This window comes from Catharus ustulatus, chromosome 2, assembly GCF_009819885.2.
Source record: "Catharus ustulatus isolate bCatUst1 chromosome 2, bCatUst1.pri.v2, whole genome shotgun sequence".
NCBI classification, from domain to species: Eukaryota; Metazoa; Chordata; class Aves; order Passeriformes; family Turdidae; genus Catharus; species Catharus ustulatus.
Genome location: NC_046222.1, coordinates 442,903 through 707,078, shown reverse-complemented (window position 1 = coordinate 707,078; position 264,176 = coordinate 442,903). Strand labels below are relative to the sequence as shown.

Genomic DNA, 264,176 nt, shown 5'->3' with positions numbered 1-264,176 from the left:
ATTGGTGTAAATTAGGGGAGGCTGAGATCCATGGAGAGATTGGAGTTGGGTGTCTGTGATTAGAGCATCTTTCTCCCTTCCTGTATTATTAAAATGCTCCTGTCATTTTCAATGACGCTTCAGTGCTGTGATGTAAATTATTGAGCAAGGGCAGACGAGACCTCCTTCACCTGTGCTGTAAGGACCAATCCCACAGGGAGCAACTTCCTGCCCCCCTTCCTGGCTTGGCAGCTCCTGGAGCTTGTCTGCTGCGATCCCACTCCTGTCCCTGTGCAGTCCCTGTTTGTCCTTCTCCTGGAAAACCCTGCCTTGGAGCTGCTGTCCTTGCTGCTTCCCAGGGATGGGACAGTCCCATGGGATTCTGATGGTGTGGGTGACCTTGGCAGGTGTGGTTCTCTCTCAGCTTTTGCTTTCTTTGCCCTTGTGTGCTGATTTGGGGAGCAGTAGGTGCCCAGGTCCTGGGAAGTGTCTTGGAAGGGGATGGTTACCCTGTGATAGTTATTGGCTGTGCTGCATTAGCACCTTCATCCTGCTTGGGGGAAGGCAGGATTGGGGAGTGGGTGGGGATGAATGGGGCTGTTTCTTCCCTTCCACAAGAATGGAATGGTGGAGGTGGAAAGGGAATGTAACAGAGTTGGCTCACCTCAGCTTTGGCTGCAGGCAGGTCACTCCTGTTCCCTCTTTGGCTGCGGGAGCTCGTGCTGCCCCAGAACCTGATTCCCATGGAGGAAAAAGCCATGTCCTTCTCCAGCAGCAGAGCAGCTTGAAAATGCGAGTTGTCACAGGGATTCTCCCCAAAATGGTTTACTCGGCAGCCTTTCTGCTGTTGTTGTTATTCTCGCATTAATGACCCAGTTATGCTTTCTGCGACGTTAAAGGCAATATTCTGGAGTCCTTGCACAAATGCTCGTCATCTCTAATGACAACTGACTTTGGGCTCTGGCCCTGCATCATCTCAGGTGATGCTGACTGGAATTTGCCTTGAGGGTGACAAGATAAAGTGCTGTTTGAAACAGCATTTTTGGTGTCTCTGGGTGCTCTTGACCGAAGCAGAATCCAATGACTCCTGCCCCGTGTCTGTCCAGGGATTCACCTGGTTTTGCCTGGAAGCGGAAAGTCAGCAGTGAGAGTTTTTTTGCCCATGAGAGGTGGCAGTGCTGTGTGATCCTTCGGTGTCTGGGAGCATTGTGAGAGCCTTGTGCTGCCTGGTGTGAGGGCATCGGTGTGTGACTCGGGGCAGAGCCGTGTTGGTGAGTACCAGAGCTCTGCTTTCCAGGCGAAGTTCTCGTGCTGTAGTGAGGAGCACGGTATAAATAGCAGTGCTGGGTTTTAGCCACTGAATTCAAAGTTATGGTTTCCACAGCAACCAGCACTCGGGCCGTCGTTTGTGTATGGAATATTTCCCCCTGTTTTTGAAAAGCCCATGTGTCTGGCATCTGGTGTGGTGCTGTGTCCAGTCCTCCTCTGCGGGAGCACCATTCCTCCTGCTCGGTGTTCGAGCATCCCCCTCCCGCCTTCCTGCTCTGGTGCCTGTTCTTGCTCTGCTCCCGAATTCCCACTGCCTTCTCCTGGGCCAGGAGTGTGTGTGCACCAAATCCCAGCCCGGCCACCGTGTCCCTTTGTCTTCCAAGCCCTCCCTGTGGTGCTGGTGTTGGTTTCCAGCCGTGCCTGGGGTGTGAAAGGTGCAGCCCTGCTTGGAATCCGTGGTGCATCCCTCGGATCCCACCTGCGTTTCCCCTTTCTCCCTTACCTGGGGGCTGTTATTTCAGTGGGAGATGCTCAGCCCCCCTGGCTCTCAGTCGTGTCCCTTACAGCTCAAAGGAAATCAGAGCTGTGCACTGTTGTGGAGGACCACGGGATGTGCCCGTGCTACAGGAGGATCGGGATGGATGCTTGCTTTAATAAATGTTTGTCATACAAATGTGCAGTGTTGCTAAAGTGGTTTCATTTATAGCCAGGGGGCTGATGTATCTGCATGGTTGTGTCCAAGTTACAGTTTCCAGAGCAACTGGAACAGCTTTGTGTCTTGGAAGACTGTTAACTAAAGCATGAAACGTTATATCAAAATTTCCTTTCTTAAATTCTGTAATCTCAGCTGCTGTTGAAAGCGCAGCTGTGCTTATCTGAGAACATGTTTAACAGGCTTGAATGACCAAGCAGATCTTCTTCAGGTGTGTGTGTACCTCTGCCACGAAAATAGAAATGGGAAATGTCAGCCCCCAAAGTAATTGTGCTTAGAGTTAGAACAAAATGGACTTTAATTTAAAAAAAAAAAAATTTAAATCCGCAAAAACAGAAGAAAAAGAACACCAAAAAAAAGCAGACCGAGGTGAGTGTCACTGGGGTCTGCAGCTTCCTCCAGAGGGGCAGCTCTGATCTCTGCTCTCTGGGACAGGGAAGTGCTGGGGCTGTGTCAGGGAGGATTTTTTTGGATATTGGAGGGTGCTGGGCACTGCCCAGGCTCCCCAGGGAACAGGCACAGAGCTCCAGGAGAGTTTGGACAGCGCTGCCAGGGGTGCCCAGGGTGGGATTGTTGGAGTGTCTGTGCAGGGACAGGGGCTGGATTCAATGATCCTTGTGTGGCCCTGCCAGCTCAGGAGATTCTGTGGCTCTGTGATCTTGTCTCTGACCAGAACTAGTGACAAAAATACAATCTGGGAGTTGTATAAAGGCTGATGTCAGCTGAAAGCAATCATTAAATGAAGCTGGAAATAAGAGTAGAGGGGCTCAGGATCCCCGTACTGGGGGCAGTTGGGCAGCCCATGGTGCTGAAGGCAGGTCTGGTATTTTTTTTTCCCTTTCCAACTCTTTCCCCTCTCCTTTGGCTGCAGTGTCTCCCAGACCCTTATCTGAGCAGTAATTCCAAGGACCTTGTGTAGAACAAGAAGTCACTTTCTCACTGCAGCTCGGTTAGAGCCCGCGTTACTTCCCAGGCAGTTTGTGTCGCTTCCGTGCTGGCTTTGCCTCGCTCAGTGAAGTGTTGTGTCGGTAACAAACACACCATTCCCGTGGAAATGGACCTGCTGGGTGCTTGCATTGGTCTGAGCAATGATGCTCTGAAGTGCTTTGTAGCTTTCTCGGGGAGCCTCTGCCAGGAGGCTTTAAGTGTTGGCTTGTGTAAAAAGGAATCGCAAAGCGAGTGTCTCAGGGGTCTTCCTCTCTGTTTTTATTAGTAGCCTTTCCAGCTCGGTGTTTTCCTCCTCACATGTTTACCAGGTATGCAGTGTCCCGCTGATGCTGCTGCCTGCAGCAGCCTATGGGCTTTGCTCCCTAAAATGGGGGAATGATTCTTCTCCTACGAGACGTTTTTGAAACGAAACTTAAACCCAAACCTTGTGATCTTTGGTGTGCTGCCCAGATTAGAGAAACAAAGTGATTGAAACAGCAGCTGGAAGTCAGCTGAAATACCTTGCCCTTCTCCCCGAGTCGCTGTAAGGAGAGGTGAAGGTTTTTCCTTCTCTGTGCTCCGCGATACGGCACACACCGGGAAGGGATTTTAGTCTGGAGCTGGTTCCCATGGGAGCAAGGCTGCGGTGGGATATGCTGTGTACCTTCCAGCCTCCCTGCAGCTTTGGCAGGTGAGAGGGAGGAGGAGAAGGCTCAGATCACAGCGGAAAGGAAAGGCAAGGCTGTTTTTTGGGTGTTGGTGATGAGGAGGGGCAGTCCTGAGCCCTGGATGTGGGGCAAAGCAGTTCCTGAAGTGCTGTGCTTTCCCTCTGCTGGGTTTGGGAAAAAAAAAAAAAAAGTTATATAGTTCTGCCCTTTCCAGCTAGGGAGAGCACCAGCTTTGGACTTTGTGCTGGCTGAAAACAATAATTTCACCTCGCAGTCGGGAAACCTTTGTTCTGCTAGCAGCCAGTCTCCGAGTTGAGAGTTTTGCAGCCCGGGCTGCGGTAACAAACTCCTGGGACACCTCTGGCCACGGTTACCGTGTGCGTGAGAGGATTCTCTGCTGCATCACAGCGTTTGGCATGCCTTTGTGTCTGCTTTTCCCCTTCATGTGCGCTGTGCCTAAGATTAGTGCAGTTTTCCTCCTCGTGGATAAATAATTTAAACACCTGGACTGATTAAGTGTGTGCATCTCGGCGCAGAGCAGTCGTGACTTCTTTTTTTAATTTTTTTTTTTTTTTTTAATTCCAAGACTGCCTTTCCTGAAGAAGATTTAAGGCAACTGAAAATAGCTTCATCGCAGAAACATGAGGCATAACTTGGGGATCGTTGCTCTCGTGGCAGGGATTCTGACAGTGTACATTTGCCTCCCCATTAGCAACATCTCATTGAACGCTCAAGAGTTTATTGACAACTCGTTTGCTTTGCCTAATTGTGTGCCTTGCTGCAGGGCAGGACTTGGCACTGCTGGTGTGAGGAGCCAGGAGCCAAATCCCCGCTCTCCCAATCCTGCTGCTGCAAGCACCTAAAGAAAGAAATCTTTTCCCCCATGTGTGACCCGACTCATCCTGCCTCAGTCACTGCTCAGAGTGGCTGACAAAAGCACTATCAGATGACTGGAGTTTCCTCTCCCTTTGTTGTCAAAAAGTGCTCTTGGAACTACCTTTCTAGAGCAGCCGAATGTCTCTGGGCTGCAGTTAAACCACAGCTGGAAAACATCTCTCATCTCTCACTCAGAACGTCTTATATCTAGAGATGTAAAAGCTCGTGCCAGAAAGCTGCGGCGGAATTCTTTGCCCACGACTTTTGCTGCTACACCAGCACTCCTCTGCAAGAACAGGAATATCCTGGCTGCCTGTGTCTTCTTGTCTGTCTGATTTGCAGGGGGAAGTGTGCAGAAAGCCAGCAACATGGGGAAAGTTTTGCTTGGCTTTTGGGTTTTTTGATTCCCCGCGTCCCCCTTTTTAATATATTTCTGTTTTACAGTAACCTGGTAGATTTGTCAAGGCTTCAGCCCTCCCTCTGGCTTTCCAGGCTCCCCTTAGAAGCAGTGCTCAGCCAGGCAGACACACAGCTCTCAGCAAGCCGGGGCAATTCCTGCTGGGATCCAGTTCCTGCTTGCCTGTGGGACCCATGCATTGCTGTTCTGTTTTGCTGTTTCACATTATCCCATACCCCAGCCCGTCACACTTTGCCTCTTCTAAGGCACATCTTAGCCTGCCTTTGCTCCTTGGCATGGCTTGGGGAGGAATGGCCTTCCACTCTGTCCCTCCATGAGCTCTCTGCTGGGATTTCCCCTGGAAATTGCTGCCCTCAGTCAGGAAGGACTCTTGGTGTCCCTTGGACAAAACCCTCTCCCTCCGTGTTCCAGCACGGCTCTGCTTGGCTGCACCAGCCCCTCACCTCAGTTTGCTTATGGAAAGCGTGTCTGAAACCTTGAGAGTCCTGCTTCCTGACCACCCAGCGAGCTCCTGGGGAGCTTCTGCGCTGTTTGGAGCTGCCATGAAAGCCTAAATTCATGCCCTGCCTGCACTTCTGCATTCCTGCCTGCAGGACTTGCTGCAGCCCTCCATCTGCAGCTTGTTCCTTCTCCACGAGCCTCCCCTGATGCCTGGGCAGGTGTGATGCAGTTGCAGAGGCACAGCAAGGGAAAAAACAACCCACAGAGAGAGCTGACTGCAGTTAACTTTTCCACTTAATCTGATGCTCTGGCTTTCAGGAGATGGCAGTGGGTTTTCATCCAGAGGGTTTGGTGTCTGTGATCTGGGATGGGGAGCTGTTGTGAGCTGAAACACAGCAAGTTCCACCTCAGTGTGAGGAGTAACTTCTGTCCATTGAGGGGCAGAGCCCTGGACAGCTGCCCAGGGAGAGTCTGGAGTCTCCATCCGTGGGGACATCCCAAACCCACCTGGAGAGTTCTGTGTCACCTGCTCCAGGTGACCCTGACATGGCTGGGTGATCTCCAGAGATCCCAACCATCCCAGGATTCTGAGAATGTAAATCCTGGCTTGTTTCTACTAAAACTCATTTCCTGGTTTGGCCATCCCTGTGTCCTGGGAAAGCCACGCTGCCACCTTGGCAGAGATGTGGCAATGAAGTCGGTGGCTTTGGGATTTCTTTTTTTGTTTGTTCGGTGAGTTCTGACAGCGGATGGCTGCCCCTCTGCTCAGGGCTGGTGGTGAGGAGGGGCACTGGAGCTGACAGAATCACCTGCCAGCATAATGAAATGCACAGCTAAATGAGCACACAAACACCAGACAAGTGAGTTGCTTTTGTACAAATCGCCTTTTGTCTTCGCTTTTTTATGGAGGCTTGCCGGAGTGCGGAGATCCCTCTGTGAAAATAAGGTGAGCAATTAGTATTAATTGATTTGGGGTTTAATACGGGTTGGGATGAGCTTGCTGAGGCTCAGAGTGGCAATGTGTGCAGTTCCAGGAGAAATTGATTGCGTTTTGTCTCTTCCATGTGTCGCTTTCCCTTAAACTGCTAATGGAATTCCGTCCCTAATGAACAGGATGTTCCATTAAACGTGCGTTCAACTCCTAATCATTAACAAGTGTCTTTTTAGGATCCTTTTTCCTTGCTAGCCCCCTGCTTTGCTGGGTGTACAGTACTGGATTTTCCTCTTGGGTTTTAAAAGCTGTCAGTGGAGATAGCAAGAATTCAGTGTCCATTCCTGCATTGCTTTTTGGAGAGTTACTCAGCACGGCCTGGCTGGGTTTTTGTGTGTTTTGCCTTTGGTAGCAATTACTGCTGCCTGCATTTGTGGCTTCCAGTGCAGAACAAAGCTGGTTTGTGTGCCTGGCCAGTGGTAATTGTTGACAGTCAATAATGCTGGAGACCTCTCATTATGGCCGGGATCTGAATTGTACCAACTTCTGCTGAACCCAAATTACAGGGGTTTGATTTCAGCTTCAGGGCTCCCATGCTGGAATATTTCCTTTCCTCTGGTAGTAAAGCAAAGAAAAAGCCGGTGCTTGAGGTCTCTCCTAAAGCTGCCACGCGAGACACAGAAGGGAAGTGTCACAAAAACTGCCAGGATTTCTATTCTTACCCTTGTCTGCTCTCAGACTGTGTGGGTAACACAGAGTTATTGTGTCCCACGGGGTGCTTAAACTCATTCCCTGCCTGTTCCAATCTGTTCTGTGTCTCAGGTGCGATATACCGAGTAGGAGGGACTTGCTGGGGGTTGTTCTGCATATCCAGCTCCTGGAGCAGCTCGTGGGCCATTTAAACCACAGCCCAGGGAGCTGGACAGGAGGGTGGGACCCCCCAATGCAGGGAGCTTCTGGACCTTGGCTGTGAATCTGCTTTTCTTGGAGCTCTGAATGAAACACCTGGTGTTACCCGGGCATTCTCCAGTTTCTTTTCTCGGTGGAATTTTCATGAGTAGGATGGCTTGAAAAGGAATGTGTTGTTTTGGGAGGTTCAGGTTGGGCATCAACAGGAATTTCTTCCTAAGTTTAGACATTGGGATATCCATAAAGGTGGGAAGGGCTGGATGAGGCACTCAGTGCTGTGACAAGGTGAGGGTCAGACACAGGTTAGATTCCATGGGCTGGGAGCACTTTTCCAACCTGGACAATTCTCTGGTTTAGAAATGTCTGAGAATGGCGTTTGCCCAGGAGTGATTAGGAGATTAAGTAATGGATTAATTGTAATTATTGCACTGGAACCCTGCTGATGTGCCTCTGTCCTCTCTGAAAGGGCTGTGTGAGAGAGGCTGAGCGCCTTGTTTTACTTTGGGCAATTATTTGTTGGCAATGCACGTTTTTTGTCCTCGTGTCCCAAATTACAGCTGTTCAGCTTTCAACTTGGAATTGGTGTGAAATTCCTGCTTCTCTTCTACACGTGCAAGTTGTTTGTTGGCAGCATGTGATTTCAGGGGAATGTTCTGATTTGCATCACAGAGAGGCTTCAGCAGACTGGGAAAATGAAAGGACAGTTTTTCTTTGGCCACTTGTAGGTGTTTGGGGGTACCTGCCAGGGCAGGATTTTGGGGATTTGCACAGCCCATCCAGGTCCCTCTGGATGCCCCATCCCTTCCCTCTGGTGTGTGACTCCACCACAGAGCTCGGTGTCCTTGTCCTCAGCAAAGACATCAAAAATAGCTCTTCATGGGGAGGGAAAGAAGTTCCCCCAAAGCTCTCAGAAGCAGAGCTGGGCTCTGTTTTTAGGACAGCAGACCTTGTAAAACAAAACCTGTGAGTATGAATCAAACTGGGGTGAAAAATGTACCTGTGTAGTGCTTGGTGGCAGTTGTGAATTCCAGTGCTGGAGTGAACTGACAGATCCCACACACCATCCCTTTTCCCTGCCTTTCCTCCCCACTGGGGCTGGACTCTTCACTGATGTCCCCTCCTCTTGTCCAGGGGTGCAGGAGGCACCTGGAGGGAGAATGGAAGGGGAGCTCCTGGGTTTGGCCAACAGAGAGGAGCTCTGCTCTGTGTTTTTTTCACCAAGAGTGCCAAAAGACACTCCTCCCTCCTTTCTCTTCCCGGAAAAGAAGGGAAAACATCCCTGCGAAGGGACCCCCCGGGGTCTGATAGATAAGCTGTCTGCATTTTTGTGGCAGGGAGTCATCTCCTTGCCTTAGCCCCTGCTCCAGGTAGGCTTTATCTGCCCCCATCTGCCCCCCAGGGCTCTCTGGTTTCCCTGGCTTTCACAGAGCTAAACTGTTCCAGTCCCAAGGAGCTGCTGGGGCAGATGGATGTGGCTGCTGGGGGCTTCTCCTGTGTCCCCTGGTAGGGCAGGAGTGCCAGGGGTGCTGCTGGAGGGAAAAGCAGGTGTCCTCCTGCTGCTGGACACCTGGGACTCTGGCCAGGTCAGTTTGAGCATGTTACAAGTTTTGTGGGATTTTTTTTTTTTTTTTTTTTTTTTTGGCAGTGCTTTCCCCGTTGCCTCCTTTTGCCCTGCAGTGGGAGCAGCAAAGGGGATGGCAGCTGGAATCCTGGGGAGGAGGCAGGGGCACCCTGATGGGAATCATCCTGTGGGGAGCTGGGGATGGCAGGGCAGGAGATGCCTCGGGAGATCTGCCTGCTGCAGATGCTCCAGGTCCCTGCAGTCAGTGAACAACTGAGTCTCATGCACAGGGAGGTAATTTATTCTGTTTTCGTGGGCAGGAGAGGGAAGAGCTCATGCGTGGTGGGAGCGAGCCTCAGGATAATGTGTGCAGCTTGGGCTGGGGATCTTCTTTCAGATCATCCCAAATCCTTGTTGACAGAAGGAATGTGTGGATTTCTTGCCTCGTGGCTCATCTGCTCCAGCCCAGGCAGACAGGGACCTGTTTATCCCGTGGGGCCACCAATAATCTTTTAGGGGCAGGGAAGTCTCCTGCTGGGTTTCTGTGCCTCCCTTGATGTGGAGGGGATTGTCAGCACCCATTTCTGGGTGGAGACCCTGGGAAGACATCTGTGACCCTGTTTGTGCAGGGGAGACCTGGCTTAGATTGAGGGGAAATCAGTGGCACTGGTGGTGATTCAACATAATATCCACATGGGTCTCTCTTTAGGCTGTCCTGAAAAGAATATAACCCTTCTCCCAAGCAGAAACTGGGAATTCCTGAACTTTCTGTACTTCTGCAAGTTTTCCAAGGAGGCAGTGAGGGTCATTGAGGATTTCTGAGAGCTGCCCAGGGGTGTTGCCTGCCTGGGGTCTGCACAGGGCTTTGTGAGAAGGGATCATTTAATCACCATCACCAATACCTGAGAGAGCAGCTGGAGCTGTGCCAGGGCAGGTTTAGGTTGGATTTAGGAAAAGGTTCCTCCCCAGAGGGTGCTGGGCACTGCCCAGGGAATGGCACAGCCCCACAGAGCTCCAGGGGTGCCCAAGGTGGGATTGTTGGAATGTCTGCAAGGGACAGGGGCTGGATTTAAGGATCCTTGAGGGGTCCTGCCAGGTCAGGAGTTTCTGTGATAAGGGATTACGAAAATACAGAGGCACTTGGGGAGTCAAGGAGTTAGAAGTGTCTTCACTCAACTTGGGCTGGCAGTTCTGGATTTCCCCTCTGTGCACAGAAAGAATAAGTTGTCCCAAGGGAAGGATTCTGTGTCCAATTAAAAAGAAAAAATCAAAACAAACTAAACCCCCAAACTTAAAAAAAAAATAAAAAAAATTAGCATGTCTGTGCACTTAATTTCCTCTTTAATACAGGGGACACAGAGCTGTTCACCCCATCAAAGTGCCTGATGCAAATGTAGAATATTCTCTCAGCCTTCCCCTCCCCACTTTATCTCCATAAGGGAAAGTGTCTGAACCTGTTTGTACTTTGGGGCAGGTACTGCACCTCCTTCTTTGTCCCTGTGCAAGACCAGCTTTTCTCCTTTTGTGTGCAGGATGCTTTGGGCTTTCCTGTTGCTCTGTGGCATTGCACAATGGGAAGATGACAGAAATGTGGGAGAGGAAATTTTGTGTGTGTGTTTTCTGCTTCCCTGCAGAAGGTGCATGTGTCCTTCCTTCCTGGTTGGTAGGTAGCTGCTGAAGAGAGCAAAACTCCATCCAGCCTTAGATCTTCTCTTTCCAGCTGGCTGTGGCAGTGTCACTCCTCCGTGGATGCTTTCCTTTAAAATTATATCTGTAAGCTCAGTGGGAAAAGGTAATTTCTGCCCTCCTAAGCTTTTGAAAGAGATCCAATCCATTTGTCTTTTGCTAACCTGTGCCAATGTTTTCTCTGTTTGAAATAGTGTTTCTCCTAGCTGAGATTAAAATTTCCCATTCTTGTTTAACTTCAGAACCTTCCAAAATTCAGGGCCCAAAAGTGTGCCAAAGTAGAGTTGTTTTGTGTAACTGCTTTTTACAGAATAAGATATAACGTGTAGAAATAGTGTTTAAGGGAATTTTAATACCGATAGTGATCTCTCCATCCACGTAGCTAAAATGATGTCCAAGTGATTGTCAGACCTTGGGTTTCTCCTTTGAGATCTGCTAAAGGTTTGTTCTGCTGTTTGGCTCTGTTTTCATCTCCTTTTCTTGTTATCAGAGTGCTGCTGCCACTTACTCTGTCCTCTTTGTACTTGGGTTGCAATACCTGCTCCCACTCCAGAGACCCAAAGTAAACATGCTGCTATTTTCGTTCAAGCAGTGTCTTTAGTTGTGGGATTTTTTTCTTATTTTGAAGTGAACACAACCCAGCATACCCCTCAGTATTTATTTGTGTTCAAGTGGTGGCCCAGCATGCTTGAGCATTTCATGTACAATAGTGTCTGCCTCACAAAGAAAACACTGATAAAGAAAATAAATCCAAGTCTAAGCAAGAGGTTGTGAGTATCAGAGGATGCTGTGCCCCGTGGTTCAGCTGCAGGGACCCTGCCAGCTCCCTGTCACACTGGATAATGGGAATAAAGGCAGCTGCTTGCTCTGGTACCTCTGTTATCTGCCTCAGTGAGTGAGTGAATGAGCCTTCTCCTGGGCCCTGGAATGTGGCTGCTGCTCCAGGTGTGGCATCCAGCCCAGGCAGGGCTCAAGGCAGCCTGTGCTGTGGGTTTGACAGCCCCAGGGCTGGCCAGGGGAGCAGGGGGTCCCTGTGCCCCTCGGGGCTCCTGCCACACAAGGAAAAGGGTTTGGGTTTTTTCCCTGCTGCTGGTGATCCCTTGGGTTCTGGAGAGCTGCTCCTAGAAAGAGCCTGCTGAGCTTCCTTAAAGCACCTAATGAAGTATGTATTTAAGCTTGTCTGTGTCAGAAACTAGCCAGCCTAGCTGTAATCGGATTGCTCTGGCTCGTTTTAATTGTGCTGATCTAACTTGTGTGGATGCTGCAGTGCAGGAGGACGCTTGGGAGCAGATTTCTCTTGGGAACCTGTGGTCAACCCAGCCCCTTCCCAGATGAGAGAATCCAGGCTGGAAGGGACCACCGTGGGTCACCGGTGCCACCTCCCTGCTGTGGCTGCCTTGGCACTGTGGATGACCCGCATCAGGGGCAACGAGAACAGTCTCACATAAATATTTGAAGTCAGGAGTTACTCATGCATACAGTATTCAATTTGATTTATTTATTTGATCCAGTGTTAAGAGCACAGGAGTTGAACACTCGGAAGTGCAGGGGAAGCCCTGCCTGAAGACTCCTTGTGTGCATTCAGCAGAGGGGTCTCGAGTCAGTGGTGTGCAGCTGGGGCAGGAATTTATTTTTACTTCTTCCTAGGGCCTTCGTTCAGGATGTTTCTCTTTAACAAAGAATTAAAAGGGTTTTAGTTTTTTAAACATCCCTTATGTAACCTCCAAAATATATAGTTGAACCAGAAGTTCTGCTGCTTTTTTTTCTTTTTCTTCCCTTTTTCTTTACAAAAGGAGCTTGTCCTGCTGTTTCAGCACAAGTCTTTGGTGGGAGGTTGTTGCTCTGCTTTGTGCCTCTTGTGACTCTGTGGAATTGCTGTTGCTCTCCCTTTCTTGGCTGTGGGAATTCCCATTGGAGATGGTTTAGATGCTGGGGGAATTTGGGCTGCGTTTCATGTCAAACCTTTGCTGGGCTACAGAGGAGGTTTTTCTCGCTGTTGAATTCCTCCTCCACAGGCAAGGAGATCAGGACTAACCCCAAATTAAAGCAAGGAGAGCTTGTGTGAGCATCCCACTGACAGCAGAAGCTTTTGGCTTCTTCCCTGGGAAAGTAACCTGACTTTGGGGATGCTGCTTGAGACAGGGTCCAAAAATCTCCTCCTGCCATTTAAACAGTATAAAAATAAAATAAACCCGTATTTTCCCCTTTAGGGTTTAGTTTGAGCTTTTGGTATGACAGTGTCACAAACTGGGGAGGAAAAACGTGAATAAATGGTATGTCAAAGCTCCCAAAAAACCCACTGCCTCTGAACACTCCACTGCAAATTATTTGACTTTACTGGCTGGTGTTAAGCCTTGGCTTCTGAGCCCCTTTCAAATCAGATGTATTGCTGTATGCCTGCAGTAATTGGGGAGTTTTGCTGCTGACTTTGCTGTGTGTGAGAGGGAATCCCTTTTTTCCTCACTGCAGATGGATTGCTATCAGGTCGCTTCTCCTTCTTCTGGAATAAGGTTTGCTTCAGAAGTCTTGAAGTATAAATTCTCTGTCTGATATTTGCCTTGAATGGGTAGCACTGCTGAAAAATTAATGAAATGCAATAGGCTGGATGATGATTTAGCCTCTGATGTGAAGGAATTTTATATTCTTCTTTTTAATTGCCTGGTGCACTTTCTTCTTAACTATCTATATATCTATCTCAATTTTTCTTTTTCCAGTGCGTGCAATTCCTTGGGATCCTGGTAATCATTGCATGTGGATTTTTTCCAGGGAGAAAACAGGACGGGGCAGAGACAGATTTGGTTCTGGAGCAGTGTTTTATGTCACTTTGCAGCAGTGTTTATTTCCCCTGGGCAAAACCAAGTGGTGAATACCTTGTAGAGGTTGCAAAGAAACATTAATTACTGTGGCATATTCTCCTCTTTGGCTCAACTCGTGCCATTTTAAAAGCGTTTTCCATAGCTTGGATTTGTTTGTGTGGGAAGTCAGTTACATAATTAAAGCAAATTCTGTTCTATGATTCTGTTTTTCAGCCAAATGTTTTCCCTTAAATTAGTCCTGTCTGTAGCCGGGTAAAAATGAGGAGTGTCTTTTGTCAAAGTTTTTGTCCTTTGAAGCTTTTTTGATGTGCTCTTCCTAATGGGCATTTTCCAATATTATTCTTTGTAATTGTTTTGTGGTCATTGTCTGCTCAGGCTTGAAGAGGCTGGTGAGGAAGCAAAGCCCTTGATGCCCAGCTCAGGAGTGGTATTTACGATGTGCGAGGTGCTCTCACTCGGGTGTTTGCTGAAGGTGTTTGCTGGTTTGGGTCCTGCTGTGAGTGGGAGTTGCTCTGATGAGGAAATTGCTGTTTTCCTGCCCGCCCCGCTCCAGAGATTGGGAATGGGATGGAGTGTGTTTTGCAGGAGTGGGGTCTGATTTAAACCAGGCTTCACAGAACAGTGCTTTGCAGAAAGGGAGGCAGGGTGGGAGCATCTCCTGTCTGAGAGACCTTTCTCCTGGGTGCCTGGGACGTGGCTGTGACTCTGGAGGTGTTCAGGAGAAGGTTTGCTGGCAAATCATGGCAGAGCTGCCTTTGGAGGGGCCTTTGGCTGCCCTGAGCGTGGCAGGGATGTTTCTGTGCAGTGTTTGGGAGGTGTACCTCAGCTCACTTCTCACCCCCTCTCGTTATTTTGCACTCACTTGGTGCTGGCATCACTGAACCACGGAATTTATGTTGGAAAGGACCTCCAGCATCATCAAATCCAACCTGTGCCCGATCCCACCTTGTCCCCAGCCCAGAGCACTGAGTGCCACCTCCAGGAGTTCCTTGGACACCTCCAGGGATGGGCACTCCAAATCTCCCTGGGCAGTGCCTGAGCACCCTTTCCATGGGAAAATTCCTGCTGGTGTCCACCCTGAGCTGCTCCTGCCCCAGCCTGAGGCTGTTCCCTTTCCTCCTGTCCCTGTTCTCTGGGAGCAGAACCCAAATCCCCTGGATGTCCCCTCCTATCAGGGAGTTGTGCAGAGCCACAAGGTCCCTCCTTTTCTCCAGGCTGAGCCCCTTTCCCAGCTCCCTCAGCCTCTCCTCCTCAGACTTAACCCTCTGGACCCTTCACCAGCTTTGCTGCCCTTCCCTGGACTCAGTTTGAGCTGGATCTTTAAAATTGTCATTCGTTCCAACTGAAATCCAAGAGTTTTGTTCAGCTCTGCTGTGATCACTGAGCTTGCTGGAGCTTGGAGGTGCAGACACAGAGATGATCTCCCTTTGGCATGGCACTGAGATACCAGCTGAAATACTGAAATACCAGCTGCACTTGGGGCACCTGCTGGACTCTACACTCGTGGTGTGTGAATGCCGAGCTTGGGTTGACGTGTGAAACCTTGGTCTCTGCAGGGCTGAATCCCCAGCAACTGCAATAGCCTGAAGGGAGAGTGGAGCTATATATTTGTGTTCTGCCTGCTGGATGCATTGCAGGGAGCAAGCCATGGGTTCTCCCTGCCTGTTCTGCTGGAGCTGCATCATTTCTCATGGTGCTGTTGTGTCTCAGTGTGTGAGCATGCCTGCAGGCGCTCACCTCTGACTGTGCTCATGGAGCAGCCACCCCTTGGGAGCTGACCCGGGCTCCCGGGGAGCTCAAGGCATGAATCACACCAGCCTGGAGACGTGGATCCCTGGCGGAATCCCACATCCCTGGCGTGTCAGCGGCAGCAGGGACTCGCCAGGTGGCTGGAGTCACACAGACAGCGGGTTCGTGGCCATGGGCGCGTGGGGAGCGGGGACCAGACGGAGCAGTTCTTCTTGTTCCTGCTATCCACATTCTCCATCTCTCCAGAGCCTGCTTTTCCTGCACCAAACATGCCTGTGCTGTTCCTTGGCATGGTGGGTTTGCCTTGCCAAGTGAGGGCTGATCCCGAAAGGCTCCTGTGGGGTGCAGCAAGGAGCCTCCCCTGCTTCCTCCATAAGGAAAACTTGGCACAGGCACCCCTCAGCCCTCACTGAGGGTTTTTGGGGGGGAATCTTACCCTGGATCTTCCCTGTACTGAGTGCATCATTATGTTTGGCTGCTCAGAACCAGAAAGGTCATGTACATGAACCTTTTCTTCTTTGCTGAATTTCAACATGGTCATTGCCCTTTCTGCAATCTGCCCGCCCTGCTGAGCCTGGGAGTGTGTGGGACACTCTGTTTCCTGGTCCCTTTGAGTAATCATGTACAGACCGTCTTCTCACCATCTCCTCACCCTCAAAATCCCTTGGCAACTGGGAAAACCGGGAGCTGACTGTAAGGGAAAAAAGATCCTCACTCTTGTATTGGATTCTGGTACTGGGGCATCCCTGGGCTGTCAGGGGTGGGGAGGAGTTACCTCTGAAACTACCATGGAATCATCCCTGCCACCCGTTCAGATGGTTGAAAATTACTACAATCTTTCCCTCGTGAATTAGGGAGTGAACATTGGTGGCCATGGATTGTCACAGCTGTGGTGGCACAGCTGGGGTCGGGGTGCTGTTGGGCTACACTTTGCTCTTCCTGTTAAGTTTGCTCTTCCCAGTCCCTCAAGTGAATTCTGCCTCGTGTTTTCCTGTATGTTCTCTCTTCCCTGGCAGCCTGATCCCACTGGAAAGGTGAGGTTGCATGCAGGTGTGGAGCAGAGGCTCCTTTGTTCTCCTGACAGCTTGTTTGCTGGCAGAGGAACCAAGTGACAAAAGGAACGCTGGGGTTTTTGCTGTCCTAGGAAAATGTGCTCCCAATGGGAATTATTGACAGCTGAGCTGAGGGACACCTCAGTTTTGGGGTTAATTTGGAACCTAAGACATAGAGGTCTCTTGCAACTGGGTCTAAGCAGCCTTTAAAGATGCTGAACTCTGTATTTTGAGCTGATGTATGATTCCTCATCGTGCCTGCCAGAGCCCCCATCCCCCACGTGCTCCTGATCCGTGCAGAGCTGTTGCTGCCATCCAGGTTTTCCTGCGCTATCTCCTCCTGCACTGTAAATGGTAATTTAATTTCCACGTTTACAGACCTGAATTAATTATGAATGAAGTAGTTTGTATGAGTTTTAGAGCTGAGGGGTGGTGGATTAATGGCTCTTTGGGAGCGGGAGGCCTCTCCGGCAGAAGGGATTTGGCGCAGGAGCGGCTGTGCCGGCGCTGTCCCTTCTGTCCCATGTGCATCCCTGAGACAGAAGGGCTTGTGCTGTCTGTCCTGCTCTCCCCACTCACCCCTCGAGGCTCGGGGAAGGCAGAGGGCAGGTTTTGTGCTCCAGGCACTGCTCAGCCCAAAAGGAGTTTGTTTTCTTTCCTTGGAAGCTCTGCCTGCCGGAGCGCGAGGCGAGCGCTCCCACTCCCAAGTTTTGCTTGGCAGAGTTTCCTGCTCTGGGCTGTCTCCAGCCCTTCCTCTGCAGCACCGGTGGAAACACTGCTGGTTAATTCCCCAAGCCCCTGCTTTTGTGTCTGGCTGCTGTGCTGGAGGTGTTTGTCTGGGGTTCCCAGTCCCGCTGGGTGATGCTTTGGGACGGGGTCGGGGTTGTGCAAGGTCTGTCTGGAGGGCAGATTGCCATCAGCCAGCTCCAGGATTTTTCGTGAAATACCGCTTAACTTCCCGGGGTCAGCTGGAGGTGATGGGATCGTGTTGCCTGCAGTGACTGAGTTTTGTGCTGCACATCTCCTGGTTTTATTCCCACTGAGTTCCCTAAACCTGCCCGGCCCTGGGAGCAGCAGCAAAGGCAAGCGGGGCTAGGGTTGTCCTTCCTTTATAATACACTATCCAAAAATAGCCAAACACAGTGCTCAGATTACTCACAGGGCCCTCTGGTTTTGGGTGACTTCTTCCTGCTTAATCATTTCTTTTCCAAGCTAATAATTTCATAGCAACCTCTTGATCCTTACACTTCTCTGCATTTTGTTTGCTTGTTGTCCCTGGCTGTCATCCTGCTGTCCAGATCTTTCTCCCTGTGTTTGCAAAACTTTAAGCCATGCCTGGTATACTCATGAAGCATTGGTGGTGTAGCACAGGCTGCTTTTGGTGAGATGATTTGTGACAGGAAGAGAGAGGCACAGGCTGGAAGCCTTTGCAGTCTGGGTGTATGTACCCCAGCAATTTTTTGGGATCAGAGGATCACAGACTGGTTTGGGATGGAAGGGATCTTAAAAAATCATCTGGTTCCACCCTGCTGCCTTGGGCAGGAGCGGCTTCCACTAGCCCAGGTTGCTCCAAGCCCAACCTGGCCTTGGACACATTAAGTTGTGCTTAAGTTTTCTTGAAGGTCTAAAGACAAACTTAAAAAACCCCAGACCCCAAAAAGGCATGAATGTATTGAACTGATAGCAGTTCATGCAGACAAGGAGGTGTTCAGCTACTGGAGTTCCCACTCTGGCACATGGCCACAGCCTCCCACTCAGGTGCTCAGCTGCTTTGGGAACCTGATCTCAGAGGTCTGATTTGCACTGGTTACACCAGTAACTCCAGCTGTGCCCAGAACCCACACCACGAACTCGTATGTAAAAGAAGAAAAGACAGAAAAAGCTGAACCTTGGCGTTTTCCTGTTCCTTGCAAATCCTGATTTATTTATTTATTTCAGTTTCTCCTTAACAGTTCATGTGGTTGCTCAGTCTTGCTTCTGTGTGAATCTGTAGCATTTAAACCACTGGTTTCTGTAGGGTATAAATGGTGTTTCTGTAGCTGATCACAACACACCACAGTGGCTGTTCATGAGAGGGAGCAGCAGGAGGAGATTGCCCTGAGATTGTAGAGCACAGCAAATGTTGCCCTTTCTTAGAATGTTCTCCAAAGAAAGGGAAAACAAAGGGAAAACCAGGGGGAGAACAGTGGGTGTTGCCCTGTGTCCCACTCAACTTAGATTGCCAGAAGGGTGAAAGTCCTGGAGTTCTGAGGACTCTGAGTCCATCCTGAAATCCGAAGGCTCCTGGTGGGCACGAGAGCCCCAGGCTGTGGAAGGGAGCAGCAGGAGGAATTTTGGCACTGCTGGGAGCTGGCAGGGCATGGGTGAGCCACAGGGCTGCTCTGAGGGGCTTGCAGAGGTCCCAGGGGGTTGTCACTGGGTGTTTTTGGGTACGAGGTAGAGGTGTGGGTAAAGGTGTGCCCCCCTCCCTTCAGACAGGACCCGTCCCCATTAGCCTCCATCCTCACTCTGTTGACTTTTGGCCATCTCTTACCCGGCTTCAGAAAGTATCTGGAGCAAAAACGGGTCTCTTAGCAACCAGGGCGGCCGGAGAATGGGTCAGTGATTAACAATTATGTATAATCAAGGTTAAAAATGCAGGGCAGGCTGCACCATCAGCCGGAATGTTTCAGCGCTCCGATGCGGGATTGATGGTGCTGGGAAGGAAATTTGTACCAGCTGTAGTTCTGACCTCATGAGCACAGCGATTCCAGACTTGAAACCAGACTGAAGTCTCTTTTCTTTACCCATATCTTGCAAGAAAAAGCATTAAATAACCTTTGGATGAGTAACATAGGCATGGTCTGTGTTTGACATGTGTTTTTTTCCCAGGGCTCTGGGCCGTCCCCTGGCCGTGTGACTTCGCAAACAAACAGAAATAGATCTGCAGAGGAGTGTGGAAAATACAGAGTCTAGCTATGGAGCAGAAATCAGGAAGGACACTGGGTTTCTGGTCACCTGTGTGAGTGCTGATGCCCTGTTCCTGAAGCAAGCAAACTACAAATGCCACAGAAACTTGATTAATATGTTTTTCTGAGTCTTATTTGGCAAAGTGATTCTTTTCCTAAGTCCTTGGTGGTGCTTAGATTTCTGGATGAAGAGGTTCCTGGCAGCTTTTCCTCCTTGCACAGAGTAGAAAAGGCAGTGTCTGGGTAGTGATTTCATTTACCCCAGTGAATGTCCCAGCACTCCCCATTGCTGCGGGAACATCCAGTGAGAATATCAATCACTAGAACAGCACTGCATCTGTTGGATGTGATACCAGGGCTGCTTTGCCAAGTCATTTACTTTCATTGTCTAATCAATTCCTCAAGTCTCTTGCCTATTTGCCTCTTTGTTTAATTAACCCCTCTTTTCTGCCTTTTCCCCTCCCCAAGTCACCGTCCTGCTCTTGAGAGGTGAGGATCAGCTGACGGTGAAGCAGTGCATTCCAGGAGCCCTGGCTGAAGGTGATTTGTATTCCTGAGGACTCATCTTCCATCACTGTCCGAGGCTGACAATGTCACGGGCAGGCAGCTCTCTTCCTTCACCTCCCTGGCTATCTTTCCCCCTCCCCTGCTTCCCCTGAACAGACTTATTCCCTGCCAACTAAAATAATGCATGTTTTAAAGATCCCTTTCAAACTGGTATTACTCATCACCTTCCTCACCTCCCACCACCGGTCCAGGAGAAAAACCATCTTAATGCCCCTTTCCACAAGAGTCAGGTGATGTCTTAATGAATGCTTTCCTGGCTTGGTTTTGGTCATTAAACACACTCTGCCATTGTTGGCTCTTTATGGCTTCAGCCTAAGTGGTAAAATCCATATGTGAGACTTTGCAGAGGCTTTTAGGTGTCATTAGGGATCATTAATATGCAGAGCAATGCCAGGCAGCAGAGGCTGCTGGGGTGGGAAATATCCATCATCTGCTGCAGGATAACTTTAGGTCAGCAGAATTGGGTACAGGGGCAGGACTTGGGCAAGGATTCCTCATTAGTACATCAGGAGAGTGGGGGTAGGATGGGGAGGGAAAAGGCAACCCTGAGCAGCTTTGGGATGCCTTCCATCCTCGTTCTGCAGGGGTGGTCTGGAGCATCTTTTGGATCCTGTAGCTCTAGCAGTCACTGCAATGACTCCTCACTACAGAGAGGCTATGCCCAAACTTGATAGCTTGGACTGCATTTGTATAAATTGAATTAATACCCAGTTTCAGGCTATCTCCTGCCTGCTTCCACAGGCCAAAAGGGTTTTTTTTCCTTCCTTCTGCCTTTTTGATTAGCATCTTCATTTCTGCCTTATGAGCCTTTCCCTGGTTTTGCTTGTTTGTTTGCCACCAGGGATGGATTTCTGCACTCACACCCACGGAGGTGCTTGCAGGGGAAGCCCTGGCACCTTTGTGATGGCATTTGAGTGACTTTGGTGCCTTTGTGGTGGTGGTCTCCTATTTACCTTTGGCTGTGGGATGTCATCCTGGGGTCCAGGGAGAGCTTTCTGCCTTGCTATCCTTGTAACACAGCCTGGGAGTACCAGGGGTGTTTCCTGGAAGGGAGGGAGACCAGCTGAGCAAGGATTTATGTATCTCCTCGTTATTTAAAGAGCGTTTCTCCACCTTGGGGAGTTCAAAAGATTATTCTCTCCGTGCTGGTTTGTGATACCGGACAGGCTGGAAATGTGAGTGGGTATGTTAATGTTGCTCCTGGCCCTCGTGGCTCTCACTTCTGAAAAACAGCAATGGTTTTAATGTGCTTGGCCTGGGAGCTTTGATTTGAAATGAACACTGTCAGCCATGTGAAATAGATGATAAATTACACTGAAAAATGTGTTTTGGTTTCCAGCAGCAGCGCTGGGGTTGTGCCACAACTGCAGGAAAAGCAGAGTAATTTGAAATGCAGGTGTTTGCCCTCCTGGCTCCTGCTGTGCCACCTGGGCTGCTGGGAGGTGTCCCTGACCCCCCCAGGCTGTCCCATCCTGTCAGGGAGTTGTGCCTGACACCCCTGAGCCTCCTTTCCTCCAGGCTGAGCCCCTTTCCCAGCTCCCTCAGCCTCTCCTGCTTTCTGGGATAATTTTTCCTGTTGCTGGTTGCTCATTAAAAGCAATGGGAATTTGTGGGTAAAAGGGAAGATAGCAAATGCAACCCGGTGTAAGCTCTAATGTGTTTGCAGATAAAAACCAACCTGACATGTTTCTGTGCTGGAGATTTATAATCTAATCATTCCTTCACTTGCTCAGCAGGGACTGGAGCAGCATGTAGTTATTTACATATAGGGAACATTAAACAGCCACCTCTTTAAACCATATGTGAACATAAAATCCTACAACCACTGCTGAGTAATGGGTATCTGTGAAAGACAAGAAGGAAAATAAAGCAGAAACGAGCAGAATGAAAAGGTTTCACTGCAAGGAGCAGCTGTGCCAGGGGCATCTTCTGTCTGTGTGCTGGAGTGGGAACGTGCCCCTGTGCATCCTTGTTCTCCTGAATGAGCTCTGTGCTGAGCTGCTGGGGTTTTGTGTCCCTGTGCTGAGATGGGGATCTCTGACTTTGGAGGTTGGCAAAGGGAGTGGGGAATGCTGGTGGCTTTTCCTTCCTTTTTTTCAGGAGAAAAATGCATGGAAAAGGCAGGCTCTGGGAAATCGCTGCTCTCTGTGCAAGTCCTCTTGTGCATTGCATCTCTCTTACAAGTCCTAAAATACCACATTTTAATGTGTTCTTTCTGTGGGTGGCTCAGTTTCTTGAAATGGACTCTCCTGCACTTTTCCATTTCTTTTAGTGATGATAAACAGGAGCTTGAGAACAATTCCCTGGCACAGGGGGGGCATCCCCAGGTGGGTGCAGCTCCGTCCTGCAGGAGCCAGGTTTGGTGGGAGGTGTCAGCGTGCAGGTGAGAGGCAGGGCTGTGAGCTGTGCCTCTGACATGGATTTATCCCCTCCTGATGAATCTCCTCCTTGCTGGGCTCCTCTGGGGCTCTGCTGGTGGTGAGCTTGAGAAGAGCAACTTTTGGGGGGATTTAGGATAAAAGGAGAAGTCAATTGCTGTGATATGGGGGGATAAGACAGTTTCTATCACAGAAATAAAACTGTTTTCTACTTGTAACACACCCTTCTGATGGCATTCTGACAAAATACTGTCCTTTGTATCTCTTCTCTTTTAACCCTCTGCATTCCTGGGCCATGAAAGGAATGTGATAAAAAAAGTGGAAAGGGGGAGGATTAAGCAATGTTTTGTTCTTAAATCCCCACAATTTTTAAGCAGTATTTTAGAAATCTCTACTGTATTTTAAATTAGTTTGTCAGAGTATAATTACCACGAATGAGGTAAGAAACTCATTTAAACATGGGAACTGTAGTGGAGAATCCAATTTTCAGAAATCAGTGAAAATTGTAATTGGAGTCATTAAGTGCCGACTTCGGTAATTAAGAGTTGGGTTTTGACATTTCGGGCTCTGTCGCTAATTGTCCGTGGAGAGGGTGCAAAAATGTTGTGTTTGCTGAGGATTTGGTGGCCCCCTGGGCCCGTGCAGGGGTTGGCAACCTGGCAGACACTGCACTGGTGCCTCCTCTTCATTTGTGCCACAGGACATGGAGAAAAGGATCCCTTTGGGCAGTACTCAGGAATTTTCTGAGCCAGAGGTTGATCCCAGCTCCTCAGCCTGTCACGCTTTCAAACCTGCATCCTGGATTGTAAATCCATCTTGATGAAACATCTGGATCTCCCTGCGGAGAGGAAGTGCTGATGAAGTTATTCATGAAAGAAATCGGTGGTGGAAGTGCATCCTTGTCACTCCTTGTTTGCAGGATTATCTCTGGGAAGTCAGGATGTTCTGCATTTTTAACTCCTGCAGTTCGAGCAAGATGCTTTTGTTGTAAGAATGGAGAAACCGTGAAACCCTTGACATGCTGATAGTTATCACCAGTTAGAACAAGCCTTATGTTTACTTTCCTATTAGGAATTCTAATTTTCCAGAGCAATGGCATTTCTAAGGCTTTTTCTTTAATTTTGTTGTTTTCCCAGCTTCCAGATGATGCTGTCTGGGCTTCCAGCGTGGGAGCTGAGGTGGTGGTTTGGTGCTTTTGAGCTTTTACATCAACAAATCCACTGGTGGCTGCAATCTCCTGCTCTGGGTCTGAGCCTGTCATGACCTCCTGTCTCAGCAGAAGCCAGCTAGAAAATTTCCTAAAACATGTTTTTAGCACTTTGGGCATGCTCATGTTTTAGGGATGCTCATTTCTTAGGCATCTGTGACTAAGACATGGAAAACCACTGGCAGTTAAATCCTTGTTTTACCCAGAAATTCCCATTTTGCCGTGGTGGGGTTTTTCCCAATTGTGCTGAGCCTCTGGGTGGGACTGGCCTCTTTGGGGGGCACATGGGGATGGAAAGCCCTGAGTGCAGCTCAGCTGTGTGCCTGTGAGCAGCTCTCCTTGCAGCAGCGTGGGCTCTGTGCCTCCAGCTCAGCAGTTCCCATGGCAAGCTCTCCTACCTTACAGAGCCTGGCACCAGTGGTGCTGCCGTGTTTGTTTCTGCTCCCCGAGCATCCTGCTATGTGTCCCCTCTCTCCAGACCCTTCTGCCACTGAGAAGCGCAGTAGGGAAATGCTGAGGGCCAAAATCTGTTGTCAGTGGGACTGCCCAGAGGGAGAACTCAGCCCCTCTGCTCTCCAGGGATCTCTGCAGCCAGCACCATCCAGCTCTGTCCCTCCCGAGCTGCTGTGTTCACCCAGGAGCTGTTAGACCTCTGGAAAACAAGAGATCTTGCCAAGGTGAGTACAAATGATGTGTCAGACCATGGCTCCATTCTTCTATTTCATTTTTTTCTTTCTTCAGTGACTGAGGTGTTTTCAAGAAGGAAAAACTTAAGGCTTTGCTGCTTCTGGGACAAAACTTCTGTGCTCTCCTTCCTCTTAGGTTTTTATAGTTTAGAGGTGTGGGTGTGTGTTGTGGCATCGTGTTTGTCCCCTCCCTTTTCCCTGCCTCTTTAGTCATGAGGATTCCAGTCTCACATGCTTAAAATTTGTCACATGGACCCAGTGGCAGTTTAAAAAAAGCCCTCAGAAAACCCCAAGTATGAAGCAGACCTCATGGTTTGGATGCCTGGAGCGTGGCCACATCGTATTTCCAAGGATGATTTGCCAGGAGGGGTTTGTTTCTCTAGCGTGTCCCTGAGCCCTGGGCTGGTGCTGGGCTTGCCCTCCCACCCTCCCAGGATGTGACTGCCCCAGCTCCCACCTGCAGCCTTTGCTCAGAATGTGGAGCCCCTGTGTTTTGCTGAAGCCCCACTGGAAGGGGAGCATCCTCCAGGGTTTCCCTCACTGCCAGTGTTAAACTAAGACATGGAAATTCCATAGTGTAGCCATTAATCAGCCCTCCCTGAGAGTTTCCAGCTGCAAATTGCTGCAGCACTGACAGATGTGGGCTGCTGAATCTGAGCAGCTGATCCTGCCAGGAGGGCATGGTGGGTTATGTCTGGGTGCTTACTGTGCTCTCTTGAGCAGGGTCAGGGAATCCCTGCCTGAGTTTGGGCATAGGATGATTTCTGCTGTGGGGCAATGAAACACAGATCAGAGTCACAGAATGCTTTGAGTGGTGAAGGGCCTTAAAGTTCATCTCATCCCACCCCTGCCATGGGCAGGGACACCTCCATGGTGCTCCAAGCCCCATCCAGCCTGGCCTTGGGCACTGCCAGGGATCCAGGGGCAGCCACAGCTGCTCTGGGCACCCTGTGCCAGGGACTCAGCACCCTCACAGGGAGCAATTCCTTCCCAATATCCCATCCATCCCTGCAGTGGGAAGCCATTCCCCTTTCTCCTGTCACTCCTAGCCCTTTTAAAGTCTCTCCACATCTTTCCTGCAGCACCTTCAGGTCCTGGAGGGCTGCAATTAGGTCACCCCAAAGCCTTCTCTTCTGCAGGCTGAACAATCCCAATTCTGCCAGACTTGTAAAGGATGTAGAAGAAAAAAAAAAGAGGAATTTTCCCTTTAACAATGCCTCGCTGCACAGAAGCAGGATTTCTTGCCCTCTGGCATCCTCAAGTCGGGAGGTCAGGATTTGGGGAGGGGGGATTGGTGCAGGCTGGCCCCCGTGTGTGACCTGTGGAGCACAATCCCACAAAGCAGGGCTGTTCCCAGGGGGAGCAGGCGGCCAAGCCTGATTAAAACGTGCCAGGGAGCGGGGGATGAGGAGGAGACTAAGCACATTTCCTTCCTGGGGTTTTTAGGAGACACTTAAGGGAGCACCCCGGGATGAGTAAGGGCAGAGGCAGACTGCAAAAAGCACTCAGGGAACTTGTCTGGGGACTTGAGCCATGTGGGCTGTGGTGTGAAAGCCAGGCTTTGCCCTAAAAAATGGCAATAAAAGCCAACAAGCCCAAAGAGCCAGATGAATTTAGAAACTGTGCAGCTCGGGGAGCAGGGCTGGAAACAGAAGTGCAGCAGCTCAGGCTGCCCTTTCCATCAGCTCCAGAGCATCCCAGCAGGGTGACCGGGGCTGCTGGGACAGCTGTGCCAGATGTGCAGGGCTCCAGGGCTGGCACTGCCATGCTGTCCCTCTGTCCCCTGGCTGCTCTGCAGCAGGAGCAGATCCCTGGAGGAGCTGGATCCCAGTTAGCTGTGCTACCTGGCACTGCTCAGTGGCTGCTGCAGAGGGATCAGTGATCCTGGTGACCTGGAACACCAGGAAACAGCCTGTTCATGTCCAGCCGGGATGCTGAGCATGGTTCCTGTGCTTCCCTCTTCCATCTCCTCCCTCCTCTCCAGCACCGAGCTGCACAGTGAGAGCTGATTCCAGAATTCCTCCTTCCCAGGCTGCTACAGGCAGTTGTTTCTGTGAGCTTTGTTTATATAGATCTGAGGCAGATTAAAGCACCTTTTAAACTCAGAGGCTTGTCAGGGGATAGGTATTTATCACCCAAAATATCTCAGCCCTCCTGGTCCCTTCCATCCTCCTTCCCTAACTGAGTTTTGTCCTCCCCACGAGCTTCCTGGTGCTGCAGGAAACTTCTGACCCCTTCAGCATCCTGGTCATGCTGCAGCACCTTCCTTCCCTTATTTATTTACCTGTATTTCCTCTAATGGGAGGTGGAGAAGGGAATCAGAATCATCAAGGTTGGAAGAGATCTCTGTCCATAAGGCTGGGCCTCCTGGCTGTGGGGGATTTCACTTAGGTTAAAGTATGTTTTTCTCTTCAGAGAAAGAGGTGCTGTCCTATGACCAAATTCTCTGCTGAAGTTATTTTTAAAAAGCCCCAAATTGTGGGAAGTGGATATGTTCCCGTACAAGTATCACATGGACACACACATATATAAAATATATATATAGTAATTTATAATGGCATCTTAGGAAGCAATTAGTTTACTTTTGTGCCAGTGTTTTTGCCTGTGTGGAGTGGGAGTTGTTGCTGACATGTGCTTCTCCTGCCCTTCAGCTGATGATGGTTTAAATAAAAACCACTTTCTTTAGGAGTGTGTCAGAGGGGTTCTGTATTGAAAAGCTGTTTGCTTTCTTAAGTCCACGTGCACATATGTTTTTCTCTTTATGGTCTTAGGTTTCAGTGGTGTTTAAATCTCATTTTTCACAACTCAGTTATTTAGAAGCCTATGTGAGGTTATTGTATGAGTCTCTTCACTGTTTGTGGTAAAAAGGGAACAGGTTTTGTCCTCTCTTTACCACCCTGTTAACTTTCTAAAGATGTTTTTTGAGCTGAAAGCTCAAAATAAGAAATAGAAATGGATAGAAAACTGTCATGGTCTTTTGTGAACTGTGTAAGACCATCCAGATGTGCAAGAGTCTGGTGCAAACCAAGGCTCCAGTAGTTTTGAAAATGAGACACTGTCCGTGCATACAGCTCGTAGAAACCTGATCCATCAGTTATTTGTGGGGTTTCGAGCATCTGGAGCAATTTCCTAATTTTGCAGGAGACTCGGTGTGCAGTTGAGGGCTAAGTGCTTCCTTTCTGTCTGCCTCGCTGGCTCCCTGGTGTAAAGCAGCAGGAGCAGAGCTGTGTGAACACGTGCTGGCTCAGAGCTGCAGCTTGGACGGAGTTAGTCCTGCCTGGGGGACAGCAGGAGGCCTTGGATAGCCCTTGGAAATGTCTGTCAAGCTGACCTGGGCTCTGCTGGTGCATCCAGCCAGCCTTGTTTCACCTAGGAGCACAGCTGATGGAAGGCACAACCATGTTTTTCTCCTATGTTTTTCTCCCCAGGCTGGCATTTTGTTTGGTTTCTCACGTTCCCTGCTTAGTCATCCCTCCTCTCAGTTCCTTCCCCCTCTCCTGGCTGGCACAGCAGACCCTGCCTGGAGGATGCTGCTCATAGCTGGGAGTTTGCCCTAGCAACCAGAGGCATCTCCAAAATTAGCTGCTTCCAGCCTCAGGGTCTCTGGGGTCTCTCAGGGGCCACAGGTCTGTCTCTGGTGCTGGGATGGGACAGAGGTGGCCAAGGGTGATGCACTTGGTGCTGTTTGGGGCAGGAGAGGAATTCATTCCCTTGGTGTTTTCTGGAGGGAAATGCCTTTGCAGCCCAAGTGCTCCTCCTGTGCTCCATGTGTGTGTTTGTGCCTGGTACCTGAGCAGTCACCTGCCCGGGCACACCTGGCTGTGCCAGGGCTGGAATTCCTGCTGGAGAGGCTCCTGGAGCAGCCTGGCACCACCTGAGGAGCAGGACAGCCCCTGCAGGAGGGCTCTCCTCCCTGGAACACGGGGCACAGCTCGCTGCTGCTGTTTGTTTTCGTGAGAGGCAGCCCAGGAAATATTTGAGGATTCTTTTGGAGTGCAGCCGTTCTCCTTCCCCTGGCTCTCCAGTCCAGGAAGATTCCTGTGTTTGGGATATCACTGCGTTTCCATGGCACTGTGAGATTTACAGAGAATTGTCCAGTGGTCACCTTTTGCCATGCTTTTTTGCAAAGATTATCTTTCTATTGCTTTGGAGGGTGTTCTGCAGCCTGGTGTGTTGTTACATCCACCATTCCTAGCTACCAGCTTCATTTTCCTTCATTCTTTTTGCAATATTTAAAACTACCCCAGCTAGCTCATGTATTTTTAAAAAATCTTTCCCTAAATGTTTTTTTTTTTTTGCTCTTGATGCAAAAAAACTCTCAGTGAGGAATTTTAGATAACTTGACTTTACCCCTACATTTTGTGCATAACTTTTATCATTTGCAGTTGCAATGGAAGTGTAAATAATCTTATAAAATATAAAATAATCCCAAATGTTCTCAGTGTGCTTGGGTTTCAAATAGCTTTAAGGTGACAGGAAGAAGGATGAGTTTATGCTTGGTTTTTTTGGCTTTGGTGGGATAGGTGTGGGTCAGAAGAGCATCTGCAGGAAAGGAGACATTTCTGTGGTACCAAGGGCTTTGCTGGTTTGGTCAGGCTGTACCAGTGAGCTTCTTGTCCTCCTTGCAGCACTGAAATGTGCCTCTGACACCATCTGCTTGTTTATCCATCTCTGCTCCTCCGCAGTACAGCTGTGACCTGTTTGGAAGAGAAATCCAACCCAAAGCCCAGGAGGGAATGGAAACAGTGGCAGGTAATTGAGTTTTAATGTGTGATGACGTGCAAGATGTAGCTTCTCAGGGGCCAGAAGTTATGTAGATTGTTGGTGTAAGGAGACAGAGGACAGCCCAGATTAAGGTGGGGGCACAGATATTTATTTGTATGTGGGAGGGAAGAGCCCATCAGCTGTAATATTTACACTCAATTACCCAGGGAGGGCTGGTAATTACTTGTGTTCTCTGGAGCATTGTGTGTTCTCCAACATATTCCTGCCATATGTGTTTGGCTGCCAGAAGTTTATATACATTTTCTGCCTTCCCTTCCAAACAATGTAATGTTTATTGCGAGTTTCACCAGTTGTTGTTTCAAGGAGGGTGAAAAAAACCTGCACAAAGCTGTGCTCTGGCACTGTACCACGGCTGTGTGCACACAGGAGGGTAAAAAGTGCTGGGTTTGCAGCCCTGGGAGTGATGGGCAGGAAAACTCTGCTGGACAGAGCTGGACCCTTGGAGGAGCCACTGCAGTGCTCTGACATTGTTTGCCATGCTCACTTCTTTTATTATTTTTTTTTCCTTTCCCTGGAATTGCTTATACTTGATTGTTGCAATTGATTGCGATTGTGAGAGCTAATTTTAGTGCATAAATTTTTACACTGGAAGCCTGCCAAGCGTTTGTGTGGTGGAGGAGAATGACTGCACAGGATTTGGTGTGGGGTGTGCTTGTTTTCCTTTCTCCAACCAAATATCAGTACCAATCCATGGGCTGATGTAGATTTATATGTAGGGAATAGTTGTACACAGCCAGCTTTCTCCAGGAAGAAAATTCAGCCTCGTGTGGAAACAGAAGAACAATTTGCAGAGCTGTGATGAGCTCTGAGGATGAGCTGATTTTACTGCCAGTGATGAAGTGACCATTGCCTTGGTTTTGAGACAAATAACCAACCTAACCAAGTTCCCTTTTGAACTTTGTGTGATGGAACAGAGGGCAGAGTGCTGTTCCAACCCCAGGAGAAAAATGTGGTGTGCTTAGCTGTGTGGATCTGGGCCCTTGGGAAATGTCACATCCCAGTCCAATTCCCACCAAGTTCCAAGTCAAGGAGGTTGAATCGCCCCAGGATAAAAAAATGGAAGTTTTATTTCTGAGTGAAATATTAACTCAGGGATAAGTTTTGCTTTCTGCATCAACATTTTTATATATCCAGGGTTCAGGATATTCAGGATCCAATGGAGTTGGGCTGCTTTGTAGGGCTTTCCTCCTTTTCTACCTGCGTTTGGCCAGAGAGGAGCAAGGAATGTGAAGGGATAGAGAGGATGTGAAGATTGCAGTGGTGGTGCTTAAGGCCTTTTGGGACAATTTTTATAGATTGAAAAGTGATGCTAAAAAGGAAAGCTCATCTAATGGATTATTTTTGGTGCTGAAACGATGGGCTCACTTTAAGATTAGCTACCAGAAGTCCGTGGAACTTGTGTTATCTTTCTCCCACGTGTTTTTGGTGTCTCCTCTCGCTTGGTTTTCTTCCTGTCATTCCAGTTGTGATTTAGCTTACGTGCTTGTTTCAAAACAAGCTACACTGTCAAGCTGCCATTATTCAGACATTTCTCCTGGTCGTCCTTCCACGGTTATCCACAGATTGAAGTTCTGGCAAAGTCAGGGATGAGAATGATGAAAGGTGGAAGATCCAGCTTATTGAAATATCAGCTCATTTTTTTGTGGTGTTTTGGGGCTTTTTTAGTTCAGCTTGGTGCCATATGGGTTTTAAGGACATGGTTTGTCCCTGGAAAAGTGTCTTTAAAGATGGAACAGTTTAAATATGTTCAAGAGAATTAATTAAAATGCCTTTCAATGGAAAGGGAAGGAGAGCTTTTTTTTTTTTTTTTCCAAATTAAAGCTGCAGCCTGGTGAAACATTGTGTATCAGTTAAAAAAGGAGCTCCAGTACATTCCTCTGAAACAAGGGATGAGCCAACTGCATCTGTGAGGTGTGGGAGTGACATTTCAGAGCCCACTGACAGCCTCATTGTCAAACTGAGCATCCTCTCTCCTGCTGGTGCTGGCTGGGAGCTCCTCACCTTCCAGGGAAAGAACTGCTCCTTTGGAAAACAGACACCTTTGGGCTGGGAAATGCCCAAATTGAATTAAACTGAAATAGCCTGTCTCTAGAAATCAGCCCTCCCTTCTCTGTCAGAAAGCACTGGGGGAAAGGGAAAAGCAAGAAATGTTTTTTTTGAGCAGTGGGGACTTTCACTGGTGGTTTCTCTCCCAGGTGCTGCAATAATTGCACGCTATGCTGTGGTGATGCTCCTGAGCCTTAAGCAGGTGCAATTATCTCCTTCCTTACGGGAGGATTTCCAGAGGTAGAGCCCTGGCAAGAGGCCTTTGATGTCCTGTCTGGGTTGTGATGGATTTGAGAAGTGAAATGCCACAGCAGAGGGGACGGGGAGCTGCAAGACCTGTGTGCCGTGCTGCCAAGTGAGCAGCTGCTTCCAGCTCCAGCCTGGAAGATTTTGTTTACAAGGAGCTGACAGAATGGTAGGATTGTGTAGGTTAGAGGAGCTCTCTGGTCCCACCTCCCTCTCAGAAAGCACTTAGCAGCGTTTTTGTGTGTGTGTATGTGTATAAACAGATCTGGTGCGGATTGGCACCTTCCTGCGTGCCGCTGCGCCGTTCCCAGAGCGCGGCTTTGCCACAGGGGCTGAGCTCAGACCCAGCACAGCTCGGCTCTTGCAGCCCTGCCACAAGGACAGCCATCCCCTGGACTGCAGAGCAGCAAACAGTGAGTGTGAGGGGAGGGAAGAGCTGGGCAGGCGCTGATGGAGCGGTGCTGGTGATGGAGCGATGGAGTCAGGGACAGGACCAGGGGCAAGGAGCAGTAATGACAGAGAGGCAGCTCATCAGAGAGGATGATTGGAAGGCAAAGCTGAGGTGACAGCGGAGGAGAGGTTTCCCTCTTTGATCTGTTTGATCCGCACCTGCGGCGCTGTCCTGGAGAGGGGGGCTCTTCCAGAGGCACCTGTGGAGCAAACCCTGGAGCAGCGAGGGCAGGGCAGCCTGCTGAGCCAGCAGACACTGCTGCCAGGCTCTGTGGCTCTGTGCAGGTCCTTGCAGAGCAAAAGCTGAAGGCAAGGACCCCAGCCCAGGTTTTCCATGGGGTGAGGAGTGTGCCCACAGTCGGTGGTGTCTGCTGTGAGCTCTGTTTGGAATAAAAACCCTCAGCACACACTCAAGGGCTGTTTTAAAATTTTTCCTCTCCAGGAACTCTCACACTTTGCTAAACTTTGCAGTGTTTGGATGCCACAATGGAGTGGGGAGCAGGGTGGAGAGAGGGCAGGGGGATCAGAAGGGAGGACAAAGGCTGGGCTTGTTGGCTGGTGGGAAAGGGCCAGATGGAAAGGGAGAGAGGGAGGAGGAGAAGCGGATGCTGGAAGTGCTGGGTCAGGGGTGAGGGGCTGCAGCAGCCACACCTCGGGGTCTGACCATGCAAACAGCACAGCCAGGAATGGCTGGGAATGGCTCCTTGTGGGGCTGGATGCTGTGCTCCCAAGGTGAGGTGGGCTGCTCCCCTGGGAAGCCAAAGCAGCAATTGTTCTTAGAGGGGGAAAGAGGAGAAACTCTTGTGAGCAGCTTTAGTGGTGCTGGGGCTGCCTGTGACCTGCTCTCTGTTTCCCTTGGCACATTTTCCAGGAAAGAAAATTGCATCCTCGAGTGTCAGGGTGATTTTATTTATTTATTTTTAAAATTACTTTTTAATGCTCCAGAACTGAGTTGGGCAGTTTGGTTTTACTGATGTGTCTGCACAACCATTTGTCTGAACCCTTCCTTCCCTCTCCCCGTCCATCCCAGCTGGTGCTCCTCGAGTGGGGCTGCTCAGGATGAGCCCAGAGCCTCTGGAAGTGTCTCTGCTGCCCTGGCAGTGTTTCTGGAGAGCGCTGCCTGCTCCCTGGGCTGCCCCAGCCTTTGTGGGAGCAGGGATCAGGAGGCTGGGCTGATGTTCTCACAGAGATAGCCGTGTCCTGCTGGGGTTTGGGCTTGCTGACAGTGACTAAGCCATGAGCTGTGTCGGAGGTGTGATGTGAGGAGAAGTGGGTGAGGTAACAGACAGGTGTTGGGCAAGAGCACAGGGAAGAGGTGCCTGGCAGGTGGATGGGAAAACAGCCTTGGATCTGGGTGTCAGTGTCAGATGGAGGAGATGGTGATTCAGGAGCTGCACACGTCTCTCATGGGGAGAGGCCTGTGGGAACAGTGCTCCTGGAATAGATGAGGCACAAGTGGTTTAGCTCCAATTCATTTGGTTTTTTTGTGCAAGAGGTGGGTGTGTTGCTGAGACACGGGGACGGCTCGGTTTGCTGACAAAGGCAGGGAGGCAGAGCAGGGCTCAGGGAGGGCCAGGGGGGTTTGGGGGTCACAGGCAGAAGGGAGCAGGATGCCAGCTCTTCCCATGGCATTCCAGAGGGGCCTGGAGAGCACAGGGGCAGCACAGCAGCCACGGGAGCTTTCCTGCCAGATTTGCAGCAAAGATGGGAGAAGCATTTGGATGTGACCCGTTTATAGCCTGAGATAATTTCTGCCCTGGCAAACCCAGAAAGAGATAAAGCAATGGAGAGCTAAGAGCTAAATCTCTCCTGTAGAAATGCTGGGAGCATATGTAATAGGATTGTTGAATTGGAGTTACATGTTTTCCAGGATAAGCACTGGCTGATGATAGAGGGCTGTTGTAGCCATGCTTAAATCAGGGAAAGAGCTGGAACTGGGGATTTACAGCAGTTGTTGGGGATGCTGGGGTTTCCCTGTAAGCTTCCAGAACAGAAGAAAAGGCTTTTGTAGATAAGACAAAACAGATCCCTGAGAAGGTTGGAGCTCCTGGAAGGGGGAACATCAGTGCTCTGACCTGAGGCTACTCAGGTATCACAGGTTTTTCTTACACTAAGCAAAAATGCTTTGTAGATCTTGTAGCTGAACTTCTGTTAGTTTACATGGGGAAACGGAGGTTTTTTAGCAATACTTTCATTTGTTTTTCTGCTCGCCTTTCAAGAGAGGCATTAAAAACTCTGCACATCCTGAGTGCTGTGTTAAACATGTTATTGAAGTACAGCTTTAAGCCAGGCTTAGGAGCTGCCACAGCTGAGCTTGTCTGCCTAATCTGGACTTGGTGCCTTTGCCTGTGAGGGCTCTGATGCAGTGTTAATTACAGGACAGGACAGCTCCTGCCTGGGTTTGTCCCAGGAGGGACTCGAGGATGGGGAAGGATGTTTGTTGGTCTCAGTTTGGGGAGCTGGGGTCACGAGCCATGTGTCCATCACCTGTGCTCTTCAGCCCCAGCCAGGCAATGCCTCGTGTCCATGTCTGAGGGAGCTGCCTGGGGCAATAGAAAAAATAGAAATAGAAAAGGTGGAAAGCTCTCAGGAAGCCGTGTGAAAGCAAATCTCAGGATAGAAGAATGCAAGAATGCTGAAGATGCAGCACAAGAGACAATGAGGCTGTGAGCTGTGTAGAAATAGGCCTTAGGAAAATGTTAAGCAAGACAGAAATATGTAAGTTTAATAATGAACCTTTATCCATTGTTTTGAGCTATTACAGGCAAGCATTGTTCAAAGCAAGATGTGCATGCAGCTTAATTAATTGGCTTAAGCAAACGCTTGTCAGCTTTTAACATTATGCTATTGGCTAGAAAGTTGTTAAAAGATCTTCTAACAAAGAGAATTTTGGGTGGTGTTGTCATGGTGAGGGCTTTCACCATCTCCTGTGTCTCGCCCTGTGAAATGAGGCTGATGATGCTGATGGAATAAAAGCTCTAAGACTGCCGTGCCTGCAGCCCCATCCCATTGTTGCTGGATATATAATGTGTATAATATCATAATAACAACAAGAAAATCCAACAGGGGCAGGGGCTGTGATGGGACTCCAGCAAGCAGATCTGAGATAATGAATACATCCAATTGTTGTTGGCTTTTAATGAAAATCCCTTTTTTTTCTGGTTGTGCCTCTTCTTCCCTGTGAGATGCCAGAGCTGTCCTTTACCTGCTGTGAGAGCCTGGCAAGTGCTGCTGTTTCTGTTTCAGGTGTAGCTGTCCTTCTGGGACCCCAAATCCCTGCTGGGGTGTCCCTCCAGGGGAGCTCCTGATGGGTTTGGTGGATCCTTGTGGAGCAGCACCAGCTTGGATGGAGGTTTGTGTCTGAGAGCTGCTGCGTGGGGCTGGGGCTGCTGGCTCCTGGCAGCCCCCTCCTCTCTCTCCCAGCTCTCTGGCCCTGGCTGCTGGATTGCCAACAAGCCAAAGAGCATTCCCTTGGAATTGTGGATGGATAAAACAGCAGTGGGTGTTCAGCTGGGCGGCTGTTCAGAGAGCAGGTGTTTCCTCCTGGGGTTTAAGTCACCAAACTCATCAGGACATTCCAACTTCTTGCATTTTGAATTCCCTGATGCCCAGGAACACAGTCATTTTCTCAGCTCTGGAGGCTGACATCTGCTTACAAGGATTACGTGTGTTCCTGGAGCAGCGGGCACAGATTTTCTTTGTGGAAAGGGATGTATTGGAGAGAGTATTAAAGCCCAGTAGAAGTTCCTGCTCTGGAATGGAAATTGCTGTGCAGGTTTGGAGCGAGGCATGCTGCGGCTCGCTTATTTATTTGGCAGATGTCTGATGGTGTTACATCATCCCAGCCCTCGGAGCTGTGGAGGGCTCAGTGTCTTGTGGGGGGTTGGCCATGGGATGCTCTCCTTTTCCCACTTTCCTGGGGTGGGAGAACAGCCTTTTTCCATCAGGAGCTGTGAGCAAGCTCTGCCTCCCCCAAATCCACATCCTGGGGTGATGGGAAGCACTGGTCAGGGATAAGAGCCATGGGAAATCTCTGCTGGATGATGCTCAGGACTTGTCAGTCCACTCATGTTTCCAATCTCTGAGCAGCGTGTGGGGATGATATTTGCTGGGGATAAGTGACCTTTTACTGCTTTTGTTGTGCAGGCATTCCAGAGATTTATTTTTTAAATGCATTCTGTTTTGCTACCTGAACCCTCAGCCAGTGCTTCCAGGTTATTGTTCTGTGAGATCCACACTAATCCTGAGCATAATTTTGCTGAGAGCATTCAGCTGGGCGCCGAGGTTTCTGTAAAAGTCCAGATCAATAGCAGTGGCACAATGAGCTGGACCCAAGGCTTGTGCAAAGAGCTGCTTTGGAACAGGTAAATGCTGCCTGCAGCCCTCAGTGTCTGGAGCTGACTGACCACAGACCCAAGGGAAACCACCCTAATTGGCTTCCTTGGCTTTTGTGGCTCTGGCAAGATACAAACAGCAGGAAAGTGAGAAGCAATTTGGATTTGAATTATCCCCCCCTGCACTAAGAGGTCGAGGTGGTGTTGGAGTTTGGCTGAGGTGTGTTTCAGGGGTCAGGCAGTGAACAGCAGCTCCCTGCGTCTGGATGCTTCAAGCTGACCTCTTAATCTTCCTTTTTCATTGCAGGAGCTCCGTGGGACAGCCAATGTTTCCCTTTGGTGCTGTTTGCTGCCGTGACACCCTCATGTGAGTAAGGATGGGTGGGTTTGGTGAAGGGGTGTGTGTGCAGCTCCTGCCCACCCTGCTGCTGCCCTGCCCACCTCCCCTTCCCATGCCCATCCTGGGGCAGAGCACAACCAGGGTCTCCTGGCACTAAAAACCCTCAGGCTTCCTGGAGATGCAGAGTGGAATGTTTGTGAGAGACCCTGTCAGCAGCTGCATGTTTTATCCAAGCAACATGTCCAGGAATGTTTATAGAAACATGGCAGCGCTAAATCCGGACAGTTGGTCACTAATCTGTGCAAAGATGCAAAACTGGTTAAATCAAAAGATTCCCTGAGGCAGCCTCTGAGTTGCAACATAAGGGTGACCCAGGCTTTTAAAGGCTCCTCTCTGGCCCCTGGTGCTCCCCACACTTCCTCTGTGTGGTCACTCCAAATTGCTGCCAGCTGGCCCGTTCATCCTGTGTGGGGCTGTGCTGCTCTCTGCCTGACCTTCCAGAGACACAGACAAAATCTGTGGCTTATGCAGATCTTTGAATTTACAGCCAGCCTAACACTGAGAGGGAGGAATACAGGGAGTTTAAACTGCAGAGGAAAGAGATTTGGTTCTTGAGTGCCTCACTATTGACCACAGACCCCACTGTGCCCATAAATGAGTCTGAGACTCCTTGCCTGTTGTGTTTGAGGTTTGCTTGCCTCTGTGCTGCCTTCTGCCCTTGTTTCAGACATCAGGGTATGGTATGTTTCCAGCTAGACAAATATGAGCTGTCTTTTTGTTCCAGGGTAAGTTTTTCTTTCCAGCCGAGTGGTTTTGTAGCGTGGTGCCTTCACAGAGACAAAAACAGAACTGAAAAACACGATTTAAAAAAATGTCAGCATCACAAAGAAAGAGGAATGAAACCAGAGGACTGCTATATCATCCAAGTGAGCGTGCCAGTGTGTGAACATGTGGCAGGGCAGTTAACAGAAAATGATAGTGAAATTGGGTGATATTTCCAGTCTCCCCAGGGGGAAAGCACATGTGGTTTACAATGGATAATGAAATGTTATGGTTTTTATGTCTAATACGTTAATTCTGCCAGGGCAGTAATCCCGAGGTTCCAATCCACATTTAAGTTGGAAAGATATGCACAGGCTTTTATTGAGGACATAAACTACAGTGCATTTAAGGCAAAATAACAGAAAGATGGAAGAGGCTTCCACTTCTCTTCCCTTCTCTCCCACTCTATTCTATCAATTACTGACTCATGCCAGAGGGACTGCTGCCCTGAAGCCTGGTGCTTCTTCCTTGGCAAACATGGAAATTAATACTTTTTTCTTTTTTTTTTTCCAATTTTGGGAGGGAGATACCATTTGTGATGTTTTTTTGTGCTTGTGTGGGTTTTGTAAGAGGAGCTCTTGAGCACTTCTAGCTTGAAGCACCTGGTGGTTGTGGATCAGCCCAAGGTTCTGCTCCAGAGTGCAACCCGTGAGTTGTGCACCTGCTTCACCCAAATCCAGCCCCAGCTCCCTCAGTGATAGATGGACACCCTTGGTTTAACCTTCCCTGGCCAGCTGTGGGCTTGTGCTGCTTTGCTGTGGCTTTCAGAGCTCCTCACTTGGCTGCTGTCCCTCACCTGCTGTAAGGACAGGGTGGGGAGGGAGCAAGAGGAGCTCCTCCTGGAGAGCTCTGCATCACCTGTGCTGTGTGAGCCCTGGTGGGGAGCGTGCAGCAGAGCTGGGGTTTTTGTTCTGCCTTCTCAGGGGTCTCTCCAGGGCTCTGATCCATGGATGCTCTGAGTTTGGTGAGGTACTGAAATGGGAGAGGAGATGGATGCTCACACCCTCTCTCAGGTGGGTTCTGCAGAACCCCGAAATGCAGAACGTGGTTATTTCTGTTTGAGGAGTTCCCTTATCTGCCCCCAGTGTGCTGCAGTGGGGGAAGTGGGCCATGCTATAAAAATCACTTCTCCAAGTGACCCAGCCCAGCATTCCTGACGTGCTTCAGCACACGATCCCCCACTTCTGCTTTTGGGCAATCAGTGCAGCCCATGAAACTCGGCTGGTTTGTTACTCTGCAGTGTATTTTTGTTCCCCCTGCCTATTTAGTGCAACTTTAATACCCCTCCACCACTATCTATCCCGTGCCCTGTATTAATCACATCTGCGTGCGTGTTGTGGGGAATAGAATAAAGGGAAAATAGCTTTGGTCACACAGACTTAGGCAGAGCAGGATCTGCCCTGATAGCTCTCAGAGCTTCTTAGAGCTGGAACAGTGACAGCAGGCAGCATTGGAGTCCACCTCCCAAATGTTGTGTTTAATCCTAAATCAGGCTTTAGCATTCAAGTAACAGGCAAATACTGAAAAGCCTCATAAGAAGTAGGAGGAACAAGCAGGACTTTAAAAAAAAAATAGTCCAAATGAGGAAAAGTAATCAGCAGTTCTGGAACTATTATGATTTTCAGAACATGAGGCTTTTGCCAGTAAAAGGGACCCTTGAGCTTGCTTAAGAAGTTAATCTGTGTATGAACTCTCAGTCTTAGGGATCACCCAGAGAAAGGATGGCTCTCTGAGCCTTCAGTCTCACATTTGTGCAAGTAGGAAGGCAGGGTCACCTAGCAGTGGGGTTAGAAGTGGGAAACTCAGGTGAGAGCCTGATGCTCCTTGCAGAGGTGAAGCTGTGATGCTGTGGCATGGCTTTGAATGAGGGGAGGATAAATAGGGAAAGCTGAAAATCAGCATTTGCTTTCATGTAGAGTTGTGCTGCTCTTTCAATTAAATAACTTCATGAGAGTCTTGAAAGGGAAAAAGACCCCTGAAGGCAGCTTAGAACAAGTTAATAGGGAAGGCACTGAGACACAGAGCAGAGACATGTGGTCAGTCCAGTTGTGCCAGCTGTGATGTTTATAACCCTGAGTCACCCTGTGACAGTCAGTGCTGGTGGCCCTCTGGGCAGGACCTGAGGTCCAGAGCTCTGCTCGCCCTGCAGGGCTTTGGGTCAGGCTCTGAGTGGGGTCAGGGCCCCCTGAGAGAGGTGTTAGCAGTGTGGTTCCTGTGCTGTGCTCTGGTTGAGGAGGTTAAAACCAGGTCAGGGCTTCTTTTCATTGAGGTGACATTGAGGGGAGATTGGGTTTTTTTGGTTGTTTTTTTATTTAAACCATCTGGCTGTAATAGAAGAAATAATTTGGAGCTTGTTTTCTAAAAATGAGAACATGTGCAGTCAACCAGCATCTTTTATTTTTATGCAGCACATCTAAAATAGGCTCGAGTCTGCCTCTTTGGGATCTGCATCCGGCACCGAGTCACAGCAGCACTGGTGCTCCTGCCCTCTCCTTGTGCTCCCTCCCCTCCCTTCCCTGCTCCCACCGCTTGGCAGTGAGCTCTCCTCCTGTCCCTGATTTCTGGGAGCAGAGCCTGACCCCCCCTGGCTGTCCCCTCCTGTCAGGGAGTTGTGCAAAGCCACAAGGTCCCCCTGAGCCCCCTGTTCTCCCCCACTCTTTGTCCCTTCCCTGTGTTTGGGCAGCTCTGCAGTTGTCCAGGGCAGGGGAACAATCTGCCCAAACTCATATTTTTTCCATCAGGGCTGTGCAGGAGATGGGGATAATACTTGCCTTGCAGGGGCATTGTGAAAGTTAATTTGCTAATTATTTACAAAGCACATCAGAGTGCTGCTTCAGTTATATACAGGGTTATGATAACATCTAATTAGTAATTCCCTGTGACGCTTCGTTTTCTTTCTGCCATAAATACTGGCCTAATGTAGGGACAGCCTTGCCTGTGCTTGTCATCCAGTGCCTCAGAGGGAATGAAAAAAGCTGGATTTGGTTTGTGAATGGTGCCTCTTTATCCCCCTCCTCCTGTTCCACCTGACCCACAGAACCAGTGTCCCCTCTGGTGAGCTGCTGCCTGTCTGGTGTCCATCCATGGATCACTGCTTGGGGAGCACTCACCCCCTTCCGTGGAAATCTCATCCCTCTGGCCAAGCCCCTTGCTTTTCCCTGCTTTCCCATCCTTCCCAGCCTCACAGCTTTCTTGCTGGGCAGGGCCAGGTGAGGGATGACAGGCAGGAAAGAATGAGCTGCCGTGGGAAGATCTCTGCCCTCCCTTTCTGTGGGACCTGGACCAAGAGCTGGGATAACAGGGCACAAGATTTTTCTCTCTAAGGTTTTCTCTTTGTCTCTGCCTGGCTTTGCATCCCATATTGTGCAGTTCTGTTTCATGATGCATGTGCAGCATCTTGTCTTTGCTTTGGCCAGCATGGATATGAGATTTCAGCCTGTTAGGGTGTTGTTTTGCTCTTCTCCAAATAAGTAAACCTTGGAGACCCTTGCTGTCCATCACACATTGCTGGTTTTACTCAGCTCTGAGCGGCTTTGGGCACTTCTGAGGGTGTCAATATCCTGTGTTTAATGCTGTGTTTAATGCTTCAGTGCAGTGAGTCCAGGAGCTTGTGATACCTATTTTTAGTGTTGAAAAGTTTTGACAGCTGAAGTAAACCTACATTATCCATCACTTGACAGCGTCGTCACCAGCGTGCAGCTTGTCACTCTCGCTCAGAGCTGATTTTTCCAATGAAATTAAAACTATTGGCAGGGATGTGGTAGAAGTGTGTCAGAACGCAGCATGAAAATGACAGCAGCTACTGCCTGGTTTAAAAAAAAAAAAAAAAAAGAGGAGGTGTTTGCATTAGAGGCCTTGAATAAGATGTTCCTCCTTGAGCCTTCCCATGGAAAAAGGAAGCAGTCCCTGTTTTGGTGAGCTCTGGCTGATCCTTTGCCTGTGAGGTGACGGGACAGCCCTGAGGCTGCCAGAGCTCCAGGAGCCTGTGGATAACGCTCCCAGGGATGCAGGTGGGATTGTTGGGGTGTCTGGGCAGGGCTGATGGTCATTGGGAGGCTCTTTGGGTGTGTGCAAGCAGAGTGCCCCAGTGGTGTGAGAGCCTCAAGCAGTGCCCTGAAATGCAAACCTTAAATTTGAGCTCTGGCCAGAGGTGGTTCCTGCCTCTTGTCACTTGTCTGGGTTCCGCAGGCGAAGGTGTGGGCTCGCTGCCAGCATCCACTCCCTGGAGCTCATTAGGGGCCTTTTCCAGCTCCCCTTGTAGCCAAACAACGGGGATCAGCTTTCCCAGGAGCTGATATATCTGCTGACCTCTCCAAAGGGGAAAAAAAATCCTGTAATTCATTACCTGACTTCTGTAGAGGCTGAAAGCGAACTATTTGTGAGTGAACAATACTTGCCTTTCACAACTCCCTTCCTAATCCCAAATAGAAACATGAGGCTGAGAAAGTCTTTCTGATAGCAGGGAGTGTGGATACATTGAACCCAGTATAATTTTTCATGGCATTAACGTTCTGTAATTGCCAGGGGTTGGTTTGCAGGTTTTTGTTGGTTTTTGTTGGGCAAAGTGAGGGCAGGCACCAATTGGAGGGGGCAGAAGTGATTCTGATGGTGGTGTGATGGTTTTCCATCAGTGCCCTCTTGGGAGGTGCTGCATCACAGATACCCAGTTTGAAAGATGAGGTTTAAAAATAATGCAAGCCAAGTCAACTTTCTCCTTCAGTTTGTGATTGAATACAAGGTGGCTCGAGTCTGTCCCCTGCTACCAAGCCCTTAGCTCCTGCCAGGTGTGTGAGGCTACACAGGCACAAAGAGCAGGATTTGGGGTGAAAGCCAGTGCAGGGCTTGGCCCCATCATCCATGGGGAGCTTTGAAGGCCAGGTTACATGTGTGGGGCTGCAGTTTTTCCAGGATTCCACGGAAAAGGGCACTAGTGTCCCAGTGAGGCGTGCCCGGTGCCTGCGAGCACCATCTGTGCTTGTGGGGTGTTTGGAGAAGCACCAAAGCTGGCCCTGGACATCAGCTCCTTGGTGTTCCCCTGGGGGTGTCCCTGATGGGTGATTAGTGGCTGGTGGGCCCCAGGTCGTGTCCTGGATCCTGCTGGATCACCCCAGGAACTCCGCCGTGACTTCCAGAAGGACCTGACAGGCTCCAGGTGTCTGCGTGGTGGAGACACAACGCTCCTCCAAGGCCACCTGCGTGTGCAGGTGAAAAATAAGACAGATACAATCATGAATTTTTGAAGCACCTTGGCTTTGTAAAGTAAGCCTTAGTTAAGGAGATACGGTCTGCAGAGCGCTGTGTGAGCCAGGCAGATGCTGCTCGTATCTCACCTTCCTGCTGTGCTCAGGGTGAGTCACCGTGCTGAAGTGACTCCCTTCTTTCTGCTAATCCATTGTTAGAATGATATTAACTCATGTGTGCTAATTAGCAGGTGTGCCAGGGTGTGAGGCCCAGGATGTTAATTAGGGTTGATAAACACACCTTTCTGCAGGATACAGACCTGGGTTGTGTCTCCCTTCCTTTCACCACAGAGAAGTGCTGCCTTGTGGGACCTTTCTCCTCTGGGCTCTGGGGTGGGATCTCCGACTCAGCTCGGTATTTGGGAGAGCCTGTGGGCTCCCTGGCAGGTTCATGGAATCACAGAATGTCTTGAGTTGGAAGGGCCCCACAAGGACCATCCAGTCCAGCCCCTGTCCCTGCACTGACACCCCAACAATCCTACCCTGGGGACCCCTGGAATGCTGTCCAAACGCTCCTGGAGCTCTGCGGGGCTGTGCCCATTCCCTTGGGCGCTTGGGCAGTGGAGAACCTTTTCCTGATATCCAGCCTAACACAGCTCCAGCCATTCCCTGGGTCCTGTCCCTGTCACAGAGATCAGAGCTGCATCCCCCTGTGAGGTGTGACCTCGGTCTTCTCTGGACTGGTGGGATCCATCCTGCCAGAAGGATGGAAGGAAAAGAGATTTCCCCAGTGGTGTCATGACTGGGCTGAGGAGGGAAGGAGGGTCATTCTGTGCCCAGCTGCAGGGCTGAGCTCACAGCCACCTCTGGAAGCTGCTGGAGGTGCATCCCACCCTGCAGCCATCCCACCTGGAGCTGGCCTGGCTGTGTCTGTGCCGTTTCGGGCAGGATGGGCCGGGCTGTCCCGAACAGGTTCTGGTGGTTCCCTGCTGGCACAGGAGAGCACAGCTGTTTACACAAGCTGGCTCGCACCCTCAGAGCAAGCCCACACCAGAAGGGTGTGTGCCAGCAGGACCAGGGCTGGCAGTGCTGCTCTCTGGGCTGGGGACACGGTGGGCATTGGGCACAGCGGGGACTCGATGGCCAAGGAGGTCTTTTCCACTGAAATCATTCTGTGATTTAAAAGGTTACAGCAATGTCTGAAGCTTTCTGCCAGCTGCTCTTAGAGCAACTCACGCTTTGCTGGGAGTTGTGGCTGTGCCAAGGGTTTGCTCTGGGTAGCAGGAAGAGATGCCCCACGCTGCTGTGGCAGTGCTGGTGGCAGAAGGGTGGTTGCCCCCCGAATCTGAAAATTGCTCCAGACCATCTGAAAATCACTCCAGAGCATCGCTGCTGATCACAGTAAGTACCTGTGTGCTGTGTCTGTGGGAGCTGGCGTGTGCCACCAGCCTGCAAACCCTTGGCACGGCCACAACTCCCAGGAAATCGTGAGCTGCTCTAAGAGCAGCTGGCAGAAAGCTTCAGACGTTGCTGTAACCACTGGCAGGTTTCAAATCACAGAATCATTTCGTTGGAAAAGACCTGCAAGGCCATCAGGTCCAGGCCCTGCCCGATACCCACCCAGAGCACTGAGTGCCACCTCCAGCCCTTTCTTGGACAGCTCCAGGGATGGGGCACCTGTGTGCAGGTGCATGCTGTGACCGTCCCGGTGGCGGTGACCCCAATCCCGGTGACAGTGACCCCGGCTGGGCGCAGTAGGAGCTCTGGCTGTCCCAGGGGCCGGAGGTGGCTGTGCCCCAGCAGACCCGAGGGCAGCAGCAGCAGCAGCCCCCGTTGCCCTGTGAATCATTCCTGGCTCGCCAAACCTGCCGGTCCGCTCGGGGTGCGAGTTCCCAGCGCTGAGAGCGGCTCTCCCGTTTGTTTGTCCCGCAGGTGGGAGCTCCTGGTTGGCTCACTCGAGGTGTAAGTTCACCGCAGTGTTGAGGATTGTTTGGTGCTCCCCAGTGCAAACAGTGCCTGATCCCATCCGTCCTCCAGCCCTTTCTGCTGCCAGGGTGGAGCACTGTGGTGTTTGTGGGGTGTGCCTGTGGTCATGGGGGACCTCGTGCTGAGCGTGGGTGGATCTGTCGGAAACATCTGAGATGAGAAGTTAAACCCAAGGTGCTGTTTGAAGTGGGCTCAGACTCGCTGCTCGCTCCTGTTCCTGGTCACGGGGGCTGTGAGGATGGCTGTGCCATGTCAAATTGCTTCTCTGGTATCTTGTCCCAAAATAGAATCATCTCCTCGCTTGCTCTGCACCCGCAGCACCCGGCATGTGGAGCCCCACAGCCTCGCTCCAGCTGCTGAATCCTTCCAGTCCCACAAGCCCTGGATCACAACTGGGCTCCTGCTGTTTTACCCTTTCCTGTTTTATTCTTTTCCTCACGGTTCTGTCCTTTTCCTGGCTTGTGGTCACTGCTGGGTTGCAGAGGGCGGGACTGCAAGGGTACGGTTATTGCTCAATACTCGGGATTTGTGAAGTATCACGCCGAGTTGTAAATGTTCATTTGTTAATTAATTTACTTGTAAGGAATCTTCACTGTGTTGTCTGCTTCCCTTTCAGAGCAGTTCCATACCTGTTTTTCCTGTCCCATAATTGTGGTACGGAGGCAAGGTGGGAGAAGTTGGGGGATAAACACAGATGGGGTCGGGTTTTGTGTCTGCATTTCTTATTTATAGCAACCATTAGCCAGCCCTGGTCTGAGGATGCTGCTGCTCAAATCTTAATCCAGAGACAGCTATGTGGAAGTGGGGAATTAAGTAAACCCAGATCTATGTGTAATTCCTAATTCCGATCCTGGAAACCCTCCCGCAGCTGTGGGAGCACGGAGCAGGTCGGGGTGTTTTGTTTTGTGCGCTCCAGTGCTGGAGCATTCCCTCCGTGGGCTCGCTCGGGATCCAGCTCTTGGCTCCTCTCGCCGAGTTAAAGTCAGCCCGGAGGGATGTCCTTGGGAATTCAGATTTCGGGAGCCGGCGGGGCTGAGTGGCAGCTCGTCTGAAGCCTGTGACGGGAGGAATTAATCAGCAGAGGGAGGGAGGAAGAGACGGAGGGAGGGAGGGAGGAAGGGAGGGATGGCAAAACCCCAAACCTTCAAACACACCCAATTGACCCATCTCATCTCAGCGTGAAACTTGGCGAGTTACACCCACTCCGGAGCAGAAGGGGAATGAAATGCTGGCGCTTCCTCCTTTCTGCTAGCGGCAGCCGGGGCTCGGGGAAGAACAGGAGGCAGAGATGTTTGTGCTGCTGATGATGAGCGGTAAGGGCTGTGTGGGAGCTCTGCGAGCCTGGGGAGCGCGTTTGGGGCTGGCACCAGCCCGGGGAGCGCGTTTGGGGCTGGCACCAGCCTGGGGAAGGTATTTGGGGCTGGCACCAGCCCGGGGAGCGCGTTTGGGGCTGGCACCAGCCCGGGGAGCGCGTTTGGGGCTGGCACCAGCCCGGGGAGCGCGTTTGGGGCTGGCACCAGCCCGGGGAGCGCGTTTGGGGCTGGCACCAGCCCGGGGAGCGCGTTTGGGGCTGGCACCAGCCTGGGGAGCGCGTTTGGGGCTGGCACCAGCCTGGGGAGCGCGTTTGGGGCTGGCACCAGCCTGGGGAGCGCGTTTGGGGCTGGCACCAGCCCGGGGAGCGCGTTTGGGGCTGGCACCAGCCCGGGGAGCGCGTTTGGGGCTGGCACCAGCCCGGGGAGCGCGTTTGGGGCTGGCACCAGCCTGGGGAGCGCGTTTGGGGCTGGCACCAGCCCGGGGAGCGCGTTTGGGGCTGGCACCAGCCCGGGGAGCGCGTTTGGGGCTGGCATCAGCCTGGGGAGCACGTTCGGGGTGCTGGCACCCTCGGGCTGCCTGATGCTGTGTGTCCAGCATGGCTTTCCTCTCCCAATTCCCATCTTTGCCCGGTGTGGATAGAGGTGTTGCTTTCTCTGAGTTGTGTTTAGTTGGGTTGTCAAGTGCTGTTTGATTTCTCCCTGCTTGCCCAGACACCGAGGGCTCGAAGTGATTGAATGGGAGCTGGGGATTTCGTAGCTGAATTCCCTAAGAGAGAAAATGTAGTATCGTGTTACCGACGAGAGATGTTCCCTTCTCCAGCTGTCTGGCTTTATTTGCCATAATTACAGGTTGCCATGCTCTTTAATTGTTGAAAATGAGCCCCGTGAAAGGTTTCAACTTGACTCCGGCTCTGTTGGGTGTCTGTGCGAGGTGTGGAGAGCCAGCAGGCTCTGAAGGGCAGTGCTGCCCTGCTTGGGGGGCTCACACTTCCCAAAGGTTTGGGAACTCTGCAGAGCCGGGACTGGGGGAACCTCGTCCGTATGGAGCTGCTCATTTTCCTCCTGGTTCCTTCAGCGATGGCTTATCAAGTGATTTAATATCCCGGGTGCTATCTGCGAATCTAAATTGCCTAATTCTTGGGTTGGTGACAGGAAATGTGAGCACAGAGCCCTGGCCCTGCAATTACTGTGACTAAGATCAGGGCTGAGCACGGAGTGCCCGCGCTGTCTGCTGGCCCTGAGCTCTGGGGGACGTTCCCTGTCCTGTCCTGCTGTCCCCAGGGCTGCTGTGGCCACGTCGGGGATGGCTCCTGCTCCCCCAGGGACACGGGCTCGCCTTCCCACCGGCAGGGTTCAGCCCTGACTCAGAGCTGTGCAACCCATCAGCCGTGAGTAATCCTCTGGGGCAGAGGCAAAGGATAACTTTGCATACCTTTTTCTGGGAGTTAAGTCACTCTGGAGCTGTTGGAAACGTGCTCTCATGGTTTTGTTTCCTGCACTGGAGCCCCATTGCTGAGCTGGCTGTTAGCTCCTTGGATGGTGTTTTAATATTGCAGGAGGGATTTACATTTCCACACGTGATCAGCGCTGTGGAACGGAGCGAGCAGGTTTGGTGGGTGTCACTGGCTCACCTGTTTTCCCCCATCCTTTCAGAGTTAAAAGTGATCTGTGCATTATGGAAGAGGTGTGGAAAATTGCTGTGCTAAGCACAGCACGCGGAGCTGAGGGATTGGGTGCCCAAATGTGGCAGGCCTGGTTTTGCTTCCTGGGGAACTTGCTCTTTAAAGGGTGCCTGACTTGTTTTGAGGCAGGAACACTTGATTTTTTCCAAAATACCTAGCAGAAAAAAATTGCCAAACCGTGAATTTGCATCATTGAAACGTTTGCTTGAGCTTTATGCTCTGGAAAATCAGTGGTAGGACTCCTGCTGGAATTGGTGCTGAGAAGGAGCATTGATTTTGCAGTGGCAGTGAGTCTATTAGGCATCCGTGTTTGGAGCAGATTCGTTTGTCTCTAATGAAGTCACACGCTGTGGCTTGAGTTGTAGGTAAGGGTTGTTTGGAAGCAAACCCCCAGGAAAACACAGTGACCTGCACTGGTCCAGGGAATGGCTGGGAATCCTCCTGCTAGGAGCTCTGGGGCAGGAGGATGAGGGGGCAGAAATGGGAGATCCCTGGTGGGGACAACAGGGTCTAAATTGTGACCTGAGTGTGTTGAGCAGTGTGACCTCACTGCTTCCCTTTGGCTCTGATGGGGTCCCCAGCGCTGGTCTTCTCTCAGCTGTGGGGGAAAAAAAGGGTGCTGGAGTAAAATACCAGCTTCTAAATAATGAATTGTAAAGAAAAATCCAGTGCAAAAGTAACAGCAGCATCGAATCTTTGCAGGAATTCATCAAGGAGGAGGATGAATCTCTACTGATGTGTTTTCCTGGGTATTATTTCGTTAAACTGGCAACTGTGCGGAGCGTTCCAGGGAGTTTTATGGCCCAGTAATCCATTGCTGGATGAGGGGAATACATTATTTATAGATTGGAGTGTTTTAACATCCTCGCACGGGGCTGTTTAAGGAGGTCAGGACGCAGAGCAGTGGGAATGGGATTAGCCCAGCTGTGCCACAAGCAGTGCAGAAAGGGAAGTTACCACGGAGATGTTCGTGTTTTTGTTGAGCCTCACAAGGCATAGGGACAGAAGAGTTTCTAGAGCCAGAATGGAGTTCTCATTGGTGTGACATCTCCAATTGTAAGTGAACTGGGAGCAAACATGGGCATCCCTTTCCCTGGGTCAGCAGGCTCGCTCCTGGCAGCGTGTTTGTGTTCCCATGGGATGGAGGGATGGAGGCAGAGGGCTTGGGGAGGGGGAGCGCTGTGAGAGCTGCCAGCCCCTCCTTCCTTGCAGGGGGAGCTGCAGTGTTGTTGCACGTGTGAAGCCTTTCTGCGTGCCCGTGTCCCAGAGGCGCAGCCCCGTGAGCCGGCGCTGTGGCTGCCAGACAGCTCCTTGATTCACTGCAGAGTGCTTTTAGTGTAATTGCTTTTTGAGGCTTCCAATTAGGCTTTCCATGAGAGTCGGGATGTGATGTTCTCAGGCAGCTTGGAAAGCCCTCATAAAGCCAAGCAAAGGAATGATCTGGGCAGGGGAAGGGGGTGCCCAAGGGGCTCAGGAATCTCCATGGTGTCGCTGCTTCCAGCACCCTCAGCACTTCCCTCTCTGCTTCCTGCCCTCAGTCTTCCCAGCAGTGAGCTCTGGGCTGGCTGGCTGGAGTCTGGGAACCCACCAGCAGTGGTTAACTCTGGCACTTTGTAGTGGTGTCTAGGCAGATGTCCCATGGTGGGACCCGATGGTCTCAGAGGTCTTTTCCAGCTGTGACAGCTGTGTGATTCCATGGGGTGATTCGGAGCTCAGAGTCCTGGTGCTGTTAAGAGTTTAACAAGTGGCTGCTGGGCTGCAGGAGCTGTGTGCCAGTTGTCAGGAGGAGCATGGAAAATGTGCCGTGGTGCCACTGCAGCAAGACTGGAAGGGGACAAATTGTGTCACCAGAGTGACTTACAGGGAGTGAGCAGCGCCTCTGGAAGCTGGTTTGGGGCTGACCACAAATCACCCTGCACACGTACATCCTGCTGGGAGGGCACCAGTGCCTGCAGGCAGGGACATTGCCCAAAAATGAGCCAGGTGGACACAGGAATGGGGAAGTCACAAGGGGTGCCAGTGGGCAGCCATGGGGTTGGCAGCAGTTGTGTTTATTTCTGAAGAGGCAGAAACAGTTATTTTCTTCTGAAAGCTGCTCTGCATTTCCATTTCTATTATCCTTTCCAAACAATTTGGAAGCGATGGGCTCAGTTTCTCCTCTGAGGTGCAGAAGAATGAGTGACTTGTTGAGGGGATGTGATACTGGATAGTAAGTGCAGAATAGCAGTGTCTTTTTGAAAGAGGTACTTTTCCTGTGAGTGTAGGGAAATGTCCTTTTCAGTGCTGGAGCTGTTGGGCACCGAGGGTGTTCCCTCCAAAGATGAACCTCCCTGAAATTGGGCAGTGTAGGGCACCAACAAGGCAGAGCTGCAGGAGCTGGGGGAGCTGCCAGACCTTTCCTGTAGCATTTTGTCCAAAACCAGAAAGTGGTTTTGGGGTCTCTGAAATAGCAGAAGTTGGGCAGAAGAAGGGAAGTGTGTTGGTTTTGCATGAACACCTTCTTTCCATGTTTCTGGACATGTGTGGAGGGACATCCTGACCTTGCACTGCCCAGTGGCAGTGCTGAAATGCCCTCACAGCAGCTCAGCTGCACATATTACAGACTGCTGAGCCACTCAAACCCTGCTGTCCTGCTTCCCAGGTGAGCAAACATCCCTGGGTGCTCCCAGTGCACAGGGAGAACAAAGAGCCTCCTGCTGTCTGCTTCCCAGCTGGGCACTGCTCTGCTGCTCATTTGCATTAACCTGGGTGGGGAAGGTGTGTTCAGAGTGTGCCCCAGGCCCTCCGACACCCAAATGGAGACAGAGACTCCCCGTTGTGCAATGCCACCCCTGGGAATGAGAGCAGGGAATTGGGAAGGAAAAGGGAGCTGGGAAGCTGCAGGGTGCTGCTGCAAGAGGTGTGAGGCACCAGAAACACACACAACCAGTGAGACTTGGGGCACAATACAGAGCTCAGTTCTCTGGGAACTTGCAGCATGAAATTTATGACAATAAAAAGCCAGTGGGAGTCAGTTCCTTGCTGATTTTTTTTTTTTTTCAAATTAATCTTAATGCTTCGGTAACATCTGGATGATTGCTTGGTAATCTTTTTCTGGGAAGCGCTTTTGTGTGTGTGTGTACTTTGTTGTGGAGTGATAAATCACTGTAATTTACCAGCCTGGTTCTTAAAAATTTGGAAAGTCATCCTGTGTGATGTGTTCCTTGGAGCTGTCATTCCTGGAGGCACCTGAATGAATTCATGACATTTCAGCTCCTGTTTACTGCTTCAAGCAGGTCTTTATGCTTGACGTGGTTACCTGAGCATACCTTCAAGTTTGGAGCTTATGGAGAGTTTGTTAAAAGGCAAATTAAAAGGAATAGGAGATTTTTGAGGAGGAATAGGATGCAGTCCCTTGTTTTAAGCTACCTGGAGTTGGGAAATTCCTATGAGTGTCCAGGGCTCCATGAAGATGGAGGGCCCATTGGGAATGTCCCTGGGAACCGTGGGCTGTGCATTCATTCCCACCTGGCTGAGCCTGTGCCTCTCTCCTGAAATGTGCCCTCCAGCCTTGGAGCAGCAGGGGCTGAGGCAAGAGAAGGACAAGGTTGCACAGTGGTGTAGGTGCTCCAGCAGCTGAGTCTGTGTTTCCAAACGCTGTGAGGCAATGCAGGGAATGGGCAGGGACTGTCTGGGGCCATGAGAATCACAGTGCCCTTGGTCTGTGCTCCTGGGAAAGTGCAGAGAAAGAAACTAAGTTTTTTGGGGAGCGTGGCTGTAAGAGATCCATCCACAGCTGGAGCTGTGCCAGGGAGGTTTAGGTTGGATTTCAGGAAAGGTTCTTCCCCCAGAGGGTACCAGGCACTGCCCAGGCTCCCCAGGGAATGGCACAGCCCCACAGAGCTCCAGGAGAGTTTGGACAGTGCCCTCAGGGACAGGGTGGGATTGTTGGGGTGTCTGTGCAGGCACAGGGCTTGGGCTGGATGATCCCTGGGAGTCCCTTCCAGCTCAGGACAGTCCATGGTTCTGTGATTCCATTAGGTGCCATGGGAAATGGGAGCTGGGGCTGTTCTGCTGCCTGAGGCAGGATGGTGATTTCCCCACAGCACCAGATAGATGGAAACTAAATAATTGCCAATCCCAAGTCTGCGATGACAGGAAAAACAGCTCCAGCTTTGTGTGAGCCCCTGCGCCCAGGATCACATATCCTCACATGCTGTGGAGCTCTGGTTTCATCCTGAGCCCTGATGTAAGTGCAGGATAAATCCAGCAGCCCCCTGAGCAGCTCCTGGGGTGTTGGGGTGGTCCCAAGGAAGGCAGGCACCTGCAGACACCCAGCCCTTTAACATGTGTGTAAAGCACAGATGCAGCCACTTGCAAGCCTGCAGGAAGCGTGTCAGTGGAGTGTGCTCTTTCTGCATAATTCAGCAGCCCAGAGCATCGGCACAGTGTGTCCTGGGGAGTGCTGCAGTAAATGTTTGTTGGGTGCTGGGGACAGAAATGCGCAGGGCAAAAAAGGCTGAAGGCTTTGAAGGAGCCCAGCCAGACCCACAGCTCCTGGGCTTGTGGTTAGGCAGGCAAAACTGCAAATCAGTATATGAAGGGAAAAAAATAACCCTTGCAGAGCTGTAGGGACAGCACGAGCAGTCTGGGATTCCAGGCTTTTCCTGTGGCTGCTTTTGGCTGCAGGTGAAGCTGGCTCCCCGCTCGTGTGGGGCATCAGCACGGGGGTTATCCCATGGGGCCATTCCTCAGGCTCAGAATCCTGGAATACCAGAATCATTGAGGCTGGAAAAGATCTCAGAGATCCTCAGGTTGAAGCTGTGCCTACTGCCCACCTTGTCACCAGCCCAGAGCACTGAGTGCCATGTCCAGGTCATCCTTGGGCACCTCCAGGGATGGGGATTCCAGATTTCCCTCCCAGTGCTTAGTCACCCTTTCCATGAAGGAATTCCTGCTGATGTCCAGCCTGAGCCTCCTCTGAAGTCTGCACGTTCCCAGTGTGTTTTGGCAAGAGCTGTTCACAAGGGGAACAAGAATTTTCCTTGTTTCCTTTCCCCTTGTCTACAAGGGGAACAAGAAGTCTGAGGGATTGCTTTGGAGCTACTTTGGGGTCCAGCCAGCCTCATTCCTAGGACATAGACCTGCCATCCCCATGACCACATTCTTCCCTGCACTGAGGTGTGATCCCAGTCCGAGCTCCAGGGTTTCCAGGGTTGAGGGGCTCGTCCTGCTGGTCCCCAGAACCTGCTCGGGCTGTGCCGTGCTTATCCCAAGGTTTGATCATCCTGTGCTTGAAATGGCTGCCCAGCCCATGTTCCCTCAGCTCACCTGGCATCCACACAAGATTGCAGATATTTAGCTCTTTCAGAGCAATCTTGAACCTGCTCATCAGAGTGTGCATCTCACTTGAAGCCACTCCAGCTGTGCAGAGCTATTTTTGTACAGGAATCCTTTGAAATTTTAATGCGCTTTTTGCTCGTTGAACCCCAAAATGAGTCACTTAAGGGAGCAGCAGCAGTTTTTCCAAACCTCTGCCTACCTGTTGCTTCCACTGACTCTTCTGTAACCTGCTTTGGGCCTCGATTATTTATGGAAAATGTAACACACATCCAAGAGAGGCCAGGTGCTTCTCGGGAATGTGATGGGATTGTTGGGGTGTCCTGTGCAGGGTCAGGAGTTGGACTCCAAATTCAGGATATTCTATGGAGCTGTAGCTCAAGGTTTTGCCAGCACCTAATACTTCTGAGAAGGAATCAAGGACCAGAGCGTTTTCAACAGGTATATAAAATTACCCTTTTGTCAAATTCTTCTTGAGAAATAAGATGTGGTTTTGAGTGCAGGAAGATAAAGCCTCGTAGGGGCTGCATTGCTCGCAGAGCTCCTGAATCATTGTCTAAATGGCAAGGAAATGTCTTGCCTGGCTCAGGCTGCAGAGATGTGAGTCACGTCCCCACGCTGCTCCGAGCTGGGCGCAGAAGGGACAGACTTGATGCCTCCCTGGCAGCTCCTGCTTTTCACAGCCCCGCTCGCACCAGACGGCCCCACAACGCACTGAAAAATCCTCCAAGGTCCCAGAAATCCAATCCTTTGGTGTGGAAACCTCTCCAACCCCTTTCTCAGCTCCCCACTCCAAGGGCTTTCAAAAGCCCAGAGCTCTCAGAACTCCTGGAGCTCTGTGGAGTCTGGAAATGAAAATCATTTTTTTTATTGCTCAAGCTGGACCAAATTTCACATTTAGAGTCTCTGCTAGTAAAATTGACAGAGCAATAAGAGGATTATCTTCGTCCAACCTCTCTTTTCAAACCTAGTAGAGGAATGCCAGAGGCCAGGGATTCATATTCCTCTATGCCTGACCGACAATTTATGGCAACGTTATCCCAAAGTAATTGAGTGGGTCCCACAAGTCCGTGTAGCAGCCAAATTCTGGAGGTGCATTTGACTTCTTTCTCTTGATTTTAGAGGCCTTTTCTGTGGAGCAGAGTGAGTTTGAGTTTGTGGTGCTCTGATGAAGCTGCAGCATGCTGTCCAAGGAGGAGTTGGACCACATCTCCTGCTCGGGCACCTCACCAGGATCAAGGGATGGTCTTGAAGGTCCCTTCCAACCCAAACCATTCTGTGATTTATTCTGGCTTTATTTCAGTGTTACAGGAAAGGAACTCCTCTGTCTGTAAAAGGGAGATTTCAGGTACTTGCCTGTGAATCCCTGGAATTAGGTTGAAGAGTGGAGCCCTAATCTAGCTCCTTCTCTCTGACACAGCTTTTGCTTGAGCTGCACCACTGAGTAACCCACTAAGGCTGCCAGGCATGCTGAAATTCCTGCCTTGCAATTTGAACAGAATCCTCTAGAATTTAAAAATTGTGGGGGGAAAAAAAAAAAGGGCATTAAATACCCCTGCCCTTCTCTGATAAACATCCCCCCACATCTGTGCTGGAAATGTTGAATACATGGAAACGTTTTCCTCCGCAGGGAAACGCGGGGGGCACGAGCCCTCCCCTGTGAGTGCTGCAGGTTGTTCCATCAGAATAATGCCAGCAAATGGGCTTCCCCAGGGACAGCTCAGCATCAGAGCAGGGGCTGAAATGCCACCTGTTGGCACGGGCTGTTTGCCTGGCAGAGGGGATGGGAGGGCTGGGGCTCGCGGTTCCTTCCCAGGCTGAGCGCGATTATCTCAATAGCTGCACTCGAAAGCTGTTATTTAATTTCCATTGTGACACTGTAATGGTGCTCAGAGGATTACGTGGGAATGGATGTGAGGAGCTTGATCCCTGGGAGCGGGAGGCTTTTCAAACCGTGTGCCTGGGCTGGGTTATCGGGAATTCTTAGAGAAATTGAGTGGGGGTTTGGACTAAATGGCCACTTGTGCTCAGCTTCTCACAGCCTGGTGCAGATAACCAGGCTCTCTGCTCCCTCTGGTACCAGCACGTCAGCTCTGCTGTTTTTAGTAAGAGAACGTTGAAAATATTCTAAGTATAACTCTTTGTTAGTCCAATGCAAGACCATTTTAATTTTTCATCATCAAATATTTCAGCTGGGCTTCCATAAGGGGTATTAGTTTTTCATTATTTCTGGCGTTTTCCCTGATTAAAAATGTTCTAATTTTCTTTATAGCCTTGGCAGGTAGCATTGCTCCTGGTTTCTTTCATGAAAGGCACTGTCATCTTGAAAAAGCTGGATGGCTCCTGTGCTGATGTTGTTTTCACCTGAATGGATTGGGAGAATTTTGATGTTTTAAGGCTGGTGGAGCTAACAACTTATTAATTGCTGTTGTTTAAGCGTCAGGTTAGCTTTGTGTGATATCAGTCAAAACTTCATGGTCAGTCTAATTCAAAATGTCAATATTTGGTATCCCTTCAGCTAAATTAAAATTTATAGTTAGCTGTCATGACAATAAATGAGATTTGCTTTGATTTATTCTTCTCTGTGTGCAAATTCCAACCCATTGTGGTGCACATAACCTGTTGTGCATCATCTTTTGCTGAGTACATCCCTAAAAATTGTCCCAGCAGAGGCATGCAAGGCCCTTATGAATGGTACTCTTTCTGTGGGAATTTTTCTGTTACAACTGGCACAGCAAAGGAATCAACAAAATTACGCAACGTTTGGGTTTTTAAATTTTATGTTGGTGTTAAGAACCGTCTTCAGTGCAGTTATTTATTCCTTGCCTTAAATACAGGCTAAGTTAGGAAACATGTACAGTGGGACATGTCATTTATCTGCTCACAGCATGTGGCATTCTCCAGAATATTCCCCCCAAACTCCTTAATGAATTAATTGGGCAAAGCCACCCCCGACAGATAAACAATTCTTTTCTGTTTCACGTGGATGGATGGTGTGTAAGCAGAGAAAACCTCCAAGCAGTGTTCCCCTGGGATTCCCAGTTGCTAATTGAATTTAGGCTGAAGTCACTGGCTGGCAGGCTGGACTGGGAGCTCCATTCATCTCCATCTGGAAGTTCTCTGGAAAAAGCACGAGCTGGGGGATCTTCAGTGGGAGCAGCAACGTGACAGCCCTTGCTTCACATCCATCCCTGCTCCAAGCCGGAGCCAGGGGCTCGTTCTGCTGGAATTCTGCAGAATTTGTACCCTTGGTTGGTTCAGTGGAGCTGCCTGTCAGGAGCCATGAGCAGAACTCCAGGCATGGAAACATCCCCAGAGTCAGCTCCTGCTGCAGCAGTGCTCAGCTCTGCCCAGCTCTCGCAGGGTGACACTGCTGTGTCTTCCTTCTGAGGTTTCTGGGGAAGAGAAGATGGATTCTGGAAATCCTGCATGAGCAAATGACACTTGGCAGGCTGGATGCTGCCGTGCTCTTGATAAGAGTTCCAGTAAAACGAGCTGTCTGATACAGAAATATCCCAGAAGAGAGGCTGGGTCAGGAGAAACTGGAGCCAAAGCAGGGCTGCGCCTTCTCCCTTTGAAGCACCATCCTGCCTGTGTTTGCATTCTCTGCAGCTTTCTTGATGTATTGGCAAAGAAATGTCAGGGTAAGTTTCCTGAAAACAAAGGATGAATGAATGAAGTCTTTTTCTCTTATTCCTGAAACTGGTTATGGGCTTTTCTTCTTTTTTTTTTTTCTTTTTCCCCTAAGCCAGTTAGGTTGGGCTTTAAAGAGCAAACCTCAAACCCCAGACAATGCAGTAAAGCCAAAAGCTCAGAGCAGGTGTTGCACACTTGTTCAAACAAGTCCAGGACTTGTTTCCTTTTCAGAAGGCTGTTGGAAGTCAGGTCTTAAGGAGGAAAACTAAAATGGAACTATTGAGCATGAGCCCTGTGCCCCAAAATTGTGTATTTGTGTGTGGGGCTGTGAGAGGAGCGGGGTGTTAACCCTGCTGAGGCTGGGAGCAGAGACACATCCTCACACTGAACCTTCCCAGAGTTTTCCAACCTTTTTGTTTGCTGGGAGGATTAACTGCAATGCCTTTGCCCTCCTTGTGGCTACCCCTGGATCCCTGGAAGTGTCCAAGGCTGGGCTGGACAGGGCTTGGAGCCACCTGGGACAGTGGAAGGTGTCCCTGCCTGTGGAAGGTGTCCCTGCCCATGGCAGGGGTGGCTCTGGACTAGCTTTAAGGTCCCTTCCCACCCAAACCATTCTGTAATTCCCATTTTCCAGATCCTGTCAGTGGGGCTGGGAAGTTGTTTCCCTTGCGAAGCTGGAGGTGCCCATTGTGCAAAGTGTTTCACAAGTCACGTTGGGCTGGGAAAAGAACATGGTGGGGCAGAGCCTGCAAGCTGGAGCAGAGAGGTGCCCTGCCAGGTGATTATACATTCCTTTTCATGGCTTGTTTGGGTTTTTTTTAAGAGGCAGAGAATAAGTCGAGGCATGTCGCAGCCTGTGTGAGGAGCGATAATGGAGCGCTCCTCTCCTTTCCCACAGCTGGGCGTAGGGAGGACGTGCCAGAGCTCAGTGCCTGGCTCCTTGTGCTCACAGCCCTGTCCTGGGGGGGCTGGTGGCAGAGGGACAGGGCTGTCCCTGTGCCCCCCTGCCCATGGTGCTGGCAGGGAATGGGGTGTGTGCCCCCCCTTCTCCCCTGTCCTGCTGCCCAGTGTGGTCATTCTGGCTCCTCAGGTAGAGCAGAGCTCACGAGGGATGGGGGTGGTGGAAATGGGCCTCAAACCACACTTCCAGCACCACTGCAGTAGTTTATTTGTCTCGTTTCAGAGCCATTCCACGGCTGGTTTAAATTACTCCTCCCTCGTGACCTGCTGTGCTGGTAAATGGTCAGGCTAAACAATACACTGATATTAATTGGTGCAGAGGGATTTCGGGTGATGCTTGGAGGAGCGCTGCTTCTGAACGCTGAGTTACTCTGCAGATGTTTTTATTGTCTTTAAGTGGGGTTTACTGCCTGTTTACATAATTATTAATCTAATAATTACAGTGAAATTCAACCCCGAAAGTTGGTGGATCTTTGTGAAACACTGAACAAAGGAAGCTCATCAGGTTTTTTGTATATTTTATAAATATAAACCTCTGAAACAACCAAACTGACGGCAATCCCACAGAAATGTCCCAGTTAATGGCTTTTCTGTTTGCTACACTATATAGGGTTACAGGAACACTGGTAGCTAATTGCAGCCTTACAGATGGCACCAGGAGGGATGGATTTCTCCAGCCTGTGCTGCCTTCCTCTGCCTCCCTGCAGTTCAGAGCAATCAGCACGTTTTGCAGAGGGAGGAGAGTACCCGGCTGCTTTTTGGGTGCTTTGCTGGAAGAATTTCAGGTATTTAAAGAAATTATACGTCAGTTGTTAACAAGGGTGTTTTCAGAACTTGCTGTGAGTTTCTTTTGAAGCGCACTTTTTTGTTTTAATGGGAGAGTGAGATGGGGATTGTGAGCTGGGGTGGTGCTGGCAGAGAACTTTCTTTGCTTCCTCATCAGCCGAGTCTCCTGGGGCAGAGCAGGGAGAAGGGGAGGAGGAGGAAGAAGAGAAGGAGCCTTCCCTGCAGCCAGGGACAGCCCCCAGGCTCCAGCCCTCATCTCTGCTCCAGGAGCCATGCAGAGCCCAGGCAGTGAGTTGAGCTGGGGAGCTCCATGGGCCGCTCGTGTGCCGGCTTGTTCCAGAGCTGCCCGGTGTGCAAGGCTTGGCAGCTGCCTCGGGAGAAAAGGCTGCCTCAGCACTCTGCAGGGAGACTCTTGTGCTTCCCCAGCAGAGCCCAGGGCTCTGCCCAGCCCTGCTGCAGATGGGAACCCATCGCAAAAACCGGGAGCGTTCGCGCTGCTGCGTCACGCCGGCGCGGCGGTGAGGAGCTCTTCTTGAGCTTGGTTTTCTTTGGGACATAAAAAACGATGTGTTACTGTAAGTCACATCATCATTTTGCTGCTGTAACCGTATTGCAGTGGCCTCTGCAGGCACAGTCAGAGGTCACGTCCCATCACGGCAGGGAATACAGCTGTGCTGGCAAATATTTGTAGTGTAGATCTGGCCCCGGTGTCGAGGCTGTGCTTTGATTCCTGCACTGCACAGGGCTGTCCTCCTTCCTTTAATGGACAGGGAATAACATCCTGAGAAAGGTTTTATAGGAGTTGATTGAAAACCATAAATAATAAAGTGCAAAATAGGGGTTTTTGTAACCTCTTCCCCCTCTTTCCGTGTAGGTATGTCAGCCCTGAAAAGCAGTGGAAAAAACCTAAGGAAACAAGTAAAGAAGGGAATTGCACTTGAAATATTTTGATATTGCTCATGGGTGAGCTGAAAGGATGTACAGCCCATCAATGATGTGTGATAAGGAGATCTCTTCAGTCCAAGACTGTCTTTGATGGCAAAACATCCACAGGTCTCCAGAGCACCTGGAGGGCAGACTCTGTAGTAGAGAGCAGAAAACTTCAAGGTGAAACCCCCTGAACTGGCACAAAGGTTGTTGCTCCCAAAAAGAGATGCAAGGGCTAGTACAGAACTATGGAGTCTTTGTTCAGCTCTGGTGTAAAGGAGTCCTTTGCTCCTCTCTTTTGTCCCCTCTTTAAAAGGCTTCCCTTGAAAACGGCAGGAGTCACTTTGTGTCTGAGGTGCATCCAGCTATGCTAAAGTAGTTACTGCTTCTGGCCTGGGTCTGTAGGATCATGTGGAGATGTGGCTGTGGCTGCTGGTGGAGGGGAAGGCACGGGACAGTCACCTCTCCTGGTGGCTTTGGCTCAGGAGGGTGGAAAAGCATCTTTCAAGAGGAAATTGCTGGTCCCTGTTGTTATTTTTAACACCTTTTTGGGTAAAGGCTGCTCTAAGCAGTAACACAGTGTGTGCATGCAGACAAAAACAGTGCTGGGGAGTTACTGGGAAAGGCTGGATGTCCCTGCAGCTTGGAGGTGGCTCTGTTGGGGGACAGAAGCCATTCAGGTGAATTCAGGAGCTGCTGTGAGCTCAGGTGGGCTGGGTAATTCCCTTGTAGCACAGGCAGGGTGGCTCTGGTCAGTGTGTGTCCACAGATACACCACGTGTGCATCTACTGCAGGGTTTGTTTTCATTTGGCCTGGGAATGATGCCACAGAAAATACCAGTGGTTTTCACAGCCACTAAAATCATCTACTGCTCTTTAAATGTTGAGAGGAAAGTGGTTATTTTCTTCCAGGGCTATTTTGGGCCAAAGTGAAGCACTGAGGTGATGGAGTGACACTTGCTGCTGCTGCTGAAAATACCAATCACAGGATCACTGCGGTTGGAAAAGATCTCTGAGGTCGTGGGGTCCAGCCTGTGCCTGATGCCAGCCTTGTCACCAGCCCAGGGCACCGAGTGTCACATCCAGTCATTCAAGTGCTGTGTGGATTTACTGTGTTTTTGTTTGATGGTGTGGCTGCTGCCTCACCAACCTGCCATTTGGAGGAGGCATGGCTGTTGTTTTATGAGGAGTTTGCATTTCTGAGACATGCTTTAGAATGCCTAAAAAAACATCCCACTTCTTCGTGCTTCAGCTCAATGTTTTGTTTCTGTGACTGCACAAAAAGGCAGCGAGAGACTGGTGCTGAAATATTCCCGCTAGGATTTGGAACATCTCTCCTTGCTCCTTCTCTGGCATCACTTCTTGAGTCATTTTCAAGGGAGGGCTGAGCTGGAGCTGGTTTTGGCAGTGTGCTGTGCAGGATGTTGGGAGCTCACAGGTACAAGCCCCGCAGCTGGTCACCTGGCACCGCTCGCAGGCAGCTCCTGCGTGCCAGCAGCAGCGTTCTCCTCTCACTGACCACAGATTGCAGAGCCAGAGGAGGACCTGGACCAACTGTGGTGCTGCCAAACCGTGGAGCATTTGTTGTTGGATTTTTCCTCTTGCTCAGGAGCAGCTTGAGTTTGGGAAGGACGAGCTCTGTCCCTCTGAGGCTGCTGGGGGGTCCAGGGCAGTGTTCAGCCCTGAACCCTCCAGCTGGATGCACTGGGGCTGCTCAGCTGCCTCTCTGCTTGTGTTCACTTTGTTGTTCAGCTGCTTCCCTTTGGCCTTGCTCTTGCTGAAGGTGTCTGCTCTGTGCTGACCTTGGCCAGACGAGGATTGCACGCGGCGTTCCAGATGAGGTCAGTGTCTTCTGCAGCATCACTCGCTGCTGTTTCTGCCAGGCAAGTCCTGCTTGGTGCACCCTTTGATTTACATTTGCTTTTCTTGGCGTTTCTGTCACACTGGCAGCTCGTGGGATCAATGTGAGACAAAAGGTCTCTTTTGCACTGACTTTTGCCAACTTTGTGTCCTCAGCACAAGTCACCGGCACATTTCATTTTTATGTGTCGGCATTGAAAAAACTTGAGTGAGGTAATTCTCTCCTCAGCACAACCTCTGTGTAAAGTTTCTTATGCAGATCATAATTCCTGTGACAGTTTTTGTCGTCTTCAGCTCCACTAGCAGTTTCCTGGAAAGGTGTCTTCTGCCTTTCCTCCTCTGGAAAATGGGTCGTCTTCTTGCAGGGAGTGATCAAGAGTAGCAGGCAGAAATTAATTCAGTTTCCCATTTCTTCCTGTGGCACTCCTGGTTCCATCTCTCAGCTGTGCCCGCCAGCCTTGCCTTCCATTGACAGCCAGATGGATGCATCACTGCTGGGATCACTTACTCTGCAATCCCAGGCAGGATCCTGATCCACAGGTTTTAATATAAAAATTCTCGCCCGTATCCCTGTGGTTGCTTCTCTCGCAGTTTTGGGATGCAGATTGAAAGCTGCTGCTGCTGACTGGCACATTTTGAACTCTGGGTTTTGCTCCTGATAGCCTCAGATGTGGTGATTCACGTGCCTCCCCCCCGTGCACTCCCTGGAAAAGGAGGCAAAGCCTTCATTTCAGTTGGAGGCCACACTCAGAGCTGATGGGTATCAGCTGCCTGAGCCTGGCTTTTGGTAGTTCTGGCTTTTCCTCTCCAGAGCATTTGCTGATCCATCCTTTTTCCAGCTCTGCTCCCTTCCCACCTCTTCCCAGGGTGGGGGCTCACCCCATGGGCCCCGAGGGTGTCTTCTCCTGGGATTTCCATCCCTCATGGGTTTTGTCCCCTCTTAATTAAAGAAGCAACACCCAAACTGGTGGAGTTGTGTGTTCCTGCCTCGGGGAGGAGCCGTGTCAGGAGATGTGATGGACGAGCCGCGACTGAAACCGGTCAGCCCAGATGAACTGAAGCCATCAGGTTCTGTCAGGACGTGCAGATGAAGATAAAAACCCTGAATTCTGGATGTCCCTTCAGCAGTGCCAGGCTGTCATCTGCAAAGGACATCCCTTGCCCCAGTCCTTTTTCTTACTGTGCTTCCCTTGTGGCTCTGGGCATGGGAGTCACTTTGCTGTCCTTTCTCCCGAGTGTAAAGCAATAATTGAGGAGCCTTGCACAGCTCTGGTGCTCCCTCAGAGAGGGGGGAGCAGAAAGGGAAAGCTCTGCTGAGCTTTGCCTGAGTTGTGTTTCACACCGGTTTTTCCGCAGACCTCTGGAATCCCTCCCTAGTACTTAAGTCAGGGGATCTAAAATTAGATACTCCATATCTCAGGCACCATCTTAATGATCTGTGTGAGGTCTTTGGCATTGCTTGAAAATCAGATTACTTACCTCAGTGCTTAAATGAGGAGATACACTAAGCACTTCCTCTCCAATTCCCCCTACCACAATTATTGCCCTTAATTTTTTTCCACACCGTTTTAATCCTTCACATCCTGTCTAGCTGGTCACTCAAGCCAAGGATTTCAATTTTTATTGCTGGAGCCTGTGGTGCTGGGTGGTTTTTCTGTGCAGGCAAGGTCCCACTCCTTGGCTGTACAATGAGAGCTCCCACAGATCCATTTGGAGCTCTGTCTCCTGGCCTGAACATTTTCTTGTTGCTTCTCAATCTTTTTAGTGCATTTGGCACAGCCCACCCTTGCTGTGTATCAGCAGTTCTCTGCTCATTTGGCACAAGCAGAAAGCCCCTTTTAAGCAAAGTGTAATAACAGTAACATAGAACCCAAAGGTAAATAAACAAGCCACACCTTGTTTTTTATTTCAGCTGCATTTTGGGAATTCTTTTAGTTTGTCAAGTATCATGTGGTGGCCATCCATGGAGGCCAAGTGGGCTCCTCCTTCCCTGCAGTTCCCTGGTGGCTGGGCTTAGTCTGCTCCACAGGCTCCAGGGAGTTACCCTCGTGGCTTCCCATGGATTTGCTTATGTCTGATGATCTGAAATTAGAATCCTTCCCTTGCTCTGCCCTTTGCTGGAAACGTGTAAGACCTTGCAGATTCGCCCCAGGGTAGAGAGGGGGATTTTCCCACCATTGAAAATAAAAGGGAAGGGAAGGAGAAAGAGTTAAAACATGCTCAGATAGTTGTAAAAATGATTGAAAAACAAACAAACCCACAACCGTGTCAATTACTCACATCCCCTCTATAAATAGAGAAACCCTGGAGAGGGGGCTTTCCCTTGGGCTACCTGCTCTGCTCTTCCACTCATTTATTGCCAAGGCCCCACGGTGCTTTCTCCTGGTTTTGTTTCCTTTAGCTGGGGTTTGGGGATGGCTGCCTGTTGGCTCTGTGGAGCTTTAAGGTCTCCTGACAAACCTTCCTCCCTCCCTTGGAAGTTGTCATAGGGGTGGTGCTGCAGCTGGAGGAGCAGGGCTTCCCACACCTTCCCCTTCAGGAGCTCTTCTCAAAGGGAATGTGGGTTTGTTTTTCTTTGCCCTCCTCCTCATCTGGAGGATCACCAGCATTGTTCTCCCCGCCGTGACAGACACGGAGGTTGTGTGCTAGCGAGATGCTCGCGCTGAGGTTTTGCAATTGAAGCCCTACCAGCTCATTCCTGGGGATGGATGGATGGATCCCTGACCCTTCTGGATGGTCACTGCCATCACACTCCAGTTTCAGGAGCAGCCATTCTCAACAGGTAGGATAAGCCATGCTCGGTTTGAAATTAATTTTTTCTCACAAACAAAAGGCTTCTATGACATTTTAAATGTCATAGAAAGAAAACACAGAGAGGAGCACGTTTGTAATTTATTTTTGCTGCTTTGAAAGTCAGCCAGTTTCTGCATCCTCTAAAGTTGGTCTCGGGGCTCAGTGTCTGGATGGAGAGTGGGGAGCATTTCTGAATTGCGTTTCTGAGCAAAGATCTGGGCACAGAGCAGTCTCTTCTCCATCCATGCATCCATCCATCTGTGGATGCATCACTGGTGCAGCCTCACCTCGAGCATGGTGGAGGGTCTGGAGGCTTGTTGGGGTGTCTGTGCAGGGCCAGGAGCTGCACTCCCATCTCTGAGGGTCCCTTCCAGCCCAGGATGTTTTATTCTGCCTCTCCTGGGGGTTTTATTCTGTGAAGGGCAGCCCAGGGATGGGGAGAGCCAGGGCTGTAAGGCCAGCAGAACCCAGGAGAGCATTTCCCTCAGTCTCAGGGCAGGGCACTGGCTGGACTGATTTCAGCAGCAATTCATATTAACTAACTAACTATTAACTAACAAAATGTGGCCTCCAGCCACAAATCAAGGGCCTGATTCTCCATTTCAGGGGATGGGATCGAACACTGGAGTTACAATGGAACTGGGATTGTGGTGGGGAATAGAGCCCAGAGCTGCTGATGAATATTGAATGGTTTCTGTATGGAATGCCTACTGCCTCCTGTCTCTGTATGCACATCCTGCTTGATGGTAGAGTTACCAGGGCCTTCTCCAAACTGGATGAAGATCTACTGAACAGCCAGCTGATTGCATTTGAAATCTGACAAAAATAATGCCTCATAAAATGAAAAAGTAAAAATAGAGTTGAAGCAGAGCTGTTGTTCTTGCCAGCTTTTCCTGTTCACTGGACAAGGGGACGTATTTGCATACTGATTGTTCTCGTTCTGGAAAGGAAGGGCTGTGCTTTGGAAAGGAGGCTTTTACAAAGCTACAGCTTCCATATTTTTCATCCATTAATATTCCTGTCAATTGTCCTCAAGCAAAAAGAAAGCAGGCCTGCTGGATTGTTCTCCAGACTCTCGGCATTGCAAACTGCTCCTGCATGGGGAGGTCAGAGCTCTTTGCTGTACCTGGAATCACGTAGCAGATGTAACAAGGTGCTCCTTTAATCTATTCTGCTTCCTTGCTCTGTGTTGAATCCATCCCTGGAGGTTTCCAGCCAGGGCTGGCAGCTCGGTGAGCCCTGTGGGAGCTCCCTGGCCTGGTTTTTGGAGGCAGTTTTGTGGCTGTGCAGTAAATACAGCTGTGCTGCTCGCAGAACTTCAGAGGACGTGCACCAGGGATTTGTCAGTGGATGCTGATAGGGATGTTTTGTGTCAGTGCAGAAGTTTGAAAATCTTCATTGGATTTTTAAAAATCAGATTAGCTGTTCCATGTGTCAGTGTTTACAGCTGTCCATTTCTCCTGGGCATCCATGGGAGCAGACGTGTCCAGAAAGGGCTCTGTGCTGGCAAGGAAGGGGTGGGGCTGTGCTCCTGTTGGCTTCAGCCCTTCCTCCTGAATGAGGAGCATGGACATCCCCTCTTGGACCTTCCAAGACCTTTGCTGGAGGCTGCTTCAGAGCTCCAGGAATTCTGCTGCAGCAGAACCTGGGCTGTTGGCATGAACCAGGACACTGAGGGCTGTTCCAGGGCATGCTAATGTCAGACAAAGTAGGAAAAACTTATATTCTTCTTGAAAAGTATGAATCAGTTAAATTTAGGAAAGCCTGTCTGAATTGAAAAAGTTTTCAAAACTTTTCAGGCAAGAGTTGATGGGTAGTGATGTATCCTTGTCTTCTGGAGGAGCTGTGTGTGCCCAGTACTCATCTGTTCGTGGCAAAGGATGTTGCCAGCCCTTCAGATGTACTGGAGCAACATGAGGGTTTGGATGTTGCAGGATCCAGGTGCAAACATCCCCTTTTTAAGCAGGGACTGCCAGGAGAGAGGGGGTTTTGCTGGAGGAGCACAGGTGGTGTGTGGAACCTTGGAGCTGCTCTCTCAGGGCAGCGACCAGTGTCACCCTGGAGCAGATTTTTCTGAGTTACAAACTTCTCAAAAGCTGTGTCAGGGTGGCAAATCTGTAAAATGCTGGGCTGTGTCTGCTTTGTTGGTTTTTATGGGGCAGTAGCAGGCAGATCTGAGCAGAACTGGTCACAATTCCTTTTCCTGGGAGGTGAGGAATGCTTGTGGCAGGGTTGCTCCCTGTGCAGTGGGTGCAGGTGGGGAGCCTCTTGCCTGTAGGACCTTTTTTGTCAGCAAGATTCCCCTCTTGCAAATTATTGGCAGCTGGCATGATAATGAGTCCATTTCAATATAAATGAGCTTCATTTTATTAATTTCTGCCAGCTCCTGAGCAATTCATGAACTGCCTTTCAGATCTCAACCAACAGCTTGGGGGAAGAGAGGGAGGTGGGGAGCAAAGAAGGGAACATGAAGGAAGAGAAAGAAAACGAGAATATTTTTAATTTTTAAAAAGAGCCAGTGACTCTCATCTCTTTTGAGAATCCAGCCAAGAGTGAGGATCACACTTTCCCCACCAAGCAACTCTTAAGAACATGAAGGGCATCAATAATCCCTCCCAGGTTTTTGTTCCTTGGGACCTGTGGAGAAGTTTATAACTCTCCCAAGTGTGTGTGCAGTGCTGAGGTAATGTTTCAGTGCTGGTGCTTGGCTGGGAGAAGGGGGAGCTGGGTGAGAGCTGGATTGGGAATGCATTCAGCCTCTCCCAGGGCTGGACTAGAGCTGGGCTCCTTGCAAGGGAACTCACCAGTGGTACCAGGCCTGGAAAGGGCTGGGATTTGGTACCCACATGAGCTCAGTGTCTGCCTTGAGGACTTGTCTCAGGTCTAGGTAAGCACAGACTGGTCTCTTGTATCTGTGCCTTTGTGAGCACAATTAACCTTGCTCACAAAACCAGATGGAACTGCTCTGCCCTAATGTCTGATTTGCCCTTGGAAAATGGAAATGAAACCCCTGCCTGGAAAACCACCCTTTCCATAGATGAGACAGTCTGCAGAGGAATCTCCTCTGAGTCCTTCCAGCTTCTCCTGGGCTGCTGGGCTCCCCTTGTTGCCAGAAATTCACCTTTGTTGGAAGGTGCCTCTCTTGGTGGTTGTCTGCAGATGCAGGTGTGGTTTTGGCCCTGAGCTGAGACAACCTGGCCTCAGCAAGGGAATGTTAAAGTCTGGGGGGATTTTGATTGTGCAGAGCAGTGGGGAGAGGAGCTCTCCATGTCCCGTGGCCGGGGCTGGCAGTGCTTGACTGGGTTTTTCATTTATTCTGCCACCATCAGCTCTCATCATCAAAATTTGAGCACAGCATTCCGTGCTGTAGTGCCCAGGGCTCCTTAGGGAAGAAGATGCTCCTGTGCAGCCCTCCCTGCTAACCCTTTGTCTGATTTGTTTTTCTCCCCTTTCTCCCCAGGTTTTTGGCATGTAGTCATAGCCTGTGACGCAGGAGTAACGGAGTTGCTGAGTGGCAGGTGCTGACAGCTTCTGCAGCCCCAGTAGCTGCTCATGTTGGGGTGATTTGCAGTTGTGTGCCTCTAAATGCCCCAGCTCTCTGGGGGAAGGTTGCGCTGGATACCGGGACGGCCTCGGAAGGTACTTGTGGCTCCCTGTGTGTGTCTGCAGGGCTTTGCTGTGCTCGGGGTGCTGGGAGGGCGAGGTGTGAGCTGCATGTGCTGGGTCCCCGGGCGTGCCACGCTCCTGGTGACATCCCTTCCTCCCTCCCTCCTGCCTGCAGGGCCTTTCTGGGGTCCGTCCCCTGCTTCAACACGTGTGAGAGCGGCTCACAAAAAGAAGTGGCTGGTTAAGAGGTTCTGATGTGAAAACAATGAAATGCGCTGCTGGAGTTTCTGAGAAACTCAAAGGCTTTCTGTGGAATTTCAGCCTCTCTATTGCCCTTTTGAAAAAGCACATTTTAATTACAATAAAATGTGTGTGTTCACACTTGGTTATTAGTCTTGTACATTTTTCTATGTGGTTCTGGTGAGTTCAGTGAAAAATCTTTGTTGTTGGCTGGCAGATTTTAGCAGAAGTTTATTTCTGTAGGCTCGCTGCCCGCTGTGGATTTGATCATTGTTCTGGTTCTCACAGCCTTCGAGCTACGCTCCAGGAGAAAAATACAGATTTGTCACCAGGGCCTCCCACTAGAATCTAATTTTAAATTTGCAATCTGTTGTCTTGTGAGGTGCTTCAAATTTGGTTGGAAATTTAGTATTTTTCAGATATGCTTCTGGGATCTAGTGGTCCAACCTTTTGCAGGTTTAAGAGTTAGTAACATAGGTTTAATTGAAATGAATATTCAGGTTTTGTAATTATTTTAAGAAATAATTTAATACTGGAGTAGGGGAACAGGAAGGAAAATTGCTGTTCTTAAAGGAATTTATGTTCTCTGAGTGGGCCATCATCAGTGGTCATCTAGAATGTGATATAATTTATGTGTAACTGTTTCATGGAAGAGTCATCCAGCAAAACCTCAGCAGTTCAGCTGGAGGTCAGTCTGCTTATCCAGAATACCCAGTGTAGGGAGCACTGTTTTTTCCAAAGCTTTCCTGCAAAATTCATGGTTTTCCTGCTGGCAGCCTAATCTTGATGTTGATCTGAAGTTTGAGCTTTCAAAAAACATATATCAACCCTCTGTCCTGTCTCTTGATGGCGAAAGGTGACTTTCTTGGAGTCACCACAATTCTGACATTTTCCCTGCACTGAACCAGGAAGGAGCAGGTTTTCTGGGAGAGAGAGAGCCCTTTCCCAGCTTGGATGGTCAGGTCCTCTTAGAGGATGTGGAGGCAGAAGTTGCCACCCCTCCTTTGCCTGGCTTGGGCTGCAGATACCGATCTGGATCTTCCGCGTCTTCGGCGAGCGCCTGAGTCAGGGCGCTGGTGCCTCTTCCAGCAGACGTGCCTGTCTCCCTGCTTTGCTTTTCAAACCTCTCCCAGAGAGGCAGAGATTTCGTCAGAGGCCCTGTATTCCCACAAAAAGTTTGGGTTGTGATGAATCAACATTTTCTGCTGAAAATCATCCAGCCAGTCGCGCTTGTGGCGTGCGGCCCCGTGCTGATCTCGGCGAGGTCCGGGGTCATTCACAGCAGAGTCCCAGCACCACCACAGACCTGCCTGAAGCATGGAGATGTGTCACACTGGATCTGTGTCATATCCTGGTGGCACCTTGATGGGTCTTTAATGGTGGCCTTTGCTCCCCGGCTAACAAGGGGAGCCTTTGTCCTACCAGCACTTGCGTGCAGCTCCCATTAACATTACTCATTTTCTTAATTTGATACAGATTTTTTTCATTGAGTGTGCTAAATGCAGTTAAGCCACAGACAGGCAGCATCTGGCAGTCGTAGCTGAGCGCTTTGAGACGCTGTTGCCCCAGGGTGTCTGCTGTGGCCCGTGGGATGGGGAGGCTGGGGCTCCTCTCCCTGCCCAGCTCCGGCTCGCTGAGGATGCCTCCTCTATAGCAGTGCCAATTCCCCTCTCAGGGCTGCCTCCCCACGTCTGCCCGAGCTCACCTCACAGCTCCCTGCTGCCAAAAAACGAGGGGGTGTCACTCGCTGTCCCTCCTGGCTGCTGTGCCACCCTCCAGACCATTGTCCTGTCCCTGCTGTGTCCCCAGGCAGGCACCCACCCTTGTGCTGCCTCTGGCATGCGCCAGGCCAGCTCAGCTCAGCAAAAAATAACTAATTAGCTCTTCTTTTTGTTGGTTTTTCTTCCCCCCCGGATTTATTTTCTGCTGTTTTAGTGGACTCTGCTGCACGAGCACACGTGGTTTGGTTCAGGGTAACTGGTGGAAATGCTCGGCCAGCAATGCAGAAGGGAGGCAGAGATGGGGATGCAAAGGTAGGAGATCTCCTGGGGGAGATGGGCTCTGCCAGGGGATGGTGACAGACTTGGGGGATGGCGCTGTTCTCGATCAGCTGTGCTGCCTCTTGCACCCACTGGGCAGCATTCCTGCAGCCAGGAATTCAGTGGGATCAGGGGTGCAGGGGTGAGGTGTGGGCTCACTGATAGCCAGGTGTGTATTTGCAAACCTCCTCACCCAATCCACAAAAGGTCAGCTCTTTACTTTGAAGTCTGACGCCTCTTGCCAGTCTCTAGCAGATACTTCATTGTGTGAAATAACTCCCTGAACATTCCTTCTGTGGAGAGAAGACTTCCCTCCTTCCAGGAGAGTGTTATTTCCTTGTGGGATGCAGTCTGAGCTGCTGCTCCTTTCCTCACCAAGCCCATTTGTGGTCCTGTTGCTTTTCTGGCTTGGGGAAATCTTGCCTGGTAAAGAAGGTAAATTGCCAGTTTGAAGAGGACTTTTAAAACTACTCCTTCTCCTTAGGATGAGAAGGCATGGCTGGAGACTGAGATACAGAACATCTAGCTAAAATGTTCTATAGGCAAAAGCTGGCTGATTGTTTTTCAGTCTGTATCAAAGAGCTGTAGCTCTTAGGAGATAATAAACCCTTTTCTAGGGATTGATAAAGCTGTCTTTTTTGTTTTAAGATTTAAACCTACCCTTTCCTTAGTGCATTTATTTTTCTAAACAAGTCATGGCAGCCAAAGAGAGTTCTGCCATTCATTTTGGTAGATGTAGGGCATTTCCTGCTGTAGGTTACTTCATGTGGAACTGTATTTATGTTCAATACAGAAATGCCCAGATATTTATGCTGTTTGTTACTCCAGAACTGAACAGATTTCTAGCCTCAGCCATGAGCAGCTTTGCTGGTTAGAGGAGCAGAGGCACAGTCCTCTTGCTGTGGTCAGGAGTGTCAGTGCAGAGTTCAGTTCTGCTGTGCTGTCCCGTTGTTTAGTGCCATCAGTTCCTCACTTTCCATGTGTTGAAGTAGGATAATTCAGTTCTGTGCAGCAGCAACTGTGTGTATATAGATAGTGAGGGAAAATGTGGTTGTATTCATTCTACCAGCATTTGGTTTAGCACCCATCAGCATCCTGCCAAAGGAGAGGAAATTGCCCCAAGAAATTAAAAACTCCAGATTATTTTACTGTCAGGGCAGCTTTTTTTCTTTTCAACCAAAACTAATAGAAATAGCCCCAAACAAAGAAGTTTTGTCCTGGAATTTCTTTTCAAGACTGATGGCCTCATTTTCTCTATGTAATTGTCTTGTGTATAATTCAGGATCTCCTATTTGATTTTGAGCTTTGGCATTTACTTTTCTTATTCTTCTTCTTGCCGTCAGGCCAGAAGGAAGGACCCAGTACTACTGATAAAATATTTCTGACATTTGTTGAGTGAGATCACAGACCTCAAAGTGTTTTCCAAGGTTGAATCAGATCATCACTCCCACCTCCTGGATGGGAAACCTGTTCCACGGCAGGACGTGCACAGCTGAATAATGCAGGAGTCTGGGGCTGGGGCTGGGGACACAAACCCCATCCCTGAGTTCCAGCTCAGATCAAAGAGCTCAGATCTGCTTATCTGCTTCAGAGGGAGTGGGAAGGAGAGGTTATTTTTGTATAGTCTGAGTCACTCATGCTAATTTATTTTTCATAATGTGGCTTTCTTGTGTGGGGCTCTCCGTACCTGCTTAATGTTGCGCAGTTTTTTTGTTCCAGAAATCAAACCTGTCATTAGCTCGCTGCCAAACGGGTGGATTTGTACTTTGCTATTTGGTGCTTCACTTTGCAGTTCCTAGCCAAAAAAAAAGGTGAAATCTCAGCTAGAAGTGTACATCCCTCTACTTTTCAGCATCTGTTACCTGCAGATAAACAAGAGCTGTTGATTTTTTTTGAGTTGTTTGGCTGGAATGACGCTGCCAATGCTGAGGGTCAGGTCAATGTGTGCAGAGCTGAGATGGTGCTAAACTGGTTCCAGGTGACACCGAGCTCCAGGGCTCAGTCCTTCCCTCTTGGTTTGCACCAGCAGAGCTGTGTGGCTGTGTGCTGTGTTCTGATTTAACTGTGTTTCTAAGTTCGCTGGTACTGTAATGAATTCTGTGGGATTCTTGCTGCAGAATCTGCGGTGTAGGTTTGGGGACAGGCTCGGTAAGGAATTAAATGACAAAGTGGGGTGTTGTATCGGGGTGCTGTCCGTGTGCCTGCTGCCCTGACGGTGCCCGCTGTGTCCCTCGCAGACCGTGACGCCATGGGGAACGCGGAGAGCCAGAGCGTGGAGCACGCCTTCTACGGGGACAAGCAGCCGGGGCTGGGCCGCAAGCACACGTCGCGCTCGCTGCGCCTCTCCAGCAAGGCCTCGCGCCGCACGCGCCACGCCTCCTCGGGCAAGGTCATCCACCGCAACTCCGAGGTGAGCACGCGCTCCTCCAGCACGCCCAGCATCCCGCAGTCGCTGGCCGAGAACGGCCTGGAGCCCTTCGCCCCCGAGGCCAACCTGGAGGACTTCGGCAGCGCCATGTGGGTGGAGCGCGTGGACATGGGCCTGCGGCCCGTGTCCTACCACACGGACTCGTCGGTGACGCCCAGCGTGGACAGCAGCACGGTGCTGACGGCCGCCTCCGTGCACAGCATGCCCGACTCGGAGGAGAGCCGGCTCTACGGGGACGAGCCGCCCTTCCTGGCCGAGGCCGACGGGCGCGCGCTGCGCTACGCGGCCAACGGCACCGCCTTCATGGACGCCGCCAGCTTCAAGAAGAAGCGCTCCAAGTCGGCCGACATCTGGCGCGAGGACAGCCTGGAGTTCTCGCTGTCCGACCTCAGCCAGGAGCACCTGACCAGCAACGAGGAGATCCTGGGCCTGGCCGAGGAGAAGGACGCCGAGGCCGCGCAGGGCCCGCAGGCCGGCGGCAGCCCCCAGCCGCTGGTGGCCTGCCAGCGGGCCAACTCCATGAGTGACTTGTACTCCCCCAAAACCCCCGGCACTGCCATCAACGGGGGCCCGCGGAACGCCTTTGGAGGGTACTGCCGGAACCTGGTGTCCGACATCCCGGAGCTCGGCGGCCATAAGATGGCATCGGTCGGCGCCGAGGACGCGCCCTCCTCCTACAGCAACTACAACACGCTGCCCTGCAGGAAGTCCCACTGCCTTTCCGAAGGGGCCACCAACCCCCAGATGAGCCATAGCAGCAGCATGCAAGGCAGAAGGGCCAAAACCACCCAGGTAAGGCAGTTTTCTTCTGTCATTTGGCATTTTCCAGGCCTTGTCTATAGATGAAGGTTTTCTGGGTTCTCCCAGGCTGTGTTTTCCTTCACCACCCCCTTTCCAAGCAGAGAGCTGTTTCCAGGAGAGAGCTGAGCTTGCCAGTCTCCAGAGCTGGCTGGATTCCATCACTGTCCCTTCTTTATCTGCAGCTCTCCTTGGACCTTCTCCACTCTTAACTGCCCCTACGAAAGGGAAATCTGCATTTGCCAGCAGAAGATTTCCCTGCGTGTTTTGCAGTGCTGACGGTTCCTTTTTTTCCAGGGTAGCTGCCAAAACTGATCACTGCTCTGCAGAGCTGTGTCCCCTCTTCTGCCCTCTCCTCCTTGTCACCCTCCCTGCCTGCACTCGTGGCTGGAGGCAAAGAAAAAACCTCTCACTGTTTCCCCCTCCATGCTAAACATACACTGGGCTGAAATTTCACTCTTCTGCTTAGCTGATGTTTGTGTCTGTGCAGAACATCTCCCCAAAACAGCGCTGGCACTGCCAGGCCTGCTGTAAACTGAGAAATGATGGGATGTGGAGATGTACGGAGGAGAGGCTGCTTCTCTGGGCCAGGGACAGCACAGAGTGAAGAGGGGCTTTGCATTCCAGACACCATCCTGGGGCTTTCCTACATGCTTCCCTGCTTTTCCCTGTCCTGCCTGATGGAGTTCCTGCCTCAGGCTGCAGGCAGTGGTTCTGCTGGCAGTTCAGTGGCAGGTAACTTGTGGAGAGGGGCGGAAAGGAGTTCCAAACCCTGCCCTCCTCTCCCAGCCATGCCTGGCACACACTTTGTGGGCAGATTGTGCTCTGTTTGAGTTCATGTGGATCTTGTGAGAGCAGAGGTCCAGCTGCCTGGTGGAAGAGCTGGCAGCGGTGTGTTTTACATGCACCATTTTCCAGAAATGGCTCAGAACCATGGCCTGGGGACACAGAGCAGGGATGGGGCAGGGCTGCTCCCCTGATGCCATTGCCTGGCTCATCCTGCACGCTGTGCAGCACGTGCCTGCCCCAGAAAAAGGGGAGAGCTGCACACTGGTGAAGGGCAGGGGCCGGTCAGCACACGTCCTGCTGCTCCCTGAGCTGCTGGCAGGACAGCAGTGACTGAGAGCTGAGACTGGGCAGGAGCCTGTGCCCCCCATCTGCTGGGATGGGGCTGCTCAGGGACTCTGTGCTTGATCTGCGGAGATGGGCTGCTGCTAAATATAAAACTGACATGCTGAAACAGAGCTGCAGCGTCCCACAACAGCCGCTTTGTTCTTCAAAATCAGCTCTTTGCTCTCGGAGGTGAAAAGCCTTTGGTGCGCCAGTGCAGGATAAAAACCTAGAGAACAAGAGGAAGGAAAAAAAAATAATAGATGAGTTTTGGCAGCCTTGGACCTAACAGCTTTCCTGAAGATTGTTGGGTGCAACTGCTGCCTGCAGCCTGCTTGTGAGTGTATTTAAGGAAAAAGAGAATAGAGTCAGTGATGAACAGCCAGGCATTTGTTTTTCTTCTTGGTGCCTATCCTGGCATTCAGAAGATTCCTCTGAGGCATGTAGTGAAAGTCTGGAATTTAAGTAGTATTTTGTGAGGCCTCAGCCATACCCAGGGAAATTACTTTGTAGGGCTGGTTTCACTAGATGTATCTCCCGAGACTGGAGATGATGGCTGGAAGGAGTCTTAGCAGTGATTATTACCATGGATAAATTCAACAAAATTAAAGCTTTGCAAAGGTCAAAATTCCTCCTCCCAAGTCTTTAATCCCAGCAGCATCCTGTAAGTATAAGATGGTTGTCAGAAATGAAGTCATGTCAGCCCCAGCCTAGCCTGAGCAAGCTTAGGGAAATGACTGTCATTATGTGTTTAAAAAGGCAGAAATGAGGTCTAAATTTGCACACAAAGTGAAAGGAGTTCCTTGGTGAGCCTGATGAAGTAGCTTTGGATGGGGTGAGGGGAGAGAGGTGACCAGTCTGTGTCTGCACCAGGTCCTCAGCCAGCAGTGTCTGAGACTGCTGGTGTGGAATGTGCTGGGAGCTCAGACTGTGTCACTGCCCTGCTCTTCCTGTGCTCCTGGGCACTGTGCTGGCCTGTGCCAGGTGGCATTGGGCACCTTTTGGGCAGCTTTGTTTCCCTCTGATCTCCCAGTCTTTCAGCACTTTTATCTTTATACTCTTGATGAGCCTGCCATGGGTGTCCTCATGCTGGAAAACACTCCTGCGATCAATTTGTGCTTTGACCAGCCTTTTAAACTGCTTCCCCCATGCCAACCCCACAAAATAATTGTTCCATCTTAGGGCCATCAGGGCACCACACAAAACTGACCCAGGGCCAAGTGTAATATGGTGTTGGACACAGTTTTCCCTCTTGGCCTCCGGGCCAGTGAGGTGTCACTGCTCTGTGCAGTCACCTAATGGATTCTCCTAGCCAGGAGTGAAGTTTCTCCCCCAGATCCCTCACAAGACGTTGGGGTTGTGTTTGCCAGTGGTTTTTGGGTTTTTTTCCACTTTTTGGAAAGCTGTAGCTGGGATATCTGTCTGTTTCTTTAGTCTCACCTGCCCTGGAAGAGCCTGATGATCACTGGTGGGTGACTTTTGACAAGTTTAGTTCCTAAAAGGACACTGCCCAAAGGGTGAGTCTGTCACCACAGCAATGGCCATGTGCCCTGGTGTTGGGTTGTTTGGTTCCCAAATCCAGCCATCATTCCACTGCACGCTCAGCTGCATTCACGAGCACCATCGTGGTTTCTGTAAGTTAAATTTACTGCAGGTTGTCTCTAGCTGTGCTGACCAGTGCTCCTGGAAAAATGCATCCCAGAATCACGGCTGCACATGTTTTGTTCTAATGCCTTATCCATGGGTTCTTTGCAAGTACACAGTTCACATTAAAGGGAAAAACACCAACACACCAAAAACAGGGAAGAAAATCTCTCCCAAATTTAAACCTTAAATGGAACGGTGGGAGTCACTCTCCACTAATTGAAGGGAGCTTTTTCCCATGGAGAGACAATTACATTCAATATGCACAAGTGATTAGTGCTCACAGGGTGGCTCTGGGGCACCCACGCAGCAGCTCTGCTTTTCCCAACATTGTGCCATTAAGGGTTCAGCTCTGCCGAGCGAGACTTCCCGGAGAGCTCTGCCGGGATCGTGTTTGACTCTTGGAGCTGATGTGGTGTAGGTGGAAGGGGCTTAATTGGCTGACATTTGCACCCATTTTTCCTGGAAGGGAGAAAGCACTGGTTGGATACAGCCTGTTCTGGCTGTGGGCTGTGAGATCCCCAGGATCCTGGAGCCTGTTTTGTGGGATCCAGATTTTGTTTAGCAGCCCTGTTGTGTCCTGTGGCAGCTAAACATCTGCCTGCAGGAGACTCCCTCCTTCTCCTTCTCCTGGGAGACGTTCAGGAATGAATGTGCCCCATGTTCCCTGCTGGTATGAGCCCCCATTGACATTTCAAGGAGGGAATTTGCCAGAGAAGCTGTGGCTACCCCTGGATCCCTGGAAATACCCAAGGCCAGGTTGGATGGGGCTTGGAGCAGTCTGAGCTAGTGGAAGGTGTCCCTGCCCATGGCAGGGGCTGGGATGAGATGGGATTTAAGGTCCCTCCCAATCCAACCCTTCTGTGATTGTATGAGCTGAGGGATGGAAGCCTTGAGATGTGGTTTTGTGCCCCTTCCAAGCCTGTGTTGCCACCTCCCTATTCCATGTTCCCTGTGGAGCTGATTGGGGGGAAAGGAACAAACTTCCTGCCTGACTCACTTGGAAGCTGCACCGGCTGCAGCGCCAGCCCCAGGCCATGTCCTTGGCGTGTTAAATCCCCCTTTGTCCAATTTTCAAATCTATTACTATTTTTAGGCCTCTCTAGGTAGCCTGCAGGAATTTGGGATCTCAAACCTTAAAAAAAAAAAAAAAAATCCTGCATAAAAATTTTTGCAGAATATGCAGGAGATGAAACCAAGGGGTTTTCTGGGAATTAGATCAGGATGTACAGAGAAACCAGTCTAAAATTAGCCAATCTTTCCAGTTGATACTATTTTTTTTACTATCTCAGGGAATTTTGTAACTGGTTATAGTGTTCCATTATGTTCTTTAGGATGGCTAAACTCCAGAGAGCTGATACTTGGTTTTAAGTTGTGCAAAACTTTTTCACAAAATCAGTTTGTGGCTTAGAGGACATAACCCCAGAATGGAAAAGGACTACATGGAAGCACCATCCAGCCCAGTACTGTGTTCCCCAGACACCAACTGCTCAGGAAAAGAGAGAGAGATATGGGGTGAATTTTCCTTCAGGGCATTTTTCCCAAAGCCAGCAGGTTTGAGACTGGATTCTTCCTGTGCAAGGAATGCATCCAAGGCTCTCGGGTTGACCTGTCCCCCATGAATTCTCTTTTCTGCAATCACTTTCTGCTTCTGGCTTCCACTGCATCCTGTTCACTCTCTGCAGAGCACTTGTGGCCTTCCAGCCTGTTCTTTCAGCCCTCCTCAGCCATGGCTTTTCCAGGCTCTCGTTTTTGTGGCAGCCCAGGCTTGCACCAGGGCAAACTGCTTGGGAATCCACATCTTGGGGTCCTGGTGTGGCAGCTCAGAATGACCAGACCCCTTGAATGTCTGGGCCAAATGAGCTGTTTATAGCCTGGCTGACTGGAAGTGGATTCAGTGAAAAAAGGCTGGAATAGAGAGCTTCAGACCCAGACTCAGAGGTCTTTCCTGCCCTGTCACCCAGATGGAGGAGATTAGATCAGGTATTTCCTAGTCGGGATAGTTTAAAGCAAATAGTCACTCCCTTCAGAGCACACAGCTCTGCCCCAGTATTGTCAGGGAAAGGAGCATGTGAAAATTGGTGTTTTGGTCTTCCCTGGCAAATATTTTGATACTATTTCAAAGGTCTTAATTTGTTTTTCTTCCTCAGCTCTCGGCCGGAGGCCAAGTGAAAGCAAATCACCAGTCCTGATATTTGATCTAGCTCCACTCAGGCATGTTTTTTTAAACAGTAGGACTTTGTCATTTATACATCTGAAGTGCATATAACAACATTGGCAATGGTTGTATTCTCTGTAAAGCTATACACGCTGCATGGGTTTAGTTCGAAGCATTTTGCACTCAAAAATCACAGACAGGTTGCCCCAGCTGCTTGTTTGCTGGGCTGTGCTTACTTGCATGGATGAAATTTGCAGGAGTGCTCCTTTCCAGTGAAGTGCTCCATTGAAATGTTCCTTTGCAGAGCGCTTCAGCGTGTGGTGCTGTGCCTGGTTATCATCCCTGATGACAGGCATTTCCCTGCTTCCTCTAGCTGGGTGGTTGTTCAGGTGAACTCCTCCCAGATGTGTTTGGATTTCGGGCTGCTGTTCCAGCAGCTGTCCCCCATTTCCACCCTCTCTATTGCATTTCTCCAGAAGAATTGCCTCTTCTTGGCTTCAGCAAACAAAAAGTAACCCAACCCTGTATTTTAATTTAACTGGGAGGATTTTGATGGCACATTGCCCTTGGTTTAACTTGAGCACAGTTCAGCTGCTTTTATTAGTTTATGGTTAACTCAGCTCCTCTAGAAACTTCCTTCAGCTGGGTGGTCCACTGGGAGGAAAGCAGGGTAAATTTGGGGGTTCCTAAGGGTATCCTTTGGGAGCAGAGGCATTAAACACACAGCACCCGAGAACTGAGGGGATGGAAGGTGAGAACTCGCCCTGGATCTGTGCAGATGTTGGGAGCTGCAGGCAGGGACCACACTGCAAGAGGCTCTACTGGATTAGGGCTGGATTCTCCTTCATGGAATTAGGGAGTTTAACACCCCTCAAAAGTCAGTGCTAGAGCCAGGGAGGAGCTGGTGGGGAGGATTTAATTTTCAGCATTTTGTGTCTCTCAGCTCCAGGGCTGTACTTTCCTGACTGCTGCAGGAGTCCCTGTGTGTCCATGATTTGCCTTTAGGGCATCTGAGGTAAGAAAGGCAGGTGCCCCTGTCTGTCCTTCCAGGGTGCCAAATTACACTGCAAGCAGTCACCAGGATGAGCTCACAAAGGAATCCTGAGTCCAGATCCACTGAAATCCATGCCCTAAGACCTTCCCAGGGATTATTGCCCAGACACCTGTGACTCTGATTCATCCTTTTATAATAAGACTGGAGTTTTTTGCCAGGTGAAGCATCTGGAGGTCTGGGCTAGTCCCTTTTTTCTGGGGCAAATTTGATTTCAGAGAACTATGACCCAAACCTGCTTGCTTACTAAACTACCCTGAGAAGCTTTAATGGCACATGCAAGGGTTTGTTTATATTGTTTTTCCTAAACTCAGTTTTAAAATAATGTTGGCTCCTTCAGTCATCACTAGAGCTGCTGCCCCAGTGCAGTGAGTGCACAGAAGTAGGAATCAAACCATTTCTCCCACTCAGGTTTCAGCTGCAGTTTATGATGTATCTTTGCTTCTCCATTTGCCTACAGAGAAAGGATTCAGTTTGGATTTGCAGCAAGCCATACCTTGACCATCAAATGATGGCAGAGTCAGTACTGAAAAGAAAGGAAAAACACTTATCAGGCCAATCTTTTTCCACAAAGGAGCTTCAAAGGGACACCAGTCGGATAAAAGCATGCAAACCATCAGGCTGCTGGCCCACTTGAAATGTGTTCTGTGGTGCTTGCCTCAGGAGCAGCCAGACAGGTTGTGTGCAATCACTCTTGCTGAGTGTGAGCATCTGATTGTTCTGTTGCTCAACAGGACAGGGAACAAAGGATATGCATTGGCTTGGAGGGAGCTCCTTCCAAGGAAAACCCCCCACTCAGCTGTACTTTTAATTTAAAGGTTCGTTTAGAAGGGAGTTTTAACCATGAGGAACTGTTTATATTTATGGAAGTAAGATTTTTCCTACTGAACCAGTCCCCAAGAGCCCATGAATCAGTGCTGTCGGTGGGGCAGGAGAAAGTGATTCACCAAGGGCAGTCACAGTGTCTGTGGCAGGGCTGGTGGTGGGAAATGTGGGGAGTGCAGCTCTTGCAGGCACTCTGAGTGTGCCAGCCATGAGCCAGAGTTGGGCAAGGCTTGCCCCATCCTGTGGTTTCTTCCAGCAGAGGCCGGTACCAGGTGTGTTCAACATGGGGACACCTGGAACCTGTCCCAAACTCCTCCCCTGATTTTTGCTAGCTGACTGTAGACATTTTTCTTAAAGCAGAGGGTTTTTTTTCTGTTTATCTTTTAAATGTAGCAGAAATTATTTAACAGATGTGGCTGCAGCAGATGAGAGGTATGAGTACCACGTGAGCATATGCAAAAGCTACAGCACCAGGTACATTAGTCTGATGTAGCTTTTGCATTACAGTTTTATTCCCCACTGCCTTGTTTTGCTTGTTTTGCCTGAAACCCAGTGTTCATGTGAAGAAAAAACCCTATATTTAAGTGGGCTGCTAATGCTTCCAGTAGCACTTTACCCAGTTGGTCCAGCAGGTAAATTGCTCCCTGCACTTGATGGGGCTGTGGTAACTCATTCCACTTCATTGCACCGGGATGCTGCCAGGGCTGCCCTGGCACGTGGCCTTGTTGGTGACAATGGCACCATTCAGCCCTGCTGTGTCCTCATTCCATGGCAGATCTCTGTGGCACTGGGCATTCCACCTCTCCCTCCTCATTCTCTGCAGGACTGTCCACTGAGGCTTCTTTCAAACCCCTGGGCACCTCCAGGGACATGCTGGCACTGCCAGTGTAAGGAATGTGCTGTTCCTGCAGCTCTCAGCAGTGCCAGGGATACCAGATCCCAGTGGAAGCTCTGCTGCTGCTTCCCACATCTCCCCATCCCAGCCCAGAGCCCATTTAGCTCCCTTGCTCATCCTCACATGCTCTCCATGTGCCTTTCTCCCTGCTTTCCACAGTGATCCTCTTTGGGCAATGAAAGCCCTGTGTTCACCAAACCCTGCTCTGCTTGGAGCTGGCATTGCAGCAGAGAAGCAGAGACCTGTGCAGTGAACACCCTGAGCCCTGCTGTCTTTGATAAGGGGTGTTGAGGAGTGGAAAAGGGAGTGAAGGGAGCAGAGGGAGATCAGGAACAGGGCTGTAGCTTCATGCTGAACAGATCTTTTGACCAGTCCAACCTGTTGTGGTAAAGATTGCAGAGATCTTTGCAAAATGTGCTGCAGTTTAACCTTACGAGCAAGTATAGCAAATATATTTCTTAATAATTTTTTTAATATAAACTGATATGCCCCATTTATTGACAGGTAAACTGAGGCAGTTAAAACAATGTCCCACCAAGGCCATCTGAAAAGGCTGTAGCCTTGCCAGTCCTATCTCCCTCAAATTGGTGATCTGTTAATAGCTCTTTGTTTTCTTAAATCAACCCATTTTAGCTAGAGCATGACATATGCTTCCTAAAAGCTACATCGGCTGAGATTTTGGAAGTGGGTACTTTTTGAAGAGCGTAGAATCAGGAAATCAGATTTGTTTGGGTGGAAGGGACCTTAAAATTCATGCAGTGCCATGGGCAGGGACACCTTCCACTATGCCAGGCTGCTCCAGACATGGCCTTGGACACTGCCAGGGATCCAGGGGCAGCCACAGCTGTCCCAGGGCCTGCCCACCCTGCCAGGGAACAATTCATTCCTGATACCCAGTCTAAACCTACTGTCTGTCAGTGTGAAGTTAGGGATGAAGGGGCCCAGGATTCAGTGATTGCTGGGAATGGTGATCCCGGTGCTGGCAGTGGTTCGGTTCAGTCCCGCTGGCAGCTGCCTGTGGCTGTGTTGGCAGGGGGGCAGTGCCCTGGGCATGAGCATGGAGCAGCCCTGGCAGAGGAGGCTGCACCAGCCAGTGCCAAACCTTGCTTGTGGCAGTGTTTGGTAAACACAGGTCTCCGAGCAGCGCCACTTCCCCTCACCAGATGTTGCTCCTTTGCGCAGAATGAGGAGGTGATGGCTTCCCAAAACCAAGTGTACTGGAGCAGCAGTGTGGCTGTGAGAGCTGCTCTGGGTGGGGACAGGGCTGTGCTTCCAGGAAAGCCGGCTCAGCCCATCCAGGAGGAGCAGAGCAGTTCTGGCCTGGCCAGAGCAGCCTGTCTGTCACTGTGTGCTGCATTCAGTGACCAGATGGACCAGCTGAGCTGTGCTCACTGAGCGGGGAAGGAAGTGCTTATTCTTCCAGCTGGACCCCGAGCGTCCCTCGGGAAACAGTGTTTATAAAGAACAGACCCATCCATGGCGAATTAATGCCTTTAAAGTTAGTCAGCCCTTCCCCTGCCCCTGAGCTCTCCCCGTCCAGCCCTTGCTCCACAGGAGGATGGTTTCACACAGAGCTGATGGAGGGTTTCTTTGTTTCCACAGAGCTGCTCTTGGGTACAAAGAAAATCGGTGCTTGAACCAACATCTGGAAGCTTGTTTTCTCTCAAAATAAATACCCCTTTCTGCTACCTCTTCTCAGAAACTCATCTTTTTCTTTTTTTCCTTTTAAACTTGTGAATCAAGAGCTAGCTGCTCTTGCAGGAGAGCTAGAGGTTGAAATTCCTGTTGGTTTTGGCTGTTTTTCTCACTTCTTTGCATCCTCTTCACTCAAGTACCTAAAATGTTTGTTTCCATTTACAGAGTTTGGCCTTCGTTTGTCCTCCAAAACCTGCCACAGATGCCTGTAGATACCGAGGTGGTGGTGGGTATCCCCGTGGGGGGATTAGCCTTGTAGCAGGGGGCAGCCTGAGTCACAGCCTTCAAAACCCCACTCCAGTGAGGTTTTCTCCTGTCTTGCTCAAACTGGCTGTACTTTTGTCTCTTCTGATCCTTGCACTGCAAGTTCTTGGGGAGCAGGAAGGGTCTGAGGGATTTGGTGGGGAATATCACATGACCCATCGTTACAGTCCACGATGAGAACAGAAACAATCTCAACCACATTAGTCAGGAGGAAAGAAAATAAGAACCCTTTTGGTTACATAATTTTCAAAGGTTGGCCTTGGGGTGTCTGAAATGTATCTTCAGCCGTAGGTGTGAATGCACAATATCAATGTTTTCTCCTCAAAACGCGTAGGTTGGGCGCTGCTTTTCTCGACACTGCCAGTTTTTGCTACCATATGTTCTCCTTTTGCAAAACCTTTAGCACTGTTAACTTGGCTTAATGTAAACAGATGATGCTGCATCTTATATTCCAAATTGCCAAGGCCGTGGAGGCACCACCTGGAGCGGTGTGTGTGTGTGTGACCGGTCTTTCCTAACCTGTGCTGGAAGCTCTGCCTCGACCCCACCTTTTCCTCCAGTTGTTTGTCTCCAGAAGGAAGGAATCTTTGCCCCAAAGGCAAAGTGAGGACCCACAGCAGCAGTCGGGAAAGTGCAGCCCTGGAGCTGTGAGGTGTTAAATGTTGAAAATGCAGCTGTCCCTGTGGAGCTGTGGGGAAATGCATGGGACAGCCAAGGTGCTCTTCACTGCTTCAGGACACCCCACCTTTTCCTCCAGGAGGGAGGAGAAGAGACGAGGGGTTTCCATCGCCAGAAAACATGGAGGTGTGAAGAACTGCGGTGCCCATGGGCATCCAGATCTTGTCCGCGCTCTCCCCTCACCCCGTGTCTCTCTCCCACGCAGGATGTCAACGCGGGCGAGGGCAGCGAGTTCACGGACAGCGGCATCGAGGGCGCGGCCACGGACACGGAGCTGCTGTCGCGGCGCTCCAACGCCACCACGGCCAGCTACTCGCCGCCGGCCGGCCGCGCCTTCATCGGCAGCGACAGCGGCAGCAGCTCGGCGGGCGACGGGCTGCGCCAGGGCGTCTACGAGAACTTCCGCCGTGAGCTGGAGATGAGCACGGCCAACAGCGAGCACCTGGAGGAGGCGGGCTCGGCGCTGAGCGACGAGCAGAGCAGCGGCACCCTCAGCTCCCCCGGGCAGTCCGACATCCTGCTGAGCGCCGCGCAGGGCACCGTGCGCAAGGCCGGCGCCCTGGCCGTCAAAAACTTCCTGGTGCACAAGAAGAACAAGAAGGTGGAGTCGGCCACGCGCAGGAAGTGGAAGCACTACTGGGTGTCCCTGAAAGGTATGGGGATGAATCCAGGTGGGCACCCTGGGTGTGTCCTGTGGGGTGTCCAAACCAGGGGCCTGGGCTCGTACCAGAAGCTGCTGTGAGCTTCACTGTCATTCACATGAAGTGTGGGGAAGTGGCCCTGCTGTTTTCCAGAGGTTTGTGTAGTGCAGTGATGGCACGTGTGTAGTCCAAGGCACAGCAGCAGGGTTCCTACCTGGAACCTCTCCTTGCCTGAGAGGTGCTTTGTGAGTGTAATTACTCATTGTTGCAGCGCGTGTGCAGGGTGGACAGGAAGCTGTGGTTGGTCATCGAGGCTGACACGTGGCTCTGACTGTGTCACCCACTCCGTGGTGGCAGCCCTGGGTACCCAGCTGCCCTGCTCCATCCTCGGCTGCCCGGGCCACTGAACCTCTTCTCTCTGCTGCAGTTGCTGCTGGGCATGTGCTCGTAGACTCATCTTCATGTGCTTCATCAGCAGGGGAATGGGAAGGCACAGTTTTGGGACTGGCCGGAGCCAGCAGAGGCAGAGCCCTGTCTCCTGCTCTAAGGGGGGTCACCCAAAAGGCTCAGTGTGGTCAAATGTCCTCCCCACGGAGAGCTCTTCCTAGAGCACTTGTTTATTTTTAATTTGCGGTGCTATTTTAAAACCAAGAGCTAAGTTTGGAGGCAGCTCTTCCTTGGGCTGGCTGGAGAGCTGGGGAAATGGGAGAGGAGACAGAGAGGTGAGGGGCAGCCCTGATCTCCTGGGAGGGGGCAGGAAGGTCTTGCTGTGAGGAGCTGGCAAACAAAGGGCCATCTGGGAGAAGAAAGGGGAAGGATGAGCTGGGGAGTGGTGGTGTTTGAAGTGCTTTGGCTCAAGTGGAGTGTTAACTCCTTGGATTGCTGTGCCTGGATACTGGCAGTGTTTAACCGAGGCTTTGAAGTGAACAGCTGCCATTGTTTGGCTGCAGATTGTTTTCTGAGAGGCTGGGTACCAGAGCATCCCTTTCCAGTGACACAGCAACTATGTGCCAGCCTGTAAACAACTGGAGATAGTGTGGGAAGGTGGGAGAGGAGGAGACCCTTTTCTTTTTGGCATCTCCCAAATTGCACCCTTACTCTATATCTTGTTTTCCTTTCCTGGAAGGATTGTAAAGATTATTTTGTAACACGGAGCAGGTTGTTTGCTGTCACCAGCTAAGTTTTTATGTCCATCAGTCTTTCAGCAAGCACAGCTCATCCCAGCCCGTTTTAATTCCAGTTACTGTCTGCATCCAGTAATTAAGTGGCTTGATCTTTGCCTTGCAGGGACTGTAGCAGCAGCTGCAGAGGCTGAGGCTGGGCCATGCCCGGGGGCCTGTCTGCTCCTAGGGATGGCTCACAGCTGGTTGTCACCCTCAGGGGACCAGGATCTCACACCTGTGTCTTCTCTGCCACGGGGTGGCCATGGGTGACCCCAAATTTGTGATTTCTTACGATGTTTCTCATCTGGGAATGTATTTTACTGCCCGTGACTCTCTGTTTTGGCAGTCCTAGGGAGAACAAAACTCAGGGCAAACAAAACAGCCCTGGGTCAGGGCTCAGAGTGCCCTGCAGCTCGTGGTGTGCCTGCTTGGCATTAAAACCAGCAGAGCATTTGGATGTGTGCTTGTTGTCTCCTGCAGGCTGCACGTTGTTCTTCTACGAGACTGATGGCAGGTCTGGCATTGACCACAACAGCATCCCCAAGCACGCTGTCTGGGTGGAGAACAGCATTGTGCAGGCTGTGCCTGAGCACCCCAAGAAGGACTTTGTCTTCTGCCTCAGCAACTCCCTTGGGGACGCTTTCCTCTTCCAGGTTGGTTCTTGCAAAGTTTTGTTTCTGTCTCCCAGCAAGGAGGACATCCTAGCTCGGGTTGGGATCAGTGGAAAATCCTGCTGACTCCAGTGGGTTTGGGGTTTTCCTTTGGCAGCACTAGAGGAAGGACATGGTCTGCACAAGATCAGTGTCAAATCTGCTTTTTTAATAACTGGCTGCACCCTCTTTGCGTAGATGGAGCAAAGGATGAAGAAATGTTTTTGCACCACTGTAAAAACTGGTTGGGCAGCATGCTTAGAACACACAGACCAAGCCAGTCACCACACAGGACATCCAGCTGGGCATTAAATGTGCTGTGCCACTCTCTGGGACTTTTAAGGGACCTGTGTCAGAGGAGAGCATTGTCAAGGGGCTGACAAGACCAAGGGCAGCTGGATGTGCAGGGGGATGTCTGGATCTGCAGGTGCTCTCCCAGAGGGGCTGCAGAATCCAGCTGCCCCTTGTTCACACATCTTGCTGCTGCCCAAGAGGAGACTGGAAGTGCAGGGTTTGGTTCTTTCATCAGGAAATAGGAATGTCTCCGTTTCACTGGGTACATTTTAAAAAAAATCCCAGTACTTACATCAAAGGCCATACATTAGTTGATGTGTTTCACTTGAAAAGATTTCTGTAATTTGGTAACCACTGCTTCCCTGAGTGATTTTTAGGTTGTCATCCCCTTTGTTATGTCAAGCTGGCACTAAGCAGGGTGTGACATTGTTATTTGCAGTTGGCAGCACAGAAGTTTGGGGAGCATCAGTCTGAAGCCAAGCTGGGCTTCTCTGGGAAGCTCTCCCTAGCTTCATCCTTGGCTGCTGGTTGTGACCTCAGCAAGGATGACCTTCCTCATCTTCTCCAGCAAATGGAGAAGTCATGCTGGGCTGTCTATTAATAGATCCGGCATCATCAGGAAGTTTAATTAGAACAAGGTGGTTTGGCACCTTGCTACTTTTCCAGCCAGGAGCCAAATACCAGTGTGATTATTGCCACAGGCTGACACTCACAGAAAGTCCTCTGCAACCCTGAGCTGGCTGGAAAGTTTGTTTTATGACCTACTGTAAAAAGCAATGGAGTTTAGTAAAAGGCCTAAGAAGATTGACTTTTACTTTGAGAATCTGGAAAGAAGAATCTGGAAAGATTCTTCTGTGTGTGTCAAAAGCCTCTAACTAGAAGAGTTCTCTTCCAGAAAATGGTACTGGTGTCCCATGCTCCAGCCTGACATCTCATGGACTGGTTTGGGCTGGAAGGGACATCAAAGATTATCCAGTTTCATCCTGCCATAGGCAGGGACACCTTCCACTATTCCAGGTTTCTCCAAGGCCTGTCCAGCCTGGCCTTGGGTACTTCCAATGAGGAGAAATGTTCCCTTTTCCCAAACTGGCATATCCATGCTTGGGAAGGGACAGTGCAAGAGCTGTGAAAATGAGGGTGAGCCTGCTTTTAATGGGAATGGGTGTCTTCAGAGTGCTCTGGGACCTTCAGAAACAGAAAGCTTTGTCTGTGCACCATAGTGAAACTACTCCTTCTTGCCATGGTCATGTTTTATGCCATTAATTCATTATGAACTGCTGCATGCCAGGAAAGCTCTCCATCCTGGGAAGAGCACAGCTGTGGTGCATTCCCTGCCTTAAGGAACTGGAATTTAGAAATCCTCGGTAAATGCCAAGCTAGAAATGATGGCAGCACTGCACTGAGCCACGGAGGTAATTCCTGAGACCTTGCTGGGAAGCACCCAGAGCTGCAAAGCACAGATAGAGGTGTAATTCCATGTGCTGAGTGCCTGGTGCCGAGTTAAAAATGACCTGCTTAGGCGTGATGGGAGGGGTATTGCTTCGACAGGAGTAAGTGGATTTAAGGCTTTGAATCTTGAGATCAAAGGGAAAGGAAACTCCTTGGAATTGCGTTTGTTAATCTGCAATCAGTTTCAGAGAGGATCCTGACTTGTGCCCGCTTTCCTTCCCTGCGTGCAGACGTGCAGCCAGACGGAGCTGGAGAACTGGATCACGGCGATCCACTCGGCCTGCGCCACCGCCGTGGCGCGGCAGCACCACAAGGAGGACACTGTCAAACTGCTCAAAACAGAGATCAAAAAGCTGGAGCAGAAGATCGACATGGACGAGAAGATGAAGAAAATGGGAGAAATGCAGCTGTCCTCTGTCACAGACTCCAAGAAGAAGAAGACCATACTGGATCAGGTGAACTACTCTTGCTCATGTGAAGGAAGTCCCTAGCGAGGGTTTGAGGCTTTTCAGAGGTTGATGGGAGCTCCCTGGAGCAGGAGAGCTGTGCTGGCTGCCTTGGCTGCACCATTTCTCCGCTAAGGTCCTTCTGCTGGCCTCCAGGAGGTTTGGATAGCAGGAGGTTGTCTGAGTGGGCTGCCAGGCCATGGCTGGAGGATGCCTTGGAGAACAGCTGTTCACACACCAACAAACACTGCTGCTGCTGCTTTTAGTGTGCCAGAGGCTGCTGCTTCTGCTGGCAGCTGGGCTGAGGAAGCCATGCCTGCTCGTCACGAGGGCCTGCCTTGACCTTGTGGCTGCATCCCTGGCTCCCCCTGAGCCCTCTCCTCCTGCCTTCCAGTGGGCAGCGTGGCTGGCTTTCAGGAGCAGAGAGCCTCGAGCAGATGTCTCTCCCGCTGCTGCAGCAGCACCTTATTTTGGGAAGCTTAACATATGGCTGCTGCTTCCCTCATTTGGAGCTCTCGTACCACGGCTGCCAAGTGTGCCTGTGATGCAAAGCGTGGCTGGGCTGAGCTGCAGAGATTTGTGCCCCCTGGAAGCCCGTGAGAAGGGGAAATAGGGGAGAAAGGGGAGGGAGATGATGAAGAGCTGCACTCAAAGCTGTCAGTCACAGTGAGAGGGCAGAGCAGTCTGTCTCTTTATGTAACTGAGTTTGTCTGGATGCTTTGAAACTGTTTCCTATAAGCTATTTGAATTATTTAAATAAGTCCTTCCATAGGCTGATTACAGCACTCTTCTGCTGATCAGATTAATTATCCCCAGTGTATGGCACTTTTTCAAGCTCTGTTGTTGCTCACAGCAAAGCTGCTGCTGTGGCTGCTGATTTGGGATGCCCTGTGCTTGGAGTTTGGTGGGGTTGCTCTTCTGGTTCCTCAGATGCTCTTGATGCATGAAGGAAGTTTCCTAAGGGACTGCTGAGCACAGAATCCTGGAAATACAAAGAAAATTAAAAATGAAATTTTAATCCTGTTAATTAGCATTGTATCAAAGGAGCAGTTGTCCCAGGAGGAGACTTCTGCCATGAATGTAGAAAAAGTCGTTTTCCATCTAATGAAAACTCCTGTACTATTTGCATCCTTTGGGGGGTTGGGAGGGCAGGGGAATGTGGGAAAATCAGGAACGAGTGAGATCAGCATTGGTGAACAGGGTGTGTTACTGGGAATTTTTCCAAGGCACTTACCAGCCTCTTCTCCCCTCTCTCCCTCCTTGGCGGCGCAGATCTTCGTGTGGGAGCAGAACCTGGAGCAGTTCCAGATGGATCTGTTCCGGTACCGCTGTTACCTGGCCAGCCTGCAGGGCGGGGAGCTGCCCAACCCCAAGCGCCTGCTGGCCTTCGCCAGCCGCCCCACCAAGGTGGCCATGGGCCGCCTGGGCATCTTCTCCGTGTCGTCCTTCCATGCTCTGGTGAGTGGGCACAGCAGGACATCCTGCTCCCAGAGGGCTGAGGCTCAAGGAGCCTGGGGATAAAAGAGCCAGCTTTGTCCTGTAGGTGTCATTTTGAATTTCCGCTGTGAACAGATTGTCCTGTTACAAGAGCAGGGCCATCCCAAGTGTCCAGGGACTTGGGCTTGATCCACATGTCCTGTGAAGTCAGCTCTGAGGCTCTCAGCATGGCTGAGACCACCTTGGGCACATCTGACTTTATTCCCTATGGGTGAAACTGCTGACCAGTTATTCCAGTATCAGGTCTCTGGTCATCAACACCTGGTGCTCCACAAAGGGGGAGAAATGTTCTTCTCTGCTACCTATGGTGTGGCAAATAATGGTTGTTATAAATTTGACTACTACAACAACCCAACTCTTCAATGTACAGGGAGATGTTTTGCAAAGTGATGGAGTTTTAATGAATTTCAATCAAGTTCTTGTACTTTCGGCTCGGACTCCTGGAGGTTCTCAGAAATAGCTGAGCTCCACTGTTGTCTTGTAGATATCAGCTGTACCCTTCAATTGAATGCAGAGCTGTAATTCAGTCAGGGGCGTTTTTATTCTTTCCTATATGAAAAGATCAGCGTCATCATCCTGCTAATTGCTGGTGGATTTGTTATATTTTTTAAGTGGCGGGCTGTAATTTGCATTTATGCTTTTTTTTTTTTTGCATCAAGCAAAGCACTGAATGTTAGCCTGAAAAACAGTCTGTCTCTTCATGCTGGTGTCTCTGGAGAGCCAAGGGAAAAAATGTGTTTTGAAAATGTTGTGTTGGAAGAGGCACGTGTTTTCTTCTCCTCTCAGCAAACTCTCGTGTCCTCCTTTGCCCCCAGGAAATGCAGCCTCATGTTAGGAGCCCTAATTCAGGTTTCAGGAGGGGAATTTACCCAGAGCTGTGGCTGCCCCTGGATCTCTGGAAGTGTCCAAGGCCAAGCTGGACAGTCTGGGATAGTGGAAGGTGTCCCTGCCCATGGATGAGATGGGCTTTAAGGTCTCCTCCATCCCATCACTCAGGGGTGTGGGTGTTCCCTCTGGCACTGCCATTGTGCTGGCCTGGGCTGAGGGAGTGCAGCACTGAGGTGTTCCAGGAGGTGCAGTCAGCAGGGTGGGTCTGTCTGTCTGTCTGTGCCTTGCCTCTGGTTCATACCTGCCGTTCCCTACCACTCCCTTTTTGGCAGGAGAGGAGCTCCTCTCCTCAGGCCACCTCCACGTGGGAAATCTGCTCTGACATTGGGCCTGAACACTTCAGCTCTGAGTAATGTCCCAGGGATCTCCTCCAGAGCTTCCTCTGATTGCTGGGCTCACTAAAGGCAGATGTCTCTTGATGGGAAGGGTCATTTCAGCTCACTTTTCCATTTCCTGTGCCTTGCTCAGTCCTTCATGTGTCACTTATCTTGAAGGAAGTGCAGGTTTAAATGCCACGAGCTCCCTGCAAACCTTTATCTGGCCTTGCTGCACTTCTGAGTCAGCACCAGGATGCCCAGAGTGTTTCCACAGGAAAGAGCAAAGAGGAAGACAGAGTGTTTGGGAAGCAGCAGATAAGTTTGGAAATCTCAGATTTCACAACTTTGAAACCTTGCTAGGAAAAAAAAAAAAAGAAAAAACGCAAACCCTTCACTGGTGCTGAGCTTTTGTTCTGTGATGATTAGGCTGCTTTAAAATATCTCACATTAAATGCCAGAGGATGATGGAGGTGGTGTGTACTGTCCATTTCAGCATTTGATGCTGGGAGAAGTGAGTTAATGTGCAGTGAGAAGGCAGCATCCCCACTGTCCCAGCAGTGAGAACCCTTTGTTGCCATAGGATTTTCCTTTTTCCCCCCCAGACCCCCAGTTTGGGGGGGTGTGTGGGGCTGCTGCAGCTCCGGTGCTGAACCATGTGGCATTGACAGGTGGCGGCTCGCACGGGGGAGTCGGGCGTGAGGAGAAGGACTCAGGCCATGTCCAGGTCTGCCAGCAAGAGGAGGAGCAGGTTCTCTTCTCTTTGGGGGCTGGACACGACCTCCAAGAAGAAGCAAGGGAGGCCCAGCATTAACCAGGTGAGCAGCTGGAGTTTGGGGTGGTGTGATTTGCAAGGTTGGTGTGTTAGACTCACACAAAGAGTCACTGGCACAGAGTCATCACATTCCTCATCCCCTTCACAAATCAGGGACTGGAGCTGCAGGTCATGCACAGCAGCTCCTATCAAAGGTTTGGAATTTGCCCTTTCTTTAGTTGAATTTTCTTGTTGCGTTTCTGCTTTTCCTGGAGGTGCCTTCCCTAATCTCGGGAGCAGCATAAAGCAGGATACAGCTTTGAAGAGGAAAAACAATGCAGACTTGTTTGGTTATTTTTAGTTTAAAATGATGAGTTTGTACGATGCTTTAAATGTAGCTGAGTTTGGTGAAAACTTCCTCAAGTGACAAGAAGCTTTGCATTTAGCCGGGACACTCCCTGTTTTGCTTCAGCTTTATAAAAACCAGAAGTTGTGCTGTTTCCACCCAGTCACTGCCCAGATCTTTCTCTAGAAAACATGTTCCAGTGTGGTGGAAGGTGCTTCCCTGTTATTCTTTCCAAACATCCCTAATTACAGCTTTCACTTTTTGAAAGCCATACCTCATCTAATTGCAGGAAATGTAGGCTCTGCCTTTCTCTTCTCTCACTTTTTGTGGGGAGAAAGGCTGGGGACACACGTCATTCAGTGCCCTTTGATTTCTTGTGCTGTCTGTTGAAGCAGCAGTGGGTGTTTGTTTTGTTCAGCAGAGGATGAATGCTGTGGAATTGTTCAGCTTGTTTGGAGCGAGACACTAAAAGTTCACCTGATGTTTAGATGCTGAGCAAAAGCCCAAGGCTTGGCTGGAGTGCAGCTCCATGAGCACATTCCCATTTCCTTGTGCCCATGCTGCAGCATCCCTGGTGCTTTGTATTTGCTTGCCCCAAATCCTTTGTCCTGAGCTGGGATCCTGCCCGTGCTGTGTTTTCAAACCTGTTTTTTTTTCCCCCCTGAGCTTCCCCTTTTGTTTTTCCTTTGAGTGGAGATAATTGCCTTCTTCACACTGCCTCCCCTGCTGCTGCCCCCCTCACTCCTCCACAGCACAGGCATGGAGAGGCATTCTGTTCCAGGTTAAAAGAAGCTCATTGTGGAGAGAGTTGTAAAAAGTGTGAGGTTTTGAGAAAGTAGCAGAGTGTCTACATGCAGTGTCTGAACACATCTCCCTTGCTTGGGCAAAGTGTGGCCTGCTGGAATCAACCAAAAAATAATTCCTAAACGGCAGAGACCTTTTCCCATCCTACCTGGTCCCTGCTCCATTTTAGCCAGGGAATCATTGACCAGCCCAGCAACTTGATCCTAGAGCTGTGCTATCCTATAGCTGGAGCTATAAACCTGAACTTTTCCATTTCTATTGTTGGATTCTGCAGCACCACCCCTGCCTGCCCGTCTGATGCAGTCCTGTGCTGATTTGGGGTGGATGCTGCAAATATTCCTGTTTGGTCGTTCTTCCTGCATGGGATCCTGTTGATTTTTGGCTGTCTGGCTTGTGCTGGGTTACCAGCTCCAGTTTCATTAGAGAAGAGTTACATTGACTTTTGCTTGAACATTTGCTGAGTACATTTTGGCAGCTGGGTCACTACAAAGCCAGGCAGAGGCAGAGCCCCTCTGAGTTCTCAGCGTTGGCAGAGGTGCAGAACTCTTCATTTCCCACTTCTGTTGGTGGGGAAACCCAGCACAAAGAGAGATAAAATTAGTCCAGCTCCAGCAAGGAAGTCAGGACATAGCTCCAAGCAGAAGTGGCCTCTAATCTTCCTGTACCCCATCACTAGCTTGTTTTTCACCTCTCTTCCATCAAGCTGCTATTTTATTTTTCTCCAGTGCATCTGCAGCAGAGAGGCAGGGAATGTTGGAAGGTCCCCCAGTTCACTGCCCTGCAAACCTTGGACAGATCTGGACAGAGACTGGTGCAAAGGTGTGCCTGTGTCATTAAAGCCACACCTGTGCCCAGGAGTGGTTCCCTGTATTTAAGGAATGGCTCTGGGAGTGAGCTGACCTGGTGTTTGGGATCCCCTCTCTGCTGAAAACACCTCCTTGTTCTTGTGTTGTTTCTTTTGGATGACAGGCTCAAGCAGAAAGAGCTTGGAAGGGCTGCTGGATGTGACTTACTCACCCTGAAGAAGATTTTCCCCACCCTAAGTTTCTACAACAGTGAAAAATTTCTGCAAGCAGTGTGTTTGTATTTGGCTGTTTGTATTTCTCAGTTTGAACTCTGTGCTGGATGTTAGGCAGACTGTTCTGCCTGTGGCATGTGCTGCACACAGGGAGTCACGTTGGTGTTTTACAGCAGATTCCCTCTCTTGTTCCTCAGGTGTTTGGAGAAGGAGTCGATTCAGTGAAGAAATCTCTGGAAGGGATCTTTGATGACACAGTCCCGGATGGCAAGGTAAAACCCCAGCTCTCCAGCTGCCTCCTTCCCCACATTTGCAGCCAGTAAATTCAGAATAAATTCAGATTTGCAGTTTTGCCATTTCTAAGCATTGGAGCTGCAGTACCCACAGCAGTTTTGTTGGCATCGGTTTGCCCAGAAACACTGCACATTTCAGTTTGAAATCTAAATCTGCTTTCATCCCTACTATTTTTTGTTGCATTCCTGGCATTCCCAGTAGCCATAGGGTGAAATCCCAGGAGAAGCACACTGCAGCCTCAGTGTAGCTGTGTGGGTGGCACAGGAGGCACACTCTATCCTGCTCAGGGAAAACTGCAGGTTCCTGCCCAGACAAGCCTTCAACCTGGGCTTAGGAGCAAAATATCTTCTCTCTGAGAGGGCTCTGATAGAGCCCAAAATGCAGTGGTTATTGATGAGGAGGGAGCTGGGATGTTCATGATGGATTTTGTCTGTTCAGAGGGAGAAGGAAGTGGCCCTGAGCAGTGTCCACCAGCACAACCCCGACTGTGACATTTGGGTGCACGAGTACTTCACGCCCTCGTGGTTCTGCCTGCCCAACAACCAGCCTGCCCTGACAGTCATCCGGCCTGGGGACACCTCCCGGGACGTGCTGGAAATGATCTGCAAGGTAAACTGCCCTGGGGTGGGCGGGCAGCAGTGCAGCCTGTGTGCCAGTGCTTGGGCTGCTCTGCACTGGGACACCAGTGCTGCTTTAGGTGTCAGACCTTGGCATGGGTGCAGGGACAGGCAGCAGCCTCAGGTTTGCCTTCCCCACTCTGGCTGCTTGGAGCCTGGAAGTGCCTTCACAGGCTGGCTCTGCCTCTGCTGCTGCCTTTCCCAGAGCCAGCCATGCTGTGTCCCTGCAGTGGGACCCTCTGAGTGTGGGACCCCTCTCCCAGCCCCACATTGTGTCCCCAGCTCTGCATCCCTGCCACAGCCCCTTGGCCCCTCTGCCAGGCAGGTGAGGTGATGTCACCCCTTCCCAGGGGCCAGGGGAGCTGTCTGCACGTGCCATCCCTCCTCCCTTCCCCTCGGGCTGGCCCTGGGACAGCACCAGCAGTGGGAGAAGGTGTTTGCTGCCTGCGCTGCAGAGCCAGACCCAGCCTCGTGTGGGTGGCAGGAGGGGACAGGGGAAAGCTTTTATCTGCACTGGAGTGGGGAAGAAAAACCACCTGGATTTCTTTGCTAGATGAAGTATCAGAGACATTGGGCCATTAAAATGAGTTACATCTCTGAAGAGTTGGGAACTTTGACAAATTAAACACAGGCTTTCAGCTCTGGCAGCTCCATAATGTGTGTTTTCTGAGCGAGCGAGACCCGACTGCTGTGTGCTGCTCTGAAAAGTGAGTCTGCTTTGTACAACAACAGCAGCAGCAGGAAAGAAAACATTTATTACTATTGAGAGCTTAACTTTGGGGACTTTGAGAACGTGTTGCATGTGCTTCCAAAGAGAGGGAAGGTGAGAGAAAGGCATTTGTTTCCAGTAATTGTACAGTGCGCTCGTCTCTCTGCCAGGTGCGCTGCAGCTTGTGAAAGCTCTGCTTTGTGTTCAGCTAAAGATGACATTTTTGGAGAGAGGCATAACAGGGAAGCTGGATGACACATTATTAGTAATGATTTATTTTTAGTATTTATGCTTTCCTTTGGGTAAGGATGGTTAATTGAGTGGACTGGATCCCTGGCTGCAGTAAGCTGGTGTAGCTGCGTGGTCCCAGCAGGTGCCTGCTGAGGGTCTGGCCTCTCACTCTGCTTTTGCTGCAGTGGGTGGGGGTGTTTGAGGAGAAGGGGAGGTTGGTGAGTGTTTTTTCAAGAGCTATTATCTGTTTCTTTCCTTTCTGTGAGAGTTTTCAGCCTGAAAAACACTGTCGAGATGCCTTCTTTTCTGTAGCGTTTAATAATCAATCTCTTTCTTCTGTCTCTTGCATTCAGCTCATTTTCCCCCCTTTAATATCCGATCCACATCATTTCACATCAGTTTGCCATCTGCCATCTGAGAACCAGTCAAGTTCTGGTACAGTAAACATTTCAAGCTCTACATTTCATATAAACCTCCTCATGTTTGTAGATGTGGTTAAGTCTGTGTGCTGCTAAACTGAGCTTGATTCTTCTGTTGGAGAACATTAAATGCACTAAAGTCATTGTGGAAAATGTGTTCTTATGCTAACATTGCTGCTTGTTATTGTACAGCAAGCTAGGCTTTGGAGGATGCTTTGTGACACTTTTATGATTCAAGATTGGTGGGAGGAGTGTTTAAAGCATTTTTAAAGTGGTTTCTCAAAGATTTCTCCTAAGATGTATCCAGCAACATCACTTACAAGGCAGGAAAACTCAGTGCATATGCATTAAATTGCTTTCTGTGGCTGATAGGAAATCGTTGGTCCCTTCCAATCTTAACCATCCTGTGATTCTGTGATGACACTGCTCAGTGTGAACGAATGTATATGCATTACTAACATTTGCATAATGGTATGTCTTAAAATGGAGGAGGAAATCACACTCCGTGTATGGATTTAGGCAGAGCCAGTGTGGAGATAATCACACCAAAACCCAGCATGGAGATAATAGCAGTAAAAAACAAGCCTGGATGGCTACATGGCATTTTGTTTTTTGACTGCATGGAAAGTGAGGCGAGAAAAGTTTGGGGTTTTTTTTCCCCCTCACAATTTGCATTTTTCAAAGGACCTGCATGAGGGGCAAGAAGCAGATACCCCAAGGACTGTTTGGTTTGTGCTCAAAGCCTCTGATGCTCTGGGGGCTTGCTTTGCCTTTGGGCTGGTGCTTTTGTGCTGGGGCCACACAGGAGCGAGGGGATGGCAGCTCTGGTCTCCCCCACCAAGGAGAACGTGCCAGGCCCTCTCCTTGGCCAGCAAGGAGCTGGGGTTGTGTGCCAGCCCTCTGTGGCACTTGGAGCCCCCTGAATGGGATCACACCCCGGCTCCAAATTCTTCTTCTCGAGCACCTCGGGGAAGCTGTCGGGTTCTGCTTTAAACGGGGCTAGCTGCTTAATTTAGTCCAGACAGAGCCAGAGTTATTAGGAGAGAAATAAATAAACCAAGAAGCTGATTTGGATGGCAGAAAGGTATTTTGGGTGGTCTCGAAAGGATATTCGTGTTATTAAAGCTGCCCTGTTTCTGCTCCCACCTCCCCACATGTGGATGCAGCTCACAGCAACAAAAAGTGGGTTAATGGTTTGACTTTTAGGGCAGCCTGGCTGGGTCCACATTGAAGGGCTCTTTCCTTTCACTCCAGTGGAACATCATGGCCCTATTTGAAACACTTTAAGCAGTGTCAGATTTTGAGGCAGACACAACCTTGGGGCATCTGTGGGTTGTTAATTAACTTAATGGGGTGGCTCACTGGCTGCACCGTGGTTGGGACTCTCCTTGCTGACCTGGATGGGATTGCAGTGTGCTGGAGTGACGGCATCCACCTGGGCTGATGGGCTTTGTTGAAGAAATGCATGGTAGAATGCATTTGTTGGAAGAAATCCTCTCCTCCTGTCCCTGTTCCCTGGAGCAGAACCCAACCCCAGCTTGGCTCCCTCCTGTCAGGGAGTTGTGCAGAGCCACAAGGGCCCCCCTGAGCCTCCTTTTCTCCAGGCTGAGCCCCTTCCCAGCTCCCTCAGCCCCTCCTGGGGCTCCAGCCCCTTCCCAGCTCTGTTCCCTTCCCTGGACACCCCCAGACACAGGGGGTGCACTCAGTGGGTTTAGGACTCCTCTCTGTGTTTTTGTTTAAGACACTTTTGTGTCTAGGGACAGTAAACCAAGCTGACCAGAAGGGAACCCAGGACTCTTCTGTGTCATTTCTGAAACTTCAATGCCAATCCTGCTTCCCTTTAGTTTCTGAGGTGTTTGTACACATGTGTCTGTAAATAGAAAACCACTGAAAGCAGCAGTGATCAGTGAGAAAAGCAAGCAAGAAGCTTTCCGAAAAGGAAAAGTGAGGGAGCAAGGATATCTCCTACATTCAGCTGTTTTTCTTTCTACCCTTGATAGATTTCAGTCCTGATTTAATTAACTAGGAATTTGCCTGGATTACAGAGTTATTCCATTTCAGGTATTCCACTTCATCCAAGGATAATTTGATCTTTGGGTTGGACATTTGAACAGAACACTGTGCAGAGTGCAGCAATAGATCTGTTTTGCTTTCCCTTCCTATTATTGGTAGGTTTTTTACTCCTGGGCTAATCCAGACTTCCCAAAGCATTTCCTGTTCTCTGTGTGTTTGCTGGAGGGTCAGGGTGGGATGTTTTCCACAGGTCCCTCAGTGAACATTGCTCATCACCTCAGTGCTGCTGTATCACAGCTGGAACTGGAAAAGTCAGGCTTTGAAAAACAGGACAAACAGGCAATAATGATGCTCCTGCATGAATTTTCAGATAAGCCATTGTTTTCAGCACAGCCTGAGAAGCCTTGGTAATTTGCTGGTGTAAAATGAAAAGGCTGAGGTATAAAAGCCTTTAATAGTGGGATTTCAGAAGTGACAGCAAGGAGAATTTACCTCCTGTATCTGTGAATCACTTTGGGGTTTCTCATTAGATTTAGTTTAGGAACTTTGAAAGTAACTTCTGGATGATATCCTTTGTGTTTATCATACTTATAATGTGTTTTGATTACACACTGCATTAACCTCTGCTTAAATCAACCTTATTAATCATGCTGAGAAAAGGTCATTAACATCTCCCAGACCAAATGCTGTATCCTCAGCTAATTATAACTAATTCATTAAAACGGTGTGACCTGTTTCCACTGGGATGCCATCCAGGATGCAGCTCTTGGCTTCTGGCCTCATAAAGCCAGTGTATCCTGAGCTGCTTTGAATTTAGAGGACAGGCAGATTTTTTGTGTTTATTAACCTTGCTTGAAATCTGCCACATCATATTTACGTGCTAAATTATGAAGGTGCTAAAAAAACCCCAAACCAAACAGAGAACACCTCTCCTGCCATATTTTGCTCTGTTAGCAGAACATTTGGTTAAATATCCTTTTATCCAAAGGCATGCTCTGAGGTTTCTGTTCCAGCACAGCCTTATTTCTGGAGTGGCTTGGGAGAGAGCAGAATGCCAGGTCAGCAGAGCCCAGAGTGGGCACATGGATCTTGTTCCTGGGGAGAGCAGCAGGGCCAGCTTTTGTTCAGGTTTCAGGGCAGGAGCTTGTGGTGGAAGGTGCTGCTGTGAGGGGCAGAGGTGAGGGGAAGGGGGCTCTCCTGGCTAAAGGCTCTCTGTCTCTTGCAGACACACCAGCTGGACTACTCTGCTCACTACCTGCGCCTGAAGTTCCTCCTTGAGAACCAGATCCAGTTCTACGTGCCAAAGCCAGAGGAGGAGATCTATGAGCTGGTAATGCTGCCCACTGGGCAAATGCAGTGACTCTGGGTGGGACTGCTGGTAATTAGTGATTATCTGACATTCTGGAGCATGCAGAGTTATGCTTTTTGTGTGCAATTATGGTGCTTTGCAGACCATAGCAGATTGGCCTTCAGCAAAAGGATCTCTCCAAGCTTTTCATCCTGTGTTGGTGTTTAGCTCCTATTTGTGTGTGGATGTGTCTGGGGAGAGAGGAGGGACAGCCACAGGCAATGTGTGAAAATCACTGTAAGGTACATTTAAGCTTAACTTCCCTCCAAGTTGTCTTTTCCTGTTGTTCATGCTGTCCATGGAGGTTTTAAAGACATGGTGTGATGGCCTGAGCACTTCTTGTTACAGTCCCTGTCTGAGTTTTAAAGAGGGGAAAGTACACAAGTTTTTCCCCAAAAACACCCACAAGTTGTTGGGTGTATTTTGGGGTATTTTTTCCTAATGGCGAGGTAAAGATTGAGGTCAAGAAGGTCTGGAGTTATGTGTGAGAATATACTTCCTTAATTGCCTCAGCTGTCTGTTTTCATCTCATTCATCTTGAAAGCAGACTTCAAAGGAATTTTGCCACGAGAGATTAAAAAAAAAGACCAAACAGGATTAGTGTCATGCTTTAACTCTGTGATTTTACACAGGCATGCTGTAAAGCTTTTTAAACCGTTTCACTGGTGGCTAGTTTACTCATAAAAAGTAAAACTTTGCTAGTTATGGAGGCTTTTGCTCACTTAGCAAAGGACTTCTGGGATTTTCAATTAATGCTGTCAACAGCAACAACAACAACAACAAATAGTGAGAAAGTGCTGGAGGAGTGCTAGGACTGGGAAGTGTGATATAGTTGGGGAAAATTAAAACTTGGAGGCGACAGCTTTTAGCAGTCGTTGTCTGGAAGGACTCTGGGGACTTGTCTTGTGTTGAGAGGGCGTAGGATTGACAGAGTCATCACTTACTGTTTATTGTGAAAAGCTGTAATTAACCCAAAACTGTCAGTGGGACTGTGCAGATGCTCAAGGGAATGGCAGAGATGGGAGCTGCAGGGTGATGGTTAATGTGTGGATATGAAACCAGCACACTTTGTGTGTTTGCTTTGTGTGGGCATGTTTGGGGAGAGCGCTGGGTTACTTCCATGGGGCTCTAACTATTCTGTAACACTGATTTTTACAGAAGCAGGAGATAAAGTTATGTTTTTATTAGGGAGACCTTTTGCAAACGAGTCCTTCTTTTCTAAAGGAATAGTTTATGTACTGCAGTCCAAACACTGAGTTTCGAGATGTTAATTACTGTGAATTGCATTTTTACACGCTCACAGCAGCATGTAAACAGAATTAATATTCACCTGTGGGCCCTGTTCACCTGGGGCTGTGATTTTTTCCGAAGACAAAGGGCTGGTTTGTTACTTCAGTGCTGAAAGGCAGAGGGATTTGCAGCTGCATGGAGGGACTTGTGGGCTATTGCCTAGGTGTGAATTTGTGCTGGTCTCCCAGGAAGGATGTTAATGACCATTTCAAAGACTTGGGGGCTCTCCTTGGTACAAATAAACATCAAGGTGTTAAAGGTGAAATGTCATGCTGAGGTATTGCAAATCTGGTAGTCTGATAATGAAGAAACATTTATTTAAGAAACAAAATCACTCCTTGTGATTTTAATGCTGTTGAATAATTGAATTCCTGCGATGTCTTCATTAAAATAAGATAAAAACATTAAGCTTTTACTACCTGTAAGTTAGGAAAACAGGAGCAGAAGCTCTGTTTCTCGTGCACTCAAAATGGTATTGACTGAGTGAAATAGATGCAAGCTCTGTTCTGTGATGGGGGTGGGAAAACACTGCTTCCTCCTCTCTAACTGTTCTACCAGCAGAGCTGAGTGACACTGCTAATGCCTCTCACACAGGTGGAGAGAAACTGTTTGATAAATAATGACCACAGTCCTTTGCTTCTGCCTGTAATTAAAGCCCAAAAATCTGTTCCAAACGATTACAATTGATGTGTCCTCCCACAGTAACATATTTTTGTGTTTGTTTTTTTTCCCCTCTATTCAGCTGTACAAGGAAATCGAAATCTGTCAGAAGATCACCCAGCACATTCAGATGGAGAAGTCTGATGCATCCTCTGATATTTATGGTGAGTTACTCCCTGACTTGTTTTGCTGTTTCTCCCCAGTCAGTTCTGGCAGGTTCTTGTGTGCTCTTTACTGCTGTACCTGAAAGGTCTCTTGAGCACAGGGAGAAAAGCACTTCTGATTCCTGAGCCACCCACAGCTACATTGAACTGCCCTGGAGGGGGTGAGCTTTGTTTGGAGTGCTCTGAACGTGGCTTTCCTGGAGCTGGAGGATGTGATGTGCAGGGAGGACAAATGTTTGCTGGAGTTCCTCCCAGAGCCACCCACGGAGGGTGTGGGTGGCAGCAGCATCCTTTGCCAGCTGTCACATCTCACAGGGAGCCTTCATGGGACCTGCTGGGGGCTGTGCTGGGGCTGCCACACTGCCCACAGCCTGCAGGGCTCTGCAGCTCCACTGCTTCCTCCCTGTCCCCCTCCTCACTCCTTCCTCCCTGTCCCCCTCCCTGTGAGCATCACTGGGGGTACAAGGCATCTCAGGTTCTGTGGCCAGGCAGCTCCAGAGAGGCTGTTTGCCTTCTTCTCACCTGCCAGAGGCACCCAAGGTGGGTTCCTGCCTGGCCCTGACATTCCTGAGGCTGAGAATGCCTGGCTTCAGAGCTCAAAGGTGTCCCATGGATGCTCCAGCCCTCGAGGATGTCCCACAGACACCTGGAGCCGGGATGTGACACATGGCAGAGCTGTGTGAAACGTGAAGCAGGACAAGGCTTTAATTCCAGCAGAATCTCTCCTCTCTGTGTAGTTCATACTTCTCAGCTTTCAGGTATTTCAGGTTACAGCCCCCCAGCCTGGTGAGTTTGCCCTTTGGCCTGGCAATTGCAGTTCTGGGGTGTATTTTCGAGGTATCTGTGCAACCTCCCCCTCAGGAAAGTAGTCTGCATCTTTTTGCTGTTTATCTAAATATTCTGTTTTAATGACTAGAATAATTCTGAATCCCCAAACTGCTTATTATACAGCTGCAGGCCATTGGAATACTGTGCTCTACTACAAAGCAGTGAGACTGACTGGGGCTTGAATACTGAAGGCCTAAGAAAGAAATATTCACCAGCCCAGTGATGGTTCAGGGTTCATATTTATGCAGTGCCTGAAAGCACTGCAAGAGTTGGGGCTGTCATAGCATTTCCTGTTTATTTCTTTTTCTTCTTTTTTTCTAAGTGATAAATGGAAAAAAAAATGTGAAATTCCAGCTTGTGGATGTGTCAGGAAGGTTCTGGCATGCTCACCAGCAGCTGGCTGTGCCAGGGGGCTGAGGGGATTGTCTGGAGCTGGATTTGTTCAGCTGTTCAGCTGCTTTGGTGGGGCCACGTGCACTCAGATGCAGATTTTGGTTCTCCTGTCAGCAGAACTTTGCAGTGCAGAGAAGGCTCTGCCTGGGTCACCACCCATCTCTTCCCACCTGTGTTTCAGAGTCCATGCACAGTTTGATGGTAATGTTTTTGGCAGGAATGCCAGCTTATGCAATCGCTGTGGCTTCCACCCACTCCTGCCCTTCCTCTCTGTGATGTTTGCGTGGAGCCCCTGTGGAACCCAGCCAGATGGGAACTGTGCATTCCTGCTGGCCACAGACTGCACACACACTGGGGTGAGGTGTGTCTCACCTGAGTGCATGGCACTGAAAGCACTGCACTGCTGCTGCAGGGGCTGTGAGACCCAGCCACTGTCACAGCTGTGGAAATACGACAGGGCTGTGGAGGGAGGGGTTAACTCTGTGTGTGAGATGACCATTTCCAGGCTGTTGCCAGCTGCCCATCTCTCATCTCTTCAAGCTGATGACAACCTGTGTAATTGCTCCTTGTGCCCTTTCTGCCAGGAATAACTGCAGGATTTATGGGTATGGCTGAAAGATGAATTCAGAAGCAGCTACGTGTGTATTTAGGCCTGATGGATTGAAGGAGGCGGAGGTCTTCTCATGGAGGAATTATAGAATCCCAGAATTCTGGGGTTGGAAGGGATCTTAAAGCTCATCCCATTCCTCCTTTGCCATGGCAGGGACACTTGCCCCTGTGCCAGGCTGCTCCAAGCCCTGTCCAGCCTGGCTCTGGACACTCCCAGGGATCCAGGGACAGCCACACCTGCTCTGGGCACCCTGTGCCAGGGCCTGCCCGCCGTCAGAGACAGCAATTCCTTCCCAATATCCCATCTAAACCTACTCTCTTCCAGTTGGAAGCCATTCCCCCTTGTCCTGTCACCCCAACCCTTTTAAAGAGTCTTTCCATCCTTCCTGTGGGCTCCCTTCAGGAAACTGCAGTGAGGTCACCCCAAAGCTTCTCTTGCCATACTGAACAATCCCAGTTCTCTCAGCCTTTGCTTGCAGAGGGATGGAGCTTGGGGCTGCTTGGTCACGCTGATCTCCTCCCAGTGGGAGCCTGAGCTGCCTCTCAGCCTGGCTTTAACGTGGTGCTTGGCCCCAAACAGCATTTCATTTGAAAAGAGCAGTGCTCGTAGGAACCACTGCTTGGTGCTGACTCAAACTGCAGCCCTGGGCACGCTCTGCTGCTTTTCCACATGAGGGTTTTCCAGGTAGGCTCTGTGGTGGTGACAACCAATAACTACTATATTTTACAGCTGCTCTTTTAGTCGAGGCTTCTTCTCTCTGCCAAAGCTGGTGTGTTGAGTGAGCTTTACAAATTTCATTTGATTCAGCCCGAGGAGCTCGCATGCAGGTTCCAAGTAGCTCAGTAAGTCATGAAAGGCCATATGCTTCTCACTTCCTGCTGCCACATTCTTCCCCCTCTTTTCTTCTTTTTTTTATTTTTAAATCATGGATGAAAAAATAACTCTCAGCCATAAGGATCAGCTTGAAGGGAGTCCTAAAGTCAGGATAGGCTCCCAGCACATCTGCACTGCTTGGCTGGTGGCTGATTCCATGTGAAAACAAACTGCTCCCCCCAGAGGTTTGGAAATGTTTTTCTACTCTCCAGGAAAAGAGAGAGCAAATGGTTGCCTGCACTAATTTAGGGAGTAATGAAGTTTCAGAAAGGCAAATGTTCTGCTTTAGATAACTCTCCACAGTAAATAAACAACCTGCATTTGACTTGGCACCTTGTATTTCCTTTACACATCGTTATCTTACTGTGTCACCCACAAACAGCAGGAAAATCCCCCAGCCCACAGTCCCATTTGCAGTGTTTAAAATGAGGCTGTGTCAGCACTTCACTCCAAGGCTGTTCTGCAGGTCTCTGGTGAACACCAAACGTGGGCTGAGCTGAGACCTGGCAAACGACAGGTTGTGCCAGAGGCAGCTGAAGAGGGGAAGGGGCAGAGGGAAAGGGGCATTTTTACAAGCATGCCCAGCCCTGGAATCTCAAAAAGCAGAGGTCAGCACTCTGTTCTAGCAGGAGATGTTGTGCTTTGCCTGGTGCCTCAGATTCCCAGCTTGTGCCCCAGACCATGGCTCTGTGCAGCTTTGGTCTGCAAACAGCAAAACCTCCTGGAGCGACCTTTGATGGCAAGAGAAGTGGCAGCCTGTTCCAAGGCTTTGCAGCTGTGGTATCCTCAAATGTGTCTGTAAATAATTGGTAAATGCACTCAGAAATTCAGTTCAGGTTTTTGTTCGAGCCGCTTTGATTGTTGAACTTCCCCATTGTATTTGTAAAGGTTTGAGGGAAGGGAGAGGGGAGGGATTCCCTGCCTGGTGGCTGGGACACCCTGGAAGGGCTGGCTGCCTCTGACCATGTCACTGGGTGTCTCCCCAGGTTTCTCTCTGTCCTCTGTGGAAGAGGAGGGGATTCGCCGGCTCTACGTGAACGGCGTCAAGGAGACGGGCCTGGCTTTCAAGAAAGGTAAAACACTTCCCACAGCCTCCCAGGTCACTCACTGCCACATAAATACAGTGGGAGCATCCCTGTGGATGGGGTTAGTGCCTCTGGTTCTGCCCCCAGCCTTTGCAGAAGCATGGCAGCACTTGGAGCAGAAGCCAGCAGGGACACCCAGGCTGCCAGCTTGTCCCAGGGCAGAGCAGGGTCTGCTTTAGTGCAGCTTAGCTAAGCTGAGACCAGCTGTGCCACTGCATTTCCCATTCAGTGCCTCCCTGCTGCACAGACAGGCTGGTCAGGGAGCTGGGCAGCTGGAACCCAACCACACTTGGAACTGGAACACGGGGACCATGAGGGGTGGAAAGATTCTTCTCTCTCCTTGGTGCATGCAGAGTCCTCAGAAACACCTTCAGAGTTCTCTTGGCCTTGCAGAGCTTATTCAGCAGCTGGCCCTTGCCAAAAGCTGTTCCAAAGGCTGCTCTGCCCCAGGCTGCTGCATCCCCTGGCCTGGTGCTGGCTCTGGCACTGTGCTGAGCCGGTCCAGCTGATGGAAAACTGCCCTGGCAGTGTCTGTGACCCTGGGCTGGCAGAGATGGCTGGTGTGGTTGGGAATGAGTGGCCCAAGGGGCACAGTGAAGGCAGAAAAAGGAAGGAAGGAACAGTGGTCAGGGAATGGGGGGCAGCCTGGAGTTGCACCCCAACTTCAGAAACCCACGTAGGTGTGTGTTAAACATGAAAATACCACCTTGCTCTTTCCTGTCCCTCAGCCCCTCAGCATTCCCTGGTTAACAGGATGGATATCCTGCCAAAAGCCCTGAGCAGAGGCTGGGAGTGCTCCCTGCCAGGCTGCCACAGGGAAATGAAACCCTGCGGGTTCCTGTGAGGAGCAAAGTGAGTGTTAGGGGTTTCATCAGGGCTTCCCTGGTTTGCTTTTGGTTGCTGCTGGAAGAGCAGTTTGAATGATGTGTGAGCACAGAGTGCCTCCTGTGGGGCTGCAGTGCAAGGACAGGCACTGGTAAAAACTCACAGATCCGTGGCTGCTCAGAGCTGACCTGGAAAGGCACTTCTGTACAAACAGCAGTCAGCAGGATATTGGGACAAGATTCCCTGAGGTGGCAGCAGGAAGGCAGGAAAGCCCTCTGTGCCTCCCATTATTTACATGCATTGTCTGCGTTTGACTGCACTCCATCAGAGGAGATACTGCATTTCATCTTCAATCTTCCCTCCAATTAGAAGGCTTTTATTTTCTCCTGGTAATTTTTATGATTCATGCTCTTGTTTGCTCTGTTGGTCTGCCTTAGCAAGGCAGGCATTCCTACTGGAGTGGGAGCTCCTTGATTGCACTGAGATAGACGTGCTACTTTACCCCAAATGATCCAAAACAAAGACTACAAAGAGTAAATGAAGCCCCAGATCCAATGTTTATGGTTGCAGGCCTATTAGTGTGCTACTATTATGCCACAGAATCACTAAGCAGAATAAATTAAAAAATGCAAAATGCTTGACTTGCCTTGTTTTGTCCTTCTTTCAGATATGATTTTACAGTCCATTTACTTTGTGGCTACTCTATCTGGTTGATTTTATTCATCCTGAAACTGCACACCACACTAGACTTTCTGGGCACAGTTAGGTGCATTTAGGGAGATCTCCATTTCCCTAAGGAAGCTCTTTAGCCTCCTCCCTTCCAGTGGGAGTCAGTACTGGAATGTGGGTCAGTGCTGTGTCTCCTGGAGGATTCATCCAGGCTTTCAGGGTGGCAGGGCAGGGATGGTCACCCCTGTTGTTTGGCTGCTGTGAATTCCAGCTCTCCTTGCTGTAAATGTTGGGATGGAGATGGGGATGCTCCAGCAGCTGGGCTCTTGGCCCTGCTGTGCCCTGCTGTGCTGCTGCCTGCCTGGCCCCAGGGATGATTTGGGATTAAACCCTGCTCCAGCTCGCTGGTGCTGGCCAGGGAGGGCCTGGCTGGCCCTGGGGAAGGTCAGGAGTCCCGTGGCACCTCTCAGGGCTGCATGCTATCCCTCAGCATCCCAGGGAGCAGCAGGCAGCTGCTGCTCCCTTATCCCCGGAGCACTGCTCTATAAATAACTCCTGGAATCAGGCTGGAAAAAAAGGCGTGACTAACGGAGCCCTGGCTCAGATCTGCCTTTGGAGGGTCTGTGTGCTGCCATGGGGTTTGGGAAGGTCACGGGGGAGGCCTGTGTTCTGTAGGCTGTGCTGTGAGGAAAAGGGATAAATGGTGCCTGGCACATTGTGAGGGACTTGTGGGCACTGTGCTCTCAGGGTGGCACTGGAGGAGCAGGTGTCACCACGTCCATCACACCTCTGTGTCACCTGCAGTCATTAATGGTTGTGTCTGGGCACAAACACCCTCCAGAGCTCCTTGGTGTCCGTGGGGAACACGGCTGCATGAGTTGAGGTGTTGGATTGATGAACTTGGAGTCTCTTCCCACCTCGTGGTACTGTGACGGAGTCTGAGCTGTTCCTCTGTGCCACAGGCCTGAAAGCTGGGGACGAAGTGGTGGAGATCAACCAGAGAGCTGCCGAGGAGCTGGACTCGGCGCTGCTCAAGGACGCCCTGGTGCAGCCCTCGCTGAGCCTCACCGTGCGCACGCACCCCGAGCCCGAGCCGGGACAGCGGCTGGCACAGCCCCCGCGGCGCCCCGAGAGCGCGCCCGAGCCCGGGGACAGCGCCCTGCCCTGCCCCGGCGGCAGCCAAGGTATGCTGGGCTTGGCCATGGGAGTGCTGGCCTTTGGCCATGGGAATTGTTTCAGTTGGGCCATTGGGAATTGTTTCTGTTTGGTCATTGGGAATTGTTTCGGTTTGGTCATTGGGAATTGTTCCAGTTGGGTCTTTGGGAATTGTTTCGGTTTGGTCATTGGGAGTGCTGTCCTTTGGTCATTGGGAATTGTTTCCTTTGGCCATGGGAATGGTTTCAGTTGGGTCATTGGGAATTGTCTCAGTTGGGTCATTGGGAATTGTTTCAGTTGGGTCACTGGGAATTGTCTCAGTTTGGTCGTTGGGAATTGTTTCAGTTTGGTCATTGGGAATTGTTTCAGTTTGGCCATTGGGAATGCTTTCCTTTGGTCCCTGGGAATGCTTTCCTTTGGCCACTGGGAATGCTTTCCTTTGGTCATTGGGAATTGTTTCAGTTTGGTCACTGGGAATGCTTTCCTTTAATCATTGGGAACTGTTTTGTTGTGAGATCGGGGTAGGAGGAAGGTAAAACTGGTTTAATTTTAAATGGTGCAGAGGAAAACTTTATTATTAGAAATGAAAACTTTATTATTAGAAACTATAAGAAGAAAAAGAAGAAAAAATAGAATACAATTTTTAGAATATTTCTTGTATGGGGACAGCATCCTGACCTTCACTGAGGCCAGCCAAGGTACTGCTTTTGGTTTGTTCATTGGATTTTTTATTTTGTCATGCGATAGGTTTAGGAAGAAGGTAAAACTGGCTTAATTTTAAATGGTACAAAGAAAAACTTTATTATTATAAAATATAAGAAAAAAAAAGAATAAAACTTAGAATAAAATGTTTAGGATACTTCTCTTCCCTCTACTTTTTTTATTTACACTGACAATGTACAGAAAACTAATCAGCTATTTTACTATCTTTTTTAAAAAGAGTCTTTTACTAATTTACTTGGGAGAGGAGACCTTTTTAGTTTATGGAGATTTTTTTTAATAAGAAACAGTTTTTTTGTGGCCTTGATGTTACCGTGATTGATTAGCTGCCTGGGAGAATGGAATTCTGATTGCTATGTAAAAATTCTTTTTTTTTATTAACAGTCTTTTTATAACTTTTATTGAGGACTATATTAACTTATGGGGCACACTTTAAGGATTGTAACAGTTTAAACAAAAGTTTTCTTTATCTTTGAAAACAGACTGGCTTTTTTTCTTCTTTTTTCCTGAGGAGCAGCAGGGGATTTTATTTTTTTATTATTTAAATTTAAGGGATTACAATTACTTTAATATTTGCTTATTTTAACACTAATGGTTTTGTTTATATTTACAGTTTAAATATTTCATTTACCCTATAATATATTTTTATGTGTCATAGGGAAACAAGAGTTTCTTAGAGTATTAAAAATAGAAATTTTAGTCTATGACTTTTTTATTTTTTTTTTTTTTTGGGACCCAACTTTTGTTTTTGTTTGATTTTGGCATGGGGTCAGGACAGACTGGTTGTACCTCTTGCTTCAGTGTTTTGGAATCATTTAAAGAACAGGAAAAATCAGTGGAATTGCCAGAATGAAGTAATTTCTATGTATTCAAAACTGTTCTGAGCTGAGGCTGCCTTTGGGGAGTGATATTCACAGCAAGTGGAAAAGAGGGAGCACGAAAAGCTTCCACACAGCTTATTGCAAATCCCCCCGAGGGGACTGCTGAAAGCAACCTCCTCTAAGATGTGGACTAAACCTAGAGAGGCAGCTAAAATCCAACATATTCAGGAAATGTTCCCCTTTTAATTTTCGTGGAAGTTTTCCCAGTTAGGCTTTTGTGCTGGAAAATCGAGGCAGCCTTGTGCATTTTCATCGCTGGCCACAAGATGCCCCCATCTGCTTCTCAGCTTTTCTCCAGCCTCTTGGCTTTGCCTGGGATTTGTCACTGGAACCCTGAGTGCTGGGCTCTCCTAGCTCAGCTTTTCCCTGAGCTGTCTGCCCTGGCAGCTGGGATTTGTGTGTGCTCACAGAGCCTGGAGCTCCCTGACATTCCCAGTCCTTCTGAACGCAGGGAGTGTTGGGCTGGGACCCCTCAAAGGAGGGAATCTTTCTCCAGGAGGTGTCCTGGCAGCTTCTGGGAGCGCCTCTAGTTACCCATGGAATAATTTGGGATGGCTTAGCCCAAGGTGGGAGTGAAAGCTCTGCACCCACGTGTGTGACTGGGAGCTGGGGATCTCCCCACCCATTTCCCTCTAGGTAGGGGTTTGTAGAACACTTACTGAAGGCATTCTTCTGTGCTTTGGATCCCATTAAAACACTTTAAAAAGGGGTCTGTGCTTGTATTTGGGATGTTGTGACTGTCTCAGGTTTTTGTTCTTGGCTTCACAGCTTCTTGCAGAGAGCAGCCAAGTATGAAATACCCAGTGACCTATTTATTTGTCTTTGTGGATCCCAGGCAGTTGATCAGCTCCATGGTTTCTGCTGAATGCTGTATTTATGGGACCCAGATTCTGTGTGTGTCCCTGGGCACTGCAGCCCCCTCTCAGCAGGGTCACAGTGCCAGCACTTGTGGGCACATCCCTCTTCCAGGAATCCAGCATCTGGCTGCAGGATCATGCTGGTGTCTTAGCATTATCTTCTTCCCTAGCAATTCTTCATCAGCTGTGAAGGCAGAAAAGGGCAGATTTTACTTTTTGTATGAGGCAAATTATATTGTGTATTTTCAAAATATGGAAGATACGTGTTACATTTTTAAAGGAAGCTTTCCTGGTGCCTTGCTGCTCAGTGGGAGGTCTAGAGGAGCAAAGCAGGGCTGTGTTTCTGGGGGTTGAGCTCCTGGGAGCATCTGCCAGAGCTCCTGTTAAATCTGACATCTTCACAGCTCTTTCATCATCTGGAACTCCCTTGCACACGCTGGGCTTGGGGCTGGAGCTGCAAATCAGCTCTGTGGCCGTGGTTACTTCACTGTGTTTGCTTAGCAGGCTATTCTGGAAGTGACCTTGGGTTTTATATCTCTGATTGATGTGAGAGCTGCCATCCTGGGCACGATGGATGCTTTCCCTGTGGAGCTGCGCTGCCTTTGCAGAGCCACAAGTTCTGTTCTTTCATCTCTTACTGCTTTTCCTGGCTCTGGCTTCTCTCCTGCTAACACAGCCTGCATAAATTTGGCTGAGGAGGATTAGCTCTGGTTCTGCCTGGAGCCCCAGAGCAGGTTTTCCTTATTGCCTAAAAGGATCAGTGGGGTCTGTGTCCCCTCCCCACGAGGAGAGGTCTGCCTGCCTGTTCTGCTCCCCTGGGTGCAGGGAATGAGAGCTGGAAGCTGGGACCACAGCCTGGGATCTCCCCAGATCACCAGGAAGCTGTTCTGCTATTAGAAGGGCCTCTGGGAATGGGAGCACCCAGATTTGTTTGTGGTCTCCCCACAATTCCCTCCCTTCCTTCAGCGTGGGGCAGAGCTTTAGGCTTTGCCTGCCCCTGTGTTTTGGGGGGATAATGGGAAGCACGTAAATCACCATGCAGAATGGATAAAGACTGAAAAAGGAAATGCCCCCTTTGCAGTGGGGAATCAGTCTCCTAGGTAGGAAGCACGTGGCTGTTTTAGGGAGTTTGTTCTTTTGTCACTCAGAGGCTGGAGCTACAAACACACAGGCTAAATCTGTGCTGAGAAACTGAAACAAACTGCCATGGCACTGTAATAACAGCCACTGGTTTTTATTCCATCCTCGTCCATCACAGGCCCCCTTGGGCTGAGTAATTTGGATTTCAGGGCCAGCAGCCCTAAATTGTTCAGGGTTATTTCCACGAGGCTGACAGCTCATTTCGGATTTTCTGTAGCACCGCTGTCATTCAGTGCTTGATGTGACAATTCCTGCAGCAGCCCCCCGAGGGGTTTGGTGTAAGATTGCATTTTCATCCCAACTCCCCAAATTCCTGCCGTGCTGCCTGGCCCTCTGGTGGCCACGCTGGATCTGCAGGAGGCAAGGCTGCTGTTCCCAATTTCCCCATGGAAATCCCTCCCTCATTCCCAGCATCCCAGGGCACACACTCCTCTCATAGTGTTTCAGAGCTAACCAGAATTCTTCTGCAGGGAAGAAAAAAAGTGCATGCTCACCTGTTTTACTGTGGGTTTATAGATGAAATGTCATCTTAAATAAAATAAATAAAATAAAAAATTTAATCCATTCCCTAAGAGCTCCTATCAAAAATGATGCATTTAATGGCAGAGCCTCTTCAGCAAGGTATTCTGTTGTCATAGCAGGGCCATTCCCTGCAGCATTTGGATCAAGGGAGCTGCTGTTAAACTGCCCAGATAGATGGCACTGGGGTGTTTCTGAAGCTCAGGCATGGAAATGAAGGATTCCTGGTTTGTATTTTGTGTTAGCAGGGTGCACACTTGGAGCTTCGTGCTGCAGCTGGCAGAGTGTGGCTCGGGATATTTATTCCCACTGCCCTGAAATAAACATATAAATAATAATAAATAAATATATAGCCTGGCAGCAAGTAGGAGGCTTTAGGACAGGTACCACACATTGTGGAAGTCTCATTAAAAACTTGAGTTACACCAGCCCTGCAACCTGGAAGCAGCAGTTGTGGAAAATTCTAGCCAAGTGCTGGGCTGGTGCTGAAGCTTTCCATGATTCTCCAGGCCTTTAAGCCCCAGCACCTTTGCTCCAGTGATAGGAGACTTCCTTCTATTGTGCTGGTTGTAGCCACAAGTGGAGTTATGGAATGGGTCACACTGTCACAGGTCTGACACTGCTGAGGCAGCCCCGGGCTCCTGTGACCTCCCTGTGCTGGGGCCACGGGGATTTGACCCCTTTTCCTGCTGCTTTTTTGGATTTCCCCTTGTGATTCCTTCATGTCCAAATGGCAGTGGTCAGGGGGAAGGCAAGCAGCACATTCTCCTGGCAGAGCTAAGTAAGGATTCCCAGGGCAAAAACAGGTGATGGAACGATCCTGACAGAAGTGGGACGGTAACTGGGAGGTATTAACGGGCAGGAACCTGCAGCTTTATTGCTCTGATTGCGTTTAACCAGCAGCAGATAAACCTGCTCAGCTAAACCTTGGTGCCCAAAGACAGCAGGAGCAGCCTGAGCACACGTGCTGGGTGTCTGCTCCAGTGCAGGATTCCTGTCTGCTGGCTGAGAGTGCAGGGAATGGGTTAAATGGGGCTTTGACAGGAAAAGAAAAAGGGGTGGCTTAAAAGTAAATGTGAACAAATACCATTACCTTGGTTTGGGGTGAGAAACAGCTGCAAGGTGCATTTCACATGGCTTGAGAAGGGAAATTAATTGCAGTGGAGAAACACAGACTGCCCCACATAAATTAAGGCACATGGAACTTATTTTCTCTGTTTTTTTTTAAAATGGGCACCTTAAGAATTCTGTTTCACACCTTAATAGCAGAGAGCTGATAGTGAGATTTAATAAAATCTGGGCAAGGCTCAGAAAACCAAACTTCTTACAGAAAAAGCACTTCTTCAGGTAGATTCTGTGTTGTCAAACAACCCCTCCAGGCACATCTTCTTCTAAGGTAAACCCTCTCTTTTCAGAAGAGGGGCCTGAGCTCTGAGCTACCTTGTATTCCTTTCCATTTCATCAATGCCCAACTTCGCTCCATCCCAGTGTGTGCAGAATGTGCTCTGAAGTTATTTCCAGATTTCTGAATTCTGGCTTTTCCAGATTATCTCTGGGCATAACAAAGTGGGGAATCTTGCACAGTCATACAAATTATTTTTAATAATGGAGTCTGAAAGCAGCTGAAGGTTGGTCCTGACTCCTAAAAACAGCTAGAGCTGGGTTTGTTTTCTCAGCAGTGGAATCACCATGTCCCACGTGAGGCAGGGCTGGCTGGCCAGCACCAAGAGCAGCATGCCATGGTTTCCACGTGAAACCACTGGGCTGGAAAGGCCCTTGGCACTGCTCACCAGCCAGGCAACGAATGCTGGATGTCAGAATTTCAATGTGACATTTTAGCCTTATCTCTGGATCTGTACTTGCCAGTGAAGTGATGTCTGGTCATAACCTGTTTGTTTTTACACCTGTCCTTAAAGCTGTGCTGCCAGCCCTCGTTGGAGGTCATTGGGTGCCTCTGGCACAACCTCTTGTGGAATGGGTTTGTGTTCCATGTACATGGTGCAGTTTCCTCCAAAGGCCCAGTGATGATGTGGAAGGGTCTGGTCTAACTCTGGGATCCAGTGGAAAAGGCTGCTCTGATGTTCCAAATCTCAGATTTTTATCTGGGTAGGAAATGCTTGGCTCTTCCCCCTGGGTGGAGCATCTCCCCATGGGATGATGGAATTTTATCAGCCATGCCCTGGGACTCAGTGGCCATGAACAGGAGAGATCTCCTGGAGGGAGGATGGGTTGTGAAAAGATAAAGAACTCTGCCCCAGCTGGTTTAACAGGTGGTGACGGAATACACACTTTGGGTCACATCCTGCATTGCCAGCCAGGACACGGGGGAGCTCCCTGGTCACAGCTGGGTTTCTGGGGGGCTTTTGGAGCTGTGGCCCTGCTTTCACAGCCGTGTTGCTCTCGGCAGGGCACTCCCTCTGCAGTGACCCCGACAGCTCGGCCGAGGCGGCCCCGGAGGAGGCGGAACCGCAGGACCTGGAGTCGTCGGACGAGGCCGAGAAGATGAGCAAGGTGAGGAGGTTCAGCTTTCCCCTGGCAGGGGGAGCAGCCAGACTAGAGCACCTTTCCTGGGAAAACACTGTTCTGCTGTGAAGGTGTTCAGGGATGGTCCTGAGTGGAGCAAGCTGCGGCTTTGGTTGTGGCACATCACCCGCTGCCTCTTCAGCACGATTTGTGCCCTTTTTCCAGGGTGGGTTCCCATCTTCAGTTCCCTGTGATAATGGCCCCACACAGTTTGTAAACGGGCTGGTTTATCACCTCCATCCCCAGAGCAGCTCCACTAAACCATGTGGATTATTAGGATTTCTCATTCTTTCTTGATTGCTTGGCTTAGGACAAACGTGAGTTAAACTGTCTTTCCTTGAAGCAATAGCATCGATCAGATGCAGGTTTCTAACTGCAAACCAATCATAGCCAATCTACCTCAAACTGAAGCAGAACTCTCCGGTTACTGCTAAGAGCTTGTGCAAATGGATTGCTAATTGCCATCGATTAAGTGGTTGGTGGTGACAGTAGGTGATGATGGTGGCTTCTGAGGCAGCAGGATTATCTTGATTGCTTTTAGGTACGTGTGGTACAGGTGATGCTGAGAGTTTACAAATGTTTTCTTCACAGTTAATGGTCTAATGGGAGTTAGAGCTCCGTTTGTTGGTGTTTTCCCTCCGTGCATGTTTTCTCTCCTGTTTTAACCAAGCAGTGTTGTAGTGAGCTCTGGGCTGGTCCCTTGCTGCAGAGGAAGGAAGGAAAAGACCTTGGCCTCTTGTTTCCTGATCCCTTGTGTCACTCCAGCCTGGAGTTTTGTCCTTGATAGCCAGACAGTGGAAGGCAGACATGGGAAAACATTAAATGCTCCCAGAGAAGGTGATTACTCACACAGTTTGTTTCCAGCTTTTTTTGAGAAACTTTTTCGTGTAAGTACAAATAATTTCTCCTTCAGTAAGTGGAGATATTTCTTGATAGTTTGGGGTTTTTAACTGTAAATTTTCTTCTTTAGTAAGTGGAGGTGTTTGTTGATAGTTTGGAATTTCTGACTGTAAATATGTGGGATTTTCATATGCTCTGAGCAGAGTCTGTTCTGTCAAATGAAGCTGAGGCAGAGCAGCGAGCTCAGCATGAGGCTGCTGGGGAATTAGTGCTCTCCATGGGTTTTCCAGGGCTTTCTGTTGCTGAGCTATGCCACAGGCTGGGGGGTTTTTCCCCTCGTCTCCTGGATGCTCTGAGCTGTAATTGCCTGCACAAGGCATCAGGATTACTCGATTAGCTCTGCAGCTCAGCAGATTTAGTCAAACTGAGAAATGGGTGTTATCAGCTTTAATGCTTAATATTCCCTCCTGGAGGAGTAGCTCCCAACTCTAAGGAGCCCTGGTTTCCAACGGGAGGGGCTTCTGCCTGTCTGGCAGTGAAATGTTGTCATCCCTGTTTCCTTTTGGGATCCAGAAATATGTCTGCATTGGTGTGGGGTGCAGGGGAGTGAGGCTTTTCTTTTTCCTGTTTCAAGCTGCTTGAAATGTTCTCCCACAAATAAATGGAGTATATCTAACGCACTCAGTTTGGCAGTCCTAGGGATGCTGCTGTCCCTGCTCTGTACTCAGTGCCTTCCTTGCTGACTGTAGAGATCCCCAAATGATTCTGCAATGCGCATAGAAAATTCCAGTGTGTGGTATGGGGAAAAAAAAAAAGCTCAGCTGAGGGTTTTCCTGACCCGTTGGCTTTTCTGTGTGCTGAGGAAAGCTGATGTGCATGGGAAGGAAGGGTTGCTTGCAATGTGTGTTTTCCCATGGGAGTTCACAGACAGCAAGGAGCAAAACAAAGGTGTTTTCCTGTCCATGCACTCCCACACCTTTCCATGCCCCTGGGATTATGGCACAGAAGATTAAGGTGGTGTCCTCAGGGCTGTTTCACAGGGGTTAGTTATTTCTGTACGTAGCCAGGGGAAGGCTCTGCCCTGGTGCCACGTTCCCCTTTATCCCATCGCTGCCACAGCTCCCAGCCATGGATGCTGGAGCTCAGGGGAGACTGCCTTTGTTTTTCTGCCCTCCTTGGCTACAGCAGGGCACTCCCATCCATTCACCTCTGGTCAGCAGGGGAATGTTCCCACTTTACCAGCATCAGAGCTCCCCAGCTAAATGCAGAGCTCCCCTCCTTCCAGCACAGAGGCAGCGCTAGGAGCCGGAGATCCCAAAACAGCCTTTGGGGTGTCCTGGGGCAGGGCTCCATCCATGCCCAGGGGTCACTGCAGAGAGGGACAGCTCCCAGCTTCCCCAGGAAGCTCCCTGGCTCTCCAGCCAGCAGAGATCCTAGGGCAGCATTAATGATTGATGGGAAGAGGAGAGGAGCGAGGCGCTCACAGCCTGCGTTCATCTGCTCTCGTAGCACAGGCTTTGTGTGAAGGTAAGCGGGGGCAAATCCCACCCAAAGCTGGCCTTGGTCCCTTCTGCACAGGGGGCTGTGTGACACAGGAGGCACTGGAATGTGTCCTCCCTCCTCCTCCTCCTCCTCGTGGCTGCAGCTGCCGCTGCCCCTTCCCCCAGCCCAGCATGTGTGCACGTGGGTGTGTGTTTCCTTAGGAGTGGTGCTTCTGCTTCTTAATCTGCAAAACCCTCCGAGCTGTGGGGGTGCTGAAGGATTTGGAGGGGCAGCAGGAGCTCTGAGGATTCCTCCTTTATCTGAGAAGCTTGTCTTCTGTATATCCTAAAGGCCTGATAATGCAGAGCTTTCTTCTGCACTGCTGTTGTTAAAGTAATGACTCCATTATATAGAATAAGGGAAGGTGAGGTGTCTGTGTCTGTTCTGGTAAAATACTGGAACCCTTTTCCAAGGTGGGCTGAGGTGTCAGTGGTGTGGGATAGCTGCTGTTCTCTGGACTCACTCCCTATCTAATTTCACCCTCTTATCTCTTGGGATGACATCTGTGTGAAGGGTGGCAAGCAAGGCGCTTTCCAGGTGCAGCCCTTTTCCTTAAGCTATGCAGCTGGCCCTGGCCTGAGGTTTTCTAGGAGTTGTTTTTGCTCTGGGGCAGACTTGTGGCTTTCCTTTCTGTCCCCATTTCACTTAGGAGCCAAGGGGAGGAGAGAGCTGGGAGGGAGCAGAGTGAGGGAAAGGAAAGCCTGCTCTCTGCCACCTTTTCAGGCTTGTTTTCATCCAGCACCAAATTTCGGGCTGTTTGTGAAATGGGGGGCATGCCCCTCTACTCAACAGAACATCAGAAACATTTCACACCACAGTGGTTACTTGCTCCTGTGGTGACCTGATTATTTTGGTCTTTTCAATATTGAGGTTCCAAGGGGGTACCCAGAAAACTGAGTTCCCGATGTTGCAGGTTGACAAAGGCTAACATAGGTGCTGTATTGCGTCTCAAAATCAGTCTTTGTGTATTTTATTTTCCTCTCGTGGTCCTTTGAATTCAGCTGGGGATGTGTTGTGAGAAGTGTCAGCAGTTACAATTACTGCAGGACACTGGTTTCTCCCGGGTTTCTCCCTGCTTCTAATTGCAGACGTGCCTGTGGCAGTAAATGCCAATTACCTGGCAGCAGCGGTGCCTGGGGGAGCGTGGCTGATGGGCGCTGTGTGTGCACGCCTGTGCCACTTGGAGGGATTTTTCCCAAGAAAAGTAGGTCGGCTGCTCTCTGCAGCATTACTCGAGACCAGCATAAGTCTCCAAACCTTCAGTGTGCTGCAGTAGACGTGAAGGGATTAAAAGGGGGATTTGCGGGGTCGCTTTCCCAGCGGCAGACCCGGCTCTTTCAAGTTGCTGTGCCGTGTTTGGCATTCCCGAGCGGTGCCGCCGATATTCCCAGGCTGCATTCCCTCGCTCCGCCGCATTCCAGCCGCTCTGCCGGAGCTGCTCCGGCTCTCTCCTCGGCCGGCTCGGGATCCCGAGGCTGCGGTGAGCAGATGGCCGGGAGGGCAGGCTGTGCTGGGGGGGTGGGCACACACCCGGGGGGAGCGGCCCGGGGAGCCTGGGAGGAGCGGGAGAGCATCCCGGGAGGAGCGGGGAGCATCCCGGGAGGAGCGGGAGAGCATCCCGGGGTACCCGGGAGCAGCTCGGGTGGGTCCCCGGGATCAGCTGGGTTTGTTCCCTGGGAGCAGCTCGGGTGGGTCCCCGGGAGCAGCTGGGTTTGTTCCCGGGATCAGCTGGGTTTGTTCCCGGGATGTGCCGCCCCGGGGCTCGCTGACAGCCCCGCCGCTCCGGCCATGTCGGCGCTCTGGAGGGGGAACCGAAGGCTGCGCAGCGGGAGCGCCGGCAGGGACGGGGACTCGCTCTTCCGAATGCTGTACCTGGTGAGCAGACCCGAGCGGCATCCAGGGCACTGTGCTGGTGAGCTGGCAGGCTCCGAGCTGCAGGCTGGGCTGTGGCTGTGTGCCCTGCAGAGGCTCCGTGCTGGAAGGATGCCTGGCTTTGTTTGGGAGGGCACTGCTGCTTGCACTGTGCTGCTCCAGGGGTGCTGGATGGCTTTGCGTGGCAGACACGGGGGGAAATGGCTCTCAACACTGCTGGGCAGCCAGAGCTCCCAGCTGTGGGCTGCAGCCCCGTGCTGTGAATGTCCTTGATCCTCCTCCATGAAAGGATGGGAGCTTGGCTCCTGTGCTGAGCCCCTTCCCGAGGAGGGGTCAGTGTTGGTGAACTCCACTTTCCAGCCCAGTTGTGGCTGCCCTCAGGTTCATTTTCAGCTTGCTTGAAGGGATTGCCTGCGGGATTGTGCCTGAAGTGTGATGCTGTAATTCTCCTAGAGAAATCCTGGTTTAGTGCTGTCATTGTCACCGCTGGCAAAGCTGGTGCAGGGAGATAAAAGGATCTCTCTCTTCAGACCTTCCCTACTCTATCCACTTTCTCTGGGAAAATGGGGACAGGGAGGTTTTTGTGAAATCTGCTTGAGAGTTTTCACCAAAATAGCTGTGCCCTGAAGCCTCCCGTGTGCAATATGTGTGTGCTTTGTGTCTGGAAATGGATTTTTTGAAGGGAATATTGGGTAGACAGGATTGTGCTCGGGGATGAAGCACAGCAGTTGTTGCAGGTGGACTCATGCATTTCAGTTCTAGGAGAGAAACGATGTTTTTATGGATATGGACTGGTAAGGTAACCAAGTTTGCTGGTCAGTATGATGGTTTGGCAAGGCTTGATGGTGAAACTCGGTTGGTTACTGCAACTTCCCATTGAGGGATGAGGGTCAGAAAGGACCCTCTGAACTGCTGCATTCTGCAAGGTTTAGGTACAGCTGGATCTGCTCTAGTCCCAGGCTTGGTCAGTGGTTTATGTGTGAAGGATTATAGATGCACAGCCAATGCTTTATATCCCTGGGTAAGAATACAAAGTTCATCAAGTCCCAATCACTTAGCAGGGCTCTGTGGTGGCCAGGAGCCCTCAGCCTTGAGGAGACACCTTGGGACACCTTCCCACAGCACAGCTGTTTGTTCAGTGGACAGGCAGGAGAAGGGGATCATGAACATGACTATCCCATGGGTGTGGGATGTGTGGGCAGTTCCCAGGAGATGTGGGGCAGGGCAGCGGGAAGGCGGCGCTGGCCGTGGCTGCAGCCCTCGAGCGGTTCACTGAGTGTGCACCAGTGCAGATAAGGCTTTGGGAAGTGCTCCACACTTCCTTCCTGCCATGTGGGTGTAGCTGCTCCTGCTGGGGCACAGCACATGCCTCCCTGAGTTATTTCAACCTCAGTGCTGAGCTGGTGCTTCACACCCGGAGCAGATTCTCGCTCTCTTTCTGGGTGACCCATCTCTCCCTGTGGGAGTGTGCACAGGATGGGAGGGTCTGCAGGAACTGCTGAAAACACTTGGTTTATTTGGGGTTTGAATCCAGGTTGTGCTTTATGCATTAGATCTGGTTTTATTTGTACATTTGGATCCTAAAGCAAAGCACCACTGGACACCTGCCTTAGTGCTAACAAAGCCAAATACTGCTGAGCAAAACCTCGCCTGCTCTGGGGCTCTCAGATCAGATTATCATTTCTGAGCTGCCAGTTCTCTGTGCTTTCCCAGCAGAGCAGGGGACTTGGGAAGGTGTTTGAACCTGTGCTGGAGCCAGGATTTCACCTGCTGCTCTTGGTGGATTTGGGGCTGTTGTGATCAAGGTCACACCTGCTGAAATCTGATGCAGACCTGTTCTAAAACTTTGGATGTGCTTTACACTTAAAAGCACAGTGAGTACAGGTGGGACTTTGCTGAGAAATAACAGGAATCATTGAATAATGAAGGCTGATAAATCTCAAATCTCAGTGACACTTGCCAGGAGCAGAGTGAGTTGGAGATGGGCTGGTCCAACTCACTGCTGCCTCCTGCCCTCAACTTGCAATATTTTTCACTTCCTCCACATCTGAGTTAAACCTCAGAAACTGAAGGTGAGTATTTTTCCTGTAATGAAGTGTGTCCAAAAGGCATTTTTGTATAGACAACCACTTACAATGAATTCCTGGCTTACACTTGTGTCCTGAAGACAATGATCCTTTGTGTAATGAGCATCTCTGCTCATGTGCTGTGCAGTGCAACCTCAGAGGAGCATTTGCAGCCCCAAGAGACCTCTAAGGAAAGGGGGTGGAATTCCTTCCTTGTCCTAACGTGGATTGTAGGTGCATGGAGAGGAAATGACTGTGTGTGAGCAGACTGCATGGCTTAAAACACGTGGAGATCACAACTTCCAGTGGGTGGGAGTGAAGTGATGTCCCAGGGGCAGAGCTTTGTCTCCAAACTGCAAGGTGGGGATGTGCTTTATTTTCTCTCTCTTTTAGTTTTTTTTCTCCTCTGCTCTCTTTGCATTTCTCTGGTTGAACAGGCTGACTTTGGGTCAGTTGTTTCACAGAATTACAGAATTATCCATGTTGGAGAACACCTCTGAGACCATGGAGTCCAGGCTGTGCCAAATCCCCACCTTGTCCCCAGCCCAGAGCACTGAGTGCCATGTCCAGGAATTCCTTGGACACCTCCAGGACTGGGGACTCCAGACCTCCCTGGGTTGAGGTCCTGTGGCAGGATTATCAGGTGTGGTCACTGGAGCAGCTCTTTTCCCCCAGGATCTGGGAGGGATGGAGCCAGCCCACGGCTGCCTTGGCAATCCTGGGAGCCTGGGGCTGTCGTCACTGACACCAGAGACTATTCCTGCTCCAAACTCTTCAGTGTAATGAAAGATGTGAGGAAATGATCTAACACGAGGGGGTGAAGTGAGGATAACTGGCTTTTTATATAGGCAGCTGATTAAATATTGAAGAGAGCAGCTCTGGGAAATGGCACTTGTGGGGAAGAAGTTCACCCTGTGAGGCACATTTCCAGACACAGCTTGGGGATACAGCAGCTTTCTCAAGGAGCCTGGAAGGGCTTTAACTGGGAGGCTCTGCTTCCCCAAAGCCCAACCTGAGTGGTTCCTGCCTGTGTGTCAGCAGAGCTGTGCACAGGACTGCTGCAGCCCCGACTGGGGAACTGGCAGGGGGCTGGGCTGTGTGTTTTGTTTGCACAGGCATTTTTGGTTCCCAATTCTTGGGCCTCTCTGTGAGTTTGTCAATCTTAAGTGCTGGACGAGCCTGTTTTGATTAAAATTCGCGTGTGTCTGAAACCAGGAATGGAGTAGAACAGCACTTCAATTAATTTGAATTCTGCAACTCCTCTTTTTTTTTTTTTTTTTGTGTCTCTCTTTATCCCCAGTCACAGAGAGACAGGATAGACACTAGTTCCTGTTGAAAAGTCCCCAAGCTGCAGCTGCTCAGCTGCAAGCCCTCCCCAGCCCCATGGTTCCCCTGGCTCGTATTCCCAGTATTACCACTGCTCTTTCCCCTCCCTTCTCTCCGCAGAGCACAGAGCAGGTGGCAGCTTTCTGCCGCAGCCTGCATGAAATGAACCCCTGTGAGTGCAGTGCTCCCCCCCAGGACTGTGCAGGGCCCCAGCTGAGCACCATGAGGCAGCTCACGGATGCGGACAAGCTGAGGAAAGTCATCTGTGAGCTCCTGGAGACCGAGCGCACCTACGTCAAGGTGAGGGCTTGAGCCTTCTGCAGCTTTCCTGCAACCCCTCCTGGCTCCTTCCCTGCTGCTTCAGCCTTTCATGTCTCTGTCTCTTGCATTCAGTTCTGCAATCTGTGCCCAAAAAGTGACTTACCCACTGAAATAAGGCATTTCCAAAGGTTAGGCTGCTTTAGTTATGAAATGCCTTGGCTGGTGTGCAGTTACTGCTCACTGAGATCTGGTGTTGATTCTGTAACTAGGAAAGTGTAAATGTTTCCTTTTCCTCTCCTAAACTGTGTAAAATCCAGCTATTTCATGCTGTGTGTAAAGAGAAAAAATTCTCAGATGAGGTAAGTGTCATTTGCCACCTCAGTAAATATGCAGAGGCAGTGTGAGCGACCAACGTGGGAATCTTTTTCTGAATTTTTAGGACTTAAATTGTCTGATGGAGAGATACCTGAAACCTCTACAAAAAGAAACCTTCCTCACACCAGATGAGGTATGTTGACCTTTGCTTGTGTTTTTGCCAGAGAGCTTTTACCTGCCCCTCCACTCTGCCCACCCAGCTGGGCTTGTTTGTCTGAAATTAATTTCACTGAACTCCATTTCTTTCAAATAAGTAGAGTTTCAAGGTACTGCTCAGTAATGTCTGCAGCTTGTTTTTCCTGACATCACATTGATAATACAACTGGGCTGAGAATTGCTGCACCTCTAGAAAACACAATTTAGCCTCAGAGTGATATTTTCAGCGTTCTGCTTTTTTTTTTTTTTTCCCTTTTATTAGCTGGATGTTCTCTTTGGGAATCTGACTGAAATGGTAGCATTCCAGGTGGAGTTCTTGAAAACTCTGGAAGATGGAGTAAGGCTGGTTCCAGACCTGGAAAAGCTTGAAAAAGTTGAGCAATTTAAGGTAAAAAACGTTTACTTTTATATAGTGAAAACACATTATTTGCATTGTCTCATTGTTTAAATTTTGAAGAGACCTTTAACACTCTCCATCATATTTTTCTAACTATTGCCTCTGTTCCTGTAAAAACCTGCATCTACTTCCATTTAAGATGAATTTTCAACCAATGCTGGTGCTGCTGAAAACTTACCCTGCTGCAGTTGTAGTTTATGCTACATTTAGCCATATAGAGCACTAGAAACCATGTGCTTTTGGGTTCTATTCTTGCCCTTCTGCCAGATTTCATGCCTTGAGCTGTCAGGAAATGCTAGAAATGGAAAGTTACATAAAATCCTTGTCCTGACAAGTCTCATGCTCAGAAGCCCTCTGGGGCTACAGATCAGAACAATCCATGGAATTTTGTATTTCCACTTTCAGTCCATGGTGGCAAATGCTTCTGGCTTTCAGCAGGTGTGCATCTTCACAGGTAGAAATGTAAACTGCAGCTCTGTAAACTTCATTTAAAACCCAGGGAAATGTGGAAACACATTTCATTTTGTGTCTAAAACAGTGGTACTGGTGGCTTGGCAAGGAGATGATAGAATGTTTTTCCTTTGGGGAATTCCACTCTGGCTCTGAGCAGCACTCACCTTGGTAAAGGGCAGGATGAGTAATAATAGTAGTAATAATAATAATATCAACAGTAATAATAATTCCTTTGACCCTTGTGTGTGAGCTGGAAGAGAGGAGTGCCAATGAAGGGTTCTTCCATCTCCTGAGTGCTGCTGCTGCTTCTGGCTCTTCCCATAAAAACTGCACCGAGCTGGCTTTCAGTTCTGCCCCTGGGCCTGTCTGGAAGGGGGTGTGAAATGTGGGGTTTTGTGGTTTCAGTTCTCAGTTTGCTTCCCCCTGTCCCACTCCCTGTCCCCAAGCTGCCCACGTGTGGTCTCAGCCTCTCACCAGCTGCTGTCTGTTCCCAGGACATTCTGGGATTGTGTTTGACCCTGAGCACCAGTGGTGTGTTTGTGAGGGATGAGTGTTGCTTGCAGCTGCCCAGTGCCCTGATCCACTGCAGGCTCAGACCCATCCAGTCCTCTCTGTGCCCTCTGGCCATTGCTGAGGTCAGTGAGGCTTCAGGGAGCCCAGTCCCTGTGGAGTTAGTGCTGCCTCCAGGGTGGGACCTGGCTGATGATGCTGATTACAGAGGCTCAATCCACACACCAGGGCTGGGGCTGTTTTGTGGTGGATGAATCACGGAGTCACAGAAGGATTTGGGTGGAATGAACCTGAAACGTCCCCCAGTTCCACCCCTTCCACTATCCCAGGTTACTCCAAGGCTCAATGTCCCACCTGGCTTTGGACACTTCCAGGGGTCCAGGAGCAGCCACAGCTTCTCTGGGCACCCTGTGCCAGGGCTTTTCCATCCTCACAGGGTAGAATTGCTTCCTAATATCCCATCTAAACCTACTCTTCATTTAGTTTTGAAGCCATTCCCCCTTGTCCTGTCACTCCAGGCCCTTTTAAAGAGTTTCTCTCCCCCTTTCCTGTAGGTTCCCTTCAGGCACTGGAAGGTCACAGTGAGGTCACCCCAAAGATTCTCTTTTCCAGGCTGAACAATCCCAACTCTCCCAACCTTTCCTCTCAGCAGAGCTGCTCCATCATCCTGGGCTCACTCCTGCACTGATCTCGGTGTGCAAACACACTAAAACTGCACTGTCCTGTCCTCCAAAAGCTGGGTGGAAGCTTTAGATCACCTGGCTGAAGGCAGAGTAACTAAATGCTTTTTGCTGATGTTTTATTTTTAATTTTAACTCCAGAAAGTGTTGTTCTCCCTGGGTGGATCCTTCCTGTACTACGCTGACAGGTTCAAGCTGTACAGTGCCTTCTGTGCCAGCCACACAAAAGTCCCCAAAGTCCTGGTGAAAGGTAAGAGCTCCTTCCAGAGTGGTCACAGCCACATGCTGGCTGTGGTCACTGCACCCCAGACCTCTCAGGGCAGGAGTGGGGGCACACACGTGCCTGGCTGCTCTCCAGGAGTGCTGGCTCTGTGGTGGCCTCTGGATCCTCCCGGAGTTTGTGCCAGGAATCCTTGCTGGTGGCAATCCCATGGAAGCCCCAGCCAGTGTGGGGGAACACTGGCAGCCACTAGGAGAGGATCAGCCTGGGAGAATGCTTTATGGAAGCTGCTGAAATATTTTAGCCCTCTCTCCTTCCTCTTGCTTTCATTCCAATTTGCCTGAGAAGTCTCCATGCCAGAACTCCCAGCAGAGCTTGGCTTGCTGAGTTGGAGATACAAGCCCTGTGGTCTGGCTCCTGGGCCAGCTTGCCTCTCAGAGATGTTTTCCCCTGTGGAAGTGTAAATCTCCTGGAGTTACCAGTGCTTCATGCAGTTCCTTTTTGGCCAAGACAATAAACAAACAAATGGTTCCACTTGTAGCAGCAATGCCATTCAGGGAGGAACTCTTGTTTTTCAAACAACATCTGGATGTCTGACAGTCAGAAATTTTGAGGTTTTTTTGTTTCTTGGTTGGTTTAGGGGTGTTTTTTTTGGGTATGTTTTTCTCTGTGCACTTTTCCCTTTTTCATTTCTGCTTGTAAACTTTTATTCCCTGTGCTGCAAAGAATATTGGCAGCTCTGTGGAATACATGAATAAATGATTTGTTGCTAGTCACATCCATGCTTGCTTTTGGCATTATTTTATTGGACCCTAATGTTAAAGCTATAGGCTAGGTAGATCTGGTTATTCTGCTTTTCTTTTCCATTGCTGACTGTATTTGTAAATGAGAAAGTGTTGAGCTTGAATTACAGCATAAACAGAACTTTAAATTCTGTTCCAGAGGTAAATCTCTTCAGAAGCCTGGGAGTGTATTTCAGGTGTCACTTGGTGTCCTTAGCTGAGGTGCATTTGAAACTCAAGTTGCTTTATGGAAATCAGGGTACTGCCTGCAAAAACCCCGACCTGATGGGGACATGACTCCAATAAAAGCAATTGTGTGGAATTGCTCCTGCACTGAATAATTTGTATGTCTATAAATACCACCTCCTCCTTCCTTCCCTCCTTATGCTCCAGTGGAGGGAGCAGCAGAGAAAATGGCAATTTTATCAATTCATAGCAGTCAGGTAGAAAAAATGATGGCAGTCAGGTGTCCAGTCTGCCTGTGCTCCCAAAATCTGGTGCATTAGCCTCAATTTACTGCTCCTGCCTCTCAGCAGCTCCTGATGGTTGTTGTGACTCAGTGCTGCATTTTAAGGTTTAATGAGGTAACAAGAGCCAGACTTGCCAATACTGTGTGTGCACCATGGCGTAGAAGCAGTGACTTCTCACAAATACCCAATTTGAGACTTGGCTTAAAGGGAACAGTTGATTAAAAGAGTTTGTGCTGCTCTAAAACAGTGCCAGGTCAGAAGTACTTGGTGCTGTCTGCAGCTCCTTCTGAGGGGCAGCCCAGGGACAGGGACAGGACCTAGGGAACAGGTGGAGCTGTGCCAGGGCAGGTTTAGGTTGGATTTCAGGAAAGGTTCTTCCCCCAGAGGGTGCTGAACACAGCCCCACAGAGCTCTAGGAGCGTTTGGACAGCGCTGCCAGGGGTGTCCAGGGTGGGATTGTTGGGGTGTCTGTGCAGGGACAGGAGCTGGATTCAGTGATCCTTCTGGGGCCCTTCCCACTCAGGAAATTCTATCCTGGATAGTGCAATTAAAAATTGCCCATGCTGGGGGTGGATGCCTGCTGTGAAATCCTAAATAGCACATCCGGGGAGAGCGTCAGTGACTCAAATCCTGGAGGGCGTAAATCTAATTTCTGCAGGCCCAATAAATCTGCACTGCCTCACAAAATGTCTCTGGGTAAACCAGTTTAAACCTGGAGAAGTGGCTTTTTGGGGCAGCAGTTAGGATTTTTCATTGATGCAGTGGCTTCCTGTGACTCTTGCAGCCAAGACAGACACTGCGTTCAAGGCGTTCCTGGACGCCCAGAACCCGCGCCGGCAGCACTCCTCCACCCTGGAGTCTTACCTCATCAAACCCATCCAGAGGATACTCAAGTACCCCCTCCTGCTCAAGGAGCTCTTTGCTCTCACTGACGTGGACAGTGAGGAACATTATCACCTTGATGGTAAGGATTTAACCCCACTTTTCTCTGGTTCACCTCTGCCCTTGCACCTCCTCCCCTCCCTCCCTCTCAGAGGGTTAAAATTCCCTTTTGCTCATCCCCTGTCTCTCTTCCAGTGGCCATCAAAACAATGAACAAAGTCGCCAGCCACATCAATGAAATGCAGAAAATCCATGAGGAATATGGAGCAGTGTTTGACCAGCTCATAGCAGAACAAACAGGGGAGAAAAAAGAGGTAAAAATCAGATTTAGAGAGGAAAGGGCTGTTATGGTGGTGCTTGTTAAACTGAATCCAGTATTTACCTTTCGTGCTGTGCCACTGAAGTAGATCCTGGTGCAAACAGATAAATCCAGCTCTGTTCAAGCCCTGAACTGAATTGAATTCAGGCTGGGGAGGGGGTGCTTTGGCCACTGCACCTGGTGCAGTCTCTAAACGTTACCCCAACCTGAATATGTGCTTAAATCTCCCAGCAAAATACAAAGAGACTGGTAGGGAGGAAAATGGACAAAGGGGAACAAAAGGCAAAGAAAACACCTGGTTTTGACCCTAACTTCCAAGAGCTGGACTCTTGAGTTTAAGTTACCCTGATTTATGCTCATTAATTAGGGGTTTACATGCATCTATTTGCAGTCAACTGGTAAAATACTCCAGAAGTTTGCTGGGGGGAATTTTGTTCAGGACTAGAGCTCGTGCAGGTTGTCTTGAGCTGAAAAGTGACATCAGATTCCTGGAGCTGATTAAAACCCTGGCCTTTGTGCATGTGTTGGCAGGTGGCCGACCTTTCCATGGGGGACCTGCTGCTGCATAACACAGTGATATGGCTGAACCCTCCTGCTTCCCTGGGCAAGTGGAAGAAGGAACCTGAGCTGGCAGCGTTCGGTTTGTATCCCAGGACTTTCATTTCAGATGCATCAGGGGCTGCCAGCTGTGCCTTGGCAGATAGTGAAAGCGTTGAGCATCGCCTTCCCCAGGGCTGGCTGGAACTTAAACCTGGGCTTGTCCCTTTGCTGCAGTGCCCAGTTCTGCTCTCTGGGAGTTTTCCTGGCTCAGGTGAAAGGTCTGTGGGCTTGGGAATAGAGGAGACCCATTCCAAGCCTTATGGATGCTCTTGAGGAGAGGCTGTGGGAGCTGGGCCTGGTCACTCTGGGCCAGGGAATGCTGAGAGGGGGGTCCAGCAATCCACACAAATACCCCATCAATCCACACAAATACCACATCAATCCACACAAATACCCCCAGGGGCTGTCAGAGGAAGGTGCCAGACTCTGCTCAGTGGTGCCAGTGACAGGATGGGGAGCAGTGGCCAGGACCTGAAACACAGCAAGTTCCACCTCAACCTGAGGAAGAACTTCTGTCCATGGAGGGGCAGAACCCTGGAACAGCTGCCCAGGGAGAGCCTGGAGTCTCCATCTCTGGGGACATCCCAAAATTCCTGTGTCAGCTGCTCCAGGTGACCCTGCCTTGGGACCTGGCTGATCTCCAGAGGTCCCTTCCAACCCCACAGTGTGGGATTCTGTGACTCCATAGCTTTTTTCTCTAACTTTCTCCTCCAGTGTTCAAAACTGCCGTGGTCCTGGTGTACAAGGATGGTTCCAAACAGAAGAAGAAACTCGTAAGTGTGCAGGGACTGATGCTGTGGGCATTTCTGGGGCTGTGATGGAGTTCTCATTTCCACAAAGCCGTGGAGCTGGAATGTGCTCTGGCATGTGCGGTCCCTGGTGTGTGAGCAGCCGGGTGGGCACAGAAATCCTTTATCCTTTGTTGCCATGCCCTGCTGTGGGGTGGATTGTCCTGGATGAAGCTGTCACTGTCAGCGAGTCTCTTGGCTTGGGTTCCTTGGTCAGCGTGTGTGAGTGTCTGAGAGCTAATTAAAGCTAATTAAAGTCTGCCACCTCACATGGTGTTGTGTGCCACCAGTGAGTGCTGGCTGCTCTCAGCCACATCAGGAGTGGCTCAGGGATCCCACTGGGGTTTGGGATTCCAGGTTAAAGCTGAGCTTGGCAGTGCTGCCATGGGGGCACAGTGTATGCTGGGCTGGGTGATTTTGGAGGGCTTTGCTCAGAGCTGAGGGGCCTCAGGGCTGCTTTAGTCCCGGTTTGAGCAAGGTCTCCACAGAGGGGCCCTCAGGGAGGTGTTGGGGTGAGAAAAGCAGGAGTGCACAGAGCACAGGGTGTGTGCCTGAACAGGGTGTCTCGTTGGCTGACAGTGTCTGAACCCCTTGCAGGGAGGATCCCACCGAGCCTCCATTTATGAAGACTGGGATCCGTTCCGGTTCCGCCACATGATCCCCTTGGAAGCGCTGCAGGTGCGGGCCCTGGCCAGCGCAGGTAATGCTCCCTCAGCTGGAATCTGCCAGGGTTGGGGGTGTTTGGGGGCCTGACCACAGAGAAAATGCTTCAGAGATAAATGGGAAGGCAGGCATCAAGTTCTGCTTGGTTTTCCCTTCAGATGCAGAGACCAATTCTGTGTGTGAGATTGTCCATGTCAAATCTGAGTCTGAGGGCAGGCCAGAGAGGACCTTTCACCTCTGCTGTAGGTAAGTGGGCTTCCCTGATTTCCATGGCATCCCTGCTTGCATGTGTCTTTCCTTCGAGCAGTCTGGGACAGCCAGTTAGGGAGAGTGGGGAGAGGGTGTTCCACCCTTACTTCTGAAGCTGAAAATAAAGGCATCTAACTTGGTCAGCTTTGCACCTTTATAGGAAAAGCTTTATTGCAGTTTTCCAGGTAAACTGCAGCACTGGATCTTTATGGCAGGGGTTGTGTTCAGCTGGTTCCTTCCATGGCACCAGGTCCCAGCCTCTGCACTTGGACACTGCATTTCCTTCAATAACCATCCACTGTTGTGGCTACCCTGGCATGTTTTAGGGCTCAAGTAAGAACTTGGGACACAAGTTCATCAGGATCCAGAGCTGATGCCAAGCCAGTTCCTCCTTGCAGGAAGAGTTGCAGGAGCTGTGCAGCTGTGGGGGGTGCTTGCAGGGACAGAGTGATGAGCACCACAGGTCACTGGATGTGTGTGGGACACAGCCAAGCGTGGGTGGCACAGCAGGGAAAGGAAACCTCGAGAGGGCTGAAAGGCTGAATGTTTTATTAATGACCTGGCTATTGGTTTCCTTGGATGCCTGCTGCAGTGACCGTGGATTTAGCTTTGCTTTGAAAACACTGAGTTCAGGGGAGTCTTCTCTGGGGAAGCGCCTGCCAGTCGATTTGCGCTGTCTGAAATCACAGAGCTGGCCATTATTTATCTCATTTACCTCATTCACAGTGAGTTTCTAGCCGTTCCCGAGGGGTAACTGTGCCTTTTGTGTTCCCACCTCTCTTTCAGCTCTCCAGAGCACAGGAAGGACTTTCTGAAGGCAGTGCACTCCATCCTGCGGGACAAACACAGAAGACAGCTCCTTAAAACCGAAAGTTTGCCCTCATCCCAGCAATATGTTCCTTTTGGTGGAAAAAGATTGTGTGCTCTAAAGGGTGCAAGGCCAGCCATGAACAGGGCAGGTACTGTAGGGCTACAGACTTTCAAGATCCCAGTAACCCCAGCACCATTGTAGGACATGTGGTGGTGTCTGTCACTTGTATATTAGGATTAGCCTTCTCTCCTGTGTTTGTAAAAACTGCTGGTTTTCCATGCTTCACTTCCTTGAGAGCCTTAAATTGCTTCTATTTACCTTGCTTTGCACTCGAGGCTCAGCTTTGGAGCAGTGCTTCTGGCATGGAAGGGAAATGGGATTCCTGGCAGTACAGATTGGCTGTGCACTTTAATCTGAACTGGGGTTCAGCTGGACAGGGCAGAAGCTGTGTGAATTTTGAGGTGCCCCGAGCACTTTTGAACTGGAATGCACAAGGAAAAGCAGCTCCCCTGAGCTTGGTTTGGAGGGGCTGCTGTGGGTGTCCTCCACCTGAGCCTTTTCAGCTCAGTTGCTAAAGGGCACGTGCTCCTCCTTCCCACGTTTGGAGGAGCGTGCACTTGGTACTCTGATTTTTGTAATGGCCTGTCCTAAACCATGGATTTTCCTTTCCAGTTGACCTCAGGCAAAAGCAGTGAGAAAATCCCAGGGAAAAGCAGGTTTTCATTTTCAGAACTCTAGATGCTGGAGGGAAGAAACATTTGCTTCCAACTGCAAAGTACACGGCACCGCTGCGTGTTTTGTTCTGGTCTGTTGTTCATTCCTTGTTCTGCTCACTAGATCCAGCACTGTAGACAGCCAGGCTTTCTGTTCCTCCTGTGACCAGGGCAGGCCAGGCCAACACCAGCTGAGCCCAGCTTCCCACTCGGGGTGCTGGACATGCCAGACCTCCTTTCAGCTTGGCTCCGTGGGGCGTTTGCATGATGAATTCTGCAGGGATGAAAATCCCACCTTGGAGTCCAGGCCTCTCCCTGCAGATGAAATTTGCAGCTGCTGAGCCGTTGTACTTACTGCACCTTGTGAGGCTCAGGGACCTTAAAATGTGACCTCAGCCCCAAGGCAGAGCTGGATAAATCTGTCCTGCAGGTGCTGAGGTGCAAACTCCAACCTGAGAGCTCTGTGTGCCCCTGGAGCACCACCGTGCTGCCAGCTGCAGGGTTTGTCCCTGCTTGGGAAGATGTTCTGACAGGAGATGGGAATTTGCTGGGTAGATGCTGAAAAGAATTTCTTATGGCTCCTGGGTTGGGGGATTGTTTTTTTCCTCACCCCATAGGAAGGGAGTAGCAGAGCCTGGACAGGGAACGTAATTCCCTGTGGATCCCTGCAGCATCCTCAGCACTGAGGTGACCCCTGGGAAAGCTGCTCTGAGCCCAGACAGGTTTCCCTGTCCGAGCTGTGGAGCCGTGGGGTTTTGTGGCGTGGGGGCTGCGAGTGGGAAGCTGGGCTGAGCAGATGCCTTGGTGCTGGCCAGGTGCCCGAGGAGCAGCAGCTGAGGCCATTGCCTGTCCCGAGGATGTGAGCAGCAGGAGCTGCTGGTGCTCAAGGCCCCAGACAGGACTTAGCTTTTGCCCAGAGTTGTGGCGTGTGTAAAACAAACACCTGTGGGGTTTTATCTTTGTGTGTGCAGTGTCAGCCCCGAGCAAGTCTCTGGGGAGGCGGCGGCGGCGGCTGGCCCGAAACAGGTTTACCATTGACTCAGAGGCCGTCCACGGCAGCAGCCCCGAGAAAGAGCCCGCGCAGGGAGGGGACACTGACCGCTGGGTCGAGGAGCAGTTCGACCTGGCGCAGTACGAGGAGCAGGAGGACATCAAGGAGACCGACATCCTGAGCGACGACGACGACTTCTGCGAGGCGGCGCGCGGGGCGCAGCGCGAGCTGCGGGAGCGGCTGCAGGCCACGTCCCTGGGCCGGGCCTGCCCTCCCGGGGACGGCCACGCCGCCAGGATGGCCCAGCTGAGGAAGCAGGCGGCCCTGCCCGCCATCAACGGCGCCGCCGAGGCCCACGGCGACGAGGTGATCTGGGTGCGGCGCCAGGACTTTGTGCCCGGCAGGAAGCTCAACACCGAGCTCTGAAGGGCCCCGTGGGTGTCCCATCCCAGGGTGTCCCATCCCCGGGGTGTCCCAGCCCCTCCTCCCCCCGTGACCCCGTGGATTGCACACTTGCACACACCATTGCGGCAGCTCAACCGGTCCGAAGCCATGCGGCCACGCTCCAGGCAAACGCTCCAACTCCGGCAGCGAAACGAGCTTGAGGTCCTGTCCTGGGTTCACCAAGGGCTTTCACACTATTTTATTTATTCTGGAACAATCAGGGGCTGAAATTTGAGTCTGGGGAGAAGGCAATCACTGGAAAACAAATGACTGTGGATGCGCTAAGCTCAGCTCCGGCAGGAGCACGAGGACGGAGGGGTTGGTGGCGCGAACGCCGTCGGTCGTAGGCTCCTCTCCTTCACAAGGAAACTGCCTTTTTAACCTGTACAGTCGCAGTGCTCTGGCTCCCTTTCCCCTCTCTAAATGTAAGAGAATATTCATGTATTTTAGGAATGTGCGAGGAAAGGTTTTGGGATTTTTGTCGTGTTCGGTCCTCTTGGTCTGTGGCTGGTCTAATTTAATGTCAATGTTGGAAGCTCTAGTTTTACATACTCTTGTAAAGATGCCAAACTCTCTTAAAAGAGATCCAAATTTAACACTTGAAGAAATATTTTTTTGTATTTTACCTGAGATGCAGGGGCACAAAGGGGTAAGAGATTTAGGGTAGCTCCACGTCTAGGATACGAGGCTAGCTTTTTGCAGAGGGTTAGGAATGGTGGTTTTATATTAAAATATGAACTGGAAACTCTTATTTAGGTATAACTTTCTTCAGGAAGAGGTTTATTGTATATGTTTGAGACTGGAGTTTAGTTAGCTAATAAAAAGAAAAATAAAATGACATGACTGAATTGCAGTGGGGCAAAGGGATCTGTGCTGTGTCCTTTGCTGGAGCCACAGATCCCTCTGCTCCACTCTCTCTGGCAGAGTTTGGGCTTAGGGGACAGGGAATTCATGGCCAAAAAACTGACCTCACCCATTCTCCTACTGTGGGTGAAACTAGTGTATTTTAATTCCTTTATAAAAGCTTTTCCACTGCAATATAGGATGAAAAAAAGTTCTACACAAGTAAACGTCTTTAACATTTTAGATCTTTTATTTAAACATCTAAAACAGGGTAAAATGTGACTAAAATCTCGTGGTTTTTAAGTAGACTTCCAAATACGAAACACAAAATAGCACTTTTTTTTTTAAGGGTTTATATAGCTTTTCCCATTGCAGTCTCACCTATAGGGAAAAAAAAAAAAAGGAAGATTATATGAAATCTTGTTTTGTTTTGTTGGTATCTATTGATGTTTGACACACCAGTAGGTACTTTGAGAACCTGAAATTTTATAATAGCCTTAGGATTATATTTTATAAAATCCACTCTGACTATATTTTAAAACATAACAAAAATTATCCCCCCCTCCCCAAACATGCATCACTGTCTGTGTGTCCCAGCTGGCATCCTCCCCTCCCCTCCCTGGTTTCTGGTGCACTATACTTGACTTATGAAAGCTTTCTCTAGTAACTTTTTGCTATCTCCTGGTTTCTTTTCATAAGAGCTTTAGAAGAGTTTCTACCCCCTTTGTATGATCACACGGTTGTTTTTGTACCATCACCCGTCGGTGTGTCCCACGTGCTGGAGGGTTTGGCTGTCCTGGGCTGCTCCCAGAGGATGCAGCCAGCACTCAGATACTGGAAGGCTGGTACTGGGAAGGTACCGTGGCTCTTGTACATAAAGTCATGACATGTCTATGTCAAAGGTTCTTATATATTTCTTTTATAAGCTGAAAGAAGGTCTATTTTTATGTTTTTAGTTCTATGAATGGAACGTTGTAAATGCCTGTCAGAAATAAAATACTGGGAAAAAAAAAATAAACAACTGTGGAGAGTGGTGTGTGGAGGGCAGGTGTGGTGTCACCTGTGACAGCAGCAGGGCTGTGAGGTGGGAGGGTGGCACCAGGGAGAAGCTCCTGCATTCCCAGCTGTGGAACTCGGGAAGGAGCCCTCAGGTAAGGCTCTGCTCCTGTTTTGGTGAGGGGACAATTCCCATTTCCCTTCTGGCATCCATAACCAGCCACTCCTGCTGCTTTTCCAGGCTGGTCACAAGGAACCTCCACGGGAGTGTTCTAACAAATGGGACAAAAAGCAGCACAGAAAGAGCTCCAGGGGCACTGGAAGAGCTCCCCAGTCTCTCCGTGGCCAGGTTTTGGTCAGCCCCTCTCCCTTTGGGGTGCTGGGTGCAGCCCAAACTCTGGGAGTGTGCTGGGGATGGCAGAAATGACACGGGAGGGAAATGACACTGAAGTGGGCTGGGGTGGGATATGCATCATCCCCTGCAGCATTCCCTGCAGTAATGCAATGTTTGCTGCTTCAGGCAGGATTTTTGTTTTGGCTTGTAAGGCTTCCAGGCTAATCCAGACTCCTCAGGAAGTCAGGACGTGGTGAAAAGAAGAGTGAGGGCCTCAAGAATAAAGGAGCACACGAGTGGTGACAAGTGACACGTGTGTGCCAGCTCCACAGCTGAAATGCTTTGGCTTTAAAGCTCTGTGCTGCCACCAGCCAGAAGCAGAGGAGGACAGAGGGGAAATTCTCCTGGGATTGCCTGTGCAGTTTGGAGAGGTGAGCACCAATACCTTGTTTTTGTGCCAGGACAGGTTCCCTGTGCCAGATGCCCAGCTCACAGGGTGCAGTAATTAACCCCTCTGCAATCACACCAACAGCCAAGTGATCTGGTAGAAAACACTGCTTGAAACAAAACAGGTAACTCAAGGAAACAATTAGAAATACCATGCTGAAAAATAAAGAGAGCTTGAAATTAATTAATGTTGCAGGAAACAGATCCAAGGCAGAAACTTGGATCCACAGAGCTGCAGAGAGGTGTGAATGGAATATGAAATATGTTCTAGGCTGTCCCTGGATGGAGGGCAGGCTCTGAATCAATGCCTGGGGTGCTCTGAGTGTGGCACACAATGGCCACAATGCTGGGGAGATGGAGGGAGCCCCAGAGAAGGACCCAGGCTGTTCTGGAACAGCAAGAGTGACCCCTGCCAGGACAGGAGTGACCCTTGCCAGGACAGGAGTGACCCCTGCCAGGACAGGAGTGACCCCTGCCAGGACCAGAGTGACCTCTGCCAGGACAAGAGTGACCGCTGCCTCTCGGTTCCGATGCTCTCCTCTCCCAGGTAATTCGGGTCTCTCCGTTTCCAATGCTCTCTGTCCCCAGGTAATTCGGGATTCTCCATTTCCAATGCTCTCTGTCCCAGGTAATTCGGGTCTCTCCGTTTCCAATGCTCTCTGTCCCAGGTAATTCGGGATTCTCCGTTTCCAATGCTCTCTGTCCCAGGTAATTCGGGATTCTCCATTTCCAATGCTCTCTGTCCCAGGTAATTCGGGATTCTCCATTTCCAATGCTCTCTGTCCCAGGTAATTCAGGATTCTCCGTTTCCAATGCTCTCCCCCCCAGATAATTCGGGTCTCTCCGTTTCTAATGCTCTCTGTCCCAGGTAATTCAGGATTCTCCGTTTCCAATGCTCTCTCCCCCAGATAATTCGGGATTCTCTGTTTCCAATGCTCTCTCTCCCCCGGTAATTCGGGATGCTCCACTCCCGCATCCCGCGGCTCCCGCTCGGTTCCAGCCGCGGCCGGCGGGCGTCCCCCTTCTCCCGCAAATCCCGGGGAATTCCGAGGATTTGGGCTCCCAGCCAGAGCCGTGGCCAGCGGGAGGCTCGCAGGCAGGGCCAGCAGCATCCTCCGCTCCCAGCACACCCATCCCGGGCTTGTGTCATTCCATCGGGGAGCAAAGCCCTTTAATTAACTCTTCAAGGGCTATCAGAGAGCTGAGTGTTTCAGAGTGCCGAGGCTGGGAATGATCTCGGTGCTGGAACACAGCTTGGGTGGGAATGCACTTGGAATCTGCTCCATCCTGCCACAGGTTCTGGGAGAGCGCTGCAAAAGCCCTTCAGGTGTCCAACATGAAATTAGAAGGCTCCAGCAGACTGAGAGCATCAGCTTTCTTCGAGGTCACTGCAATACCAGACTATTAGTTGAATTACACACTGGAATACTTCAGGAAAAGGCGATTAAAAGAAAGTTACTTTGAAAAGATAAGAAAATCCAATCCTCTGCCCCTTCTAACCCTCAGGAGACATGAGAAAACGAGCAGCTGGTAATGAAGAGGTTTTTAAATGACCCTTCTTTGCCTGTCTCCTGTGTGAAAAAAGCAGAGAAAGAGCTGTTGTTAAAGGTAAAATGAAATCGAGAGTGTGGGGATGAAAGTTGTAAAACAAAAATTTCTGTGAGCAATAGCTGAGTGTGGGAAGAGACGAGTTGGAGCTGTGGGCTCAGCTCCCTGCATTCCCCAGGGAGCTCAGGACTGGATTCCAGGCAGGGCAGGGAAATGACAATTCCTGCCATCACTTCTGTAGGTGGCCCAGGAAGATGCTGTGGGTCCTGGTTTGGAGGTCAGGTGTTTGCTGAGAAAGGCAGGAGCCTCTCTGAAATTGAGAATGCAAACCTCCTCCCTCCAAGTTATTATAATTTAGAAATTAAGGGTCTCTCTTGTCTTGGTGACAGCAGAAGAGCCCTTGCAGGAGCTGCAGTGGATTTTAGGGGATGAGGAGGATTTGCACCAGTGAAAACAGCTGTCTGATGATGCCCACAGCAGAGGGGAGCCCCACAAAAGGCAGGAGCCCAGCGGTGCCCTCAGACAAAGCAAGGTGTGGATTGAGTTTGTGCCCTGCAATTCCCCACCAAAGGGGCTGGGAGTGCTCTGGAATTCCGAGTGTGCTCCGGCAGAGGTTCCACGGCGGTGCTGCTGGGGGCAGCCTGGCTCTGTGAGCTGGGGATGCTCAGCAGCACAGGAGGAGAGCCCTGAGCATGGTGTGGGAGCTGCTGAGCGCTGATCCCACAGCCCTGTGATCCCACAGCCTGCCCTGAGCCATCAGTCCCTTAAGAGAATGGAAAGCCCTAAAGCCTAGTTTAAAGTTCAGCAACTTAGCCCCAGACACAGTGAAAACATAGCAGAACATTTCCTGCCTTTCCAGATAAAACAGACAGAACCATTTACATGGACAGAACAATATATGTAAATTATGTGTAAGAACAATATATGTAAATTATGTAAATACCACTTTGGTATTTTAGAAATTAAGTTCTGATAGGTGTAAAAAAGAACGTTTCAGAATGGGCTGCAGTGTGTGACAATGCATTTCACACTGAACTTCCAATGATAAACAGGAACAAGCTGTAAAAGAAGAACCCCCTTTTCAATTTTTTTATTTTTTGCCCCTTCTGCCATTTTCCCCTGGGCTTTGATCCCTCTCTGAGCAGCAGAATGGATTTCCCAGGTGGGATCTGCTGGAGCCCTGAGCTGGCACAAGGTGAGGTCTGGGCGTGCTGGAAACGAGATTTTAAATAATTGGAGGTGATGGTTGTAATTACCTCTTAAAATGGTTGTTTTAATTAATCATAGCCAGTGTATATATACATTATAAACTGTGTGTTATTGATAGATCACAGCACAGCTGTCACAGGCTGCTTTTGTGGGAATGGCTGAAGGTGTAACTTTTGATAAACTAACTCTGAATGCTCCAATGAACAGAGCCTGGCAGGGGAAGATGGATTGGTGAGCTTGGACATCTGGAAAGCAGAATTTATGGACCACAAGGACGTTCTGCAGAAAGCAGAAGGTAAAGAAGAGGCTCAGAAAGACTCAGTACATTTCTTGGAAGTTGGAGTGCCAAGGGGGTGTCAGGAGAGGGTTTGGTGCCAACCACTCAAAACCTGTCATGGCAAATCCATTTACAGGGACAACAGCTCCCTACAAATGAGGGAGAGAAATAAATACAATATAAATGAGAAACGAGGAGCCTTGGCTGTGGAATGAAAGAGGGCAGAGCCCACCCCAGGGCTGAGCTGTGGAGGTGCTGCCCAGCAGGGAGGGAAGGGCAGGAGCTGCTCCTGCAGACCCTCAGCTCCTCCTGTGGGACAGCTCAGACCAGCCCAGACACACCAGCAGGAAGGGGAGAAAAGATTAGGGAAGGTTTTGTGAAAAAAATGAGAGAAACAGCTGGATGTTTCTTAATCACTGCGGGCACAAATGGAAGAGAAATTGCTAATCAGGAATCTATTGATGGCTACACAATTCCCAATGATTCCATCTGCATTGCCTGGAGCTGCACTGCTGCCTTGGTGCAGTGGGGAAAACCTGGTGCTGGGAGGCTGGGAAAGCAGCATGGAGGAGACACAATTTGGGAATTTTCCTTGCATGTTTGCTGCAAGCACCTTTTTAATTCTTTCTTCTTGTTGTTTTAATTTTTTTCCCTTTTGAAATGAACCTCTTGGTTCTGCTGCCAGGTTTCTGCACTTCCCCACCCTCTCTCCCTCCAGGGATCTTTATTCTCACTGTGGGAAGGAACCTGGCTCAGGTGGGTTCTGTCAGGCCACAGGCTGAGCTCAGACCTGACCAGGTCTGACAGATCTCAGCCAGAACCTTTGCCAGACAAACTCTGCACTCAGCAGAAGGACAATTCTGACCCCCCACAAATGCTGACAAAAAGGGATGTCACCAGCAGCATCTCCCTTGGCACAAACACAGCCACATCAAAGGCTCTCAGCTGATTTGCTTTTTGTCAGCTAGATGAAGATGTTGAGTTAATGCCTTTTGTTCCTCGACAGAATGTCTCGGAATTAATTGTGTTGACATAATGGATTTATTGTTTCGACAGAACGCCTGTCTGTTTTCACACAGTGGGTGAGGGACTACACAAAACTAATGCTGGTACCAGGGGATCCTTATGGAGCTGAATTATCAGGTGATGAAATGCCACTGCTGGAAAAGACAGCAGGGAGGAAAGCAGGGAGGCTCAGCAGCAGTGACACAGAGCACTGGGGAGAGAAACTAGGGGAAAACCGGGGAAAAATGAAAAAAAAAAAAAGAGAAAAAAAATAGGAAATGTAGGGGAAAAAATTATGGAAAAATAAATAAATAAATAAGGAAAATTTGGGGGGAAATTATGGAAAAAAAAAAAATTGGGGGAAAAAAAAGTAGGGCAGAACCTCAGGGCTCCTGCAGGCAGGGCTGTGAGCAGGGGAATGCCTGGCCCAGCAAGGGGGGTTATTTTGGGCTGCCCAGGAGTGAGGGGCTCTGCTGCTCCCTGCTTCATTCCCTGTGCTTGGCTGAGCCTCAGGCACTGCATTAAGTTTATTTTCACTTCCTCCCCTTCTCCTCCAACAAAAGGTATTTTCTTGTCAAGAGCTCTTGGTGCCCGTGAGGGAGAGGGGAAATCACTCTGCTGAGGTGGCAGGACAGATTTATTTTCATTTGCTGGAGCCAGAAATAGCCTGGGTGTGATGAAAGCCACCTGTCCCACCTCCCTTCCAAGGGATTTGGGGACAGGAGGGAGCAGGGATTGCAGCCACTGTGGCACCCACACCTTGCTCTTCCTCTGAGCTCTGCAGTGCCCTGGGGCACAGAACACCTCCCCAAATTATTTCTGGGGCTCTCACAGCTCCCCTGCTCCCCATAAACTCTGTAGGATCACCCCCAAAGCCAAGGTGTGACCAGGGAAGGGGAATTCCAGAGTCCCACGGATTGTGGAGCTGACACTGTGCCTTGTGCAGGTTTTAATTCCCAATTTCAGCTGCAGTTTTCTGCTTTGCACTGGGTGTGGCTCGTCCCTGACAGTCTGTTCTGGCTGCAATCCCTCTGCCACAAAAGGATCCTTGGGATGATCTCGGAGAGGTTCCTCCTTCCATTCCACCCTGTGGCTCCAAAAACAACCGTGGGTGGCATGTCTAAGTCTAAAACTCTCTTAAACTAACACATTTTTTAAAAAACTTCCAGAATCCTTGAAACCCGGAGAGGTTTCACTCCTGGCTGCCAAGAGGTGACTCATTAAGGGCTATTTTCCCATCTGCCTGCAGAAACAATTTTGTGTCTTCTGGAAGGTGGAGGGTCACTGGAATAATGGCTTTCTCTCTTAATAATGGGATCCTGATTGCATATGATGGCCTCTTTTGTAACCTTAATGAAGTTGCTCCGTGCATTTGGCAGGAATAAATGATTTGATGGAGGTCCTCACAGTTTCCAAAGCCTGGCTCTCCTGGCTCTTTCTCCCAGTGAATGTATGGACAGAAATTAATTTCCAGCGTGATCTTTTGCCCACTTAGAGGCAAAGTTCTCCTCAGACAGAGCACAACAGAGTTCACTGGATCCATTTCAGCTCTTCTGCCCCAGTTTTGGAGACAATTTTCCTCTGGAAACACCAGGAGAAGGCTCTTGTCGTTTGGGGAGCGTGGCACCTCATAGAACTCATATTGAGGATCAAGGAACAGAAGGAAAGCTCAGCATGGATGGAGGAGGCTCGTGGAGAAAGCACCCTCAGAAACCCAGAGCATCCTTTCTGGGGAATTGCTGCATGCCAGGGTGCCAGCCAGACCATCAGCAGGGCTCCAGGGTCCTGCAAACAGCAGGGCCCTGCTCTGAATGCACTCCAGACCTCCCTGGGCAGTTCCAAACCCTGAGCAGCCTCTCCATGGGGAAATTCCTGCTGCTGTCCCACCTGAGCTCTGCCACAAACCCAGCTCGTGGGCACCCACTTTTGGGAGGAGGTCTGGACAGGGCACCAGACTCTCGGAGCTGGCTTGGGACAAAACCTCTCTCAGACAGAGAGAGAAAGGTTCCCAGCCAGGGGCAGGCAGGAATTGCACAGGGAGGAGATTTCCTGGGCTCTGAGCCCTGGAGGAACAGGTGAGAGCAGCTCTTCCAGGGCTGGGATCAGGCAGGACTGCTCAGACTGGATGGTTCTGCCTTTGGGGAGGCACAGGGAATTTCTGGAGTGCAGTCCCATGGGAGAACAGCTCAGGGCTTTTAAAACATCCCATGGGTGTTCTTTGCCAGAAATACCTGTCTGTGGATCAAAGGCATTCCCAAAGCCCTTCTGGTTCAGCAGGTTAAGATATCCCATGAAAAGTAAGATGTGAAGAGCCAGCAGGGGTGGAAATGCTTTGTGGGAACCCAGAGGCACTCTGGCCATCAGTGCTGCTACTTCTTCTTTTAAAAGAAACTTTGAAAGAACAACAAAAACGTGGAGAGTCCTTTTTAGGTGGGTTGGAAACAGCAATAAACAGAACCATTGGCAGTGACAGAGCTGCGAGGTTAAAATCTCCAGGACCTGGTGGAACTGGGGCATTGAGTAGATCATGAAGAATTATGCTTTGTAATATTCTTGTACACCCTCTGAGCGTGGGGAAAAGCGGATTTTGGTGCAGCAAATTCCCTCCAACCTGGGAATGTTAGAGCCTTGCAAAGCCAAAGTAGATTTGCCTGCATCACATAAAAACTCTTAAATTAATCCTTAGCCAAAATCTGAGCCTCTCTGGGGCTGGCTAATGTAGGTTTGCCATAGGTTGCCATGAAATTTAAACCAATGCAGCCAGCACTCAGCCCTTTGCTGTTTCCTTGTGAATGATTTTGCTCTCTCCACCCCTGCTGTGGTGCTCCTGGAGTGTAATTCCCAAAAAACAGAGGGTAAATTTCCTTACTTTGCCATTTGAGAGGGGAAAGGCTTTTTCCCTACAACAGGAACTCAAACTGACTCTACCTGTCTGTTTTTAATCTCTTTTCAGGCCGCCTGTGCTCTTTGGGAGGAGTTTTTTGGGACAGCCAGAGGTCCCACAGCTGCAGCAACATTTCAGTGGGCTGCTCCTGCTCCAGCAGAAAGCTGCAGGTGTTTGAGGAGGTCTCAGGGATGTAAGCTCAACATAATAATAACAATATTAATAATAGTAATAATAATAGTAATGAATTAATTTTTGAGATGTATTTTTCTCCCACCTTTCCCCATCTATGGTTTGATTTCCTTGTTGGCTCCCTCCCTCCTATTAAGGGAGCATTATCCCAGCCCATGCTTGCTTTGGGGTTTATCTGAAGCAACCTGTGTTAAATTATGGTGCTGCATTATTAACAGGCCATATGGGCATCAGGCTTGAGAGAGAGAAGCTTAACAGGGACACAGGAAAACAATCTTCCAGATCCTTCCTTCTCCTAATACATAATCCTGAGTGCGGGAAAGAGATAAAATATTTAAATTCCGTGCTGGAGGGCTGGGAGGGACAGGATGTTGTGAAACTGCTCCGGGAGGCTCCATGGGCAGGCACCACCTCTGCTGCTCTGCCCAGCACTCCTTTAGGGCCACAAGAGTTCTGAAGTGTTCTCTGGCACTGAAAAGCATTTTTTCCTTGCGTTTTCTCTTGGGTTTATTCCCTTGTCGGCTGTTACTTGCCATTCCCTGGTGTCACATTCCCTGGTGTCACATTTAACACCCCCTTCCCTCTATTATCTATTTCTTGCCCATATCCTGGCCTCCCCTCCCTGCCACTTTTTCTCCACTTCCCAGCCATTCCCAGCCTTGTAAACACCCCCTCTCCATTTTTCCTCCAGCTCCTGGAAGGCTGCAGATATGAATTCCTGATTATCTTTATGAGGAATTCACGACTGAGTGCACATTCTGTGGTAAAGTGAGAATTAATATTCATCAACAGTCTTAAATGGGAATTTGTAACAACAACCCAAAAAAAAAAAAAAGAGAAAAGCTTGTTTGAGATCTGTAATGATTATGTTCTTTCACAGCTGCTTTTGTGAGGGGGGAATAATTTAGCAGCACTAGAGCTGGTGTTGACTCTCCAGTTTGTGGTGAAATTATGAAGTGAATGCTCCCTCCTGAGGACTCCAGAGCTGTGGATGGGAGCTGGAGGCACACTCTGGAGACAGCCTGGAGTCTGCTGTGCTGCAGCACTGTAAATTGGGGTAATTGCACTGCTCTGCCTCCATCCCATGGAAAACAAAAAAACATAAATGGGGTATTTTTCTCTAAGCTTTAGGAAAATGAATTCGTGCTAAAATAGCCTTATCTTTTACTTTCCCCCCTACTTATAATGTTGGATAATTTATCCACAGAAAGGCTTCTTTTCCCCCCAACCCCTAATGGGAAATTTCTGCAGACAGAAAATCCTTAAACGTGCAAAGGCACGAGCTGAACAGAGGAAGATTAAGATCAAACACAAACCATGGTGTAACAAGATAAGAAGCAGCACAGCTTCAGAACCAGACACTGAGGTGAGGATTGTTTGGGGCTGTGCTTCTCCTCCCCTGCTCCCCATCCCCTGCAGCCCTTCCCTCTGTTTGCTCTGGTGTGGTTATTCACGGGTTTGGGTTTTCAAAGAGCAGCTGTTGGCTGCTGTAAAGCTGTTTGTTGCAGAACACATCACTCTCCAAGGCAGAGTCCAGAATGTTGAGGTCCATGTTGAAGTTTTCTGGCAGCTCCCCTCTGGGTGGTGATGATGGAGGTGAAGGTGGATCTTTTGTTCTAATACAGGGGTTTTGCTCTCTTAAGACACTTAAAGCATATCCTTACTTACTTAAAACTTAGACTTTTGCTTCATATCTAAGTGACTTCTTAATATTTCCACTTACTTCCTCTTCTCCTTCATGTCTGTGTGAGCTGTGGGAGTGCTGGGAGTCAGGATGGGCAGCAGAATGTCAGGAATGCTGGATACCAAAGCCTGGGGACCTGTTAGAAAATGAAATTAAATGCAATGTGGTGGTGTAACCTCCAATAGCTTGGAGCAGAAGGGCCACAAATGACAGGTTTTGTCCAGAGATGTGAAACTTTTCATCAGATCAGCTTGGGCAATATTCTCATCCACCTGAGTTTCCAGACCTGTCAGAGTTCAGGGAGGAAAGGTTCAATTTCTGTTTGCTTTCTAGCACACCAGCAGGATCCTGCTCACAGGCATTTTTGATATTCCCCCAGGATGAAATGACAAGTTTGAATACAGAGAGGAACAAATCATGAGATTCTCGACTTGCCCCTCTCCTGTGCTTTAATTGCAAACAAGCAGATAAATAAGATTTCTCCACATTTTCTTCCACAAATGGTTTTGAGCAAGATAAGGCAGTTAAATTTAATCCTTCCAAGAATGCACAAATACTGAATCCTTGATGCAGACACAATCTCACCACAGGTTCCTAGGGAAGTTTAATGGTTCTGTAAATGAATCAATAACGTGCTTAAATTATATTTGCTCAGCTAATTATTTCCCGTGTCCTGTAAATGAGAACTTCAGCAGTTTTGTTTACCTCCTGATGGATTATTGAAGTGTTTGTTTGTGGAATGTTTCTTACCTTGCCTCTCCCCCTAACTGTGGTCTTACCCACAGAAACACACTTGGGGAGCACAAAATACTCCCTGCAAATGGGATTTTATCCCTCCTCCATCTCTGACATGAGCTGGCACAGTTAGCACCTCTGCATTTGCTTTCTGCTTTTGAGGAGACAAAAATGGAAGAGAAAAACCAGAGGCAGGGAAGTGCAGATGAAGAGTAGTACCTTGGTTTATTTTGGTAGTATTTTGGGTTATTTTGGTAGTATTTTGGTTTATTTTGGTGGTATTTTGGGTTATTTTGGTTATATTTTGGGTTATTTTGGTTACTCTGGAACAGCTTTCAGGGCTGTGTGGCTCTGCTTTTTCTTTGGGGTGCACCTTGTATGGCAAACAGTAATCAAGGGCTTAAAATGACACCATGGTGTGAAATTCTGGCCTGTTGCAATGAGGAGTGGAGTTAAGCTGCTGAGGGGTTTTTTTCTGCCTGGGAAAGAAGGGATAACAGTGAATAAAGACAAGATAATAATGGTTTAAAAGAAAAGCATTCACTAAGGGATTGATTTACTGTAGGCTTAATGGAGGGTTGCATGGAGAGTTTATCCAGCAGAGGAAGGTAAGCTGAAATACATGAAAAAATATCCCTTATTTCAGAGAATAAACACAGCTCTCTGTGTACATCCTAATTATCCTCCTTCCAGGGAAAGTTAATATTTCCTTTGTAGCCCATTTAGGTCAAACTCATTCAAACCTTCTTTTGGAGGCAGCAAACTCAGGGCTCACAGCATTTGTTTTCCAGCACTGCACAGACCAAAAACTCTGTGCTGGTTGCTTGCCACAGGACTCTGTGGTGTGTATATGTGTATATATATTTTTTTTAATTAAAATATTATATTAAAATAATATTAAAATTATATATTAAAATAATTAATTAATAAATATATAATATAATTAATATAAATTAATTCACATTTAATATATTATTAGATATTAAAATATTTAATATATTAAAATTATATTTTTAAAATTGATTTATTTTTTAAATACAGGGGTCTTTTGTACAATCAGGCCAAGATTTCTGCTGAGACCCACTCACAGTTTACAGCCATAAGGAACACAACCAACCACAGGATTTGCTCACAGTTCCCATAAAAGGCTCAATTGTTTTATTCCCATTCAGATCACCTCACCACGATAGCAACAGTGAAAAGGAACAAGTGAAAAATAAGTAGTTCCAGACAAATTGATGTAATGAATGACCCAAACCAATCAATAGCAGCGATATTTTAATAGAATTTTGTGACCAATTAATAAAGTGTAACTCCAGACCCACAGAAATCAATGGAATTTTGCCTTTGACTGAACTGAACCTAATTCAGTTTGTGGTGGTTAATGGAGAACAACATCCTTGCTCTGGAGTTTGGCTGTTTTAAATATTTAGTTTGTGATGTGAAATCCTTTTTTTTCCTGCTCAGGGACATGAGAAATGATCTGTGGAGCGAGCAGCAGAAAGCAGTGTTTGGAGATAGCAGTGTGATAGCTCTCCTCCCAGTCCAGTGTCTCTGTTACTGTGCCAGATGCTTTAATAGGTCCAAATGGATCGGATTTTACCAACTTCTACTCTCTAGAAAATGATACCAAACCAAACCTGAACTTTTCTTTTGCTACATCCACGCTGCATTTTATTTGACTTTCCTGGGGAATTGTTAATCCTCATCCACGCTGGCATGCCTGAGCTGCCCGTGTAATTAACCCAGAATAACGTGATCAGGATCAGAGGAGCTGCTCTCCCTGGCAGCTCCAGGCCCTCTCACCTCCCTGGCAAGCACCAGGAGCCTGGCACTCCTGCCAGGCTGGGATTTTGGGTGTGTGGCAGGAGGTGACAGAATAACTGGGAATTCTTCACGGCTCCAGCATCAGCCAGGGGTCAGTCAAAGCTCGGTGCCCCAGGGGAAATCCCTCTCTGAGCAGAGCAGGGATGGATGCAGGGATGCAGGCAGGGATGCAGGGATGGATGCAGGTGCATGTGTTTGGGTAAGCACTCTGGAATTAAAGGTGAGAGGGAGTTCAAAGGGGAATTAATCCTGCCTTAGGGGAGGCAGTGCAGTGTTTACATCAGTGATGCCTGTAACCAATTAAACACCGAGGCTCATGGAATGTTCTGTTAATCCTGGACTGGGGATGCTCTGTTTCTTCCTTTTCAAGGGGCATCAGCTCTTTAAGAGCCAGAGAGGGAACAGAAGGTGGTGCCCCAGGGAGAGATTCCAATGAACATCCTGATTTGAAGGGAAGGGCAGATGTAAATCTGAGAGAGCCCCGGGAGAGGTGAGGTGCAAAGGCTCCGTGCTCCCTCAGTCCCCTTTTCCCCTCTGAAGGCAGATTTTGGGGTGGGAATGTTTGCACAAGGACTGGCCCTGTCCTCCTGAGGCAGGGATGATGCACAGGGAGGAGCCTGGCACTGCTCAGGTGTAAGCAGGGATTTCCTTTTATTTCCTCTCAGCTGCCCCTGAATCCGTGCTCCACCCTGGGACTCCCTGGCATTGGAGAGGTTCAGGAGCTTTTCCAGCTCCATAGTGGTGCTGGGTTTTATCCCAGCCTGTCTCCTGTAAACTTCTGAAAGCTGCAAAGCTCCTTTAAGCTGCTGAAATTCGCCTTCAGATTGCATTTGCTGGTTCCCCTCTGCTGCCTCCTTCCCCTCAGGTTCCAACAAAAGGGAACCCCCTTGCCACTGGACCCACAGCAGTGTCCCCTGGGTGTCCCCCTCTCCTGCTGCCAGCTGATCTCACCCACCAGAGGCTCCAATTCCTGCTCAAAACGACCCCCCCCCAGCCTTTTTGCCCTCCCTGGATTTATTGCTGCACTTTAATCCTATTTCTCTGAGCAGTTTTCATCTCCTCTGCACCATGCCCTGGTGATTTTCTGCGTGGCCTCAGTGCTGACCCTCCTGGAGCACCCCAGGAGAATTATTTCCAGCAGCCCTGATGGATAAGGCAGGCAGGAGGATGGATTCAGGCATTGGGCATGGTCTGTGCTCCAGCTGTGCTCACCTTCAGGAGCTGCCTGCCTGAAAACCTTGCACAAAGAGTTTTTCTATTTAAAAAAAAAAAAAAAAGACATTTGAATCCTTCCTTCCTGCCTGTGGAGGAGTGATGCACAGCTCCTCTCCCTGTAAGTACAAACCTGCTGGATTTATTTCTGTTTCACACCTCAGCTGAAGACATTTATTTTTTCCAGGTTCCTGGTTGTCACCTCGAAGCTGAATTGCCCAGATCCCTTGGGAGCATTTTCCACGTGGAAATGTAACACTGTAGGAATAATTTGCATTATCTGGCACTTCCTTCCTTCCTTCCAAGGAGTAACTGGGCTGTGGGTGGTTTGGGTGGACAATTCCCCTTCCATGGGTTTGGCTTTGATCGTGTTGTGTAGGCACCTAGAGCTGTAATTAAATTAAAAGCATCAAAGGCAATGTCTGATATTTCCAAATACACAGAGTCCACAAGGAAAACAAACCAAAAAAAAAACCCTGATTATGTCTTTCTTCCCTTCTGCCTCCCATGGAGGATCAGCTCCTAACTGAGCCTTTACCCCGGGATTACAAAGCAGGAGCTGGGAGCTCAGCCACGTTTTGCTTCCTTGCCCTGGTGAATTTTGGAGCTGCTAGAGCGAGGCTTTGATGTTGATTGGAATACTTGACTTCCCTGTACCTGTCTAATGTCATGATTAGGCTTTTGTATTTGATCAAAACGAGAAATCTGCATTAAAGGGCTGCACCAAGCACCTGTTGGCTTGGCTTAAAGGAAAATAATGATCAGCTGTTTTCCCAGGGCTGCAGCACTTACAAAATAAGCCCCACTCAAGCCTCAGGTTTGGCTTTTGTTGTAGGAACAATTGTAATGACCCATTTCAAACAACATTTCAGCAGATGGAGGTTCAGGCTTTCTGCACAGGATTGCAACAGCGCTGCAATCCTGCAGTTAGGAAATGGTTAGCCCTGCAATTAGGCACCTTTAATTGAATCCCTGCCACTCGCTTAATCACAGCAGCACTCGAGCCACCCTGTGAGGAGCAGTGAAATCAGCCCTGCCACACCTCTCCCCGGCTGCCATTGGCTGCAAACCTGTTGGGCTTGATGGGCTGCGCTCGCAGGGCATCTCCAGGCCAATAAATTGGAGCAGCCAGGAATGGATTTCCACCTGCTGGAGCGAGCCTGTGCACGAAACCCAACCTGCTGCACCAGGAGAAGCCATTCCCTGGCCATGGCTTGTGTGAGTGAGTGACTTTGGAGAGCTGGAGCATCGCTGGGAGCATCCCTGGAGCAGCATGGGCTCGTGCTGCGTGCTGCAGCTCACCGGGCTGATTCTGGGCGGCGTGGGCATGGTGGGCACGCTGGCAGCCACGGCCATGCCCCAGTGGAGGGTCTCTGCCTACGTGGACAGCAACATCGTGGTGTTTGAGACCATCTGGGAGGGGCTGTGGATGGACTGCATCAGCCAGCTGGGCATCAGGCTGCAGTGCAAGTTCTACGACTCGCTGCTGGCGCTGCCGCCGCCGCTCGAGGCTTTCCGGGCTCTCATGTGCCTGGCCGTGGGGCTGGCCATCCTGTCCTTCCTGCTGGCCATCGTGGGCGTCAAGTACAGCCAGCCCAGCAAGGAGGGGCCCCAGGCCGTGAGCATCTTCATCCTGGCGGCCGGAGCGGCCTTCCTGCTGACGGGCACGCTGGTGCTGGTGCCGGTGTCCTGGACCGGGGGCAGCATCGTGCGCGATTTCTACGACCCCCAGGTGCCCGTGCCCCTGAAACGGGAGCTGGGGGCTGCCCTGTTCGTGGGCTGGGCCAGCAGTGCCCTGCAGCTGGCTGCTGGGGCCATGTACTGCCACTGCTGGTGCCGGGCTGGCGCGGCCGCCGGGCCCAGGTACCCCTGGCTGGCGCGGGCGGGGGGCTCCGGGGGTGTCCATGCCTACGTGTAGCTGTGCTCAGCACCCAAGGACAGCTCCTGCCAGCCCCAGGGACACCTGCCCCCATCCCAGGGTGCCAGCCTGGCTTTGGACACTGTGATCTGCCTGCTTGACGTGCTGATTGACTCGTGGGGCTGCCTCCAGGTGTGCCAGGGAGGAGCGATCCTGCTGCTCGACTGTTCACTGTGGGCTTGGATCTCTGCACCCCTGAGGTGCACAGGGAGCTGGGATTTCCCTCTGAGCAGGGCTCAGTGGATGGAGAGAGCTCCATCTCCCAGTCCTGGAGATGTTTGTGCTGCCCCAGCAGAGGCCTCTGGCACTGTCCATGGATTTCTCTGGTGCTCGTGGAGCTCATCTCTCTGCAGGCCATGGAATATGGCTCATGGAACACATCTCTGAGCACTTCCCAGGCTTTGCTGGGAGAGTTTTGGCTTCCTGCTGTTTGCCACCCCCATCTCCTGCTCTGTAGGCAGCACCTGCTCCTCTGGAAAACTCGGGACAGACCCTCGGCTCCTGGGCTGATGGAAATGTATTTATTAATGGAAATCATGGGAAGTCTAATGAACCAGCCAGGGAATGCACAGGCTGCCAGCAGAGCAGGGAGAGCTCCTGCCCACGGCTCCCAGCACACCCAAAAAGCCAAGCCCTGGCGCTGCTGCAGCTGCTTTGTGCTTGCCAGGCTGATTTGGGAATGTCTGTCTGTCCAGCAGGATCCAGCAGCACGTGCAGCTGGATTATTGTTCATTATTATTTTTATTATTCCCAGCTGGTTTGACAGTGGTTGGTAAGTGCCCAAGGAGGGTGCAGCTCAGAAGGGATTTCCTGGCTCTTTACCCAGCAGTGGTGGATGGCATTTGAGGCATAATTCCTTGGCATGAGGGATAATTCCATGGCATGAGGGATAATTCCATGGCACAGGGCTCAGCCTGGCGCCCGTGCTGAGCGGAGGCTGCTTGGGCTGAGCAATGTCTCTGTGCATTCATTTGACTGCTCAGTTTGAAAGAGAACATGGAAAGCTGCATTTAATTAAAGAAGCCTTTTATTAACTGGGCTTCAGAGGAGCCTGGATGAGACGGTGCCGTGCTCCACAGAAATTCATGACGTGCATTCACCCAGCAGCATTTGCATTGCAGGCAAGCAGCTCGGATCTCGCACTGGGAATTTTCGAGGCACCACAAAACAGGTTTCATGTCTCCAGCTCATCACTCGAGCAGTCAAATCAGCGCTTGCTAATTCTAGATGGAAATGGGAGAAAACAGTTGTAAATGGGTTTTCTAGCACTGAACCTTGTCTTTTTCCTGTTGTCTTATGAAGTCTGTCACGGCAGCTGTCACTGAGGGCTGATTTCAGTGCAGTCATCCTGGTGGCTTTGCTAATAATTCCACCACCCCGAGGAGCTCCACCTCCTATTTGATTGTAATTTTTGTCCTATAATGTGTATTTTGTTTAATATGGAGCTATTTGGTGGGTGAGCCAGAAGTGCACATTTTGGAGTAATTCACATATGACATTTGTGATTAACAAAGCAGAGGATGGAGACATTTGCAATGCAAATTGGATCCGTATTTATGTGTAGGTAATGGATTTAAATGATGATGATGTATTCAGTGTAATGCAACTTTATGCAGATGTAAGTGCTTAAGAAGTAATTAAGTACAGTTTTCTATAACATTAATTAGAGGATCCTGAATGCTTCCACTGTCAGTGGTTTCATCTAGGGATCACATTGGAACTGGGTGTGCCATTTGCACTGGCAACTTTATTTTCAAAGAAAGATAAAACTGTTTTATTTGAGCATTTAGCATCCATTTCAAAGAAACACCGAGCTTTTTGTGTCTGACATTAGCACCTGATGACTCGATATCGCTCATTTTCTCTGTTTTTAGTGGATCAAAAGAGGAGCTCAGACACAGGGCAGAGCCAGGCTGGGGTTGGAGTGGCACAAATGGCAATTTCTGGTGATGGGATGGAGATTTTGGGCTCCCAGGAATCCATCCAGGAGTCTGGGCCGTGGACATTTCTGAACCTCTGAGATGCTGAAGTTGCCTCCTCCTGCTGAGCACAACCAAAATCCCCACAGTGTGGATTCTATTGAGGTTTATTTTTTTTTTTTCTTGGAATTGGGATTAAATGTGCAAGAGACGGTATTTTTTGTTTGGATTTAGATGTTTATTAATTCTTACCTATATTACAGTGAGTTTTACAGCACTTTCAGCTAACAAGCTAAAAATGGAGATGTGTCTGTTTTTCTACAAGGCCTTTTAGGGCCAGACTGTCTAATTAAGAATGGACACCTAAGTTATTTTTACTTTTAACCCAGTAACTAACTGCTTGTGACCCTCAATGCAGATTTTTTTTCTCTGCTGCTCCTGTGTGCTCTGGCTCTGGGGACAGCTGTGCCTGGCTCACCTCGCTGTGTTTGAAATAAAGGCTTGGACGTGCCAGGACAAGGCACAAACACCCAGGTTTGTGTCCTGGCAGGACTCACAGCACTGCTGTGGCTTGATTCCAATAAAGGCACTGGGCACACACCTCACACAGCTCCCCTGTTCCCAGATAATATCATGGCAGGGAATCACAGAGACAAGATGAGAGAAGTTTTATTTAGGTTTTATTTAGGCACTTTGTCCTTGTTGAGATGTTCTCTGCAGATCTGTGCGATGGTGAGGAGTTGCTGATGGTGCAGTGTGGCTGTGCTGGTGGTACCTGCTGTTCTGCTCTCAGCACAGGGGCCACCTGAGGGACCAGGCAGGGCATCCAGCTGTCTTCTGTCTCTGCAGCAGCCATCCCAAAGCCCAGTGATGTCCTTTTGGGTCTCTGCTCCTAATGGCAGAGACTCTTGGTTCTGGTGAGATGTGTGAATTCCTTCCCTAAACTCTTTTCTCTGTTTCTGATGGCCCTCCTCAATCTTCTCTCCCAGCTCTGCAGCTCTGTCTCCCAGGATGGGACACGGGTGCACCAAGGGCAGTGACTGTCCTGCCAAGCTCTCAGTTTGCTGGCCTGTGTGCTCTCCTTGCCCACTGCAGCATCTCCAGGCGGCAGCAGGAAATCTCAGCTCCAGGCTGTGCCGATCTCAGCCACCTGCCACACGCACTGCACTCCATCAGGGCTCTCAGGGCACAGTGATCTCCAGCACAGCCATTCCTCAGGCAGCAGGTACCCTGCTCCATCCCCTCAGCACCTGGAGAGGTTCTTCACAAAGGTCTCCATCCCTTGTGCTCACCAGCAGTCCCTGCAGAGGCTGAGCCCTTCCTGGGCTCTCCTGATCCCTGCTCAGTGACCCGTCCCAGAGCGGTTCCCCTGGCCATGGTGTCCCAGCCGTGCTGCAGCCAGGTCAGGATGGACTCGTTTGCCACAGAGTGATCACCTCTGGCTCTGGCTCCTGCTGGGTGTGAGGTGCAGCCACCTCCTCGCTGCTGACTGTGAGAACTGATTTGCTCTTTGACTTCTTCTGAACAGGGACAGCTGCTGCTGGCTCGGTGGCAGCTCGTGTGGAAGTGCTGGCTGCTCTTCTGGTTCCTTTTCTCTCTGTCAGTCGGTGTATCCACGGTTCCTGTTGCTTGCTGTGGGTTCCCTTTCTCTCCCTGGTTGGCTCCTGCTGGCTCTCTGCTCCTTCTGACTTCTCTCAGGACTGGCTCCTCACTGGGATTCAAAATATGTACCAGCCTCAAAATAAACCAGTGGGAGATCCCGAGTCAGAAGTGCAGTTTGGTAGGGAAATTAAAATAAATGCAGTGGTACAGAAACACTGTCAGAGTCAGATACAACCTGGGACCCTGCTGGTCAGGGGGTCCTGCAGTGATAGATGGGGTTCTGCTGAGGCTCTGCTCCTGCTGGAGGTCTGCTCGTCCTCTGAAGGTCCCCTGGACTTCTCCTCCGCTGGGAATCCGGCAGGTGAAGTGCTCCTGGTGCTCCAAGTCCCAGCTTATATCCAGCCTGGGCTGCTGGGCTCCTCCCCCTGGGCAGAGCATCCCCCAGTGCCATGGTGTCATTTGTGAGTCACACGGTGAGATCTGCTGGTCCTCAGGGAGAGATTCCTTGGGGGGAGTTATCAGAGATGAGTCACGGAAGAGACAAAGAACAGGGGCCCACCTGCTTGTAGAGATGGGGTGGAATTCATACTTGTGGTTTCATTTCTTGTTGTAACCTCAGACAGAGCCCCACCCAGGGGCTCCCCCAGGTAACCCCTACCAGGAAGTGCAGTGACCTCAAGAAACCCCAAATACCTTCAAAAAACCCCTGCCAGGAGCTGCAATGACCTCAAGAAACCCCAAATGGCCTCAAGTGACCCCTGTAAACTCAGGCAGCCCCAGGGGTTCTGCACCCTCAGCTCCCAGGGGATGCAGCCAGGGCAGCACATCAGAATCATCTCTGAGCCTGCAGCACCCACAGCAGCACATCAGAGCCATCTCTGAGCCTGCAGCACATCAGAACCATCTCTGAGCCTGCAGCACCCACAGCAGCACATCAGAACCATCTCTGAGCCTGCAGCACCCAGAGCAGCACATCAGAACCATCTCTGAGCCTGCAGCACCCACATCAGAACCATCTCTGAGCCTGCAGCACCCAGGGCAGCACATCAGAACCATCTCTGAGCCTGCAGCACCCAGGGCAGCACATCAGAACCATCTCTGAGCCTGCAGCACCCAGAGCAGCACATCAGAACCATCTCTGAGCCTGCAGCACCCAGAGCAGCACATCAGAACCATCTCTGAGCCTGCAGCACCCAGAGCAGCACATCAGAACCATCTCTCACTGCACCAGCCCCACAAAACTCGGTGGACACAGCCAGCTGACTGCTCATGTCTCATCCTTCCTGGCCTCTCCCCGTCCTGTTTGGGGCTGGGGTTATTTTTCACACATTGTGCAATGTTTGGAGGAACAGGCAGTGATGGGTACAACACCCACAGTGGTAATCCCTAACCACACACATATTCACTAACAGTGCTCGAATCAAATGCACCTGCTCATCTTTCCCACTCAGCAAAAGAACATCTCAACAATTGTTCCCCTTTGGCATAAAATCAAATCACACAGAGAAGTTCTGTGGCTGCCAGGAAACACTTCTGGGTCCAGCAAGGGCTCCAGTGTCCTGACACCCTTAATCCATCACCATCAAACTGTCTGTACACATTCAGACTCTCCAGTTGCCTTTGGTTTCATTTCTTCACCATTGTACCATTTCTTTTCCATATTAAAGCGAAGGAATGTATTCCCTCACTGCCAGGGAAAGACAGCTTCAGGATTTTTATAAGGCTCCTTTCTGATTCACTCTTGGTTTTTTACATTCTGCTTGGGGTTTTGCTGGATGATAAACAAAGTGGGTCTGATTCCTTGGGAAATAAAATACACAAAAGTGATTTAGTGCTGGCTTCCCAGGCTGGCTCATAGGAAGTTTCCTGAAGCAAACTGGTATTTCAAAACCTGGTCCCGAAATGTATATTCATCTCTGAGATGAAAAGAAGAGATTCTGGAGCAAATAATCCAGCACAAGGATGCAACCAGGGGAATATATTCATGGGAAAAACAATGGCTTAGCAGAACCCTTCATTAGAGCAGGGAGAGGGATCAGACTGAGACAGACAAATGCAGTCCCCACTCCTGGGGGCATCAGGAATAAATGAGTTTGTGCTGGGGATGTCACACTCCCCTGCACGTCGGTGTGACCCTCCCAGGGAGGCAAAGCTCCTCTCAGGGCAGCCCTGAGCCCTCCTGGGCACCTGGGCCAGGCTGACCCCAGCCAACAGCCCTCCCTTCCCTCTGCCTGTGCCAGGGAAATCTCTGACTCGAACACCCTGCCCTCCCCATTCCAATCCACAGCCTGAGGAACACCAACCTGACATTTCCTGACTACTTCCAGAAGCAAAGAGCAGGAGAAAGCGAGGAATGCACTGGGAAGGGAAGGGCATTTTCAGCAGGAGATTGCTGCCAGTGCTTCTTGCACTGCAGAAAATGTTCCAGCTGTCAGCGAGGACAAACAAAACGTATTCAAAGGAACAAATGTTTTGTTTTTAGCAACATCAGGAGCAGAAGTGGCTGGGGAAAGGGCTGTGGCAGCAGGGTTTCCAAGCCATGCACAGGCACGGAGTTTGTTCCATTCCAGGGATCAGAAGGGGCTGAAGCCAGTGTGATATCACAGTAAATACAACAATTGCCTCATCCTAAAAACAGCCAAGGGGGAAAGAGAAAATGCTCCACTGAGCAAAAGCAGAGCACAAATGGTCACCTGAGATCTCAGCCCTCCCCTCCCAGCCCTTTAGAAATGAAAGAGGGACCCAACTTGACCATTAGGCTTTTTATTCTTTCATCTCATCCTTTGCCTGTCCCTCCAAAAGGGCTCCTCCCTCGAGCGTGTCACCACCTGAGCAGTGGGAAATTTCTGGGAAAACATTCTGGAAATCTCTGGAAAGCAGTGGGGCGTTATGGAGAAGAAAAGCTCGCTGTGAACTTGTACTTTTCTGTTGCCAGGCACTCGAGGCAGCGAGTTGGGTGTTTGTTCAGGGATGGACAATGCCCTCAGCCCATCACCCAGAATCTCTCCCCAGAGTGCACAATCTCTGCTGTCTCTGGTGCCCAAGCACAGCTCACCATGGAGCTCTCCCAAAGTTTAGAAGGAAATAACCAAGCCCAGATTACTCACTGTGTACCTATCCCTTAACAAGTGGCTGACAATCCACCCCTCCCTTTCAGCTACATTGGGGGACTTCTAAAATTATGTAATTATGTTGTCTTTATTTTTTCTTTCACTCCCTTACACCATCTTCCCCGAAATCTGTGGTTCCTGGTTTGTCTCTGAGGCTTGCCCCCTGTGAACAGGGGAAGGAGAGCAGGAAATGTCTGGTACATGAGGTGTGATGCTGCCAGGTGTCCCCACATCGTTTCTGTGGCACCAAATGTAGTTCCCAGAACCTGCATGAGAAATATCACGGTTGTGTCAACAGTAACACTCCCAGGGTGAGCACTAACATTCCATATCAAGAGCAGGAAGTGCAGAAAAAGAAATGGTGTTTGTTGGTTTTAGAGGCCTTCAGCATTCCATTTCACCTTTTCCATCTGCTTTGGCAGCGTGACTCAAAGGGACAGCCCATCCTAAATATCTGTCCAGGCTCTCTCCAAAGCCCTGCAGCCACAAAACAATTCTCTCCTTCTGCACACACACTCAGACCTGACAACAACATTCTCTCAGAATATTCAGGCCTTGCTTTGTGCTCTTCACAGGATCCTTTCACTTGCTGTAATTAATTCTCTGCATCTGGAAAAAGATTGCATTTTTTTTATCTTCCTGAGCATTAAATTATGCTATTAATATGTTAATATGCGGTTTTCTTTTTTACATTTTAATGCTGATTTCACCACGGTGGTCCCCTTCTGTGCTTCAAAAGTGTGAGTTTTGCTTAAATTTCACTGCAGGATGCCAAAGTGAGAATCAGGTTCCATTGCAGCAGGGAACACTGACACTGGGCAGATTTCAGGAGCAGAATTTGGCCCACCAGGAGAGTTCTGAGCAAGTTTAATTCCACCCCCAGACAGATCCAGCTTTGTTTGTCCCTCATCACTCAGCTTGGAGGGGGATTGGGGCAGGACAACACAAACACTGCAGTTATTGTAAGCTCAGGGAAACCACAGGTTTCAGTCCTGGATTAACAGAGCACTTTGCTGAGAGGAGAGTGGTCAAATCCACTTCTCTCTGTTCTGAGTGTTGCACAAAGTCTGGGACCTGAACCAAACCTGTGGACACCACAGTGTGTGGAATTTTTTGCCACCACCATGAAACTGTTCAAATTGGTTTAAAATCCTATTTTAGAGCCAAATGACTTAGACTTTTTGGATCTCAGAGTCTTTAGGTTCTTCTTCATGAATTTTGCATTAAATCATAAAAGCTGGAGCTATGTTTTAACTTAGGAAGAACTTCAAAAGTTTGGATTCTTCCTTAATCCATTGACTCAAAGGATTTTAGGAACATCAAACACAGCCACACTTCCAACTAAACCCTAACAGCTGGCGTAATAAATTCATATATCTATATATATATGTATATATGCATATGTATCTGCATATAGGCACATAACTATTATAAAACCCCTTATTCCCTGTTAAGGATGGAATTTTTAGAGCTGGGAACACACCCCTGCTCCAGAGTTGTCCCCTTTCCTCAGCCTGTGTTTCCTTCTGCCCTGCATGGGCACGGCAGGACAGCCAGAGCTTCCAGCAGGGTTTAATTGTCCATGAAAACACTTGGCTGGAATCTGTGTCCAGCCCTGTCAGCAGCACAGTAAAACCCAGCTTTGCCTTCGTGACCTCCAGGAGTTCCTGCAGCACAGGGAATCAGGATGGTGCCATGAAATCAATCAGCCTGCAGCCACACCAGCTGAGAGCCTGAACCTGTTTTCCCCATTCCCCCTGTGTCCCTGGGGCAGTGCAGACCTCAGCTCTGGGAATCTGGGAGTTTGTCCCATCCCATTCCCTGTTCCCAGCTCTGGGGATTTGGGAGTTTGGCCAATCCCAATCCCATTCCCAATCCCAATCCCAATCCCATTCCCAATCCCAATCCCAATCCCAATCCCAATCCCAATCCCAATCCCAATCCCAATCCCAATCCCAATCCCTGTTCCCAGGACAGCAGCACCCAGCAGGCTGCTCTGGCCAGCACCACCAGGAAAAGAAAATAAATAAAGTGGGAACTAAAGACACCTGGGTGCAATCAGGAGCAGGGAGCCAGGACAGGGTCACTGGAGTGCTCTGCCCAGCCCACACCACTTGTGCAGACCTGTGCCTGGGGCTGGGATGAGATGTCCTACTTTCCTGATTAAAACCGACTCCTGACTGGCACTTCTGGAGGGCGATAATTGCCTCAGCAGCATTCCAAAGCTCCCGCAATTAGGGAGCGGGCACGCATTAGCAGCAGCGATTTAATTGTGTGTCCATTTGCAGCACGAGCACTTTTCAGGCATCACTGTCAGTGATATTCCTGTTCCCACACAGATCCCGGGCCGCAGCCACAAGGACACTGCATGAATAAAAGATGAGAGCCCCGTTCCTGTGCCTGCCCAAACAAATAAACAAACATTGCCTTTGGGACCTGGGTACAAACAGGAGCGTGGAGCCTCACCTAAGGAGGGCACTGCAGCTCCCTGACACAAATATTCCATTTGGGAAGAGCTGCCAGGATTCCAGCACTGAGTGGTGTGGAGCATCAGCTAACCCAAATAGCTTCTGACCAGCTCAGGGGGGGAATTTGTGATGAGCAGCATCATGAAATGTGCACTCGAGGCTTCCACCTCCCCCCTCCTTCAGAGGAAAAAATGCCCCCAGTGGTCAAGGACATCTATTATTTTAAGAGATGTGAATTCTCAAAGGTGCAGGAGGGAATTTCTTGTTCACTGCTACAGAGAATCACAGGATGGATGAGCTTCTGTGTCCCAGAAACAACAGTAGTGCCTGCTTCCCACAGACCACAGCCTAAAATGCTCAACGGATATAACTCCCTTGATATCACACTGATATTGGTATAAATCCCCTGATGTCACACTGATATTAATGTGATATAACTCCCTGATGTCACACTGATATTGGTATAAATCCCCTGATATCACACTGATATTGATCTAACACCCTTGATATCAAACTGATATTAATCTGGTATAACTCCCTTAATATCACACTGATATTGGTATAACCTCCTGATGTCACTCTGATATTGATATAAATCCCCTGATGTCACTCTGACACGGGCTCTGCAGTGTCAGGGACAGCCAGGAACAATTGTTTGGAGTGGAGGATGTGTGGAAAAATCTGCATTGGATTTCCTGTTTCCAAGGAAAGTGTTCCCAGGTGGGAGTGCAGTGAGAGTGAGATGTGTCACTCCTTATTGCTTCCTGTTCTAACTGCCCTTTGAGGATGGACCTGAACTGATCATTTCCCACCTTTCCACCTCTGCAAGTCTCATGTTGTATCATTATCACTGCCTTAGTGAGTGCATGAAGCAGATTTTGGAAAACACAAAGAAAAAAACATATTTAGGAAGTTTAGGACACGTAGAGAAATCACTTTATGGGTGCACTGATGGTCCACGCTTCAGTTTGTCACCAGCAAAACCACACCAGCCTAAATCAAACACTCTTCAGAAGCAAGTAACACCAGTCAAGGATTCGTCCATGTGAGAATGAAAATGTGAAAAATTAACTCACTCAATTTAGCCTAAAGGGAGCTCTTACCCAAAGGTGAGAAGAGAGAGTCTCAGGCTGGGAAATGTATGAATAATTTCATGGCTCCTGTTGATTTGCTGTGGGAGGTGCTGGAACACAACAGTGTTGGGTGGCAAAGTGACACAAATGAGGAAGGGACTGCTGTCACTCCAGATGTAAAAATGGCAAATTACTGCTTATAGCCAATTTGGATGGAGCACATTTGCTAAAAGCCATCTCCAGACTGGATAAAAACCAGACACAGAGAGACTCTGGGCTGTCAGAGGAAGGTGCCAGACTCTGCTCAGTGACAGGATGGGGAGCAGTGGCCAGGAACTGAAACCCAGCAAGTTCCACCTCAGCCTGAGGAAGAGCTTCTGTCCATGGAGGGGCAGAGCCCTGGAACAGCTGCCCAGGGAGAGCCTGGAGTCTCCATCTCTGGGGACATCCCAAAATTCCTGTGTCAGCTGCTCCAGGTGACCCTGCCTTGGGACCTGGGTGATCTCCAGAGGTCCCTTCCAACCCCACAGTGTGGAATTCTGAAGGCAAGAGCACGTGCAGTGCTCCTGCTGCTTTCTCTGGGAAAAAAAGGAGCTTCTCTTGCTTTTTGCTGCAAACCCAAGCACTGGTTCATTTGGAATATCTGTCATTTTATCTGCAGGGCTCAGAGCAGAGGGAGCAGCAGAGGAGCGAGCCAGCTGAGTGCTTCACCAGGAGATGCTGAGAGGCACAGAGGGACCAGGCTCTGCTGTGTCTGCAGAGGCAGATGGGCTCTGGGCTGGCCTGGGGGAGACACCAGCTGTTAACAGAGGCTGGGGTCAGGTCTGTGCCATCACCAGCACGTTCCCATTTCCTGGCTGGAAACGCTGCTCAGTCTTTTACAGAACAATGAGCAGATAATCAGAGAAACCAGAAGCATTATTAATAAGAGAGGCTGTTTTAAAAAGAGCTCACTCCTGTTGAGCAGCTGACAGCCTCTGCAGATCCCTAAATGGGGTTTTTTGATGCTGCTCTGCAATCCTGCTCTGCTTCCCCCAGCCTGGCTGACAGTGCAGACTCAATTAACCTTTGGTTAGACCAAAGGAGGCCGCTGGCTCTACCCTGGGAATCCCTGCCTTGCAGGTAGATGTTCAAAAACCAGCACTTGCAGGTTTTTCTGTTCCCTAAAGCAGCTCTGGAGATAACAGCGTTTGCTCAGAGCACATTCTCTGTGCTCCTCTCAAAGGCACCTGGAAAAGGGAGCAGTGCACAGCCCAGCCAGGCTCGTGCCCCAAAGCAAAGGGAGGACCAGGTTTCCTGGAGTAAATCCCTGGAGTAAATCCCCATTTCTGGGAAGCGTGGCTGGCTGTGCTGTGTGTGTAAATGCACCCTAGATAGGCAGAGAATACGAAATGTGGCTGCAGAAATGAGAGAGAACCTCTGAACCCAACGGGAACACGTTCTGCAATCTCTTGGCTTTCTCTGGCCACTATTTCGCAGCCAGAAGCTGCAGGAATATTTTTATTTACAGCCCCCACCCCTCCCCAGAAAAGCCCTCATCATCATTCCCTGCAAGGAAATGCTCAGCTCTGGATCAGCTGTGATCACAGTAACTCAAAGGACAGACACTCTACAGCCTCCCCACTTCAGTGCTGCACCAGGGAAAAATAAAAAAGAAAAGAAAGATGTCTGCAGCTATTTCTGCTCAATTTTTGGACTCTGACCCTTGAAAGTTCTTGTATGAAAACACCTATTTAAAATGCTGAACACTAAAACCAGAATTGTTCAGAAAAACACTTGAGCTCTTCCTGCAGGGGGTGACTCCACCAGCTCAGGGAAAGCTGCAGGATTTTGGAAGCCCACCTTTATGAAATACGATTTCTGCTCCTATTTTGCTGAAACAGCACAAGGCTGGAAACAGCCTCTGCTGCTCTGGAAGAGTCTGAGGTGGAATTCCACCTCTCCAGCCCCAGCAGCCAGGCAGGGAGTGAGTGACTGACACATCCCTCGTGTCACAACCAACACTACTAAAACTCCCTTATGAATTTTAAAGAGCCTTTCCAAAAATTGAGACAGTCGTTTATAGCTAAAAATATATCAATCCAAATTAAATATTTGCATGACAAGGGTGACTTTAATTAAAAACCTTTGGCATAATTTAAATCACATCCATGGAAAACAGTCATTGCAGAATGAAATGACTCAGAGCAATTGAGCCTTCCAGTTCAGGGTAATTGGGAGGGAATGTCTGGGGCATCACTCCCTGCAGCGATTTTATACCCCTGAAAAAAGCTGATTGTGGGATCCCTCTAATAAACCCTGAAGCAGCTGAGCCCAAACTGATACGTGATTCTGAAAAGTCATTAATTTCTACTGGCTTAAAATGAACAAAAAATAAAATTTATTCTCCAGGAGTTTAAAGTTTATAATGTTATTCCTTCCTTTCCCGTGAGGCTTCTCCCATTTTAGATGTTTCCCTTATCCCCCCTGCCCTGGCCAGTGGCAAGCTCCAGCTGTGGCTGCATTTTGGGATTTGGGGATTTATTATCTCCATAGCCCTTATCAATCACCCAGCCTTGCTGAAGGCCCAACATTTTCAAAAGAAGGACGTGTTTTCCCTTTTTGCTAAATGCTGAGGCTCAGACTTGACAAATAATCTTTTCCAGAAAAGCAGCTGGCCACTGGAAAGGCCACATTTCTTCTCAGTGACAGCAGATTACTTGGAGAAGGACCAATATAAATGGATATGCAGATTATGCAGCAATTTTGGCCCCTGTTGGCCTCTGAATCTGCTGACCCAGCCACCCACTTATTGGAAGTGACATCTAATCATTTTGCAAATTTTCCACTTTCTGGTTGTCTATTTGGACTTTTTTTTGGGTGTAAGATGAGTCCTTGAAAGCAACCAGGAGACACAAGAAATCAAAGTGCTCAACACAGGAGATAAAAATGTTCCTGTTGCTTGATCAGCTCTCTTTTGTTCTCACCTGAGCACAGGTGGGCTGCAGCTCTGCAATCTGCTTGGTGTGGAAAAGCAAGTACCTGCTTGTTAATGGGGAAACGTTGCTAATTTTAGGCTGAAAACTCTCAGAATGTGCAGCCCCAAAATTCCTGCAGGTGAGGGGGGTGAGAAGGAGACTCTCAGCACACCAGCCCTGCAGAATTCCCAAATATTTGTGAATTTTCACACTCGAGCAGGCTGTGCCATGAGGGTGTTCATTTGAAATGCCAGCTGAACAACACACACACATGTAAAGCCAAAGAGTGATCAGCCTAAGGGAGTCTGGAGAAAAAGGAATATCCTGCCATGCTTTTAATCTCTGATTGTAGCAGGTCAAAGGATGAACTCAGTGGGGCACTGTCCAAACTTTCCCTTCTTTTTTTTGCTGTTCCCTTGTTTGGCCAAGGGATGCTGGACAGAGCAAAAAGACAATGAAGGGATTTTAGAAAGGTCACAGATGTATCTCTTAAAAAATAATCAAAGGCTAATTCAGAGCTTTTGAGGAAAAATAAAAAAGGAAACATTTTTTGTATCCATGTGTCACAACTGCAAAAGAATTAGGAAAGCAAAAGGATCTGACAATAGACTCCAGATCCTTATCAACTCTAAGCCAGATTAGCTCATTTTTTCCCAGCTGTTAATTACATATTTACAATTCCATGTGCTAGAAAAAGAACTTGGAGCCCCTGCACGATGCTGAGGTGTGGCCAAAAGCAATGTGACCCTCCTGGGCCAGGCAGCTCCTGCCAGGGACCACTGAGACCTTCCACCTGAACCTGATTATTGGGTGCAGGATTAGTGCAATGAATCTGCTGCAGATTGTTAAGGTTATACAGAGAATTATCTATTCTACCTGAGCAGAAAGGGACTGATGTGGCTTTAAAAACAACTTTAAATCTAAATAAACACTGGATCGTTAAAATGCTACCGTGAATTAAGAAATTATTTGCTTTAATATGTTGACTTTTGTGGTTTACTAAATCAAGAGCTGTTGTAGTCTCCATGGAAAAACAAGCTCCATTGCCGACCTTTGTATTTATGTGCAAAAATATTGGAAAGGGACCAGAACACTGTCTGCCTGTAAATCAGCTTTTTCTCATTCTGAACTTTTACAAATGAAATACATTATTCTGACACCTTTAGCATTCATCCAGGTAACGAGTCCTGCATGTTCCTCGCTCAGCCATAAATCCAGGGCAGCGCAGCTGAAGGCAGATCCATTCCTGGGAGAGCCTGGGCTGGGAGCAGAGCCTGGGGAGCCATGGGCAGGCAGTGCCATGGGCAGGCAGTGCCATGAGCAGCCTGCCTGTCCAGGTTATGACTAAAAAAACAGTTTTTCCTGGCATGGGTTACAGTGTGGGGGAAAGGTGTTGTTCAGTACCAAATATTGGCATCATTTGCTTCACTGATTACAAACAAACAGCTGTACCTGGTAGAAATCACGAAGTTTTTAATTAGGAAATGTGTTTGACAGCACGCACTTTGCTGCCTGCTAAGCTCAAGGAACAAGCAGCTCCCAGCCCTTCTCCTCTCCCAGGTGCTGGAAGTTTCAGTGCCCAGCCTGAGACTCCTGGCAGTGCCTGAGGAGGTGTTTGTGCTGCATGGGCTCGCTCAGGTGGCTCCTGAGGCACTCTGCAGCATCCATGGAGTGCCAGCTGTGCTGAGCTCGGAGGGAAGGGACAGCTCAGGCTGCTCTTGCACAGCTGTGCCTGCTCAAAGAACCTGATTTCAGAAAAGAGCAAAATCAATCTTCCCCTTTTCAAAAGCACCACGTTCACATCTCTTCATCTGCCCACACAGGGGCTGTAAGACCAGCCCTCGTTTACAGCCACCTCACTGGTTTGGGAATTTTACTGGAATGTTTCCTCTGGGTGGATCCTGGCTGCTCTATTTCACTTTTTAAAGCATGGCCTCACCAGTCCTGAGGGTCCTTGGCTCAGGTGTGATTCCAATTCCCCCACATCTGCATGTACAATAAAATGTCTGTTGTGGGAGGGATGCAACAAGAAATATGAAACAGGTTCAGGTCAGTGCTGAACATCTCAGGAAGACACTTGTGCTTCAGTTATCCCAAACAAAATGCTGTGCAGGATTTCCATGACTCCTCCTGTGCCTTTTTGGCTGTTTGGAGGGGCAGAGCCTCAGCCCTGCACCGAAACACAGGCTGGGATCCAGCAGCTCAGAGCCCACAGTGCCAGCCCAGACACTGCTCATCAGGCCAGGGAGGAAAATCAGGATTTAAGGAGGGTTTGGAACCCAAGCAGGCAAATGTTCTGTGTGTGCTGGTGTGGCTGGGATGGAGCTGAGCTCTGGCCTTGGCTGTGTGCTGACACAGACCCAGCAGCCGTCAGGACAGGGCCCCTGCAGACAGTATTAATTCAAACACTGTCAAGCATTGCTTCTTCAATTAATTGGCCCCAAAACCCACCAAGGAAAAGCCATTAATGATTTCGTTTCAAGCAGAGTATGTGACCTGTTTCAAGATGCAGCCACTGAACTTTTTCTTGGCAAAGGAGGCCATAAACTATTCAAATCTGACCTTTAGGGAGGCTGAAAAGTCAAAACACAAATCCAAGATAATAACATTTAACTTAACACGTGGAATTACAGTCGTGGGGAGGGGAAGGAAGATTGAGAAGCCATTAAAAAGAGACACTGGGAAGGTAAAATGTTTGCAGGTAACCCAAAGACCACCTCAGGACATCACCACACTCCAGGCTGGGAAAAACATTAAATAAATTTCCAAGAAATTTCCGAGAAAACCCCCAAACCCCTCCAGTTCCTGTGCTGGTAAATTAGTGAGAACAAGGATAAAACCAGTTCTGAACATGAATAAATGGATATTGGGCACAAATCCCCCTGGCTTCAGTGCAGGGAAGAAATGCCTTGTGAATCTGTGAGATTCTTGTCAAATTAGCAGTAACACCCGATAACAAAAGACAAATAACTTTTGTCTTTTTGGGTTTTTTTTTAGTTGGCTGGCAGAGAATCTGAACGTCTGCACATTTCTGATTTAATTTGGAGCTGTTTCTCAAACAGCTCAGCATTTCAGAACTGCCCCAGAGTGCACCAAGCTGGCAACAAAGCCCTGACACATCACCAGCAAACATATGTCTGCTCTGAGAAACACAGCCCACACCTCCCCAAAGGCAGCTCTGAGGGATGCCACTGTCTGCTGGGAAACACGAGGAATAAAAACTTGAAATTCTTCAAGTTTTTTTTGTGATGAACTTAGAATTCATCACCAATTTAATCCTCTTCTTTTTTTTTTCTTTTTTTCCCCCCCTACAACTACACTATCTAATTATTTAGTTTTAGTATTTTTTGCTCTAGACTTTGATTTTATTTTTTTTTCTATGTCTGAAGTGCTCTTCTGGTCTTTTCTTATTCCAGGAGCTTGGAAAATTCCTGTTGTTACCGAACTTTCCTGAAGTTTTGTTGTTTTTTTTTTTTTTTATTTCTCCAAGGAGACTACAGATTGTAGCAGACTCATAGTTTTAATTTGTGGATCCTATAATTCCAAATCAATTCTAAGTAGACTATTTCATCAGGGGAAAACAGGAACATTGCTCAAAAAAAAAAAAAGAATAATGGCAAACCCAACAAATAGTTTCGTAAGGGGCTTTAAATGTTTACTCCAGCGTGTTCTGATTGTGCTAGGAGCAGTAAAATGTAAATTAAATTAGTACTCCAGCTTATCATTAGGAAACAAGCCTCTTTTTTAAAGACAAGGAGAAAACACCACAAATTAAGCCCGATGTGGGTTAGGCTCACACGTTACATAAGCCCCTAATCCACATCAAAACCCCTTCAGTAACATATGGGCCATGATAATTTCCAGTGCTCTTTGCTCCCTGGCCATAACAAGCTGTTAACTCAGAGGGCCCTGGGGCTCCTGGCAGGGCCAGAGCTGGAATTTTCCCTCCAGCAGAGAGTCCCAGGAATGGGGAATCCAAACCATGAGCTGTGGGGTCAGGGATGGTTTGGGCTGGGAGGGACTCGAGGATTTCCCATTCACCCCATCCATGGGTACCCATTAATTGCTGACTTTCTGAGCCTCCAGGAAATCATCAATTTGCGGTGCTGATGCTCAGTGTAATCCCACTAAAGGAGGGAGCAGGTTTCAGCTCTCCCCTGTCCCACCTCTCAGACTCTCTGGTGGCCAGGCAGCCTCTGATCCAGCTGTTCAGGGACATCCAGGGCACCCTGGAGCACTGGAAGTGTCCCTGCAGGGAGGAGAGCCCAGGGCTCTGCTCCCCACCCCGAAATGTTGAGCTCTGCAGAGGAGAGCTGCCCTTTTTATTCACCCACAAAGGGCCAGGCCACCTCCAGGGCTGCACAAACCACAGTGATAGCAATAATAGGCATGACTGAAGAAAGAAAATATAGGGCAGAGCCTGGCATTAACAAAATTCTGAAAGCTGCTGTGCTGACTGCAATCCAGACAAAAGAGATGAAATCTGGTCACACCGGTGGGGAAAGGGACAGGCCCTCCAGGCACAAAGCTGCTTTCTGCCCTTTATTGGTATTTAGCTCGTCTAAAGGGAAGCTGAAGGTTTAAAAGCAATTTTTCTTAAATGGGAAATGATTCATTTCTTTTTTTCCCCCCAACAATATGTCCTAATCTTGTTCACTTCACTGAGAACATGGTGACACATCCGGGAGGGCTGTGCAGCAGTGACTTCCCTGAATGGAGAGGAAATGTCAAACAGGGTTTTCTGCAAGCACATGTGACATTTTCCTGCCCTCCCCCAGCAGAAAAAAAGCAGTAAATCCACAGGTGACAGCTTTGGCCACATCTTCCCAGGAATGCTGGGCTCCTCCAGCATCACCTCCAGCAGGGAATTCCTCCTTTCCAAAGTATAAACCCAACCTTAGCTGATGCAAAATCATGGCCAGAGGGTCTTCATAATGTTTCAGGAATTACATTCCCTCAGACACTTTGGGTGGGGATAACAGGAAGGAATAGAACACCCCAAATCACCATGAGAACATGCAGAAACAGAACATTTCACTGATTTCTCTGCCTGCTCAGGGAGAACCACTCTGCTCAGGGATTCACATCATGAGAATTTTGTGTACTCCAGCCACTCAGTGCATCTGAATCCTCACACTAAAATTAAATGACCCTTTTACCTCTCTCACCCCCTTTAATTCTCAGCACAGCATTTAACACTTTCAGTCACATCCCAGCACACTAAAATAAATTCCCTGCTGGAACACTGGAATATTTTGAGCCCCTGCCCCCTGCAATGGGAATTTCACCGGGCTGACAAAGCTTAAATTAAATCTCGCCTCCATGGCACATGGCTGCAGAGTGCTTTTGTGCAAGGAAAATTTCCTTTGACATTTTCAATGAAAGGGACACATTTGGGTTTGTTCTGCAGGTATTTCACACGGGGGCAAAGTGCTGCTGTACCCACAGAGTTCAGGGGGGGCTACAATTCCTTTTTCTTTCTCTGAACACACAGTTCTGTGCTGCAACAGCATCCAGGGTCAGAATCCTTCTGCCACAAGCAAGACCCGGGTTATTTCAGTGCCAGCAGAAAGCTTTGCTTTCTTGCATTGCTCAGGATTAAAATAGCCTGGCTCAGCTGCAAAAGTCACAAATTGTTATGGCTGGTGGGTTTTACAGGTGAAAAACACCAAGAGTCCTGCGCTGGTTTCACTGGAAAATACAAGGAAAAGTTTCTGAGGAAGGGGGAGCAGGGGGTACCAGAGCAGGCAGGGACACTCAGTGAGGAAAAACACACCCCTGAGTAGCCAAATTCATCCTCTGCAACGTGAATGGACAAGCCAAAGAAATATCTGTAAGATTTGTTTGTTGATCTGTAACCCTGGGGAAATACAGACATTTCCAGCCCAGAAATGGCCAGGCTGCTGCTCGTTCACTTTTCCAGAAAGAACGAGCTAAAAAGCAAATTTATTCAAGCCCTAAGAGAATTTTACCTGTATCTCTACTAGACCATCATTAGTGACAAAATAAATCTGCAGCGATTGCCGAATCCCTGTTTAATTTATGGACATCTTTTTGAAAAATGAAGGCTGAAATATACGCAGGTACATGATAATAAATGATAGATTTGAAGAGGGATATGCAAAGGCAAGGATCTGAGCAATCATTTTTCTCTTTTCCACCATTTCAAACCACAATGAGCTCCATAGATCACAACCCTGCCTGGGAAACTTTCTAGCTATAATTATTGAAATTAGGAAATATTAAACAATGCAAATGTTTTCCCCTTACTCTGAGCATGCCACGCTATTGCACACAGTGAATTTCTTTCTTGGAAGTCTTTTCAGACCTAAATGATTCTGATTTATGGGATGTGAGCAAAGGTTTGGAGCTCAACAAACAAGCAAGTGCATATGTAGGTCACCCCTTGTGGAGCTCATGCTGAATAAAGGGAGAAAATTTGTTTTACCTCATTTTGCTGTTGCACAGAGGAAATTTTAAATATATTATGCCCCTGTGCTGGGAGACCCTGCAAACCAGGCTGGAGTGACCCTGAGCATCCTGCTTTGGGTGGAACCAGAGCATTCCCCCAATTTCAGCCACTCTGAGACCCAAGGCTGAAATCCACTGCAGGGAACACCAGGTGAGGATCCTGAGCACAAAACATCAGAAGAACACGTGAAAAATTGTGGCCTCTGCCTGCTTTCAATAAAATACATCTAATCTGGGGGAAAAAATAAAATTAAAAAAGACCTTTTGAGTCCAGTGCCAGCAATTTAATCCCAAATGCCCATGGGAAACCCCTCATTGCTTCTGGTGAGCATGGATTTATTTGGGTTTTTGACTGCCCCACAGTGATGGATCAACAAAATAATGAAGCTTTCTCTGCTGCTTTGGGGTTTTTCCCCAGTGTTTTGTGTGACACCTCTCCATTCTTCTTTCCTCCTTGGTCAAAGACACAAAACCAGGAGTGAGAAACAATCAATTTACCATGGTGAGAAAATCAGATTTGTATAAATTACACCAGTAGGAGAGAATCAGGAATTAGTGCTTGAAAGAAGACTTAAGTGACCCCAAGCAATAAAGAAAACTGTGCTGATTAACTCCTCAGCTTGGGCAAGCACTCCATTCACCCCTAAAGGACTCTGCACAGCCACAGAGGCTGCCCCACAGCCACTGGAACATTTCAGCTGCACTGCAGGCTGCTTAAAAACCACAAAAATGCAATCCAGGAATGCTGCCTTGGCTTTCTCAGTTCCAGCTTCATGGACCAGAGCTGATCATCTCCTGCCTTGGGTCACAGAACATCAGTGCTGGAGAGGGAAAAGAATTTGAAATTCACACTCAAATCCCCATCTATTGTTTTTATCCCATATTTTTACCCACTGTGGGTATGTAAAGTAGGTCACACAAACGCCAAGGGAGAGACAAAACATTCCCAGAGTCATCCTTGGAGTGCAGAGATTTAAACCCCAAAGCTGCAGCTGTCTGTGGGATTAATTTTGCCAGGTGCTGTGTAAATGATGATGTGATATCCAAGCATATATTGCACATGTTTAAATTGAAACCTTCCTGCTGGTGAGCAAACTTCCAGTAGTCCTTAAGCACTGGAGCATTTTTTTTCCCAAAATCCTGTCCCCCACGTGTGGATGAGTGGAAAAGGGTGTGCAATGCCAGGACTGAGGTGAATAAAGTTAATAAGGTGAAATACTCTCTTGTTGGTGAGCTAATGAGGTGAAATGCTCTTTTGAAGTTAAGTGTGGAAGGAGAAAAATGAGTTAGGACACATTGAAATGATGCTGGCAGAGATTTGGGACACTCATTAATTCACCCAGCAGCTTGCAATAATTAAGAGTAACTAATGGCAGGAATGAGAAATATGCAGTGGGAAAACAGAGCAGCTGAATAAAAACATTAAATGAATCCTCCTCCCTTCCTCATTGTCTGCTGAAAGGTTGTTGGTTTGGGGGTTTATTCCTCCTGTAAGAGGCAACTATAAGAGCTGCTTGGAGCAGAAACACATTTTTGAGTTTAAAAACAAATTTTACCTCCTCACTTACATGGAGTTCAGCGGTGTGTGGTTAAAGAGAGAGGGGAAAAACTTGTAAAAATATTCTGTAGTACCTTAAACTGGGTAGGGGCTGCCTAAAGTCCTGAGGGCAGCTGAGTTAAAATTGAGAAAACTCCTAGGGTGTTGGGGTTTTTTTTGGTTTTTTTTGTTTTTTTGGTTTTTTTTTTTTAATTTCCACATTTCCCTCCATGTCTGAATAAACCTGTTTTTGTGATATTGGGGCTGCTTCCACACTCAGGTGTTTTACATCCCCAAATCCAGTCATGAGGCCCTGATAGCACACCAGGTTTCACCTGCCAGCCTAACAGCATTTATACAAACTGCAATTTGTGTCATCAGCACACATCACTTCCAGCTGGAACTCCACGGTGTGGAACAAGAGCAAGGGCTTCAAATTCCTGCGCACAGGACTTGTCAGCTCTGCCCCGTCCTTGTCCCTGTCCCAGGATCCCGGGATGGGGTTGGGAGCGACTCTGGAGAGCACCCGAGTCGCCACCTGGAGCAGGTGACACAGGCGCGCGTCCAGGCGGCTTTGGGATGTCTGCAGAGGGGAGAGAGATGTCTCCACGCTGTCCCTGTCACTGTCCCTGTCCCCATCCCTGTCCCTGCCCGCACCGCTCCGCGCGGGTGCGCGCTCGCATCCCCGTGCCCGCGGATCCCGGAGCCGCCTGGCCCCGCCCGGGGCCGCCCCGCGGGAGGATCCTGGCGCTCCATCCCTCCCTGCATCCCTCCCTCCCTCCGCCCCTCCGTCCCTCGGGCGCGGGGGGCGCGGGCAGCGCGGCGGCAGCGCGGAGCCCCCGCGCCATGGGCGGGCGGCGCGGAGCGGCGCGGAGCCGGCCCGCCCGGGGCTAGCCGGCATGAACTGAGCATGGCGAGCGGCCTCGGCCCGCGCTGGCCCCGCCGAGCGGCCCCGGGCGGCGGCGGGGGGCTCCTGCTGCTGCTGCTCTGCGCCGCCGCGGGGCTGCCCCGGAGCGCGCAGCAGGTGCTGCGGATCGGTGAGTACCCATCGCCGGGGCGCGGGGGGCCGGGCGGGGGCTCCGGAGCCGGGGATGCTCGGGGACGTTCAGGGATGCGCGGGATGTTCAGGCATAGTCAGGGATGTTCAGGGATGCTCTGGAAGCTCAGGGAGGCTCGGAGATGCTCCGGATGCTCGGGGATGCTTAGGGATGCTCGGGATGTTCAGGGATGCTCTGGAAGCTCCGGGAGGCTCGGGATGCTCAGGGATGTTCGGAGATGCTCGGGATGCTCAGGGATGCTCGGGGATGCTGCGCTGCCGGGCTCCGCGGGGCCGCTGCCCACAGTCGGTCCCGGTGCGCTGCCGGGGAAGTTGGGCGCGGTGTCGGTGCGGTCGCTCCGCGGGGCACGGTGCCCCCAGAGCCGGGCGGGCACCTCTGTCCCCGCCGCAGGAAGGGGTCGGTGACCCTAAAATCGGTGCCGAGGGGTGCGGAGCGTCCCGGCTCGGAGCGCAGGGCGGGCGGCCGTGGTGCGGAGGGGAGCCGGGGGATGCGGGACGTGTTTGCCGCTGTCCCCGGGCAGGGGCAGCTCCGCGGAACGGGAATTTATTTCTAAGTGGAAAACTCCGCACCATGGAGACGGGGCTCGGCTCGCAGGAAGCCTCGCTTCCTACAGTGGGTTTCTTGTGTCAGTCAAGTGAGACGGTGAATACCAAGTATCGGAAGAGTTCGGGCTTAGGAGAGACTGTGGGAAAGCTGTAGGCAGGATCTGGCACGCTGCTGCTGCTGTCTATCCCTCTTTCGCTTGGCAAACACCGAACGTGAGGCGGGGGAAAAAAGGGAAACGAACAAATAATAAAATGGGGGAAAAAAGGAGAGAAGCTGTTTATGGCAGCGGGGAGAGCATCCCGCGATTCCCAAAGATAAAGATCGACCCGGCAAGCGCAGCTCCCTGAAACACCACGGGAGAGCAAAAGACACGGGGCTGGAGCATGGAAATGAAGGAGAGGGGCAGCCCTTGGAAATGCTGGGGGCAAAGCCGGGAGCGCTGAGCGCCCCGTGGCTCAGGATGTTCAGTGAGCTCCTGGCTGTCCCCATCGGGGGGCTCAGGATGCTCCATCACTCCCGGCTGTCCCCCTGCTCGCCATTCCCAGGAGCTCGGGATGCTCCATCACTCCCGGCTGTCCCCCTGCTCACCTTTCCCGGGAGCTCGGGATGTTCCACCACTCCCGGCTGTCCCCCTGCTCACCTTTCCCAGGGGCTCAGGATGTTCCATCACTCCCGGCTGTCCCCCTGCTCACCTTTCCCCAAACTGCCCCGCGTGGGGTGCAGGCTGTGCCTGGAAGGGCAGCTCTGGAATTTCGGGGTCAGATTTGCTGCTCTGCTTTCAGGCACACCCATGGAGAGGGATGTGCAGGGGAGTCGGTGCCCCGGGGGTATTACACGGCTGGGGATGCATAAAATATTGAGAGTATTCTTCCTGCCTCTAGAGCAGTGAGGTTATAAAATATTAATCCTTCACATCCGTGAACAGCAGCAAAGTTTCTCTGTGGAACCTGCCGCTCCTGGAGGCGTAACTCCTCCAAACCTCCTGGTGACAACATCATAAAAACCATCCCGAGCATTCCTGACAGTGAAGGAAATGCCATTTAGCCACCAGATTGTGTTTCCCGTGTTTTAGTTAATTATGGGAAGAAGAGCCATGCAGTGGTGAGCAGTTTGTACCTGGATTCATACACTGAGTTTGATTGTGTTTGCCACCATCAGGGAGCTTTCAGATTTATTTTTTATTAGTGTTTCTTTTCTGGCTTGTAATAGAAATGAATGGATTGTCTTGCTGGTGTGTAATCAGTTGAGAAAGGACATGTGAGTGATAGGAATTCTAGTTATTCCTCAGCATCTGACTAATGACTCCTTTTCCAGCTCTCTAAACAAAAAATGAGGGATGGCAGTGTGAGGGGTAAAACTGACTCATTAGGATAAAAGTAATGGATTTTGAGATAAGAGGGAGTTTTCAGTTTCAGTAATAAAACAGAATAAAATGCTGGTGTCCTACTGGGCATTTCTAACCCCACTCCTGTTCAAAATCTTTTCCTTTGACACATGAGCTAATGGAGCTGTCTGAGGAAATACCATCTTTATCTGCACCAGATTGTATTACATAAAAGTGCATTTAAAGTTCATGACCCCAATATTTTTCATATGAATTCCAAGGAATTTTCAGTTTTTACACCAAGTCCTTCTTATCTGTGCTACTTGTACCACTTGTATGAAATAAAAGATCTCCAAGGAAGAATAGTAATGGACTGGAGCAGATGCTCAGGTGCAGAAACAGCTTCCAAAGACATCTCAGCAACAACAGAATAATCCATTTGTTAGTGCTGGATGCAGAGCTCTCATTCCTGGACATGCATCACGGATTCTGAATGGCTTATAAGGCTAAAATTCAGTGATTTTATGTGAAAATTTACATCTGAGCTCCATTCTGGGTTAGGGCTGACCAACAGCAAGTTATTAACAAAGCTGGAGTTACTCAAATAAAAGAAAGGAAGCTGCTTGGATGAATCTTGGAATTATCTCTGAAATTACCAGCCCCTGGAAATGAACAAATGGGCAGGTTTCAGTGTTTGTAGGAATTGCTCAGGGTGAGGAGATAGAATGATCTTCTTTCAGTAATTGGTGTGTCTCTGAGAATGGAATATTTCCATAAGGGTTCATCTTTTGCACTGATTTACTCCTTACTCAAGGAAAATCCCCAAATTCAGTGAATTGTGTCCACAATGCAAGGTCAGCCCCCAACATTTATCTCCAGCTGACAAATATCAGATTTAAACCAAACAAATGCAAGTCGACCTAACCCACAAAATATCAATTTCTAGCAAGTTGAATTTTTCAATATAGATATCAAAATCTCTGTTGGATTTCCCCAAGGAGGGCTGAAGCTGTGAGATCCTTTCCTGTGTGGAATTGCCATTTTCCCCTGATGAGAATGATAAAGACAGAAACCTCATTAGTTTCTCTGCTACAAGTTTGCCAAGTCTTTTTGAGATTTTGTTTGTGAAGGGAATGATACTAACACACATCTGAGCTTCATCAGAGTGAAATGGAAAAAAAACCCTTCTTGGAAAGTCTCTTCTATCTGAACATCATGGAAAATGTTGATTTACAGGTTTGTCTCTTGCTGCAGCCTGTGTGTGGCGCTCAGGTGTGATCATTTTTGGGCTCCCCTGGCTCCACAGGGCATTTCCCCTTCTGCAGCCCTAAGCTCCTCCATATGGCCCTGTCCTCTCTGCATTTTCCATTTGGGCTGAAGTACAATCCCATACTGGTTTTTCATTACAGTCTGTTTCCTATATCCTGGTCGGTAATGAAGCTTAAATCCTGCTCCCCCCTCAATACTTTAAACAACTGCCTCTAATCTTCTTTTCTCAGAAGGGCTTGATTTGACCAACTAAACTATAGATTGTAGTGCAGCCACAGAAACAAATCCCATCCCAGAACTGATTAGTTTTGCTGCCCAGCCTGCCCTAGTTTGGGTTGACTTTAGATTTTAGTTTGCAGTAATGAGTTTATGATCTCGGGCAGGCTTTGCAGGGGCAGGTTATTACCCTTCCCTCCCTCTCCCTGCTGAAGGTTAGAGGGTATTTTCCAGGAAATGATGAGCTCTTCAACGATGAATTTGCTTTCTCAGGGCAAAATCGAAAATCCAAATTAAATCAGCTTCATTACTCCACACTGGCATTGTTTTCACTTGAGCTGCAGGAGCCAGTATCTGAGAGGGCTGTTAAAGTAACTTCTTTTATTTCTGTTTTTTTAAAAATTTGTCTGACAGTGCACAAGGTTCCTTGAATACTCTTAGAGCTTCACTAAACTGGGGTGGCACAAACAGTGGGAAATGGGAATCAGTTCTGTGGCCAAAAAGGCAGAACTGGTGTCCAAGGCTCAGTTTTGAGCTTCTTTCCTTGTTCCATCAGGCTTTTTGCAATCACACCTTCTAGTTGGGTTGTTGTTGGTTTGCTTTTTTCTTCCTTTGAGCTTTCAGGCTGCATAGGTTTAAAAGAGGAGAGTTAAAAATTCTTTTAGCAAATTTCTCTTGCAAATTTTCCCCCCATTTTGACCTTCCCACAGACTTCCCCACTCTGGCACACAACTGTATGGATTTTGGATACAGCAGCAGCAGCATTTTGGGGTTTTTATCCACTCCAGAAGGGCATTGTGACTTTGGGAGTGAAGGTAATGAAGGGTTTTCCTGGCACAGAACTGCCCTGCGGTGTTCTCTTGCACAGTGTCTGCTCCAGCACAGGGTTTCTGCTCCTGTTGAGCAAACTGTGAGCAAGCCAGCTCAGAATTCCTCCCGGCAACTTGGAGACAAAGCAATTTCTGAATGAAATATTTTTGGTTTGCTTTGCTTTTGCTTTCTTTTATCCATCTCAGAACTCTGAAAGACCATAGGAAATGACTTGAGAAATGAAGAGATGATCCTTGATAGCCTGTTGGGATGGGAGAGGAATGAGTAAATCCCTCCTACAGGGCACGAGAGGGATGTGGAGCCACTGCTGGGCTGTTTCCACTCAGAATTGTTCCTGGGGGTTCCTGGGGCAGAAATCTTGTGGAATTGGTGTGCAGTCAGATAACAAAAAGTGGGATTTTGGAGTGTGGTGCTTCCCATCCTCCAGGCTTTCACTTTTCAATCCTGCATGTTTGTGTTGAAGGTTTGAGCCCAGCTCTCTGTCCCCGTGTGGAAGAACCAGAAATGTGCTCTGAGCCTCCCCTGTCCCAGCTGCCCTGTCACCTGCTCTGTGCCTGAGCTCCTCACCGAGGCCCCTTCCAGAGCTCCCCTGTAAAAATGATGTCTTTCTTCTTGCTATCTCTGATCCAACAACTTGTACACAAAAAGCTTTTCATTCTTGCGGCGCCGCTTCCTTTCAGCTGTGCCAAACCACCCCAAAACCTTATCAGTGGGGCACTGCAGCTGCAGCCCCACGTGAGCTGCTGCCTCCCTGCCTGTGACTATCTCAGCAAGTTCCAAATTGTTTACTTATCTGCCACAAACACACGCCTGGGGGAGTTGAGGCTCTGCTGCCCAAGGTGCATTTTAAATCAGGGGGAGAGCTGCTTCAGATGTTTCACATTACATCTCCTGCTTTATCTGCTGCTGTAAATGAGGAGGCTGCTCCATTGAGCTGAATGAGGATGAAATTTTCGAGCAGTGTTTTCTGAAGAATGGAGATTTTTCTCTCTTTGTCATGCCCCGTTGTGGCTGGTTCTTGCTTGGCTGCCCAAGCCTTTCCCTGTCCCATCAGGGCTCAGCCATGTCCTGACACCAAAGGCATCAGCAGGCAGAGCCCAATGAACTCACAGCCAGCTTCTCCAGGAAATTTCAGTGACAGGAGCTTTAAATTTAGTAAATGTGACTGCAAAACTTCTTTCAAATCCAAGCCCTTGCTCTTATCTGTGAGTTCTTACGGAAAATCTGTGAGAGAATTGGGCACAAAATCATCTCTTCTGGCTCCCTGCCCTTTGCTTTAAGTGGCAGAGCACTTTTTCTCAGGAAAAAAAAAAAAAAAAAAAAGAGCAAATGACCCAAAGACTCCTTTAGCTGTGCCTGTGCCAGAGTCAATGGAGCTGCAGCAGTTTATAGTGATGAGGTTCTGGCAAGTGCATTATTCTGGCACAAGAGAACAGTTGGGCAATTTACTGCAGCTCATCCAAACTGCAAATGAGGGTTCTGTATTCCCTCAGTTTGAGGAAATCAGCAGGAAAAAGCCTCCTCCTATGTTCTGTGTCTCCAGGCACTGATTTTGCCAGGTTCCCCACTTCTGCACAGGTTTCCTTCTTTGCCCTGCCTTTCTCACCACAGCAGAGGCAAGGAATGAATGCCAGAATTCCCAGTTTTGTGGTAAGACCCAGTGCTGCTGGGTGTGAGCTATCCCAGCTAGGATGGAATGAAGGGCTGGAATTGAAGAGCTGGGATGTCTTTCAGCCACAGTCTCTAGAAAGGACATCATTATTTACATGGAATCCTGTGGCTGGAGCCAGGGCAGCGGGCAGTAAAGCACAAACCTTTCTCAGGGCAGGAAAATGTTTTTAGGAGAGAATCTGTCCCCGCTCTGTGCAGCCCAGCACAGAGCTGCTGACTGTACTCGAATTTATCAAACAGGGTCAAGCATGACACAATCCTGGTGTCATGCTGAACTCGTGCTGGAGCTAATATTGTTCCAGCCCTGTTGTGGCTGACATAAACCTGTCACTTCTTCAGGAGGGTGATTCATGAGAGGCACGGGAGAATCAATGGAGACAAAAACAGGGAGCGCAGCAACAGCATCCATCTCATCACCGTTTTGCTGTATGGCACTGAGTAACCTGATTAGAAGGGTCGTATTTAAACATCATCGGGCAGAAGTGAGAGTGGGAGAGGAGGAGCCTTGGGGTGGGGAATCCCCCAGCACTGCAGGAAAGGGGCACTGGCAGCCCCCACCATTCCCAAAGCCTGGGCTCAGCTGGAGAACTGCAGGCAGCCTGGCACATCCCTGCTTGGAAGCAAAGGGAAGAGCCTGGACAGCAGTTCCTGGACCTTCAGGAGCTCAGCTCTGTGTTCACAGGAGCCAGACCTGTCTCAGGAAAGGCAGGAGCAGGGGATGCTCAGGAGTGCCACACGTGTGATCTGCATCCTCCCCACAGCTCGGTTTGCACTGATCTGCTGGGGATGATGAGCACAAAATCAGAGAGAATTTCCCTCTCCCCTTCTGGAGGAGCTGTTTTTCCTGGGATTCAGGATTAGAGCCCTGCAGCAGCTCTGAACTGCAGGATTGTGATCTCCTGTCATCACACACCGGCACACCAAGGGGATAAAGAGAAGGAAATAAAATGGAAAAAGTCTCAGATAAGAGGGAATTGGCAGGGTGATGGTAATCTTAAGTATGTGGGACTGTGTTTATGCCCAGTTTCTTGTGAAACTCCAACATGCTTAAGAGATTCCAGGGTGTGGGATTTAGTGCCAAAACTCTCAGGAAATTCTCAGACACTCTTCTCTTATCCTGTGCCCCAAACTTGAGAGAACACTGCAGTGGGAGCTCAGACATCCAGCAGATGATGGGGATGTGCTCAGGAAACCTCCAAGGCAGCACCAGCATGGATCTGCAGGGAACAAAAGGTTAATTTTACCCAGGTAAATACTGAAATGCAGTTTTACCTCCACGCTCAGGCAGTTTGTTTTCAGAGAATAGGCACTTTCCAGAAACGGTTACATAAATCAGAGGAATTACAATATGAGCATCCTCTGGAGCTTTTTCATTTCAGTTTTCAATGTCAGGCAGTGTTCAGTGTTAGAGGTTTGAAAGGATGAAATTAGGAACCCTGTAATGGAGTATTATGGAAAGATATCCCTCAAGAAAGCTCATGCCCAGCTCCTCACCCTCTGGTGTGAATTCTGCATTGAGTCTTATCTGATGGAATGGGAGCTGTTCTCACCCTCCCCATCCTCCTCCTTCCCTGAATCCCCTGAACCCTCAGCTCTCAGGATCACCTTGCAGCCACACGTTCCCCGAGTTAATTATCCCTTGTATCCAACTGCATTTTCTTTTATCCCTTTCAAATTCGGTGCTTTCCCATTTCCCCGAGCATCTGCCTGAATCCACACAAATGAAAAGGATCAACTGGAGAGGATAATCTTCTGCCTGCATCCCTCTTGCTGTTTTCTGTGTCTGCATCCCATTTTCTCTGCCCTGGTCCATCTGGCTGGGAGCCTCCCTTCCCTCAGAATTCACTCAGACCCCAATTTCAGTCGTGGTTAAACGAGATGCTGCTCTGCTGAGAGGGAAGTAAAGAACCAGCTAGAGAACAGAGGGAGGCTGCTTTTCCTTCTGGAGTCATCCTAGTGGGAATTTTTTGGTCCTGAAGGAAGATTCCAAGGTCAAACAACAGCAGCAGGAATTTCACAGCTTGGGGTGTGCATCTGTGCTTTCGGTCGTGCTCTCTCTCCTCCCTTGGCCAGAAAAGGATGTCCTGAGAGGAGCAGCATCTCCTGAGCTCCCAAAAATCCCCTTTTCCTGAGGGCCCTGCTGAGGTGAAGTCTCTGCTTGCCTTTGTGGATTTTTGGACTCAACACAGCCCTTCAAGGTCACTCACCAGGGTAAAGAAAGTGCTCATTTTCCATGTGTAAATCAGGACATCAGGGACAACACCAGGTGACACGGAGTTCCCTGTCCCACCTGCCAGGCAAGGTTTCCTTTGGAAACAGCTCCCTGCCTTTCATTCAACACTCTGCTTTCTGGAGCTCTCTCCATTTTCCTGTTCTGAAGGGGTTTGGTCACTTTATGAGAAAGAAAAGTCGGGCTCTTGCTCGCTGTGCTAACGCTGTGAGAGGTGTTCATGCACCTACACAAAAAAGACACAGGGACTTTGTGCTTGTCCAGTCCTGTCCAGCTATATTAATATTTACCAATCCCATTGCTTTTAATTCCCATGCAGGAATTCTGGCAACTGCAGAGCTGCTGAGAATCCATTTTTTTACATAAAAATAAGTTCTTTAAATCCTGAAAGCCACGTCAGGAAGCCGTTCTTGGATTTGTTGTTGTGGGGTTTTCTAGGGAAGAGGGATCATGACAGAATTTACACAGAAGGATTCCTGAGATCATGACAGGTGTCAGTAAATCACTGCAGAGCTGTGCAAGGGGAGAGCTTCCCTGGCTCCACTCCAATCCCTGCTTTCATTCCCCCACTTGGGATGCTGATAAAGATGCTCAATGTCTGTGTAGACAAGCCCTAACAGGATGTCTGCTGAGCAAGGTGCTGGCCAGGCACACTCTCCTCAAGGAAGGAAACGTGAAATGCAGCTCAAAACTGCAGTGAAATCCAACAGCATCGAGTTTCCATCCCTTAATGGTGCCAAGATTGCAAATCAATAGGGATGGAGATGCTTGTGCCACTGCCCCATGCCAGCACAGGGACTTGGAGAGGAAACACTTGGAGGAAAGAGAACACAAACCAGGCTGTTTGCTCATGCCCCTGCCTCATGGGGCTTCCCAGAGGTTCAGCTCAGGGCATTCTAAAATAATCCTCCTTTGCCCTTTTATTTTTTCCCTTGTCACAGTGTGAGATGCTGGTTTGGACACTTGGTTCTTCTTTGCTTTCTGTATTTCCCAAAATAGTCTCAGAAGGGAGCTGGGAACGTGCCCCTGTCAGGAATCCAGGGCAGGGTGGGTGCTGGGGTGGTTTTTCCCTGGAAGTGTCCCAGGAAGCTGCTCCCTCTGCTTCAGCCACACTGAAGCTGAAGAAATGGAATTTTATTCATGCCTGGAAGATAAAACACTTATTTATACATCTCTATCCTATGAGCTATAAAGCTATTTTTTGGCCTTTTTTTTTAATCCTCCTAAGCTTTGTTTTTACTCTGTTTTGTGTAGTTTTTTTGAGGTGTCAGTCACTCAGGTTTGGGAAATGTGCTGGAGTTGTTTGTTGTACAAAGGAGAGCAGGACACTCAGGACACTCTGAGATGAGAAGCCTCAGACAGAAGCTCACCATGAGCAAACACATTACCCCCCACAGGCTGTCCACACAGAGGGAAAAAACAATGGCTAAACAAATGAATAAAACCCAAACAGGCAAATAAAATACTTAGTGAGCCTCTGGAGAGCGTCCATCCTTCTCCTGAGCCCTGGCTGGGTGGCTCAGCACTGTCTGGCCTGATGCAGTTTTAAGCACTTTTGAAATTTAAATTCAATAGTTTTTCACAGATGAATGGCTGTGGAGCAGAGAGCAGAGTGTGCAGTGAGGAGGGAGGGAATCCCAGCCTAAACCCTGCCCATGTCCCACTTCCAGCTCTCTGCTTCTCAAAAATTCCTTCAGGAGCCACGAATTTGTGCCAGGATTATGAGAGCAGTGGGACACAGTGCTTCCCCTGTCCATACCCATCAATCACCTGGGATTCTCCCAGTGCCTCCAGCCCAAATGTGCCTACAGTTCCCCCTCCTGGGTTATTCCTTCTGGTGTGTTTGCTTAGAGATGAACATAAGTCTGCTGTCCTCACATTTAAACATTATTTTTTTTATAGATAAGTATATTCTGCTGTGGGGGTGTGCATCTGCTGAAAGCAGAGTTTGTTATATTTGATTCATGCATGAATAAATAATGAATTTGATGGTTTGGTTTCCATGTAACTCAGTGCCTCCTCTTTTCTGATGCCAAAGAAAATGGAAGGCTAAACTGCAGTTTGATCTGATGGGGATCACTCTGATCCCATGAGGCATTTCCTAGAGGCTGGATCAGCCTCAGGAGCTGAACTGACCACAGAGGCAGTTTGTGGGGAACAAAAATCCGCTTTGACAGGAGTCATTTGTCAGGATCAGTGGTGTGCAGCCCTGGTGGGACGCTGGAGCTGCAGGCTGTCCCTGTGGAATTGCAGGGATTTTTCCTGCTGCTCTCCTAAGAAGGATGGACAGTGCCAGCAGTGCCTGGCCAGGCTGAGAGTCACTTCCAGTGGCAAATCAAACTTAATTCTCTGAGGAGGTTTTTGTTGTAAGTATGGATTTCACCTAACAGCTTAAACACTGAAAAATTGCTTCAGATTGCATTTTGTGCTTTGGTTCTGGTCCAGATATTTCAAAGCAGACGTGGTGCTCAAGCAAAAATTAAGTTGTTTGCTCTCTCCTGTGTTTATTTAGTTTTCCTGTTGCCACACAGTGGCTTTTTCAGACGGGGTGCAGCTCCTTTTCAGACGTGCAGCAAACTGGGAACTTCTCTCCCAGCAAACCCCAGGGTGGGCTCAGCAGGGGGAAGAAAAATCAGCACGAGAATTTTGTTTTTGGGTGTGCTGACTGCCAGAGGAGAGGGAGTCTGGTGACAGGGTGGGTTTGCAGAGCTGTTCACATTTTGGGGAGATAAACGGTGTGCTCTCAGATCTCCTGGATCCTGCAGGGATGTTGGCTGCTCCTGGGAGAGGTGGGAAGAGCCAGTCCCTTGGAAGTGCTGTACAATGGAGTGACTGAGGGATAATTTCCATCTGAATCATTTTGAAGAAGGATTTTTTCGTGGAAAGGCTGCCCAGGGAGGTGTGGAGTGCCCATCCCTGCAGGTGTCCCAGGAATTCCTGGATGTGGCACTCAGACTTCATCCTGGGAGCCATGGAATAACTCTGAGCACAGCTGCCTGGTGTTTCCTTTTCCTCAGGCACAAACTCTTGCAAAGCTGGCAGCTTTCCCAGCCAGGCATTACCCAGGTAATGGCATCGTTGACACATCCTGTGATGTGTGTCCAGGTCTTTCCAGAGGGGCCATCCATGACAAGGAATTCATTTTCATTTACAGCCAGTATCATTTTAGTGTTATTGCATTGCACCCACTTGCCTTTCAGACAGTGCTCCCTGACCTCTGCAGCACACCCTTTGTGTGAGAATTAGATGTGAGAATTTATATCCTCTTCCCAGCTTCTCTTCTGGCTTTTGTTCCCTCCACCTCGCCCCTGGTGGCACTGGCTCTACCATGCTCTTCCAGTTTGGGATGCTGAGATTGTCCCTGGAGATATTTCTCCCTAAATCAGTGCCCAGTTTGCCCTTTGACTTTATCAAATGAGAATTTGAACACCTTCATGGCATGTCTGAGCTGCAGGCTGGGAATTCTGCTCCCCTTGGATGTGATCCCAGTTCTGCCTCTCCCAGCCCTGCTCTGGCTTAGTGGGGTTGACAGCAGAAATATAAAATCCCAGGGAACCCCTCCCTGAATGTTTGGAGGAGAATGAACACAGTGATCCAAAGACTGTATTTCTGCCCTGTTCTTCTGAGCTGATTTTATTCCTCTTTCTGAGGAACATGGAAAGTGAGTGAGCCCCAAATTCAATCTCTTCCTTGTGTTCCTATCACAGCCATCTCTGTGTGGTGCATTTTTTCTCATCTTGTGTTTGCTGTAAAACTGGGAAGTTGAAAAGCACAAGTGTGAGATCTGTGTCTACCCAAAAGACACAAATTTAACCCAAAAATTGATTATTTGCTCTTGTGGCAAGATAAGGAATTTCTTTGTGCTGACAAATCCATGATTTTGCATGCTACCTGATAAAAGGACAAAATAAAAATCAGTTTGCAAATGATTACAATTCATTAAAATGCAATTATTTGTGAACTCCCCTGAACTGCTGTTCCTGATGAGCTGAGCTAATCCTGTGCCACTTCCAACCTGAATGGAATTGAAACGTAGAAATCAGGGGAGTGCTTGGGGAGTTTTGGGTAGATGCAAACCATGAGAGGATGAAACATTTCCTGGGAATTACAGGCCAAGCCAAAAAGCCACAAAAATCTTTAGGCCTCATAATTTCACTGTAGTTTTTGAACATGTGAATATTAATGTGGTTTTTGTTTTGAGGCTGAGTGTGACTTAGGGGGCTGACTTCAGAGGGGTTTGGGATGGATCCAGATCTTGCTGGGATCAGCACTGTGTTTCCAGGGACGGGATAGGCACTGATAATCCCTCCTTGCATCCCTTCCTGATGCCCACAAAAGTCCCTGCAGGCAGAACGGACACAGAACACAAACCCTGTGTCTAGAATCAGTTGGTTTTTCCTGACAATCTTGGAATAAACAGGAGAGGTAAAGGCTGGAGTCCAGGCTGGGCTGATGAGTGATATCCTGAAATAATGATGGATCAATATCCTGATACAGAGGCTGCAGGATGCTCCTCTTACACCTTTGTGTTTCTCTATCCACTCTTGTGTGCATTGATAGAAGAAAATTGATGGTTAATCCTGCTGAGCACCCATTTGGGCGCCTGATTCGTGTTTTGGATCCTCTCTGGAGGGTGAAGATGGGCGGGGAGGTGGGGAAACTGAGGCAGGAGAAGTGTGCAGATTCTTTCCCAGAGCCTGTTCCCTGGTGAGGAGCTGTGCTGGAGGCACACAGTGGCACTGCTGACAGGCAGCATTTCCGTGCTGACTCCATTCCTGCACGGATGAGCTGGTTCTGGACTGCAGGATGGCTCAGAGTGCTCCCTGTGAGTTTGGAACCTCATTGTATGCACGGGGTGGCTTTGAGCATTCTGGATGGATGCTCTGGTGTGCCGTGCTCAGTGATTCCTCGCCATTCCAGACCACAATAACAAGGTTTGTTATGTTCTTACCCAGCGTGTTGTGACATTACTGCAAAATTATTGTTTTGTTTCTCCTAAACTCAAGACTTTTCTGGTAACGGTAATAATAATAATAAAAGACACGCAGGCTGATGAATTATCCACCCTGCCAGACTGCAGCACAGCAGAGTCTGAAACAGCTGAGAGAGTGAAGAGAAAAACATCTCAATTTACGAGTGGAACACTAACACACACTAAACTTTCGCTGCACTATTCCTCATCTGGTTTTTAGTTTTCTCCTCACAAGCAGGCAAGACTTGGGCTTCTCAGGTGGTAAATCTTAACCAGATTAAAGGGATATTCAGCACAGGACTTGGGAAAGCATGAATTGTGGGTTTTGTGCAGGGCAGGCTCAGAGAAAAGCACTGCTCCTCAGTCTGGTAAGGAATGCATTTCCAAATGAATAAATAATCCCAGCTGGTGCACAGGAGGATAATAGCTAGCTTCTTGTGTGATGTATCAGGTGGGATAATGTGGCATTGAGCTGCTGCTGGCCACGTGCAGTGAGTTTTTCAGGTGATTCACGGGAGCTTTATTTACAGCTCTGGCTGCTGGAGCTGGGCTGGCTGTCCCCTGTTGGGATTTACACCAAAGGCAGGGCAGGAGCTGTGCACTGGTGTCTGCTGCCCACCTGGGAAAGGTTTGTCCCACCTGGGGCTGCAGGAGGAGCAGCAGGAGTGCTGGAACACAGGCTGGGCTGCTCTGGCTCTCACATCTCAGCCTCTGCCCAGGGCCATTCCCCACCTGGGGTCCCAGTTCTGGGGCAGGACCCTCACTGGGGTGGGGTTTGTGTGAGCAGGAGCTGCCAGCTGTGCAGTCCCAGCATGGATACCTTCAAACCTTTGAATCTTTGCTGCTGGGGGGAGGATTTCAGTGTCCAGCTCAGCCCCTGTGGGGTGGGTGCATCTCCTGCCTTGCCCCTCTGTGGTTGAATTCCCCTGGACGTGAGGAGGTGGGCAGGTGAGAAAGACTTGAAGAAATTCCTTGGTAAAGGTGGGAGTGTTACTTTTCTGGCAAATATGACTTGTTCCAAAAGGGAGCAGGTGAGGTTTACCATCCCTTTCCATGACAAAGCTCCTCCTGACATCCAAAACCACAATTGATGCAAACGTGCTTCCCTCACCTTGCTGCAGGTCCTCTCTGGATCCCTGTGTGCTCCCCCGTGTGCAGAACCAGCAGGAACCCCTCTCTGAGCTGCAGGACTGGGAAGGCAATCCAGCCCTGATTAATCCTAGCTGCCAGTGATTGCAGAGCATGCATGGGGACAGCTGCCCTCTAATCTGTGCGCAGTCCCAAAGTTCCCAGCACGGAAATACCAATCATCATCCCCCCAATTGCACAGGATAAAGTGCAGCCTGGCTGATTAGGGGGGGAAATAACTTTATCAGTTGCAATTGGGAAGGTAATGCTTAGTGTTATTACACTGGAATGAAAAGGTGTTTTTCTGTGCAGGGTTGTAAGAGGAAAAAGGCCAGGAAAACTCCAGCTTGTTTCTGCATTCATCCCCCCCTCCTCCAGGTTGTTTGGTGTCACAGAACACTGTGGCTGAACTTCTGAGCGGGGGCAAAATGCTCAGCAGGGAAATGCCAGCCGAAGGAAGTGGGACACAGCAATTGCAAGGCTTTGATCTGGTTTTTACAGCCCATTTGAAACTGATTTTCTTAGCAGCACTTCCCCTAAGCTGAGGTTTGGTAAAATAAGGAGTTGCTGGAGCTGCTGGTGATTTACATTTGCACAGCATCTTTTCCGTGTCCCTATTAAGGAAGGCATTTTGAAGTGCCCCAGATGGGTCAGGCACCTGATTAAGAGACTCAGAAGTGCTAAGCAAAAGCAAACACCAGGAATCACATGTCACAGAGGAAAATGAAGGCTATAGTAAAGGCAGCTTAATTTTTAATAAGAGTTTTAATTACTTTTTCTTCCGCTGTGTCAACATTACCAGAGGAAATCCAAACCCTTGCCTCCTTGTGTGTCCTTTTCAAAAAAAGAGCTGCAAAGAATCATTTTTCTCCCCTGTGACAATGGAGAACAGCTCAAGTTCAGTCAAACTTGTCTCTGATCAGACTGCAATAATTTCTCCAAATGGCTCTATAAATTAAAATATTTGCTCTGTGTTGAGCACCAAGGGAAGACAGATTGTAGCTCATTCACCAGGAAAGGTCAGCAGACCCAAATGAAAATGCAAAAACATCAATTGTTTCCATTCACTAATCACATATAATTGGTCTGGCTCACCTGAACTAGAACACATTTGTTATTATAATGCATAATTAAAGTTCTTTTCATTTTGCTGCTTTCCAGATGCAATTATCTTTCTTTTAACAAATGCAGAGAAGGAAACTTCTTGTAAAACTGGAGGTACATTTGACAAATTAGTATAATTAAGAAAATGTCCCTGAAAGAGGAAAAACTTTCCAAGTAGGATGTGTCCCTGCTCAAGGAGGGAGAGGAGGGCAGTGGGAACAGGGACATCTCTCCCTAAATTCCAGCCAGCTGCTCCCTGCCATCCCATATTTGCAACGCCAACACAACAGCTCCAGTTAAATCTCACATCCTGAGCCATCTTGCCTCTTTCTGGTGCAGAATTTTGCCCTTTTCTGGTGCATAATTGCTTCTGTAACTTAAAGCTGATTTTAAATAATGATGTTAAAGTCGGTGATGGGTTGGAGACTTATTAGTATCTTCAGGGATCTAAGATTAAAGATTATAATATTAAGAAAACGCATGCAGCCATTAATGTAATTTTGAAGTGTAAAGCCTGTCTAATCTAATTTACTATATTACAGTACGAGCTATAATTCTGACTAATTAAATGTCTCGAATCTTTTTGCTAGCTTAAGCTTCGATTAACCAATATTTACTTTATTAGGGTAAGATTAAACACCTCTGTTCCCAAGAAAAGTCTTTAGAAAGTCGAGCATCCCTGTTTCCACTGGAGCCAAGAGCCATTTTAGAGAACCAGAATGTGCTCAAAGAGTGAGCACAGTGTTTACCTAACAAGCACTATTAAGCTGGTAAAAGGAGTTTAATAGAAAGTGTTGTAAGCACAACACTTTGCAATGCAGGATTCAGGGTGTGGGAGAAGCAAATTGCTTTATTCTGCTCTGCTTGTGCAGCTCACAAGGCGAGGCAGGTGTGAGGCAGGTGAGGCTCACCTTCTGTGGGCTTGCAGTGCCAGCCAGGATGAATAATCACTGTTCCTGTGTGCAAATAGGAGGCACTGCAGGGGGAAAATGCAGCACGACTGCAAGGCAATTTATGGAACTCCTCAGCGCCGCTAAGTGCAGAGTGAAAGTTGTGTTTACGGCCAGGGAATGCATCAGCCAGGACAGGAGATAATGGTGATAAACAAAGGAGACAGCAGAACACTTCAGCACAGAGAGCAGCCAGCCCTGCCCCAGGTGGGGCTGCCAGCAGGTATCTCACACAGCACACAGCACATCATACTCAGGGCTTGCAAACACACCTATTCCCTGGATAATGAAATACCCAGAGCAGCACAAACAGCTTTGGAACAGCCACCACAGGGGAGGCAAGCACTGGGAACCACTGCCTGTCCCTCCTGCTCATCCCCTTCCCCAGCAGGGCCTGGGAGTGCTCATGGAAGAGAGGACCTTCCTCCCCTTGTTCCCTTTTTATCTGGGAGCCAGCTGGGCTGGGAGGCTGCTCCAGGACTGCCTTTGGTTTATTCACTCATATCCACACTTCCTGTGGCTGTGCCTTCAGCCTTTCCCTCCCTTGGACCACACCTTCCACACCCCCAAAACTGGGTTTGCAAGGAGAATCCTTTGTTCTGCTCTCTGATCAAGCCTTTCTCATCCATGCCCTGCTCTGAAGATGGATTTTTCCTCCTGGGCAGCTCTGTGCACTCCTTTTGGGATGTGCAGGTGATGGGGATGGTGTGCTGTGCTGCAGTAATTTCATTTTCCTTGCTCAAGGGAGCTCAGTTCAACAGGACAATAATTTTCCACACAAACACCGGTCTACTGCAACTTTGCCACTCTGACTGGAGGCTGCACTTTGTTCCAGAGGGAACATTCTGTTTTGGGAGCAGCTGTGGAAGCTCAGTGGCGCTCCAAGGTGAGTCAGGCTGCTCCCTGCCCAGTCCCCAGCTGGCTCTGGCTGCACAGAGCACAACTGGAGCTGCATTGTGAGAGAGGCACTGAGCAAAGCCAAGCTGGCCAGGAGGGATGTCCCTCCATGCCCTGTCCCCAGTCCCTCTCCAGCTCTCCTGTGGGCTCCCCTCAGGGAGAGACACACTGAGAAGCATTTAAGAAGTAATCTCCTTTTGAATCCTGTTATGGAACAACACTTAAAGTTTTTTTTTACTAATATTCCTCATCTCTTACAATTCTGGCTCAACAGACCATAGCTGGGCTGTGAAACGCAGAGAAACTACAAACAAAGGGAGTTTTTTCCCTGAAAATAATTCAATTTAAAAGCATTTTCCTCACACTTTGCAGTCAGTGTGCCCCAGTTCAGGAGTGTTTACAGTAATTGTTTTTGTTTGGTTATAAGGTGTGACCAATGGTAACGTGGAGCAGTGCACTGCCTGCTTTGAACATAAATGATCAAATTAAATGGATCTGATTGCAGTAAATATTGCTGGGATGGAAATACAACTCAGAGCAATTATCGTGGGGTGAAGTTTAACCTGAAACAGGAAAATTTCTGTAGCATCACTGCAAAAAAAATACTTCCATGAAGTAACCTGGATCTTCCACAGCCCTTGTTGTCTCTTAGAGTGCTTGCACCTGAGCTGGAAAATGTTGTTGTGAGAGGAAATGTCTTGGTGCATTGCTGCTTACAGCCAGCTCTGGGCTTTCCCTGGCACTCAGGAGGGGTCAGGGCTGACCTGCAGGGAACTGGGGATGGCCCCGGTCCCCTGAGGGAATCCTCACATCAAAAATTGCCTCTGGGTGCCAGTCTGAGAGCAAACACCCTGCTGCTGATGGAGCACGCTTGGGAGGAATTATCACCTCCTAATAACCATGCCTGAAGGGATGGGCTCATAGATCATCACGCTAAGGATATTTATAAATATGTTTAAAAGCAGGAGGGGAAGTAGCAGGCAATTTTGCTTCCAGAACATAAGTCAAGTGTGTATTATTAAGCCTAAATAGCCTGGATTAATCAAATGTCGTACTGGCACTTCTAATAATGACTTTACATTGCAAATTCCATTACCTGGCTTTACCAGCCAGGAGAGAAGCTACAGAAGATCAATTAAACAAACAGGAAATTACCTTTTCTCTTTATAGTCCATGACTTTCAGCACTTACAATGGTGCCAAGACCCTGAAAATTAAACAGGCATTTGCATGAGATTAATAACTCACTTGTTTCTCCCCGAGTCACCGTGGCTTATTCAGGACCCCAGTTATCCAGAGCCTGCTGGAGAGGCTGGGGATGTTGGGAGCAAATTAAAAAGGGCTTAATGTGTCAGAGAGGATCCCAGCGTTTGAGCAGGAGCTCTGCTGCTGATAAATGCACCTGCAGCATCCCAGGGATTAATGGGCAAGGTCTCAGCAGAAGGATCCTGGGAAGGATCACCTTAAAATGTGTCCAAACCCCTGTAATAATTCCTCATTTTGGTACTTTAATATACTTTTAAAAAATACCCAAACTAAGCAATGAACCAAACCAAAACCCCCAGGAGGATTTGGCAGTTAATTCCTCCCTGATTAAAGGATGCCCAAACATCCGAGGCAAGCCCAACCTCTGAGGGTGATTAAACGCTGAAATGAACCCAAGACATTTGATAACTGCACAAGCAATTTGCTGAGAGCCTTCCTTCTAATTCTGATGGCTTCACTGAAGGAAAATGGGTTTAAGTAACCCCCAAACACAGATTTTTTCTATACATATGGGACAGAGGGACAGAGGGACAGAGACAGAGGGACAGAGGGACAGAGTCCAGCTTGCCGTGGGGCACTGAGGAAGCTCACAGGTTCAAAAAGGCTCTGGGAAAATCCTGGGGAAATAATCTGGCCGATGGTGGATGCACAGACAAGATCTCTGGCTGTGGAACTGAGGGAGCAGCACTTGCCAGGCACTCAGGGCAAAATCTCCCCACTGGCAGCAGGCAGCTGGAACCTGCTCCATCCTGGAAATGCATTCCAGGGAAATCTAGGCATGCCTCTATTTGGAAATACTCAATTAAGTCATTCCAGTTAATGGCTAATCTGCCTTTAAATTATGAGATGTAGGCACAACCTGTATGCCATCTTAATATGCTTTTGTCTCAGCATCTCCTCGGTTTTATTAAAATTTTAATAACCTCTGAAGCAGGGGAGTTGTGTCTGATATTGACTGAGTTAGAAGCTGTGAGTCTGGAACCTGACAGTTCATTTAATTCATGGTTCCAGACCTGATTGTCATTGCTTTTACTCTCCTTGAAAGTCTTTTTTGGGCTGGAATCTGTCTGCAGTTGATTTTGAGAATAATAGCAAATTAGGGCTCTTATCTGTTCCATTTTCCAGCCTCAGGCATCCCCTGCTTTGGGATGCAGGGATGAGTTATCTCTGTATTCCTGGCCAAACCTGTGCCAGGACAAGGAACAAACCCTTGGATTCTCATGGAAAAGGAGGGGGAGAGAGGTGGGGCTGCAGCAGGGAGGATGTGGTGAAATACAAGAAAAGCTGCGTGGCTGAGTAATGGAAACTTAAAGGGAAAACTGAAGGGGAGGAGGTGAAAGTGAAATGGAAAGTGAGAGGGAAGGGATGATAGCAGAGGGATGATGTGAGCTAAAATCCAAGGTGGGGAACAGAACAGCTGAATCAGGGTTTGAGAGGAAAACTGTGGAAGTTGTTACCACTCTGGGGCTTTTTAGGGGAAATTTTATGAAAGAACAAAGAATAAAATGTGAGATTGAAAGGAAATAAAGTGATTTAGGAAGGAAAATATGGGCAGGGAAGGTAAATATTGGCGCAGGGTAAAAGAACAGAAGTGATGAGTGAATAAAAGTAGGTATGAGAAACAAACTGGGGCACAGAAGGAAACCAGATGGCTTTTTTGGGAACAGGGAGCAGGCAGTGGCAGAAAGGAACCGGGGCTCCAAGGAAAGCAAACAAAACACCACAGATTTAGTTCTGACTTTGTTCGAGGCTGGCAGGGAAGGGAGGTGGGTGGGAAGGGCAGAGGAGAGGGCTGGGAGGCTCTGAGCTCAGCCTCAGCAGTCCTGGGGATGTCCAGGGCAGCTCCAGAGTCCAACATTCCAACATTTGGGTGTCACTGCCCCCAGTAAGGGATTTTTTCCTGATATCCAATCTAAACTTAACCCTCTTTCAGTCTGATTGTGCATCTGGACATGGATGTAAAACACTGTCACCCAAACTCACTGTGATTCCTAACACCATCTGCACTATGGCTGGGACTTGAATAAATTTTTAAAGCCCTTCCATTTTTGTGACTAAAACGTTGCTGTTTAATATTCTCCAGTTTTCTTGCTGCACTTCCCCCGTGTCTAGGCCAGGGAGTGAGAAGGAAACAAGGGTTGTGTGACAGCTTTGGCATGTTTGCAGAAATGAAGTATTTAATAGATACCCACGTTTCCCATGTGCACAGCCTGCTGCTCTCAGTCAGGGGGAGCTTTCTGGAACCTTCCCTTGAACAAAGTTTAGCCTGTGCTCTCACATAGTTTTGTTTTGAATTTTTTTCTTTTTAAATGTATATACTTTGAGTAAAACATTAATTCTCTCTCCATTTTGGATGGAATTCCTGCTTCTTAACACATTTTTTATTGATTGAAGTTTCTTCTGTCTGGCATTCCTTAGTAATACCAAGTGGAGGATCTGGTGAAAAATATGAAGGGTCCACTCCAAATATTTCATCCACTAAATCCTGTGATGGCTTTTCCTGGGAAATCCATGGTGTGCTCATGGCATGTGCCATTTTGCAGGTTTGTGGACACACATCTCGTGGTGTCTTCCCCAGTTCTGTGGTGCTGGCATTCATTTCACTGCAGCTACCACCATCTCTGGGAAAATAAAAATTATAAAATTCTAAAAATAAAAAATAAAAACCCAACTATAAAGCAAAGACAGGGGCAAGAATGGGAGCTCAGCAGGAGATAAAAATGGTGTTTCTCTGAGTGCATCAGTCCAGGAGGCTGGAGCCAGGGTGCCAGGAGTGGGTCAGCAGAGGGGAAATCAGAAAATCCAGAGTGATTTTGTTCCCAGAACCTTTTGTAAGCAGTGGAATCTGCAGGGATATCTGAGCTGCTCAGAGTTTGTCAGGCAGTGCTGCCTCAGTTCTCACTCAGTATTTACCCACCTGAGTGGGTAAGGATGGCATCATTTGCATTGCTCACAATATTTAGGTGTAAGCACTCTCAAGCCCATGGAGAAGTGTGGAAATTAAGCTTTATAAAACACCTGATGCTTTGCCTCCTTAAACGTAATACCTTTTTATTTTTGTTGTTGTGCTTCTTTTATTTTTTACTTAATGGGGGCCCTATTTACTTTTTGTAAGTCTACTGCTTTAAAACAAAATTGTGCAATACATATAGCCCATGCTCCATAAATCCAAATGCTGGAACATGGAAATAGTTTTTAGAACAGCATTAAGGAAGATCTGTCTTTTTTATGTGCACCAAAGGCACCACAGTGACGTTTTTAGGTGATGCACATAAGTTTGCCAGTGCAGCAGCCCCCAGGGAAATTATTATAACGTTAAAGCACATATTTAAAGAAAGAGTTTTAAGATTTTTAAAGCTGTGTTGCAAAAAAAAAAAAAAAAAAAAAAAAAGAGTAATTGTATAATTACTGTTTTGCTTTTTTGGGGGGTGGGGGTGTTTTTTGAGAGGATTTCAAGTCAGGCTCTGATTTTATGGGAGCAGTTTGCCACAGACAGATTACTCTGGGAACACTCCAGAGCACAGAACCATCTTTTTGTGGATAATCAGGTAGGCAGAGATCTCCTGAAAAGCTGCCCTTGCTCCTACCTGCCATAAATTGTAATTGTTGTGGACATTGGTCAGTGTGGGCAGCCTGGGGTTGGCACTTCCAGAGGTGAAGGGCACAGGGGCATTTCCCTGTTTTTCATTTCCCTGTTTTTTCCCAGGCGCTGGGTACCCACAGCATCAGACTTGGCAGCAGTGGGACATTCTGCACAAGGTGCACTTTGCTGCCTGAGGAAATCTGTGATTAATCACCACCAAGCCTGAATAATGCAAAGGAAGCACTTTCCCCACACGAAGGAAAACCTTATTTCTATAATAAAATAAATCTTGGAGTGATTTAATCTTTAAAACCCCACTGCTGCTCGCTGATGATTTAGATATAAGGAACATCTCCAGCACATGCATGATTCAAAGAGTCTTTTCAAATAAAGTCTTTTGATGGAATAAGGGAATTAAACATCAAACCCAACATCTCCCAAATGCCACAGAGTCCTTGGTGTGACAGCTGGTCAGCTGAGCAGCAGAGAGCTGACAGCTCCATCACTCAATTCATTATTCAAATGCTTCAGAACACCAGATGATTTTATTAAACCAGTCATGTCTAAGAGTTGTTGAGAAAACCAGCAGAAATTCCTCCCTAAAAGCAAAAAGGAAAACACCAAAAATGTGTTTGGCACTCTGGATGCAGCCATACAGCTTCTAGCTGAGCTTTGGTTTTTTTTTATCCTAATGCCACAATATCATGCCATGTGCTAAGGAGAAATCAGTCTCAAAGCAAGCCCAGGCCATGCTGTGTTTTAAATACAAGCACAAACCTTTGGTTTCTTCATTTCCTCCTTGCTGGAAAGCTACATCAGCAATGTCCCAAAGGCTTGGAATGTGGAAAACACTTTTTTTTCTTTCATTTTTGCAAATTGCACTGATTTTCAGATGGTTCTCACATCTCTCCTTTTTCAGTGGAGGGAAAAAGAGGGAGAAAACGAATTAACTTAAGTTTGCCTTGCTGTTGTACAGCCCTCCTAACTTTTAATGTTTAATTTGATTTATGTCACGGGGCAGGTTGGGTAAAATTCACAATTTCCCAGGTTCATTTGGATCTGGGTGGGGCCCGTGGCAAGATTCCTTGCAGGGCAGAGAGAGCATGAAATTCCTTTTTACATCTTGCTGTAAAAAATGCACAACCTCCACATCAGGGGATTTTAAAGATCTCCACCCCTTTGAAAAGATCCCAGTCGTGCTCACCTGCAAAAACAAACAGTGGGTTGAGGCAACAGGAGTTTGCCAGTCAGAAACCTGTAGATGATCTTTTTCATTTTCTCCTGCTCTTCATTTCTTGCCAGTTCTCACACATGGATCGAAATTTCTTACATTAATAAGCTAACTTGGCCCCCTGCTGCAGCTTGATTGAACAAAAATGAGCTCTAAATGCCTAATAATGTATTTCCACTGCCTTTTCCAGAGTCCCAGCCTTCAGTCTACCTCTGCTCACACTTTTGGGGTGGGAGTTCCCCTGATATCTGGATTTCCAAAGGCAGAACGGGATTAAAGGGTGCCCTCATTTCCCTTTCCTGAAACAATTTGTCACTGCAAGGATTTCATTTACTACAGAGGATATGAAGGCAGAGGTTTGTCTCAGGAAATACTCCACATTTTGTGCCAGGAAGATGCAATAATCATCAGGGAGCAGAGAGGAATCAGAATGAAGCTTTACAAGACATCCACACGCAGCAAAGTGTGAGATTTCACACTTGCATGTCCTAACTCTTTTATTTAAAGAAGCTCAGTGTTTGTTCTCCTCTCAAACCCATTTAGCTGATTTCTGTTTAATGCTCCCTTCAATCCCAGGTGGTTTTCTGTGCAGGTTTCACTGAGCAGGAGGCTTTTTGATGCTGCACAGAGCTCAAGCTGGCTCCCTTCCCCTCGGGAAAAACAGCATTTCCAGGATGTTCCAGGCTAGGAAGGAGTGCAGATCTGCTATTAGGGGCTGGCTTTGTGAGAAGGGTTCTTGGGTGAGGTTTCTCATGGGAGCCAGAGATCCCAAACCTGTTGCCAAGATGGATTTAAAAATGGCAGGCGTTACAATAAAATAAATAAAGCAGTCCAGGACCGGGATGGGGCACTTTTGTTGTGGTGATTTCCCAGCAGGTTCTGAGGGGCTGAGCACACAGCTGGGATCCTGCAGGAAAACAGGGAATGCAGGCAGAGGATGATCCTCAGCTGGGCACAAGCTGCAGGATAAAACATAAGCTTCAATCAACTCCTGGAGATGATTTGAGCCCAATGCCATAAGTGCCTTAAATGAAATCCCTCTGCAGAGCAGCCAATCTGAATGATCAGACATATGTCACACAGGGAGCCAGGATCACCAGGAGAGTGGTGTACACAGCATTTCATCTACATGGGGCATGTGCTGCAGTGCCTAACTCACCATTTTCCAGTGCTCTGGGTCTCAGAAGGCACAGAGTGAGAGTCACTGAACACCCTGAGTGGCAATTCTGACTCACTCAGAGCAAAGCTGAGCAAGGAAAAACATCACACGTCTCCTTCGGCTGCATTTTTAATTGTATTTTGAAATTTAAGTTGTTCAATCAGGAGATGGGTGGTAACACATTGGAATGATGGCCATTTTGTTCCATCAGTTATGGAAATATTTAATTGAATTGAAGCCATCTTTACACACTGTGCTAATTAGAGTTTCCTCCTCATGGCTAGGGTATTTTACGGAAATTTATTTCTTACAGTGAAGTTGTAATGCTAAAAAAAACCCCTACAATATTTATGCCCAGTAACATAAACTTTCATGTTTTAAAAACACAAGTAACAATTTAATAACTCAGATATTCACCTTGTGGGGCCTGTAGATGTTGTATCAGTTTTTCAGATATTTGCCTTTTTCTTTCTTTAGTATTTTTTTAATTAACTTTTTTAAACACAGTTTTAACCCCTAGGTAAAATTATGCAGGATTTTCCTGCCATTTTTTTTCAAGGTGCATATCTAACTTCCCTATCCATAAGTGTAACAATTACAACTAAGAAGACCTTTAATATAATAAATGTAATAACCAATAATATAATGTAATTAGCATTAATAATTCCTGATAGACAGTTCCCAGTGAGGCTGCTGCAGTGGAATGTCTTCTTAGCTGTATTTGTGGGTGGGATTTAAGGTCCCTTCCCACCCAAACCAGTCTGGGATTCCCTGAGTTCCTTTTTGAGGGAAGCATTCCAAGGAGGAAGTGCTACTGGAGTTGTTCCATATTTCTGTGTAATTCAGCACTTGATGTGCAGTTGTCACCAGGTGCAGCAGCAGTTTGTTTACACTTGGTGCTTTAATATTTGCCCAGGACTGGAAATGTGCCTTGGTTTCCTTTGGAACAGCTGCAAGGGAGATGATGCCCTGGTTAGGAGAGTGGCAGCCCGTTTTCTGTGTGTTCCTCCTGATACCTGAGAAATAAAGGGTGAAACTGCGTTAATGCCACCTAAAGGGAGGCAGAACCATGAGGCAGCAGCGTGGGGAAAACGTGCTGCTGGAAGGTTTAAAGAAAATCCTGAGCAAAACCTGCAAATTTCCTCATGTCCCCCAAGCACCAAAGGTGTGTCTGGAGCTTCAGGAGAATCCAAACCAGGGATCCAGTGGGAAACCTGGGAACATTTGGGGCAGCCAAAGACTCAGAGCTCCAAATGTCCCCCTGCCAACCTAACCTCCCTCCAGACCTCCTCTTGGAAGGGATGCACTTGGGGACAGTGTGTGATCTCATTTATCCATGCTTTTTCAGGATAAACTCGGATTTTCTTCAGCTTTAATAAAGACCTTATGTTCCTAAGCATCTTAGAGATAGATAATAGTGCTTAATGGGCACTCAGGAAAAGACAGGCTGTGTCACTTTTAAAATGTAACCCTGACATTTATGCACAAAAATGCTGTTTGCTAGATAGCACTCATTTCAAGGCATTGTCTTGGGTTTCAAAATGCCTTTCTATTCCTGGCTAACAGCTGGAGAAAAATGGCTCATCCTGAAGCAGTTCCATTGCAAATGCAAACTCCCAACTGCTCTGCAGTGGGGCCATCTTCTCTCCCCTCAGGGCTCCTCTCTGGAGTGACTTTCCAGGGCTCTGTGGAGTGAATGTTTCTGTTTCTGAGGGTCATCTGCTGCCAGAGTGCAGGAAAACCTGTATTTATGGCTGCTTTCTGAGTGCCACCTCTTGTAGTCACTGCAAAGAGCAGGGTAAAGCACTTTTTGTGCAGATCTTCTCCTGATTTAACCAGGTGTCTGTGTCAAAGCATGGCAAAATCACCTCTGAATTCAGCTTTCCTTGCTCTTGGGGGTCTCTGTGGCTTTGTTTGGTTTGAGGTTTCCAGGTACAATTGGTTTGTACCTGCCCAAAAAAAATCTCACTGTATTTGTAAGCAACTGGACACTTCTGAGATGGACTCAGATAAAAACAGTAAACAAAAATTCCAGCAATGCCTGCAGCTCAGTGCCATCACCCTTTCACTCTTCACCCCACCAGCTTGCTTTCCACTCTCCTCACCTGCTTTTCATTTCTAATTCTTTTCCCTTCCTTTATTCCTCAGCATCAGCATTGATTTATTTTTCCTGTGCTTGTTCCTTCCTCTCTACTCTCCTGGTGCCTCCCCATTTCCAGCAGCCCTGGATGTGTCAGGATGCCTGGGTGTCCCAGAGGGAAATCCTCTCACTCAGACACTCAGGAAAAGCAGACCTGTGAGGCAGGGCTCTGGAAAGACAGCAGAAATTAAGTGTCTTTTCCAGAGGGACTGTTTAAGTTGGGAGGAGTGCTCAGCCACGAGGGAATTTCAGCAAACCCAGCTGGAATCAGGAGAAACATTTGGAGCAGCCCACAGCCCCTGGCATAGTGCAGGCAGAGGGAAATAGAAAATAGAGAGGAGAAAAGCAACAGTTTTTAAACTTCCTGTGGAATCAGGAGTTTGCACCTGAAAAGTGATGCTTTAGTTCCTGCTCGGTGCTGCAAGAGGAACCTAAATCAGGTCAATCAGATTTTTTCACTGTTAGTAAAAAGTTCATTGCTTAGAAATTCTGTAACATGGATCATGCCAATTGTGCCTTTGGGAAATATCTCCACTTGCAAGCTGAAGTGAAATTAATCCCATTGGAAAGGGCAGATCCTTGTATCTTAATAAGCTCAACTTATTCTATATATACATGCACACATGTATTTTTATCTCTGCTTTCCAAAGGGTTGAATCAGGGCTGAATGCACCTTTCTGGAGTGCAGATAATTATAAAAGCCTGCCCTGGCTCTCACAGGGGATATTTTGAGTGGAGAAATACTTTGGTATTTTTATTCAGCCCTTTTTTCCTGGGTGATGGTTCAGCCCCCTCCTGAGTTCAGTCCCCCCTCACATGTCTGAGCCCAGAGTGGGATTTGCAGCAGTTCCATCTCTGCTCGTTCAGCACCACCCATGCTGCATGGAAAGGGCAGAAAGGCTCAGTGCTTCTGAGAGTTCAGCAAAAAACAATCAAGCAAAATTTGAGCAGCCTTCTGGGAGCATAACCTTCACAAAAGCAGCTGGAATAAAACCACACCTGGAACACGGAGCTGGATTTTGGAGAGGCAGTTTGGAACAGAGAGATACCAAATTTGACAGTGAGGCAGTGAGCTTAAACAAGCCCAGTCTTTAAAAAATCACATTTGCTGAGTTTGACACTTGGGGCTCATCCCTCCCTTGGTCAGGGTTCGATCCTGAGCCTGTCCCAGGTTTCAGCTCCCCACAGCCACAGAACAGAGAATTAAACCATCACCCCAGCCCTGCATTTATTGCATTTAAAATCAAAAATTGCTCTGTTTGGCTGCAGGTTTTTTACAGTCTCAAGAAGCTTGCAGCCTGCAGAGACAGGGAGCAAATAACTTCAGTTATTTGGGGTGATGGAGACCGAAATCCAGGGGGTTCCAGAGTGGGGTTCTTGCCTTTCTGAGCTCTCCACCTTTCCTCTGAGATTCTGACGGCTGAAAACGAGGAGGGGACCTGGAGTTTGGTTTGAGGGCAGCCTAGAGCAGGAGCCCCAGATGGATGGGATCACAGAGGGGTGATGATCCCGGGGTGCCACAGGGCAGTGCCAGGGACGTGTGGCAGGATGGAGCACCCAGGAGGAGAGCCAGCCTGGGCAATGCAGGGAGGGCAGGAATAGGCTGGAGCAGAGCACAGTGCAGGGAAGGCTTCCAGAGCAGCTTGTGAACAGATTGCAGAGGGAATGCTGCTGGGAGCGTGGCTCTGAGCTCCACTGTGTGTAAAATGAGGGTGATGATGGCTCCTCACTGCCAGGGCTGCTGCAGGCTCAGCAGTGCACGGAATGCTGATGGGCTCGGGGTGGGTTCTGCCCGTGCTCCAGCTCTGGGAGAACCTCAGGGAGCAAACCCTCTGCAGGTGTGCAAATGCAAACTGAGATTACTGCTGCTTACAGGGCTGGGAAAGGTTGTTCACCATTCCTGCTGGGAAACTTCTAATGCACACCCACACAACAGAGTAGCCTGTGGGTGCTGTGGACTAGAGCTAGCAGCCAGTTTCTGGATAACCTGACACCATCAGAGATAACTTTGCAAAGGAAGATGCTGCTGGACTGTGAGCAGAAACTCCTGTGATTGTTTTCTGGGGAGATGAGTGTGGGGAGTGCACAGGTAGCAGCTCCCAGCTGGACACCACATGGCACAGGAGAATCTGTGCTTTGCTCAGAGATAAGGGTGGGAAAACATGCCTGGAGGGGTTCCCAATAGCAGTGCTTTCAGTGCAAGAGGAACTCTGTCAGAGGGAATTATCTGGAGCAAAAGATCTTCCTCAGCAGTGTTCTGCTGTGCCCTGCTCCTTTGTGAGCCCTGCTGAGTGTGTGTGATCCAGCCCCCTGTGGAATCCCAATCCCTGTCCAAGAGCCCAAGGGCAAACCGTGTGTTCATTTGGCTTCCTGAATCCCAACATTAACCTGGCACCAGCAACAGATTCCCTTTGGGGAGAGCAGGGCACAGAGCTCACACCAGCAGTGTCACAGCTCTCCTTTCCTCCAGTGACTGGCAGTGGGTTTTAATGAGTTCCCACAAGCTCCCAAGGTTTCCTGTGGGAAGGAGGGGAGGCTTCTGGAGCAGGGATCCCTGCAGGAAATGGATGCTCAGATGTTTCTGGAAGCCCTGCTGGCAAAGCACCTGCCTGTCCTGGCACTGGGAGCTTGGGATGGAGCAGCATCCAGCAGGTCCTGTGCCTCCACATCAGTGATTCCACAGCCTGGGAAAAGTCCTCCCTTGAGCCAGGACAGGAAATCTGGGTCTCAGCCACATAGAAATGGGTTTATCCTCAGCTGGACAGAGTCACAAATGTAAAATCCACCTTTGGAAACAGAGCCAGCCCTGACCTTTGCTGGAAGTCCCTCAGTCCCTGATGACCCTGAAATGGGAATGTTTGCTTGCTGTGGAGAGCTCTCTGACTGAAGAAGGAGGGAACTGAAAAGGAAGGCTCCAAAATTTACAATTTTCCCCACCTAAGTGCTACCAGCAGCCCAGCATGGAAGCCAGAGCTTGTTTTCACACTCAGCAGTAACAGCTTCATTCCTGGAACATCATTTATGTATTGAGTTAGCATCGATTTCTCCTTCCTTCCTTCCTTGCCTTATATATGGTGTGGTTAATTTGTTTTTAAAATGTTGTACAGTAATTACTTTATTTCAATGAATCATCTGGCAAACTGGTTCTTCATCAAACTTGTCACTTACTCTGCTATTTTTCTTTTAACCTGGATTTCACAATGAATTCTGAGCTTGGCTGTCAGTCATCAGCAGCAGAAGAACAAGAGATATTTATGGAGTTGCTGGATTGCATTAGGGATGTATGGATGAAAATGTACAGCACAGCTTGTTTGTGACGCAGATTTATGGAGTAATTCAGCTCCTCTTCAGCAGCTGAATAGGCCTGAACAGAAGAATCAGGCTCAAGTAGGTGCAGTCCAAGGCTTTTGAGTGCAATATCCCCCAGCTCAGTCACAGGAAGGAATTATTGCCTCCTGAACTCCCTCCAGGGCTTTGTCCAAGTGCCCCTCCAGCCCAAACCATTCCATGTTTTATCCAGGGTATCACCAGCAAACAAAGCCTGCACTCAGAGTTCCTGAGTGCTTTCCTGCCCCTTGCTGTGTGCAAAAGGAACCTGGCAGTGCAGAGTGTTGATTTGTTTGCTCAGAAAACTCATGCACACAAAACTTCCCCTCCTTTCCCTCCCCACCTTCCTGCTGCCCACTGAGCTCACATTCTTCTCCGAAAGGAAAAAATCCGGCTGAATTCTGCTAATGAGGGATAAATGCTTCCTGGTTATACATCATTAATTAAAATTAATCTTCATTTAATAGGCAGTTGATTAGAGGGATGGAAATAGTTCTGGCCCTAGGATGAGGAAGGGCTTGTGTGCATCCAGGTATGAAGGTTGCCTCAAGGGTGGTGGGATGAAATAATTTTAATTAAACAGAAAGTGATGGAATGCACAGTAGGAATTTCTGAGGTGGAGGGTTTTTTTGGCCAAGATCAAATGGCAAAACAGCCATGCTGCTGGAAGTGGGGGGGTTGTGGACACCCTTATTCCCAGGTTATCTCAGGCTGTCCCCTGTTCCTGTGACATCTGCCTTCCCTGATGGAGCAATGCTCTGCTGCTTCCAGCAGGGATCCAGGGAAAACTCAGCAGTGGAACCTTTCTGGCCCAAGCCCAGGCTGGCATTGCAGCTGAAGAGAATTGTCTTCCTTGGGTGAAATGAGGGAGGGATAATTGAATTTAACCACTAAACTTGCTGGGATCGTAGCTGGAATGAGGAATTGCAGGACTGGATCTGAAAGGACAAGCTTTAGATTTTTTTTCCTTTCAGGTGATCTGAAGTTTGCAGCTCTGGAAAATCCTGCTGTCTTTTAACATTCCAATCAATATTTTCCTTCCAAATCCTGTACTTTGGCTTTTTTTTTTTTTTGGCTGTTTTTGTGTATCACACTCTCTTGTAATCACTTGGATCTTTCAGAGGAAGAGGGAAGAAGTCTCTAAGGTTCTGACACCTGCACATTGAACATGAGAAATCCATGGGGTGTACAAGAAAATTGCTGAAGCTGGCAGACTGTTTAAGCCATGTCAGGGCATTGCTGTGTGTGGGTTCAGGTGATAAAATGCTGCTGTTTATTCCAGAGGAGCCAGGGATAACAGTACCAGGCTGGGGTTGGTGGCCTCCAGGGTCTTCACTGCTGGATTAAAATGCAAAGCAGGTTTTGTGTTCCCATTTCTGATGGTCAGCTAATGACTGGACTGTTCCTACGTGGGTGACATCAGAACTGCAGGAGGTTGCAGCTCATGAGCTGAATGCATTCAGAGGGCCAGAAATACAAAGAGAGATTTAACATGGGCAGTGGGGAAATGTGTGAGTGAGAAATCCAAAGTACTCTCTAGTGACTTGCGCTAAATGAGTAAATTATACTTGCAAAATCAAGCACTGAAGCTGGAGATTGCTGTTCAGGGGAGGTGGTTTTTAAAATTAGCTGTGTTTGCTGTGCATGCCTCAAATCCCACTGCCCCTGGACAGTGGGAATGTGCTGTTGGCATAATGAGGTCTCTAGAGGCTGGAGGGGTGGATATCCCAGACCACTGGGACAGGCTGTGGCCTTGGGACACCTTCCCCATCCCAGGATACACTCCAGGGAGGATCATTGCACTTCCAAAATTTAGGAAATTTTGGAAAGCTCACTCGCTTTCTTTGTGGAAAGCTCGGCCACGTGCTGTGTCCACAGGTTCAGCTCCTTTTTCTTGGGAAAAGCAAAAAGATTCCCCTGTCCCTGGGCAAACTGAGGAATGGCCAACAGGGCTGCTGAGGTTTGTGAAAAGCCAGAGGAAGCGCAGAGCTGGAGGGGAGACTCTCAGTGTGCTTGATCCCAGACTCTGCAGTGCTCTGGGACTGCCAGGATGTGCAGAAACACTTCAGGGAACACCCACACACCCAAGTGCCATCTCCAGATATGGGTCAGACTGGAGCAGGGAGAACAAGAGCCCACCTGCACTAGGAAGGAGCTGGACAGAAGTTCTCAGGAGCATTTAGAATGTTCCTGTGAAAAGGCTGGACAATGAACACGTGTTGTCTTCCCCAGGTGTTTGTGGAGCAGCATCACACTGAGTTAACCCCAGTGCCAGTGCTTTTTGTCCCTTAGCAGGTAAAACTGATGATGCACTGGGCTCTTGCTGCAGTAGGGTTTGCTAGATGAACTCTAGGAAGTGATGGCTCAGGAGTCATTTGTCCCTCTCTGTGATGAAGAGGGGAATAATCCTTCTCATTTATCTCTGTTCCAACAGGAGGGATATTCGAAACTGTGGAAAATGAACCTGTTAATATTGAAGAATTGGCGTTCAAGTTTGCTGTCAGCAACATTAACAGGAACAGAACACTGATGCCTAATACCACATTAACCTACGACATCCAGAGAATTAACCTTTTCGATAGTTTTGAAGCCTCGAGGAGAGGTAAACATCTCAATGGCTGTGTCAGCTACATTCCTGCTTTGTGCTTCATACCTCTCCCAGCCTGATCTCCTTTTGTGCTCTGTTGTGTCATGTGCACCATGGAATTAATCTTTCAGAGGTGTTTGAGCTGAGCACCAAGCTGGGCTTGGACCTGTCGTGTGCTTTCCGAATAAAGCCCTAATCCTGTCTGCATGCTAAGAGCCCCAGATGGCAGGTGGCGAGTCCAAGCCATTTTTCTTTCCAAAACACAGATTTGCCACCTGGAAAGATGCAGAAAAATGATCACAGGCTCACAGGAAGCACAGTGGGGCGTCACAACCCATAATTAGCACAGATACCCATTATCAGTCAATTATTTCTATTGTGTTTTAAAGACCAGAGGCCAGTAGCCCCCTGCCCTGAAATACTAATGCTCAGTGGCCTGAAGATAGAAATAAATTTCTCTGCTATAAACAACTGTAAGAATTGGAGTGGTCAAGTTTGGAAATTTTTTGCCTCTTCTTTTTTTTTCTTGAGAAGGAAAATTATGGCCCAATTTCCTCCTGTCTAATTGACTTGCAGGCCAAAACTGAGAGGGCTGATAAGTGACAGCTTTCCTTAAGCTCCATGTGTTTCCTGGCCTCTAGGAAGCAAGCTCAAAGCTTGATAAAGTTCCAGTTCAAACATCTCCAGTACCAAATTTTCCTCGTGCCACTTCAGGTCCTGAATGGAGAAAAGGAGAATGATTTTAAAGAGCATAAAAAACAGCTTTAAATGGCTTTTTGCATTCTTTTTCAGTTGTAGGTATATTCTGGAGCTATATGCTGTAGAATCTCAAGCATGCTGGATTTATAATCCATATAATCCAGGCTGATGCAGTATTTCAGATTCCCTGTGGAGTGAGAATCTCTCCTGTGACTGTTCTGGAAGTGCCTTCTCCATTTAATGTGTAGGAAGTTGTCAATCTACATGCGAGAAACTCAGACAGCAGTAATTTCTTCTCATCATGAATTATTGAAATTATTTATGGAATTTGCACATTAGAACCTGTGTTCCTTTAGAAAGGACTTCTGAATTAAACCTGGAAATCCTGTGCACTTCATGCTGTCTGTGAAACACTCACTTGTGGAATGGAAACAGAAAATAATTGATTTTCTGTCATATTCTATTACAGCCAGAGAGCTAAATAGGATTTAAAGAATCTCAGCTCATTGTGGAAGTTGGAGTGTTCAATATTTCCCTCAATCAGAGTAATTTCTGAACTCCTCAGCCTCACAAGGAGAGCAGCCCTGCAGATCAGGGCAGAGCTTTGTGCCAGTCAGGAGCAGTGTTGGAAACACTGGCAGTAAATCTTAACAATGGACAGGAATAACTGATATCACTTCATCTCCTGTCTGTCAGCCTGCAAAGACACAGGAGAAAAAGATAAAGGCAGAGACAGCTCCAGGCAGGGTTCTTCAGGCTGAGGTATGGGCACAAGGAGAAGGAAACCTTTGTTGATGTATTTGGCTGATTTGCAGGGGTATGAAATGTCAGTGTGTGTATGTTCTTCATTTCCCCCGCTGTTGCCAAGGGCTTTAGGCATTCCTACCTGCTTTGTAAACACGGATTATTTATAGAGATGGTGGTGCCCTGTACTGCTGGTGTCCCTGCAGCAGCCTGAAATGAGAGCAGCTCACCCAGGGAGAAAGGTGCCAGTGCCGGGGGATCCATGGAGAGCCTGCTGTGGCTCCAGGGATGAATTACACTGTCTGGAATTTCACTCCTGGGACATTCCTTTGGAGCCAGAGGGCTCCTGGTTCCTCCAGGATAAAGGCAGTTCAGGAATCCGTGTGGTCTGCAAGGACATGGGCAGAGAAGGTTTTATTTGTGGCCAGCAGGGTCAAGGATGTAAAGCTGGTCAGTAAAGCCATTTTCAGAACCACAGTCAGACCAGAATCGTGCTCTCCCTCTGGAGGGGTGGGCTGGATGGGAGGAGGATGGAGGCTGTGGGTGAGCACCCCCAGGCCCTGCTGTCACCCCCTAAGCCTGGCTGTCCCTGTGCCCAGCGTGTGACCAGCTGGCCCTGGGCGTGGCGGCGCTGTTCGGGCCGGCGCACAGCTCGTCGGTCAGCGCCGTGCAGTCCATCTGCAACGCCCTGGAGGTGCCGCACATCCAGACGCGCTGGAAGCACCCCACCGTGGACAACAGGGACGCCTTCTACATCAACCTGTACCCCGACTACGCCGCCATCAGCAGGGCCGTGCTGGACCTCGTGCTCTACTACAACTGGAAGATCGTCACCGTGGTGTACGAGGACAGCACGGGTGAGTGGGGCTGGTTCCCGGCTGTAGGATCCATAACACAGCTTCAAACTGATCCCAGGATCCCAGAATCCCACATTTTGGAGATCACCCAGTCCAAGGCAGGGTCACCTGGAGCAGCTGACACAGGAATTTTGGGATGTCCCCAGAGATGGAGACTCCAGGCTCTCCCTGGGCAGCTGTTCTAGGGCTCTGCCCCTCCATGGACAGAAGTTCTTCCTCAGGCTGAGGTGGAACTTGCTGGGTTTCAGTTCCTGGCCACTGCTCCCCATCCTGTCACTGGCACCACTGAGCAGAGTCTGGCACCTTCCTCTGACAGCCCCTGGGGTATTTGTGTGAATGATGGGATATTTGTGTGGATCAATGGAATATTTGTGTGGATTGCTGGATCCCCTTTCAGCCTTCCCTTGCCCACACTGACCAGACCCAGCTCCCCCAGCCTCTCCTCACAGGAGAGATGCTCCAGACCACTCATCCTCTCTGGACATTATCCAGTGGCTCCTAGATAAATCCTCTGGACAGAATAGGAACAAGGAGAGGTCTTTTCCAGCCCACCCCATAAGCAAACTGGCATTCCAAAACACCAAGTGCTGTGCACCTGCTCAGCTACAAAAAATGCCTGATAGTAAAGAGGTTTTGTTTGCAGAGGTATTTACAAAGTAAATCATTCATCAATCATCTTATTAACCCAGAGTCAGGAAAGTAAACATGCCAGCTTTGATCAGTATAAATAGTCCTTGGATTGGGGTGAGAGTGATGCCAGTCCAACTCAAGCTCTTTTATTTGTCATCCCTGATGTTTGACATCGTCACACCACAAGAAATAAAAGCATCTTGGCCAGGCTGGACAGGGCTCAGAGTGCCCTGGTCTCATGGGAGGTGGCACTGGATGGGCTCATGGCTTTTGCTGTGTACTCCAGAAAAACAGCTGCAGTTCTTTCCACCGCTGCTTTGGCTTCTCCAGGACACCACACATTCACACCCCACACAAACATCATCCCCACTCCAGCAGGAGAGGCGGGAGTTCCTTCATTTTAATAATTTGTTTGATTTTTGTTCAAGAAGCGCTCCTTGCCTGTGTTCTCTCCCTCTCTCCGTGCATATTTTTAAGGCAGCCTTTTACTTTCCCTCAGCAGGAGATCAGGAGTTTCTTGTGGGTGAATTGCATTCATGGATAATGAGAGGCTGTAATCACACACCTCAAAGAGCTCTTAACTATCTTCCCCCGGTTTTGGAGGCAGTGCAAATTACACAGGAGTGCAGAATCTGCCAGTGGAGCTGCACTGTGTCTGAACACTTGGCCAAGGCTCTGGCTGAGCTCCACTGGCTTCAGCTGAGGCATGTGAGGCTGTGCCAGCTGAGAAGTCACCTGTGTTTGAGGAGGTAGAGCTGCATCTCAAAGGATTCTGTACGATCTCACAGCTGCTGAGGACAAGGCAGGGAAGTCAGGGGGATGTTTCCTCAGTTTTACCTCCTTGCTGTTTGGTATTGCAGTAATAATGAGCTGCACAGGAATAAGCCTTATTTGCTTTTTATGTCTCAATTTAAACACACTACAGTATGTTTGTATTGAATTACATCAATGCAAACATATCCTGTAGTCAGCCAGTTAAAAACACCTTTCTAAATATTTGGGTGTTGAAGCCAAGTGCAAACATGGGGATGAAGCACTTTATTAAATATTAGCTGGGAAGCTGGCAAATGTGGAAGTAGCAATGATCCTCAGGGAGTGTGGAGTGTGAGAGACCCTGTTTAGCTGACAATAAATCTGGGGTGCTTCCACAGGATGGTGATTGTGTCATTGCCTGTCGTTCCCCAGGTCTGATTCGCCTGCAGGAGCTCATCAAAGCCCCTTCCAGATACAACATCAAGATCAAAATCCGCCAGCTGCCCTCTGGGAACAAGGATGCCAGGCCCCTGCTGAAGGAGATGAAGAAGGGCAAGGAGTTCTACGTGATTTTCGACTGCTCGCACGAGACGGCGGCCGAGATCCTCAAGCAGGTACTGGGCAGGGGGAGCCTTGTGCCAAGGTTGGAAAGGCAATTACTGCATTTGTGTGGAGCCTGGAATCCTCCTCTCCAGGCTGGAGAAACCTGGGACTTGCAGAGCCCTAGGTCAGCTGCAGCACACAGCTCCTGCGAGCTTGTAGGGTGAGATTTCCTGCTCTCAGCAGTGCTGTCCTGCTCTGAATTGTCAGGATTTTCTTGGTGTGAATGATCTGAGGTGCAGGGGGCAGGGGGAGTGGGCTGTCCCCCCACTCTGCCCAAAAGCATCTCCACTTTTGGCTGCTCCAAAAGGAGATCTGTGGGGGAAGAGTTGAGCTGACAACACAGATTTCAAAGGTGCAGATGTCTGGCACCCTGCAGGAGGCACAAATCTCCCAATATGCCAGGCTGAGCATGGAAACAACCCCAAAAAAACAAAACCCGGGTGTCAAAGGAAGAGGAGGGAGTGCTGAAAGATGCACCAAAGCAGGGCAAAGCAGCAGAAAAGTTTGTGTGGGATGTGGATCAAGCAGACAAGTGACAGGCTGCAGATACAGAGAATGCTCTCCAGTGCCTGAAGAACTGGGGGAAGGAGGGGGAATGACAGTGTGGGAGAAAAGAGGAAAATTGAGAGAGGTACACCTGTGGGTCAGCGCTGTGGGAGAGGAAACAACATAAATACAGGCTAGAAAGGAAGGGAAAATGGCTTTTCTGAGAGCTAGCTCTGTGGCTGAGCGTGGATGCTGGCAGCAGTAACTCAGGGGTTGAGTTCCTCCCTGCCAGAGGCAGCTGTGAAATGTGCAGGTGTGGAGGGCTCCGAATTCCTCGGGGACTCCTCTGATTGCAGCTTCCCTGGTTCACCTCCCCATCCCTGCCCTCACCATCCCCTCTGTCACCTCACCCTGGATGGAAGAAAGAGATCAAACACTGGAGAAATCATTTCGAGGAAACTCTGTGATGTCAGTAGAGAATATTTTTGGCTTTGCAAACAACCCAGCAGCTGTCACAGGAAAAGCAGGTGGTGTTATTAAATGATAGAAGATTTCTGACAGGAGCAGGACTCAGGGTCACCCAGAGCTGTCCCCAGAGCTGTATTTAAGTGGTGTAGTAGGTGTTTGGTAGCCCATGGAGCAGGGAGGGGACACCAGCCAAGGCACTGCTTGTGACCCAGGCTGGGAGCAGAAGGATTAGCCCAGAGCTCTGCTGGAGTTGTGCTGGCACCAGAGAGCTCTTCACTCACCTCCTCCAGCCTCTGCTTCACAGAACACCACAAAAGACAGACTTCTTCTCTAATTTCTGCTTATTTATGGCTTCCACTAAACCCCTGTCAGGCCACGCTTCCTTGTGTGCACAACAAGAACAGGTGAATCAATAACCTAATTCAGCCAAAATACAGAGCCTGCCACAGCTGAACAAGCTATTCCCTGAGCTCCCTGAAGCATTCCCCCTTCTCTCTGACTGGATTTCCTCAGTCCCTGAGCAGCCCCACGAGCCTGGCCCTCCTTGGCTGGTTGCAGCATTTCCCTGGAATTTTTGGTGGATGGAGGGTTGGTGCTCTGTCTGCATTAGACATGCACTCCCTGAGTAAATTAAATCTGGCTCCTGCAAATTGCCATCTGTTTTATGCACAGATCCTGCAATTTATCCTGCACCCTGTTCAGTCTGATGTTGCCTTTTGTTTGAGGAACTTGGCTGGAGAGGCTGAGTTGTTGTGCTTAACCCTCAGTTTGTGCTGGCACACGGGAGTGAGCACAGATTTTACTGCTAGGCAAACTCACCTCTCAGAAAGTATGTCCCTGCTAACCTGAAATTACCCACTCCTCTCTTCACACCCCCAAAATACATTTGAGGAAGTGCACTGTATATTTAATCAGGTTTGAGGCTCTCACAGAGCATCCTGCAAAGACGAGGTGGCAGACAACGAAAAGAATCATTAATTCAGTTCCTACAGAAGGCTGAAAACCAGGTGTCACCACGGGGCACATTCCTGGTACAGTGATAGATGTGAGAATAGAAAACTTCAGCTCCTGACTGTGCTCCTTCGAGGAACCTGGAGCCCACTCCCTGTAGGAAGAGGCAGGATTAGCTCTGCTCCCACTTCCACAGCACAAACACCAGCAGCAGATCCCCCAGGTTTTCAGACATAAGAGAGGATTTTTATCCAGGCTCTTCCAGCTCACCATGTATAATTTGACCACTGATATTTTCTTGGATGCACTTTGTGGTTCGTGACCCACAGCTAAAAGGGCACAGCTGCAAAGGACAAGGCCCAGGCTCCTGATCTGGAATGGATAATTAGGGATGGAAGGGTCTTTATCTCCCATTGTCCAGCCATTTCTGAGTTTGGCTGAAGAACAAACGTTATACAGGGGAGGCTGGGCAGGAGATGTACAAGGAGAATATTTGAGGCTGATTTCCCTAGTTTACATTCACCTGAATTCCACTGTAACTAGAAGCCATTATTATTTAAATAGGACATTTGTATCAGGTGCGTAATTATTTACATAATTAGATGCAAAGTAATTTAAATAGCAATGAGCAACGAAACCTCATCCCAGTTTCCTGTGAGGTTCTCGTCAGGGCTTTGTTCCTGTTTGTTGTGGGGCTTGGGGGTTTTGCTTGCTTGTTTGGGCATTTTTGGTGCCTTGTTTTGGGGTGGTTTTGCAGTCAGGATCATTGACTGAGTCCAGGCTCGGCTGGGAAACAGAGCACACCAAACAGAATAGAAGGGGATTAATAAAATCAGGAATAAAAAAGGCAATTTTGATGTGTAAATCCAGTGGAGCATTTCAGTGAAATAGTTGCCTTCTGGCTTGACTTTTAGTGGCTGGAAATGGATCAGTTGTTTGTGATTAACACCGAGCTGGTTTTTATTATCTGCTGCAGCTCAGAAAGTTCAGGGTTTTCTTCCTCCCTTTCTTTTTCTTTCTTTTTTTTTGTTTATCTGAGGAATTGCCATAGACAAGCAGTCAGCTGATGCTCGGAGGGTTCTGCCAGGAAAGGGAATTTTAGCCAGCCAAATCCCACTGTTTTCAAACAGCTATTCAGGCACTCCAGAAACTCTCCTAAAAGGGAATTAATAAGGATCCTTACATAGCTGTGATCAGGACTGAGCAGGAGTTAACCGTGGTCTGTGTTGCTGTTCTGGCAATGAATTCCCCAGCAGTTTTTGTAATTCCTCCTCCTCACAAGATCCCAGAGAGGGCAGGATTCTTGGAGAGCATGTGGGGACATGAGGATGACAAAAACCTGCCCCTAAGCCCTTCTCCCAGCTGTGCTGTCTGCTAATAAATTCCTTTATAACGCTTCCAAGACTGCAGACTAAAGGATTTTAAAATTCAGCATCTCGTTATCTCTAGTAATTTTTCTTGTCCTGGAAGTTTTGCAATCTTTAATCTCTTTCCTGAGCAGAGGTGATAAAAACACCATTTCAATACAACAGGATATTTTTGGCTCCTAAAGAAAAGTGTGGGTTTATTGCAATCAAGCTCTCATGACCTGTGATGTGTTTAACCCTTGCTTTTCAAAGGCACTGCAGCACACTGGGGGCTTTCAGAGTAAGGTTCCTTCACCTTTCCATCTCTTTCACAGATTCTCTCCATGGGAATGATGACAGAATACTACCACTACTTTTTTACAACACTGGTAAGGAACGCTGTAAACACCGGGGGGGGAATTTCCCAGCCAGGTCTCAAAGGGGAGCCAGGGTGGGAAGAGCCCCACAATGCCCTTTAAGAATGGCTCTGTCTGTGCTCTCACTGGTGCTTCAGGACCTGTTTGCCCTGGACCTGGAGCCCTACAGGTACAGCGGGGTGAACATGACGGGCTTCCGGCTGCTCAACATCGAGAACCCGCACGTGTCCTCCGTGGTGGACAAGTGGTCCATGGAGCGGCTGCAGGCGCCCCCCAAGCCCGAGACGGGGCTCCTGGATGGCATGATGACAGTAAGTGACAGGGTGAAGGGCTGCCACCTCTCTGCAGGAGGAGCTGATGTATCTCATGGACTGAGAAGTGTTCAGAAATAGATTTTATTGGAGGTGATTGCAGGGAGAATTCAGAAATGTCTGCACATCCAGAGGAGAGCTGCACGAAGTGTGCTGTCCCTGGCAGTGTCACTGTGCCCACTCGTGCCCAAAGCAGGGAGGAAGTTGTCCCTGGGAATTCCTGTTACATTGTCCCAAATATAACACTGGGAAAAGCAAAGCTTTTTGTTCCCATTGTGGAGCATTATTTTGGGCAGACTCTGACAATCCCATCAACACCAATTCCTCTTCTGCACCACCTTAGGATTAGTCCTTAAATTCAGATACATTTGAGCAAAACCCTCCAACACTGGTAACACTGATGCTGTTGTAATTTACTCAGGTAAATGGCACAGACAAAGAAGCAAATGGATTAATTTCCCAGAGGAATTGCATGGAAAAAAAAACCCAGAAAACTGATCAGCTGTGTAGTTCCTATAAAGGAGCCCAGTTTCTCATCTACAGAATTACTGCCTTTTTTTTCAGGCCCCAATTTAATTATTCATTAGGTTTACCTGCAGGGTAATTTGTGCAGCATCATTAAGGGAGCCACAGCCATTCCCACCTCATTGTGAGAGCACAGTGCAGGTGAAGGTGAGACTTTTCTGGAGTGACAAAGTGAGACAGAGGGTATGATGTAGTTTGAGACCCACTCTCAAAGGAAACACAGTGAACAAAGAGCATCCAGTAATTTTGGTATTTGAATCTATGGGGTAATATCCAAGGATCCAAGGGCTGTAGTGGGAAGTTAGATGTGTGAGTCCAGATTAATGCCCCCAGAAACAGGTCTCCAAAGGACAGATCCCCTGTGTCCAGGACACCACTGCACACATTTGGGTCCTGGAGGGCAGCGCTCCCTTGGAGGCAGCAGAACTGGGCAGTGGCTGTGTTCCAGGTGATCAGTGGCATTGGCTTCCCTGGAAAGCAGGGCCAGCCTGACCTGCTGGGAATCCCAAGTGCCATGACACGAGTGGCTGATACACCTGGGACTGGATAAAACCCCTCTGCAGCCGCCTGGGACGCCCTGAGCTGGCTGTGCTCAGCGCTCTCAGGAATGAGGCGCAGAACTGGGCTTTGCTCCCCAGGAGAAGGAGGCAGGGAGGGCTGGGAGCGCAGGGAAGGGCTGGGAGCGCAGGGAGGGCTGGCAGCAGCACTGACAGGCTTGTCTCCGCAGACAGAAGCGGCTCTGATGTACGACGCCGTGTACATGGTGGCCGTGGCGTCGCAGCGCGCCGCCCAGATGACCGTCAGCTCCCTGCAGTGCCACCGCCACAAGCCCTGGCGCTTCGGGCCCAGGTTCATGAACCTCATCAAAGAGGCAAGTGCAGAACCCTGCCCCTGCTCCCTGGGGTCCTGGCTGACCTCCTCCTCCCTCCTTGTCCTGCTCCTTGCTGTGCTCCCGGTCTGGCACTCACAGGGGCAATGCTCCCGTAGCAATGCTCTGTCTCACAATATCCTTGTAAGATTCTTGTCTTACAAGAAAATCCATGACTGAGCTTGATCCAGAGATGTCCTAAAAATACACATTTTAGCTGGAATGCCTTCACTCTTTCCAAAGTCCCAGTTGCATTTTGATTTTTCAGATGGAAACCTTTCCCTTAGGGAAGTGTGGAAGTGAAAATTAGAAGCCGTGTGGAGTGCCCCACATATTTTCTACCTTTTCCCCACCTCAGTCCCTGTGTTTGAAGAATAATTATAATGAAATTGAAATCTAGCTAAAGGCTTTGTACCAGGGAATGCCCCTGCAGTGATGCCCTAGTTATTTTGCGGGGATGATGAGTGTAAAACTAATACTGCAGCCTAACCCAGAGTAGTTTGGGTATTCTGGTTATACCCAGCAGCCTAAACCCAAATCCTTTTCCCAAGAGTACCAGGTGGACCCCACAGATCAGTTCCAAGCCTGAACAGTGTGACACAGCTCTCATTTATCATGGACAAGCAGCTTCCCTTGCATGCAGTGAGATATGGGAGCTAATTACTGATGGCCTTGCAAATAGAGTCCCTCATCGTCAGTAAAACACTGATTTAAATACTCTGAGGGTCTTATCTTCCCGTGTCTGATGTAGCAAAAAAAAAAAAGGTGATTGTTAAAAGCAGAGGATAAGGTGTAATAATTTCCTGTAAAGCCTAAAACACGAGTTGGAAACAAACAGCAAATACCTCCCTAGAGTATGTTAGGGGCTGGTTTGTTCAACAGGGATAGAGGAACTTTATAATTAGGAATCAGTGAACAGGCATGGAGAAAATAAGGTCAAGGAGGCAGAGTGATAACTTGGGCCCACACAGGTAGAATTTAATTTTGCTGTTTTGTGATGTGGTACTGGCATTCTGTGAGGGCATTTTACAGACTGATCTAAAGACAAATACTCAGCACTCCAGCCTAAATAAGCCAGTTTCACTGCCTACAGTGATTCCTGCAGATGCTGGAGTTAACAAGTGCTTCAGTGGCTCCCTGGTGAGATTTTGCATTTTGTTTTGGTGGTGAAAAGAACTGAGGTCACCTCATTTGCTTTGTGGGTCGGTGCTATGAAATGTCTGGGATCAAGGCTCTGCAGCAGCCCATTAAGGAGTTTTTAATGAGAAGTAAACCCTTGTCAGAAGCTGTGTCTGTCAGTGACCCAGGGCATCCCCAGCTGAAGGATTTACAATCTTTGAGCCCTTCTGGAGGCATTTGCAGGGACTCCTTACCCCTCTCAGGGGAAAGGGGGGCTGTTGTCTGTCTGCAGAGGGACAGAAAGGATTATCCCACCTTTTCTGAAGGAAAACTGGGGGCAAACATGAAATAAGTTTAGAATTGAATGATCAAGTTCTGCTCATGTCCCCTCTAAAGCATAAGGCCCCAGATCATGATTATTTTTCAATTATCATAGAAACCCATGTGGGCTCCCCTTGTTCAAGTCCAGGCACAGTTAAAAAAACTGCAGAGAGATGCAGATTGGATTCTGAGTGACTGCTAAATGCCCTCAAGCAGAATCACAGAGAAGAATCTCAGAGAGCAAAGAGATCTGAGGAGATTTCAGTTGCTGCTGTTTCTGTCCTGATCCATGCCAAGCACTGAGAGCAGGAGTGAGAGCCATCCATCTGCATTCAGTACTGGAAGGAGAAGGAGCTGGAGGGTTTGCATTACAGAAAAGCAGAAATGTGAATTATGACAGGAGGGAAAGCAATCCACCTGCAGAGGGATCAGTTCTGATTCCGAGCAGATAATTTAAGATTAGCACTTGATCCACTCTCACTAAAACAATCTGTTTTCTTTGTCTCACTTTTCATAACCTTTGCTTCTAGTCCATGAAGTGCATTTCTGCTGGCTGTTCCTTTGACCTGAAAACTCTTAATTAGGAAGAGCAAACAAAACACCTGCCTGACCTGCATCCCATGGTGCTTTATTAGGAAATAAAGCTCAGCTTCCCAAGGGGACAGTGAGGCTGAGGGCAATGGCAATAGGCGTTCTCATCCTGAAATCAAATTTCAAGAGGAAAAACACTTATTTATGGAATTATCTATGCCCAGGTTGCAAAGTAATTGTGGGATTGCATGCTGAGAATAAATGCAGATTGAATTGGTGAAAATTGATAAAAGATTATTTGCACTGATACTGTGATGTCCAAAATCAAAGCAAACTGTTTGACAAAAAGATTAGATGTGTTTTCTTCCCTTCTGTTTTCAGCTCATTAAATGCTACCTGGGCAGTAGATTTGTTTATAAAATACAAGCAAGAACTATTATAAAGTGACTTTATCTGAATATATGGAGGATGTTTTGACATTTGCTACACAAAACATCTTTTCAGGACATATTTACTGCATCCAGCTTCCTCAAACACGACACACAGGTTACATTTTCCATGCCCACAGCCCAGTCTGATCCCACCCCTCCTTTCTGCTGCTCACTCTATTTCCATTCCATGCTGCTCAGTGAAAGTTCAGGACTTTTCCTGGACCTCTTCCAAGTGAAGAGGCTGTGGAGCATTGTAATTCTCAGTTTATCTCCACAGATAAACCCCTGTGCTGGCGAGCGCTGAAATTCTCTTTATTCCATCAGTTACGCCAGATTTGGAGCAGGATAATGGCAAAGTCATACCCTAACTCTCTGTGCTCCCTAATCCTGGGGGATCTCTGTTAATAAGAGGATTAATTGTAAGAGCTGACAAGTTGATGTGTGGCTCATCACACACGATTTCCACTCCGAGGAGAAGCAACATTGCTGTCACTGCAATCTGGCAGCTCTCTCTGCAATTCCAGTCAAGCAGGGGCTTTCTCTTCCCAAAGGAAAGAAAACCAAAGGAAAATTAAGCTGTTCTTGGCCAGTAGCATTTTGGCAGTGGTTATTATCATTATTATTATTACAATAATATTTATTATTATATTTATTATTATTATATTTATTTATTATTATAGTATTGCCATTTGTGACCTTGGGAGATTGGGTTACACAAAAGTGACCTGAGCTGTTCTGAGCATTGTAGGTTTAGGTGTTCCTAGGTTTTTGAAATTTTTCATTCAAGTGTCAGGCACCATCCAAGCCCTCATCAGAAATTTGGGAGTATCAGTTCCTTCACTCCTGTAGTTAATTAGGAATGTACATTTAATCAATAACTGGTGTTCATTTTGCCCAGGAATTTCTGATGTTAAATAAACATATTATAACCCCAAGAATTAAATGTGTATACCATGGGTTAGAGTAATCCCACAACAAAGCAGAGTAAGCAGGAAAATATTCTTGTCTCCAATTCGACTTCACTCAGCTCCTGAGTGCACTCCTCCCACAGTGGCCAGTCCAGGTGACTGATTTCTGACCAAACTCCCATTAAAGCCAGAGAAAAACCCTGATTGCTTGCCTCCAGGGGAGAGTTTCCAAATGTTCCAGTTACACTGAAACAGCAAGAGAAGGAAAAAAGAGAGATCATACAAACTACAGGTGTGTTGTGCAAAGTAAATAACTGAGTGGTCTGCTGGGGGGATTTCTGGAGTCAGTTTGGACACTGCTCCCAGGGGTGCTCAGGGGGGTTTGTCTGGTGGTCCTTGGGGGTCCCTTCCCACTCAGGACATTCCATGATCCTGTGATAAGCCTGGACTGATTGATTCTGGGATTGATCTGTGCACTGGCTCTGGCTGGAATGGAATGCTGCATTGATCTGAGAGGGTGAGGTGGAAGTTGGTACAAAGACCCTCTGATGATTGACAAAACTCCTCTGGAGTGTTTGACCTTGGAGGCTGAGTCAGCTCTGTTCTGCTGCTGTCATTTCCCATCAATCTGTTGATATGGATTGTAACTGGAATATTTAACCCCAGGGCTCAGCTTTACCTGCAGTCCTCATCCTTTCAGGCAGTGAAAGCAGGGAGTTTCACAGCAAAACAGGGAGTTTCTCAGCTCTCTTAGGCTGCTTGGTGTATTTTGGCCGTGGCAGGTGCCTGCCAGCCTCTGGAGGTGGCTGAAGTTGTGGCTGTGACCTGTTCTGTCTGCTCCCTTAGTGAGAAAGGGTCTGAGCAGCTGCTCACAGTGATGCTCTCTGATCAATTACCTGATCAGCTGTCAATTCAGCTTTTATTATGTCCTGTAACACTCAGTGTGTCACCAGAAACATAAAAATGGCTATAAATCCTGTGTGTGAAGGCGTGAAATCCCATCTCTGTGATACACACACGTGCAGCTCCTGGCTTTTCAGGAGTTCTGCTTCATTTCAGTTAATTAACAAGAACTCTGCATGTGCTGCCTTCTCTGTTTTGGTTTAGAAGCAATACAATAAAAATCAGAAATTAAATTTAGGATTCTGACAGCATCTGAAGCGTGTTCCTCACCATTAGGGTTTTTAAATCTCATTTAACCCTTGTGAGAAACCCTCCCTGGCTCCTGTTCCTGCTGCAGTCACTTTTGGGTCATTGTTTGGTGCTCTGAGTGGGGCTGGGGTTGTGTGTACCAAGTCATTAAGATGGAAAATCTCACAGCAAACTTGTTGCTTTAAGGCTTTTCCATTCTTTTACTACTTGTGTTTCAAAGTCCTGCTGTTTCCACAAATTCCAGATGCACCAGATTTGCCTGAGACACGTGGTGAGAACTCCCCAGCATCTCAGATTAAATCTGGCAGATTCAGGGCTGCAATTCAGATTAAACAGGGAGGGAAAGCACCAGTCTGAAAGTGTGGTGATTTTTAATGCAGCTTTACTTCTGTGCTCTGTCTGCAGTAAATTAAATGAGGCGAGGAACGCTGTGTGGTGGGAAAGCTTGTAATTTAAAATTATATGGCTGACACACACCAAGGAACAGTGCCATCATTTATTGTCAGCTCTCCTTGTGTCTCTGACAAATTGAATCTAATGGGGGACCGCCCAAAAATGGATTCTTGAAACCCATGGCTTTGTTCTATGGGAAAGCACCAGCTCTGGGGACAAAACGGGCTGGGAGGGAGAGGGATCTCACCTCAAGGCTCACAAGGTACAGGAGGTGAAACTGTGGAGAAAGTTCCCTGCCCTTGGTCCTCCTGCCTGGAAAGGGCTCCCCAGCACAGGGAAATCCAGGTGCCAGGGGTCAAACCAGGGTTGGGATTCACTGGGTTAGGCTGGAGCAGGGAAGGGCTGCCTGTGACCCATGTGCTGTCCTTCCCCCAAATGTGACATTCCTTGGCTTTACCCTGCAAAGCTTTTATGGATCCCTGTGAGTGGCTGGGCTTCTCCTGGAAGCCTGGACAGAGCAGACTCCCTTTTTTAGCTCCTTAGTGAATCCTTGTGCAGTGCAGAACTGCCCTGGCTTTGGGCACTCGCAATTCTCCCTTTCTCTTTAGTCAGTCTGTATTTTTTTAGCAGTACCAGATGCGTGTAAATCAGTCTATGTAAATTGTCACAGACTTGTTGCAAAATGCAGGACATATCATAAAGGAACTAAACAGCAAAAAAGGGGATTTTTTTGTGTCCCCAGGCGCGCTGGGAGGGCCTGACCGGGCGCATCACCTTCAACAAAAGCGACGGGCTCAGGAAGGACTTCGACCTGGACATCATCAGCCTCAAGGAGGAAGGCACGGAAAAGGTAGGGAAAAACGTGGCAAAAACTCAATTTGGCAAGGGCAGTCTCCTGTGACTGGGATAAAAAACCCCACTATTCTCAAGTGATTTGAGTCAGAGGTAAAGCAGAGCTGCTCAGATTGGGTTTTATTTTACAGTGCATTTCGAGATATGGGAGAGGAATGTGGCACAGGCAATACTTACCTAATGGAAAAAATCATTTTAAGTGCACCTCATTTTCAACTCTTGCTACTGCAACTGTGGATGGTAAATTCATATATAGAGATAGATAAATTTATATAGCAGTGCACAGATGAATGTGACATGAGGGAGAGAGGAAAGGAGGCAATAACCTCAGCGAGGTGGAGATGTTGAGAATTCTCCAGGTTTCTGAGGCTGGATTTTTCTCTTTGCCTTTTCTCAGCCCTCAGCCAGCGATATGGGCTGCCCTGGGGTGTCCCAAAGCCCAGCACAGGTGACAGCAGCTCCTGAGGCTGCTGGCCCTTGCTCTGTGTGCTGGCTCAGCTCTGGGTGGTAATTGCTGATGGGTTAATTGAGAATTTAACTGTAATTGCTCCCACACAGCTCTCCAGACAGCTTCTCTTTTCATTTTTAATGAAGCACTCTGTTCGTTTTTCCCTGTACCAAGGCTGCTGGCGAGGGTTCTAATCATCTATATAAAGTGTGGAAGAAGGTTTGTACAAGGTTTGGTGATGCCAAAACCCTGTGGGCTGGGTCTTCACACTCAGCCTTTGGGTTTTAATGGTGACTCTCCTATTGCAGTTTAGAGACAGCAGTCTCTCTGAAAGCAGGGATTTTCCTGGTAGGATAAGTTTTTCTCTACTTGAGACACTGTAGTTGCAAAGACTGACAAGATCTTGGCAGGATTCAGCTTTTTCACCAAAATCAGGGGGGTTTAATTATTATTTTACTTCTTGGGAGCTGTGCTTTTCCCGTCTTTGAGTAGAGACCCCTGCTGCAGCAAAACCAGTCCTTTTCTCATCCTTCCTGATTCACCTAAAATTTACCCTGAGGGGTACAATTACACTGTTTTGGATGTGTATTGGCATCAGCTCCTAAGTCTGGTTTAAGTGCAGGCTTGGGAGTGTTTTTCCCCACACAAACCTCTCAGTGCTGGCAAGCATCCCTGCCTCAAAATTTGGATGAGTGTGTTATTAGCTCCTTACAGAAAATAATAGAGATGATTAAGTGTCATCCACTAACATATGGAAATTGGGACTAAGCTTGTTTGTAAAAGATGGAAATTACCCCAGGAATCTCATCCCTCTTTGAACATAAGGTGCTTAAAACACAAAAAGTGGGATTTGGAGACCAGCTCCACACACTGCTCCCCACAGGACTTACACCCCTGGGTGCTGTTCTATGAGGAGAAGAAGTTTTTGTAGTGCTTAGAATTGTGTTTTGTCTGTGGTTTGTGGGTGTTATTCCACACCCCTCCCTCATACACAGTTCAGAAAGGTTTGGTTTTGTGTTGTTTTTGTGAGAACAGACCAGTGTAAAACACCCTCTGCAGCCCTTTCAGCGTTCTCCTGGAGCACATCCATAATAACAACCCAGATTGATCTCCAGTGGACAGGCTGAGGCACAAAGGCCCTCTCCCCTCCTTCCTGGGGAGGAGACCATCCCCTGACATGCAGAAACAATCCCCCTTTTGACTGCAGGCACTCGCGTTCTGCTGAGCTGATTTAACCAAACCACAGCGGGTTCAGAGCCCAGGCTCGCTGGGGAGGGCACATGGCACCTCTCAGACTTGTCACTAAACTGCAGGACATGCCCAGGACTCCCCCAGCCATGTCCTTCCCCCTCTTCCTCCCCTGGGACAGCGCTGCCCTGCGGTGCTGTCCCTGTGCCCAGATGTGCAGCGCTCTCCTGGTGTGCTCTGTGTGCTCCCTGCTCCCCCGGCTGCCCTCCCTCCCTGCTGCCAGCCAGCACAATCCAAGTCAGGGAGCAGGAGGGCTCGTCCACCCTGTGCAAACCCAAGGACACTGGATATTTTCTGTATTTTATCTCCTTGGTAAATCCGTGCACTTTCCAGATCAGCCTCCCAGCCTGATCTAGTTTTGGAAGCAAAGGGAATGACTGACAAATGCTTGGCATAAACCTTTGTTTTTAATGGCGTGGATGTCCCCATTAAGGATTTGGGAAAAGCAAAGCAAAAGCAGTGGCACCTGGGGACACAAGCCCTGAGTTTGCTTGAAATGTTTGTGCTCTCCACAATGCCCAGCACCAACCAAACTGCCTGAGCCAGCTCCTCACCTGGAGCTCCTCACACCAGCCCTCAGCCTGGCTGGCCAAGAAAATCCAGGGGCAAAACACTGGAGATGCTTCCAGACTGCATTTAAGTTGGGTAAATATTGATCTGAAGAAATAGCATGGTTATCATTTCTGCCCTCATAGCGTGGATCCAAATCCTCTAAAATCACAAATATCTCCCCTGGAGGCTTTGGATTGGGCAGTAAATACTGGAAGTTTTCACTGTCTCCGGGGATAGAAAGGAATTTGCCTTTGGCCACTGATGTTTGCTGGGGTGTGAAATGGAATCGCCTGGATAGCTCTGGCATGTCCAGGAGTCCAGCAATGACAGAGTAGTCTTTGCTGAACCTGTTGCAGGGACCGGGCAAGCAGAAGGGCAGCATCCATCAGCCTGCTCTGATGTACTTATTCATGTTGTAGCCTGTTCCATCAGAAGAGAGGTCTTGCCACATGTCTCAACTCCACCATTGACAAAATCTTTTTTTAAAAAAACATAACAATTGACATTTGGCCTTTTTTTAGCAGGGAGCTAAGCCATCATGTTCCACTTTAGTAGGCAGCTGGCCACCCCAGCTCTGCAGTGCCACTCACTGCTCCTGGGTTTGCATGGATGCATTCTGCAGTCATTCCCTGGATTTCTGAATCAGCCCGTGGTGTCGCTGCTCCCCGAGCTCCTGCCCTCCTCCAGCACTGGGTCCCTTCCTGAGGTGACCCCTGAGCCAGGGCTCTGGGGGCTGGGGGATCAGGGCAGCTCTCACCCTCTCTCCTGTGTGCAGATTGGGGTCTGGAACTCCTACAGTGGCCTTAACATGACGGACAGCAACAAGGACCGCTCCACCAACATCACGGACTCCCTGGCCAACCGCACGCTCATCGTCACCACCATCCTGGTAAGGCTCCCAGAGCTGCACGTTCGGGCTCAGGACCCACCCACACACACGTGGGATCACTCAAAAACACCACACTGCCAGTGGGAGACTCCTGGGAACCTCTCCCTCCAAACCTCTTTCACCTTCTCCAGCGTTTCAGACGAGCCCTGCGCGCTTTTCCTCCCAGCAGAAGGAACACACACAAGCACTCAGCTTTGCAGTCACTGCTAGTTCATCCTTTGTTTCACTGCAAGACCAAGAGGGTGAGAGGGAGTGGTAAACAGCAGACAGACAGATTGAGCTCTTGCTGTGAGCAATGGGAAAGGTGTGACTGGGTGTTCGGGAGCTGCTCTCCCCTGTGCTTTCTGCATCCCCAGTAATGCCCTTTTTTTCAAAGGCTCCTTCTACACTACTTGTCTATTGCTAGAGGTGTTCTGTCACATTAAACTGCTTGCCCAGATCTTCTGCTATCCAAAATCCTGTGAAAGGGAAAGCAAAGATATCCTTTGCAATCTGCTTTGCTGCTGTCCATTCCCTCTTCTATCCATTTGAAAGTTTTTCTCAGTAAACACTTATTTTTCACAGAACATAAAATGTTAAGTCCACCTCATGGGTTTTTTTTCTGTTATTTGGGATCCTCTCTCCTTCAGTATCCCTTTCTGTCCCTTGGAGTGGGATAATGTAGGGTCTGGACCTTGGGTCCGAGTTTGGGCACAGCTGGAATTAAAGCTCCTGGGAGCCACAGCTGGTCCATTCCACTGAAAATGAGGGCCCTTATGCTCATCACTGATTCATTCAGTGAGTTTGTCAGCACACCCAGAACAGCTTTTAACGCACACAGTAAATTGCTGGTTTCCATGGCCTTGCAGTCCCTTTGGAAAACATCACCATCATGTAGAGAAAGTGATCTAACTGTGCCTGTCCGCTGTGCTTTCCTGCAGGAAGATCCCTATGTGATGTACAAGAAGTCTGACAAGCCCTTGTACGGCAATGACAGATTCGAGGGGTACTGCCTGGACTTGCTCAAGGAGCTCTCAAACATTTTAGGCTTCATCTATGAGGTCAAGCTCGTTTCTGACGGCAAATACGGAGCCCAGAATGACAAGGGAGAGTGGAATGGGATGGTCAAGGAGCTCATAGATCATGTAAGACTGACCCTTCTCTCTCTGTTCTCCTTTCATTTTGTGTCTGAAATCCTTGCTGGGGTTTGCACCTTTTAGAGCCACTGCTCTGTCTGTCGTGTCACCCATCAGAGCAGGAATGTCTGAATGAGCAGTTCGCAGGGAGTTGGGGGGAAACATCCATGTCCCAAATGTCCCCCGCCTTGAAAACAGAGGAAATGGAATGTCACACCCCCAAATCCCCTAGGAATGTTAAATTGTGTTGAATTTGAGCCAAAACGGGTCCATTTTGGGAAAGAAATGGAGGGGACTGCAGTGGGGTGCTGAACATGAGGGAGATGAGCATTTCCCCTTTTGTGTCCCCAGAAAGCCGACCTGGCTGTTGCTCCTCTCACCATCACCTATGTCAGAGAGAAAGTGATTGATTTCTCCAAGCCCTTCATGACGCTGGGAATCAGCATCCTGTACCGCAAGCCCAACGGGACCAACCCCGGCGTTTTCTCCTTTTTAAACCCTCTCTCCCCAGATATCTGGATGTATGTTCTCCTGGCCTGCCTTGGAGTCAGCTGTGTCCTCTTTGTCATTGCCAGGTAAGGCCAGCACAGAGTTTTGGATGCACCCACAGCCTCTCCCCTCGCAGGTGTTGGATGGGCTCTGGAGTATCAAACCATCCTAAGGGGGTTCTCACGTCCTAAAACCTTTTCTCATCAACACTGCTTTTCTCTGTTGCACTGGGGTTTTGCTTTCTTCAAGGACTGTTCCAAGAGAAATATCCAGTGGGATTCATCAGGAGGCTGAAAAGGAGTTTGTTACTTGTGTGTAGGCATTCCCCTTTTCCACTCACGGTGCACACAGTTCAAAGGTGAAAGGCCCAAAAGGTGAACCCAGTTTTGCTGGGGGTCCAGCCTTAGAGGTGTTCCAGCCAAAATGGTTCTGTGAAAGAGGAGGAGAGGCCATGGGGTGACTTCCAGGGGTGGCCTGAGGTGAACAATTACTCACCACATCCCTCAGGGCCTCGCTGTGCCATAAATAATAACTCTACTGTACACAACCCGTGATCTCAGTCATGACTAATCTTGGATCTGCTGCTCTCTGGCAGGCTGGCCTTTCTGCACTTGTGTGCCAAGACTGAAAACATCCCCCAGCCCTGTGCTCCTCAGAACAGTGGAAGGGAACACAAATGCTTTCCTTGAGCTGATGGTGAAAGCAGTGCCTAGTGAGATTCAGCTGCACAGACTGAGGAAGTGAAATTGTGTTCATGTTAATTTAGATTTATCCATTTTAAGCTAAGCTGTTCTTGAAACCCACATCAGGACCTGTCTATATCTCCAAATACACCAAGATTTCTGTAAGATTTGCAAACTGTTTCAGCAAATACTGGTTGGTTCTAATAAGCCCAGAAGCCATCCACTTCTTAGCACTGTCACAGTAAATTAAATAGTTACCCACATTTTGACATCAGGTCTTGGAAAACAAATACTTGGGAATAATTTGCACAGACTGGTATAATTCTCCTGTCACTTCTTTCAACTTTTCAGCAGCTGCATAATTTCTCATTTGTCTCTGAGCCTTATGCAGCCCTGTTGTTGTTACATTAATTTTTAAACTCAAGCACTGACGTTTTTATCACTGTGAAGGGTTGCAGACTGGCAAAGCTCTGTTCCAAGCACGCTTCCAGTGGATGAACAAGGTGTTTTCTGCCAAAATTTCCCTTTTTGCTAATGCCATGTCAGCTGTGCTGTTACGTCAGTGAAGGTAGAGCCAAGTAGCTGAGCCAGGAATGTCACACAGACCCTGTGGAAAAAGGTGCTTGGGTGACCTTGAGCATCTCACCTTTATCAGAAACCTCAGCACAGCTGCTGCTGGAGAGGGACAAAACCAGGGGGGGAAAGGCCAGGAGAACAGAAGGTCTGAGCAGTGAATTCTGCTGAACTGTAAACCAGTGCAGCAGGAGAAACACGAGAAGAAAATCAGGTTTTGTTTTGAGGTGTAAATGTACACCCTAGTAATACATTGCAATGCGTACCCAGGGCTAGAAAAACCTTCCCAGTCTGGAAGACAGGGCTCTGCTGCCAGAGTTTCATGGCCACTTTATAGCAATGGTTCTTTTGCTCTTTCTGTGATGGAGACATTTGCCCAACTCACTGAACGTGGTGGTTTTTTGAAACCCTGCAAAATTCCAGGTCGGGCAGAGGGATTTATTCTGAACACTGCCAGGGGAGCTCCTCACTCCCAGGGCTGTTAAACCTGCTGGTCCTAACTGGGGGTCTGTTGAGCAGGATGTGTTTCCCTCTGTGTGCAAGAACTGAGCTGGGAACAGTCTGGTCACTCCACAACACCTGCTTCCATTGTTGCAGCAGAATTCCGACACATCTAACTTGGGAATTGCTTTTCTTTTGACGGGCGCACGCAGAACTGTTGTAACTTGAACCTGAAAACTTTGTCTTTTGTCACGATTTTTGATACTCTCGTTCTGGGTATGCCAAGCTACATCCTCTCCCAATTAACGGGTTCATTATTACCTGACTTCATTACCTCAGCTAAGCAGGGCACTGCGCTGGCAGCCGTGCATAAATTCAACCCTTAATTATATTGTTGCAGCAGTAATTAGGATGTGTTGGGTGAGGTTGTCAGTGAAAGCTGCAGGAGGAACAGCCCGGGTTCTCCTGTGCCTGTTCCTGTGTGTCCTGGGACACCCTCCATCCCAAATTGTCCCAGCCTGGGCTCTCCTGTGCCTGTTCCTGTGTGTCCTGGGACACCCTCCATCCCAAATTGTCCCAGCCTGGGCTCTCCTGTGCCTGTTCCTGTGTGTCCTGGGACACCCTCCATCCCAAATTGTCCCAGCCTGGGCTCTCCTGTGCCTGTTCCTGTGTGTCCTGGGACACCCTCCATCCCAAATTGTCACAGCCTGGGCTCTCCTGTGCCTGTTCCTGCGTGTCCTGGGACACCCTCCATCCCAAATTGTCCCAGCCCGGTTCTCCCGTGCCTGTTCCCCGCGTGGTGCCGTGCCGGGGCGCGCTCTCAGCAGGTTTGCTGTGTGTCCTCTGCTCGATGTTTACAGACTGTTTCTGTTGACTGCCACAGGTTTACACCATACGAGTGGTATAACCCCCACCCGTGCAACCCAGACTCAGATGTGGTGGAAAACAATTTTACTTTACTAAATAGTTTCTGGTTTGGAGTTGGAGCTCTCATGCAGCAAGGTACACCGGTTACACTTCGTTCTCGCACACGTCCCACAGTCTGCTCAAGGGCTTCTGTGCTGGTAAACTCCACCCTCTGTAAACGCAGCATGTACTGTAAAACCTGATCTCACACACGCAGATGGCACAGGGGAGGGGAGCCGTGTGCCACTGCCACAGAGCAGGAGGAAGGAGGGCGAGCACCTGAGAGAAGGGGGGCACGCAGGAGGTCTGCAGCTCAAATGGAGTTTGATTGCAACAGGTGCCTCATGCTGAACTGAGTTTGTTGGTAAGAGTTTGGCAACAGGAACATGTTGGGCTCCATCCCAACACAAACAGCCTTAGCTGCCCTAGGAGAACTGTTCCAGCTGCCAAACAAGGAAGGATGCTCTTTCTCCAAAGGGTTGTTGAGTTTGTAGGCACGTGTCAAACATGTTGTTTAAAACCAACGCCAAACCCTTGTTTCCCGTGGCTTTTCTGCAGGTATGAGTCCCATCCCTCTGTAAATGCATCCAACCCAGTCACAAGCCCCCGTTGCTGATGATTTTGGAAACAGCTGACGTTTTATTCAGATGCCAAGGAGGGGCAGTGATGCTTACTCCATGTGGGAAGTCAGATAGATCTATGTACTAAACAACGCCTTTATGTCCCAAGGTTTCCAATTAAACCACTTTTCACCAAAACTGGGGCCCACTGAAAAGAGAGAAAATGTTTTCTGACAAACATTTCAAGTTGAATCAAAGCTGAACAAAAAAAGACCCCACCCCACGACAACCAAAAAGGCAAAGCCCAGCAGTACCTTGGTATGCAATTCCTAAAAATATTTAAGTAAGGAATGTAAAATCATCTCTGCATTCATACAGGTACAGTTCTTTCTTTCCTCTTTAACAGGCATAAGTAAAAAAAAAAAACCTTTAAAAATAAAGAGGATTTTTTCCTAGATACGGTAGAGAATAAAGTTTGTATCGACCTAAGATGCACTTGCTTTTAGTGGTGCATTATTGCATTGAGAGGGTAAAGAGCTTCCCCACAGAAATTGCTTTGAAGGAGGTTGGATGAAAGAAGAGCATTTCTGCTTTGTTTTGGAGCTTTTTTGTTTTGTTTTCCTTGCAATCTGTCAGTAAAACACAGGCTGAGGTTTTACAGTATCAGGCAGGTGTGTGTATCTAACTGTGGTTGCCCTGTGTGTGAAAGTGCCCCAGGATTTTGTGTTTCCTGTCCTGCCTTCTTTGGAGTTTACCATCATCCACAGCAAACTGTGGGATGCAGTGTCTGCTCGTTACCACTACCTTGGGTACATGACAGTCAGCCCCAACCAGACTCTGCTTGTCTTTTAAGGAGATTCAAAACAAAACAAAAGAAGGAGAGAAAGAAAGAAAGGAAAAAAGCAAACATTTGTAAGGCAAACACAAATGTTTCCATGTGCAAACTTGTGGTGTGATTGTCTGTGCATCATGGTCACGTGAAGAGTTTGGACATGATGGGAGTGGTGGGGGAAGCCTGGGTCCAGCGTTGCGCTCCTCCTCCTTGGCAGCAGCTGCTCGTTCTGCTTGACTGGAAGCCACTTGTGACTCAATTTTAAAATGTGATGATCAGACTTTCTCTTTTCTACAGAGCGTGAGCAAAGTCTGGATCAGGATTGGCTGTCATGTCTGCCATAAAAAGGCACTAGAGAGACTTCAGCAAGTATTGTCTCTGCCCCCGAGTCTTGCTGGCAACATTTTGATTTAGATGCTGCTTCCCCTGTTTTTCCCCTGGAAGTCTCAGATGTGTTTGCATCCTCTGAAAGCATCCAAACAGGGCGCATTTCATCCAATCCATCCAGGGAAGCTGTCACTGTGAGAAAGGAGAGCTGAGCTCAGCCAGAACGGGGCAGGCAGGAGCAGGGAGCGCCCAGGTGGAGCGAGGGGGGATGCAGCAGATCCTGGGCTGATCCCACAGCCTGGGCAGCAGGAAATGGGGAATTCTGCCCCTGAGTCAGGTGAGACCCCACCTGCAGAGCTGCCCTAACCCTGGGGCCAGCAGCACAAGGATGGAGAGAGCCCAGAGCAGGGCACAGAGCTGCTCCAGGCTGGGAGAGCTGGGGGTGCTCACCTGGACAGGAGAAGCTCCAGGGAGAGCTCAGAGCCTAAAAAGGCTTCAGGAGAGCTGGAGAGGGACTGGGGATGGAGGCACAGACAAGGGGGAATGGACTCAGACTGACAGAGGAGGTTTAGGTTTGATAGTAGGGGGAATTGTTCCCAGAGCAGCTGTGGCTGTCCCTGGACCCCTGGCAGTGCCCAGGGCCAGGTTGGACATTAGGGCTGGAGCAGCCTGGGACAGTGGGAGGTGTCCCTGCCGTGGCAGGGGTGGCACTGGGTGATCCTTAAGGTCCCTTCCAGCCCAGGCCACTCCATTATTCTGTGATAAACCAATGCTTTTTGCTGGAACTCAGGCACATGGAAAGGTGAACACTGCAATAACCATGAGCAGGGTTTGCTCTCACCTCAGCAGAGCAGTCACTCAGGGCAGAATTCCCAGGTGGAACTGAGCTCTCACAAACAATGTTTTGCTGCAGGAAACCACAGAGGGTTTGGCACCTCGCCCCACAGGTGCAGCACACAGGGATTTTCCATCCTCTTCTGAGCAGTGCTGGCACGTTCCCATGTGCATGGCACAGCAGCAGGGGCCACGTGCAGGAGTTCTCTTTGTATGGCTGCCTAAGCTTAAAAGCAAGAATTCCTTCAGGATGACCTGAGTCAGCACAGCTTCTGCAGTTCAAACCCAGCTTAGAAATGGAGAGCAATGAGGAAATATTTCATTGTATTGAAAAAAAAAAAATCAGGAAAACAAGAAAGTGCAGCAGAAGCCCAAGCACAAACCCAGGCAGAGCTACAGCTCTGGAAACAGCTCCATTTGGACTGGAAAATTTCAAGTGAGAGTTTTTGCCTTCAGACTGCTCTTGCTGTTTGGCAGTTCTGTCAACACACTCCAACCCTTGGGCTAAGCTTAGCTCTGACCTTTAAGAGACACAGCTCTGTGTTTACAAATACAGCTCCAATCTGTTTGCTGGTTGGTGGGGAAGGTTTTACCCTTTCGGTCTCTGCCCCAAAAGCCACATTCAGAGTTCTTGCAAAGTCTGAAAATGTTCTCTGTAATGTTGAAATTTCTCCCAGAACTCGCTGAATAGCTGAGGAGACATGTCAACATGCTTTTCCAGTAATAAAAATTCGTTTGTCAAATCCAGAGCTTTAGCCCTGAGCCTTCTGTTCACAGGCTCTTAAGTGTTTTCCTCAGTCCCTCATCAGCAAAATAATTATGCAAAAACTCAACTTTGAAGTCAAATTACTCAGGTGGCTCCCTAAGAGCTTTGCTGAAGCAGATCCTCCAATGCCACATTATGCACAAGGAATGGCTCCCCAGTAAAAGAGCAGAAAGGTTGTCTCAGAATGCTTAGACACACCAGTATCTCTGTGGCTGAGACAGAGCTACTGACAGAGGGGATTTGTGGCAATGGCAGAGACCTGCTCAAAGCCATTCAGAATAATGAGTGTTAAATACACTGTCCTAAACAGGGATGTGTCCTCTGACCCTCGGATTTTTCAGATGAGGAGCACATATTGCTGGGAAGAGGTTTTCTGTGGGCTGGGCTGGGGTTCACTGCAGGTCACTGGAGCTGCTCTGATCTCCCTGTTGGTGCTGGAATGTGTCCATGGGATGGACAGGGCAGGCTCCTCCTGTGAGGTATTTCTGTCAGGCAGCAGTGAGCAGAAGAGCCTTTGCTAAAGAGCTCTGGTTACAAAACTGATTGGAGTGTCAGGGCACAAAGGGACTCCAGAAGCAGACAGAAATACCAGAGTAGCTTGCTGGGGATGTACAAGATCAATATCACAAGGCTGGTTAGCTCAGAGAGGTAAGGGGGCTTAGACCCAAGGATAATTCCATTTGTCATGTATCATGGCACACATCCCCTTCCCAGTGTGTTACCATTATAAATGTCAGCTGTGCATCTGTGAGATTATTGTTGAAATCATTTTATCATGCTACAGCTCATAAAAGCATTCTGTGCCTAAAACCAGGCTGTGGTATCAGGGAAGCCTCATTTTAATATGATTGTTTTGATGGTGTTGTAACAGGATCAGAGCTGATGCCCAAAGCTCTTTCCACCAGAATAGTTGGAGGAATATGGTGGTTTTTCACCTTAATCATAATCTCATCCTACACTGCCAACCTGGCTGCCTTCCTGACCGTGGAGAGGATGGAATCTCCCATCGACTCGGCAGATGACCTGGCAAAGCAAACCAAGATAGAGTACGGGGCTGTCCGAGACGGATCCACCATGACCTTCTTCAAGGTGAGGCAGCCCGGGGCTCCAGTGGGGCTGGGAGGGCTGGGAAACGCGGAATTCTCCCAAAACCAGGGCCACAGCATCCCGAGGGATGGCAGGAGAAGATAAATCCAGCAGGTACCCCAGCCCCAGAGGACCCTTCAGCACAGGAATGTAAAACCCAGCAGGTTTTCCCAAGGGGATGTGGAAAAGCAGCCTGGCAATGAAGTGCAGTGAGGGGTAAACCCATCTGCCTCGGATGGGAGCCAGGGCATGGATGTGGGATATTCTCCTCCAGCTGGGATCCTATTTCCTTCCAGCCACTTCACTACAAAGCAGATGGAAAAGTCTGCCTCCCCTTCTGAAAGCCATGGTAATTCCACAGGAAAATGTGTTAGTTTGTCCCTTTTGTTAATGCCCCATGGTCAGTATTGCCCAGACCACACAAACACCTGAACACATCTGCAGGTGAACATTTTCTGTTTCAATTGTTAGGCAGACAACTGTGATAATTGTGATTTTTTTTTATTTTTCTTAATTATTAGTATTAATTACATAGAAAATGGATAATCTCATAAAATGCCAGTGAAAAAGCCAACAAGCTACAAATGCAGAATACATGCACAAAAATCCTGAGACAGAATTAATTAGCAGCTCTGTCAGCAGTCTCATCAGGGAAGGCAGACTCAGGATGAGCCTGGATCAGGCTTTTCCCTGTGCTGTCTCGGGATGGTGTTTATGGAGTCACACACACAGAGCCAGTGGGGCAGAACAACGACTGTAACAAGAGATCTATCCCTCTCTGGGGACAGCCCAAAAAGGCAAAAATCCCCAATTCCCGTGTCACCTGCTCCAGCTGGACTGGGTGATCTCCAGAGGCCCCTTCCAACCCCAGCCATCCCAGGATTCTGGATTCTGTGTGGTCTGTCCCTGCTGTGCTGCCAAGGGTGAAGTGCACCTGTCAAGGCTCTCCTGTGGCTGAGCAGAAATGTTTCCTTGCTGGAAGAAAAAACACCAACTACAGCATTTTGCTGTAGTGAGCTCCTGAAATGATGAGCTGACATTTCCACTGAGATGGAAACCCAGCTGGAGATATTCCACTAAGCCAGCTCTGGATTCTCCTCTGGCTCTTTCACGCCCAGAGAAGCTCAGGGCCATTGATATTCTGAAGTCAAATTTAGCTTCAGAGACAGAACTTCAAATCCTGCGTTTTTAGAGGAAAGAGGTCCTGAAGCTCAGAACAAATTTCCTAGAGCTGTTTTTAGTTTTACACTGATTTAATCTTGTACCATTAATCCCTCAGGCAGAAATATGTAGGCTTAAAAGCGTGTGAGCTTCCAAAAGAAAAACCTTCAGACAAGGTGGTTAAATATTTATGCACTGCATGTGCCAGCTTGCTTGTGCCTGAAATACACGTGCACAGAGGCACAGGGGAAGGACAGTACAGAAACTGGGCACGGATTCCCTGGCAGAGGGACGGTGGCACAATGAAAATGCATGAAAAATGCAATGTATCACACCTGTATTTTATCAAAGGTTATGATTTTTATTATGGAGGCATTTCCAGAACCTTTGGCGTTCTTTGTGCTGCCCAAAACTTGAAATAAAAAACCCTGGAGTAGCTGTCTGTACAAAAGCAGCTACTTCTGTCTGCAAAGGAAGGCTGTGGCTTTGCCTCCCTCAGCCTGTGAACAGGAAGCCCCTGGAAGATGAGATTGCACAGTGTAACTGCTGGGTGGGATGGGGTTGGGAAGCACAGTGGGAAAGCAAGGTACTCCCACTGCTTTTCTGAAAGCTGCAATTGCATTTATTCAGGCTGGCATCACCGGGAGTGAGTGGTGCCTGTGATGCACGTGCTAACAGTTGTGCTTGCCCACTGGTTTGGAATGCCTAGCACCAGTGTCCTTGTTGTAATAGTTTCCCCAGGGAGAAAAATATTCTAAAGATATTTTTCAGTGGAGTCACTTTTCTGCAGTGACTTTTAGCCAGACAGTGGGGGGAATGAAAACAAGAGCAATTGGAATTATCTGTGGGGGGGAAATGGAGTTCTGACTTGGAAAGGAACCTCAGAATCTGCCTCCTCCCGTGTAAAGATGCCAGATCTGGCCAGAGCAGATGAAAACACCCCGAAAACAGGGCCTGGGCAGCTCAGGACAGCTAAGCCTTGTTGGAGGGCAAGCCAGCAGCACCCCAGGCAGCACTGTCCATCTGTGGGAATGGCCAAATCTGGGAGAAGTCCAGCTGGAAGCAAGATGCTTCCCATCCACAAGCAGTGACACACATTTATTTCTCCTGACTGCTGCCTGCTCTGTTTCCAGCATGTCCATAAATCTTCCACTTTCTCGCCCCTCCATCATATCAGATCTTAGTCCTGTGTTGTGGCCTGTGCCAGCTCCTGCCTTCTAAAGTGCAGATGTGCTTCCACTAAAATTAATGAAAATTCAAAGGCCAAAATTTGGCACAGGATCCATCCTGGGAAAAAAAGGGATCTGGCAAGTTGAGCAGCCAAGATCATTTTTACAAAGTCTTCTGAATAAGGAACACATCCTTCCACTAAATTCACTGTAGTGCATAAACACGGCATCAATTTCAAAAATATTCCCAGTGGGTCTATAAAAATGGTTTCTACTTGTGAAGAGCCACTTAACCACCATCAGAGTTTAGTGGCATCTTGTGGCTCACCAAACCGAGCTGGAATTCGGGTGACATTCACAGATACTGAATTTACAGGTGAGGCACGTTAACATTTAAAGCTCAAAGAACCACACGTTCAGGGGCAGCTGGGGTGCTGGTGTGACTCTGTGTGTCTCCTCCTCCCCGTGCAGAAGTCCAAGATCTCCACGTACGAGAAGATGTGGGCGTTCATGAGCAGCCGGCAGCAGACGGCGCTGGTGAAGAACAACGACGAGGGCATCCAGCGCGTGCTCACCACCGACTACGCGCTGCTCATGGAGTCCACCAGCATCGAGTACGTGACCCAGAGGAACTGCAACCTCACCCAGATCGGGGGGCTCATCGACTCCAAGGGCTACGGCGTGGGCACCCCCATCGGTAAGAGCTGCTGGGGCTCACAAACAGGGAGTGAGAATGGATTCACTGGGAGGCAATTCCTCCCTGTGAGGCTGCTGAGGCCCTGGCACAGGTGCCCCTGGATCCCTGGAGGTGTCCAAGGTTGGATGGAGCTCTGACATACCTGGGGCTGTGGAAGGTGTCCCTGCCCACCTGACTGGAAGGGCTGTAGGGTCCCTTCCCACCCAAACCGTTCTGGGATTCTGTAGGTACCCCAAAGAAAACTGCTTACTCAAAACACTGAAATCCCTGATGCAGAACCTTGCAGTTGATCCTCACTGTTGCTCTGAGGACATGAACTAAATCAGAAATTCATCTCCTTTAATGCACAGCTTTAAGACTCCCTGTTTCTCTGAACTCTCTCTGGCAGACCTTTTCTAACACATCCAGTACCCTTTCTAAGTGCACAGCATTAAAAATTGTGTCAGATTTTTGTGCTGTGCACTTGTGAACAGTTGGCAGGTTTTGTCCTGTGTTCACACAGTTACAGAACCAGAAGGGTTTGGGTTGGAAAGAATCTCAAAGCCCATCCAGTGCCACCCCCTGCCATGGGCAGGGACATTTCCCACTATCCCAGGTTGCTCCAAGCCCTGTCCAGCTGGGGATTGGTTCATCCATTGCTTGACAGAGCAGATATAAATAATGGAGAAACACCTCTGCACTTGGAACTGCCGTTCTTTGTGGTGCTGAGCTCGCAGAGAGATTGTCACAGACATGACATCCCAAGTCTGTTTTTCCAGTGGCTGTGTGAGAACAGCCTTGGCACCCCGAGGAAAGTGATACAAAAGCTAAAATCCACAAGAATGACAAACTCATGGCAAGAGTTTCCTTGCGGTTACAAAACTGCCACAATTTAAACCAGGAACAATGAAGGAATAATTGGAACAGATGGCAGTCCTCAGAGACAGTGCAGCCACTGGAAATGCAGCTGTGAAAAAATAATGTATTTATAAAATGTTTCTTGTATGAGAAGTGCACCTTTATTTTTTTGTTAAGAAAAACCTGTAAAATTCAGGGGAATAGATATCCCCAAGCACTGTGGAATAATCCAGCACCATCAAGCACCTCATAAACAACCGATTTCATAAACAAGATAAACCTGCCACTGTTCAGAGGGACCCCCCAGGCTCTGGTATTTCTCTCAGAGCATTCAAGACTATTGATTGAAGAGGCTGTATGGAAAATTTAAAAAGCAAACAGACAAAAAAAAACAAACAGAAAAAGCTTGTCTGTGACTTAAAAACCACAGTGACAGAGCCTGTCACTCCAGAATTTCCAGTGAGAGCACTTTATGGCTCCTGAAGAAACAGGGAGGAGAATTCTTGAATCCAAGAAATATTTTATCAGAGCATCTTCTGCAAGTGAAATGCAGCAGTCAGAGGCATCAGGAGGAATTTCTGCATGGAAAGGGTGCTCAGGCCTTGGCAGGGCTGCCCAGGGAGGTTTGGAGTGCCCATCCCTGGAGTGTCCAAGGAACTCCTGGATGTGATACTGAGTGCTCTGGGCTGGGGACAGGGTAGGGATGGGGCACAGCTGGGCTCAGTGCTCTCAGTTCTTTTCCACCCTCAGTGGTTCTGAGATTCTGTGAGGTGTGTCAGGGCAGGTTTAACTCCAGGATCAGTGCCAGTGCTGATGCAGGTAATTCTAAAGCTCTTCTCAGTTGCTTGAGAGACTGCTAAGAAAGCAGATAAATGCATTTCTTGGCCTAAGAGGTTTGTTAATAGCTCAGAGGCCATAAGTAACGTGCTGAATATTTGAAGAGGTGTGGAGATGGATTTGTGGGTGGTGTTAGAGCTCACCAATAAACCACCACCAGTGCAGCTCTCCAGGCACTCTTGACAAACTCTAAAAGCCCATGCGGAAATATGGAGGCGCCTGTTACCCTCCAGATGAATTGTGGTAATCCTGATGGCAACATAAACAGCACAAGAAAGAATGAACAGCCCCACAAATCCTGTGTTGTGACTCAGGCTGCTCCCCTTTACCTCCCAGCTGTGTCCTTCCAGACAGGGCAGATGGATGAGTCTTACACATTGCAGGGGACAAGCCTCTCCTGAGGCACAAACGATTCTGCCCTCTCTTTTGTGAGGCACTGCTCTTTTCAGGGGTAATAATTCACTGCTCTGTGCAAAGCCAGCTTTTGGAGGTGTTTCTGGCCTGCTTTCTGTGCTGTTATTTTTGGGTCCTTAACAGCCAGCACACAAATCATCCGTTCTTACAGCAGGCACGTTTTGCTCTCAGAGCTGGCTGCCTCCAGCAGTGCCGGTCTCTGGCTTCCCAGATGGATTTGGGATAGTGTGACACACGTCTCCTGGCAGCTGTGGCCACAGCATGGCCCAGTGCTGGCACTGCTCTGCCCCTGCACAGCAAGGGCTGCCACAACAAATGAGGAGCTGCAATGTTCCTCACGCTGCTTCTCCTCAGCAGGGCTGGGGGATGGAGGAGATGGAGAGCAGCGAGGGGGATGTGTATCCACAGACAAGGATTTTAACAATGTCCTGCACAGCAAAATAAGGGGGGAAACTGAAGCTGTGAGGCTGAATTTCCACGGCTATTTCAGTGCATGAGGACTCAGGAGTGCTGCCTCAGTGAGATTTTTCTGAAGTGCCACATGATCCCTGCAATTCTGCCTTAAAGCTTGGCTTGCCTTCATGGAGCTGAGTTTGCGACACATTTAATGTGCAGCAAAGTGTGACTTTGGTGAAATAGCAGTTGAAGAAAATCTGAGAATCACAGAATCACAGAATGGCCTGGATTGGGAGGGACCTTAAAGCCCATCCATGTCACCCTGCCATGGGCAGGGACAACTCCCATTATCCCAGGCTGCTCCAAGCCCCATCCAGCCTGGCCCTGAGCACTTCCAGGGCAAAGCCACAGCTTCTCTGGGCACCCTGTGCCAGGGCCTCCCCACCCTCACAGGGAAGAACTTCTTTCTAACATCCCACCTAATCCTGCCCTCTGGCAGTGGGAAGCCATTCCCTGTGTCCTGTCCCTCCCTATCTTATTAATGTGCTACTGGAGGGTGGGCAGGAGTAGCTGCAGGGCTTTCAGCTCTGCATTTCAGCCCAGACTCTGAATGTTTCCAGCTGTAGGGAGCCCAGCAGGGCAGCATTTGGGAGCACACACGTGCCTTTGGAGCCAAGCAGCATCTCACAGAATCACAGAACCATTCTTGCAAGCCCCCCTCCTTGCTCTCACACAAAGAAAAGTCTCTCCCACAAACACTGCAGGATTTTGAAAGATGGAGAGGCTGAGCAGAGTGTCTGAGACCAAATCTAAGCAGACTGAGCCACCCAGTGTGACCCCACTCCTCACCAGACACTGCCCAGGCCCATCATTTAGCACATACATCATTTAGCAAATGGTGGCCTGCAAACCCAAAGCATGAAATTGTTGCTATTTTCAGCTTGCAGGGCCCCTACTGTTGCAAATCACAATAAAAAGGACTTGTCCACACAGTGTTCTTACAAGCTGTGGGTGTGGTGCAGGTGTAAATGAGAAGAGTGACTGTGGACTCCTCTGAGGCAGCCACTCATTTACAGGCAGCAGGAAAAACCAACAGGTGCTGAAGTCAACAGGAGGGATGCAAAGTGGGAATTGTCAGAGAGTGCTCACAGCAATAGTCAAATAAGATGTAGAGAAAAGCAAGAAAACCCTCTGCCAAGGCTTAAAGAGACCTCACTAGGAGACCCTAAAATTATTATCAATTTACAAATAACTGCACCAGTGGAGCAGGGCAGACCCCAGGAGAGATTCCCTTCCCACCTCCAGCCTTTGCAGCTGGAGCAATCCCTCCTGTGATAAGGGAGGCTTCTCTCTCAGAGGGTGGCAGTGCTCCCCGCCAGCAGTGCCAGCCTCGCTGTCCCCCCGCAGGGTCCCCGTACAGGGACAAGATCACCATCGCCATCCTGCAGCTGCAGGAGGAGGGCAAGCTGCACATGATGAAGGAGAAGTGGTGGCGAGGCAACGGCTGCCCCGAGGAGGACAGCAAGGAGGCCAGCGCCCTGGGGGTGGAGAACATCGGGGGCATCTTCATCGTGCTGGCGGCGGGGCTGGTGCTCTCCGTGTTCGTGGCCATCGGCGAGTTCATCTACAAGTCGCGCAAGAACAGCGACGTGGAGCAGGTGGGTGAGCCCGCCCTGGCTCTCGGGGAGGCTCTGCAGCACATCCTGCTGGAGTGCACATCTGCTGTCCCCATTCCTTCTGGGGACAGAAGGGCCAGTCAGTGCTGCTTAGCAGGGCACTGCACAGCAAGGGCAGTTCGTTCCTCAAACAGTTTCTGCTTGAACTTCAGGGCTTCCAGCGTGAATTACATGGGAAAGGGGTAAAACACAACTGGGCTGTTGGTTATTTTATATGGCATTGAAAGGAGTAAAACACAACTGGGCTGGTGGTTATTTTATATGGCATTAACATAAGAGGCTCGAGTAACCAAGAAAAGCCCATCCAAATCCCAAGAGTAATTTTCCTCTTGCTCTAGAAAGCATCTTTTTTAAGAGCCAGGGGTTTACAAGTTGTGCTGAAGGATGCACTTCAAAGCAGGGAGATCTACTGAGAGGTGATGGATGCTGCTGTAAAGTATGATTAGGGAGCCAAAGAAATTCTGCTTACAGCTCCACTGAAGTGTAATGAGCTGTTTAAAAGGGCAGAGGGAAAACAAAGGACGTGCTGTGTGTAAATCACTCCGTTAGAGCGGTTTATGAGAAGGGATCAAGCCTTAAAATCGGTGTAAACACCGCTTTAGAGAACCACGGGCCTGAGAAAGAGGCAGGGCTGAGCAGGACCTTGGAGAGCGCTCCCGAAGCTGCCAGCCAGCCCCTCCTGCCCCGAGGCGGTTTGTCCTGGCTCTGTCCCGGACCCTGCTGCGCCCTGCTTGGCTCCCCTTCTCTCCAGCAGGACTTTCCCGAGGGGACCCCACCCTGCAGGAGCAGGGGGTGGTTCTGAATCCCCAGAGGTTCCCATTTCTTCACTCCAGGCTCCCAGACATGAGGCACCCACCTGGAGGCGGGTGAAGTTCCCTTTGCACTGTGAGGTGGGAAAGGCTTTTCCATGGGGAAAATGCTGCACAGGGTGTGTCATCACTAAGCTAATCCAAAGCATCGTTGAATACAATCTGTGACTTTTCTGTTTCCATAAGTGCAGTCTCTTTTGATTTAAATGGCTTTTGAATCATTCTCATGCTTGTTTTCCGTTTTGCTTCGTTCATTTATTTACTTTCTCCATTTCTCTTCTCTTGCATGCCAAGGCCTTTTGTTTCTTTTACGGACTGCAGTGTAAGCAACCCCACCCGTCCAACTCCACCTCTGGCACCACCTTATCCACGGAGTTAGACTGTGGCAAGTTAATCCGGGAGGAGCGAGGGATCCGAGCGCAGCCCTCGATCCACACGGTGTAGTCAGGAGAGGAGCAAGGTGCGTCCGGGGAGCATCGCACCAGGCAGGGATAACGCAGGGGAGGAGCTGGAATAGGGGGAATTGCCAAAGCCCGAAATGCGGGCAGTTTCAGTGCTGCCACGGGAAATAATTGCATCCCCAGCAGGGAGCTCAGCAGAGCCTTTCACAGTGATCACAGTCTCTCATGGGCCATTGTCACCTTGTCATTTCCCGGGGTAAATCACCTGCTTCAGGTAAGAAAAATGATTTACCTCCTTGTCATCTCCTCCCCAACCCGAGCTGGACACATCTCTGAATTCAGGAACCTCCCAAACACCCTGCAGGGCTCCATTAACTTCCTGAACCCCACAGAGATGTTGAGCTGGCATCTCTCCTTCCCTGTGTCAATATTTAATGAATTTTAATTCCTCCATTCAAAATTCATCACTCAAAGCCTGCGAGTAACTACCACAGCACAAAATCAGAGCCATCAGTTAAATTTTATGCCATGGATCCATTAAGGATATATTCAACAGGAGCACCCTCAGGCAACACCCGCACAGAGCATTAATAGAGCAGCTCGTTGTCTTGTTTGAGCAATTCACAGCGTTCATTTGTAACACGGAAAACTCCTTTGTGGCAGAATCGGCTGTCAGTTTATCCCAGACAGCCAAGCCATTGCTCTGTACATTGAACCCCGGTGGGATGTTTTGTCCAGGAGGCTGGCACTGGATGTGCTTCACACCCTGGAAGTGCAACACCTGACAAATTGTGCACCAATTCTCCGCTGCTCATCCAGGCTGGGAGTTAATGCTGCACTCCAGATGCTGCAAGAAATTGTGTTGCTCGGAATGTTCTCTTAACTTGTTTGAATGGGGCCTTGAAAGCTTTGGCTGTCCATAAAATGCTCCTTCTTGCCAGCAAAGACCTGGATTAGGTACTCTGAATACCTGATTTAGGAAAGCACTGTTTATTTGCAGCTTCCCAGTAGAAGAGACTTAAAACTAATTAAATTCAGCTCCTCTCAGGTCTCAGAGGAGAAGGAAGATGCCTAATGTGTTTATCTCCATCACTGCTCCACGCAGGAAATGCTCTGGGCTGCAGCTTGGACCGGTTTTGTAATTGCTCCCGAGAGGAGTGCAGGATCCAGAGCGTTTCTGACACTTGCTGGGTGAACATGTCCCAGCTGGCAGTGACAGCCATCCTTCCCTGTCCCACAGACAGCCCCCCAGGCTGGCAGCAATTCCCTGGGGGAATTCCAAAGCAGCTCCTGCTATCCTGACAGAGCTCAGCCCCGGCTACAGAAAGAGTTATCAAAACCCATCACTGCTGTTCAGGTGATGTGAGCAAGCAGCTTTGCTGATTTTCCTTGCGACCAGAGCACAAAGGAACAGTTTCTGTAAGTGAGGGGGAGTTAAATTAATCCCTGGATTACTGTCACACTGTTTTGACAGCCACTGCTCAACAGACTCTGGCAGGTTAAAGGAGTCAGTCTGGGATGTCCTCATGCCATCAGTGACAGAATACTCACACATCCTTAATGTACCCAGCAGCAGTTTGCTCCCTAAAAGAAACTACTTTGGATATTTTTCCTTCTGTGCAAAAATAAATCAACTTTCTTTCAGCACAGGTCAGTGTCCCAGCCATGGGTGTAGGAGAAAAACCCCGACTTCTGCACTTCCTCCTCTGTCCCTGAGCTGCTCAGGAGTCCTTCCAGAGTGAAATTTGATTTTCACAGTTCTCAGCACTTCAGCAGCACACTGGGTTTTGGGTGGCTTCTTTACTGTTATTTGGTTGGTTTTGCAAGGCATTGATAAAATGCCTTGTCCTCAGTGATAGCCCAGCAGCAGAAGCAACAGATTGATTAATCCTGACTGCAACTCCTTTTCCTCCCCCACATTGTTTCTGCTTTATTTTATTTTATGTTATTTATTTATTTATTTTTAATTCTGAATCTGTAATTCTCCTAAAGCTTAGCACAGACCTCTGCATGGGAGTGTAAGGAAGGATTTGGGAGCCTCATGACTGAGCTGCAGCAGCTGCTGAAATGACCAAAAGGCACAGACAAAGAGCCCCACATCACACAGAGAGCAGAACCTATTCTGCTTTTAAAGGATGACATTTCCTTTTACATGCCATGGCCTGCAGCATTTTGACACTGCCAGAATGAGAAAGTTAAGCTGGCTGAAAGCAAAATGTTAAATTCATTTTTGAATCATAAAAGAGATTGATTTGTGCCCACTCTGCTCTTGTTCTGGGCAGACCTCAGCAGTGGACTGACCAGCATGGAAATAAAAAGGGTTTTTAAAGCAACCATTTCAGTCTGGCCACCAGAATATGAGACAAAAGAACAGCATATTACCCTTTAAAATCGAATTTGAATGTCAACATCGCCTTTTTGAAGGCTGCTTTGCAGGTGCTGCTCAGAGGGTTTGGGTTTCCCCATGGGGTGTGTTCCTTGCCCATGGCTTTTCTACAGACCCCACATCATTCTGGCTGAGGCTGTGCTCGCTCTGCACCACTTCTCCTAAGAATAGCTACAAGTCCTCCTGATAGTAATAATTTTAGAATTCAGAGCAGTTGGAAGGGGGCACTCCACAGATCAGATATTAAAAACCTCCCAGCAATATGTTCTGTGAAGTTCTGCAGATGCAAAATGAACTTCATGGGGCTGTTTTGTGGAGATGAATGGGAAAGGCGTTGTGGTTATTGCACAGTCTGAGTAATAGGGATCCCTTTGGAAAATTAAAGTACCAGCTATTAACAAGGCAGTAAAATGCACTCTTTCACCTGCAGAAATCATCTCTGGCTGCACTCTGCAGAGAATAAGGGCTGGGATTAAATACAACACATCAGGAGGTTTGTGAGAAACACAGGGAGAGAAAATACAAATGAGACTCTTAAATCCTACCAAGGGTTACTAGGATCCTGTCCCTATTTGCTGCAGAGTTCTGGGGTTTTTTATGCAATCCAGACTTTAAAAACTCACTGAAAGCTGAGACCACAGAGAGCAATAATCCAGGCCAAGTCAGCCACCCAGATCCTTTGTGTCCATTAGTTTGGGAGTCAGTTTGCTCTCCAGAAAAGCTTGGAGCAGTGCAGAAAGGGTGTTGGGAGATTACCTGCTGGAGCTGGAATGCCTGGATGACATTGTCAGAGGGAGGGTGTTTAAATGGGCTGGGAGCACAGCTGAGGTGGGGAAGGACAGCAGGGCGCTGCCCTGGCTGTATATTTGCACAGAACAATTATTGTGGGTTTGTTTTGGCTTTTTTGCTTTTTTTGGGTTTTTTTTTTTTTTTTTTTTTTTTTTTTGCAAAGCCAGATACTTCCACTTAAAGGCTACTTGTGTTTCTTTGTGTTATATGTAATTATTCCAGCTGTGGGTTTTAAAGGATGTTTCCACTTAGCCCACACGTCTTTGTTAATGCTGTGATGGTGGGAAGAACGAAGATCTCTTCTTTCTTTCCAAGCCATTCATCTCCCTTATTCTTGTGGTAATTATCTCCTTTCTTCAACACACAATATTTGAAAAGATTCTTTCCAAAGAAAAGATGAAGATTGAAGGCTGTGCTATATTTGAGAAATGTCTGTTCATTCCATGAGGGAAAAATAACTAAGCCACAAAGAAATCTTAAAAAAACTCTACTTTTGTTTCTCCAGCACACTCATGGGTTTTTTTGTGACTAAGGTATATGGTGTTTAAAACAAGTTTTTTTCTGCTGTGAGGTCAGAGGCAAATGAGAAAGGGTAAGTTCTGTGATGCGAAGCCATCAAAACATCGCAAAGGAGCCTGTGGGGAATTTCAGAAACATTCAAAAGCAGCTTTATTTGAGCCAAGGTTAAATGAAAGTCACTGGAAGCTGAGTTAGTGAAAAACCCTTGCAGTGTGCAGGCACCTGTCGTATCCAGGGATTTATTCCCAGCTAGATCTTCTGAGGAGCTCCTGAGCCCTGTGAGGGCACAGGCCAAACTTTTGCTTCTCCTGAGGAGCTCCATGAGGGCCAAGACCGAGCTTTGGACTCTTGAGGAGCTCCTGAGCTCCATGAGGGCCCAGGCTGAGCTTTGGACTCTTGAGGAGCTCCTGAGCTCCATGAGGGCCCAGGCTGAGCTTTGGACTCTTGAGGAGCTCCTCAAGCTCCATGAGGGCCAAGACCGAGCTTTGGACTCTGCTGAGGAGCTCCTGAGCTCCATGAGGGCCAAGACCGAGCTTTGGACTCTTGAGGAGCTCCTGAGCTCCATGAGGGCCCAGGCTGAGCTTTGGCTTCTCCTGAGGAGCTCCTGAGCTCCATGAGGGCCCAGGCTGAGCTTTGGACTTTCCTGAGGAGCTCCTGGAGCTCTTGAGGGCCCAGGCTGAGCTTTGGCTTCTCCTGAGGAGCTCCTGAGCTCCATGAGGGCCCAGGCTGGGCTTTGGCTTCTCCTGAGGAGCTCCTGGAGCTCTTGAGGGCCCAGGCTGAGCTTTGGACTCTCCCGAGGAGCTCCTGGAGCTCTTGAGGGCCCAGGCTGAGCTTTGGACTCTCCTGAGGAGCTCCTGGAGCTCTTGAGGGCCCAGGCTGAGCTTTGGCCGGGCTCTCCGCGGTGGGAAGTGTTTAATGCCATCCCCTCTCTCCACAGTGTCTTTCTTTCAACGCCATCATGGAGGAGCTGGGAATTTCCCTGAAGCACCAGAAGAAGCTGAAGAAGAGGTCGAGGACGAAGGGGAAGTCGTCCTTCCCGAGCATCCTCACCTGCCAGCAGCGGCGCACGCTGAGGAAGGAAACCATGGCGTGAGGGGCAGGGCGGGAGCAGCGGGACAGAGCCACCCTGCCGAGGGGACAGCGGGCACGGCCGCCATGGGACACCAGCTCCCGCTCCTCACAGGCTCCCCGTGGTTCCTTTTTTTAATCTAGAGGTACAGCAGCTGAAACGCTCGCCTAGACTGATGTACTACTGATCCTCCGGGAAGTGTCTGGCTCTTCCTCTGGGCTGGGTTTCTCTGCTCACCTGGTCTGCATCTCTGTCCCCTCCCCGTGCATCGCTGTACGTGCTTTCTAAATAAATAAATAAACAACAGACAGGGTTCTCTTTTCCAAGAATCTGGGAGTGAAACTTTTCTTTTCCCTTTCTTTTCCCTTTCCCTGCAAGGATTGCAGCTCTGCTGAGCACAGTTGTTTAGGAGCCAGGCCCCAGACACCAAAGGGAAAATCCACACCATTAACTCAGAAATGGTAACTACAGAAATGGATCGAGTACAAGGACATCCAACAACAGGGCTTTTTCATTTAGCCTGATACTGTAAGGAGCAATCTGCAGGCTCTTTTCTGTGAGCAGCTTGCTTTCCACCATCTTTTCCCTTTTCCATTTCTTTTAAAACATGATTACTTGGTAATATCATCGCACCAGGTGGTACCATCAGCAGGTGCTGGTGTTTGAAAAATCAAAATCCCACAAGGAGTGATCAGTGAGCAACACTGACACAATCACACTGCCACATCCCCCAGGTCCTAATGCCAATAAAGCAATTCTTGGTTTGGAAATGAAAATCTCTGAGAAATTAGGGCTGAGAATGCTCCATTTATAACACAGTATAACGATGTTATGTTGACCACCAAGATAACAGACGATCTGGCCTGGATTGAGTGACCCCTCTGTGGTGCAGGGAGGATTTCAGCCTGGGTTTAAGGACATCAAAGGCTTATTAAGGACCCCTTCCCTCACCCATGAAGGGTCGAGTTCTTAAAGGAGGAAATTCATCAGATTAACAAGGCCTAGTTTTGACAGACTCGTGTTAACTCCTGTTCCTCCCTCTTAGTTAAAAAATAGCTATGTCATGCAAGTGTTTGTCAGGCAACACTAAATTCCCTGGATTCAGCTCCGTCTGCTGCAGGGGCTGGGCTGGCCAGCAGCAACTGGAGCAAGCAGCCCCTGGCTGGGGGAGTTCACAGACAATCTTACAATGGGCAGTTTCATTTGTTTGTGTCACCATCACCTTGCAGACCCTCAGCACCACTGTACCAGCAGAAAAGCAGGGTATTGTTGAAATAATGATTGAAAAGCAGGTTATTGTTTTCCAGTGGGTGTAACTCTATTGCTCTGCCATCCATGGCCCTCAGCTAAGGTATTTTTAAATTAAAAGTGATAAAAGATTTATGATCAACCTTTTTTTAATTTTTTTTTTCCTGCGGCTTAGACCTTGAAATTAAAGAATTCCAAGTTCAGTTTTTAAAATATTTGTTATGTTTGCCTGAAAGTAAGAGACAGCAGTTTAGTTACTTTTTACGGTGCCCTTCTCCCTGAATCCCAACAAGTCCCATTTTCCTGCCTTTTTCCCCGCATGGCAGCAGAGAAGCCTGGTTAGAGAGTAGGAAAGGCAATGCCCTCATTGGGTTGACAGGAGAAGGAGGAATGGTTTCCCAGTGCCAGCAGGCAGGGAAAGATAGGATATTGGAGAATGGAAAAGCCCTGGCACAGGTGCCCAGAGAAGCTGTGGCTGCCCCTGGATCCCTGGCAGTGTCCAAGGCCAGGCTGGACACCGGGGCTTCTTTTGAGAAGGCAACACCCTAAATGCCAGAGAAGGAAAAATGGGCTGCCTAAGAAGCAGACAGGCAGAAATGCTGCTGCCCAAGTTCTCCCAAAGCACAAGCCCTTGTGCAGGTCAGCATGTTCGTCCCTCCTAATTGCCAGAGCAGTAATTTTTAACGGGCTACCAGCTCCACATGGAGAGGGAGGCTTGGCCTCCGAAGGAGTGATGTGTTTAGCAGTTAATCTCTCTAATCACAAGGGCTCCTGAGTGCTAATCCAGCACTTTGCTGTGCAGCAAGGATTGCCCGTTCCGCTCAATCAGAGCGCCTGGAGATGAATGCCCTGCTCAGAGGCACAGCCCGGGCTGTGGGGGCACACAGCAAGCACAAGGACCAGGTCTCACCTGATGGACACAGGCTCCTCTTGTCACGGGATGTCACCACAACAAGTCCCCAGCAAGGACAGCTTTCTGTCAGACACACCTGCTTCCCTTCCAAAACGAACAGAAAATTACTTCTCCTTAAAAAATTCAACCCCAGGTTCATGATTGATTAGATAATCTTTCTCTGCTGAATAAATCACTCTGAGCGTCCCCAGGGGATGCTCTGAGGCTTGTGGAAATCCTTTCCAGCATGCTGTCACTGTCCTCGCTTTTCCCAAATTATAACCTCCCTTTCTCCAGACAGAAATGTCACCCCAGCCAGACTGAACCCCCCTGCAAGGGGATCTTTGCTCTCCTCTGGACCCCAAAATAATCTCCTCATTCCAGTGCATACCTGGAGCTCAAGAGCTGCAATCCCTTCAGAAGGCCCAGTGGTATAAAACCAAATACAAAGTTAATCTGACTATAGAATTAAAGACAGCAAACTTGGGCAGCTGTCGATGGCTAAATTCCCTTTCTCAGTTTCTGTTCTTACCATGCAAAGTGCCCACACCTCCAGGCCCTTGCCCAGAGCTGCACTGTGCACCCAGAGCTGGCATTTCAAGGGTCTAGGCTTGCTCAGGTAGGAAGAAAAATTAACTGGGAGACCATCCCTGCCAGCAGCACTTGGTGACAGCTGGCATTATCAAAATAAAATTGCTTTAAACAAATTCCTAAGCAGTGTGACCTATTTGCCACTTCATTATCTACAGGCTAAACTCAGTAAATACATGGCCTTTTGTTCTGTGCTCCTTCTCTTGATTTTAATGAGGTGCCGTGCTAAGGAAGAGACGTTCAACAGGAGGGCTGCTTCATTACTTACCTGGCCCTGAGCTTTATCTCTGCGGGATGTCAGCAGAGTGTGGTCCCTCAGGGGCTCCAGGGAGCCTGCTTTTACACAGCAAAGAATATTGGCACGGTTCTGCTAATAAAATCAACCAGGACCTTCCAGTCTCAGCCTCATTTCTGCAACTATTCCAATCTGAGCTTTGTCCAGCCTAATTCAGCCTAGGCAAGAGCAGGAAGTGACTTCAAGCATTACCTGCATTTAGCTGTGCTGAACAATTCCCCGAAGTTCCCAGGATAATCTGCATCCCATTTGCAATTGATTAACTATTATTTGGCAGGCTATTTGGGCAGTGAATTGCTGACATTTTGAAAAGAGTTATTTGATGATCTAACACAGACTGAAAACCAAAATGCATAGAAAGTGGGTAAAATGAGAGGCTGAACTTCCTGTATCTATCTTGGCTGACTTTTTTCTGCTCTCCTCACCTCCCAAATTCTCTGTGGAGAGATCTGGGGAAACTTTTCAAGTACAGGTTTGAGTATCATCCATTCTGCAGAGCTATTTCAAAATGTGAATAAATGATGATGCTGATCCAGACCCAAAGCAGCAAGATGTGTCTTAATATTAACAGATGATCAATGTTTATTCAACTCAGGCAGTGTTGGGCTTTGCTTTAATAAATGGCTGCACTTCTGTGTTTGTTCGGGAAATCCAACAGCAGCTTGGGAGTTAAGGGTTGTAAAGGGAATTTCCCTTCAAATCTGACCTCCCAGTGCTATTGGAAGTAGCAGAATAAATAATAAATAAAGCCCTGAAAGAGCCAGCATGGTCCTGGATTTGTACACTTAGATAGTGATTGAGGCAATAATTACTGATAGGAGTGTGACACTGGGGCTGCAAACCTGGTCTGGGGATTTCATGGAGAAGAGATTAGTGTGGCTAAACCAGAAAGACTGTGATTGATAACAGCCTCCCAGAAACCCAGCACTTTGGAGCTGCACCTCTGAGAGAAGCCTGGATTTACAGCTTTTCATTAAGAGAGCGATGCATTAAAACCCCCAGGTTCCTCACACAGAATCAGAACGTGCTTGTCTCTCCTGTCAGCTTCTCAAGAACTCATCATTTATTCCAGCATTAAACAGAGCTGCAGTCTCTGTGGCATTTCCACAGGGTGTAAATTCCATTCCAGAGGTGCTCAGCACCTGACCAAGGTCATCCCAGAGCCAGCAGCCAGTGTTGGGAATGGCAAAGTCTCTGAGGAATTTCTAATTAATTTGTCTTATCTAATTCCGTAAATAATAAGGACAAAAATCCTTATTAGACACCTTCCCAGTTAGATTTTTTTCCTTTGTTTTTAAGGCTGATGTACAATGGCTGTGTTCAACCACAATGCCCCATGCAAAAAAAAAAAAACAAACCAAAACCAAACAAACAAAAACAAAACAAAAAATTTCACAAACAAAAAAACCCAAACAAAACCCCCAAAACAAAAAAAAGGAAGGCTATTGTAGAAAGTTCATTTTGCACTGTGCTTTCCCTTTATATTAATAACGAAAATATTTTAAAATCGTCAGAAGAGGAGATTTTAAGACGATTTTTCACTTTTACAGATGCAGTAGTGGTTAAAAGGACCTGAGTATTCCCAGCTACAGGACTTTCCAGCAGAGCATACTCCTGACATTTATCAGGCTGTAAACAAACACCCACTGAAGAGCAGCACGTTATCCTTAATTAAACAACAACAGTTGGGTGGAGGAGGGAGCGGGAGAAGGAAATAATAGTCATTTAGTTTAACTGGGGAATCGTGAACAGACTTCCAATGCAGCCACAAACCCCAGCCGTGACTCCAGAGCACAACCTCAGAAATCAATGCTCCGGGCACTGCAGCAGAGCCAGGACTTCTTGTAAAGAAGGGTAACAAAATTCAATGAAGAACAAAAACTTTCATTTTCCTTAAAGGAAAATAAAAGATTTCCCCATAATTTAACCCACAAATTTGATGTTCTAGATAAGAACATCCTTCTGCACAAGGATGTGGGAAAGTTTAAAAGTGGGCTCAAAAAGCTTGGAATTGTTGTGCTTAACTCTTACAAAAAGTTCTAAGGCTTGAGATGCAAATTTGGAAATGGCTCACTTGGCACAGTATCTTACAAGGGAGAGTAACCTCAAGTGAAAGCTTTAATTAGCAGAGCATTTAGCAACGTTATTAAGTTATCTTTTGTGGGAAGAGCCCTGTCATGTAGCTGAGACATCCCAATTCCATGAATTAAAAATGGGAGGGGCACGATTGCAAAGCAGGGGAGCATTGACTTCAGTGCACTGCAGCGCTGTGGGTGACACTTGGCAGGATGTTCCTTTGCATTAGCACATCCCTGAGATGTGCACTCACCCCGAGCTGTCAGCGGCTCCAGCTGAAAGGATTCCTGGCTCAGGAAGGTGTGGACACAGTCAGGGACTTGTGGGGCTCCTGTTCAGGAACCTGGAGGTGAACACCACAGTGGCCTCAGCCCACTCCCGTGTCTCCCTTTTTTCTGGCACTTTGGGATTGGTTGAAGTGGGATGTGTTCATTCCTTGGGATGTATTTATCCATTTATTTCATGGGAATATTTATACCTTTATTCCTTGGGAATATTTATCCCTTTATTCCTTGGGATGCATTTATCCCTTTATTCCTTGGGATGTATTTACCCCTTTATTCCTTGGGATGTATTTATCCCTTTATTCCTTGGGAATATTTAACCCTTTATTCCTTGGGATGTATTTATCCCTTTATTCCTTGGGATGTGTTTATCCCTTTATTCCTTGGGATATATTTACCCCTTTATTCCTTGGGATGTATTTATCCCTTTATTCCTTGGGATGTATTTATCCCTTTATTCCTTGGGATGTATTTAACCCTTTATTCCTTGGGATGCATTTACCCCTTTATTCCTTGGGATGTATTTACCCCTTTATTCCTTGGGAATATTTACCCCTTTATTCCTTGGGATGCGTTTATCCCTTTAGCCCGCCGTGTGAGTGCCCAGGAGCATTTTCCAGGCTCTGGCACACCCGCTGGCAGTGCCCCAGGCAGGGCAGAGGCTCACCCTGGGCTCCAGGCTGGCTGGGGCAGGCTGGAACGCCAGGGAAGTGCCAGAGGGCTCCAGGTGGGATGAGCCCTGCAGAGCAGACAAGAGCTGGGTTTGTGCACAGAGCTGCAGCAGGGGAACAAATCACATTATTGTTGAGGAAAGGACATCAAATCAGGGTAGGGAAGCTTTGCACTAATCCTGTGTTGTAATGACAGCTTAAAAATTTGGGACTTTGATGAGTTCGGAGATTGACTTAAAGCTCTTTAATTTGGCTTCCTGGTATTTAATCTCTTAACTTTGCATTCTTAATCAAAACTCCAGGCGGACCTTTAATCTTGTGTGTACAGCCTGGAAGATTAGAGGCCCTGAGCTGCCTCTGGCAGACAGCTGGAGCCTCCCTTTGCCTTCTCCTGCCCCCAGTGCCGCTCCAGACCTGGGGAAAGCTCTGCGGAGGAAAAGGGAAGTCCATGGATATCCTCTGGCAGAGCACAGCTGAGCACTCCTCCTCTTCAGCAAGGAGTTCAGATCCAGCAGAGCCTCCGTGTGTGCTTCTTTTAAAGCATTCCACAATTCATTTTGGATTCCCCACTTTCCAGCAAAGTCCTGGGAACACTTTATGTTACCTCATTGTTACTGCTGGCTGTCCTGGTTTATCTGTTCCCGAATTATTCCAATCATTTAAATAGAGGCAAGGTCTATGGAAAAGCAATTTCCTCAAGTTCAGTGGGAGTTTTGAACTGTTTTCAACTTAGTTTGATGCCAGTGAGCCAGAATTAAACTTTTGTTAATCTGGATTGTTTCCTTACAGAGCACACACAGCTGGACAGAACAGCAGAAGTTATCCGGGGGTTATTTAGAGGAGCAGGGAAAGGTCAGAAGGAAAAGGACATTTGCTATACAGACCAGCAAATAAACACAGGAAAAAACTGCCCAGGGAATAAAAAGAACATTTGTGGTGTGGCTTCTGACACCCTGATTTTTGTGCAGTTCTTTTGCAACACAAATGTTATTCACAGAATACAAGGATTGGGATGAGACCTTCCTCCCTCCCTTGAGGCAGATTAGGAAACTTTTAAAACATCCCTGAAATGATTAAGTCATCGTGTTAAAACCTGTGTTAAGCCATTTTTAAACTATGGGGAGTAGTGGCCAATGCTGCATCACTTTTCTATGCTTTTCATGTTGTCTGAACAGCACAAAATAATTTTTTTTAAGGGATGAAAACCAAACAGAGGGGTATCAGCAAAAGGGCAATTAATTCTCTTGCACAATAACTTTCTGATAGATAGATAAATAGATAGACAGATAGATGTTCTGATAAATATACATAAACTAAATGGCTGTTACTTTCTTCTCCTGCTGCCTCCCCCATCCAACTGTTGTTTTTTAATTAAGGATGATGTGCTGCTCTTCAGTGGGTGTTTGCTTATATGCAGGAATATGTTCTAATGGGAAGTCTTTTATCCCGATAAATATATTGGTTTTATTTTTATTTTTATTTTTATTTTTATTTTTATTTTTATTTTTATTTTTATTTTTATTTTTATTTTTATTTATTTATATGCAGAACTGCTTGGTTTTAAGATGGGGCAGAAACTATTGTTTGATGGCTTAAATAAAGCATTTTTCAAAGCTATTTTTGAGATTGGAATTATGCACAGGTCATTTTCCCTACTAAGGAAAAGCATGTGAAGTACTTGGAAATGTCTCATAACTGTAAAGCAATATAATCACCTTTGAGATAATGATTTTCTTTTTATGACACCAGTACCCTCTTGCTTTTAACATTTGCATTTTAATACCTCCAGAACAAAGACTTTCCCATATATTGTTCTAACAAAAAGCTGCTTCCCAGTCTAGCTTGTAATTTTTCAACCAAATTAGTAACCCTCAAAGCACTGTCACTACTGAGGGTGTTTGAAGAGTTTTGTAAAAAGATAGTTGTATTTTCTGTAATGGGAAAAAATGCCACATAGATGTGAACTAACAAGTTTGGGGAGTTTTTAACTGCTGGATACCAGATAAAGGAAAAGTTCCTGCCAGCACCTGTTGTTGACAAGTATTTCATCCGTGTAAGCAGATAAAAATGAGCTTGGAACTTCTTCATTCTTCTTTAAATACACTCAGTTAATCTGGCACAGCAGTGGTACAATAATAGATAATTATTACAACATCGATGTTGCAATAATTATCTGTTTTATCTGCACTGACTCTTTGCGGGCAGCGTTTCACGCCCCGGCTCAGAGCTGGAAGTGATGCTGTGTAAAAGGATAACAGCAAATCTCTGCCGAATTTCAAAACTTCTCCTCTGCATAAACAACACAAGCTCCTTCAACTAACAGCACATTTGATGTTAAAGAAATGCTTAAATGCCTTTAAGCATCCGAATGCAGGATGTGGCACTTTTGCCCCATTTGTCTACGAATAATTTGAATTCCCTAATTCCCTTTCCCGCTCGGTTTCTCCGGGGTTTTCAGGACACGAAGTTCGTCCCATGGAGCAGCGAGGGAGGCAGCGATTCCCAGGGTGGTGCTGCCACCTGGGGTTCCGAGCTGGGAAGGAATGGCCACTTTTTTTTGAGTCTTTTTTGATGTGGAAATCCTGTGATTTCCCAATTCCTGTTTCCCAGAAAGTCGGACTCATCCCGGTTTTGTTTCCTTTGGTGGTGGTTTGGGGTTTTGCATTAAACAGAGAGGTTCTTCACTTTGGCTCTGACTGAAATCCCAAAAGCAGACCACCCTTTCCTGTTGTCCTCCACAGGAATTACAAATACAGACATGAAAGGCAGGATCCAAGCAGGGCTGCAGAAGGCAATCCCAAAATGCACATCCCCAGAGGATTCTACCCCCTCACCTGACCGAGCACTTCGTGTGCCCACTCGGGATTTAGTGCTTGCTTTTAATAGGAATTATCCTTCTGGGGAGGCACTTGGGCTCTGCACATCCCAATATTTGGGGTCCAAAGCCTCCCATGACCTGAAGGAGCAGGGGGAATCTCTTGGTGAGAAAGCAGCAGCAGCAGGCAGGACAGCACCTGACAGACACTGCCCTGCTCCGAGCACTCCATGGGATTTTCAGGATTCCAGGAGTGGCTGGGCTGAAGGGTTTTACAGTTCTGCCTCCCTGTCCTGGCCAGGGACACTTCCACTGCCCCGGGGGGCTCCAAGCCCTGGATGGATGGATGGATGGATGGATGGATGGATGGATGGATGGATGGATGGATGATGGATGGATGGATGGATGGATAATGGATGGATGATGGATGGATGGATGGATGATGGATGGATGGATGGATGGATGGATGGATGGATGGATGGATGGATGGATGGATGGATGATGGATGGATGGATGGATGATGGATGGATGATGGATGATGGATGGATGGATGATGGATGGATGGATGGATGGATGATGGATGGATGGATGGATGATGGATGGATGGATGGATGGATGATGGATGATGGATGGATGGATGGATAATGGATGGATGATGGATGGATGGATGGATGGATGGATGGATGGATGGATGGATGGATGGATGATGGATGGATGATGGATGATGGATGGATGGATGATGGATGGATGGATGATGGATGATGGATGGATGATGGATGATGGATGATGGATGGATGATGGATGATGGATGGATGGATGGATGGATGGGTGGATGGATGGATGGATGGATGGATGGATGGATGATGGATGGATGGATGGATGATGGATGGATGGATGATGGATGGATGGATGGATGATGGATGATGGATGGATGGATGGATGGATGGATGGATGGATGGATGGATGGATGGATGATGAATGGATGATGGATGATGGATGGATGGATGATGGATGGATGGATGGATGGACGGATGGATGGATGATGGATGGATGGATGGATGGATGGATGGACGGATGGATGGATGATGGATGATGGATGGATGATGGATGGATGATGGATGGATGATGGATGGATGATGGATGATGGATGGATGATGGATGATGGATGATGGATGGATGGATGGATGATGGATGGATGGATGGATGGATGATGGATGGATGATGGATGGATGGATGGATGGATGGATGGATGATGGATGGATGGATGGATGGATGGATGGATGATGGATGGATGGATGGATGGATGGATGGATGGATGGATGGATGGATGATGGATGATGGATGGATGGATGGATAATGGATGGATGATGGATGGATGGATGGATGGGTGGATGGATGGATGGATGGATGGATGGATGGATGGATGGATGGATGGATGATGGATGATGGATGGATGATGGATGATGGATGGATGGATGATGGATGGATGGATGGATGGACGGATGGATGGATGATGGATGATGGATGGATGGATGGATGGACGGATGGATGGATGATGGATGGATGGATGGATGGATGGATGGATGGACGGATGGATGATGGATGGATGATGGATGGATGATGGATGGATGGATGATGGATGGATGATGGATGATGGATGGATGGATGATGGATGGATGGATGGATGGATGGACGGATGGATGGATGATGGATGATGGATGGATGATGGATGGATGGATGGATGGATGGATGGATGGATGGATGGATGGATGGATGATGGATGATGGATGGATGGATGATGGATGATGGATGGATGGATTGATGATGGATGGATGGATGATGGATGATGGATGGATGATAGATGATGGATGGATGGATGATGGATGATGGATGGATGGATGGATGATGGATGGATGGATGATGGATGATGGATGGATGGATGATGGATGGATGGATGGATGGATGGATGGATGGATGGATGATGGATGATGGATGGATGGATTGATGATGGATGGATGGATGGATGGATGGATGGATGATGGATGGATGGATGGATGATGGATGATGGATGGATGGATGATGGATGATGGATGGATGGATGGATGATGGATGGATGGATGATGGATGGATGGATGATGGATGATGGATGATGGATGGATGGATGATGGATGGATGGATGGATGATGGATGGATGGATGGATGGATGGATGGATGGATGATGGATGGATGGATGATGGATGATGGATGGATGGATTGATGGATGGATGGATGGATGGATGGATGGATGGATGATGGATGATGGATGATGGATGGATGGATGGATGATGGATGGATGGATGATGGATGATGGATGGATGGATGATGGATGGATGGATGGATGGATGGATGATGGATGATGGATGGATGGATTGATGATGGATGGATGGATGGATGGATGGATGGATGATGGATGGATGGATGGATGATGGATGATGGATGGATGGATGATGGATGATGGATGGATGGATGGATGATGGATGGATGGATGATGGATGGATGGATGATGGATGATGGATGATGGATGGATGGATGATGGATGGATGGATGGATGATGGATGGATGGATGGATGGATGGATGGATGATGGATGGATGGATGATGGATGATGGATGGATGGATTGATGGATGGATGGATGGATGGATGGATGGATGGATGGATGGATGATGGATGATGGATGATGGATGGATGGATGGATGGATGATGGATGGATGGATGGATGGATGGATGATGGATGGATAGATGGATGGATGGATGGGTGGATGGATGGATGATGGATGGATGGATGGATGATGGATGGATGGATGGACGGATGGACGGATGGATGGATGGATGGATGATGGATGGATGGATGGACGGATGGACGGATGGATGGATGGATGGATGGATGGCTGCTTTGGGACTGGGGGGACCTTAAAACTCGAGTGCCACACCTGTCATGGGCAGGGACACCTCCCACTGTCCCAGGTGCTCCAGCCCCAATGTCCAGCCTGGCCTTGGACACTTCCAGGGATCCAGGGGCAGCCACAGCTGCTCTGGGCACCCTGTGCCAGCCCTGCCCACCCTGCCAGGGAACAATTCCTGCCCCAGATCCCATCTGACCCCACCCTGTGTCACTTTGAAGCCATCGCTGCTGTGCCCCGGCTCTGCAGGTGAGCTCTGACCCCAGCTCAGGGGCACAATCCCTGCCCTGCTGCCCACGGGGTGTTTTATTAATCTCTGTGACTGAGGCATGAACCACTTAAAGCCCAGGTAGGTTTAATTGACTCGTTTGGACCTCATCAGGCCAGGGAAGGATGCAGGGGAATCGTGGGTGTTTCACACACCAGACCCACAAAGGACCCGAGTCACAGCTCAGGTGGCACTACTGAAGCAGACATTCGTGTGCTTGACAACACCAAATCAGGTGCAAAAACTTGATCCACATAAGTACTTGGGCACTGTAGTTTAACCCTGGAAAGGTGCTGGGAAGAGAGCCAGGCAGAGCTTGTTATCCAGCAGGAACCTTGGCAGGGTGAGATAAACTCCTTGGAGTGCCTGGAGAGCAGGCTCAGTACCTTGGGAGGGAACTCGTCTGTGCTTGCGGCACAGCAGCAGCGCCCTGCCATCAGGAGGGGAACTGCCAGTGCCCTCCAGGTGGCCCTTGGTTGATTTAAAGAGGTTTGTAAACTTTTTTTTAATGGAATGTCTCACTTCTCTTGTTACTCTTGTCACCCCTCAGGGCCTTGTCTTACTTTCAGTCTGACCCTCAAACCTGCCCTGATGTTTTGGCAGGTTTATTGTTTCCTCCCTGCGAGTGAGGTGCAAGACCTGTCCTTCTTCACATCCCTGCACCAATGTGCCACCAGCAGAGATCCAGATGTGTCCGGTGTCTCCAGAGGGGAAGGGAAATAACCCCAAGCAATTTCAGAGACTGATGGTGCAGGCAGTCAGTGCCAGGACTCCTGGGGTGCCCACTGGGGCAGGGCTGAGCTGGCAAAGCTGAGCTCAGAGACACCCGGAGCCGTGGGGATTTCAAGGACTGACACAAGAATTCCTGCAGAGAGAGGTCAATGATCTTACACAGCTCTTGGGAGTGTTCTCTATGATCCTTTTCTTTCTCAAGTACAGTGGAAATACCCCGGTATCAGTTACTGGTGTGCTCAGTCACATCAGCAAACCAGGGAACCGGGTTTGTTTTGTTTTCTCCCACATACTTCTCTTTAACGCCTTTATTTTCTTAAATCTCGCCCGGAGGCGAGAAAATCCACCCCCACAGTGCAGCTGAGCGGGGTGTTTGACAGCACAAAAATCGTCATTCGACCCTGTCACTTCAAATGGTGGTGTGATTATTTTGTTACTTGGGGTATCAACGCAGAGAGACGAGAAAGAGAAGATTTGCTCCTTACCTGCCAGTTTAAAGGCAGAGGAAATTAAATGAAATTTAAGCTGTGCAGAGACCATTTAATTAACTTCTCAGCAAAATGTGACAAAGTAACAAAACATCCCAACCCCTAGGTCCTGCAAAAAGGTGCCCTAGGGCAAGGATGAAGCGCTTGTGCAGCAATTTCTCAGTGAGATTTCACATGATTTAAAACAGGAGGGAATTTTGAGAGCTGTGCTTCCCGTGGCAACCACACATGTGGTGCAAATATCCGGCATTTCCTGCTGGTGATGATTCTCCGGGAAAAGCAGGAGCTGAGACTGGAATGTCCATCTCACTCTGGGAGCCGGAGCTGTGTCCTGAGCAGGACTCTGGTGTCACCAACTCCTGATAACCGGAGTGCCCATGGAATTAAAGCCTTGGCACGGAGCAGGCGAGATTAAAAACAACACTCACTCGGGGCTGAGCTGAGCTTAATCTTGGTGCTGCCAGTCCCTCCCCGAGCTGAGCAACCCTGAAACACGAGCCTGGGAGGGCAGGGTGAGTAAATGTTGCTCAAGAGCTTTGTACCTGGTGCGAGCTGCCAGGGCACCGGGCTGCCCAAGGTCTGCCCAGGGAGGGGTTATTGATTATTGGTGCTATTGCTGCTGCTTGTGCCAGGGCACAGCCTTTACAAATTCCACACGGCCCTGGAGCCTGGGCGTGTTTCCTCGTGGGAACAGCCAGGGAAGGCAGGATGGGGGGAGCAGGGATTCTGAGCATCGCCCAGCGTTTGCAGAAACAGCAATCTGCACAGGGGATGAGTGCATCAAACTGAAACTGAGCTGCACTTTTAAATGGTTTTCAGGCTGTTAACCAGAGCATGGAAACATCCCTTCAGGAACTGGCAAAAAGACAGAATATTGTCCGCAAAGCATATCTGAAAAGTGCTGGGTTTTTGAGATTGTTTTGTTTTGTTTTAAATGAGAGTCTCTCAAAATGTTTGTGCACTCAGGAATGTTATTTTGGCCCCTGAAAGGCACCTAAAGGAATGCAACCAAAACACTGTGTGTCTGTGTATAAATACAGAGATGTATTTACAGGATATCTGTTTTAAAATATCAACTTGGATCAAAGTCAGCAAAGCCCAGAGAAACCCTGTACCTTGTCATGTTTGTACATAATGACTGGATGAGGATTTCATTCACAGCCATGAGAAATAAAAGCTTGGTCTTGGATTTTGTCTCCAGGTTTTGATTTGTGAAAGTTTAACTCAGAGTGGTAACTAAAGTAAACAGAAAGCTTTGCAAATCCCAGCCCACGTGAGCGTGTGCCAGAGGTAAGATCCAGGTGAGATCGTTGGGATTTGTTTCAGACACAGACTGCCCTGCATTCTCATTTTTGCCACTTGCACGGTTCAGTGGCACAGCAGGTGTCAGGACAGCCGAGGGTGAGGAGGTTTGGATTTAACCCAGCTGTGTTGGGTGATCCTTGAGATGCAAAGTACAGAACCACGGGGAAAATGCTAACTAGTGCACAAATGAAAATAAATGCTACACCAGGGTAAACTACCCTGTTTCTGCAGGAAAGCAGGAAGGACAACCAGAATATAACAGGCAGGTGTCCAGAATAACAAAGATGTGGTTTTATTTGGAGTTTTGAACACACGGTTTCCTCTCTGGGAGCTCTGGCTGGGGAGGGATGAGTTCCTTCACCAGCCCCACGCTGGGTTTGTGGAGCTGCCAGTAAAACGAGGCTTCGGGTGCTGGTTTAATACAAGCCATTAATAATAAGTGGGAAAATGCACCAGCCGTGTGTTTTCATGGCGTTTCCCCAGCACTGAGGAGTACTTACCCATTAATATTTGTGTCTCCAGCCGTGCCAAAGGGCCGAAGGGCGCTGCAGGAGGCAGCCTGCAGACCTGGCACTCACCGTGCCACAGCCTGGGCAGAGCTGGGCAGAGCTGCCCTGTCCCCAGCCAGAGCAGGGTGAGCTGCTCATCCCCTAAGCCTGGCCTAAGGGGTGATCCTGGCTAAGCCAGGCTGGGAAGGGCAGGGATTTCCTGGCCAGGATCACTCGGACACACCGTGCTTGAGGCACAGTTCAGGGGCAGCTCTGCTGGGAGCTCTGCCACAAGGTTCCCATGGGCAGGTGCATTTTTGGGCATCACTGCAGAGACTGAGCTCTAGAACACAGTTTGTAGGGAAAACAGAGGTAGGGAAGGGAAAATGTGCTTAAAACAAGCTAGAACCAACATTTAAAATTTGTGGCATTTTTCAAGGCTACATTTTTAATCTTAATTGGGAAAGTTCTTTTATTTTTTTATGATTAAAGAAGTTCTTGATTGTATCTGTAACTGTGCTTGTATATAGTTGAGAGTTAAAGACATTCTGAGCCACATGAAGTGCATCTATTATCAATTTGTGGTTTTGGTCTCACAGGGAGGGGTGGGTGTAGAATAAATGAAAAATAAAAATATAAAAGATACTTCAATATAGTTTAAAATTTTATTGGTTTTTATTTGATTAGACACAGGGGTTTTATAAATAACAGAAATATAAATAATATAAAGAAAATAGAAATATACAAATATGCAATAAATATATACAGATGTACAAAATTATAAATGTAAATATATATGCATCTATAAATATATGTAAGAACAAATATATATAAAGTATAAATAAATATGTAGTATTTAATAGAAATAAGATAGTATATATTTTAGTATATCATAAATATAATATATAAATTACAGATATAAATATGAAAAATAGAAATATAAAAATAAATTTAAATATAGTTTAAAATAAAGAGGATTTTGTTTCTATGTGGTTAGAGGCCAGGATTTTTAATAAATAATCTTTAAAAATATAAACATATATAATATATAAAGATACAAATATACATAAAATAGAAATAAGTATTAGTAATATAAAGACATGTATATAATAAAAATATATTGTATATATGTTATAATATAAAATAAATTTACTATATAAAGTATGTATAGATTATTAATATGAATGTAAATTAAAAATTAAAAAATATATAAATTTATAAATATATCTAAAGGGAGTTTTTTTCATTTTTATTTGGTTAGAGGCAGAGCTTTTTTATTTTTGGTCGGGGTTTTTTTGGGCATTCATTTAGGAGGATTTTTTGAAGGATTGGGTTTCGCTGCTTTTTGCCCCCCCCCCGGGTCTGTCCCCAAAGCCCGGGCTGAGTTCGGCGGCAGTGTCGCCGCCGTGTGGACACAGCGCGGTACTGCAGCCATCTGCGGGCAGCGCCCTCTCAGTGCTGCCGCCGTGTGGACACAGCGCGGTACTGCAGCCATTCATGGAGGCACCGCCCCGCTGGGCGATGGGGGAGCCGTGCCGGCGCCTGCCGGAGCTGGGCTGGACTGACACCGCGCTCCAGATGGCGGCCGCCGCAGGATCCCGTGCGAGAGGGAGGAGTCCCTGTCGCTGCCTGCCGCCACTTGCGCGGCCGCTGCCCGGCACCGGCGCAGCTGACCCCACGCCCTGAGTCCTAGATGGCGCCGACAGGAGTAGGGTTTCTGCCCCACCAAAGACGGTGCCTAGCCAGAAATGTGTTCCACCACACCAAAGAAGGCGGCCCGCCGAAAATGGCTTTATGCCACACCAAAGATGGCGACCCGCCGGAAGTAACTCGCGCCACACCAAAAACGGCGGCTATCCGGAAGTTGACTACGCCACACCAAAGATGGCGGCCACCGGAAGCTGCTTACGCCACACCAAAGATGGCGCTCCCGGAAGTGCCTTGCGCCACACCAAAGATGGCGGTTGTCCGGAAGTGTGTTCTGCCACACCAAATATGGTGGCCGAGCGGGACTCCCGCCACACCAAAGATGGCGGCCAGGCGGCAAAAAGGGCGGGAAATCAAGGGCCCCAGTCTGTCTAGTGGTCTCTGTGCCTGCGACCCCAGTGCTGACACAGCCCCCTCCGGCGCCATTTCCTGCGGCATTTCCAGACTTACGGATGCGAACCGTGGGCTCAGTGGCACCGCAGGTGCGCAGGAGCCCTGTGGGTGCAGACACGCAGCACGGAGGATGCCTCCCTCTGCCAGAGTCCTGCCGCGGCCGCCATCTTGTGTGTGGCAGAGCCACAATGTATCGCTCCTGTGGCTCTCGCCGCGCCCTGCCCCTCACCGTGCTCTGCCGTGAGTGCTGCCGCCCTGTGGACACAGCCCGGTACTGCAACCACTTCAGGCCAGCGCCCTCCCAGTGCTGCCGCCTTGTGGACACAGCGCGGTACTGCAACCACTTCAGGCCAGCGCCCTCTCAGTGCTGCCGCCTTGTGGACACAGCCCGGTACTGCAACCACTTCAGGCCCGCGCCCTCCCAGTGCTGCCGCCTTGTGGACACAGTCCGGTACTGCAACCACTTCAGCCCAGCGCCCTCTCAGTGCTGCCGCCTTGTGGACACAGCCCGGTACTGCAGTCTCCGCCAGGCAGCGCCCTCTCAGTGCTGCCGCCTTGTGGACACAGCCCGGTACTGCAGCCACCCCTGGGTCACTACCCTCTCAGTGCTGCTGCCAGGTGGACACAGCACAGACACATGCTTTTCTATGAGGTGTTGAAGGTCAGTTGTTTTACAACTTCAGAAGGAAGAAAAGAAAACAGGCTGATGGTGACACTCCTTTCAGCAAGGTTTGGTATTTATTTAAACAATTGATTCAGCAGGGGTTTTTTGTATTAATGCTGCTCTTTTGGTTGTGTTTGCTTTTCTGAGCATTTGACTAATCGTCAGTGTTTCTCACACAGTAGGAGTGTTTTTCAGAAAAAGCAAGCAATTGTGGTATAAAGCAAGAATAACCTCAAAAAGCAGTTTTGGGGGTTTTTTGGATTTAGCTTTGATTTTGTTTGGTTTTGTTACCCAACACTATTTAACTTTACTACTGTATGTTTTAAAGTTTTCTCCAAAAACCTGGAATTAATTTCCCCTTTCTGCCCCATTGGTAGGCACTGTTTCTCTTAGACAAGCTTCTACCCTCCACTGTTTGGAAGCAGTGCTCCAGTTTAGCCTGCAGTGATGGCTCTTGCATCCTTTTCCATTCAGGTAACTAAAACATTTTGTTATTGCCACAGGAGCTGACCTTACTGCAGTGTAATTTGTGAGGCAGTCGCTGCTCTTAGAAGAAGTTTCTGAGTGCTGCTCAGCAGCAGCAGCAGCAGCAGCAGCAGACCTCATTCTGCATGTCAGAAGAGAGCCATGAGCTGCCCTTGCGTTCATGTTAGAGGTGGCGGGCTGAATAAGGCAAAGCTTATCAAGCGGGAGGTGGTGTCTAAGTGGGTTCTTGTCTTTGTTAAGCTATGCAACATAGGGTTTCACTTTGGATTTGGTAGGATGGATCAGATTTGCTGGCGACAAGCAGCACCTCTAGGTGTAAACGTGCACGTGGAGGGCAGCAGCCTGTGGTTCAGAGCTGGCTGCCTAAAGAGACTCAGCAGCTGAGTTGCTTCTGACACTGGGTGGGTGGATTTCTAACATCTCTGTTCCTGTCCCTGGCACAGCTCCTGAGTCCAGTGAAAACTGAGTGTGTACACACGTGAGAAATGGCTGCTTTTCTCCAGGCAAGCACGTGAATTTCAGAACTCTAAGAAATAAAGTCCTGACCTACCTGGAGTGATTTGGGTGTCAGGAGGCACCTGGGAGCCTCCTTTGGTGTCCTGGGTGTGGCCGTGGCTGTAAAAGGATGGAGCAGGGGGGAGAGGAGCAGTGATTGGGACCAATGGTTCCTTGGGGATTTGCATCTGGAAACAGCCATCCTTTTCCCCATGGGAGTCCTGGAAACAGCACTGAGCAATGAGGATACTGCAGCTGGAGCGCTGGCAATGGAGCGTCTGCAGGGAATATTGCCTGGTGAGTCTCTCCTGCTGTCCCATCTCTAATGCTGTGCTGGCACCAAGTCACCTCATTCTGATTTAACCTGTCTTGAAATATGCCCAAGATGTTTGGTTTTTTTCATTGTTATTGTTGTTGTTGGGTTTTGTTTTGGTTTAATTTGGTTTTCTTTTTTGCCTGGCTTACAAAAAATTAACAGATCTCACTTTTTTCTTCTCCAGTTGAATGTAGTGTTATCTTCTTAATTCAAAGAACATTTGCTGTAGGGAAAACCCATCTTGCCTTGTGAAAGGACAGGTAGGAAGTGTTTGAATGGCCAGTGCCACAGCCCTGTGGCACACAGATTCCCAGGAAGGGAGAGCTCTCTGCCAGGCACAGGCACCTGGCCAGGCTCCTGGGGATGCTCCTGCACCCGGCTGATGAGGTGAATTCCAGCCCAACTTTATTGCCAAAATAAAACTCGTCACTTTTCCTATCAATCCCAGCAAACTGGTCCCAGAGGCTTTGTCACTCAGTCTCTGCTTCCATTGGTTTGGAGGGGCTTGATCCCAGTTTTTCACAGCAGCAGTGCCCCTCTGTCCTTTTCCCCCACTTTGCTGTTCCAACTGTGGGAAGTAACTGGGTTTTGGTTGTTCCCCCTGCAGTTCACTGCAGATCCCAAAACACGTCCAGGGGGGAAGATCATTTCTTGTGCTTCCACCACCAGGTGAGAAGAGATGGTCACACCTCAGGAGCCGGATTTTGGAATGTTTTATGGAACTGCCAGTAGCTTTGACTTCTGGGTTTCCATAGTCTGTCCAGGGCAGGTCCAGCCTGTGCTTCAAATTGGAGCCCTCAGTCCACAGGGAAATGAACCTCTGGGGAAGTTCCTACAGCTCTGCTTAGTGCTTTATGAATGATGGTGATTTTCTGGAAGT

At 48.8% G+C, this 264,176-nt stretch overlaps 3 protein-coding genes and 1 long non-coding RNA gene across 11 annotated transcripts; all 4 read left to right on the top strand.

Annotated features, from left to right (window-relative positions):
- The first annotated feature begins 28,431 nt into the window (after positions 1–28,431).
- On the top strand, positions 28,432–134,019 carry TIAM1 (TIAM Rac1 associated GEF 1). Of its 6 annotated transcripts, none has more exons than XM_033084362.2 (27): positions 28,432–28,532; positions 35,949–36,008; positions 71,368–72,350; positions 82,882–83,329; positions 84,961–85,133; positions 87,104–87,328; positions 88,592–88,777; positions 90,690–90,836; positions 93,138–93,212; positions 93,673–93,843; positions 98,449–98,553; positions 100,604–100,685; positions 104,376–104,462; positions 106,931–107,152; positions 113,648–113,751; positions 121,530–121,709; positions 122,110–122,178; positions 122,464–122,589; positions 124,383–124,491; positions 126,498–126,677; positions 126,791–126,909; positions 127,446–127,554; positions 128,229–128,287; positions 128,900–129,002; positions 129,124–129,211; positions 130,001–130,173; positions 131,710–134,019. In XM_033084362.2, exons 1-27 carry the CDS (start codon positions 28,517–28,519, stop codon positions 132,153–132,155), a joined length of 4,845 nt encoding a protein of 1,614 aa, XP_032940253.1. In that variant the 5' UTR covers positions 28,432–28,516; the 3' UTR covers positions 132,156–134,019. The 6 variants fall into 6 exon arrangements, with proteins under 6 accessions (XP_032940253.1, XP_032940254.1, XP_032940255.1 ...); XM_033084363.1 differs by lacking the exon at positions 28,432–28,532 and adding an exon at positions 66,706–66,884 and having other exon boundaries at positions 35,950–36,008; XM_033084364.1 differs by lacking the exons at positions 28,432–28,532; positions 35,949–36,008 and adding exons at positions 45,104–45,282; positions 66,706–66,884.
- Positions 134,020–135,256: 1,237 nt separating this feature from the next.
- On the top strand, positions 135,257–150,031 carry CLDN17 (claudin 17). 2 transcript variants are annotated; one of them, XM_033084561.1, is made up of 7 exons: positions 135,257–135,340; positions 137,758–137,845; positions 138,884–138,970; positions 141,786–141,909; positions 142,600–142,671; positions 143,116–143,274; positions 148,360–150,031. In XM_033084561.1, exon 7 carries the CDS (start codon positions 148,640–148,642, stop codon positions 149,282–149,284), a length of 645 nt encoding a protein of 214 aa, XP_032940452.1. In that variant the 5' UTR covers positions 135,257–135,340; positions 137,758–137,845; positions 138,884–138,970; positions 141,786–141,909; positions 142,600–142,671; positions 143,116–143,274; positions 148,360–148,639; the 3' UTR covers positions 149,285–150,031. The 2 variants fall into 2 exon arrangements, 1 of the variants encoding a protein (XP_032940452.1); XR_004420602.1 differs by lacking the exon at positions 148,360–150,031 and adding an exon at positions 147,554–147,774 and having other exon boundaries at positions 142,600–143,274.
- A 21,300-nt stretch (positions 150,032–171,331) lies between these two features.
- GRIK1 (glutamate ionotropic receptor kainate type subunit 1) lies at positions 171,332–244,472 on the top strand. Of its 2 annotated transcripts, XM_033084400.1 has the most exons (17): positions 171,332–171,458; positions 203,757–203,924; positions 205,952–206,209; positions 208,025–208,206; positions 211,782–211,835; positions 211,961–212,134; positions 213,387–213,530; positions 219,125–219,232; positions 219,857–219,901; positions 222,258–222,371; positions 223,292–223,495; positions 223,838–224,061; positions 226,556–226,674; positions 230,769–230,986; positions 233,785–234,010; positions 237,902–238,152; positions 244,012–244,472. In XM_033084400.1, the coding sequence occupies exons 1-17, from the start codon at positions 171,332–171,334 to the stop codon at positions 244,165–244,167; spliced, it is 2,772 nt and encodes a 923-aa protein (XP_032940291.1). In that variant the 3' UTR covers positions 244,168–244,472. The 2 variants fall into 2 exon arrangements, with proteins under 2 accessions (XP_032940291.1, XP_032940300.1); XM_033084409.2 differs by lacking the exons at positions 171,332–171,458; positions 219,857–219,901.
- A 13,381-nt stretch (positions 244,473–257,853) lies between these two features.
- On the top strand, positions 257,854–263,277 carry LOC117010334. The gene is made up of 3 exons (XR_004420638.1): positions 257,854–257,954; positions 262,377–262,473; positions 262,929–263,277. It is a non-coding gene; the product is annotated as an uncharacterized LOC117010334 (long non-coding RNA).
- Positions 263,278–264,176: the final 899 nt, after the last annotated feature.

Bases quoted from the DNA above. Each gene is read 5' to 3' on its own strand.
- TIAM1 (XM_033084362.2), top strand. The intron at 104,463-106,930 runs GTAAAACACTTC...TCTGTGCCACAG, and splicing joins GGGCCTGGCTTTCAAGAAAG to GCCTGAAAGCTGGGGACGAA. The intron at 113,752-121,529 runs GTGAGGAGGTTC...TTCTCTCCGCAG, and splicing joins AGGCCGAGAAGATGAGCAAG to AGCACAGAGCAGGTGGCAGC.
- CLDN17 (XM_033084561.1), top strand. From the start codon at position 148,640: ATGGGCTCGTGCTGCGTGCTGCAGCTCACCGGGCTGATTCTGGGCGGC.
- GRIK1 (XM_033084400.1), top strand. From the start codon at position 171,332: ATGGCGAGCGGCCTCGGCCCGCGCTGGCCCCGCCGAGCGGCCCCGGGC. The intron at 171,459-203,756 runs GTGAGTACCCAT...CTGTTCCAACAG, and splicing joins GCAGCAGGTGCTGCGGATCG to GAGGGATATTCGAAACTGTG. The intron at 206,210-208,024 runs GTGAGTGGGGCT...GTCGTTCCCCAG, and splicing joins GGTGTACGAGGACAGCACGG to GTCTGATTCGCCTGCAGGAG.